Source organism: Anser anser (genome assembly GCF_964211835.1).
Source record: "Anser anser genome assembly, chromosome: 1".
In the NCBI taxonomy this organism is placed as follows: Eukaryota; Metazoa; Chordata; class Aves; order Anseriformes; family Anatidae; genus Anser; species Anser anser.
Window position 1 is genome coordinate 213,216,119 of NC_139720.1, and position 243,793 is coordinate 213,459,911.

At 46.6% G+C, this 243,793-nt stretch overlaps 4 protein-coding genes and 1 long non-coding RNA gene across 5 annotated transcripts; 1 reads left to right on the plus strand and 4 right to left on the minus strand.

Moving 5' to 3' along the window:
• Positions 1–14,739: 14,739 nt before the first annotated feature.
• On the minus strand, positions 14,740–108,639 carry UVRAG (UV radiation resistance associated). The gene is made up of 15 exons (XM_083821700.1): positions 108,386–108,639; positions 92,255–92,372; positions 90,879–90,913; positions 88,489–88,650; positions 86,800–86,874; positions 81,338–81,423; positions 68,083–68,188; positions 65,957–66,083; positions 63,904–63,988; positions 63,382–63,469; positions 62,752–62,812; positions 60,564–60,729; positions 44,042–44,120; positions 28,362–28,453; positions 14,740–16,714 (listed from the first exon to the last, which is right to left on the minus strand). Exons 1-15 carry the CDS (start codon positions 108,464–108,466, stop codon positions 16,012–16,014), a joined length of 2,064 nt encoding a protein of 687 aa, XP_083677826.1. The 5' UTR covers positions 108,467–108,639; the 3' UTR covers positions 14,740–16,011.
• On the minus strand, positions 30,028–34,376 carry LOC310893129. The gene is made up of 2 exons (XR_014578723.1): positions 34,249–34,376; positions 30,028–33,240 (listed from the first exon to the last, which is right to left on the minus strand). It is a non-coding gene; the product is annotated as an uncharacterized lncRNA (long non-coding RNA).
• A 12,772-nt stretch (positions 108,640–121,411) lies between the features above and the next one.
• DGAT2 (diacylglycerol O-acyltransferase 2) lies at positions 121,412–142,411 on the minus strand. Its single transcript, XM_083834181.1, has 8 exons — positions 142,256–142,411; positions 135,925–136,044; positions 135,080–135,187; positions 134,164–134,234; positions 128,046–128,250; positions 124,137–124,311; positions 123,607–123,809; positions 121,412–122,836 (listed from the first exon to the last, which is right to left on the minus strand). Exons 1-8 carry the CDS (start codon positions 142,293–142,295, stop codon positions 122,682–122,684), a joined length of 1,077 nt encoding a protein of 358 aa, XP_083690307.1. The 5' UTR covers positions 142,296–142,411; the 3' UTR covers positions 121,412–122,681.
• A 16,707-nt stretch (positions 142,412–159,118) lies between these two features.
• Positions 159,119–178,512, minus strand: MOGAT2 (monoacylglycerol O-acyltransferase 2; the record flags this gene model as incomplete). Its single annotated transcript, XM_083834193.1, has 6 exons — positions 178,037–178,512; positions 171,182–171,360; positions 162,122–162,326; positions 161,108–161,282; positions 160,750–160,949; positions 159,119–159,273 (listed from the first exon to the last, which is right to left on the minus strand). Exons 1-6 carry the CDS (start codon positions 178,128–178,130, stop codon positions 159,119–159,121), a joined length of 1,008 nt encoding a protein of 335 aa, XP_083690319.1. The 5' UTR covers positions 178,131–178,512.
• Positions 178,513–189,257: 10,745 nt separating this feature from the next.
• Positions 189,258–226,235, plus strand: MAP6 (microtubule associated protein 6). The gene is made up of 4 exons (XM_083834238.1): positions 189,258–190,152; positions 211,867–212,080; positions 213,074–213,270; positions 226,079–226,235. Exons 1-4 carry the CDS (start codon positions 189,389–189,391, stop codon positions 226,146–226,148), a joined length of 1,245 nt encoding a protein of 414 aa, XP_083690364.1. The 5' UTR covers positions 189,258–189,388; the 3' UTR covers positions 226,149–226,235.
• Positions 226,236–243,793: the final 17,558 nt, after the last annotated feature.

Genomic DNA, 243,793 nt, shown 5'->3' on the forward strand with positions numbered 1-243,793 from the left:
ACAAGTACAGGAAAGAGCCTGTGAGTATTTAGATATTTATATCTGGCAAGTGAAGTTAAAAAATACTCGTATAGATGCATGGCTGTATCTACTCCGTCTCTGCTCCCCCTTTAGGTGTCCATCACAAACACTGCATAAACAAATTGAAGCTGGTTGTCCCACCTATTGAATCATCTGTGCTAGGGTGAAGTGAATAGCAGTGTCTGTTGGTCTCCGGTGGTGATAAAGGGAGCCTCAAGCAATTCGTTCAGGTGTAAAAACCTCTCCTCTGCCTGGACAAACCCATCTTTCTGTCTTGTTTTCCCCATCTCTAAAGCAGAGATAACAAACCTTGGTCTCAGCAGCACTTGGAGATCCAGAGGGAAAAGTTGTTCACGATGTAGGGATGTTATCTGAGAAATAGCACCAGCATCAGCAACGAGGTTAGTAATGAGAGGCTGATTTGTGGGCAACAGTCTTCTGTAAACATTTGTGGGCAATATTTTCCGTAAAAGCATTATTTTCCTATCAGAAGTCAGTAATTTCCTAGTGAAACATTATTAAAGAAAAAAGGTGGTTATTCCTAAAAGCCACTCTTTAGATTCTGAAAAAAAACACTTGTGTGGCTACAGTCAATGCATATTTAACAGCATTTTGGAGAGCTGAATGCAACAAATACCCAAAACAACATGCAAAATAAACCTCTTTTTTCCCATTCTGCTTTTTTTTTTTTTCACTTCTCCCTTTTCTCTTGCCTTTCTGCTCAGGTTACCCAGCAGCAAGGAGCAAAACAAGGACTCAAGAGCCACCCCTAGCATGGGTCTTTCTCCGATGGCGCTTGCACAGAGGATGCTGTGTCCAGCCCATGGGAAGAAGCTGGTCTCTCAAGGCCAAGGCAAGCCTAGACTTACTGTTTCTGGGTCTGGAGAACAGGGACAGGGCTCTGGAATTGGGACTAGGGTTGGAAAAAACAGGTCCTGATGCCTCCTACTGCTGGAGGAAGACTCAGCCCATGGCTATGGCACACCCTTTCTAGCACAGGGGCAGGGAACACCAATTTCCAGGTGCTCCAGTCCACCTACTTCATGTCTATGCTTTGTCTGTCCATGCTCCTGCACATTTTTAGCATCGTTGTGTCTTTGTGAGGGGCTCAGCAAACATGTAGTGCTGGGTTTGGTGAGGTTTTGCTGCCTCGTTGGGTCTTCAGGGGGGGTTTCTAACGTTTCCATGAGGACTCAACAACATTAATTTCCTTTCAATCAATTTTTCCCTCTCTGCTGATCAGCCTTTTCTGCCTTTCATACTTTTCCAAGACCCGCAGCCTCATAAAACTTCATGGGAGAACGTTTCTGCCTGGTTGGCGCGGGCAGGAAATTGCTGTCGTTTTTCACTTCTTCGGCCTGAGGAGGTGTTCTCCAGCCCTGTCACCGTGGGCAGTGTGTACTGGCACCAGCACCATCCCCAGAGGGGTCTCAGAGCCGACAGCCGACGCAGAGAAGTGGCCAAGCTCTTTATTTGGGCTGGCACTGGAAAAGCAACCTGGGTGCTTCAGCAACACGACCGCTTCAGCCGACCCCTCCGCAGCACCTTGGCAGGGTGGAGGAAGCTGGAAACCCCCCACAGCCTGCTAAAAATTTTAGCAGTGACCCTGTTACTTGTGCTCGTCCTGGTTTGGGGCATAACACACACCGCCTTGCTGCTGTTGATTGATTGTGAGCATCCACGCCCGTGGAAAACTTCCCTGCTTGGACATCTCTGTTGGATTTTGACCACAAGGCCCCCGAGATGGCTTCTTAGGGACATGGTTTAGTGGGTGACATTGGTGGAAGGGTGATGGTTGGACCAGATGATCTTGGAGGCCTTTTCCAACCTTAATGATTCTGTGATTCTATGACTCCCCCAGACACTGCTGTATGGGCAGAGTTAATAGAGAGGAGCTTTGTGGCAGAACACAAACATGAACATGGGACTTGCAAGTTTTGTCTTTTCCCTTCATAATTTAAGAGGAATAATCCCAGGCTCAGATAATCACGTTGGCTGGAGAGCCTCATCTCCTCGCTAAGTGCGTTATTCTGTCGGTTTTGAAGGAGGAGAGGCAGGAGGTGGAATATGCAGGATCCTGCCAGCCCATTTCTCCAGGACCCCCTGAGTCTCACCCATGCCCTCCAGCACATCAATGACCCCCTGCCTAAGTCTGGTGACATTTACAAATGTAGATGCACCCCAAAGCAGAAGATCAACCCCTACCCCCTAGCCTTGAGCTATGGAGGCAGAAAAAGGTCCACCTCTCTGCCACATGCTTTGTCTCCAGATCCACTGTTCAACCCCATTGTGCAGTAACGTTATCCTCTTTAACCCCTAAATTCTTTCCACTTGCACACCTATAATAATAACAGGCCAAGGCTGGAGGTGCACCACGCATGATTTTAATGTACCCATAACCCCTGCAGCCTTTGGCAAGGATAAGCCCAACTTACAAGTGTTGGGGACTCGCAAGAGACGGCAAACACCTCTCTGACTTCACCCAAGCAAACAACAGGAGAGGATGGTTATTTTGAAAATTACATAAAATGTAGGAACCGGGGATATTTCATCTCATTGTCACAAGGTGGATTGAAAATTACAACATAAAGCAATCCCTGGAGAAAGAAGCTTCCTTCAGGGAAGGAAAACTTTTAAAACAGAAATAAGCAGAACAGCTCCAGGCCTATTTTAGTGCCTGAGCTCAAGGGTGAGCCCCAACAGCAGAGTCAGGGCTGCAACCTCTGCTTCAGGATCCCCAGCTCAACACAGCTGGGATTTGATGGGCTGGAGGGAGTTTTGGTAGAGCACCGATGCTATGACTGCCTTTGCAACGTCCTTGAAGATGGGACTGTGTATAAATATCTACTGTGAGAAAAGGACTGAATCTCGCTGTCCCACCATCCAGAGACCCTTGTTTGGCTCAACGAGCCACACGGATTGTAGAGACGGATGGGATTAGCAAGCACAAAACACTGAATCGTGCAACCCTGTGCTCAGCAGAGATGCTCACGCTCTGCCTCTGCATGGTACAATGAACAACAACAAGCCTGGAACAAGCCAACAGCCTAAATCTGTCAGCCTTGGACCTACCCAGGCTAACTGAGCCGGGGATGAACTGCAACATGAAGGCTGTGTCCATTCCCAGCTCCAGACAGGGCAGGAGGATGGCCTCACCAACAGGAGCCTCCCTTGTCCTCTTAGCCCAACTTCTTCCCACAGCACCAGTGCTCTGATGTGCTGCCCAGCGAGGGACAGCCTTGCCCTGCCCACACAATGTCTCAGCAGGCTTTGGGAAGCACCCTGTCAGGCCACTCTTTCTCCTACCGTGTCTGAAATTCAATACACCAAGCGAAAAGCAAAGGAACCAGAGGACAGCAACTCCCAAGAGAGCTGAATGACTGTGGATCAGCTGAGACCTCTCTGAGCTGCTTGGGCTTCAGACATCTGATGGACCCAAGTGCCAGAAGATGCTGCTTCTATTAAGTTCTGGAGGTTCAAAGCAAATCTTTGCAGATCCCCCATGCTTCATCATTGATACCCATGCTGTAGATTGCAGACCCCTGACCTAAACTCTCCAGATTTGCTAGGCTTGAAAAAAAAACTGAGGCTGGTCCTGGTGTATCAGCTGGTTTGAGGAAAGTCAAGTGGTTTCTCTCCTTCCCCAAAAACCCTGAATAAATTTGAGGAATACTTGGTTGACAGTAAGAAATCACACCCAGCCATCATGCAATTAGCACAGAAGAATAAGAATCACCAAATCAACACAATTATAACATCTACTGTGATTTGTGGAGAGGATACTCAAGCCTTTGGACTTCCAGAAATGTTTCAGCTTGTGCTCTCGCTTGGAGTTCAGCACTTACAGAAAAGCTGACTCCACACACAAGTGAGTGGTGTGAACCTCCCCAGAATTATGAAGTTTTTCCAAGTGCTTCTAGCTCTCATGCCATTTGGATAGAGAAATGAGAAGCATCGTTGCTTTAGGTCAACGTATGCATTATCAAGCCCTGTCTGGTTCTGCCTGTCCATTGCCTGCATCAGGATTTGGAGGCTGGTATGGAGAAGCCATCTGAGTTGTGGGGTCACAGCGTAGTTCTGGAGGAAGAGGGAAAAGAAATCCTTCTAGGTCTGGCTAGGTACACAGCTCTGGAGGAATGGCTCTGTGTGCTGCTCCTCCCAAAATCCTGTAAGGAGAAATAAAGCTTTCAGAGCAAGATTTACCTCTTCTAGGCTTTCTCCTCCTCCTCATCTCTAACTGGAGCCCAGAAGGACCAGTTAAACCCTAGTGACCTGCAGTGAAAATATCCCCACAAGCGAGCACAACCTCCACCTTTAACGTCCTCACCCATCCTCAGGAGATGGCTGCTGAGATGTGTGTTTCACCCGGATGATGGCACAAAGTCCATTGGCTGCTCTACACCCCAAACACCCTAAAAGAAGGCTCTTGGAGCTCTTCATCCCCTCCAGCCCAGCTTCTGTCAGCTGGGTGCTGCAGTGCCCATCAGCTCAGCAGAGAAATGCACGAGGATGGCAGGCAAAAATCCTTTTTTTTTTTCAGCAGAGGAAGATGGCTCTGCATGCTTTGGTGACTCTGCAGCTAATCTTTGACATATATTTAAGGATTTTTGCAATGCATCACATCGTGGTTCCCCATTGCTGAGGGTGGACAGGCAGGGGATGAGCCCTGCTCCCATCTTCTCCCTCGTTTGAGGACCAGCCCTCACCCAGGACCCTCGTAGCTTTGCTGGCTCCTTGGTGCTGGTGGCAGCTCCTGGTTAATCCAGACAGGCACCTTCTTGACTCTGGTGCTGGACTTTCCTGGCAAGCAAGGAGCCGGGGGCAGCCAGGAAAGGAAACTTTCTAAGTATAAAACCCACCGCGCCTTCAGCCTTGCAAAAGCGTCAGAGCACGAGGCACACGGTTGACCCAAACTATTTATAAACCGAGACCCCATGGAAACACGATGGAGCCGAACCAAATTGCTCTTTCCATCCCGTCCCTCTCCCCACAGCCCGTCACCCCAGCGCTGTGGCACCTGCCAGCAGCCTTGGCTCCGTTTTCGCCCATTCAAAATAGAGCTGAGTGCTCAAACTGCACCTCCCAGGAGACAAGGAGGTCCTCGAGGTGTGTGGGTGGTGGTCCTCAGAAAGGTGAAGATGTTTGTGCATGGTGCCTACAAGGAGGACACGTGGTGGGGAATAGCTCTACCCTGCACAGGGCTCCGAGGCACGCTATGGGGTGGATGCTTACCCTTGGTTTTCCACCCCTATGGCCACCAACAACCAGTAAGACCAACAACAACCAGTAAGACCAACATGTTGGTCATGTTGGATGGAGGCTCCAGCTCCCCAGGACCGAGTCACCAAAGACAGAGCAGACTGGGGAGCTCCAAGCCTCCAGCTTGGGCAGGTCTCTGTTCCCTCCATGGCATTTCTAAAGAGCACGCTTTGCGGGACTCTCTACCCACGGACCCATCTCCTGCTCCCCAGGTTCTGTGGGCAAGGAACTTTTCAAGTCCGGTGCTTGATGGTTCTCTTTGTAGAGCTCACAGCTGATCCTCCCCAGAAGGTCCCGTGCTTTGTCAGGAAATTCACCGTGTTTGTTCTCGGGCCGTTGTGCTGCTCTTGCAAGTGATAATCCTGCTTTTAGCACGCTCTTCTCACAGGAGCCACATAGGATGCTACACTTCCAGTGACTAGCAAATTAATTGGGTTTAAGATGTGTAAAACTTAAAAACCACCAGGGGAGGAAAGAATAGCAACCTTTTTCCTTTTTTCTAAGCTTTTTTATAGAATTCTCGGGGAATTATGGATACGTGCGATTTGGAGGAACAAAAACATCCAACGAGCTGGAAAGGAGTTTGGGAGCCTGTGAAGACCACCCTAGGTTGCTGAGGCAGGAACATGGGCCCAGGTTGTGACATCTCGAGCCCTGAAGATCTTCAAAACCCTCCTGACAAAGCCCTGAGCAACCTCAGGTCAAATTGCAAATGGTTTTTTGGATGATGGCTAGCACCATCCAAAAAATTTGGATGATGCTACCTCTTCTCAGACCCTCCAGGAGCAGGGATTATGGTCTCCATAGATAACCTCCTCTGATATTTTCTACTTCAAAAGTTCTGTGGTTTTTTTTTTTTTTTTTTTCTAAAATATACAAGGTGGAAATTTGCTGTGTGCACGCATTTCTTACATCCTCACTGCCACATCTCTTCTCTCAGCTAAGAGAGCTCTCATCAGGGCTCACTGTTTCCAAACCTCATTTTTCCTCATCTCCTCCCGGGATGCTCCTGTACACCTTTTTGCTGCATGGTACATGAAACCAGGCATTACTGACTGCTAACACCTTCCCAAGGAAGGTAGGAATTATTTCTCATCCTTGTGCATCCTGCCCTGCTCACGCTTTGCAGCAGATGCATCTCTGTTTTGCAACAGCCTCGCCTCTGCCTCACGATCCAGCTGCGATGGGGAAGCTCCCCGCTCATCTCCTGCCACTCAGATCCCAAGAGGAGCCACTTCATGCTTCCCTTCGGGACTCTGCAAAGTTTTCCACTCATCTTATGGGGAAAAAAACAGCCTCAAATTCCTCCGGTCGTTTGAAAACCCCAGCTGAGATCAATCGGGGGTAGAGCTCAGTATCTTTGCAGGGCATCAGTTTCATCACGGGGAGGAGGTGGAGGCGGAGGAGGTGCTGTCCGTGTGCCAGATGGGCACGGATAAAACCCAGGCCAAGCTCTCACCTCATCATAACAGCTTATTAACCAGCAGGTCAAGGGCCTGGGCAGCAACCCTGCTGTGTTTCAACCCTCATATGGATGGGAAAATGTGGGGGATGCATCCCACTGATGGTGGTAACAGGGGCATCTCAAGTCTTATAATTCTTATAAGTCATATATATCTTATATATCTCGATAAGTGAGCTTATTGAGGCTGTTTTCCTAGCACACAGTGTGGATTTTTCCCTTGCTCCTTAGAAAATGGGCTGAGAGGCAACAGTTTAGGCTCCAGAAACACACTCAGACACGTGCTTGGCCATAGGATCGTGGATTCCTCCTCTGTTTTTTAATAGGATCGTGGATGTTTTTTAATGAGCTTCTCTCGGGAGCAGCACTGAGACCCCATCTGGGAGCTGTGCAGGGCAGGGGCCTCCACCTCCAGGCCCAAGCAAGGAGGAATGGGAAAGCATCGCCGCGCCGGGCAGAAAACACAGCTCCGCTTCGGCTCCCAAAACATTTTGGCATAACTCGCTAACTTGAATTTTATCTGCAAGTGTTTTCAGCCCGATACCACTGGGAATCCTGATTTTCCGAGACTTACCAACAGGAAATCCCTGAGCCGGAGGGTTTAGCTGTAATGAACTTATTGTATATTCAAGCACCGAATGTCAATTTGGATTACGATGTCAAAAATAAGCACTGAGAGCATGCAACCGTACCCTGGGGTCACCTGTCAGGAACTCCAGGCTGAAATTGGCCAGATATAGACCAGCACGACCTTGATTTATTTTTTTTCCCTGTGCAAATACAACAGCCAGGACTGAACAAACTTACTGCATCCTGGAGATGAGCCACCTCCTCCTCTCCCCAGCGCTTTCTCCCACTTCACCTGCGGCTTCCTTGGCCGGGGACGCTTCATTAGAGGCTGTCCTAAGAGGCCAGGACCAGTCAGATATGCGTGGGGAGGCCAAATCCCTCTATTAGAGCACGTCTAAATTACCATCACTTGTGTCATTTCAGGATCCCACAGCCCCAGACAGAAATCAGGAGACCCATCCAAGACAGCCCTTGCTCCCTGGCCCTGGGCTCAAGACGCACGGGAATTTATTTGGGGCAGGGGGTGCAAGAGGAGAGGTGCATGGATAAATTACATGCAGGGAGGCAGCACGGGCTTCTGCTGCAGGAGGGGTGGTAGTGCCATGGGGGTGAGCAAAGGGACCCCACCAGGGGATGCTCGGGGGATGGCAGATCATAAAATTCATGTCCTGGTTGCACACCACGGTCTGGATTTTCAAGTTATTCCCGAAATCAAGTCATTCCTCAGATGCTGATGTATGATTTCTCCAAAAACAAATGTTTCGCTAAAGTTCCCATGTAAGCTCCTTCTTTGGTGTTCTCCCCATTAACTGTGCTGCCCATTATGTTCTCTCTCATTAATTGCACCACTTTCCTTGAGATTTCCTCCTAAATCCTTCCCGTGGAGGCTGCACAGCCAGTTACAGTTAGCTGGAGGGAGGAGCAACCTGGCGACAAGAAGCTCAGGTTTGGTTTCTCCAACCAAAGGACGTGGGATTGGAGCCTCCAACCCAAATTTCCTTCACCTTTCCTCTCTCTCCCATAACCCCCAGCCTCGTTGGGAGGCTGGCGGTGGGATCAGCCTTTTATTAGCTTGAAGGAAGCAGGGAACGTTGGGTTTGCCCATGCACTCAGCTGGGAGGCTGCAGCATGTTCATCGAGGTGAGGGATGGGATTTGCAGCCTCTTCTCTTCCCTGCAAATGTTTGGGACCATAAGGAGCCACGAAAGCTGGAGATATTGGCTCAGACAAGAGCCACTGACCTGTTTACTCTGGTTTTCTTGGGAGGAAGGCGGATGAAAAGCCTTGGGTTGTCTTTGCTTTGGCAGGAAGGGAGAGCTTGCTGGTGTCTGTTGTACTCGTCCACCTTTTGCTGAAAATCACAGCAGAGGCTGAGGCTGCTGCCTGCGGAGATGCTCGGCCAAAAAGCACAAAAAATGCTGCTCTGCTCTGCTGGCCCTCACCCTGACAAAGCCCAGCATGAGGCAGCAGCACTTCTCGCTGCTGCTGGAGGCTCATGCTGCATGCAGCAAGCCCAGCGTGATGGGCCCACGTCCTCCAGCACCTGATATCTGGTGAACATCAGGGCAAGGAGGATTAGAGCTTCCCCCTCAGGCCATTTGAAGTTCCCAACCAAGCTGACAGCATCTTGGACTTCTCACCCAGGACAAATCCAACCCCAAATTAGCAAACCTCCTCCACGGGCGAAGGGGTAGACAAAGAACGGCTTCGTGTCGTCACACCGTGCACTGCTGACAAAATTAGCGCTTTCAAAACACCCCAGAGCCAAGCCAACCTGCCTGCATTTCCTGCGAGCCCAGGGCAAAGGTTTCTGAAGACGCACATGGAGGAGAAGGTTGCTGCTGAGGGTTTGGAGCCGCACTTGCTGCAGTTCAGCATCCAGGGTTTGGTGAAGGAATCTGCAAAAGGAGGTCTCCTTCTGGTAGGTGAAGGGCATGAAACCCAAAGGTTGGATGTTACAATCAGGAAAAAGGTGAAGCAGGAATAAGGCTGAATGCTCTCAAGCTCAACCGGGAGTTAAACAATGAGCTGCTGTGGCTGCAGAGAAGTTTTTAGCTGCCTGAGTTAATGCTCTGAGCGGTTCTTGTCTGCTCCTTGCAACCTGTTGTGCTATAAAGGCCTTCCACACCTCTCTTAGAATCACAGAATCATTAGGGTTGGAAAAGCCCTCCAAGACCATCTGGTCCAACCAGCCCCCTACCACCAGTGTCACCCACCAAACCATGTCCCCAAGCACCACGTCCAACATTTCCTTGAACACCCCCAGGGACGGGGACCCCACCACCTCCCTGGGCAACCCATCCCAACGCCTGACCACTCTTGCTGAGAAGAAATGTCTCCTCATTTCCAGCCCAAACCTCCCCTGGCACAACTTGAGGCCGTTCCCTCTGGTCCTGTCACTGGTTACCTGTGAGCAGAGGCCGACCCCCAGCTCCCCACCCCTTCCTTTCAGGCAGTTGCAGAGAGCAATAAGGCCTGCCCTGAGCCTCCTCTTCTCCAGCCCAAACCCCCCCAGGTCCCTCAGCCGCTCCTCACAGGACTTGTGTCCCAGGCCCTTCCCCAGCTTCGGAGCCCTTCTCTGGACACGCTCCAGGGCCTCGATGTCCTTCTGGTAGCGAGGGGCCCAAAGCTGAACCCAGCACTCGAGGTGCGGCCTCACCAGAGCAGAGCCCAGGGGGACGATCACCTCCCTGGCCCTGCTGGCTGCACTACTCCTGACACAGGCCAGGATGCCATCAGCCTGTTGACTAAACTGACAAATCTAGCTAAAATTCACGGCCCACACAGCATAACAGGATGGATAAGACCAGCCTAAAGACTCAGCCCAGCCCTGGACCCACCCTGTTGTGGTAAATGTGGATGGGAAGTGGAATCAGGAGGCGTTGCAAGGACCTTCCGTACCCCTCGAACAGAAGGCCCATGGAGCAGAGCGACTCAGGGCCTCTGGCCCTCTCCCCACACGTGGGGATCTCCCAGTCTTAGAGATGCCCAGCTGCCCTTCATCCTAACATTTCCCTTTTAAACAGGGGGTCCCAGACCACAGGATGCTTTTGTCCTCCTCCCGCAGAAGAACTGAAGGTTTCCTGCCCAAAGGCACAACACAACACGGGGCAGGCGAGGACCAGCTACCACCACCCAGGAGCCACACTCCTGCCTTTCAGGCCAAATATTTTGGGGCCAGAAGCACGTCACAGCCCTGCATTTCTGCAGCTGTAGCTGCCAAAACGACTTTTAAAACCGGGTGAATTTGAGTTCTGCTGGGGGATAGGTATCGAGGTGTGCTCAGGTGGGCCATCAGTGGAAGGGAATCCTCGTGTCTTTCAGACCAGGCACCATTCCCAAGTGAATGCTGCAAGGACCAAGTCAGACAGAGGCCAACTTGGGTCCTTGCTCCTGCTTCTGGGGCTTAAACCACTGGGAAAGAAAGGAGGAACTCAGTGAGATGTTATCAGAACATCTGTGCCCCCCTGTTCGCCCCATTTCCCTTTGAGGGTTTCCCTCCCTGTTCTGCATAGGGCACACACGACCGAGACCAGAGGACAACTACGCACAAGGAGCTTCTGTCCTCCTGCCTCCAGGCACAGCACCGAGGATGTGTCGGGTTGCAATGAAATTTCACCACTGGTGCAAATTTGCAGGGAAAAGAAGATGGATGGGAGAAAATGATTTCTGAACCCACTGGCCGTGTTCTGAGCCAGGTCAGGCAATAACCCAAAAGACATCCCTAAACTCCACCAAGGCTTTTTGTGGTCCCAGATCAGAAGGCAGCCTCCTGAAAGCAAGACCAGAGGAGCAAACACTGGCCTGCAGACACTTTTTATAAATAGAGACACCAAAAAATGCACAGTATCACAGAGCTGACGAGGCCGACTCCAGCACCGTCACCTAACGGTGTGAGCTGCCCTCGGTGGTGCTCCTTGGCGAGCATTACCCCTGGCACAAAAGGGGGATGAAGGCCGTGCTGGCACCCAAATTAACGGCACAAACCCTTCTGACAGGTGTCCTGCGGGTGCCAAGGGCTGCTTGCTGCAGTCCCACGCCACCCCTCGGACACACGCTGCGTACCACTGCTGGCAGGTGGAGAGCCAGGGCACTGCTGCTAAAAGGGCCCAAACTCAATAATTAGGGCACGTGTTAGATTTATTCCTCCTCTCACCTCTCCCCAGCCAAGCAAACTACGCTCGGTTTTACCTAAAGAAACAGCCTGAGCTGGTCTCGGGCACCGAGGGTAATCAAGGGGGGGTGCACAGCACCAAGCCGGGGGCTGCTGCGCTGCAGCTGGGTGACAAAACGTCCTCGCTGTCCCCACGAGAGCCACCAGGCTGTCCACGAGGAAGAGAAAACCCAGGCTACGTCCTCCTCTGCTACGAGTCCTGGGAGAGCATCGTCCCGTGCAGGAGCAGAAGGCATCTGCTGGCTGAAGGGGGAAAGCAGCGCCCATCCACGTGGGTTTCTCAAGCAGTTCTCGCCTTAACAGACCTGCATCAATGAATCCTCTGTAATCCCCCAGAAAGCAATTTTTGTGATTATTTATTTTTATTTTATGGTGGGTAGTGGTTTAGGTTTATTTATCAGAGCCAGCGTGACCCAGAAATGGGCTTTTCCCTGCCAAAACAAAGGCCATCCAGGCTGGCACAGATGCTGCTGTCATGCGAGCAAGTCAAGGAAAGGCACCTGGTTCGGGAATTCAAATGTGGTTTTATCAGGACAACTTCTAAAAAGTAACCTAATTGTTAGATTGAATAGGGCCCAGCAGATTAAAAGCCAGGTTAGTCAATGCAACATGCACAGGACAGATCTCATCTGCACCAAAGCTGACATCAGACAAATAATTACTTTGTAGAAAAAAGCTTTCCAATTTTTTACTTCTTAATTTTTTAAGTTGGAAAATGTAAAACAAAACGTAAAACAAAATGTAAAACGGTGTTTCTTTCTACTGTACACAAAATAAGCTGATATCAAACGAACCAGCAATGGAATCTTGCAGGAGTTGACTTTCTTGTTGGCATGTTACAGCCTTTCTGCACACAGGCTAAGACACAAGCGAAGAAGAAAAATCTTCCTTGGCCGCTTTGGAGGTGACAAACCAAGGTACAGAAAGAGCCCAAGGCTTGCCTAGAACTCCTCCAGCACCCTTCCAGTGCAGCCCCTTTTACAGTTGGAGCTTATTATTCACTCGAAGGCAACTGCCTTTCAGTAACGCTGCTCAAGGTTGCAAAACAGCTCTAAGAAAAATTCCTCTCCTCAATCTTCCCCCAAAAATAGAGGGAAGGGAAGGGAAGGGAAGGGAAGGGAAGGGAAGGGAAGGGAAGGGAAGGGAAGGGAAGGGAAGGGAAGGGAAGGGAAGGGAAGGGAAGGGAAGGCCCCCAGCAGCCCCGTGGCGTGGGCAGTCTCCTCACGAGGCTTATGAGGAGCCCCCTGTTCAGTGGGACACCAACTTTTTAGGCAGAGGGATGCTGCTGATACAGAAGGTGCTGGCTGAGCAGCAACGCCTCCCCGAGGAGGGAACGCAGCTGGAGGGACCCAGCTGCCTCCCAGCCCCACCGCCAGCCGTGGCTGTTTTTCCAGCTGCGTGCCATCTTTCTGGATGATGGAGACAAACAACCGCCGCACCTTCTCGTGTGAAACGGAGCCAGCGAGGCAGTCGGGTCTTCCAGCAAGGCTTCTTGCCCAAATATTCACGTTGGGATCAATAGGGGCTTGGTAAACGACAAGCCAAAGGGTTTGGGGGGCCGGGGAGGACAGAGAGGTTGAAATCAGGCTCGTAGAGAAAACAAACACCGAGGAGCCACCAACAGAAGAGGCACAACTTCTGAGAGATACTAATCAGTTTTATTTTATAAATACAGATGAGCTTTCCCGCAATTACCAACATAGTTGTAATGTGTCATTTACTATGGGATATTTTGTTTTTGCTTGTTTTAAATACCTGGCCAAGCAAGGATAAGCCAACGCTGTTGTGCTTGCTATAAAAATAGAGTGGGATATGATCTTCCAAAACTAATATTCTCAAAAATCTCAGGAATTCCTAGTGAGGGGAAAAGATTGCAATGAAATGTTTGCTCCATTTGCAGACATTTAACAGTGTCACAGCTGTGCAGGAACTGAAAGGCTCTTGACAGTTTAAAGCACGCTGTGATAAATCATCTCACCTTCAGTCGCGCTCGTTGTTTCCCTCCCACCATGCTATTTTCAAATAATTTACAGGGGGGAAAGGAAAAAAATCACAGAAGAAAAGCCATGAAGTGGCTGCCGTCTGTACAATCGCCCGTCCGTCACAGCAAAGATGCTCGACAATGCTTGAACTAGCCTGGCCACGCTGTTCCCCTTCGCACCTTCTGTGTAGGAAGTGACAAAAACGGCAAAAAATTTGGGGACAACTTAAGGCCTACTGAAGATGCATCCATGGAAAGCTCTTAATGAAGCTTGGTGATACGGGTACAGAAGTCAACTGTTGTGTTTGACACATTAAGAGTTACAGGGCTCACACAGGAACGGCAACGCAAGGAAACTAAACTTCATTTGGTTGGGTGCCACCTGAGAAAACGTGCAGCTAGTGACAAAAAGCCCAAGTCTCACTGATGCTCTACGAGCCTAATTACGCAGGTCGCTTAATTGCACCGAGACATTCCGTGCCTGCCTAGGAGGCATCGCGACTTCGCCGCTACTCTTTGGGTTGCTTTGGAAAGTCACCACTGCACACAGCTAGAGGAAAATTAGCATGCCCCAAGCCCGTCCTGTGCTGTTTCGTGTGCCAGATTTTACCCCTCAGTGTGCACGACTGACTCAACAGTGCTGAATTTTGCCTAAAGTTATTCTGCTCTCAGAAGACATCCAGTTACAGGACAGAGTATCTTCTGCCCACCTCAACAAAACATGCTGTGCTTGGTTCAGGTGTTTATTTCTGGCTCTCGATACGCCAAAGCACGGGGAAAGCTCCCTACCTAGCTCTTCACAAAGACAATGGCATGCTCTACGCTGCTGCAACGCTTCCTCTAGGGACTTTTCAAGAGGTTGGAACAGAAAAGTCTCCTCTCACGAGACGATACTCACAAATGTGCCCAAATTCATGCCCAAACTGGAATGGTGTTCAATCAGGAATCAACCATAGAAAGGCTCAATCCAATAAAAGGCTCAATCCAATAACTCAACTGCAGACACGACCGTTAAAAGCTAACAGAAGAAATGTGAATATAGCTTTAATACAATCATTAAGGTGTTACCTGGAGAATGCATATTCTAGAACAGTGCTATTATGGATACTGGTTCTCACATACACATCTTGTTTCGACAACAGATAGTTGAGATTATACACAGCCACATTTTGAGAAGTTAATTTCGGCTAGCCTTAGGGTGCAGTTAGGAAAAAGACTAGGTCACTGGTTCAAAAAGAAAGCAGAGACCAGGGAGGAAAAAAAAGCCAGGCGTGATGAAGTGTTTTTTATTCTGCTATATATTTGTTTTTTTTTTTTATATTTCTGAGCTCACAACCGAGCCCAAATTCTTGGGTATACAATATAGAAAGCAAGAGCAATGAAATCCAAACTCAAACAAATACCAGGAATCACAAAGCAGGCTGCAAATTGCTTTCCCATGAGTGCAGCTGAACACACGTGCCAGGGGGAACCGAGCTAACACCAACCCGCACCTCCAGCAGGAAGTTTCCTCCTTGAAAGCACAGATGGTAGAGTTAAGAGGATATTAATTTAGAGGAATAATGGTAAGCGCCTCCCTTTCTGCAGAGGGTGGAGCGACTCCACAAGTTCACCTAATTCCCAAGTGCTGACTGCGTTTTCAGTCTGGGTTTTTGGTTTTTATTTTATTATTTTTTTTATGGAGATGTTTGCACAGTACCTGGCAGCCCATGGTGGGCGCCGAGGATCACGGCACACCAACCCCACTCACACGGTGCCTTCGTTAGGCCTCCACTGATTAGCTTGGCCAGGCTGCCCCTAAGCAAAACAGGGAACTGCTGAGGCTCTTGGAAGAAACCTTAAGGTGATTTAGTCCTCAAGGGCTCTGCTGGCAGGAGCAGTGAGCGTGGAAGAAAGGAGGAAAAGAATGAAGGTGATCCTTGCACAAGGAAGCGCAGGGATCCCCCAGGTGCTCAGCTCTTGGGCAAGGTTTTACCACCACCAGCTGAAGACCCATCGGTGCAAACCAGAACTCGTGTGACTACGCAGCATGGCCAAGAGAAAGCTGTCCCCTGACAGCTAAGTCTTGGTGTTTCTGTAACACTGACCCCGTTGCTCAAGAAAACACAGGAGTACATGGGAAAACATAAAGAGGTCCTACCATAACTGTAATTTAAAATTTTTTCCTTCTGAAAAGACTAAAATAAATTTAGCTCTACATAATAATCAATGAAACATATTCATAGGAGGGCCTGATCAGCACTTGAAGTTTTTTTTTCCAGGAAAGCATTTAGAAATGGACTCCATTGCCTTAAAAAAAAAAGATTATAAATATCAGACATAAAAGGACTGGAAGCAGAATCAAAATTTACCTGGGCTGTGAATATACCATGAACCTGTGTTATCGTGCTCAGTAACAAGTCATTTTTTCTAACACCATAGGAATAGCTTTAAGGTTTTTCTTTTTTAATATATATAATTAATATAAAGAATAAGTGCAATTTTATCTCTATTCCAGATCACTGATTTCACCCCAACGTCTGCTCTCAACCCCCCTGTCCAAGCTCACTTGTCCGAACTTTTACGCGGTCTGCGGAAGCTGGACATGTTTTCGTTCAGTGCATAGATCCTTCGAGAGAACTCCTCAAACTCCCCTAGGACTTGTTCGTCACACTCCACCGCCACTGCGTGCTCCACCGGGATGGAGTTAAAGTCTTCGAGCTGATCTCCCGAGCTGAACCCCGTCGCTTCCATCCCCATTATCTCCTCTGCTTGCTCCACGGTGCAGCAAAGGACGGGGCCGAGCGGGGGCCGAAACTCACAAGGCTGCTCGGTGCTGGCGGTGCCAGCGCACTCACCGGGCAGCAACGCCCCGTTTATTGCACTAGTATGTCCTACGAAAGATTCCTGCCGGTCTTGGCTACTGTTTAGGCTCCCGTTTTCTCCGTTCAAACCGCCGCACGAGTCCTCTCCTTTCTTGGTGATCCCTTTCGAGGAGTCCGCAGAGGTATCGAAGGAGGAAGGTATCGAGGCAGGTTTTTTATCCAACTCTCCCACGTGGGCTGCGATGGCTACAGGCTGCGTTAAAGCAGAGTTGTAACTAGGAGGAGGAGTCTTGTGCTGCAGTCTCTCGTTTCCCGTGCTGGCTCGTTTTCGGAGTCCTTTATCCAGAGAAGGAAGCCCACTGGAAAAGCCGACGTCCAATCTGCCGAAGCTGGAGCTCTGTCTCTTTGGAACTGGAATTGCACTGGATGTATGGTGTCGATCACTATAAAAGAAGGAAAGGATAAATCAGAGCTGTCAGGCGTGCTCGCGAGCAGTACAGATGTTTCACCAAAGGCTGAAGCAATTATTTTATCGCAACTCCGAGCTCCGTTTGGCCAAACCACTTGTATCCTAAAGTGCTAAAACCCCAAACGTGTTTAATGCCATATGAACTGCAGAAGACACCCCAGAGGACAGCTTTACTGAAAGCCGGCAAGATTGTGCAGGGAACATTTACGAAACTCCATGGTTGAAGAGTCAATCACCCAAGAAACCACCACATTATGCTAATTCGTACTGTTAACACCATTTTATAGGACCAAGCTGCACTTTATGAATTATTACTGTTGACCGTATATTTATGTATTTATGGCCTGTGCTGGGCCATCACAAACTCCTCAAAAGTGAGTAATAATGGTTGAATCCTCTACGAACTTCTTCCAACACTGGACTTTCCTGACAGCTGCACAAAGGAGAAAAGCGACGCTAACTTTGCTATTTGCAGGGGATGATTTTTGCCAGATCTTTTGCTTTTCTGTGCCAACTGTTCCAAAGCTTTTTTGGACAACTGTCAACCTCAGCTTCTTGAGGAACACGAAGTAATCAAGCTTAATTTACAAGTTCAGTTTTACTATTTCATACCGTTCCCCAGACCGCTTACACTATCTCAGGGTCTGTAATTTGGAACATCCGCTTCACATCATCTGGGGCGCGTTATGTGAGTTTTCTTTCATAGGTTTAATCCTTATCCAAATATAATCACCAACCTGTATGCAAATAGTTGTACATTAAGCGCCCAGTTCATTTTCCTTCCTTTTTTTTTTTTAATACAGCTATTACTAACCTTCAGAACATACAACTACAATTCAACTGCTGTCAATGTAAATCTCCTTCATCAGCTTCATTTCAAAGAACTCTTCTTCTACTCAACGCCTGATACATTTTGGGATTTGTCTTGCAGGGAAAAATCCTGTAACGGCGGTTATGAATAGCCCCTAGTGTGGATCCTTTTCCATCCCATTCTTTTTCCTCCACTTGTAAATAGGATAAGCTAGATTGCAAAAGGTCCCTCTGTGAAAAATAAGTGTCCCCACGGGAGGGCTGCTTGCGGTACTGCTGCTCTTTAATTTCCTTTCCCATCTTACTTCCTCCCAGGCTGCCCTTTAAAACACGTGTCGGGCTCGCTCCTCTCCTCTAACAACCCCAATTACCTCCAGGAAAGGCTGCTCGTCAGAATTTACAGTTGCAGACAGTGTAGGAGAGAGATAAGCGCCCCACATGCAGCCAGCAGCAAACCCAACAGCCTTCTTCTTAGATTGCAACTGCAGTTTGACCTTTAAAATGCAAACTAACAACATTCACAGTTCTGTCTGCAAAGGTTCAGAGCATGGAGATGCTAAGACACAAAGCAGCAAGTGCCACAGATGCTCATAAGTGGTCTCAGAGATTAGCCCTCAGTCCCCTTCTGACCACAGACTTTCATACGTGGCTTTTAAATACTTTATCCAACCCCTGTGCAATCAACCATTACGTCATTTTACAAATAAATATGACAAACAAAAATCTGAGGCAGGGCACCTGCACGCTCTGCTTAGGCAATGTGCACTGCAGATGTATAGCAGGGATGGTCTGCTTTCTCCTCCCTTCCTCCAGCTTAGTCCTTTCAACCTTGGCTCAGAAAATAAATGAGCACTCAGTATTACAAATTTGATCGGATTCTGTTTATCTCAAGTCTTAGCTTTGTCCACATTTCCTCCAGGCTTGCTGAATCTTCCTTAAGAAAGAGCACATGGAAGGAAAGAGAAGTACATTTCCAGTTTTAATAGCAAAATGCAGTAAAACAAATTCTTTTGCTCTGTATCAAGTGATTAGAATCTTTACTATCAAATGGTAACTTTTAGGAATTTACTCCCAAATTCCATGATTCACAAATTCCAAGATTCATAAAGCCAGATCATATTCAAGACACATCTTTGGGTTAAAGGGTACATCATCCTTCGTTTACGTGAATGATTTCCTCAAGGACCAGTGGTATCTGATTACTACAGGCCACTGTTCATTACGTTTTTCACTACAAGATAACTAAGGCTCTCCTGATTCCAGAATTCACTCCAGATACAGAAAATGTGAAGCTGAATTACCTCCCTCCTACCCGCAATGCTGTGATGTCTTACTACAGAGATGTGACGAGATGCACCTCACACTTTGAGGAGTAGAAACAAGGCTGCACCTTGCAGAACTGGGCAGGAAAGGCTTCCCTCTTCTGCTCTCCCTACAAAACCGAGCCCAAAGCACAGCCTGGGATCACGCTGGCTGCTAAGAGGGGCCTAAACCTGCCACCAGGCTCGAGAGGCAGAAAGCAGGAGAGCTGTGAGCTTTGTGCTCCAAGGGGTTGGATACGTGCACTGCGGTGCCCCAGCGCCTTGCGGCTCTAAGTGCAGGGGACTTGAAGGAGACAGGCAAAGAGGAGAGGTGGGCTACGTGCTCAGTCGAGCGTTTTAGGTTTGGAAAAAAAAGCAGTGCTGAAGTTCACGTTCAATATTTTTTGTATTGTATTGTCAATTCCTGATGGCACGCCTTCCCGAGACTGCAGCTACTTGACAGAGCTGTTGTCTTTATTCCTAGCACTGTTTAAAATGCTGAGCGGGAATGCATTTCAAAAAAAGGAGGTGGGGAAATTAAGGGGAAGCCTTTCTCATACAAGCTTGCTCTTCAAACTTACAGGACATTTATTGCTAACCTCTTCCAAGAGGAATGGGCTGTTCTCAAATCTGATTCCAGTACAACACCCCCTGCAACAACAATACTAACACCATCGTCCTTGGTTTCTGTCAAGATGTCAGGGATGAGTCAATCAGGACTTTGTTCCTGTTCAACTGGAACCCCAGAGGGCTGCGTATCCCAAGGGAACAACCCACACATTTGAAATAAAAAGACTAGGAACAGACAGAATAATTCATGCTGTACAAACAAAATGGGCTAACTTTTTTCATGCAGAACAGGTGGCAGACGCATAGATGCATCTTGTTAATTTTTCTGTTGACATTTTGGGTCCAGATTCACCAAGGGACTTCAGCAGTGATAGCAGAAACAGTCTATAAGATAGGTGCAGAAGTTACAAGATCCTCTATCCTTTGCACAGTGCAGAAAGATTTTGATGCCAAAGTATCAGAACTGCAACAGCGACAGCTTCCTATGTTCTGATTTAGGCACAACGATGAGAAAGGCTTACGGGAAAGTCTGCCATTTTTCTGAATTTTATTCAACCATCCACAGCCCTGGGACAGGCGTTTAAGAGATCAAAACCTAATCCTGGAAGAATTTCAACTGTACGCTGTGAATTTAAGTACAGATGAATGTTTCTCATAATAGTCACAAGGATATCGACTCTTTGCATGGTATTTTAGTGATAAAAGCTCTTGCCTGAGATGTAAGCAGGCAGAAAAGGGTCCAGACAAGTCTCATGACAACCACAGTGATCTGACCAGCAGCCTACAGACATGTTTGAGTGGGTCCTCGTACTGAATATATCACCCTGCAGCACAAAATCCAAGACCTAAAAAGCCTAAGAGCCATCTCAGATGAGGAGGTCATGTAGGGAGAGAAGAGCAGAAGGCAATCCTAAATTTAATCCTAGCTCCTGAAGTTGCAGAGTGAAACTGTCACACAAAATATAAGTAATTCTTGGAAACATCGAAACCAAAGCAAAGCTTTCACTATATGAATGAATAATACCTGCCACTGCTCTGTTTGTTGCACTGAACTGTACTTTAAACTTGCTCAAAGGCATTTCTCTTACAGTAGACTCTTTAAAGGTCAAAAATGACTCTTTAAAGGTCAAAAATACTCGTGTCAAAAAGTATGGCATGGGACTGCCTACTTGGCAAACCCCAAATTACCTTCAGCAAGTGCTGATCAGTCCAGCTTAGGCACAACAGGAACTCTTCTATGAAGGTGCAGTAGCAGCAGAAATTTAAGCGTCTGTGTAGACCAGCATGAAAACCTGTGGTGTCTAATTAGCTTGAGAGAAGCAGCTTTATAAAGTGTTCCGGTGGGCATGTAAATTTAAGTTCCTCCAAAAAAGAAACATGCCTAAATTCCTTTGTAAATCTAGGCCTTGCGGGTAAAAGAGTGAGACATTAATTAGCGTGTGGGACCAGGAGAGGTTTTAAAGAACTTGTTATGACAAGGCTATTCAAGCTAACACGTTATGTTTATCTGAACAATACCTCTTTAGTCCCACAGCCAAAAAAATCTTCCCTTCCTTCGTAAGTTGAACTGGCAGAATGATCTACACTAAGTGATCCAACAGACTAAATGTAGCAGCAATGCAGAGCTAATCTCCCTCGTTTACAAAATAACTTCCCAGTTCTTTAATAGAGTACAGAAGGGCTGCCCCGTAGGGCAGTGCAGCAGGAATCATCTTCATTTATCATGCAAGCGTTCAAACTAATGAATTAAAACAAAGAGCACTTGCAGCCAGGCTCCTTAAACTACGCATGATTAAAAGGACCTTACTTCAGCCTGCAAGATCAGGTTTTAAGCTGCTGGAGACATACGCAGGCAGATTTCTGAAACCATTCATTGCTGCCAATATGACTGGGATGGGCTTGGCTTCAGTCAGGAATAAATATGGGGATAATAGCCCAAAGCTGGGAGAGTGGGAATGAAGTCAGCAATGGCTTAACTGCTTATCAAATACTAGCTGCAGCATGTAGATAAAAATAAATGTGCATGGAGGACTTTGGAGACCAGCCACCTAAGAGTTCATTGCCTAGACTTCTTCCACAGTCACTGGATAGAAAAAATAAAAGTGCAAGCACTGGAGAGAAGGGTGGGCAACACCATCCTGCGAGCTGTTTATGGCACTGTCACCCTCTCGAGGTGCCTCTTCTTGTCCACGGAGCAACCAGCTTGGGCTGAGTGATGAACATCTAGCAAGCAAGCCTGGTAAGATGCACAGCCTTCTGTATGCTTTAAAATAGAACAATGATCATATTTGCAGGCAAATAAAATAAAAACTAAACAGTTTTTAGCTAGAGTGGATTAAGTATTTAAGTCAAGGGATCTTAACCTGCTCCCTCGCCTTCCGCCAGGTGAGAATGAGAAGTCAAACTGAGCTTTTGGATCAGAAGAAATGTTCGCAGAGAAGCACAGAGCTCAGAAATACTAGGTTGCTATTAAATTTTACAAAAACGAGCAGCTGATGGAGGGTCTCTAGCCTGCTTGCATTTTCCCTGAGGAAAAGGCTGTACCGTTACCAGAACTCACAGCACTGCATCAAGGCAAAGCCCAGAGAAAGAGATTCTTTATCAGCTTCACGGCTTACAGAACGAATAAGGAAAAGCACGTCATGCTAAAAAACTAACATCCAATTGCCCAGAAACTTTAGAGACTATAAGGTATCCCCACTAGTGAAAAAAGTTTGGCATGCAGGAGCGCAGGCCTTTACTCCAAGGAACTACCTTGACCTGAATTACCTGGGGTGAGCTGGTTCAGCTTCCAGCCACAATTACTTGGTTGAACTTCTGAGACGGCAAACAGATGTGGACACCTGTCCAAAAGGAACAGCCTGTGACTAGTGGAGTATAAAAACCTGGTTTGATGAACTGTCATCAGGCCTTAATGGCTTTAAGTCATCAAGTTGGATCAGACTAGAGTGAGTTACGTACACGAGTATGTTGAATTGCTCTTAGGACGCAGGATTGCTAAATTAAAAACAAAAAGGGAAGGAAAACTCAGATTTATTGGACATTACAGATAAGAGAATTACATCATCACCAGTCTCAGTGTTTCAACTGAATCCAAATCTAGAACATCAATTCATACATAGTCTAACTTCAGCTGCAAGGCAGCATAACTACAAAGTAGCTGCCTTCTCCCCAAAATATTCATTTTTTACTTACAATACTTAGTCCATTCGGGGAGACTTGCAGACCTGAAGTGCAAGACACAAATCCCATGCTGTAAGCATGTAAGTTAAAATGACTGAAAGAGGACACAAACCTTCCTAAAGCTGTTTTTCCTAGAGAACAGATTCCCGTTGTAATCTGCTCCCAGTTTTGATAATAAGTTCCTTCGGTCAGATTCACTTGCGATTATTTAATCTGTCTGCAACGGGCACGGAGAAACTGTAAAGCACTCTGAGAGACAGAACACAATTCACAGGCTCAAATATGTATCTTTTCCTCCCCACAAAATGTTTCCTCGGAGGAACATTACTGGATCACAGCTGGTCAAAATACTAAATCTTGATTGTCTGGCCAAGAGCCAAAATCCACAGCTACAGCTCTTTGGTATGAGAATACTTTCAAAAAAATAACTTAAACACCATTTGATCTTTTTTGTTGCAAACTATGACCTCATGGCAGTAAGAACACTAAATGAAGGTGTTTAAGTTGGTTTATAGCCATCTGAAATGTTTGAAGCTCCAAGCGCAGCTCCGAGCCAATATCATGTCAACTGTGCTAAAAAGCAATAATAGTTTCTCACCTTCTCAGAGATTACTGCTTAAATAATGCACGATAGTGACAGGGCTGCAAGGGGAGGCTGCCAATACAAAGTTAAGGTGAAACTGCGTCTTTTGGCAGCTGAGAAATTCTGACACACGCTTTTTTTCTATGAAAAAAATCATCATAAATTAAGCTACCAGAGTTTTCTTAACTTGAACATTAAGTTTTAGCCTCCTCTTGAATCTAGCAGTATATGAATCAAGAGATACCTTCAAAACTTAATGATTATGCCTTGGCATAACAACTATTTTGGGGTAAAGCTTTTTGATGAGGGCTCCAAAGGACATCTCCTGACTACAGACGTGAATTTCTAAAGGAATACATGTAATTGCCTCCATTAGATAAGCTTATTAATTTATTCACTAGGAAAATATCTGCTCACTGGACAGCTGAAATTTGCAGCCTGCTCTGTACTTGCTACTAATAACCACAAATACTAACCCTCAAAGCTAGAGTAAATTGAATTAAACTGAAGGACAGAAAAAGCGGAAAGTCTCTTGATTTAATGCAAGCATGGTCCAAAGAGTTGTGAAAGATAAATCTGAACATGCAGAAAGGAATAAAACGATGTTCGAGTTCAAAACGTGCAGTCTAAGCAAAGATTTAGGCTCTCAATAGCTGGAATACGCTCGAGACAGGTTTTCAGAGACAGACTGCACAGAGCCTTTTGCATTAGCAAAAGCTGGTCTTAAAAAATGAGCTGCTTTTCTGGAAGCTGGTGAGACCCCATGACTAAGAAACTGGAAGCTGGGAGAATTATTCCCCAAAAGAAAAAGATTCTGGGAACCACAACTGGGATAGACTAAACAACTCTGGTTCGTTATCTTTCACCTTCAGAAAGTGAGTCCTGAGTCAATAGCCAGACCTGATACCTGAAAAATGAGTTTTTGCACTTCTGTAGCCTCCATAACAGCATGTGTGGGAACCAACACGCTTGATTTTCTTCTTGATTTCATCTACATACAATACAAATAATATTTTACAGTAGGGGTAAAGGGAAAGAAAAGTAAACACGGCAGAATATAGGTGCCAGGAGAGACATGAAGAGAGAAGCAGAGCTTGTAGACCTGCAAGCTTGATGCAATAAATCATGCAAGTTGGGATGTGAAAACATGTATTAATCATTTCACTGTCGTGCCTGAGAAACCAAAACAACACAAATCTCACCAGGCAGAGGGATCCAGCAGCAACACAATTAAACCTTGATAAAAGGCTCCAGGCTCCCCGGATCTGCAACGGGGCCAAGGGCTGCCCCAGGGCTCCAGGCAGAACAACGGAGTTCACGAAAGCCTGGGGCAGAGACTGTAAAAGACAACTGCCAAATTTGCTCTGATAGAAGTGGGAAATAGTTGGCTCATCCACTAAAGTTGTGGGGATTTTTGTTTGTCTTTATTTTATGGTCTGGAGGAGTAAAGAAACTCTTTTGTACTCAGATCTAAACTGATACTTATCAGAGAAGGAGGTTAAGCCTGAAATAACTAAGGATTTAGGTTACCCCGATTATCTAGGGGATTCCATTCCACTCCAGGCTGCAAAGAAACACAGATGTTTCTAGAGAAAAGCAAAAATGATGAGTATGTCCTGCTGAAAGAGAAACTAAGCACAACGTGAGTGTTGGTGTTTACCAGTTTTTGATTTGACAGCAGTTCAGCAAAAACCCTCTACAGCGATAACACAGGAAAGTGAAGATGAAGACCTACAGCTGAGCAACAGAAAACAAAGCAGTCTGTGCAAACTAATCTGTAAATAAGAGAAACTCATCACTACCTCACGTGCTCCTGCTCTCCCTCCTGCAAATGAAGGATAACCTGGAAATACTTTGCTGACTACGGTCTGTGGCAGAGGGTATTGGATTACTCACCTACTGTATCCTGCAAACGAAAAATCCCTTCCAATCTTCATTTTAACAGCTGGTGGCTTTTATGCTTGCTTAAATATATGTAAGCAGATATTATTCACGAGACAGTGGGCATCTGTACTCCGCTACGTATGGGGCTCAACTGCAATGCCCGATTATGAAAGCCTGGCCAGTTTTCCCCCTGAGCTAGACTCCCTGTAAAGGCTCATTTCCATTTATATTATTAGGAAGCACTAAGAAGCCTTGTTTAGAATCATTAGCCTTAAAAAAAAAAAGTTACAAATGAACAACTGTGCATGCAAGGCTTGGAGGTGAGAAGGAAATGAGGCATAGACATTCATATGGGGGCAAGGAGGGAACGCGATATTCCCAGAGAACGATGCTTAATATTCCTGCATGTTTTGAAATATTGTCCCGCCAAAAATGTGTTTTGTCTTCCTAATGACTGCGTCTCACCTAACAGGGAGAAAAAAACAACGCTGCTTGTATGAAGGCAAAAGCCCTAATGCCTAACTAAAGCTTCCGTTAACAGTTTTCCAGGCTAGGGTACACGAGGAGGGAAGAACAGGTACCTACACTTTGAACGTTTTTCCCATATAACATGTCCCAGAGTCATCACAGCTCTGCTTATTCAGGACTGAAGGAGACATTTACCACCTGTACGCCTCCCACCCCACAGACGAGTACACACGTGTGCCAGAAGTCATGGGTTAGGTGTTCTAGCCCTTCCTTTTCAGATTTGCTTAGGGGGCCACACAGCATCTTAGGACATCTAGATCACAGGGATGTACATCGCCCACAAACTCGTTTTCCTGATGAAGAAAGCTTTTCTTTACACACCTTGCAAGGGGATAAGAAAAGCAGGGAGAATCTTTTCAGCTGTAGTTAACATTACTGACAGTATTAAACCGTACAAGGGACTGAGGTTCCTTTTCTCAGGGCCTGCTTACTTCCACTGTCTCGCTGGCTGAGCTGAATTTCCATTAGGCAACACTTCTCACAGTACTAGTCAAAGAGGATACTTTTTCTCCTCCTTTACTTGTTTTTCTTTGCCAAAACTATCCTCCCAGTCAAAGGAAATGATTCGGAAACCAGAGTAGCTCCCATTGATCAGAATTCCTATACAAGGGATAAAGAATAACAAAGTTGAAGAGCAACTCAGAAATAAGGGCTGGAAAGTGCTGTGGCACAATGACATCCCATAGGATTTTAGTTGCTGTTACTCACTGCAGTAGATATTTTGTCCCAGGGTCTGATATTGAGCAGCATTTCGCTAAGGCACTAACCCTGTTTGAAGCCTGCTCCTGTAACTTTCAGCTGGAGCAGCAAATTTTTTTCCTCCTTTTTTGTATTGAAGTGCATGCATGTGATCAGAATCTGCCTTTAGGAGTGAAGTGCTGTCCTTCCCCCATTCTGTATATTGCAGGAAAAAAATACTTTTAGAGCCTGGCAACGTTTTAGGAGCCTACTAGAAATCAGAAATAAGAATCTTTTCGAAAAGCAAAATCCTTTAAAGTTGCAGGATTGGGAACATAATTGAGAAAGCTGTGTATCAGCAGGGTTTGCACCCTGATTTCAGTGAAGGATTATTTACCACAACACTTTTTCTGCCTCAATTCAAGTGTTTCTATCACCAGAAAAACCCACCTTATACTGTGCTGCCCCTATTCTTGTCATGCAGAGAGTGACCAGAGAGTAGTCTGCATCACATTGCTAATAGAGACCTCGCTACTTCTGTTGGTTTAACACGCAAAGAATTCAGATACCATCTAAACAGCATTAGAAAGTTATATCCATTACTATATACATTAGAAAGCATCGACTGTTAAAGTTTTGTGACTACCACTGTCACAATATTTACTGTCATTTCACATCAGATTTTAAAATTTGTTCAAACTTGGTTTTCTGAGTCTCCTAGAAGCCGTACACAAGCCCCAAAATATTCAGGTTTGCCTATTAGTGTTTAGGACTTCATTATCCCATTAGAAACAACTAGTTTCCTTTAGGAAGGCTGGCAGCAGCCTTCCAACCTAATTGAGCATTATCTGTGCCAAAAAAAAAGTTATTTCTCAGGTGAACTGAAGCAGTGATGGAGTCCATGTCTATCACCAGGGCATCATCAAGTGATCTGGCACCAAAGAAACCAAACAGGAGTGGTTACCTCACACTGGACGGTATTTTCAACACCTTGGAGCATCTAAAGCATCTGCACAAGGCCAGGTAACGACACAGGGACCATACATGACCTCTACATCCTTGGGGCTGGGGTGAATAATTAACCTAGGACTCCTAAAACTGCACAGTGCTATGTTTGGGTGGGATTCAGGCACCCAAAGAATGAAGATAGGAATGCAGGACAAATTGTTTAAGGAAGACAGTGTACAAGCAGTCATAATTCAAAGACCATAGATAAAAAATAAGAATATGAAGCATCTACTACCTGCAGAAGTACACTCAGTAGTAAATAGCCTTTGACATTTGCTGAAGTTTATGATCTCTGTGGTTTTAAGGAGAATTTCTCAAATCTCATGCTCAAACAGCTTCTGCAAGGTAACCCTACGCTAGCTTGGTCTTGTAGCATAGAAACCAGTTTGCGTCGACTTTCTGCAAAGACAGTGGAGAAGATTTTGGATCCTCCACAGCAAATCAGAGCAGAAACAATTAAGAGTTCCCTGGAAGGCTTCAATAACGTTCAGTTCCTGGTTAACGTAGCTTCCCATTTAGCAGCAACACTCAACACGCAATAACTATTTTCCTTACCAGCGAGTATGCTCAGATGGTGTTGACTGTATTCGGATTTCCATGCAGCTCACCTGGATTAAACTTTAAAACAAATGGGAGGGCAGACACCGACCAGGCTGTAAGACCTGATCTACTTAGCACCTTTCTGCCCTCCCATCCATCTGGACTATTACGATACACAAGGTGCATCTACTACCAGCCCTTAGATGTAGTCTTAACAGAATACTTCCCTGCCTTTTGGTAAAAACATTGCATTTTACACAGTCTTTTCCCTTCCATAATCCCCCCACAAGTGTCGTGGGCCCATCACATGAAAGACGTTACAAAAGCAGAAGTTAAAAGCCAAAAAGATTCTACTATTTGTGCAGCCTGTAGTTTGAGAAATTAATTACCTTCACTGAGCACTCTTCACTTGTCAAGAGGAGCTGCTTGTTTGTGAAAAATCTTTACCGTGATATTTCCTGTAGCATCCACCTCCTTTAAATTACAAGGTTAAATCACAAGGAAAAAGAAAGATACAATCATAGAAAAATACGTACCATCTAACCATTAGCCCAAGCTCCATGAAATTCTTCAGGTTAGGAAGAGTTTGCCTTAGATCTGGAGTACTCAGCCCGTGTTGATATCTAAGCTACAAAAACAGGAAAAAGTAGAATTAGGAAGGCTTTCCAAACCCCAGATTCCAATGGATATAGTAATATGCTCAGTTAATTTGTCAGGTTTTCAAATAAAACGTAGGATAAATCAAGCAGTTCCATGAGATCTATTACCCTTAAGGAAATATTCCATTTAATACTCATAACCTCAGATTAGCAAAACCCACCCAAGAACAGGGACAAAATGATCAGTCAATACGACTGTTAAACCTCATTACACTTTTTCCGTTTCCTATCTGTAACGGGAGAGTGGCCTCACAGCTTAATAAAAGTACAGTTATTAAGGGAGCAGACTGACTTTCAACACAATGTCCTGCATTCACCGATTCGAAAAATTTATTTCCGTGCAAGTGTCGTCTGTCATCCTGAGTGTATCAGTGTTAGCTGGAATCAGTAGAGGAATTATTACAGCAACATCAACTAGTAAAAATACAGACTGTCACAGGGCTGAAACTAAATCTGGGTTCTTTTAACGGTTTATATCAACATTTATACTATTTTCGTAATTAAACCCAATGCCACGTGGCTCAGAGAGCAGGTTCTAACATCGACCTGCTTCAGCCCAAGTATGAATTCCTACCTGGAATTAAGGAGATGCAACCAGAAATTAAAAGCTTCAATACGCTGACTCCATGCAACCTGCAATTTGTTTTTACCCTCTGGTTATCAAAACGAAGTACATACGGTTTAATTCACTGCTGATCATTATAAACTACTCACTTAAGAAGTCCCCAGCTAAAAATGCCTTTGAAGAAAATGGCACATGGAAGGAAGGGAAAGTCTTCAGGTTTGAATCCCAAAACTTCAGGGAAGATCTGCAGGGCGATTTATCCCTCGTGTGGTTCAAATATGGAAAATATCCCTAAATTCCAGTGTCTTTATAAAGAATATTGGAATGAAGCAGTATCAAATTGATAGGCAGTTGTCAACAGATATTAAAACCCTCTAGAAGTTGCACCTTGCCTCAGACCCGCACAAATTCGGTACTGATGAAGCTAGCTGCTAAAACATTGAATAATACCACTTAAGTATTATATTTCTTTGAGCTACACACCTGTTTCCGTAATTCATGAAATCAAGGTGTAGGCAAGCATCCTCTGAGTTAGAAAGGTTTCTGACCTGAACCAGGAGCCCATGCGACTTCCCAAAGACCTAAACAAAGACCTAAACAGTTTCTCCGTAGAAAAAGGCTCTTGAAATTGGGAATGATTTCTATGCTTGTCTGAGTTTTAGAAAGAAAAATTGCTTTGGAAGAAAATCATCCTCGGCACTGCATTGTACAACAGGAGGCCATTTATTACATAGTTTATTATTTCCATATGGACACAGCCAAGTCATATGGTGGGCTTGGGTTCATATTTTCTGCTACAGTGACAGAACCTGGATTAAGACAAGCATACAATATAAATTACTAAATGATCACCACATTCTCCTGATGGGATTACAGTGGATTTGGTTAACCAAAGAACTAGCCTGGGGCAAAAGAAATGAAAAAAAGCAAAAAAAAATAAAATTAAAACCATTACATTTGTTCCTCCTACTACAATCATTTTCTTTTTTTTTTTTTTTATAGAATACCGATTTTTACAGTCATCCTTAAATTCTAAGGTTTCATAGCGTGAAAAGAATTGGATTAAAGGACCTCTATTTCCAACAGCCAAGATCAGAAGAACGCACGTGAGACACACTTGTATCAAAAGACACGTACAAAAACATTGCTTCTGCTAAAAAAATATAGTATAAATAGTATGTAAAGTTAGGATGCAAGTTTTGTGAAACCTCTAGAAAAAAATGATGGGTTTAACTTTATAAATTACATTCTACCCCATCTTTGTAATTGCCTCAAGAAAAGGGATATTGCCTTAGGTGGCTTTATCGATACAAGCTGATGATGATATATTTACAAAGTGAACCTAAAAATCTCTCTCCTGGAGAACCCACCACATGCACAGCCCACAGCAAAAACAAATGTAGAAGGAGAAACCCTGAGATTTCTCTTTTATTTGAGAAAAGAGAACTTCTCTTCCTTGTGCTCACCAGCAGAAGATGCAGAGAGAAAGGCAGCAAGAAGAAGAGCAGTGAAACAGAGTCTGGGTAGGAAGAGGAGCAGCAGGAGGTGCCTGCATGCTGTCCTGATTCTCCTAAGAAACAGAGTTCGATTTTCAATTGCTGCTGTTAAACAGCACCATTTCCACCCGCCCCACGCTAAGTTTCCAAAGGAACCAAGTATCACTCACAAGAGCAGCGTTTTATTTAAAGATTAGATTGTTCCTCCAGGATATTACAGACCAGCCATCCAAAGAAAACGTGCCTGTTTTAATTTGAATGAACAAGCGCCCAAGATTTGTGCTCCCATTTACGACTGTATACACCACGGGACCGTAAGTAAATCATTAACGATGCTCAGGCAATAAAATATTAATTGCCATTTCCTTACTAATATTTAGCTCCTCTACGCAGCTTCATTTTCCCAAGTGCTGTGTGAAATGCTGTGTGACTGAGCAAAACCACGGAGTAAACGCACCGGGAAACAAACAAGCTGAAGACATCAGGCACTTCAGAGACCTTCCTAATTCTGCTCTCAAACCAGTCACCAGCAATTCTTACCCCACAGAACCAAGAGGCAGCAAACAGGATGCAGCACGCTTTATGAAGAGTTCGAGACAGAAGAGCTTAAGGGTATTGATATTTAAGAAAATAACTCACCTTCTAATTTCCTTCAATCACAGATAGATTCCTTTTACTCGTCTCAAAATGAGAAAGTTTCAACATTTCACTGAGCTTTGTTACTTTGGCTTCTGTGGTAACTGAGAGCTTCCCAAGTTAGCTAACTTGAGATGTAAATAAAGAGGGTAGTAAAACGTAATGGTGAAAAGAGTACGGTTCTTTAAGATCTTTAAAAACAAACCTGAATTCATCTAATGTGATCCTTTTTTCAGAAAACTTGCATCTGTAACCTCTGACATTAGAAATCCTGTATGGTAAACTTAATTTCAGTGTTATGAGTAGTCTTGGAAGAGAAGACAGTATTTGTAACTACTAGTAGGTAGCTGCCTTGAGCCTGCTTCTGTAAAGTCTCTGAGTTTTGATTTGTCCTAAGACAGTTTCAGGAAGCGCCTGTACAGAAAAATCTAAAGAAATAAGATATTAAATTTATGTTAAGGACAAGTCTACCTTTATGAAAGACCTGCCTATCACACTAGTGGGTATTTTATATCATGCTCTGCTATTTCTTCCAGCATCGCAGAGATCCATAAACGCAGAAACAAGCTGCATTTAAAACAACAGTTCCCAGAGTGAAAGCTTTTTTCTTAAAGCACACATCAACTTCCTACTAAAAGGTTTCTACTCTTAAATTCCATCAAAAGGCAAAGAAAATTGTTCCAGCTAACAAAACACCACAGCATTAGCTGAAGGTGAGGCTCGACAAACAAGTTCACTTGAACTTGCAGCAAGCAGGGCACAACTGGTTTAAACTCTTTGCTTTGCGTAGAAGAAATGTGTTGCATTGCTCCAGCTTCCACCTGAAGTTCCTTCTGTGCAGTGCCTGGATCAAAGCTCCCTGTGCCTCGGCAGGGATCAGCTCCACCCTGAGCATCTCCACAATCCACTGCTGCTACCCAAGCATCTTCCAGGTCATTTATCTTGTCAATCAGACAGCTATACTTAATTAAAATCATGTAAGATGACATAAGAGGTTACCCCCCTTCTAAAGATAACAGCTCAAAGATAAGTATTCATTCACCAGATCCTGACAAGCGTAGCCACACCATTTGCTAATAAAACTAAAATACAAACCTGCATGGGTTCAGCCACTCTCTTACAAACTCCACAAGGTAGGAAATACTAGAGCTATTAAACTTTTTCACTTAAACTGGCTTAAAAAGAAAGCACTTAGCTATCTTCCTATTTCTGCGTAATATCGGGTTGCACCAAAGATTGAAATTAGGGCTTTTGCCTCTTAAGAAAAATAACGATATCCTGCATTTAGGTGCAAAGAGCAGGCCATTTCCTATCCTAATGCCCGTAAGAGCATTTAATGACTAGTGGTACAAGAGCACATGCATATACTTCCAAAGAGAAACCACAGAGTATCTGGTCTGGAATACCTTTTTTTTTTTTTTTTTAGGAGCTCCCAACGACTCCAATCCCGAACTCATCTGTTCATCATTTCCCACACTGCTTCCCCAGCCATATTCATCTTGTTCTAAGACACGTGGGAGCAGTCTCGTAGCTCAGACTGTGTTCATAAAGTTCAAGATACCGGCCACTTCGGTGCTTGTTGTGCATAATACTCGAGTCTGCACCGAAACCTGCAGCATCTTTGTACTTCTTTGGTCTCAGACAAAGGTACTTCAGACAGCAGGTCATAAAAACTATCTTTATCTACGCAACAGGGGTACCCAAGCCACTATTACACTATCCACGTTCATGTATTCTTATGGCAGTTGAGCAGTTTTGGAATTATTTTCAGTTAAACGAGGCTTTTTTTTTTTAATAGCTTCAAGAACTTAAAAGGACATCTGCTCCACAAATGCGAACACACACAAACAAAAATAGAAGCAAAAATGTTCTTTCAATCAAGTTCACAGCACTGGTTAGAAGCCAAGCATTTACATAAGGTTTTCAGAGGATGTCAAACGCTGGGACACAAATATAAAAAGCAAGTTTTAATAAAATGACATAGTTAATTGTTTTACAAGATCCTGGATGACTTTTCGGAGTACGAAGGAGCACTGGCTGGGATTCAGATGACTAAGCACTGCAATAATGAAAACAGAAAGTGTTGTTATAATGCCTGTTGCTATATAAACAACCTTGGGGGATCAGTGAAATAATGCCTGCTGCTATATAAACAGTTGTGTGTGTTTATACCTTTGGGGGGAAATTATAAAATTTGAGATTATTTGCACTCTTAACGTGTTGCTCTCCTTTGTTTCATTAAGTCTAGCTGGTTGTTACCCCCTCTGGAGGTTTACTGCAGAACCCCGAAGCTGCAACATTAGTGAAACACATCATGGTATCAATTAGCTCCTTAGACAGCCTATCTCAAAATTAAAAATTTAAAATTCATTTTGACTTTTCATATTTAAAAGACTGGCAGCGTATTAATATCTATCAAGATTGGAAGTAAATCTAACGATTTACTCCCCCAAGCTTCTTAGGAAGTAGGAGAGGAAAGAAAGCAATACAGCAAGTACCGAGATTACAACAAATCTTTAAGTTCTTGTCAACCTCACTTTTGGAAGGAACAGAGACTGCCATAGAAGTGACAGTCCTCATCCAAAACGAGAAGTGCTCAGATACAGAGCTGTTTTTACGGTAATGCTGACTCGTACATTGATATGCCAACACCTGCCTTCCTCTCCCAAGTGGATTTCAATGCTGTTCAGAGGTCCACCTCGAAAAGCAGATGTTAATTTTGCAATTCTTCTAAGAGTACTAAACTAATGGAAGCAATAAGTGACATCAGCCACTTTGAAAATCCATGTACCTCCATTAATCCACTGAGCACACAAAATTGCTCAGGCTGACCCAGCATGCATAAGAAAAGCCTTCAGGAAAACTGCCTTCAAGGACTCCCATCACATTTAGCAACAACAAATAAAGCACACAAACAGGAATCAAAAGCAGCAATGCGATAACAACTGTTTTATGCTGTCCCTTCAAAGGCTGCTTACGATCACACATTTTTATAACATGTTCGGTCTAAAACAGGCTGATCCCATCCCATTGATAAGGGAGAGGCTTCTAGGAAGAAGATATTCACCTCTTCTTTTGCTTCGGTCTGTAGCAGTGACATCTGAGAGTCAAGATGCTGCAAGGTCACTGCTCCAAGAGGGTGAATGCTACATTTGGGAAACGATGTTATGGCTAAGCGTCTGCGCACGTTGGGTTAGCATGGAGCTCTAATTCATTCAGTTCTCACAAACTACATCGAGTTCATACGGTAACTTTTTCCTCACCACTGGTTCTTGCTATCCCATAAACAATCTTCCTCCCTTCTCGCCCCAGAGGATTTTAATCCACGTCCATCTGAAAGGCAGTGGAAATTCAGCCATGAAATGCAAGTACAGAAGTGATTCAACAGTGACAAGGGAAATATTCTCTACTGATAACAGATCTACTTCCCTTCTACCTTCTGATTTACCTTAGAATTGCATTAAGTTGCTTCTTCATTTCACATCCACAAAAACACAAAGCCTAACCATTATCTGCAAGCAGCAGCAGCCTGAATGTTAGTGCTCAGCAAGCTGTAAAATCCCACCAGAAATTTATAAGTTTTCTTCAAATTTTTAAAACCGAAGTCTGATAATAGGCGATATTTAACACTGGATTCTGGTTTCACAGCAAGAGTGTTTATTGGAGATAGACCACAAGAAAACAAGGAAATCGGAGTACGTGTTTGAGTACATGCACAACACACTGCAGAACTAAACATCTCGATGAGCCAAAAGCTGCGTTTCCTCCAGGACTCTTGCTCATATTAGTGAAGCCCTTCCTGACAGTAAACACAATACCTCTCCAGAGAGGTCTCAAACGTTAGCCTTCGTGGTTCCAGTCCGGTGTCCCAGTAAGGATATTGGAAACCACTGTCAGAGACAGACTGAGGGAAACAGCCTCTTACATCAGTAAACTATTCCTGTAAAATTTGGTGGTTAGGGGCTTGTTATAGAAATAACATAGGTGGGCCCCCTTGCCCATAAAGGTGCCTCTCATATACCAGGACCATTTTACAGAAAGGACATTAAAAAAAAGCAATTTAGAAGATAGAGCAGTTACTGGCCTCAGAAAAGCTTCCCCCTTTCCCCAGTGAAGCACTCAAATAACTAAAACCACGTTTACTGTTCGGCTGTAGACTTGCTGTGCTGTAGCTCGATGAGATGAAACTATGCAGCATAACCTTTCCAGGTTCAGGTCAGAACTTAAAACACCTCGGCATCACAGCGATGTTTATTGGATTATGAGACGGGCACACTTACTTCCTATGACTTCATTCAGCCTAAATATTTGTATTTAAAAAAAATCATTGCAACAGGCACAGAACAAAAGGTTAGATGTACAAAAGCCACGAGAAAGACAAGTAACGCTCTGTACCTCTGTCTTACACGTACCATTTGCTTTATACCTTTAGCTCCCCGACTGCACGAGAACATTTTAAGTTTGCTTTTTACCTACAGACACGAAAAGTGTAGTAGTTTTGTGAGTGCATAGGTAAGTACAGTGAACTGACCCACCTCATCAGGCTGGAAATCAGAGCGACTGTCACAGAAGCCGAGAGGCTGCGTGGCCTCACCAGGGCTACTCCAGAAGCCAGGGGGTGGCCGAGCATCTGCACATGCCTGTGAACGCCTCTGCCACCAACCAGGTTTCCTCACTTGATGAGGGTTCAGAGCCATGCAACAGTTTCCAAGCACGTTTTTGGGAAATCTGCATGTGGTCCTACTCACTCCTTCAACATAAAACAGGTGAAACTGAGTTTCTTGGCAGTTTTTCTACAGCACTGATCCAGATTTGTTCCTTCTGAAACCTGTTGCTTCAAAGCAAAAACACTCTTGCTTCTAGAAAGCATTATTTAAAGAGCAAGTGATTAAAGCCCGTACCAGAGACCAAGCAGAGAATTTGGGGATTCTCAGCTCCCTGCCCCATGTTTCATCACCTCAGCTTAGTGTCTTCCCAGGCATCCATTACTCTACTTTTAGCAGGCAAAAGAGACTGACTTCTGACAAAATAGAAGATTTGGAATAAAGTGGAAAGACTTCTCATTCATGGAGTATAACACCAATAGCTTAACCTGGGTAAGACTGTTTTCCTTTCAGCACAATGCCATCCTTCAGCAAACACCAAGAAATGCTAAGCCACACCAATACTGGAAATAATTTCATATATGATAGAGAATATTTGAACTTAAAAGCTAAAGCCAGGGTCACTAAATCAAAATCTATTAAGCAACAACCTTCTCAAGAACAACTAACAGCTTATATTTAGCAAACTGAAACAGCTTTTATTATTACTATTTACACAATATTGAGAAATGTTTATGTGAATTAGGCACCAGGCCAAAGAAAGGTGCTTATGTTCCCTTTAGTAAGTCAAGTCCCTTGAAAAATAAATACTTTCAAGCTCTGTATTTCTAAGCGTTCTGGACTGATCAAAAACTCAACGAGCCAATACATATCAGACACTTTTATTCCTTTTGTCAGAAAATGACTTGCTCAAAGTTTCAACCACGGTACATAACAAGCCTGAAAGGCATTTATGGGTGATTAAGCAGCTGTCATAGCCGCAGCTTTCAAAACAGGATTTGTGCCCTGATGTGCCAAATCCTATCCAGAAGTATGAGGCAGACCCTGCCCCACGGGGCACAGAACAACAGAAGAACAAAGGACGTGGGTGGATGGAGAAATGAAAACAACAACAGAAGCTCAGCGAAAAAGAAGTCACAACTTGTCACTTGCTTGCTTGTGACAGGTGAAAGTAATTCTTACTCATTAAGCAAGCTGGGTTTCAGGAAAGGACAAGCCAGTGGCTGTATGTGTCCTAGCACGTTTTCCTTCCACGGAGAGATGGCAGCACAGCAGAAAGTGAGAAGGCTCCCGAAGGAAGGGACAGGAGCACAAACGAGGTCTGAATTCCACAGGTGCTAATGCTTTATATCTGAAAGTCAAGCTCTGTCTCCAGAGCACGCACCCTACTCGTTAGGAAATATTATATACCACATCTTTCTCCTACACTAATACGTTGTGCCATGGCTTGATAACAGACTTCCCGCTCTCCTATCTCTTTCAATTTCAAAAAGCAATGCTTACATGAACTACAAAGCAGTTTAAGTTGGCAATCGTATGTGTGCATGTCAGCTTAACTCTATCAGGAGCCCATTTGCCTTTTGATTACTGAATCTTGGTTCTATTTTAATCACTTATTTTTTTGATCCTTACTTAGCAGGCCAAAGAGCTAACGTGCAGAGACGACGACAGCTACGCAGAACACGAGTGATCTAACACCCAGAGCGTGCCTGCCGGCATGCGGCCCCAAAATTATTTTGGAGAAGTGGCTCCAGGCACAGCAGGTGGTGCCAGCAATATCCTCCTACCCAACCACGTTGCCCAGGCTCCTGCTGCAGGTGCTGCGGTCAGTACAAGCTGGGAGCCAAGGTCCGCTCCTCGGCGAGCCTTCGCTGATCACCGCAGATTGCCTCCGGGCAAGGATAGGCAGGCTTTCATCTGAATGAAAGGGTGACTGCTGTTACAGCTAATCCAGCCTCATTTCAACCTATTTTATCTTGGCATGGGAGATAGGAAAGGAAAAAAAGGAAGCCTTCCAACAAGCTTGCAAAAAAAACCATATGTAAATTCCCCAATTCTAAATGATCTGGCTAGGTATCAGCCCGCTGCTGCCCTCAGAGACTTTCAGGAATGAAACCTCTCCTAAAAGCTTTTGGCTCTGTGCAGCTGGAGAAGGTACTTTGTGGTTTTTCAGGTGCAGTCCCTTCCTCTTAACATTAAAATGAATGCTTGGCACTTCACGAGATGAGGACTCGGCTCTGGCTTCAACCTGTGCTCTTTCAACAACACTTTTCCCTGTGCAGTTAAATTGGCCACAAATTCAGACAGTGCATTCTTTCTGAACTGTACGTTTTATGATCCTAGTTTAGGGGCCTCATAAAAGATGTAGTGTGCAAGTCACAGTATCCTACGCTCTAAGGGTCATAACCACTGCATCTACACCGATACCCACAGAACTCTTTAAGACACTTCTGCTCGGTAGTGTTTATTGCCAAAACAAATTTCTACTCCTAACATTTCTGCCGTTCAACTTCCCATGGAAAAGTTTAATAGGTTCTATTATAAAGTTGATTTTCTCACATGGTAGATAGCCTAACAGAGCCAGGAGCTGGACATCTTGCCTCATTTCATGTTTAAGAGCTCATTTTCAGAGCAGTTTCTTACATATTGCCCTAGCACATAAGTATTCGACTTTTATTTCATGCAGCTAATAGAAAGATACCAGTTTTACCACAAACATTAAGAAGAATTTTGCTTTTCTTCCATGCTTCTGGGAAGGTTACTTACCTCGTGCATTAGACAAGCTACAGGAACAACAAGCAGCATTCCCAGGAGAGCAACAATAGCTGAGCAACATCTCTATAAAGCATGTAAATGTTGCCTGCCACCATGTGGACGCAGCGACTCTGGACACGCGAAAGGAGGGCTAGACAAAGATCCTTGCATGGATCTCTAGTGCAGCGATGTGAAAATAAACAAGCTTCCTTGGGAGAACTGACAGAAGATTGTTCGAGTGATTTTTTCCTGTCAAATAGCAAAGTTCATCTGTTGCTAATGACTGTCAGATGAAAGCAGAACTATTTGCTGGCCAGGGTTGAACAAACCATGCCAATGTGGATAGGAATATCAGACTAACATCACTCAACCCTTGTCAGACAAAACAAATCAAGGCTGGATCTGAAGAGAAGCCTTGCCTTGTGAGACGATCCTGAACACGTATCCAACATGATCAGAAAAACACTCACGCAGTACAAACCAAGACGACTCCACAAGACCTGGAGGTGATGGCTGGGAAGGTTTGTTCTGACTGCCACCAACTGCAGAGTCTCTCTGACAAACCCCAGTGATGAACCAGGGTAAGGCTAGACACATTCACTCCTCCACTTAGCCCTAGGGAAACAAAGAGTTGTAAAAGAGTCCAAAAACTGTTTGTTTTGTGAGCCTCCTTTCAACAGCCAGTAGCTGATGCAAGGACAGAACACCGTCGTTCCAAGGTCTTGTCCGCTAAAGCCAGATGGGCTGGGGAACCCAGCACGAGAAGGATGTGGGGCTCTTAGAGAGGGTCCAGGGGAGGCCACGAGGTCGATCAGAGGGCTGGAGCTCCTCTGCTATGAAGACAGGCCGAGAGAACTGGGGATGTTCAGCCTGGAGAAGAGAAGACTCCAGGGAGACTTCACTGTAGCTTTTCAATACTCAAAGGGGGCTTATAAAAAGATGGAGAGCAACTTTTTGCTCAGGCAGATAAAGATAGAACAAGGGGGAATGGTCTTAAACTAAAAGAAGGGAGATTTAGGTTAGAGATTAGGAGGAAATTCTTCACTCAAAGGGCAGTGAGGCACTGGCACCAGTTGCCCAGAGAAGCTGTGGATGCCCCATCCCTGGAGGTGTTTAAGGCCAGGCTGGATGTGGCCTTGGCCAACCTGATCTACTGGGTGGCATCCCTGCCTGTGGCAGGGGGTTGGAACTGGATGATCTTTTATGTCCCTTCCAACCCAAACCATTCTGTGATTCTATAGGGAAGTTGGGCTGAGACTCCAAATAAGAAATCTAGCAGATAATCAACTTCTATCCCCTTTAAAGATTCACTGGAATACCAAATCATTTCGTATGCAGAGCTGCAAATGAATTCATTGACCTCTTGACATGAAATAGCTGCAGTAAATCCCCTTCTGGCTGGGACCAGAAGAATCTAGCTCTATAGCTATAAAGTAATTATTTCCTCTCCAAGCAATCTTGCAACTGGATAAGGAATAGCATGACTGGCACATATCATGCAAGAGACAACCTTGTGAATACCCAAAGGAATTGGTAGTTTCATGAACAAGATGGCAGACTCATGCTCTCTTCAATGGCTATATGTTGTATTCGTATGGGTTAGAAATAGCCAAATACAGGAGGAAAGAAGACATGTAACGTCAACTCATATACAACTTAGGGCCATGCTTCCTCCAGCAAGGACATTGTGTGTGCTCATTAAGGACTCACCTCAAGAGGGATGGTCACTGAAGTCATGGTTAGTAAGGTCATCTCTTCATATGCAATGAAGAACCTACATCAAAGGCAGGCCCGAGCTGTTAAGACTCTGGGAATGCAGGAGGGAGACAGCAAAAAAGCCAGCAAGCAGCAGGAAAGCTTCTTTCTTTCTGCAGACACATGATTTGAGATTCAGACGCTGTACTTACACCCCACACTTGAAGGTTATAAAAAAATTTAAGGAGCTGAGAGCAAAAGGCCTGGAGCACCAAGACCTACGCTGCTCAAGGACTTGTGACAGCTCAACTTATCATGGCCACCGTGTCCATGATAAAGATGAGCTGTGAGACACGCACCACGTTTGGAGAGATGAGAACACTGCCCTGGAGATGTTTCCTTACCCATGCTGTGTGCTGTGCTCAGCTTGAGCAGAAATACTCAACTCTTCGGTGACTTCTTGATATTTATCCACTCGAAAGGGAGGTTTTCATGGTGTGAACACCTATGCAAGAGTTCATTCCATTTGCCTGTTAAATTTTCACCTTCCTCTGATACTCCACACACATCCATAACTGAGCAGCTAACGAGTTTGTGGGGCCAGCTACCTGTCAGTATCTCCCAATACCTAACGCTTACAAGAGCCAACCAATTCACTGCCATTTTTTAGCAACCATATTCTGCTTCACCTCTGACAACACCCTGGAATGACAGCGATTTTTTTTTTGTCCATATTATTGCACAAGTCATTAATTTCCCTTTAAAAATATCACGCTTGTATGTTCGTTACAGTCAAAGAGCTGAAAGCGTGACTGGAAATTTATGGTCTTACCTAATATTATCCAACATAACAAGCTACTCTGAACATCATGAGGGCTTCGATATTACGAATAGAAAATATGGGGATTGAAACAATTTGTGCTCACGTACAGATGGAAGTTATTATGAACTCTCGGAATTAACACACATTGTTTTGACTTCGGAATGTAACAGCAAAGCAAGTTTCTCCAAATAACTGCTCTATCGAGCTAGCACCGAGCTGCTTCTAATTCCAGCTGAATTCTCCCGAGTGCAAGATGTGGTTTTCATTGTTATTATCCTGCTGTTTTACAAAACAGTACCACTTTATCTCTAGAAGAGTTTTGATTTCAGTAATTTTAGTTAATATCAACCCAGTCGCACTTCTTCCCCACTCACATTTCTCCTTGCCCCAAGAACTCCAGGTGAAAGAAAAAAAAAAAAACAAGAAAACTTCTGTGAAACTGGGGAAGCTTACGCAAATCCTTTCAAGAAGCTATTTAAGTTGATTCAAATTTTTCTGGGCTTTTTGCTTCTCACCCTCGGTGATCAAGACTTTCATGATGCATTCAAGTAAGGCAATGGAGACCTGAGCTCTTCCCTTAACTCTGCTAGAGCTGGCGGCATTGCTCCCATCTTCCTCCGATCCTCACCCAGCATTCAGATGGAGTCAAGCATCCAATCCAGGCTAAATCACGACAGAGCAACTTTGCTTGCAGGACTGATTCCCTGAAATGAGGCCAACGCTTTGGGGCCTTAAAAGGATTCCCTCACAGGCTGTGATGGTCTAGAGACCAGCTCTCACTGTCCATCCAAACAATCTTTTTACACGTATTCTTTTCACGCTCACTTGAACTAAGCCTATCTGGAAGCTTTTCTCAAAGCAGCCTTAAGATATTCTAAAACTATTACATTCCAGCCTCCAAAGGAACACAAAGGATTCAAACAATCTCAGGTTCCAGATCAAGTCAGCCCCTGAGCACAGAACTTTTGTGATATATTTCCACGGTATCCATCTGCTACGCCGGATTTTTCACGCTGCTTCCACAATGCCCTCTTGGCAGAAGTATAAAAACTGCAATGTTTGACCAAGAATATCAAAGCAAAGGTGACTACAACAATTTATGTGGACTTCAGTAACACTTTCCTGATTAAACAAGTAGTAGAATCCCCCCCCAACAAATTCTGATTTACTTTTATTATGTTTTTATATTCAATGGCATACATTCTCAACCCATAACATGTGAACCACTGGTGTTGTACAAACCACTTCAAATAGTTTGGCCACTATAGCTTGTACCAGCACCAGTGACCCCATGCAAGCTTGGAAAGTTTTAAAATACAAATACGTACTTAAATAAAGTCTTCATTTACTTTTATGAGTTTAAAAACATGCCAATGATTTTGGAAATCAACTGCAAGGACTTGGAAGGCAACAGGAATGAGTGACCATGAGTTCAACAGTTCACAGTCCTTTGGAAATAGGAAAAGGACAAAACCAGAATGACTGACCTCTGTCGGTCAGTGGTAACATCTCTGAGGAGACGAGTCAAAAAGAAAAAAAACAGATGAAGTGACACGGTGACACAGTTCTGTTTTAAAAAAGAGAAGAGAGACTACAGGTACAAGTGCCAACTAACCCAGACTGCAGGAAACAGACTACCAGCTTGGGCTCGATGAATAGTTTGTAATTTTAATTAAGAAATAAATCAGTACTTGCATGATACAACTGAACAGCAAACTCACAGAATCACAAGGGCAAAAGCCAGAAGAGGCTGAAAAGCAAAGCAAGCAGCATCACAACTCGCAAGCGACAGAACGAACTGATGTATTTACACAAGTATAGATTAAGGACAGCACTGATTTGGTACTAATGGAGAAAAGCTATCAAATCGTTTGGAGGAAAGGGAGTATTTAATCCCTTCTTTTGCTCTAGTCTTCCCCCATGAAAGTCAAGTGTGAACAGCTGGCTGCCATTATTAATGCCAGCAACAAAGAGCCACAGTCTAAGTTATATTAACAGCTTGGTTAAGTGAATTTCCAAGATTAGCACGACTTGATTAACTTCAACTTAAGACATTTTAGCCTTTAAGTAATTTCAGAGCCATTGGAGGTTATCTTCCAAAATACACTAAGCACGGGCAAAATACCAGAAGTCTGGAAAATGGTAAATGCAACCCAAGCTTAAAAAACAAACCAAATGATACAGCCCAAAAACATTTCTCTAATTCAGGGGCAGAACAGGAAAGAAGTGATGGAAAGGAGAACCGGGAAGGAAAAAAAAAACAACCAGAAATTAAGTATAAAAAACCGCAATGGATTTTTCACGAATAAAACTGTCAAACCAATCAGAGCAGCTGACCCTGCCCTAGGGTTGGGCAACAGCCTGAACAGCCTCTACAGGTCCCTCTGAGACCAGCTTTTTGGCCATTTTCTGAATTCCATACCAAATGTGTGGGCAGCAGGTATTAGTGCTTCTTGAATAAAAGTCTGTAAACTTGTAAAAGTTAAGAAAAAAAATCTCATTCATTTGCCAAAGCAAAGGATGATTTTTAAAACACATAAGAACGAGGATGATTAGAGGACTTCTAAAAATTTAAGAGTTATACATTGGCAAGACTTTTCTTATCAAATAAGTATAAAGGTAGAAGGGCAGTTAATAATAAAGCAAAATTAAATGACACAGTAATGAGAATGAGATGAATTGAGTGTAATGACAATAACAGAAAATATTCACAATTTTCCAAATAGGGCATGTATGCTCACAGTATTTACTATTTGAAAAGGAAAATTTAATTGTTAGCTGGCAAGCCCTTCTCAAAGCAGCACAGGAGAAGGTCTTAGCACAAAGCAACAAGGCAAGTGAAACTTGTGATTTGGAGAACACCTCCAAATAGTTCACCATTGTTCTCCATGGGAAACAGCATCACCAGACAGCAGATGCACACTCTTGCCACACTGACACTAAGCAGATGGTAGATATTAATAATAAAATCTTAGTGTACCAACCTGTGCTATATTTTTGTTGAGAAGATATACTCCATATTCAAACTGAAGCTTCTCCCCTCCTTTTGGATATAAAGGAAATCTGATGGGGAAAAAAAGCATTAGAGGTGAAGTTATTCAGATGTTTAAATGAACTTGAAAAAGGCACAGACTCCACAACTGGAAAGGTAAAGATTTAAAGTATTTCCCTTGCCCAGGAACCCCCTCCAGAGGAAGTTATCAGGAGCCCTCTACAACTCCAGTCAGCCTTTTAAAAATTGATGTCAAAATTCAGCTAACGAATTGCATTTTCTGAAGTATTTCAGGTTTTTAGAAGATGCTTTATGACCCTGCCAGTGCTGCAACATTTCTCTCACTAAATGAAGCATGTTTTAAGAAGCACACAGCATAATATCAGATTCCACCATACTCCTTTGTATTCAGCCTTTTGCATTTGGTTAGCTTGCTTCCTAATAAAATCCTTTTAAGAAAGGCGTTCTCTTTTGATTAAGTTGTTATTTTGTGATTGAAAGAGTACAAATCTCTTTACAGACCCTTGCAGGCCCATTTACCAACACACCAAAAGAACAATTACATGGTACAAACCATTTTCCATCTTCGTGTGCTCTCCGTCCCACTTAAACCTCACGTAAAACCCTTCAGCTCCCTCGGACATCTGCCCCAGCAACCTTCTTCCCCATCCTGTTGTGGAAACCTTTCCAACAAGCTTCACACATGCAGCTGAGGCTCAATACAATTACAGCCTCATAGCTCACACAACCCATGCAAACAGATTCCTAATGTTTAATTCTGTTCTATTATAATAAACCATGGCTCTTAGTATCTAAGTGTAGCTAACAGTTTATAGGAAGAGCCACAACTTATTCCGGTCTCAACTGCTGCAGGAAACCAGAGACCCACCACTGTAGCCCCTAAAGCATCTTTGACATTCTCTACTGAAACAATTTTATCTGCACGGAATATTTGCTTAAGTGAAGCCGTTCAAACTTTTAATACTTGTAAACTACCTTTCTGAGGACTGTCTTTTGACTCTTCCTTACCACCAGAGGCTCAGGTCAACCGTGGTCAAGCCGGTAACTTCAGTAGGATCTGTAACTTAATGTTTATGGGAGCTACACCATGAAACCAACTTTTGTCTTCCTAAAGAACCCTACGTTCTGCAGCCCCTAATCAAGATGCTGAGGATATTATCTGCACTAAACCCACATTACATCAGAAAGCAAAGTCCCTCTCAAATTTAAGATAACAAACACAGGAGATCGATATCTACTAGAAACAACACACACTCCAGAGGGGTGATTACGCAAAGTGTATTTTAACATCAATCAAATAGAAAATCTTTACTGCAGCCCCACAGTAGAGTACATTTGCAGCATTTAAGGAGAATTATATAGCACCATTAAAGCTAAAGGTTAACAGGTCACGATCGCAGCAGATCAAATATGAAGATGTCAGCTTCAAGTTTTATGCTACTTTCAAACTCACTAGGTCACTTTAAGTTGAGGAATATAAAAATCACCTTGAACAGCATACATCTAGCTCACCTTGCTTAATAGATCTATAAATCCAGCTGGTTCCCCATGCAAGAAAACAAAACCTTTTGAAATGACCACATGCTACAACAATTCCACCGCGCGTTATCCTAAGTGTAAAATACAAATCAAAAGGAATTCGTTTCAGTCTCTACAATTACACTTACCCAAATGGAGGAAGATTTAGATTTAAAGGATACCTTTACAATTAACGGCATAAAACTCACTCAGGCTTGACAATAAAAGCGCCATTAGGAACACAAGCCCTGTTTCGGTATAAGATAGTATTTCATTAAGCCACTAGCAATGGGAACTACGTATTCTATTATTAGACACAGAGCCCTTTGATATATCCAGTAGAGAAAAGAGGATAAAACTCTTTCACGGTGCTCGCTACCATCTCTGACAGCTGAAATGGCGAAGATTGAGCTTTTTGAGCTTTTTTTTGAGCTTTCTGTTTATCAGGTTGGTCTTGGTGTGTTTTTTCTTCTCCTTTTTGTTAATATTCACATTTCTAACTTCCATTAATTAATCTTGAAAGAATCTAAACTACATACATCCTCATGTCAGCTTTTATAACATAGTAAGCTACATGAAAGTCTCGAAAAACGTCAGTGGATGTCTTTGCATATGCACATTTATGACATACAGAAAAATATTACCAACTTTGATGTTCCTTTCTTTGTGTGTTATCTTGCTTGCCCATTAGGGCTGGTCACAAGCAATAAACTTAAGGGAGAGGAACCATGACATTTTACATAGTGCTTCACTGAGCATAATTGAATACAACTTTAACTCTTGGCTCCCTACATGAAATTGTTTTTGCCTGCTTCTTAGAAAAGCATGACTGCAAGCTAAATCTCTTCCTTTGGCATGCTGTGTGAGGTTTTAGTTATGCATGCTCAAAAATTACAGTTGAAACTGACCCTTTTAGTAGCTTTATAATCACAAAACACTCAATAAAATGCAGAATGGCATCTGCCTGCCCGTTCCCCTTCAACATCTACCTTCCTGGGTTCCATTCCTGCTGCTGCGTTTGAGTGGGGTGGGAAGGAAACCATTAAGCTCCTTTAAAACAGAACATACCTAAGATGAGAATAAGTGTGATGTATTTACTGGAAAGAACAAAAACCAAGCCACAAATATCTGTTGTGTAATCACCAGAACAGACTGTCTGTGAGCAGCTACCAAGCAGTTGGGTAAGTTGTCAGTTTAAAGGGGTTTCTGAAGTTGACAGAGATCATCCCCTGGCACAGAAGATGCATTTTTCCTCCTTCTGTCCTAAGGCCCTTCTCAATCATCTTCTGAAAGGTGATGGAAGAGGTTCAGAAGAAAGATGTCACTCCCATCTTCAAGGACAGTCCAGGACGCTCACTCTGAGCCCTGGGAAGGTGATGGAGTCAACTCCCCTAACGCCACTTCCAATCATGCTATGAACAAGAAATCTGGGAGCAGTCACCACAAATTCACAAAGGGTAAATAACCAACCTGACTCAGTGGGTTAGGGGAGAGCAGCGGGTGTTGCTTTTCCTCTATTTCAGTGATGTTTTTGACATGTCCTCATCCCAGGCAAAGCGATAAAGTACAGGCTACATAAGGAAGCAGCGAGACAGACTGACAGCTGGCTCTGCTGCCAGGCTGAAAGGGTTGTGGCCAGCAGCACAGGTCCAGTTGAAGGCCAGTCACCAGACAAGTAAAACGCAGCGGCTGATACAGGGGTCAATCCTGTTAAATACCTTCATTAGTGACCCAGATGATGGGACAAGGAAGCACCCTCAGCACGTCTGCAGCTGATAGAGAATTGGGAAGAGTGACTGACAGATGGAGAAATGGGCAGACGACAATCCCGTGGAGCTCAGGAAGGGGAAATGCCAAGTTCTGCAGAACAAGCCCAGGCACCAGTACAGGCTGGAACTGACCAACTGGAAAGCCTGGTGGACACCCAGTTGAACAGCAGCCAGCAATGGGCCCTTGTGGCAGAGAGATCCACCAGCATCTTGGGCTGCATCAGGAAGAGCATCAGCAGGGAGGTGATCCCTCCCCTCTACTCAGTGCTGGTGAGGCCACGTCTGGAGTGCGGGGTCCAGTCCTGGGCTCCCAACAGCAGACAGACGTGGGCATACTGGAGAGAGTCCAGCAAAGGGGCACAAAGATGACTGTGGTGTCTTCGGCCTTCCTTGAATGCCTCATGCAAGTCTTGATCACTCTTGGTGAGAAACGAAGAGCCCAGAAAAACTTGCGTCAACTCAAATAGCTTCTTGGAAGGATCTGTGTAAGCCTCCCCAGTTGAATCTAAGAGAAAACCTACTGTGAGGATGATGAAACACTGCAAGAGGCTGCCAGGACAGGCTCCATAGTCTCCGTCCTTGGGCTTATTCAAAACTGAATGCACATGGTCCCAAGGAAACTGCTCTGAGCAGAAAGGCTGGGAACAAGATCCCCAGAGGTCCCTTCCTGCTTCAGCTATTCTGTGACCCTCTCATTCTTTCCTGGCAAAGCCACCATGCAAGCACAGGCAGAAGTTATGAACAAAACAGTTTCTGCTCTTCGCAGTTCACTCTTGTGAATTCTTGTAAAAATAGGTTAACATTTATCTCGTGACTACGGAATACTACCTTTCACTAGTGCACAGACTTCATAAAACATAGCCCTGATACAACCTGAGTTTACAGTAAATATTCTGTATCTAAAGAGCACATTACTGCCACATGTCAGCTGAACAGTAACTTTAACAGTAGCTCATAAAGATGATCGTAGTTCAAGAACATTAACTTGATGCAAGAAATAAAAGCACAACATTTAGTAACTTATAACAGGTTAGGCCAATTTGGAGTTGTCTCTGTAGCTGTTTCCACTGCACTCAGGGCTATTCTTGCTCCACTTCAGACACCGGACATGTCAGCAGTAAGACCCTGTGCTGGGGAAAAGCATAAAGTGATAAAAGGAACAAGCTGGCAGGAACGTGGACAGGCAGCTTTGGGACTGAAAATCTTTAGCACAGTTGTCAAATTAAAAAAAAAGAGTCTTACTCTGAATTCAGAAGGTGGAGAACACAAAGTAAGAGTGATCTGAACTGCACACAAGACTGAATTTAGCCAGATGGTCAATACATGCTTTTAAGATCTAAGATAAAACAAAGAGGATTCTCAATCTTAAAAGCTTACATTTATTCTGGAAGTTTCACGTTTTGCTTATTTAATGCTAAAGGAGTGACAAATGTAATGTTTTTATTAATTCCTTTGAGTCGTGTGCTCTGTTTTACAGGACTCACTGGGATACAAGTCAGATGACCAGCGCTACCCAGCTGCACCACGCTGCAGGAACGGAGGCAAATCCATAATAAATTGCAAAACACACATGCATTACATTTTTAGACACATAGCTCACCTCCCCTTTCATGGCACGTTGCTTTGGACAAAAGTTTTATTGTGGTATCACGAGTACAAGAATGACAGAACAGTTTCTTCCACGGTGAACTAGAACGTTATGCTTACAGCCACAAAGCACACTCGAGGCTTATACTAACACTGATGTGTCCAAGACCCAAAGTTTTCCCAGATTCTCAAGAAGAGCTTTTGGTTCTCATTTACCCTGGGAGCCAGCAAAAAAATAAATTCACAGAGGCAGTTACAAGGCATTTTTAGTTCTGACTAATTCGTTTTAGCAGAGCTTGGGACTGAGATGGCAACTGACCTGCTTCCACCTTACCCTCTCCTCCCCCCTTGGGAGATTCCCGAGGATAATTAGGAGCTCGTCTCCACCTGGAATCTTCATGCCAGCAAGTCAGCATCAACTGCTTTACTTCAACCCATCCCCTATAAATTGCTGTCACACTCCCTAAGTAGACCTGAGCAGCTGGATAAAGAACACTTCCACTTAAACCTGGTCCTAGAAAGACGGGCACAGAAGTCAGAAGGGAGCTGGCTACGAACAGCTCTTCAATGAAGAGCTCTCCTTCTCCTCTCCATCAATGGCTCCTAATATTCAAATTGGTTATTATTCTTAGCACTGAAGTCTTCTGTGTAACACTGGATTCTGCTAGCTGTTGAGCAGTTCTAAGGACAAGAATTGACGAGTTTTTGAAGTACAGAGCAAATTAATTTCAGTCTATTTACACATAGAGAGGCTTTGTTGATGGGTAGTGGGTAAGCAAACCCAAAGAAGAGGTCAAGGCTTAGAGTTCTGCTGATCTATGTGACCAAAGACATCTACTTGTAAGAAACTGAAGTGAGACTGACAAATCAAAGCTTGCACTCAAGGATCAGAACAGATTAGAGCAAACCTACAAGGAAGACACTAATTTCCTTGTAAACTGCCCAGGCGAACAGGGCTGGGAAAGGACGAAATCGCAGCTACAAGAGTGGTAAAGCGAAGTGTCAACATTGGTATTATTTTACACTGTAGACTCCACGTGAAAGTTTCTAGAGTACTAAGCCTCATTAAAGCCTCCCAAAAGAGCTGTGAAAAGGAAAAAGTGAGGCCAAGGTTACGTGCTTTGTTCACAGCAACTCTGATGGGGAAAAGTAACCGCAAGGCAGTCTTTTAAATAAAAATGGGCTTAAAGTCTACTCTTTCTCCAAGTCAAAACTACAAAACCAGCACCCCACCAGCACGGACAGACATAATTTTGAATCCTTCAAAGATCCTGCAACACCTCATAAGTTTTAAAAGAACCAGATATTGAATATTTGCATAAAGAAATGCCATTATAAGGGGTATTAAGCTTTTAAGTACCCAACTCCAGCTACACCAATTAACAGGACTCTTCAGAAGCCACTAGTTTGGAGTTGGTCTTCATGCTAACGAGACTTTGTCTACTGTGGTAGTCAAGAAGGGTACATCTTAACAAACATTCAGCTATCCCTCCTAGAAACCGAAGTGAAAAGTACAGCCTCACTACAGTAAATCACATTTTTTTAAGGTTACAGGGAATGTAGACAGGGTTCCACATTGTCACCTCTCATTTAGAAGTCTTCCTATTTAAAAAGGAATTCAATACGTGCATTTCCAGTCAGCGTGGAAAACTAAGGGTGGCAGGTTGCCATCATTTCCACTCCAGCTGAATCATTAAGATGGAAACAGCTAAACAGAAATATCCATGTAAAACCAAGACAGATTTCATTTTTCAGTTCAAATTGTAGTCTTTATGTCTAAAACCAATTGTGTTCTGGTTCAGGATGGGGAGACGGGAGTTTCAATGAACACCTTTGCCAGCCGCACCTGTCCAGGGGCGTGAAGCCACCTCTACACCATCCCTGAAGTAATCCAGTCCAAAAGTTGCAAAATGCCCCACGAGACCACCAGCCTTCACTCCATACTGCTGAAACTACCTGTTCACCACAGAGAAAAGCACATCATTTTTTAACCATAAAGCAGAAAGTACAGAAAAATCCTCACCTAATGTCTCCAAGGTACGTTCAAACCAGCTGAGGCTTCTTTCTAAATAAACTTCATCCCTCCTTGGGGTAGGAAGGTTGTGTAAATACTTTCCAGCATTCAGTTCATCCTTATTTCTATGAATAGAAGTATGATGGGGACAACCAGGATTTTCTGTTGCTAAAAGAAACACTTCTTGCAAGGATCTTCCCTTTTCTATTTATATTTCAAGATGAGATGCCTACCGTTTGGATTTTTTTTTTTTAATTTATTTTTAGAGGTTTTTAGGTGTTTGTTTGTTGTTGTTTTTTTTTTTAACCTCGTGCCATCTCTTACTCACCTTTGGAGGTATGGACTAAAAGCATCGTTTTTGTTGAAACAGCGCGGGCAGGAACTTTGATACTATAGCATCTCCAGCCAACTGCTAATGAACACTGATGTATTTAAAAATAAAAATAACATCTATAGAAAAGGCAAAGATTGCTTATGCCACACATTGATTCTGGAAAAACTAAAGGTTTATTTAAAGCTAAAATTCTGGTTAGCCAAATTTGTTTATTTTAGGCATTAGTGGTTTTTTTTAAAACAACTCATAAGTAAACTGTCCTGGTTATTCTAACCACTAAGAATTGCCTTTTTCAGTTGTTCTCAGACAAATACTTATCAACCATCGAGATCACATTTAATTTTATATCCTCGTATGTGTTACTGAGCTAATCTTTAGCTGTTCTACATCGCAGCCTCAGTTTTCGATGAACTTGCAGTAAATCACCCCAGGACTCTTGCTTCAGTCAGATGTTAACTGTTAGGAAAGCTGAAAGAATCCTTATTCCGTATATTTATTTCAGACCTCAAGTATCTCTTATGAATTCAAGCCCAAATACATTTTCAGTTGTGTTCTGTGATTTATGAACTCCTCTGTACCCCCAAAAAAATCACATATGTACCAATATATTGGTGGCCAATTTTTATTGTCCAGAACCGCCTGTCTTTAATACAAACTATTTTTAAAGTTTAAGAAATTGCTTCATTTTTAACTGCTTTCACCTGCTTCTACTTTGGTAAAACACCATGTGTTTTAGATCTTTTATTCTCTTCTGTTCAGTTATTCTGCCATATCCCAAATTATATTAAAAGTCTCAAAATTTAATCTCTACTTCAGAAAGCTCTTTGGGGAAGAAATCAGTAAAATAAAGATTTTACACATCCCATCTAACTGTTTTCCATAGGCTGAAGCGTGGCACAGTTTATATATCGTAATATATCCCATTTGGCAAATCTAGGTGAAATCTCAAACTAGTCTGGAATTGTGTTAAATAACATTAATTTCAAAATAATGTAAAAATTTGAGGACCAATAATATTTGTAGCTTTGCAATGTGAAGTAATAGCAGCATGTTTTAAGAAACTGAACAAACGCCTTCACAGAAAGCTTACCTCAAAATAAAGACTAAGAAGAGTGTTGTTGGAGACATGACACTTAAAAGCAAAATAAGTAGTCTAAGATAGGAGATGCATTTTAACACCTAAAAAATACTAATTACATTGCATAGGAAACAGGTATTTACCCGTTAGTTAACTGAAGATCAGAAACGTGGTTCAACAACTAGGTGAAGCCAATGTCAGTGTCTTTTCACATCACCGTATTTGCTGCACTTTGACTACATCCTGCCCGAGTGCATCCACTGAATTTGGGACAGAACACAAACCTGAGGTGGCTTCATTCCCTTCACTTCTTATTTTTGAGGACAGTAAGCAGAACGGCTGCAGTGAGATGACTGCAGTAGAGTTGGCAGAACACAGCTAAAACCCAATTATTCACTATTATACAGATAAAGAGCTGATGTAATTTCTGTAACAGTCCCTGGGGTGATAGCAGAGAGTCATCCATCAGATCTAGGGAACAACTGTGCCTCACACACACCACCAAAAAATGGGACAGTTCAGAAAATGATGAATTTCTAGCTTAAGCCCATGGACAGGATACCCTATATGAGGATAGAACTAAATAGCCCAATCCAACTAAGATAATGGCCTGAAAAAGTCACAAGTTCTTGCATGACAGGGTTGAAGTATGAGGCATGTACAAGAACAAGGTATGAGTACTTACTGAAGTTTAAGTTTCAACTTCAGCCTCTTCTGGGGGGCTGTGAGGGGCAGGCAGGGAGGAAGGAGTAGTGTTTTCCCTCCAACCTAACCACATCCTGTTTGCTCACTGTAAAGGAAATGTCCTATCTAGAAGAGAAAGCTTGAGTGGTGTAGAAGTGCTAGGGTCTTTCCCTACGTGAATAAAGCAAACCTTGAGAGCTTTTAAGTGAAGAGGGCAACCATTGTGCAGACATCTCACTTGAAACCTGTATTCACCAAGACATTTCAGATCAAATATTAGGAAAATAGGTTCCTAATGAGCCACAGCCACCAAAATACCCAGCACTTCCAACTCATCATCACTGCAGCAGATGACCACAGCACAAGAAGCGCTGGCTGCACAGCTTCAAAACCTGTTTCCTTTTCAGATAAGCTACGCCAAGGATTTATCAGCTTCAGAGCAGAGGCTGGCACAGGTCTGAAGTAACGTGCCCAAGCAGCTGGTCTTTGTTGGAAGGAACTCAACTAAAAGCCCGTGGTACGAACCTGCCTTCACCACCAGACTCCTCAACCAGAGACGCAGCACAGAGCGCTGTGGATCCCCTTCATATCAAGCTACCAGTCGATGGTAGGGGTCACAAACTCACCTTGGGGTCACTAACAGCCTACAAGGAGCAGCTAACTAGTCTGCCAACAAACAGCAGGACTGGAGAAGTTTTAAATGAAAAAGTAAGATCCCCACCTGGTGAGTAAAACTGAAAGTCAAATGAAATGGCAGTAAAAAAGATTACAAGTGTACACTTTGCTTTGTTGGAGATGAGATTAAGACACAAATATGAATCACAAGTGAATTCAGATTTGATTACTCTATGGTTTTTAGTCTCTACATGAGAGAAAACAAATACTTGTAAAACAAACTTGATGACAAAAATACAGACTGCCAAGGGAAAAAAGCATATCCTCATTCAAACTTTACACAATACAAAGATAATTAGTTTACTGGGAAAGGAAAACATATTGGCAGTTTAACTGTATGAAGCGTATTTTCAAAATGCCTATCTGAATAGCTCAACAATAAGATAATCAAAAGCAGAAGCACTGCCATCTTTCCATTAAGAAGTGTAACTGTCGTGACCTTGCTCTTGGAGAACATACAATAGCTTCAATATGTACAGGCTGTACACAGGAAAAGAAACCAAAGACCCAGATTATGAAAGTCAAGCAGTTGTTGATAAGATAGTCACCGATTTATAAGAATATAAGGGTATCATTCTACTGGTTCAGCAAATAAGACTTTCACACACCTAAAAAGCACAGCCAGCAATCCACGGAACTAGCAATGCTGACGGCTTTTTGTCGATTGTGCATATCCCTGACATATTACAGCTTGAATTCAAGGCTTGCTGCATACTCCGTGATGGATGTCACACCGCGAGGACTATCTGTAAGGACAGAGCAGACAACCCCACTATCAGAACTTTAAATCTCCCTGCCACCGAAGGATCATTTTTAACGAGAGGACACTTCAAACAGGTCAAGTCCCTGCTCCTTGAAAAATGAAGTAATGTTTTGAAAAATAATCTCAGCAGGAGGATAGAGTTCCAATGGGAGTAAACTCAGACTAGTATGCCTTCACAAAAACATTTCTCAGCCGTAGATGTCCGGGGTCAGTGGTCTCATCTACTGCAGTAAACAAACCCTGCTTTCTCAGACTGGCCAGAAGCATGCAAAAGCTGTTGCTCCCAGAGCCAGTGTTAATAATATCTATGTTTACTAAGGAGCACTTGATCTAATTTCTCATCTACTCACCTTAATATGCGCTGACCCAATGAAGGCAAAAAGCATTATTTTGGTGATCAAGAATAAAATAACTCTGCATTCTAGCTAAATATCCCCAAGAATGTGGAACGCAAAAATACAGTTCAAGATAAGTTCATGGCAAAAAGCATTCTTTGAGCAATAGTCGAATGCTTAACACACACTCAATCTACCACAAAGAATCAGCTCTGCTTTGACAGCTATTAGGTTTCTCAACAAACCGTCTCAATCCATCTGATTTAAGTTTGCCAAGATTTCTTCCCAAAGCTGCCATTTTATTATCTCGGCTGAAGCAGCAAAGATGATTAAAGATTTCTCTGTCGAGTTGGAAGATGTCAGCATCAGTGAAAAGTTATTCTTCACTCGCTTGCGGCCTGACTTTTCAGATTGCTGTGTTGCAAATGGCTTATCTGCTACTGGACCCAAAGCAATAATCACCTCCTGACTTTCAGCTTTTACGTTCTTAGAAACAGGAGCGAGACCACAGAAGCGAGGACCATGTTTACACTGAGCTCATTCAACAAGTGGTTTCCAAACACTCGAAAAATTATCCACATGCCTCTCAGCTTTTCTCCTCTAAGCTGCAAATCCAGCTTTTCACACTGAAGCGAAAGGCACCACAGTTCATCAAGATAGGGAATTTGGAAGCAATCTTGTAGCAGAACTGGTTGGGATGTAAGTTTTCCTTTACTCAGGTCCAAGCAGAGCAACTTTCTGCATCAGAACTTGAGCTGGCAATAACTGGGCCTGTTTGACTTAGTTCTGCGTGAACCACACACAGAAAACTGGAAGCTTGCTTCTTTAGTGCAAATGAGTATGCCTTAAACATAACCCCAGCCCACCGAATGAACTGCTTCAACATGTGCAGATTAAAAGCGCGCTTGGCCTGACTACTCCAACTTTTCCACTTCTCTCAAGTTTGGCCTCTTCAACCAATTAAGAGCACCCCAAACTAGGCTAAACCAACCTGCTGGTTTGAATTCAAGGCTCAATCAACAAGCCATGCAAATATGTTAACGTTCACCACACACCGTACGCAGGGCTGCAGTCCCTCGGCCAAGCACTCGCATGTGTCAGCTTTAGCTATAAATAAACTGTCTTAGGAAAAACTCACTCATAACTTTACATCCTTGAGGAGTCCAGAAGCATTCTGAAGATCTGACAAGGTCACCTGCATTTCCTGTCTGCTGCGGTCTTCTGTTGCTACAAGACTGCCTCAGCCTGGTGAAAGATGACCTGGTTTTAATTATTCAGACATTTGCCACTTACCAAACGGGCTACAGCAATGAAATAAAACCAGGCTTTAAGCCTTTGGCAGCCACAGAACTGCAGCAAATTTAAAGTATATGTAATAATAAAAGAGGTTGGATGCATTCAGATGTTGTTTCCAGATCAAGTCAGGTGCCAGCAGTGCTCCATGATCCTGGCTCAGCTACTTCTGCAATACCCACCTAAACATCACAATAAAAAATAACTATTTATAATCTTCTGGCACACTTGAAGTTCACTACAATAATGAAGCTGACCTCCAGAAAAAGAAAAAAAAGACTACTTAGGGGTCATGACCCATCATCACAGAAATATCCAGAAAGTTTCTTCAGGATCATACCTATCACTTTAAGCTGCAAACAGGGTACACAACTTTAATCCTAATTTCTATAAGAACCCAGTAACACAATGATAGACCGATGTTCCCTATGTTTAGTGACAACAGGAAGTGTTCAGGGGACACAAGAATTAGCATAATTTAAAAAAGGTGCAGAACAGACATAATTCCAACTAGGCACATCAGTGGACAACCATGAAACAACCTGCCACTTCTATTATGCCATCCCCACTCCTATGCTACAGTGCTATTTCATCAGAAATGAAAAACGCCGATAATCTACACAGGTTTGCTTCAAAACAATACTTCAATTGCTGCTCAATAATGTTAGGTTATGCAGGAATTAAAGCAGCTATTTTTTTCAGGACAAACAGCTTTAAGCTGTTGTAATGAGCTGGCTAAGCTCATTAGCCAGTCCTTCTGAATCTTGATTTTAGTCACAAGACAGTACTGACCATCAAAGCTGTCTACTTGAGCTTTTTAGTGCCCCCAGGAGCCAAACCCCAGGTAACTGGCAGTATGCTCAACTTCACTCCTCCTTAAGCTGCTTCACGTAACTGCTTGGTTCCTGAGGTAGCCTTCGAATGCAGCATCAGAGCTGTTTGTGCACACACATCTAACAGAGAAGAGTCCTTGAAAATCTTTTTCATTCATACTGAATCTTTGAAATGTAAAAATACAGAAATAATTGCTCTGAAAATGCACTGCACTTGCCCAGACACACACAAGCTAAAAGAAGGGTGTTTGAACTCTGAAGAGCATGGCTTTTCTTTGGTAAGCATACGTACGTCCAAGCTGTCTAATGTGATTTGATGAAATTAGTATTCTATTCTTAAATCTTCAACTGGCAGGTTGTACAAGAGTCATGTGAAATTTCAATTATAAAATAACAAAATCAAGTAGCTTTGAGTCAATGTGGAACCTAAAAATACTCCCGAACAGATGACATAAATGTATGCTTCTGTACTCACTTTACTTCTGTACTCACTTTAAAAGGAACAAGGAGACCGATACTGTCTAAAAAGATTCAGTAGCTCCCAGCTTGCAAAATGCAGACATTTACCTTGTAAGATTTTAGTTCATATCGCTAGAAGAGACCTGAAGGAACACTATCTAAAAACCTTATGACAAAGGCAGCAACACCAACGTAGACAAGTCTTGCTCCAGACATATCAGCCCTTATTTTTTTTTTAATTGGAAACTGTGCTTTATTTAAAAATCTGGAAACAGGCTACCAGAAGCGTTAAATGCAGGGCTTGACAGACTGCATCAGAGCATGTCACAAATAGTTTAATTTCAGCATTCTTACCAGGTTTATGAGAATAAGATGAAGTGCTATGTTCCTATTCTGCAAGAACAGTACCAAGGAATTGAAGTAGGGTATTAAGCATGTTTGTCTCTGGAGGTAGGAACACGCTGCTCTGCTAACTAACTTAGATTTAGGAGTTCCGCATCCATAATTTCCTTTGAAATCTTTCAGAATCCAGAACTTTTGGGAAGGGTACTCGTTCCTCTTAGATATTTGATGTACTCTGAAGGCTTTGAAAGAGACCATTGAAGAAATGCGAGCTGTTTACTGGAAGTTGTACTCTTTCCTTACCTTGGTTCAGAAAGTCGTATTATGGGAGAAAACTTACAGCATTTTAGTAGTATCAAAATAAGTTAATGGAATACAGAGAGAAAAGCTATCAAATAGGTAATAGATACTAATATCTACAAGACCATATATTGTACATCACTGGCATGTATTCCCTGTCTGGTTCCACCATCAGTAATGGGGCCAAATGGAAGAGAAATTTTCACCACAGCCTCCTACTTTTATACATTCTTTAGTACCAACATAACAGTAATGGCAGCACACAAAACTGAAGGCTTCCGCGAGAATCTTGTGACTTAAGTGGCCTGGTTCATTCAGGCAAACAGATCTGAGGTGGATAAAATATTCCCCAAATGTAACTTACACTCTGAAAGCTCTCAAAATGTTTGACCAGCTTATTAGAAGGACTTTAAAAAGCTGTTGCAGAAAGTTGAAAGATGAGTGAAGTAATACACTCATAATGCAGTATAACATTAAAAACAAACACATGTACTTATGAAATTTCTCTTGAATGAAAACATCAGCTATTTCCCCCAGTACCCAATTTTTAAAAGCTCTTAATATGAATTCAGGGCAACCCTGAAGTCCAAAAAAAAAAGTATGAAGCCAAATAAAATGCTTAACCTAGTAAATAATTACGATGCAATGTGTTGTAATAAAGATTGAGTACACAGAAAACCTCACTGTAATTACTCAACAGTTTACATTGGAGTTAGAAAAGCTGTTTAAGGACAGGTTACTGAAGTAAAGAAATTTAATAATGCACATTAATTGCTATGCTCTATTCAGTTAGGAGCACATGAGGAACATGAGCTATTAGTTTAGGAAGAAAACTGCAAGTTCAGACATTTGAGGTTTTCTATAGCAACTCAAGTCCTCTGAGAGCTGGCAGGATTGACTCTCCAATAGCTGGGAAGAGAAGACCTCAAGCAGGAGCTAATCCTGAAAAAATCTTGCAGAACACAGGTAAATGGCCCAATAGGGATTAATATACTTAGCTAAACTTTCTCCTTTTCAGAAACTGTTGTGAAATAAAGTATTAAGTCATGAGGGTTTGGAAGGTTCCAGCCGAAAAGGACTAAACCTTTCACTTTGTCTCAGACAACAGGAAATTGGTTTAATCTTTATACACCCACACACAGGCAGCTCTACTCCTCAGAAATGTGTTTTCCAGATATAAACGTTCTAGCTTGATACCCGTCTGAAAGTGATGAACAGGCAAGAGGACGATCATATGCTTAGAGAAGTAAAGCAGAAGCTAAACACATTAACGTTCTATTAAGTTATTAAAATGGTATCAAAGATTTCTTGGATAACTTACCCCAAAATCCTTTGCAGAACAATTACTATAGTCCGTATTTTATCACGTCAGAACAGTTAAAGCTCAGCAACAGCTTAACTCTCGAGGCAAGTTACCTCAGCTGTCCTGGCAAAGGTCACTGAGCTTCAAAAAGAAATCAGACACTTCCAAGCATCCCAAACCTCCCAGCTATGCACAGTATGAAAAGACCCTTCCATTTCGACCAGGACTTGTAAGAAATGCTGTTAAAAATACTAAAACACTTTGATTGTATGCATCCTAAGAGATCAAGAAACTGAGGCAACAGAGACAGCAATTTTCTACAAGTTAATTTTCCTCCAGCCATTTCTTTTGCTCATTTCTCCAAATCTTGCAAATGAATAACAAAGTTACTGGTGCTGCAAGCCTACTTTGCAACCGCCCGCAAACACACAGAGGATCAGAGTGGAGCAGCTGGTCTCCCGCAGCTGGTCAGCGCTGCATTCCTTTGAGTTCTGTGGTTGCAGGCTACAAAGTGGAGCTTAACCAGTAATTGCCGCTATTTTCATATTTGAGCACACAGGTGGAAAGACAGTGGGAAAACAGGCAAAGCGCCAAAACGCAGGAGGCATTCGGGGAGTGGATTTAAGGACAGCGAGATAGCTTCCTAGCAGCTTAACAATAACAATAACCTAGATCCATGTTGAAAGACAATGATTATAAACCAGATGAAAAACTCTTCATTGAATATTAAGTTGATTTATTAGTAGGTAACAATTCACAAAACTCTTTCCTAACTGTTTAAGAAGTCCTCCGTGCTAAAGACAGCTATTTATTTTGTCGTGTATCAAGCAGTACAGCAGCACCTGCAGCAACTCCCCACTGAAGGCTGCTTCTGGTGCCTGCAGCTTATTCCCATAGCCAATAGAGAAACACAAAATGCAAGTTTTCCAATCAGAAGCCACAACTTACCTACAAGGTCCACTAATTAAGTTTTTCTATGATTATTAGATGCCTAATCAATAGCATTTGACTCTCAGTAGATGTAGAACGACAGAACTGGACTATAATTAGCTCACAGGAACTCAGAAGCTCCTGTCCCACACCTACTGAACGCAGTACCAAATAACTCCATAACCAGTATCCCATCACAGTACCCCAAACTGTTCAAGTTTAGGTGTTTTTTGCTGTTTTGAAGAAAATGCGTAAGTAAATTTATGGCGTACTTACTCTCGCTCTTTCTCTGTCAGTTTGTCATTGATGTTATCTTTGATTGTAGACCTGGAGCCCTTGTGGATTATGGGATACCTGAGTGGCACTTGTAAGAAGTAGGATATCATTGAAACCAAATGAGCGGTGTAGCCCAGGGCAACAGCAATGCTCCCATCATCTTTTGCTGTCAATAATAATAAAAAAATCCATTAAATACATCAGTTGAATCTCAGTGCAGACTCAGCACTTCATGAAGTTGTCAGAAGTTATAACATACAAATAGACACAAATGAAACAAATTTGGACTGCTTTATAATTATTTTCAGTTCACCATTTGCCTCTTATTAAAGGTAACATAAAATGGCTGATGACATATCCTCCTTCCAATTTTACACGTTTGAAGCTTAAAGTTACTCTTCCCAAAGTTTGGTTGGGTCAGGGAGGGTAAATAAGAGATGGAAAAGTGGGAAGAAATCCCAAGACATAATTCAAGACTTAAAACTTTCTGCACTTCTCAATATGCAGGTGACATATCGGGGTCAGAAAAAAGCTGCATTCCTCCATTGCTTTACTCATTAGAGAGATCAGTTGCAGAGAGACTGACCCCAGGTTCTGCACTCTGTTGTCTGGCAGTAAGTCGAAGAAGTTAGATTAACCCATTGTTTTAAAGTGTCATTTTTAATTTGACATTTAAGGTTGCAGCCTTAAAGCTTCACCTGCTGGGAATACACAGGTTTTGAGATTCAAATTACATCCTTTCTAGAATCCAAATACTAGCCACGTAAAGGCTTCTCCTTTCTGATTCAGTTTTTCCTTCCCCTCCTCTTTATAACTGAACATACCAATACAAACACCACAACAGAACCATCCCTACTGAGAAGGGAGTCCCAGGCAATTAACTGAGGGCACTCTAAGAAGGCTTTTAATGATGCTCAACAACATCTGAAATCATGCTGACTTCTAGAACAAGAGATGATATATGGATTCAAATGTTAAATCCTTTTAAAAAAGGATTTTGTTAAACATTCAACCTTTGAAGCAACACTATTTTTGCAAATAAAATCACTGATACTTGAGATGCCTGACTTCTTAAAATATTTTCTAAGAGTCTGAACTAAGATACAGCAAGTCAGACAACTCCGTATTTCACTAATTTTAATGCTGAGTACTTCTCCCCTGTAAAACAGTATTTCCAGAGACTTTGATAGAGAATTAGTCATTCTTTTGTAAGGAGTTAATATCAGTAAACTGAAAACAGGCCAAGAGAGACACACCACTGCCTTCTCAAGAATTACAGAACTGAATTCATTCTCACAAGTGCAACCAGGAAAACAAATTAACGTGTTAAACATTATTCCTCCATTATTCTAGCATTCAATATACCCGCTGTTAGTACAAATTAACTCCTCTCGGATGCCTTTAAAGAGTTAGATAATTGATTGAGGTTTTTGCCCAAGAAACCATACGACTGGCAGAGTGAAAAAGTACTAGGAGCAAGAAATTCCAAAGGGGATTTTTAACAAAGTTCCAATTCACGTCCAACACCTACAGATGAATGCACGCAGTTACCTGTATGACCCTTACACAGGCAGGCATATGGATTTGCTTCTGCAAAAAGATGATGTGCAAAGTTACAGTAGAAGCTGACTTGTAAAATCCTGCCACACCACGGCAGGAATTAGTGTCAGGAAGCTTTAAGTCATATTTATGCAGGATGTTTATTGGGTAAGTTCATCAGCAACCGCAACAAACTAAATGGAGATTTATGCACATCACCTGAGCACTAGTTATAGATTGAAACTAGGAAAAACGCAATTTTTTTCCCCCTAGAATCACTGAGTTCAGAAGGCAGCTCTAGAAATTGCCTATTCCTACCCCTCTGCTCTCAGCAGGATAAGCTACAGCAGATTGCCAAGGACCACAGGCTGGGCTTTGAGCATTTCCAAGAAAGGAGGCTCCACATCCTCTCTGGATAACCTGCTGCAGTGTATCACTAATTATACTTTGAATACAGAAGTACTTTAAGAGTCAATTCCTAGCTAGCATGAAGGAAGTTTCTAAGAATAAGTAATGAGCAAGCTTTCTACCAGTCCAGACCTTTCCAATCAGAAATGTGGATCCTTAGCCATTACTATCAGTTTACTTAATTTTATCATGTTCAGAAGCAGTGTCAACTGTAAGAACCAAATTAAGAATATCCAGCTACCTTGAAAGTCTTCAGAATTAGGAAGCTTGACTCCACAAACAAAGTAATCCTTTTGATCATTCTGCAAGTTTAAAATCAACAATGGAAAGTGAGAATGGGACAACAACAGCCAGAAAATAGAAGCCTGTAAAAAACCCAATGACAACAAAGCATCTCGTAAAGAAAAACTAAATATTCAATGAAACCCAGACAGACTGAGATAATGTTTTAGTAACATTTCAAATAATTCAAAAGTAAATGCAACTTTTTTTTTTTTAAGGAAGAGCTTTACCTTAATTCATTGCAGAAAAAGGTTTAGGAGCTCTATATTTTGACATCTGTTTTTGTGCACTCTAGTAAAGTTCAGCTAGCCTACTGTCAAGGTTACTTTAAATAATTACATACAAAGTGGCAAGTATCCATTAAGTTATAGTTATATACATTCTGCTCTTATAGCTGAGGCTATTTGAATGATGCTGGCATAAGTCCTCTCTGTGTGAGGTTTACAACTTAAGGACCAAATCCAAGAAAAAGTTGTAAAAAGCAATATGAGGGAAAAGTTTGATCCTACAGAAAAGCAAGGTTTGTTCCAGGTGTGAAATGAACTTCCTGTTTACATCAAATACACATTTTAGACCATCTGAAACATACCAGATCAATAGGGTAGATGTAAGACAGCTCCGACAGCAACTGCTTGCATCGAATGGTCTGCTGGGCGTTTGTCTTCAAAAACAGCTCTCTGCAGGGGAAAAGAAACCAAAATCATTAGTTTCTTGGAAAGCTTTAAGTGAAGCTATCAACCCCGATCACCCCCACCCCCTTCAAAAAGGGGATTCTACAAGGATGGCTAAAGAGACAAAGCAACATTTCATTTCCAGTTTTATCTTATAGGCATATTTGGACTACAACAATTAACCATTATAAAGCAGTGCTTTACCAGAACAGACATATGTTCTATCATAGCCTACACGTGCAGGAAAGCCCATTTTCCTTCTCTTCTAGACTTGCTACTGTTAATTATCACTTTAGATAACTACAAACTGTAGCAGAGAGGTCTTAACAGAAGTTTTAGGGCAACAATAAGGAAGAATTTGGTGCAACAGAAGTCCCTTCTCAAACCTGTATGTCTTTCCTGATTGCAGACTAGTGGAAAAAAATCATGGGTCCTTTTACCTCTTAGCAGTGCATTCTTTTCTTAATTCATGCAGAGATTCATTATGCTCTTGAAGCTTCTGGTACTCAGTCTCAAACGCATTTTCTATATGAGGAAACAGTAAAAACATAATTAGCATCAAATATTTTCTTAAATCTGAAGCTGTAAGGGTAGATACTGACACAAGCGTTGGCACTAACCCTCCATTTAGTCTCAGGTGCCCATTTGCTGTGACGTGCTGCCAAGCTGGGGAATGACAGTGCAAGAGGCACACCCGTCTTCGTGCACCATACACCATTCACCAGCCAAGCACAACCTATGAAAGCTCATTCTCCTTTTACACCTGCTCCCTGCACGTCCACAGCAGTAGGGTAACTCCGTTAAGGCAGCTCAAGTACTTGTGCTGGCAGAGTTAAGCAAACAACACGCACTTCATTTTCAGCGCTGACTCTTTATTTTGGACTCTACTGGGAACTAAAAAGTCCTGCAACAAGATCAGCCAGCCATGTAGTTTGGTCGCTGGTGAGCTCCAACCAAGGCAGCCACACAGAGTTTTACCGTAGGACACTTTCAGAGTAAAATAAAATGCCAAGACGACCAAACATTTCACCTTTCACTTATGTAATAAGCCATTAAGATTGATTTTTGTCTTCCAACACGTAAAATGGGATCTTAGTCTAACAGGTACATTAAAATCCTTTGTGACATTAAAATATGGCTGCATGACACTGTTTACTTAATTACAGTGCAACTCTTCTCATTTTCTTCAGAAAATTAATTAAGCACAGTTTTAAGGCTGCTTTAGAGAGGTGTCACGTTAAGAAATTACTTAGAGGCAGAATACAAGCATGTGCTGTCCAGAATTCAGTATAATAGATGGTGTAGAGTTCCTATCTGACTGTAAAATTTATCTAAAGAAAAGTAGAAACACTTAAAACTTGACCAAAAAAAAGAGACAAAACAGCACCTTTACTTTGATCACCATCATCATAATTTAGTGTAGTGGTTTTATGTGGCAAGGTTTTGGTAGTACAGGGCTGCAGGGGCAACCTCTGTGAGCACAGCCCAGCAGCTGCCCCATGTCAGATAAGGGGCAGTTTCAGCTGAATCTGAAGAGACCCATCGCTGGCCAGAGCCAAGCCAGTGAAAGATGTTTGTGCCTCTGTGAGAGCAGATTTAAGAAAAACTGCTGTGCTGCAGCAGCTGGGAGAGTGGGGAGTGAGAAGCAGCCCTGTAGCCACCTAGGTCAGTGCAGGAGGTGCTCCAGGCATGCAGCACAAGTTCCCCTGCGGCCCGTGGAGAGGCCCCTGGTGGAGCAGGCTGTCCCCCTGCAGCCCATGGGTCCCACACGGAGCAGATCTCCACGCTGCAGCCTGTGGAGGAGCCCCCAGTGGAGCAGGTGGATGTGGCCTGGAGGAGGCTGCGGCCCATGGAGAGCCCCCCGCAGAGGCAGGGGGTGTGGGGGGAGCTGCCACCCAGGGGAGACCTGTGCTGGAGCGGTTTGCTCCTGGGGGATGGACCCCGTGGTACGGAGCCGTGTGGGAGCAGTTCTGGAAGAGCTGCTGCCTGTGGGCAGCCCCCGCAGGCTCAGCTCGGGAAGGACGGCATCCCGTGGGGGGGACCCCACGGGGAGCAGGGGCAGAGAGGGACCGAGAAGGAGCGTCGGAGATGAAGGGTCAGGGACTGACCGCAGCCCCCATTGCCCATTCCCCCGAGCCACTCTGGAGGAGGAGGTGGAAGAGGGTGGGTGAGGGGAAGGTATTATTACTTTGCTTTTAGTTTCTCACTGCTCTAGCCTGTTTGTAATAGGTAATACATTATTTTAATCTTCCTACGCTGAGTCTGTTTTGCCCATGACGATAATTGTTAAGTGATCTCCCTGTCCTTATCTCAAACCTCGAGCCCTTTCCATCCTATTTTCTCCCCCTTTCCCTTTGAGGAGGGGGAATGAGGGAGAGATTGTGGTGGAGCTCGGCTGCCCAGCTGGGTAAAACCACCACAGCTAGGCTACTATGCTTCTGATCAGTGGATTATGAACGCCTGCAACAGAAGCAGGAACATTTGTACACTCACCTCGGTCATGCAAAGTGTTCTTTTCCTTATGCAATGAGGCTACTTCGTGACCAAGGGCCTTCCTCTGTCTCTCCAGTTCGTTACGTAGCACCAGGATCTTCAGCTGTAAACATTCACTCTCCTTTTTCTATCAGAAGAAAAACAGAGTCCAGTAAGTAAAAACAGAAAATGTTTTATTCATCTTCAAGTTTTACTTCACATAAGTAGTTCTGTAAAAGAGATGATAGGAAGAAAGGGAGAAGTAGGACAAGACTAGTGTCTGCCAGACTAAGAAGTGAGACAACAGATAACAAGGGACCCTAATCATTTTGCTACTTTGGATGGAGAAAACCTCAGCTTTGGTCTGTTTTGTTCGTCCTACAGGATACATCTCTTCTCCAGTGCTCAGTGATGCAGCCTGGCCCAGGGCTGAAATAAAGAGATGGAGATGCAGCAGGAAATTTCCACAGGATAAGTATGTGGACAGTAACAGCAGAGTGCTAACAGCACAAGAATTCCCTGGCAAAGGGCTTGGTAACAAGAGAGGAGCTGAGCAATGAGGAGCCTGGGCTAAATTGAGATATGGAGCAGGAAAAAGCCTGGAAGTGTCTGAGCTGCGCTATTAAATTCTGTTCCCAGCTTCAGAGAGATGAGAAAAAAGGATCCACATGGGAAGAACACAGAGCAGCGAACAGATTCTGTCATTATGCATAGTTACGTTAGAAGGATCCCTCCTTTAAAAGTTAAGGCTTTTTTTTTCCTGTGTCTTTAAAATAATCATTTTTTTTTCTTTGATGCATTTTCTTCACTAAGAAATTACGCTTCCAAGTACAGAGAAGTAGAATTTTCTTCTATTAAAGGGTGGGTTGGTTTTCTTGTTTGGTTGTTTTTTGGGGGGGATGGGGAGAATATAGTTCTTTTTTAATCTTTTTTTCCCCCACCATTTTCAGTTTGGAATACTTGTTAAGAATAACTGAAGACAGATTCAAATTGGAAAAAGAAAACTTGCATCCCTCCAGTCCAGCCATACCCCTGGACAGAGCTCAAAACATGAAGGGGCAGCCAGACATCGCTGCGAGCGTGGCTTCTGCAAGCAGCACCAGACACTGTCACTTCGTGTAACGCCGCCAGCTTTCACTTCTTCCCAGCAGCTAATGGAGATAATGTTACTTCAACGCTAACTGCATGAGAAAAAGTCAGCTCTTCCTGAACTCTTCCCTCTCCTTCTTATTTGCTTTAGTTACACATGTGCGCCCAGCCTTCTGGTTCAAGGCTCCAGCAGGAAACGTGACTCAGTATTAAGGAATGAAAGTACAGCCCACCCATTTATAAAGAGGGATGGAAGCCCAGGAAGAGTTTTGACTACTAAACAAAGGAGAAGTGGGTAATCACTTCCTTATACCATGTGCCATTTCACTAAGAAGCTGTATCATGCATTATCAGTGCCATTTCTGGTTTTAGTGTTGTTCATGTAGTTTTGCTCCACGTATTTATAAGGGAAAAGCCTTTGTATGGAAGGACAAGGATATCCATAACTGGAAAAAGATGATGAAGATGATTAAAAGCTTTTTTAACAGCCAAGATACCAGCAGAAGGCAAACAAGCTCCAGGTTGGAGTCACTGACAGGAGATGTTATATTGCTCTTAAGGGAGTTGACTTCATCTACAATGCAGCGCTGCAATTAGGGGTTTTCCCCACTCCTCCATTTCATCAAACCCTTAATTTAGTTTGACACATCTTAAACCTACCTGAACACACTATGTTTTTGCATAGGGAGCAGGGTACAACAAGATGCAGATAGTAGATTCATTCCACTTTACATCCACCACAAGAACCCATCAAGATTTATCACTAAAAGTTGGATTTTCCTAACATGACTTACATTTCCTGTGCAGTTTTTATGCTTTTAGAGTATCAAAGCAATTATAATACAGCTAAAGTAGCACAAGCAATCTATAAACCCATCTGAGTAGCTCACACAAACCTGAAATCCGCTACATTACACTTCTCAGTTAAGTTTCCATTTGAAACGCCGGGTTTAAGTAAAGATTTTACATGCACTTTTTTTAAAAAAGCAATTTTATGGTCAGTACATCACGGTGCTTCAACAAGCCCGTAGAACAAGATTTTAAACGATCAAACTTACCAGTTCATTGCTTGTCGATGTACATCTCAGCTTTTCTTCAATCTCCCTTCCTATTTTCTGAACGGTTACCTGAGTCTGTTTAATTGCACACTGGGCTCTGTGAAGCCTGTAAAGAGAAGTCACAGCTGTTACTAAAGGTTTCCCACACGTCCCAGTGTGGAACACACCAGGCACGTCAAAAACAGCCGAGGCAATGGGAATTTGGATTGCCAGGTTCGATTTTGAAATGAATGAAACGTTGAAAGAGGAGCTATAACTTGCACATTTTACAAATAAGTGGTCAAAACAAACCAGCAAGTCACTAAATTCAATCAAGTGACGGATGTCTTTCATTTCTCTAATTCAACAGATAACGCAAAGCAATCATGATAGGGTTCTCATGTAATATTTAAGCTGTAACACAATTCATAGAGAGAAGACATGGGTACACACACGGCAGTTACCGTGAGCATTATTCACATGGGCCAACTTTAAAATCTGAGATAACACAGAGGTACCCAAGTTGAAAGCACGAGGTCCATTTTTCCTATTCACAGCTTTACAATTAATTTCTTCTCCATTTCTAAGACCGTTATTCAGGCAGCCCTGGTGCTGGAATAAGCATTTAACTCCGCTAAGGCCTGGTCCGAACAGCAAAAAAGCAGTCAGAGAATCCCACGGCACAAAGTTAACATTTGGCTGGGCAAACACAGCCAACGGACCAAGCCTGTTCCAATACAAGCTTTAATGACAAGCTTAGCCAAAATTAAACTCTGCCTAATAGGAACACTTAATTTTTACTAAAAGGAAGGCTGCACGTTTTCTGTGAGCCAAGGACCAAGGCGCTGCAGCATATAGAAGAGGCTGCTCAGCTCCTTCCTTGTACATTTTCTAATACCTTCCAGATTTATGAGCAATTGAGGCATTGCTATTTAAAGTTTTTGGCGAGCGGTTTTTAATGGTCTGTATGCAGTCAGGTCGAGATAGCCAGCCTACATGCTTCAAGTGTGAGTAACCCCGAAGTATTGCCCCTCTCATACTGCCTCCCTTCATCACCCTACCTTTAGGCAACAGCAGACATTAGGGATTAGTTTAATCAGCAGGAAGACGTCATCAAAACCAGCTAGCCCAGCAAACCAGTACACAGAGAGGAGATAATACATGGACAACAGGGAACAATTAGTGATATTAAACAAGGTCATTACCAATTCGGACTCTTGCATGTTATGCAAGAATATTCATGGTGAATACATTAAATCCAGAGCTACCTTTAGTTCCTTCACGCCACTGCTTCTCCTAAACACCATGCGCCAAAGTAGATTTTTGTTTCACATTATAATAAAGGGTTGGAAATGAGGAGACATTTCTTCTCAGCAAGGGCCGTCAAGCGTTGGGACGGGTTGCCCAGGGAGGTGGTGGAGTCCCCGTCCCTGGGGGTGTTCAAGGCAAGGCTGGACGTGGTGCCTGGGGACATGGTTTGGTGGGGGACAGTGGTGGTAGGGGGGTGGTTGGAACAAATGGTCTTGAAGGTCTTTTCCAACCCTAATGGTTCTAGGATTCTCAGACTGTTCAGAACACACACACACCTATGGTCTTTTGGGGGGCAGCTGTACCCCGCCTACATCACATACACAGCAGCATGGCTCTACTGGCTGCTACAGGACTGGGGGCTTAAAAAAATTCAATAATAATAAAAATAAAAGACTGCTGAGGCCAACAGCGCTGGGTCACCTAAAGGCTCAGTCCCACATCGTGAATAGAGCCCTGGGACCTTCTGCAGATGCACCCAAAGCATCTTGAGGCTGTTGGCTACACAACATGTGCTTACATGTGTCAAAACCAAGGCTTGCTGCTCATCCCAAACATCACCCAGGGCTCTACACTGCCACGTCACACAGCAGGGCTTAGGTTTCCTACTCCAACAGTTTCCAGACTGCCCTTCTGCGAAGCTCTGGAATGTTTTCTTTCCAGACATTAGGAATTCTTACCTAAAGGTAAGATGTATATGGAAAGAGCAATAACCGAGTGAAACGTACCTTTCCTTTTCCTTCATCCAATTTTACACTGGCAGAGCATTCTCATTAAGTCTGCTAGGCAATCAAGAAAGCACCATGGTAGTCTCAACGTCACACTACTTAGGTAGCAAAATCCCACTGCTGAGAAGCTTTCTGCTCGTTGAAAGAGTATTTATGAAACTAAATAAATTGTTAGAGGGTCACCTTCCATATCACTTTCTTTGATCAATGCTCAGCTAACAACCTACAGTTTTGTAACACCCAAGTACAAGGAACAGATATCTATCTGGGAGGACTCTCACACCAGTGCATACCTTAGGATGCTTCTTTATTTTTTAATAATCCCTATCTAAAAGTATATTCCCAACCTTGAGACTGCTGTACAGATTAATTGAGCAATCAAGCCTGTTTTTAATAAATGTTTCTTTTGTTATTATTAAATGGTTCTCTTTTTAAGCCAAATAACATCCTGACGTTCCTTGCAAGATTAAAAGTGTCCTACAGTTAAACTTGGCTGCCTTGATGCCAAATAGAGCCATTTACACTGAGTCAACCAGTACCAGCAAGTTTTCGTTCCTGCAGCCTCTGTACGCGAACTGCTGTCCCAAGAACTTTAAAATGGTAACAGAAAGGTCACAGCCACATCTGAAGTTCAGCCTTCCAAGATGCAAATTTCAGGGACTCCATGTCACAAAAGCAAGAACAGTCAGAAATCCTCTTTCTCCAGCCAAAAAAAAAAAAAGCAGCCCACATGGAAATCTGCGGTCATCCAACTGCAGGATCACAAGCTAAGCCTGAAGAACATCAACTGGAAAATTTGTCTGTCATCTTCACAGGCACAATAGGCTTTGGAGGAATAAATTATGCCTGCACCAATGAACAGAGATCACCAAGTTCAGGCCATAAATCTGGATTAGAAGCTAGATATAATTAGCAGAGAGAAGTTTCAACACTAATTTTCCGCATATTGTTTCCATTTCTAGCCTGAGCGCACGTCCAAAGCTACGGGCTGAAGTTAGCACAGTCTGTGCCTTGAGTGCAATCCGCCTGGGTTTAGTAATTGACAGCTCCAAGCCAACCGATGGCATAACCTGCGTGCTATCAGCCAAGGCAGGATTCTTCCTACATCGTTTAAGAGGGATTTTTAGTATTATTGTTATTAAAATTAGCACTTACACAGCACTTTAAGAGCTAATTCTGAGCTTCGAGAGGCCACTGCTGGCCCGCTATCAAATTTCCCTCAGTGGTCAGGAAAGCCAAGCCAGTTACAGCAGAAATGCAGGTCTTTTTAAAGAGAGCTTAGCCAACAGTGTCGTCATTCTGCGCCTGCAGGCTGTTCTGGTGTCCCTGCAGCAGCTCACGGCCATGGTCAGCCAGCAGCAGAGTCAGAGGGACATAACAGTGGCAGATTTACTGCTGTAGCTTGGGGCCCCGAAAGCTGCTGCGTAATTGTCCAAGCTCAGGTGAGTCCCACGCTGCTGCCTGGGGAAGCTCTGAAATCAAAGCAAACGTTAAAATTCCTTGCAGGGGGAGGCCACCCTAATCTAGTTTGGCGGTGAAGCTGTCATTCTGCTTCTATTCCCATATCACATCTTTCTGAGATGAGGGAGACTATGATGAAAGCAAAAACGCTCCCTTCCTTTGGGAGTTTAAGAGACGGGGGGATGGATACCAAAACATCAGCCATGTACTGTAATCTAAGACCAGCAAATTCTGCATCCCTAATTGATCTAACAAGAACCTGCAGGCAAAAATTCAACATCTACCCTCATCGCTTCCTAGTTCCCCAGTTGATGAAATATGGGCTAATCAGGGTATTTCTTCAACGCTTTTCAAGTCCAAAAGAAGTGTTTCCTCTTCCCCCCAAAAAGCTACTCTTTACCTTGGCTGTAAGATTTGAAACATTTTTAGCATACAACGCCCTGCCAAGAAAAAGCTGAGTAATTTCATATCTTTGAACATCTTTAGGGTTGGATTTATTGGGCTGGCAGTCGATTCTACTTGGGTACTGACTTGGAAAAAGCAAGTTGCCAAGTTTAGGACTTCTTCACTGTTACATGACTTCTTTGCAATAACACCCTTGTCTTGTTTGCACAATAATGTGGTTTTCCCAGCTTCCCAAGGAAGGGGTCTGACATGATTTTACAGCTCAGGAACATGCTCTAACACCACATTTGCTCTCTTTCAGCTTGCAACAAGCTCGAGGCAATGTTTGAAGCTTCAGCTGAACCGCTTTCCTTTAGGACACTGCTGTATCCTCTTGTAAGCAAGGTATCCCTCTCGGTTGTGAATTGTTCTGCTGATTTACTGCTTTACATAGCAAGTTCTTTCCTGGCTACAATCTTGAAAAAACAAAAGCTGGAGTCCTGTGATAGTTGTGCTTATTAAGCTAACATAAGTTTATATTCACATTAATCAAAAAGTCTCAGCTTTATTAGACATTTGATACGCTGCTTCGTAGTTCTATCATACACTCCAAGTATCTCTTTGCTTCCATCAGACATCTGGGTTTCTCGTGTACAAAACTTTAAGCCATAAATACATCAATTAATTACAGCAGTCACATGCTACGGCTACTTCTCACAAGAAGAAATAAATGCCTGTAGTCCCATTTGCCAGAACAACCTTGGTTCACAATGAGCCTAAATTTAAACTGAGAATTATTACCAGGGATTTCGAAAACGGAGCAGAACACTTCTGGCGATGAGCAAGATGCAGGATCCTGGAAGTACAATACCCAATCCTATCATTAAAAAAAGCCAGGACTTTCCTAATAAATACAAAAAATTGAATGTTAACTTTTTATATCAGTCCAGAAATTATATTATAGGGAATGCCAGCCAGCTATAGCATAGATTTTTTTACATAGCCCCTTAAACCATCATTTGCTACATCTACTTTCCCACAAGAAAAATTTTCCTGATTTATTTCATATACTCCCTTTCCCCACTTCCCTCAGAAACCTACTCCTACAGTTTGTCAAAAGCAGATGGAGGATGAGAGAAGACAGTAGGGAGTAAACAGAGAAAAAAATGCAAGTCTGACTCACTCACTGATGGCATTAAACCTCTACAGCAGTCAGTGCAGGAAGGAACTCACAGAAGACCAAGCTTTTGAAGCAGAGATACTTTCCATCGCCCTTTCAAACAGCTATGAATTGACTTACGTAGGTAGGACAAACTTTCTGAATAATCAAGTTCATATGGACACTATAATAGTGAATGCTTTGAGCTATCTGCAAATGGAGAAGACAACGAAAAAGCTACATCCATCGGACCAGCAGCAGGGGAGGTCCTGACCTTCAGCAGAGGAACATTTGAAGGAGCTGGCTAGCATATAGATCACCCTCAATACATACGGGGCATGAGCAGATAAGGAGAAAGTCTTGAAGCAAAGCATGAACCTCCAGAAATGAAGTCACAAAGCCTGAGATGTCTCCAGTCCTCTTATTCCAATTCACAGGATGGATTTCCAACTTGTTCTTTTTATTCAAAGAACAAATGTAATTGTGACAAATAATGTAGAAAGTTTTTTTTTTTCCTTTATACTCATGCTTATTGGTTTGTGTTTACAGAAACCTCATTGCCAGGGCAACAGACAGGATCACGTTCAAGATGCTGCACATGGCAGAAAGGTAAATCACATGCAAATACAGATTTTCTAAGGGCATAAATATATAAAGATGATTCCTACCAGAAGGACAGTGATGCTGGCAGAATCCTGCTGGCCTTTGCTGACATGTATCTTGCCAACAAATCTTAATATAAGTTTCAACTCTAGCTCCAAGGCAGTAAACAAGCCTAAGACTACAGTTCCCTGCACAAGTGAAAAAGATGCATTAATTTAGGTTTAATAGATTACAGCCTCCACCCAAAAAGGGAAACAGCTGCTATCAAGTTGTGTTCTTCCAGATGCAGTCCACAAGCCTGATAAGGTGTTTGCAACAGCTGAGCACAGGCCTTACCCACTGGAGGGGGAAGGAGAAACCCCAGTCAATATTCAGGTGACTCCTTTCTTCGAGCTGCATATTGCTGTGCTTCTTCTGGAAGCCATCCCCAAACTCTGATAAATCAAAGTTTAATTTCAAGAAGTACGGTACTCTGGGGCTGAAGTAGAAGAGATCTGCCACCAAGAGGCAGAGGGATGGTCCTAACTCTTACAGGAGCAACTGCCACTTCTTCTTCACGAGTGCATTGCTCCTACCCACTGGGTTTTTGGTTATCAAAGTGAGCATTTTTAATCCATTTACTTGCTCTCAAAGTGTAGTAAAGACCTTCCTCGAGGCGGTTATGTATTGAGACACGCATTCATTGCAATTTTTGCCCAGGGTGACAGATAAAGAACTTAGTTTACCATTCTTACAGCCATACTCAGAATAAAGTTGTAACTCAACTAAGGAAGAGTTCCCAGTGCAACTGTTCACAAAATCCTCCTTCTTAGACACTTTCAGAAAGTTACTTAGGTGTGACATGCTCTGTTTTTCAGCAACTCTAGTAAAGCTGTAACAGAGACGAGGACTGGGCTATGACTTCTGATCTAATTGAACTGATTCACTTCACTGATACCATCTTTTACATGCCATCAAAAAAGAAGAAGAAAGCTATTTCATAAATTCTGCATGGCTCTGTGTAATTTCTCTCCAAAACAGTGCTCTCAGACTGAATTTCATCAGAAGCTAGCAACATCCCTAACCCACTCACACTGAAGATCTGCTACTGTAGGGGTGTTTCATTCCGCATGGCGCATTAGGAAAGCTGAAGATAAGACCAACAGCAGAGGAAGGCTACCGAATCTCCATTTATGTTCAAATCTCTTGTGCTTCATGGACTGTTTCAACTTGCTGCGACCCACGCTGTTCTCTCCTACAAATTTTGGCAAAAGTCAGGCTTGTAACTTGGCTCTTCTGATGACTGACTAGCCTCAGTGTCCAGATAGCTTAGCACCACACCAGTAAAATGCCTGGGAACTGATTTCTCTGAAAGTCTGCTTCTACAGATCAAAATCCCCAAGGAGCCTCTCAAAAATTCTGCTCCCTCTTTCCTTCTCCATCACTGCTTCCCAGGAAGACGCCACCCCGCGACTCCAACCCACGTGATTTTTAAGCCAGAAGAGATCACGCTCGTTGCACTGTTCATCCACTTCAGTACTGCTTATTAAAGTACACAGAGGCACTCGAGAGGTCCGATTACAGTTCCTATTTATTTAGGCTGGCCTTAAGCCACCTGGGTTTTCACGTCCAAAGCCAAGGGGATGCCTGCCTGGTCTTGGCTGCCTACACAGTATGGACAGCCAAATCTTCCAGGTGGAGAGCTTTCCCAGTTAGAAACATCAAGTCTGGCCATCGCAGAAAAACCACCGCACTTATCACTAGTAACGGCATGTTTTAGGGGATGAACCTACTGATTTAAGAGCACAAGTCAGGCTAAGAGGAACCCCACAACCCACACCACACTTGGAAGAATATTTCCACATCTGCTGGGAAGGGGTGATGGCAGCAGCAACATGACAGCGTGCAAGCCTGCAGCGTGAGCCAGCAATTTGGTTACTGAGAGACTCCCAGTGTCTTGTTCTAGCTTTTCTGTACAAGCATCAAGCTGCTGACGTGCCGCCCTCCTAGATGTGGCACTGCTCCTACCACATGACACCCAGAAGCGCAACATTTAGAAAGGTTTTAGAAAGGTTTTGGCAAGGGCTCTGACTTGGGATCCTTCTCTAAGACAGAGAAGGAAAAAGCTTGAAACAAGAGACTTAATTCTCAATGCATTCAAAATGCAGAAAATCTTCCTTACCTCTCCTTACTCTGCATCTACCAATATCCTAAGCAAAGAGCTGCTCATTACTTCTGCCCGGGCAGAACGGCAGAGGCTAGAGATGGAAACCTACCTGCTGCACAGCTCCACTGTCAGAGTGGAGTCAGAGAAGCTGGGAGCTGTTTTCTTCCCGTTTTTCTTCATTTTCACCTCACCAGAAGTTCAAAATTGCTGCTTACAGCACCTATACAACTGCAAAGTCTGGTTGAGCAGCTGGCTTGTCAGGACAGGACGCTTCTGCATTGCTCACGACTCGCCTCGTGCATCTCCTTGGCTGGAAAGAAGCCAATGCCCCCGTGACACACCTTAGCACCAAGCACTTCCAGCACAGGAAGGCCTCCCTCACTCCATCATTCCTTCCCCACTCACAGAGCTTATGAAAAACAGCCTCAAGCTTAGCATAGTTTCCAGCTAAAAATAGCTGCCCAAAGTCAATTACCACGTTTAGCATGTGCAATTCCACAGACTCTGTGGTTTCTGAGAAACTCCTCTCAGCTACTAATGAGTTTTTCAACACTGTAACTGTTTACATGGGCTGCGCGCTTCGTCTCTTTACTCCTAGATTCAGGGATTAACTTGCATAAGGCTTCTGTTAGTTAAGGCCACTGCTAAAGGCAGAAGAATCTAAACACCAAGCAGTGTGTTTGTTAAAAAGCTTCTTTCCTAAGCTAGGTAGACCCAAACAAAACCTGATTTTATATGGAGTCCTGATATTTCAGTCTTGATCTCTTAAGGTAGTTGATTTTACAAGCATCCCCAGATTTCAGCCTGCTGACAAACACTGCCTAGCTTCGTGTTCCTCAATTCTCTTCAGCCCTAAGTCATGCATTCTTCTTTAATTTAAGTTACCTTCTTTAAATTAAGTTACATTTCAAACAGCAAATCCTGAAACAAAGCCTGTCACTTCCAGCAAATCCCTGAACTATGACAGATCCTGAGAAGTACAATGAGAATATTTAAGACACTGAGGTGGAAGACAATTCGTAACAACTCCTATTTCTACTTGTCATGTATCAACATGACCGTGCTCAATACTGCATAGCTGTGCATTTGACTCCAAGAAAAATGTGGTTCATGCAGGTTTCTTTGAGCCCCTAACCAGAAAGGTAATAATTAGTTCATAGCTCAGAAGTCAAGCTCTGCCCCTACTCAGGGCAATGTCTTGTCACTGGCCATCTTGGGCCACTTAACGTCAGCAAACCTGGGCCATCAGTGCTGTGACATGAAATACAGGGCAATTGTTCACTAGGTGGTACGTCCTGCTTGGATAAATCCTGTCTGGGACACTGCAACCAGACTTACTCTCTTATCAGCAGAGCTGTGAGAAGCTGTTTTGTTTAATGAAGGCACAACTTACGTGCTCTCTGGAGTTTCTCTTCTTCCTCTAGGTCAAATGCACGTCACAGTAGCAGCAGAAGCCCTTTCACACCCTAGTAGGCTCATTTAAATCAACATCAGCTAGGTTAGATGATATTATTAATGTTCCAGCAGTCGCCCGGAACTGCTGTTTTACACACATCTCCAACGCTGATGTTGTACTAACCTCAGATTTTTCTTTTTATCATTTCTACAACCTTTTTCATTTTATTTTGAGCAAAAAATACAGCTAAAGTGTTTCCAATTTGCTCTAACTAGCTTGCCAAATAGCAAAAACACGCCATCACGTCTGCTGAAGGAATGGTTAAAGCCAGAGACTCACCAAATGGTTTGGATTGGAAGGGATCTTAAAGATCATCTAATTCTAACCCCTTGCCCCCCAGCCCCACCCAGCCCGGCCTTGGGCACTGCCAGGGCTGGGGCACCCCCAGCTCCTCTGGACAGCCTGGGCCAGGGCCTCAGCGCCCTCAGAGAGAAAGAGGTTTTGTCTGGAGAGAAGAATATAGGAAGGAAAACCACGAAGGGACAAGTTTCACTAGTCTTTCCATCACTCTTTGTGTCGTGCTGAACTTGAGAGGATTTCATACACTCACATATTTAAAGGCATAAATACTACCAGAAGCTCAACTGCCTTAAGTGTTACAATACCATGAAAAAACTGATGTAGAAAAAGTCATGTTTTGTATTCTATTTAGGAACTGAAGTAAAATTTTAACATACAAGACTGTCTTTTCTTTAGTGATTTGCCAGCATATCCCATCCTCTCAATACCACTTAATACTGGAAGGTCTATTTTGAAAAATTAAAGGAAAAAAAAGGAGAGAAAACTCAGTGAATACTAAATATAAATCTATTCCCTTTAGTACTGCAAATGTGCCGAGAGCTTGATTATGGAGACATGTCCAGAACATGACCTCAGATGTATTTGGCCCGTCCTGAGTGTTATGTGAAAGGTGAAATGTGTTTCTGTATACCCCTATTACTACCACCTACACAATATTTAGAAAGCCTTTAAGTGACCTCTTTTTTTTAGGAAATAGGACAATATGGCCAAGGGGGGAAAAATATCAAAATTTTAGCTTTCCAGTTGGGGTGGTTAATTTTTGTTCGTTAGCCTTTTTAAAACGAACGACTGGAAGAACATTCGTCATCTCCATATGGCATGAGCAACTTGTTAGCTGCTCTATGGTTGCCTGAGGTTCTTGTCCCTGCCCCAAAACATGAAAGCTCATGAGCTACAGGGGTGCTGAGAACTTCCTCATGTAAATCTGAGCTGTCTGGGTATTTAAACTTTTCCTCTTGCTTAATTAACTTGTAAACCCATATAATTAAGCATCTGAGCACACAGGCACCATTTTAATCTAACACTCAAGTTTTTCTACTGTTCACACTCTGGCATTCCTAATTGATTTTTTTTTTTAATCAACGTAATCAGAGCCAAGCATATGCTTTTCATAAAGGCATGTTCACAGGCTTCCTAAGTTTTAGCTATTCACTTCAACTGAGAACTAAAAAATAATTTCTTCCCCAAAAAGCAGTTTTGACAGCTGATGGAGACAAAGTCCTCATTTTGCAGTCTGTAAGAGGTAAGGGCTGGACTAGAACATGGTCGCAGTCTTCATGTCATACAGCTGAGCACAGTGGCTACCTGGCAGCATGGTTCCTTCAGAATAACTCAGATGTGGATACCACCAGCACCGGGACCTGCTTCCTTCTGTGAGAAGTAAGAAAAGCCAGGACAAGCTGCTCTTCACATTCACAATCTCACAAAAACGTTACGAAACCGCATGTGCAACTTGTGAGTTTTTACTACAAATACACCGTATCACGAGAAAGTCTTGAAAACATGGGATTTATGCGACCAGATGCAAACCTTTACAGTGTAGACACAGCCCTGTTCTCTTTACAGCCAATGGACAGAAGCAGGCAGACAGCAATTCGTTTCCTCCCAAAGTGCACGTCCTGTCCAATGACTCACAACTCAAATTATGCCTGTCCCTCTCTTCTGGTTGTAAGAGGAACATGCTCATAAGAAAACTACCTTTGGAAAGAGTTCACAAGCTAGTTACTCAAGTCTGGACTCCTGGAGGAAGCGACAAACCGGACTGCGTGGTAAGAGAAAAAGCACACCTGACAAGAAGAGACTAGAGATCATTAGAAAGTAGTAAATGCTATCATCAGGCTTCTGAAATAGGTGTCGAGGGTAAGCAAGGGTGGAGAACGTGTACCTGTAAGAAAAAGCTCAGTTAACGTGACAGATGAGAAGGGAATTCAGGACTACATAGAGGGAGGATCTCTCTTCCATTCCCAAAGAACTTTCCCAGCTAGGAAGGAAACAGGCAGAAAAATAGCACCTACGTAAGGCCGTAAGTTAGAAATTTCAACTTTTCCTGGAACTAGACAATGCAGTATATACTCCTTGATAAGACACGTAGAATCCACTGAAATATAAATATCACGCCTGGTGTTGAAGACTGGAAAAAAAGTTCCTTTTAGGACAAGACAAAATAAAGGAGTTCCTCTTAGTTCAGAGGCAGAGCTAAACAGGAGCTACACCCAACAGCACACCTAGAAACTGCAGGAGTGCACCCGGACTCTCACTTCCCCAGGCCTGATCAAAGCACACAGCTCCGGTAATCAGGTTTCAGAACAGCACTGAGGAGCACCCAGCAAGGGAAGCTTTAGCAGAGCTGACATCTTCATGTCCTGTCAGCTTTATGACAAACACTTTCAGAAAAGTTCACATTTGACAGGGCTCCAGTTGGTCAAGTTCATGACCAGCTGGCATAAGAGTGAACGTTTTTTCATCTGTGCTTCACACTACAAAGAAATGTAAAGGAAACAGGGAAAATATTCGTGAACAAAACAATCAGGCTGACCAGCATACATTTTCTTCTTTCCTCTTAACAAAAATGTAACGTTAGGTACTATAAAAGTTCTCTCCCAATGGATTGTGTCTGAGTGTAACCAGAACTTCCTAACATGCCCCCTGGTTGTTTTCCACTAGAAGTAAAGACAAACTAAAGACTGCCTTCTAAATGTCTAAGTGTTTTACAGAATCAAGAAAAAGCACATTTAGATTTTAAGAGAACTTATAAGAGACTGACTTCTGAATAAGCGATCTAGAGTCAACTTTTCCTCCCACTTTCTTCACTATAGAATTAGGGCTACCGCTTCACGCAGACAACAGTGACACCTACTGTTAGCACTACCAAATGACAATTTCTACAACTGATAAAACCAAATACGACTTCTGAAAACGTATTACACATTTGCTTCTAAAAGTTTTCATTTGTAACATAACTACTGTTATTACCTCAGAACTGGAGTTTGCAAACTGTCCTTTAAAATTCCTTTTAAACAACCTACTGCTCAAACCCAACCTACTTACGGTTTTTAAACCCTGTTACACTTCCCCACAGCTAACGTTCTTGAACAGCTATAATTAAAACAGATCTGAAAAAGGATGTTGCGTTTACATTCATACCAACCTTTCATGTTTTTCACCAGAGAGCCAGCTAAGGACAAACAAGAGTGCAGTTACCATACCTGTCCTGTACTATACACCCCAGGATAACTGCTTCCTCACTAAGCAGTTCTGTTCTGGATTACGAGAGATTATGGAAAATGTAAATTCAGTTCAGGGGTTCAACAGAAAAAAATAGTCTTTATTGTATAGCTATCGTATAAACTATAGCGTCATTCAAGCTGCTTTGAACAAGGTGCTTCTTTTCATTATTTTATTTAAATCAGTTTTTGTTTTGTTGAGGAACACAGAGTAAGGGCTTTCCAGAGAGGTTCCCTAACAAAGAAGCTTTCTGATATCAAGATCTGTGAGGCAGTTCCTGGGCCAGCTCTAGGTCAGTGTGCTCAAGTGTCCACTGGCAGTAGCCTATAGGATACCAAGAAACACACATCAAGGCTCATCTTCTCACCACTAGTTGTAAACCCACGCTATCTAAATAGCTCCTTGGCACATTCCAGTCCAGAATTTTATTTAAGTATTTGGAAAGGCTCCTTCCACATACCCAAATAAGTTAAAATGTCATGCAGAATACTCTCAAAAACTCTTACCTAAGCAAAGAGAAGACATCGTAAGAGTTACGAACACAGTTCTGATCCACTTGGAGAAGACTATTCTTCAGGGCACCTGAGTGATCCTTAAGGCAAAGAAAAAAAATAGTCATTTAGAAATCAAAAACGTTTCCATCTGGACCAAAAGCATGCACTTTGATAACAAATGACCTTGCATTTAATGCATTTTAAATCTGTCTTCATACAAGTTTACATACTGTTGGTAGAAGCAATTGAAGAAGGCAACAGCAGCAGCTCAAGTCTGGCCTACAAGAACATTTACCTATAAAATCATAGGTCGGTAGCATATTTGTCTGTGTTCTAGACACAGAACTTTAACTTTGTAATCCATTACTGTATGAAGTCATTTTATATGCAGGATGTGATTTACAGCACTGCCATTCTTCAGAGCTGAAAGCCCATTCCACATTCAGCACCGCGCCAGAGATGCACAAGACCATTAGATAAAGTCCTCTTCTTCACTCATGCTTCCACGTGTTTAAAAGATCAAAGCAATCTGAAGCTTTGAAAGGCGTGAACCGGTTTCTGGAAGTTACAAACACCCTGTGTCATCCCTAGGAGACCAGAGCCTACGTTCTGCACTAGAAGCGTGACACCAATACAGGCCAAGAGCCGTTCTTTACGTCACAAGGGTCCAATATCGTACTTTGCCACGTCAGGCATAGCCACACAAATTCCATGAAATGCCACAAACTCTCAGAACTGGTTCTTCACATGACAAAGTGAATTCTAACTAGGTCAAACGAGCCAGCAGCATTGCCAGAGACTTAACGGATTGCAGAAAGAAGGCATTATTCTAGCATATGAAGCAGCCCCAGGTGGTACACATGATCAGCAAGCATGGTGATACGGATGTGCTCTGATATGACTGCAACAACCCCTACCTACGTGTATTTTACCTGCCTCAACAGGCTGTTTCCATTTCAAGATGTTGAAATGCAGAGTCACATGTCAACATCTACTGACAACCGCATTAGCCACAGGCCACGCAGCTGACATGACTTCCCACCAAAAATAAGGCTCCACTTCAATAAATCAGGAGATCTCAGGAGATCTATACGCTACGTATGAATCATATTGCAATAGAGGCACCGTATCAGCACTGCCTCAGCTCCTCAATCCCATTCCCAAGATGCTGGATTGATCTTAAATGCTGAAATCCATACATATATCCCCTAAAAAATCCCCAAAAGAAAGACACCTTAAACCCTGATTCAGCTAGGATGGTGGAAAACTGAGAACATTTTATATCATGAAGTCTATCTCATTTCATCAAACACTGCCTTCAGAAAGTGAGGCATGACATTTTTTGGAGAAAACATGGAGTGGCCTAGAAGTTGCTGGGAGAAGAAAAGAACTCCAAGCAGCTGCATGTTTTAGCCTCTCCTTCTCCTGCTGTAAGACTGTACTGAAAAATGCCCAATAAAGCAGATACAGAGTGGTCTATACAAACTACTCTACCTTGAGGAAATTCACAGAAGATGCAAAGGCAAGGTTTCAAACTTAGTTATCACAGAGGCTTACCCTTTAGAAGTGGAGTTTGTCTACTTTTCTGCTGCAATATTTATTACAGATACAGGCATGCCTATTTGTAAGCACACATAAAAGCCTTGCTTCTGTAAACTGGCCAGGATCTAGCTGTTAAATATAGCCTGTGCAGCCTCTACCTGTACTGATGTAGGCCACGTGCTGTAGAGACAGATCACGCAGAGAGAGAGATCAGCTTTTCAAAGGTCTTACTGCTTGACTGCTGGAAAATGTAGCTACAGCTCAGTGTCCCTGGACTATAACTTACTGTTCTGTCTGTCCCTGAGCACAGCCAAATGGTTCGAGTTATGGGGAGCTGTACAGACTAGCTCTTGCTTTATTTCTTTAAGGAACCAACAGAAAGTTGGTCAAAGTAAAAGCTTTACCTGCTTCCCTAAATGCACTTTCTGAGACGATATCACCACAGGAGAGAGGGGAAGTCTTATAGGCTAGCAACAGTAAACATAAAATGGTTGAAAATTTTTGAAAGCCAGGAAGACACTGAGGAAAAGAGGAAGAAAAAGCTGGTTCTAGGAAAGCCAGTATAGCACCTAGACCTTACTTTGTTAAAGCTGGCCGAAAACCAGTGCTACACACAAACATTGTCTCAGATAAAACCAGAAGATTCAAAAGAATGCTTAAGGGTCTGGAATACTTTAAATCCAGGCTGACAGCTTCAAAGATCTGAAACTCACAACTATTTCTTATTCAGATGTTGGTCCAGCTCAAGCAAATCCTGACAGTTTCTCTGTATGATTATGAGGGAGAATGATACCAATAATGAACAAGTGTTTTAATGGTCCCTTATCAGAACCAAAGGAAACAGGAAAGCAGGAAAGGAGGACATGGCTGTTGCAAAAGAAACAATCTACTGAAGTCTTCTACCAAAATCACTGCATGTTTTACTATAAAATAATAAAAGAATCTTGAACAAATGCAGAAGTTGGAGGTACAATTAAGTGAGAAGTCAAATGTGATTAAGGTCAAAGCTTATTTGCTCGCAATAGCTGCTCTGACCTTCAGCACACATTCATTTACACAACCTCATTGTAAATGCCAGGAGTTATATGAGCACTGAGAGATACCTACAGGGAAGAAGTAAAACCCTTCAGGGCTCAGAAGGCACACGGAAAGGCTTTTGTAACCTTATTTCCCAACCTTTTTCTCACTGTGGTCCAAGTATCCAACGTTACAAGAAAACAACAGCTTGATTAAGAACATTACCCACGGAAAGTGTTTGTTTTCTCTTTGGGTACCAGGAATAGCTACGTTGCTGCTGGACAGAAGAGATGGGAGAATGGTAAAATTCCAAATCTCTATTACCAAGGATACAGAATTTAAAGGCCTTCTGACATTCAGTGGGGAAAACAAGTAAAGAGTCAGTGATATTATTGTAACAATGAAAATATGGTTCTTTTATCCCGCTAACACAAGAAATGCTACACTAAGTGCCTGGTTTACCTACAATTTCTCTACCAATTCTACTTCGCTCTTTAATAGGACAGGAGCTTCCTACAGGCGAGCATTCTGAGCACACACACACATGTATTTTGGAGGTTACCTTATAAAAAAAAAAAGTGGGCTTGAAGGTTCTAAACCACTAAGGTGCATCACCTAGTGAAGGCGTAACCTTCCTTTTTCACTCCAAAGTTAACAATTTAGCAACTACAGCATTCCTACATGAGCATGCTGCTCTTGCTGTTTGATTACCAGGGATGCATCCATCTGATCAATACATCTCCAGCATTAAAATAGCTGTGACAATGCTTGTTTTCCTGTCCTACTTCAGACTGCTCTGATATTATTTTTTCCAGGCTCCCACCTCTCACTATAAATAAGTGGCTAACACAGCAAATAGGAACTTGTATTTTATGGATCCAGTGGTGCTCAGCAGTACCTCCATAGTGCTTTTTGAAACACTGAGTTCATAAAGTCTACAGAATGTTTCAGTCAGCTTCTAACAATTTCCTTGTTTTGGCCCATAAGTGGTATTAATGAATAAAAAGGACATTTATAACCATAAAAACTTAGTTTCTCTATTAATAAAATGCACTTAATTGTAAGAATCCATAAGTCTAGTTTGGATATTTAAATGGTAGCTCAAAGGATTATTAAATTAATTAGGCTTATTTGGAACAATGTGGGGAAAAAAATAAGCTAAGGGTACAATGCTATAACTTTATTCATAATGAGATGTGTAAGAACAGAGGACACATCCAACACTGACTGAAGCGTCTTTGTGTGCAGGGTTTTCATTAGACTTGCAAAATGGCATTTGTACACATCTATTTTCACAAGGCTTATTATGTGCCAGTGCAAGGAAACCCGAACTGCTATCCCATCTGCCTATTACATCAAGAATTTCAATATGAGGCTTATGTCTTGAACTATTATGAAGACCTAACCCCCCATCAAAAAAAAAAAATCCCAAGAAATCAGATAACACTGACACAGCCAAGCAGAAAAGTTATCACGTGCAGCTTCCACAGTGACAGAGCCACACACCTGAGACAGAAAATCCCTCCATACAGAAGGTTTCAGGTAGTGCTTTATACACAAGTCAGTATACCCACCAAAGTGAGGCTGTATAATATTTGGGATAACCAGCATCAATAATTAGGAAATTATAAAGCAAAAGAGATTAAGACAGAAGTACCCCTTAGGAACACAGAGCTTCTGAAGGTACAGGAAGAGTTAGTTTGTGCCAAGAAGTTTGGCTTGAACTGCAGACAAGTCACTTACATACAGGAGGTACATACTATACCAGAAGATATTTAGGTCGAGGAACTTACTAAAAGCAACCAGAAGCTCGAGAACAGGGTGACAAAATAAGTTACTAGCTCTTGCAGCTAGAATAAATTATAGGGAAGGACAGAAAAAAGAAGAGATGTGTTCTTCATGTGCTAGGACTGTACTTGCAACCTTGCTAAGAGCACATACAAGAACCAAAACGCACCTGGGAGCAAGGTTAAGGATAGCATTACCAACACTGAATACAAACCTGGATTACTAATACTAAAATCATGAAAACCTGGCATTGCATCCTGCTTCAGGAAAACTGAGTTAACAGCACCAGAAAGTAGAGCCCGAACTACATACCAGAGCATTTATATTTGAAGGATAACCTCCAAAATACCAAACACAATTTGGAGGCTTGCATATAGTCAGTTTTGCACAAGCAGCCACCTTGCCACTTGCTGCACTCTCCCCATTTAAGAACGGCTACCTGTGGGGTTGATTACCCCCACGAGACTGGACCTTGCTGGTTCCAGCACACGAAGAAACTGTGTCAAAAATAATTTTCTCTCAAGCCAGACTCCTTACACAACCTACCCATAGGACAGAACTGCCACCTGCAACTTGGGATAAAAAAAGCTGTCAGCTGGACCATTTATATTAGGTAAGTTTAACCTTTTTCATCATCTATGTAGTAATCAGCACTGCTATAAAATAATTTGGCTGCATTCACTAGCTGGACAAACAAATATTACAGTGAAACGGTTGCAACAGGGCAAATAGCTTCAATTTAAGAGCTACAAATTCTGGTTTTAAGATCAATAACCACAACTTAATGTGGTTTTACATTCACCATGAAAATCAGTCTCAATAGCCCACCATTTTCAAGATGTTTTAAGTGTGAATGAAGTGTCTGCCTCAAGCAATGAAGTCTCAAAGCTTATTTGCAGTAATCGGGGTTTCTTTGGACTCAAAATGCTAAGCTCTAAGTCTTCCACGAGCAGCTCCAACTGTCCAGGCAACAGAAGTGAGATAACAGCTCTGTCATGTCAAAAAAACACTCCTCAAAACAAAGCATTTTAATGTTCTGAGAACTCGAGTGTGAAAATTTAAGTTTAGAAGCTGAATTTCAGCTTGTCACCAGCACTAACAAGCCAGAACAAATAAGAGATCCTCACCTTCTGTTCAAATGAAGCTCCATAATAACCATCATTGAGACCAAAAATAATCTCGTTTGGGTTTCTTGCATGTATCTATAAGAGAAGAAAAATCATTTTAAGGTCAGCTTACTATGGCTTTACACTCCAGATGAGCATAAACTGCTCTATTTGACTGATGGTCAAATACATTTTCTCAGCACCTGTAATTCCAGAAGCAGATGAAAAAGAGAAAAGTGAATTTAACCACAGAAAAAGCATTTGCTTTACAGCTTTAGTAACAGTCACTGATTATGTTCGGCCATTCTACCTTGAGATCAGAAACAGTGGCCAGAGCATCTTTCCTGTTGTTGCATTTCAAGCTATCAAAAAAAATAATTAAGAGACCAGCAAATTAATCAAAGAAGCCTCAAGAGTAACTGGCATTTATATGATATTAACCTAAAACAATACTCCGAAATAGGCTGTTGGGGTCATAATAGCTGTAATACTGAACACAAGTTTTGTGTTTAATGTTTTGCTGTTCATGTAAAGAACGTTATTTCAAATAAAAGCATGCACTAGAGAATATTCTTTAGGGAGCCATTTTTCCCCCCTCGAGTAAAAACAAAGGGAATATTAAAAGACACTACACTGAGGGATACAGGGTCTGGCTGGGAGGGAATTTTCTTCTTCACAGTCCATATGGTGCTGTCTTTTAGATCCGTGACTAAAACGGCATTGGTAACAGCAGTATTTCAGCTATTACTGAGCAGTGCTCACGCAGCATCAAGGCCACCTCTGTTTCCCACTCCACCCCTGCAGTTACTCACTGGGGGAGGCAGCAGCAGGTTGGGAGGGCGCAGCTGACCTGAAGTGACCAAAGGGAAGTTGCGTGCCACACAACATCACCCTCCCCCCCGAAATAAAAACTAGGGCTTAGTCTGTCCACAGCAGCTGTTGCTCAAGGACTGGCTGGGCATCAGTCTGTTGGTGGGAGGTGGTGAGTGACTACTTTTGCATCCCTTCTGTGTTGTTTTCCACTCTCCCTCTTCTCTTCTTGCTTCCACTCAAGCTGTCTTCATCTCAACCCACGAGTTTTTCCTCACTCTTGCTCTTCTGCTAGATCTCATCAATTAGTCAGTCCAGAAGTGCCCGTTGGAATTATAACATCCATGATTTAAAAAGGCACCATATTTTTTTGGTTTTATTATTTGTGTGATAGAGGTTTCTTTTAAGCCACTTTTACTGTAAACTTCACAATACAGAAAACGCTGTTCACCTCTTTCTAAAGGCTACTAGTAAGAGACAAACCAAACTTTTTATCAATTCTCTAAATCTTGTAAGGTAAACTCTTCAAAATGAAGGGTTTTGACCATGTCATTCCTATGAGAATGAACTGAAACTGTAAAACACACAAATATTAAGACCTGCGTTCATTTAGCTGTATGTACAATCACACTGCTACTTTCTTGAATCAATTTCTGCATTGCAATTTAAAGCACCAAGTGCTAGCAGTATCATTTGGGAGGCTCAGTCAGCAATGGTTGCAAACTAAATAAACATTCAGCCAGTCAGGATTTAAAGCTCTGAAGTAAACTAACACAAATCTAGACGATAAGACTTTAAAGTTCACCCTTCAAATGTGTACATTTCCTTTCTTAGTATTCTATATTTATCTAGCTGTTTCATTTCATAAGTCAGAAGTAGAGAAGACCTGTTCCACATTACCTGCTGTCCCAAGTACTTTAAGCCATCTAGGTTGACCTTCCATTCGATCAAAAGCTGAAAGTGCTCCTTCTTGCCGCCCCAGATCCTCACAACGAAACACGAGACGGATGTATCAAGACGATCGGGCATTATTCCAAAGTCCAGACTCCTCCACGTTGGATTCTGGAGGTATTCAAAGGGGGATAAGAACAACTTCAGCTGAAAGCAGTCTTAACATCTAGGCACAATATCAGAATGTTGCAAGGCCCATGTCAAACACGGATTTTAAGAAAAAAAGACACCTAAACATCAGCCATTTCAGGGTTTACAAAGTCGAAACCAACAGCTGCTTCCTTATTTTGTTTTCAAGAGACAACTCCTATCTTAAATACTATATGCTGTAAAGTACTGCAGAAACTCCATGAGCTCTGCTGCCTTCTATTACAAGACACTGAAGAATTACTTCATTAATTGAGTATAGCCAAATCAAGAACTTTTAAAGTGGAAGTAACATTATTTTCCACATTATAATTTAGCTTCTGAAAACGAGGGTATAGCTTTCATTGCAAAAGTTGAATTAAAACTCTGATCTATTCTCCCAATAATTAAGTTGGCATAATTTATCTACAGGTTTGTTCCCATTCTCCTCCTCTTTGACTGATGCTGATGGCAATCCCCAAGTGATGCCACAAAGAGCTCCTCTTCATTGTGAGAGATCAAGCTTGCATCTCAGCACAAAGTAGCATATGTTAAGCTGAACGACGAACTTCCTCCTATTCCACTAGAACTCAGATTTGCAAACACGAAGCACTCCAAGAGCTGCCTCACGTCTGATAACATTTAAATAAGGATTTACAGAATCTGTTGTAATTGGCTCAAGCCACAACCAAAACCGAGTCAATCCAACACTGATAGTAGCAAGAGCCAGTTAGTAATTTTTGCACTTCCACAGGCCTTAAACCACAAGGTGTCCAAATACAGAAATAGGAAATATATATATATTTTATATATATATATTTATATATATACATATATATACACACATATACACACACATATCCCTCTCTTGCTTGATTTCCTGGTCTCAAAAATGTCATCTCCTCCAAAACAAAAGCAGGAGCAAAGCTAGCCAGTAAGTTTCACAGAAGGAATAAACTTAAGGAAGCTTCCCTAAGGAAAAGAGATGTTTGGTAGCCACTCAAACAAGAACACCAGGTCGTTAATACCAGGCCCACAGGAGATGTATGGAATTTGCTCAGTGCTCCACCTTTTATATAGATTTTTGTCATCCTGATATGGAATAGGCAGAACTAAAAATCTGAAGGTCTCAAGAAATACAAGCTTGGGCAAGGAGCCTTGCAGATGCAGACAGCTTTTCCTCCATTCAGGAGGCTTTCGAAGCATTTATAGCCCAGTGTGCTATAACGGTGCAGTTCTACCTCGTTGATGCAGACATTAAAAAGACTTAGCAGGTTTTCAAACTGCCTTGCCCAACACTTGCAACATCCTACTCCCACAGAGACCTACCCCTTCTCAGTTGTAGTAAACTGTTCAGTTCTGGTCCTTCCACTGCTCTGAACTGGAGAATTTAGAAACTAAGATGTTTCCATACTCCAGTTTCTTAAAGCTATTAGCTCTGTAGAGAATATACATTTGTTTCTACGTGCAGGTAGATGTTCCTTACTGTTCACCTACATGACAAAAAAGATTTTCAAAGAATCTAGTGGTATATCCCACAGCACTGCCTGACTCTCCCTTTATTTGGGAGGATGTGCCTAGTGTTTCTGCTTCTACACCACGGCTGCTAAACTACACAACACTTCTAATGAATCTGTACACCCAGCAAATGGTATACAATCACCCTTGAATAAGCAAATTGCAGACATTTAAATAAAAGCAGCTGCTTCTGTTGCTAACACCAGAGAGAAGAGGAAGAAAAAAGATGAACTGTAAAAAGACCTTAGGCATGACACATTCAGTTTTCAGACACTGAAAGAATACTTCAGTGAGAGAAACACATTTACTGACACTAGTAAAAATTCAGCTAACGTTACTTTGCTTATTTGGCATTCTCAGCATTTAAAGTGTTGATATATTGTAAAGCTTAACCTCAACATTAATCAGTTTTCACATGAAAACACGCTGCCTTTCGAGTGTTTAGTCCCAAATGCAGAGGTACCAACAGGTCATTGTTCCACAGCTGTATAAAACATGCATTTCTGCTATACAGTCACTCACTCTATTCCTACCCTTGTGAAAAGAACCTGAAAAAGAGGAGGAGAATGTGATGCTCCTAACAGAAACATAGTAAAAATATGCATTTAATGGTTACAGTACTCAGCAGAGAAACCTATACACTGCAGCAAACACAATTTCAAAAAGAGACATTTTCTTATATGAAAGTAACTTACCAGAGAATTCTTGATCACTTCACTCTTATAAAATTCTAAAGAAAAAAAAGTAAAAAATACCCTTAAATTAGTTTAAACACTGATACAAATCTTATTTGAAATTAAAAAAGCTAGAACAAGTAACACCAAAGAGAAATGCCAGTGGATCTAGGCCATCAGTAACATTCATAAGAAAGACTTTTAGTCAAAACCTTATTTGAATTTTAAACTACTCACTGACACTTACTTATTAAAAGTCGTTATTTAAATTTAAAAGTTTCATCTTTATACCCAAGATGATCCTGAGGAATTCCTGTGCCTTTGGTTTCTGGGGGAAAAAAAACAACTGTTCCAGCACTTTACAACATTTGGTTGCCATTTGTGACTAGTTTGTTACGTGACATCTTCCTGGAAGAGTGCAGGAGGGATAAGCTTAATTGCACTCCTTTCCTGAAGAGCAAGGGTGACCTGTTCTGGATGGTTAGAAAGTGAACAGCCAAATCACCTCACAGAGGTACAAAGAACCCTATGTTTAAGTGGAAATAAGCAACTGCTGACACATGGACCTTGGCTCTCCCAGCCAAAAAGAGGTTAAAGTCTTTAGGTGGACAACTACAGGCTGACAACCACACTTCAGATGCAGTAATCAATTACAGGTTTGACCAACCACCACAAGACAGTCCAAGCAGGAGGCTCACACGTTACATATTCTGACAACAGCATCCTCAGAAAAGCAAGGTTCTACTGCTGGAAGTAAAACTTAGAAGCAACAAAAGTCATTTGCAAAGCTCCAAGCATAGATAATATCAAAAAAAAAAGCATAAAAATGTTTTTAATAACATCTCTCCATAACGAAGAGCGATAGGCTGGAACGGAAAGCAAAGCATTAGAGAAAAATGAAATCTAACACTCCGTTATCAAAAGCAGCACAGATGACTGGATGCTTCTTGTCACTGGCTGATAATGCTATTTTCGTAAAACTTCGATAGTAGCAAGTACTGGTGTATGCTCTGTAAAATATCTGGTACCCACAGAGCAGAACGCGCTCTCCCACACAAAGCAACTCTTGCTCCAAAAGCTTTTGCTTTTCTGTGCGCTTGGAAGTTCCTAAGTTCCTTAAACTCCAATTTTTGGCTGGGGGAAAGGAGGGCAACAAAAATAGGTTTATCTAAGAAGCTCTACCAAAGCTGCCATCTGTTTTGCTTCCTTGCCTACCTACCCTGTAAGATTTTATGAGGCTCAGGAAACTAAAGAGCTCTTTTCCACCGTTAGCGTAGATTAAGCAAATAATGGCAGCAGGTTATCAAGGCAAAAAAAAAAAAAAAGAGGACAGAAAATTAGTAGCATAAGAATTCAAATAGTAACTGGCAAAAAAGTTGGCAAGAAGCCTGGTTTACCTTTGTATATCTTGGTGTTATCACACAGGTGAAGAGTGAAGTACGTATCCAGGAGGCGATAACCATTCTTATTGATAATGTTACGCGCTGCAATATTCCTAAGATGACGAAGTCGACGCTGAAAGCGAGAAAAAACATTCTGAGTGTAAGATTATTTATTTTTAAGTATTTTAATGATTTCCAAAGCATTGTCGTCACAAAAACACCAGATGCTCCACTTTTTTTTTTTTGTTTTGGCAAAGAGCTAGTGCGAACATTAAGCATTCAGCAAAGCCATAATAAACTGTCTGGGCAAGCAACAACTATCCCCCATGAGCTCAGATTAAGCAATGCTGATATACAAAACAAGCTATTCTTCGTGTCCTGTACATAACTTTTACACAACACATCCAAATCACCTCAACTAGTAATTACTTCCCATCCATACGTGACACTAGTAGCACTGAACAGCAGCATTATCACCCAGGCGTTCTGCACATTTGAAACACTTTTTAAGTATTTCCAACACAAACTAGCAGATAAAGCCCCAACGTAATCCACCATCAAGTCCAGAGCCACATAAAATTGGCTGAACAAAGCTTCCTGAAGTCACAGCAATCCTGGAAACTGTTACAGCATCCTTAAATAAAAAAAACAAAGCACATCAGAAAGACGTATCCAGAAGTTCAGGGAAAAACCAAGGCACAGTCACACCCGAGATGTCTGTCAGCTTGGAGAAGTGAACCCTTCTCTTGGCTTCAATACAGTATGTCATTTCGAAAATTCTGGTCCACAAGTTCTTGACTTGAATGAACTAAAAACGTCACCAAAATCTTCACTTTTAGTGACCTCATCCAACTCCAATACCACATTAGTTTGCTACAATACCGTATCTTGGGGGGTGGGAACACACATCACATTTCATTCTCTCTTGGTACCAGAACAGCTCTCACAGCTGTGACCAAAATCCTGAGCTTGACAGCACACCGAGCCCTTCACCTTCAAATATAGATCCTTACCAGGTTATCGTTCATTTTAACTACTTAAAACAATTCTGTAGGGTAGTCTAGTATTTCTGAAATCATTGCTTCGCTTTGCTTCTTGTTTCAGCTTTGGAAACCTTTGTTTCAGCTTTGGAAACCTGTGCGTGCATAGCACAGGCCCTCAGCAAGCTGCCACTTTGGCTACATGAAGCTCTCACCAAACCCTTCAGCGTGGTATTACAAAACCCTTCTCCCAAACCACCTCTCAAGCCTACCAATGTCTCTCTCCCCCACCTACCTCGGGGACATGGACAAATGGCTCCCTGTCCTTTTGGGATGGCCACAAACCACCTACAAGCCTCAAACGAGTGGTTTAGTACGTCCTTTTACCACGTGCTTCCTTTCACAGCGTGCTTCTTTCCCCCCAAACCATGTTAATCTGCACGTCTGGACCCACCTTCAGAGAAACCCTCCTGCACCTGCCAAAAGAGGACTTGAAATGCTTGCAAAACCAAGAGACGGCAACTTGTCTGTCCGCAGTTTGTCCTGGGTTTTTAACAAGGGCTGAGAGGCCAGCATCAGGTTTGGAATCACAACGTGACAGCCGAGGGGGCTGTTATCACAGGAAGGAAAACTAACGTAGGAGGACTATTACATCTCTGTTCACATGACAGACCCACAGCCACTGGTGAATAAGCTCCAGCCTCATTTCTGCAAAGTCTATTTACGACTTAGACTGTAAAAACAGGGCCTGAGACAGGATGCCAAGAAACATCACAGCACCACTGCTTCCTAGTATATACATGTAGTATAAAATTTAAAAAATAATAATCCTGCAAGCAGCTTAATTGCAAGACTACACAGTCTTTTGCGTTAGAAACTGGCATCAAGAATGTCAACTGGAAGAATAAGGTTCACTTAAAAATTATATGGACCCTGTACATTATTTCAGCTCTAACCTCAAAGCTGTGCAGTTCTCCTGCCCATTTCATAAGAGCAACTCTGATACCAAAACACCCAAAGAGTGCAACTTTCTCTGGGTCCTTTTAGGATTGCAAGCTCATTGTGTGACTGGTTCAAGCAGTGTGTTACAACGAAGTTACCCTCAAGCGAAGTCAAACGAGTTTCTCCTCCTTTATTATATAGGATGGGGTTTCAAAAAAGCTCTCGAGCGTCATAACCTACGCTTGCGTCTTGAAGACCTCAGCCAAGTTCTTATCTCCGTGCTGTGCGACTCGGTTGCGCCCTTCAAAGTCTGGAACGTATCCTAAAATCTGAAGCCTCACTCCTTCCAAACCAGTTGGGAGAGCATAAATCTGGGGCTGTGAGACCACAAGGGCTCAGGTCTCAACCCAGGGCAGGTAACGAGTGTCTATTTCAACCTCCCACTCGGCCACCGCTCTCCTCCTCCCTTCTGTCCCATCGCTTGCCCATTAGCCTACCTGGCAGGGAACAAGTTTCCAACTGTACGGACAATTTCCCTGTTTATTTTCCTCAGATCATGACGAGAGAGGGACTTGGATCCTGAAAATAGACTTCCCAGCTGCCACTACATCACTGATGCCACATCGGATTATTCAGATTCCCTCAGAGCTCTATGGAGGCAGCACTCGGAGCTAATTAACCTCTCCTGACCGAAGATAATTAGCTTTAGCCAGGAGACCATCAGCTACAGAGGCAAATCCATGAGATGAGTCAAACCGGCGCTAAAACCCTTCACAGCCTTGCAGCTGCCCTGCGACAGTGACCTTTATTTCCGAGGTGTTTTCAAATCTCTGCTAAGTTTTACCTCCCGTGTGTCTCGTTTCATTTTTTGCTTGAGACGTTAGAAGATGCGCAACAAAACCTCGCTGTGCCACAGCTCAGCTATCACTGGCACTGGGCAGCTCACAACTCACCTGCTGCCAGCCCCGGGGCTTGCTCGTGCTGTCCTCTGGGCTCCTACCAGCACTGGTGCACTAAGGGAACGTGAAAGCCACCCACCTCTCCCCTTTGCTGGGTTCCTTTCACCAGAGCAGCTCCTCAATAAGGTTCACGGGGCGGCTACGCCAGCAGCTGCGCTGATGACAGAGGGGACGGGGCAGCAAGGAGCAGCCAAACGCCGACGGGACCGCTTCGACGACACCGCCAGCTTCAGCTACACGTGGGGCTACAGCCTGGTGTTTCACAAACCAAGGAAAAAGCAGTTCACAGCCAGGCACTGTGAAGCGCAGAAGCCAGTTTTTACAGAGAAGTGACGTGTTACACCTCACCCTGAATACAACAGGTGTAAATAATTCCTTTTTTATTGTCAGGTGAAACAGGAAAATGTAGTTGTTTCTCATTAGATATACGTTTTAGCTATTTGTTCTGTTTACAAAAGTACCAAAAAAATCTTGGTCGCAACAAGGGATCGCTTACAGATGAGATGTTCTGCAACCATTCCAGAACAGCCCTTCCAAAAAGCCCAATTTAAAATCAAAACACCAGCACTAAAAATAAATGGATGCTTTGGCAACCTCCCGAGTCACAAAACTTGGAAGAGGCCAGCTGTGCCCACAAGCTGATTGCTCAGGATTTGCTTTCTTAAAATAAGATAAGCAAAATATGCAGATAAGGACAGATAATTCTCGCCACGAGCTCCTCAAACAGTTCACAGTCTATCAGCAACACAGCACCGAAGATCTCAGACACCACGAGAGGCATCTTAATAAGATCTCTTTCTGCAAAAATATTATTTTTCAGCAGAGCCCTGATTTAGCTAAGCTCTGACAGGCAGAAGTGACAGCATTAGAAAGGAAATTTAACTTCTCCAGCAGCTCTGGATTTGGCACGCGCAGCCTCGGTGACGGCGAGTCTGGATCCCTGCTCGGTGCGGTGGTAGAGCAGGTCTAACAGCTGATTTTAGGGTTTGTAACATGCAAGTTATTTTGATTGCCACAGTTGTCCTTGCCATTGAACTTCACAAGAAAGTTAATGAAGCAGTGAAATTGCACGGTAGGCCTTATTATCATTTGATTTAACTGCTAGTCGGAGTTGTAATTGAGCAGTAGCAGCTGCTACGTAGCGTCTCTACATTCACAGAGCCACAGAAAGGTTTGGGGTTGGAAGGGACCCTAAAGCCCACCTAATTCCACCCCCTTACCATGAACAGGGACACGTCCCCCGACCTCAGGCTGTCCCCAGCCCCACCCAGCCTGGCCTTGGGCACCCCCAGCTCCTCTGGGCAGCCTGGGCCAGGGCCTCAGCGCCCTCAGAGGGAAGAATTTCTTCCCAACGCCTCCCTGAAGCCTCCCCCCTGCCAGGCTCCAGCCGGTGCCCCTCGTCCTGTCCCCCCAGCCCTGACAAAGAGTCCCTCCCCAGCTTCCCTGCCCCCCCTGCAGGCCCTGGCCCCTCTCCCCGGGGCCTTCTCTTCCCCAGGCCCACCACCCCCAGCTCTCTCAGCCTGGCCCCACAGCAGAGCTGCTCCAGCCCCTGAGCATCGTGTCATCAGCAAACCTGCTGTGGGTGCACTCGATCCCGCTGTCCATGTCACCACCAAAGATGTTAAACGGCACCGGTCCCAATACCGACCCCCGAGGAGCACCACTCACCACTGGTCTCCAGTTTCTTTAACCTACACAAAAGAAATTAGTTCTTCCTCCTACTTGAAAGTAAGTGAACACAAACCAGTAAGAAACTCATGATCCCTTAGAAAATAAAGGATACAGCCCAGGATCTTTTACATTGTTAGAGGTAAACATAGCTGCATGCTTGTAGCTTGTGATATCCCCAAAGATACATAGAGGGGCTGCTCAGGAAAGCTGTCAAAAAATCCCAAGAGCAGACCTGCCATCAGGTTTCACCTCTCCCCTTCGCTGAGCCACAGATGTGGCTTCCTACAGTTCAAAAGCAGCCTCCAGAGCTGCTACAAAGCGGGACTTTCCATGCACTTTTCCATCCTCTCAAAAGTCAGGGGTCTCTCTTTATTTAAGGAAAGCACTCCGTTTTCATCATTCTGAAGAACTATTATCAGCTGTTTAATGTATCTGCTGTTCCCATTCAGCGACCTTCTGGGAATCCTTCCAGATTTACCGCAGGCCATAAACAAGTCAGGCTGCTACAGAATAAAGCATTTTGACCAACATCCTCGTTAATACTCTGCTTTTTCACCAGATAATCCCACAATTCTTCAGCCTACCAAGTCTTCTGAGCTTTAAAGGCCTGAAAACACCCAGTCCTTTATTGCTTCACTTCCCTCCACACACAGATACCACGATCCTTAAGCACCTAAAAGACCACCCCAAACATCCAGCTGTTTGTCCCCCATCCCTCAGCGTTTTCTTGTGGGTTTGTGCCGTTTCATGGTGAGGGTCAGAGAACACAGCCAAGGTAAAATGAGCAAAAAAAGAGTTAGTTTTAAACCAGAGCAGGTTCCTCCAATTCAGCTCACCACAGATGTAACCACCACAAAAGCGGTGAACAGCGGGCGGGAGGAGAGGAAGGATAACTTTTTTTTTTAAAAAATTCAGCAGCTTCAAGTGATCCAGACACCACGCTCTGCTTCCCTTTGGGCTTGAGGAGCTGAAACAATAAGGCTAATCCAACAAAAAGACAAGCGAATATGTCTAACAATCCAGTACCGTGAACTAAATCCCTGCAGAAATGGGGGGGAAGGCAGCAGAGAAGAGGGACAGAGTCAAGAGACAGAGGGGCTGTGCGCTGCTGTAGCCTGAACTCAGCTGCTCACGGAGCAGTGACTACCTATAACCGCCTCAAGCATTCCTGGCATTTCATAATTATTTGTTCAAGGTCACACAATGGGTAGCAAAAACAGGAACGCAGAGTTCCGACTCCTGTCCTGTCCGCGCCACTTTATTATTCTCTCGCAAGAATCCAGCGACCCCAGAAGAAAACACAACTCTATCCGGGCTGGATGAGAACGCAGTCAGACAGTTTGCTATCTCTGCTGCTGACCTACCACGCCACCAGCCACAAACTGGGAAGCTCAGATGATAAATTTGAGCAACAGCAAAGCCCATTCTTCCTCACACGAAGCCTACTGTTTTTATTAGCACTGGGATGAGCTGCTGGGAAAAGGGGGAGGCTTTGCTGGTCTTTATCCCTCACCTCCCTCCTACTGCCCTCTCTCACATCGACTCTTTCAGCAAACCTGCTCACCAGTTCCTGCCCTTGCAGCAGGTTCCAGTCCTTGCAGCAACAGCTGCAAACTCCTCCAGATGTTAAAGGGATGTCAGCATCCTGCTGCACCCATGCTCCTGAGCAGGATTCACAAGTTGTTGGAACAGTCTGACTGTTAAGGGACCCAGTAAATGTGAACACATCGTCCTGAAGGAAGTTTAATGTTGGCCAGGAAGAATTTTTCCAATCCAGCCATGGGTTTATAAAAGACATCCTCAGGGCCCCTCCATCTTGATGCTATCAAATAATTCCCGGTGACACCCCACATAACCCAATATCACAGGCAAGGCATCGTACAAGCTCAATTTAGCCTCTCTTATTCAAGAAAGAGCCAGTAGATGGGGGAGGACGAGGGGGCACAACCTTGCCTTCCCACACAGTGTAAACACACAGGGGTGAAACGAGTGGGACAAGGCTGGAAACCATCCTGAACAAGCAAAGCCTAAACTTACAGAAATGACTTAAGGAGCACAGCGTTGCCAAAAGCAACTCAGCACTAGGGGTTCTCCCAGCGGCCTGCTTACCTGAAAAGCGATCCATTTTTCTCCAGAAGTTATATTATAAAAGACTTTCAACAGGGGCTACAGCTTCAGCACCAATTCTGCTTATCTAGCCACAAACAGGGTGCCCTACCTGTAAGAATTTTTAACTCAAACACCAAGACGTAGTCTTTGCCTTTAGACACTCTCTCCGGTTTTCAGACTGTTGCCTTTCTTTAAAAGAAATATTCCGTGAATTCTTTCCAGGCCAGGATCAAGCCTGACCTCTGCACAAGCTGCTACACATTCCCGTTTCCCCTGGCTTTCTTAAGAGTTTCCTAGCTCGCATGCTTGATGACCCGCAGTGACTCTGGAAGAATTTAAGCAAAATCCTTCCAGCTATTTTAGCATTAAACCAGGGTGCAAAGATTAGTTCGTAACAGAAATGTCACTGCAGCAAATCTCCTTATTTCAAACTCAACAGAACTGAGCTTTTCAGATCAGCTGTGTGGGTCTGAACACTTGCGTGGCTCTCAGCAGTCATTTTTTTTGTTTCCTTTAAAGCACAAAAGCTTGAGTTATAAAAAGTTTATCAAAACATGAACTGTATTTAGCCAACACGAGCATTATTTGTCATCACAGCACCTTGATATTACAACATTCTGATTCCCCAGATTTTCACCATCTACCTGCTTTCACTTATGTGTACCAGTGTGATACTGAGCAGCAGCCGTGTGACCTGAGTACTCGGCAGACAAATGGCAGACACGAATTCATACAGCATTCAATTTTAGATAAATTTTCAGCCTGCCTTAAATTTTCAGGCCTCCCAGAAGGGCTGGCCTAGCTTGCTGAAGTAGGCAAAGCCTTCAAGAGCAAAGCATTTCAGCTGCATGGCTACTTAAAACCCCTGCTTACGGTACTCGAGGAACAACAAGAAGTTGTCTTCTGATTTGCACACTCGCTGGGAAGATTTGTGGAGTTTCGCAATGAAACATTCACTTTCCACAGTTCATCTTCTGACAGCTCTGAGTCAAGAGAACCAAACACGACTTTGGGTCTATTTCAGAAGCAAAGCAGAAGCGTTTGCTATTCAGTTCTGTAGGCCAAACCATAAGGAATTTGGGGAATTCTATTTTAAATGTCATTCCGGGATGCACTTGGAGGCGACGAGGCCCTCACACAACCATCATAGGTCAGCAAGCCATTTGCTGATCTCCCTGTAATTGCACCCCCTTCGTATCTCAGTCTCCTTGTGACAAACGATGGGATCCAACAGCGGTTTAGTAACTTCTTTGCCCTTTTAAACACTTAATTTCCTTCCGGCAACTGCCTTTTATACCTGTATGAGTAACACCTGAGGCCTGCACCAGTTCAAAGACACTGTAGGACTGTAGCTGCATTTTTCCTGTGAAGATACATTGTGCATACAGACAACTCTTCTCTCACATTCCTCAAGATGTGATGGAAGGAACGAGACGCGCTGGCTCTGTGCAGTGCTATTTACCTAAACTAAATAAGCACAAGACAAGACTACTTTCATCATGGGCTCAACATTTTCACAGCTGTTTAATTGTGGATTCTGGTTTACAGTTCCTTAAATGAAGGTGCTTCCTTTTTTTTTCTTTTTAAACCACTTACAGGCATCTGAAAGACTTTTGAAGGGTCTGAAACCTCTGAAACTCTCATTTGAGCGTGCTGAGACTCACTGGTTTCCACTCACCCACCTCTGCAACAGCTCCTCCTGTCCCTGCGCTGGGAAGCTCAACACGAGCGGTCAGCACATTAAAGATGCTGTCCAAAAGAGTCTTTCCCTGCTGATTCAGGGAGAACACAAAGCAGGAACGATAAGGAAATAAGGCTCTGTATTTGACACGGCATATGTAGACACAGATGGAGAAAAATTGTTCTTGGAAAGCAAAGGAGCCCTTCATGATCTCAGCAAAACATGGCAGTCTGTGGCACAACCTACGCCTCTAATGGCAATTAAAACAGCAACAGCAGTATCAGAAAACAATCAGGGGAGCTAACTGCAGAATGGCTACGTATTACTTTTCAAAGAAACTAAGCCCTCTGGTCCTTTCTCCCCTGCATCCTCTCTCCCAGAGAAGACTACAAAGACCTTTCCTCACTATTTAATGACTTTACCCTGGGGAGCACCTCAGAAACCAAGTTCTACCTCAGAGCGAGGGGGTGAGCAGCCAGCGGCCATGCAGGAGAAAGAAGCTTCCTTTTTGTACACCATTATCTCACGCAGAAAATCCACGTCACTTTCCTAGAGCTCAGAACCAAGGAGACAACCAAGAACAAGACGGAAACGCAGTGCAGGCTCACTGTTCACACTCTTCATGGGTCCTCTGCATCTTCATCCTTCTTCCCACGTCCCAAATCAATCCGTGCTCGTCGCTGCAGAAAGAGCCTCTTATTTAAAAGGTGAGGTAGGGACAGGGACAGAAGGCATGGCTGTTCAGCCTCAGGATACAAACAGGATGGTTAGGTGCGACAAAAAACACACAACTCACTTAAATGTAACGTTAACGGGAAGGATTCGATACCAAAATCCTAAGGCCACGCGGAGGCTTAGGCAAATCAAGCTCCGTCTCTGTATTATTTCAACAGCTGTGTTTGGTTGTGGTCACCACAACAGCAACAGCCCAAGCAAGCTGGCAAACAACCCAACTCCAAAGAGCAAGAACTCCCGGTGTGCAAGAAAACATTGCTCTGAACTGAGGCTGAGAAAATCCTACAGGCACTGACCCCACTGGCCAGACAAAGCCCCTCTTGCTAGGTGCTTATTTAAGGTACAAATAACAAGGGATTACACGCATACAATACTCCCATCTTAAACAAATACCTTTAAGCAGCAGCTAAAAAGACCACTGCTCCTTATTGGAGTTTGCCTAAATAAATATTTACTCCCTCGCAAGAGGAGAGACCAAACCCAGAGCTGCTTCTTTGATGCAAGAAGGGAACCCTACCACGGGGTAGCAGAGAGAAGAGGCACAAGCCTCACCTCTCTCACGATGCTCTGTAATAGTCTGGAGAAATCTCAAGCCTTTAACCTCACCTCGGGCAGCATAGCATTCGCCCACGGGAGCTGGGGGAACGAGCCGGGTATTCCAGAGGAGAACACGACACTCAGAAGGATGACCCAAAAATTACACACAGCCTGATGGAGTCGAGCATCAACAAAACCAAAGCAAAGGCCTGTCTGACCCTAAAGAACCGCCTAATTTCAGGCATGCAACACGTTACACAAGGAACAGCACGTGCTGATTAATAATAACCTGAAGCTTATTAATGTTTATGATCTTAGAGGATGACAAACCGAGGGCAGAGCAGTAAGCCTCTCTTTATAAATATGGAGTGAGTCTTTATCAACTATCAAGACCTTTCCTTCACCCAGTTAAGAATATTTTCTGACAGCCCCCCCCTCCATATCTCCTAAATAAAGCATCAAATCTGATTTACTACAGCTGACAGAGCAGCCTCCTACAGATCATATTTAGAGATCAGTCTACAAAACACACTCGCATTCCTAAGGGGGGGGGGGGGGGGGGGAAGTACATTATACAAAGCAAAAAATCTAACCCCAGATTAACAGGCAGACCTACCCCAGATTAACCACAACTTTAGGGCTACAGTTCCAGTTTCACAGCAGCTACTTCCTCCTGACTGGCATCTGTCTCTGCCAAGTGCTAGACCTTGATGCAGCTGGAGAAAGCAGCGTGTGTGATCACTAGGTCAGCGCTCCCACGTTGGTGTTTTACTGGAGGGTTTCTTCCCTCCCCGCTCCACGTTTGAAGACCACGTGTGTCAGAGAGAAGTGAAAGCAGCATTCAAATGCACCACTTTCCATCTGCCTTTCAGATTTCCCCCAGTACACTTCGTAGGAAAGAGGAAGTCAAATATTTAAGAGTCAGATTTGTTTTCGTATTACTCACTGGAATATGCAACAATAGCTACATAAAGCTGCCTCCAGAAGAGATGCTTTTTGCATACTGTTTTCGCTGCAGAGATGGTACGTGTGCAGCCACAGGCCCAAAGAGCAGGTTTCTTCACTTCTCCCACACACAACGCCTCGCAAACTCAGCTGCCAACACCTTCAATCACCCGTCTATGCCACGGAGCCCACATTATTTATGAGCTGCGTGCATCTTTAAAGAAAGTAATTTGGAAATTTTCAGCTCGTTCTAATTTACCTCATGTTGCTTTACCTCAACTCGCTTTGATCGCTTCAAATATCAAAAGCATGTACGTACCTGAGGTATTTAATTACCCTGGATCGTCGCTTCCGACTGCTAAAAATAAGCTGGGATTTACTATCAAAAGCCAGAAATGCTTTCAGTCGAGACCTACTTGTGTTCCTGGAAAGTTCTTTCCACCTCTTCCTTTACAGTTCACTTTGCTTGTGACTTCCATTCCCTTGTGTCCTGGCTTCACACAGCTCAGTAACACGTTTCTGAGGTATTTACGTCAAGCTCACCCAACTGCTAGAGACTCCAAAAGCTCCAAGACTCCTCGATGTTTAGCATACATTACTTAAATAAATGTAGCTCAACGGGAAGTTTCTTGTACAACTACCCACTTCTTTACAGTAAGAACCACGAAGGAAGAATATAAACCCCAAAAGAACCTTCACAGTCCAAGTTCAATCCCTTTCCATCCCAGGCAAGTTATGGAAGAGAAATCTTACGGTGTGGTTTCACACTCAAAGATTTCTGGGGGACTTCCTTCCTACCACTAGGTATTTGCTACAGAGCCTTGTTTGGCTGACTGAAGTTTTTCGATTCCTCAATCTGGTTTTCATCTTCGGTAGTCAAAGCAAGGGACTTTTCCCTGTCAAGAATGTTTAGGACAGGGATAACCAATTGCTTGAGCAATGCTGGGATAATAGAAAATACAACCCGGCCACACGATGGTTTTACCCAACTACTGGAAATACCCAACGTGCCTTCCGTGAAACTGGCCCACATCTGTCTGACAAGTCCTTATCAGCACTGGGTATAAACAAAGGTGATGCTCTGCGCTTTGCTGGAGCTCAGAGAGCAAGGAAGCCTCACATGGCTCAATGAGGAACCAGTCCAGGTCCCATCTCCACCGTCTGTCCATGCAATGCGAGCTAGGCTGCTCCCAGAGTTAATCTACTGAAGGTACTGAAGCCACCAGAGTTATATTTACCAAGCACTGCTCTTGGACTCTTAAAAAAAACATCAAATTCCAACTGGTTCTTTATGAATCCCAGTCTGAAAGTGAGTGAAGGCTACAGAACGTCCCTGTGAAGTTTCACTAAACGTTTGCTCTGCCTGAACACCTGCTTCTGACCTTTGGGGCTGAAAACTCTTTGCTGCTCCATTGCACAGAAACTTTCATCGCCTGACAGAAGATGGCTACGAGCTAAAAGGCACAGAAGATGCTGGGTCACCCGATTTTGCCCTGACAACGTTCATGGCTATGTGAAGTGACACAGCTCACCTCTTCCCTTCTTACCACCGTGTCCACATTCACTGCAGCACTTTCAGCTCCCCCAAACCCACCCTCCTGTGCAACACATCCAAAGCATTTGAGTCACTCACCTCTGAAACCCACCTAGGACGTGGGCACAACAGGGCACACTGAAACACAGTTTTCCAGCACTAAGCTGGAATTAAAAACTCTGTCAGAAGAAAATTAACTCAGAATACAGCTCCTAGTGCATCCCTTAGTATCTACAACAGCTGGCTTTTTTTCCCTGTCCATTACCCAGAGAGCAGAACTCTTTTCTGCAAGAAGTTATCAATAATAGGGGTCCAAGAGCTGAACAACTCGCTGGGAAAGAAGCAGATCTCGCTACTAGAGATGGAAGCGCTACTTGGTCCCATTACAGGCACAAAATGCCTTATGTACAGTCTAAGCATCACATGTCATTTTCTCCAATAATTTGGAAGTAATTCACAGATGATTTCCAGAAGAAAGCCTCTTAAGGCTGCTCAGTCAGACCTGGGAACTTCACGACAGGAGCAGCCCAAACTTTTTACCTCGTAGCTGGCTGATAGTCAAGCAGCTGATGAGCTTTTTCTTTTTTTTTCCCCCCTGCGGCTGGTGCAGAGTGAAACTGCTCGGGGATGAGCTGTGAAGCATCACTTCAGAAGTGACGTTTCATCCCAGGCAGAGAGGCAGTAAGCTGCTGCACGTCTGACTTGGCGCTCACCTGTTACCCTGAAATCCACACTGGCTTTTGTTTGCCTCCCCCCATCGTAATTCACCTTGTTCACAATAAAGTAGCGAAGCTGGAATCAACAGCAAAAGTTTATCGGTTTCAGCATGAAGGAGAAATTTAAGTGCTGGAAGCACTGGTGCTGAAGTCCACGCAGACCGCTCTAGCAAGCTCCTGCCGCTAGGCAGCCACACACGGTATCTGTTTTGGTCAGCAATTAACACAGTAACATCCAAGGGATCATTTGACTGCAGCGTGACCAGCCGCTCTACGATAAAGACTGCATTTTTTGTCCAAGTTCTTGCACCTAGATTGTAAGTCCGAAAGGTCTGAGTCCCCCCCATTCCTTTGAACTGCTTATAAAGACAGGACTGAAAAGTTTCTTCTAAGCTTTTACAAACACGTAAGAAGTTATCACGACGCTCCTGGCTTTCTTGCATCAAGCAGCCGGGAAGAGATAATGCTAAAGAATTCCTGCTTTCAAGTGCAGTTGTTTCAAGACTCTTTTTCAGTTGCTAGACTTGCTCTTCCAGGAGGAGAAGAAAAAAGGACATCGTGGAACAATTAAGGACACAAATTGGAATTATGCTTAACCAGATGCATTTCTTTACAGCTCCACCACCTATTTCTCCCATTTAAAAGGTAGAAAAAAAGCAAAATGCACTCTTAAGCCAGGTCATCCTGCCTCTGATCAACGTGAATTTCACAGGTAGTATTAAATCTAAACTGAAATCACACCCTCGGTCATTAAAAGCACTCACCTCAAGTTCACAAGTTTGAGAATTTACTCTTTAGAGAGATTTATAACCATGACCTCGACCACCTCACATTCATCCCTATACTCCAAAAATGCAGCACCAGGTGTTCTGCAGAAAGCTGCCTACTGAAACAAATCGCTGGGTCACGTTCCGTGCTAGCAGGTAGCAAACATTACCTTGCGTTACACAGCACCCGCTCGGATCAGACACATTTTTTACATTATTCAGGTGGAGCACTAAACTGCAGTGACTTTTCCACTCGATTTCTCGTTTCTGCAGTAAAACACCCGCAGGGAGACAGCCCCTTGAAGGTATTTTGCAGTTCAGTAAGAGACTTCTAAGCTCAGGTAACAAATCATCCTCTTTCGCTGTATTATCTGCGTATGAGATGGCAGCTTCAGAGCTTCTCGATTCGATGGCAAGCACTGGCACAAAATACAGACACACAGGCAGAGCACACAGCAAAACAACACTTCAGACTGTTGCAGGCTTCTGCTTGCTACAATTAACATCTCTGCAGCATCTCCACGAGCATCCTACAGAACTCAAACTAAATATTTACTTGACTGGAACAGCCTCTAATTGATGATTCAGTTTCTGTTCCTACAAACTCCTACAAAAGTTTCTACTCCCAGAGGAGGAAAAAAAAAAAAAATAAAAGGATTGTTTTGGTCTCACTTTCACAAATGAATTCCAGTGACTAATACTAAGGCTTCTCCCTGCAGCGTTCACTCGGTTCTTGCACAAGCCTGGGAAAGAATAAAACCAGAAATTTAGCAGGCAGAAGGCAGTACTTGATCCCCTGAACGACGCTCAGCACCCTGTAAAGTTCATCCAAAAGAGAGCTTGTGTTTATCTTCGTTAACACGGAACAGGCCCGCGTTTTAGAGTAAGCAGTTGCTCTCAAATCAGGGTCAGTACTCGCGCTGCTCCTGCGGCCGAGAGCCATCTCCATCCTTCCTCTGCCCCTGAGTGAAGGCCTGGTAAATCGGTCTCACCCCAGAAGCGGTTACGGCCTCATTTCCAGCCGCCATCTATCGATTTTTTTCCTCTAGCAATGCTTCGTTTTCACACCTGGAAGCACCCAGCTGAAGCAGCTCAGACCACGCGCCGCCAACGGCGCAGGGGCAGCGAACCAAAACTTCCAGGGCGCGCTTCCCTAGCACAGAATTTCTGAAGAAAAGCAAAGGCATGCTAAGTCACTATCCCCCACACACACACTCCAGCACCGCTGTCGAAGCTGACTGGAACCAAAAGGCACAGCACGGAGGACGGGAAAGGGCACAGGCCGATACAGATTGCTAAACCCTCGAGCAGAGCCTAGGCTACCTCACTTAACCTCGCCTCCTAACGCTGTCCGAAATTAAAGCGCTCGGCTCAGTGGGACGGCTGCCCAGGAAACCCAAAGCCGAGGATCAGCAAACAGGAAAAACAGAGTTAGGCAAAGGAAGGATGTGCTGGGGAGGGGACTTCTCACTCCTCTCCAGAATATGTCCCGCAGTCAGCCCTCCCACCCCTCCCTTCACCTCGAGGCACCCCAGGGACCTAAGGGAGAATCCCATTTTCACCTCAAGGGATCCCCACACCCCAGAGACCCCTCTTTACCTCAAGGGACCCCCACACCTAATGGGGACCCCTTTTACCTCAAGGGACCTCCACGTCCCAAGACGCCCCCACAACTCAGGGGAACCCCCTTCACCCCGAGACACCTCCACACCCCAGGGAGCCCCCCTTTAACTCAAGAAACCCCCACACCTTAGGGGAGCCCCTCTTCACCTCAGGGAACCCCCCCTTCACCTCAAGAGACCCCCACATCCCAGGAGAACCCCCCCTTCACCTCAGAGCTCCCCCATGCCCCATGGAGCCCCCTCTTCACCTAAACACACCCCCAAATCCCAGGGAACCCCCCATTTCACCTCAAAACACCCCACACCTCAGGAGAGCCCCCCTTTCACCTCAGGAGAACCCCCCTCCTTCACCTCAGGGCTCCCTCACATGCCATGGAGCCCTGCCTTCACCTCAAGAGACCCCCCCAAACCCCAGGGACCCCCCCCTTTTCACCTCAAGTCACCCCCGTAACCCATGGAGCTCCCTCTTCACCTCAACACACCCCCAAATCACAGGGACTTCCCTGTTTTCACCTCAGAGCACCCCACACCTCAGGAGAGCCCCCCTTTCACCTCAGGGAGCCCCCCAAATCCCAGGGACCCCCCTATTTCACCTCAAAACACCCTCACACCTCAGGGGAGCCCCATTTTCATCTCAGGGAACCCCCCTTTCACCTCAGGGGAGCCCCCAAACCCCAGGGACTCCCCCCTTTCACCTCAACACACCCCCAAACCCCAGGAACCCCCCCCCATTTCACCTCAGAACACCCCACACCTCAGAAGAGCCCCCCCTTCACCTCTGGAAACCCCCCTCTCACCTCAGGGGAGCCCCCAAACCCCAGGGACTCCCCCCTTTCACCTCAGGGAGCCCCACTTTCACCTCAGAGCACCCCCCCTTCACCTCAGAGCACCCCCACCCCTCACGGATCCCCCCCCTTCGCGCCTCCCCCCGGCCCGTCCCGGCCGTACCTGCTGCGAGGGCAGCTCCACATGCAAGGCCCGGCTGGCGGAGCCCGGGGGCAGGGCGGCGGGGCCGGCGGCCGAGCTCATCCTGGGTGCGGCGGGGCAGCGGCCGGCCGCCGGCTGCGCATGGACCCGGCGGGCCGCCCCCGAGCCGCCCCCCCCCGCGCCGCCGCCGGGCACTAAGGGGTTAATGGCGGCGGCGGCACCGACCCGCGCCGCTCGCTACGGAGCCATATTACCGCAGTGCCGGGGGGCGGGGCGAGGGGCGGGGCTTCTCGAGCCGCGCGCCCGCTCATTGGTCGGCGCTTCACGGAGGCGGGAGGACGGGCGGGTTGTTGAGGTGCTATAGGTTGAGGGCTGTGTCAATCTGCTCCGCGCTCCGGCCGCCTCTGTCAAACCGTTGGAAAAGGGAGCCCGGAGCTGATTGGCGAGCTGGCTTCCGGAAGGCGGGACGACGCCGGCAGGAGCGGCTGGGGATTGGAGGAGCCGTGGTTTTGATTGACGCCGCTCGGCCCTCCGCGTCACGTGGTGGTGGGGAGCTGTTTATATCACGTGGGGGGACGAAAATATTTTGCTCGGGGGGCGGGGGCGGGAAGGGAGGGGGGAGACGTCGCCATGGCAACGGGGAGAGGCCTGGGCCTGCTGGGGGGGGCCGGGCCCGGCGTCCCCACAGGGCGGGTGCTGAGTCCCAAAGGGCACGGTCCCTTGGCTCCACCAGTAATCCGCCTCATATCCCACCACTTCACCCAGTATCCCAGCAAAATGCCCCGTATCCCACCAGCCTGCCCCATGTACGCACCAACCATGTCATGCCAACGTGCCCCACATGATGCTAGCCCACCCCAAGCTGTCCCACAACATGCCATCCCACCCCACATCGTATCTACCTGCCCTTCATCTCGCCAGCCTCCCCCACATCGTCCTGCCCAGCCCAACAGCTGGCTGATCCACCCCACGGGATGCCAACACGCCGCACGTCATTTCCAGTGCTCACACCAGTCTGCCCTACATGCACACCAGCCCACCCCATGTTGTGCCAATCTGTCCCATATGACACCAACATACCCCACATGTACTCTGACCATCACAGCAAGATGCACCACAACACGCCAAGCTGCCCTACATCACACTAACCGACCCAACAGTTGGCCAACCCACACTAATCAACCCAACTGTTGGCCAACCCACCCCACATCATGCCAGCTCACCCCATAACATGCCACCCCACCCCACATCACATCAACCCACCCCACACCATGCCAAACCACCCCACATCACATCAACCCATCCCACACCATGCCAAACCACCCCACATCACATTGACCCAACCCACAACACACCAACCCACCCCACATTGACCCACCCCACCTCACACCAACCCACCCCACATCAGGTCAACGTTGACACCAACACACGAAAGCCTGACACAGCCCTCTCCACGCTGCCCATCTCCATCCCATCCCACTTGGGCAACCTCCATCCCTGACAGGACGACCATCCCCACCACCCCCATACCACGTCCACATACCATGCAGCACTGGGAGCGCCAGTCCTGTCCCCGCGTCCCACTGGGGCCACTGGTCCCCACAGCGCCCTGCAGAGCTGGGAACGCCTTCCCAGCGTAGGCAGCCGCGCTGGAAATGCTCGTCCCCATCGCTGCAGGGACGGGACCCCGGGCTGGCTGCAGCAAACCAGCCGTCACCGCAGCACTCCACCAGGAACGCCTGTCCTGCCGCCCCAGCAGCAGCACTGGAAATGCCTGTTCCCACCAGGCTGGGAGGCTCTGGAAGGGCTGAGCACAGCGTGCAGCGCTGGAAACTCCTGTCCTCTCCTCCACGCGGCCCCGTGCGGCCTCCAGCCACGGTTCTTGGTGCGGACGTCCTCACCAGGAAGACCTCCGGTGGAAGGCCACCACGTCTTCATGCACCTCCACCGTTCGTGGTCGTGCAATATTCATGCCGTGTTGATGTAGTTGTACCAATATTGTCTTTAGCATGCATTTCAGTCTTGGATAGTTTGTGGAGAACATATTAAAAATAATTTTAAAAAGGAAAAATAGAGTGGAAAGTCAAGTTTTCTGAAGCTGGATGGCCGTCCTTGCAGAAGTCATGCTCTTTCATCCTCCACCCTCCTTTCCCCAAAATACTTCTTAGGAGTGAAAAATAAAGCTGACAGACTGTCCCTTGATTAGTGTGGGTGGTTTCACCACACAGTGACATGTGAGTGGGGACTTTTTTCAAAACTTTAACTGAATCGGGTGATTCTGTGTGGGGGTGCCCAATAAATTTGATACCTTGAGCTTAAGTTTCAGACACTGTGAGCGTGGAGTTGTGTTTGAATTCTGGGTGCTGCCATCTCTGATTAGAAGAATTATTTCCAAACAGTGCTGTATTTTTGGAAAATCTTCTGGGAACTGGTGAAATTTCTTTTTTTTCCTTCTTGTGAAAAAAAATAACTTGCTGTTTCAGTATGTGGTATAGTAAAGTGCATTACTTTCAAGCGTTCTGACTCCTAAGCCATGTTCTCAAGCTGGAGGTTTAAACATTGTAATTTTGGACCTGTTGTATCAGTTTTATTCACCTCCTGGTTTCTGGTTCATTACAATGTGCGTGCTCCTTGCATTTGAACTCTATCTTCATGCTGGAATATTGAAACTTGCTTTCTAGAATGAAATCTCGTTTGGTTTTGTTTTGTTTTTCAGTCTTTATTCCAGAAGTGTGAAAAACATTTGGAACAACAAAATTTTCCGTAAAATCCAGAGACTTAGTAATGCTTTATGACTTAGAAATTCTTTAGATATGCTTCCTCCAGCAAAACTAACCCAGCTCAGAATTATGTGTAATATCAGAGAAGATCGGAGTTGTAGGAATAGAGCTATTTCTGAGATAAAACACTAAAATGGTTTATGGAAACAGCATGAACATGCCACTTCTTGTTTGCCAAAAACATCAGAGGATTTTAAAAAAACAGTGAATCCTGAGATGATGGGTGTCATAAGCTGGAGTTATTCAGGGTTTAGTTAATACAGACGCGAACAATTGGACTCGCAGCAGAAATTCAATGCCTCGCTGCACAAACCCAACCGCTGTGACACTCCTGCAGGTTACAGAGAAACACTAAACAATGAAACACCACCACTGCAAAAAAAAAAAAAAATTAATAGTGTGGTAGGATATAAGCAACTTCAAGTGCTTTCTGTCCTCAGTAAACTAATACACTGTGACCAATTTATGCTGATTTCATGAATTCAAAGTCCATGCTACACTACAGTAGGCATTACCTGCAGAAAGACTCCCATGCTGTGGAGCAATAGCAGGGCTTTCCTATTTTTATTCAGTTCAATGAATTTCTCATTGAAAATTCTCTGAATTCTCTTCCTTTGAAATACAGATTTTGTTTAGCAAAGTAACATGACTTACTTCAACATAGCAACTCTCATGACCTGTATATGAAGATTGCATTTAATTTGCTGCTTAACATACACTGAGAGCTCTAACCCTTAATTCAGGTACTAAAGAGCAAAATTTCCCCCAGAGGAAAATTCAGACATAAGCCTAAGTCAGCAAAGCCCATGTTAATTTATTAATCATTTCATAGCAGTGGAACTGATCTAACTCAAAAAAAAAAAATACGCTTCCTGCAGATTTCCAGCTCATGCTAGTTGAGATTTTGGCCTCATATTGCAAATCTCACACTTTCTATTCATTTATTTGTTATTATTATCCTGTCCTATTGTGACAAGGACCTGTTCACAAGGACATTACAAAAAAGGTATTTATACACGATACCATACCCACAGCAGTACTGAGGTCTTTTTAGGGAATACCAGGGCTAAGGTTTTCATTTTACATTTGATTTCCATCAGCTTTGACAGGTTAAGTCCAGCCCTTGCCTAGTTCACATCACCATTCAACATGATAAAGAACCTAATCTAGAAATCCGGAGACACTTAATAACCTGGATAAGATCTGAGTGCAAACAAAATAATCATCCCTTTTGGGCTTAAAATAATTGGTTTGCTAATTAATAAGGCTTGGCGGATTATTTTAACCAGAGTATTTGCAAGCTGCACCTGGGGAGGGCCGTGGCTTCTTTTATCCTTGGTGCATCAGCAGTCCCACAGGAGCGGTCACGTTGGAAGAGTCCTGCAAATCTCAGCTGCACACCCGGCGTTACGTAGGACCCTGTGTAATTTAGTGCCGCCCTAGGAACTTGTCATTTGAATTTCTAACCACATTAAAAGGCCAGTGTTATCTGTCCGCATAGTTTGGAAGATGACAGCACCACCTTTATTACGTCCCAGTGGATGTTCTTGGGTCTGTTTAGCATAACAGATTAAATTCCTGCAGCTGCAGCAAAATGCATTGCTGCATGCAGCAGCCTGCCTCCATTACCTGCCCAGCTGCTGCTTTGTTGAATTGAATCCAGCAAGCTCACAGGGAAAGAAGGAGTTTTCAGAAATATCACCTCATTTCTTGGAAAACAGTGTAAATGCTAACTTACACACGTGGTCTTCACACGTGGTCTGAACTTACACCAGCAGCCACTCACTTTGACCTTCGGAAAGTTAGAAATGGTTTCCTCTGAGCGTTTGTTTGGAAAGCAAGGCCAGAAAACACCTTAAATTATTATTAAGAGAATTTTAAGATGTGTTCTTAACAAGATAGGGTAAACTGTCGTGCAGAATAAAGTGAATTTTTAAAAATCTCTGTGGAAAGCTAGATGAAACGCCACTCAGGAATATGTAAGTGTTGCCAGAAGTGCTGTTTGAAACTTTTTGTGTTGTATCTCAACACACTCCTGCGTCAGTACTGCTCTTGCTTAGTGGCACTCAATTTGAGACACAAGGGATGGTGTCCTTTCAAATGAAACATGGTGGAATGGGTCTGACTGCAGGTCAATTCTATTCAATAGATTATTTTATTTTATTTTATTTTATTTTATTTTATTTCATTTCATTTCATTTCATTTCATTTTTTGCAAGTTTTGACATGCCAGAACCATTGGGAATGCAAGCAATGGCCTTGTGGCTAATTCCTATCCTTGCCTTAGATCGGCTCAAATATGCATTTTTATACTGCTACAGGGTATTAGATCATTGCAAAACCACTCAAGTGAGCAAGCATACTTCACTGACAGGTGAAAGGATTCCAAGTGCAGAACTAAACACTTAACTTTTTCAAGGTATTTAAAGAAGTGGGAAAAGCTTGAGCTTTGCCACTGAATGCCTGTTAAATAATGTAACTTATAGCCACAGCTGTGGGGGTTAAAAGAGTTTGTCCAGCTCTGCATATGAAGACATCAAGCTTGAGCAACAGGGACTAACATAAGAGGCTGTGTTTGTGGGTGCTAAACCCTGGACCTGTTATGTACAGAGTGTTTTTGAGTCTGTGTTTTTAACAGAAGGTGGATACGCTTGCATTGTCCCCAGAGATTATCTTAAACTGCTGTAGGACGTTTGCAGCTACCTAATAAAGACGTTTATTTTTGAATAAATAGCAACATATATCTGTGATCATCAGCTGAAGGGCTGTCAGGCTATGTGCTAGCTCTGGTCTAACATGGAAACGTTCAGAAAAATGCTGAAAATATGCAAAGGTGTGTGCTCGAGTTAAACCACATTAAATCCCAAGGAGAGTTTACTAATTTGCAAGGAAATTGCCATTCATTTACACTTCACAATCGCTGTCAGCTGCACAAATGGTTTTGTTAATTGATTTCATTAACTTGCCATAAGTTTCCTGAGTGTCCCAATACAGATAAACCCCACATCCGATAGAGTTCGTTGTATCTTTGACACGCAATCCAGCTATTCTGGTCACATTACGTGCACAAAGTCCCCTTTCAATAAAAGAAATCTTTAAGTCAGCTCACAACTGATAGACAATTTCCATGGAGGGCATGGAAGGGAATTCCTGGTGCTTTGGTGTGTAGAATATCTACATTATTTTCCATTATTTTCCATTATTTTCATGGAGAAACTTCCTGCTCAGACTCAGAGCAAACTGATGTTTAAATGATAGTCTCATGAGGGAGACCAGCAGCAGCATCCCAAAACAAGGGGATCCCTGTGTCAACCCTTACAAACTGCCCTTGTTCCCATGTGGACAAGGTTGTACAAGAAGAATTGTTTTGTAAATGCTGTAGGCAGTGAGTGTCTCTTTGCTATGGGCAAAAGCTTTTGGTACCTGGGTTCTTCCCCCATCTCCACAGCACAATTACTAAATAGAGAGTAACAGCCAGTGAAACAAAACTCATTTCTGGAAAAACATGCAATGCTTTCAACCATACTGCTTTAAAACCATGCGTGTATTATTTCCTTGAAGCCTTCAATACAGTAAAGCATTGTGGTTTGGGGGAAAGGATGTTGTTTGTCCTGCTGGTTTTTCTGGGTAGCTGGAGAAATGTGTTCACAGACTGAAGCCACCCAACCAAGATAGGCTGATCTCAAACCTACCAAAGTCAACAGATCAAAATTGAACATCTTTGGTGCTTTTTTGATCAGGCGAGGTGACAAAACTCCACACCTCATCAAGTCCTGCTGGCTTGGGATGAGGTTTACCAGGTGGCTAAGACATGATGAGGATGGTGGGATCCAGTTCAATGGTGGATGCTGCAACAGTACCAGCCCCTGCATCAGCCCTGACACAATCTCATCCTCTGGGTTACAGTATAACCTCTGTATGTGAGCCTGATTTTTTATTTTGGAGAAGATATTTCAACCCATTTACTCCAGCCAGAGCGTTGCCGGTTAGTTTGGAAGTTGTTTGAGTTGGCTGGCTGAAAAAAATCCAAACAAAAGCTTATTGTCTAACAGAGCTGGAGGGGGGTGAAGTGGCAGGGGGTTGTAAAAACTCCCTTCAGAAGGATGTTATTGCTTCACCACTGTTGCCGTAAAGAAAAGCTCTTGACAGGAAAAGTTTAACGAGTTCAATAAATGTTCAAAGAACCTCGCAAAACCTTCTCAGTTTGGAAGCAGCGAGAGCCAGCTCTTGATAATACGTTGCGTTTTTGGGGTGGCAAACGGGAATTGCTGACACGTGAAGCCATGCTGTGATCTTAGCAGGTTTCACAGGCAAGGCAGAATTGGGCCAAGACGGCTTGGGTTGTTTGAAAAAGGCCTCCTGGAAATGGCACTTGGGATTAAAGCTGTGAGCCTGCGGTGTGCTTACTCAGGGACACGTCTGCATTAAATTCACACGAGTTTTTGGCTTTGCAGGACCTGCGTATGAGGTTAGGGTGAAGGACGGCTTGCATCCTGCTCGATCAGGGCTTGGCAAGGTGGTGTGTTGCCCTCTGAATGCTGTTGCAGCATAGCTGGGAAAACATGGTGCTGTTTTGGCTCAAATATAAAACCAAAACTCCAGACAAAGCCCTTCGATGTGCTCCAGAATAGAAGATGCTGGATGAATCTTCATGATTACTGAATAAGCTTGGTAAGTTAACAGAGACTGCTGAACAAGTTTATTGCACCCTACAGAAAATGAATGTGTCATGGACTAAAAGGCAGAACAGGAAACAAAAAATAAGGGAGAGAATTAATCAGCTTGGGATAAGGAATACTACTTTCCAGTATTTTTCCCTCAGGGTTTTCAGTTGGCTATACGAGAAGGCTATATCTGTATTCATTAAATTGTATGCTTTGGGACCACACCAGACAGAGGAATTACAGGTCTTACCTTATATATACTATGGTGTTGATCCTTCTGGGGGCAGTCCTAGGGCTGTGCAGGTAAAAGCAGGACACCTCTGCAACTCCCCAGCCTAACAAACGTGCTCTGTCTGCTGATGGTATCGCTAACATGTCACATCTCCTGTGTGGGATTTAACTGGTAGGAGATGGAAAAGAAGCTGGAAGCACTGCTACAGGGTCATACATTGAGCTGAAGTGTTAGCCCCAATAGCTTAAGTGCACGACGACACAAAAACTCAAATGTTATTTTCCCTTGGGATAATTATTCTTTAATAGAAAGTTTCAGTGGATCTAGAAGACGAGCCATTGCTCTGGAGAAGGAACTGATAACAGGCAGCTTCTTTGCTCTGTAAGCAAATCCACAACCTTGGACTTTGCTAATTCCAGAGAGATTAAAGAGAAGTTAAATCAGTTGGAGCTTTCTGCTTGTTTGCAGAACGCTGTGTCCGCACAGTGACACCCACACCGAAGCAGCTGCGTGACCATTTTGCACATGGGCTCCGTCACCCCCAGCCACCCCAAAGCGGTTGCTCCTGGATCCCTCACTGGGGAATACATTAAAAGCCCATGCGAACCAAGCAGAAGGGTTTTTTTCTGATTTCAGTGAGCCTTACATCAAGGCCAGAAGATGGCAACTCACCGCTGAAGAAGCACCGGGCCTCCAAGTCACTGCAACGACTGTCATCCAAGCAAGAGGCAAAAAAACTAAGCTTCTGCTCAGGCATGGTCATGAAATATCCCCTGCCACATGGACAGGAGTCTCCGAAATAAATTTATCTTCTGCTTGATTTCAAGTCCCTTCCCTTTACTGTGTTTCCATCTTGCAGAGGTGCTGTTCTGACTCCCTGACTTCACCTGATGTGTAAGGGTGTTTCCTACCCCCTAAGTGGTTGCATTTCACCAATGAGCAAAGCAAATCCTTGTGTGGAATATTCATAGAGCTCTTTCAAGCCTTTTGAGTTGAAAGCCTCTGCAGGACGATCCATTAATGAATATGAAAGAAAAAAAAAATCGATGCAGGCGTTGGCTGGGAGCCCTCTTGCTGCAAAGCATCCCCAAGGCAGCATTTGTACTGAAATCTTTCTTGATCTTTGACTCGCCAGGTATCATTTCTAGGTCAGAACATTTTGACTGACTCTTTACTGATGAAACCCATACACCCATTTAGCACAATTTACTTCCAGTTTGTTGGAAGGCACATCCAGGCCCTCTGACATGACGAGGAGGGAGAACAGACGGATGTTGTGGCTCTGATACCTGTTCTGATAAGGACTCCAAACCCTCCTGTTATTTCATCGAACAAGACGTGTCTCAAGACACTCAGCAGCCCAGCCACTTGGTCAGGGGTAAACCTGTGGCCAGGATGGAGGCTGAGGGTTTGGTGTGCTCTGTCAGCATTATGGGCCCGAGGCGGAAGAGCTCGTTTGACAGTAGAGAAAACAGGCAACAGCTCTTGGTGTCTACAGAAATTCTGGTCAGAGAACTTAATGTCTGGAGAACTGAGCTAGTTTTGCCCAAACTCATGCTCTCAGGGCAGGGAGAATAGAAATAAACGTGACTCCAGTTCTTTCTGATGCCTGACTGGGAGAACTATGACTTTTTATTAAGGAACCTACAACAAGAATGCTTTGGGGATAGCACACAAATGAAATCATAGAATAATGGAATGGTTTGGGTTGGAAGGGGTCCTAAAGCCCACCTAATTCCACCCCCTGCCATGGTCAGGGCCCCCAGCCCCCAGCCCAGGCTGCCCCCAGCCCCACCCAGCCTGGCCTTGGGCACTGCCAGGGCTGGGGCACCCCCAGCTCCTCTGGGCAGCCTGGGCCAGGGCCTCAGCGCCCTCAGAGGGAAGAATTTCTTCCTAACGCCTCCCCTGAGCCTCCCCCCTGCCAGGCTCCAGCCGGTGCCCCTCGTCCTGTCCCCCCAGCCCTGACAAAGAGTCCCTCCCCGGCTTTCCTGCCCCCCCTTACTGATCTCCACCTGGTCATGGAGCCGTTGACCACAGCTCTCTGAGTGCGACCACCCAGCCAATTCCTTACCTACCGAGAGGCCCATCTGTCAAATCCACACCTCTCCAGATATGAGATCTTGGCACAGAGGCTAATAATTAGTTGGGTCAAACAAGACGGGAGGGCCAGGCTGCACTGTATCCTGGTTCAAGGCACAGCAGAAGTCATGGAGCAAAGCCAGGAAAAACTCCCTATGTCTCATCAGCCAGCATGAGTGGATCAGACCTAGGAAAAAAAAAAAGAGGATCAGTCAATGATCAGGCCATGCACAGAGCTCAGATCCCCACCAGGCTTCTTTTAAAGCCTTTTACAGCCTGTTAAAACATCCTCATCCCTATGCTCCCAAGGCAGAAGGAGAAAAGAAAACCACAAAGCAGAGCAATCTCTGCATCGGCCTATTCGTTTCTTGCCCTTCCAGCTGCAAAAGGTGGTCTCATGAACCCCTGGCAGAAATTTGCCCATTTTCATCATACCAGGATTCTTCCTGAAAGGGAAAAACCTCATTTAACTGAGCTGTTGCCAACTAGCACCATTTTCCCGAGGATCATTTTACTGCGTGAAGCTCAGAAGGATTCGCGCTGTGGAGGTTCATTTGTTATTCCGTGTGGCGCTGCTGCTTGGGCTAAACTGACAAAATATTTATCCAGACGGTAATGCATCCATTCCCGCTCTGTGCCTCCGCCTAGTACAAAGCCATTCCAGGCTGGCTTCGTGGTTTCTCGGCGTTACTACCTGGCATTTCCCCAAAATGCTTTTTTCTTATCGTGGAGTTACTGACAGGCACCTCTGGAGGGCAGCATGTCCTCTCTTTTTTTTTTCTTTTTTTTTTTTTTTTATTTTTCCCACCCCTTTCCTCAGTCCCTGCTCTGTTTCCAGACCTAATAAAAAAGATCCTTAAACCCAAACGGCCGTGCCCTGCAAATGACACTTTTGTTTATCCTGCCCGAGTTAATGAGAGTCTCAAACCAAGTTGTGACATCCCACCATTTTTCCTGCTGACATGCTAACGCCATAAAAAAATATCACTTCCCTGCTTTGCAGCTGGGGAAAAAAACAGCTGAATAATCCTATGTAACGTGCTCAGGATCCCCTATGGCTGGTGGTTGAGGCAGGAATCATTGCGGGTGGCCTGCATCCTATTCCCATGCTTTTTTCCGTATAATTAGCCACCTAGCCTTTTTCTCCAGCTCTGTTTGCTGGAGGGAGGGCTCTGATTTGAGGCAAAGGACATAAGCTACTTAAGAGCACAAGGAAGAAGAGGTGGCAGTGAAAATCCCCCTTCTTTGAGCCGGTAAGGAGGCACAAACAGGGACAAAAACAGATTGAAAGGCCCCCAGCTGCTTTCCTTCCCCTTTGAACAGGCAAATTTGTGAGCCCAGCCCCAGGCAGAAGGGAAGAGCATCCTTGGGAAGGGGTGAAGAAAGAGGCAGAAAGACTGAAGCCAGAAAGCCCTGAGGGAGGGGACGGGGGCAGCAGGACTCTTGCAGGGAGGTCTAAAAGCACCAGAGAAGTGCAAATGCACTTTAACACCAAGCTAAACAACAGCAGAGGAAAGGAAGTTGCTTAGCTAAAGGCAAGACAGGTCCGCCAGAAAGCAAAGATGCCCATTTCTCAAAAAAAAAAAAGGAAAGAAAGAAAGAAAAAGAAAAAAGAAAAAAGGAAAAAGGAAAAAGAAAAAAGAAAAAGAAAGGAAAAAGGTAAAAGGAAAAGAAAAAGAAGTACTAAGAACAACTTTATGTGATCTAGCAGAAGCAGAATCCCACCCCTTGTTACGGCCAACAGAAGGTGCCTGGACAAGAAGGCAATAAGAGCACAGTGCTCCTGACACCATCTCCATCCTTCCAGCAACCCGGGGCATGCCACCATTGAGTCAGAGGTGGCAACTTTAATTTCTGTTAATGCTTAGATTATTTTACATTTTCATCTCTCTTGTCCTGGTGCTGTGTACACCCAAGGCACCCCCTCCCCAAGAAGTGCCCATGTTGTGTTGGCTAGGGAGGAAGCAGGAGATATAGGTGCCTGTATAGGTGCCTATAGTCTTTTCCTAAATCAGTTAAAATCCCTAAAAACACCACAGGCCAGGTGAATTTTAGATAAGGCTCTTATCCACTGGAGAAGGGAAAACTGACTGCAGAAAAAAACAACAGCTCAGAGGGCGTCATTTGTTCACAAGATCAGCTCAGAACAGTGCTTGAAACATGAGCCCAGCACGGACCTTGGGCACAAGATGAGATCAAAGGAAAGAATCCTCCTACAAACGGGTGGCAAGCAGCTAGAAAATAACATTCAGGAGCAGTTTCACGTTAGACCTTAATTTATAGGACTTGGTGTCCCCTTCAAGCACAGCCAGTTTTGGGCAGAGCTGGCCCCGTCTTGTAGAAGGGACAATTACAGGAGATTCGTTAGCACAGCCCTGCGCAGGAGTGGGTCCTTGTTTGGAGCAGCTCCCTCCCTCCTCTGCTTTAGAGAATTTGCAAGCAGCAGCTGTGCTTTGATATAAAACTTGATAACCGAGCACGCAGCTTTGAGAAAGCTCCGAGAGAGACGTCCTCCCCCAGGTCACGCAGAGGGCTCGCAGCAGAGCATCCCAGGGCTCTGCTCCCAGTTTCATGGCTCTCCTCCCTGCGCCGTTCCAGCCAAGTCACAGCAACCCAGCGTTAGTATCTGCTAGCAGAAACCAGGACCAGATTTACTAGGAAGCAGCCAGGTTTATCTTCTAGACCGGGAGGCTTTCAAAGCCTATGGCCAAGCCTGAAAAAAGGCAAAAAAAATAATTTTTTCACTGTGAAAAGCAGCAGTGTCACCATAGCGAGTTTAAGCCTGTGCAAATAACAGGCTCACAGACCACCCCCCCGAGTCCGACAGACAACAGGTTAAGCCCTCACTTGTTACTAAAAGAGCCCACATGAACTTTCCAGCAATGCGTGCTATTTCTGGAGTGTTTGCACCTCCCGTGGAGGGAGGCTGGGGGCTCAGACAGGAGCTGGGAGGATGCAATCCTGCTCTTCCTTCGCTAGGCAGCAGCAATAAAGTCCCTTGCTGGAAGGAGCAATAGGGCATGAATTTTATCTGCTCAGCAAACAAGGTCCAGAGGTGGAAGTAGTCAACTGTAGCTCCTTACACACCCACACCCCTTAAACCACAAAGATTTTCTTAATCTCATGAGTATATCATGTGGGAATCATGCAGGTAAGCACGGGTCTCCTTTTGAACAGACCAACCCCTTTTCTCCCCATGAAAGCCCAGGCACAGCTGCAATTACACAAATAATTGGTGTAACACGAACCCAGCCACATACCACAACACGGAAGAGACCAAAGCAGCCCGCTGTTTTTGCTCAAGTTTTATTTCTAGAAATTTGTACAAAAATCGGTACTCTGTAATACAACGGTCTATCAAATATGACAGATGGACGTTTGTCGTCAGAGGCAAGATTCCAGGAATGTGAAGTACCGTCCTCTTGCATGGAAGAAAGGCACATTTTAGAGCTCAAAATACACTCACCGAACGTTTGCAAAGGCAGGTCAGACATGCAAGTAGTGCAATGTTTCAGGTTTACACAAACACGCTGTACTCTGAAGAAATCTCACTACAAGCACTGTTAGCAGCCACGTAAACATTTTATAAACACTTTAAAAAGTCGCTCACCAGATCCTATGCGTGAGAAGGCTACTCCTTTACATTCACTGGACAGAATATTTAAAAGCCATCTTTGGGCAGAAGTTACTCCTAAGCTTTCCCCAAATGATTTTTCTGGGATCCAAAACACGAACAGTCCCGCTGCATTTACCCCTACTGGCTTACCCTAAGGGTCTGCAACACTGGGGCCACACCATTGCACCGTCCCACTGCTCCTAGAACTTGTCCTCGGAGCTTCGTGGCTATGAAGGAGTCCTGTCTTTCCTGCTACGTACCACTGTGCAAGTAGCACCTGGGACAGACCTGCTTCTAAAGTGACTTTCCAGACACGAGAAGTGAAGTTACAGCCACCAAAGTATCCGGTACGCTGTATGGATCGAGGTCCTCTAGACTCACACATCCTTTGGTTCCCCGCACCGCGCAGGGTAGGTGCCCTGCCTGGGTTTTGGCAGCCTGCTGGTGCTTTCAGAAGGGGCTTTTCCGAAGCAGAGAAGCCCTTGTGCTAGGTAAAGCATGTCTCAGCATGGCTCTTGTGCAACGCGCCTGTAATACTGCTCTCCTGGTCAAATCAGCCTGCTACTTTCTGGTTGAGAACCAGCTGGATGCTGCCCTCCCAAAATAGCTTGCGCAGTAGATGTAGGAATGCTTCTAATCCACCACTGGCAATCCAACAGCATTATAGAGCAGATAACAAAGGCAATCATTTCCCCCATCCAAATCCTCACAGCAATGGGGAGTTGTGCTCTTTTGGACAGAAAGATGTTTGTAATGGGATTTATCTTAAGTAAATACTTTTTTTTTTAATAATTATTTTTACAAGTGGTCTAGCAATACTTTAAACACTTTCTTTAAGAAGACACATACACCCACACATGCTTTCAAATGCATGATGACAGTTTGGACTCCTGGAGAAGATGGGCTGAATCCGAGAGAAGGAGGTGCTGCTGCTGAGCCAGTCCCTTCAGTTGACTTCCAAGACGTCAGTCTCTGGCAGACCAAATTTGCTCTTATACTTGTCAAAGAGTTTGATCAGGGAGTCCACGTACATGCTGTGGTAGAAGTCCACTTCCTTCTGGGATGGATTATCAATTTTGGGGATGGTGATGGGCTCGCCAACTGATAAAAAAGGAAAAAACCCACAGGTTAGGTTTAATGCTCCTGTATGCCCTGGAGATCTGTCCTCTAGGGCTATAGATGCATTAGCTCAGCACATCCACCCTGGCATAGCACAGCTTGCCATCGTGGTAGATGTTTGCCTCCCCAATTTTGCTAGGCTCTGAAGCAAAACCATCCCACCACTAGGATCTAATTTCAAGTTTTCCATTTTAGCTACACAAAGAGCAGCAGGGCTTGTGTGCAAAATGGTGGGGAATTCCCACTTGCTGCCTGCAGCCTAGTGATAAATCCCCCCACAATTAACAGGAACCGAGGCTAAAAGCTGCGGTTCTCATACTTCCCCTATACACAATAGCAAAGAAACGCTTATTTCCCTAAGAGCCTTGTTCCTTTGGAATAGAAGACTCAAGAGGCACACGTTAGGGTTGGCATTAAGGCTCAGCTATCAGACAGCACCACGTTGCCAGTAGTAGGGCAAGCCGCTTCTGATTTTGGCTGTCCAAGAGCAGAGAAGGTAGCAGAGACACCATTTTGCCCAAAATGAGCTCACTGGCTCAACTGGCTGGCAGAGTATGATGGGAGTCTTGCAGCCTCTGGAAGCTGTTGTGGCTCATTCTCAACTTGAGCTGGGAGGTTTCATAAAGAAGGGAAAACGGAGTTTTATAAATGGAGTTTTGCAACACCCCAAGACCAAGCTAGAGTGGGGATATGGCACAGATTCAAGTATGCTGCTACCTAGGGAGGCACACATGTTCACCCCAAAACCTTACCGACAGTGGTGATGGGCTTGGAGTATGGTAACAAGCCCCACGTGTTGGAGGAGAAGAGGCCACGGCCATGAAAGATGCACGGAGCAAAGCCAATGTGCTTCTGAAACTTCTTCTGAACCCATCTTCCCCAGGAACCCTCCTCGAAGATCACTTGCTTGTACACTTCGTTCTCTCCGAAGGAGTAGACAGGAACCAGGTCCGCACTAGAAGGATGGAGAGGTGTTAGAACCCCCGTGCCCCTGGGCTGCGGTCAGTATTGCAGCACCACACGTTGCCGTGCACTCTTTAAGGCTGCACACTCACAGATTTTATTGGCCAGAGCTTTATTTGCAGCACAAAACACAGACATGGCAAGTCTGCTAGACTTGGCAGAAGATGGGACAGGTTCATGTGTTTGAGGCTTTGGGCACGGAGCTGTGCAACACAGCAAGACTGCAGAAAGTATCCATCCAAGACATCATTTCCCTTAGGGGATGAGACCACTTTTTGTATGCTAACAGTACTGCTCGAACGTCAAGGTTGCCTCTTACCCGTGCCGTAGAGCCAGTTTCACAAATCCTTTCCGGTTTTTCAGCGTCACGGAGTTCTTCCCCGGGGTGCAGTTCAGGGACTCCGCCGCTCCCCCCACCACAATGATGATGGCGTTGCCGCTGCCGTTCTTGGATAAGATGTAGTCTATGCTGTCGCGGTTCACAGGACATATACCTGCAGAGCAGGGGGAGATATAAGAACCAGCTGCAAGATCAGGAACGGCCTGGATGATCCTGAAGACACCAGCTACCCTTGCAATCAAGGTATGAACTTTCTGCTTCTGGTTGAGTTGCCAAATTTCCCTGTGGTCATGGAAAAGGGCTGGGTATATTATCAGGCAGCCTGTTCCTTGACTACACAAGCATTTAATAGGACTGGACAGCGCTAGACTTGGTCATAGACAAACTCCACCACCACCAGCTCTCAAAAAATTGCCTTTAAATGCAAGATTTCAGCAAGGATTTCCTTCTGTGCTTAGCGATACACAAGACAGTTGTTTAAGTCCTCCTCCCTCCATGCAAACTGGAGCTGGTTTATCCTTAGGGTGGAGGCAAAGCAGCTGTGTGATTTTGATGGATACAAGTCTGAATCTGACCAGTTTCTCAGCAAAACCAAATAGTAGAATAAGTCAGCCTGTGAGGATGCTTTAGTGATACAAAAAAAAACAAAGAGACATCTAGCATGGATTAATTTGAAAAATAATTCAAACTTCCAAAATAACATCTCAAGCCCTTGCACGGGAAGGGCAAGGTGCTCAGGTAAGTCCATATTCTGGGATGAGTGCCTGGGAAGGTCCTTTCCTCGATTGTGTGCTGGCAGGGACAGGGCTGTACTACCACCCACAGCACCTCAGGGCAGGGAGTGCTCTGCAAAGCTGAAGCACCAGGCCTCACTCCAGCGATCCCGTTCAGCCAGATGAAAAAGGGACCCTTTGATTTCTACTCTATTGCTCTGAAAATATTAAGAAGTGCGATCTTCTACCCCTGTTTTACCCTACAGTTACTGTCTGAGCTTGCTCATGCCTCACATTTTTGGCTAGCATAAGCCAAGGAAAAACGAGATGCCATCATTTACATTCCCATCCACACAACTTGTCCGAGCTGCGCCGAGTACTTAAGGTCATTGCACCACGAAGGGCAGTAGTACATGCTATTTAATTTTAGAAGCTGATTCTGCACATCTCATGGTAGTCACTTGAACCAAGAACTGAAGTGATGAATGGGTCCCCTGGAATTACCCAGGGCAGGCCTGCAAGCCTTTGTGTGTATCTTTAAACACTGGACACCAAGGTCACCACCTCACCCCAGCTCCAGGCCACAGGGGAGCAGACCTTTCTCCAGATGGCTGGATTTGAAGATGGAAAAACCCATCCAACTTCATTCAGCACAGCTACAGCTGTCCCTGACCATGTTTCTCTGAAAGACTCAGCTGTGCTGGCCGCCCAGTAGGATGTGCTGTGTTCAGTTTTGGGGCCCTCGCTACCAGAAGGACATCGAGGCCCTGGAGCGTGTCCAGAGAAGGGCTCCGAAGCTGGGGAAGGGCCTGGGACACAAGTCCTGTGAGGAGCGGCTGAGGGACCTGGGGGGGTTTGGGCTGGAGAAGAGGAGGCTCAGGGCAGACCTTATTGCTCTCTGCAACTGCCTGAAAGGAAGGGGTGGGGAGCTGGGGGTCGGCCTCTGCTCACAGGTAACCAGTGGTAGGACCAGAGGGAATGGCCTCAAGTTGTGCCAGGGGAGGTTCAGGTTGGAAATAAGGAGACATTTCTTCTCAGCAAGAGCGGTCAGGCATTGGGACGGGTTGCCCAGGGAGGTGGTAGAGTCACCATCCCTAGGGGTTGTTCAAGGCAAGGTTGGACGTAGTGCTTAGGGACATGATTTGGTGGGTGACATTGGTGGCAGGGGGGTGGTTGGACCAGACGATCTTGGAGGGCTTTTCCAACCTTAATGACTCTGTGAGAGCCTTGGTACTTCTGCCCTGCCCACCAAGGCTCACTGACGACATGGCCCTGGCTATCAGCAGCACCGATTTATGTTCAGCCCCCTCACACTTGTCAGCAGGAGATTACTACTGCTCACAGCACTGAGCATGGAAATCCTTCCTCCAGGAAATGCGATGAGACATGCAGACAAGTGGCGAGTGCAGACTTGTGCTCTTTAGCACATTTATACAGTATATAGGATTTTCTGGCCATCTCCTTGTGCCTCAGAGGAGGCTTGCTGTAGCTTTAATCTCCACTGTAACACTATAATATGCAACAGTGGTTGCAAAATGGCTAAGGTTGTGTATTGGTACAGTAATATTTGCCAGGATTTCACTCAAAGTGGTTTGTCCACAAAACAAAGGATTCAGAGAACTATCAGTACTTTGCAAGCAACAATTTCCAAGCCTTTGCAATGACACCCTCAAGACTCAGTATAGGAAGAGTAAAGACAAATAATGGCTTTCAGAAAGATAATTTTGTCCAAGAGATCACACCTACAGTCTTCCTTAAATCCAGTAAGTACAAAGGGAGCAGGATTTCCCGCTGATTTAACTGTACTGGCTTGGCTACCCCAGAAAAGAAACCCTTTCTGCTCTAGGATGTGGCTCTGGATGGGCACAAGACTTCTTCTACCAGTCACCTTGTGCAGATTGAAAGGGTCTTTTTTAAGCAGAATGGCTGATGCTGCATGGATGAATGAAGCTTACAGCCGTGCAATAGTCTGGAAAGCAGATCCCAGCTTCTCATGCACTGCTGTCCTGCAGAACTCCCAAAATATTTCCATCTAATGCAGGCAGACAGCAACCAGCTTGCTTCAGATGCTGCCTTTTCTGAGCAGGGGCATGCACCTTTTGTACACCACGTCTAAGTAGTCTTCCTCTCCCTCACTTAATTAAGGCAGTAATCTAGAAACCGTCAAACCTAGACAAGCCAAATGCTGCTGCTTCCTCACTTTTCCCAGCCACGAGTTAAGATCCAGCCAGAAGGCTGATACCTGTTTTTAAGTACATTTATTGATGGTAAATGGTATTGATTATATATTGATTGCTCCAGGAGCAGCAAAAAGGTTACTTCATTGCTCATGTCACGGTCTTTCAAATCTTACTTCCTCATCTCTTCCTAACTCTTGAGCACCCTTGCTCCAAAAGGGAAGTTCAGGCCACACAAGAGCTGTTTCTGGAGGTTATCAGCGCTGCTTCCTCTGCCCAGTCATAACCTATGAATGCTCCATCATTAAAATAGTGGAGTCCATTAAAAAAAATAGCAAAACAAAACCCAACAACACCTAAAAATGTCACTCAGCAGTTTATATCACTGCTTATTCTCCGTGGCCCATCTACAGGAATATTCCCAGGAAAAGGGCTTTTCTGAGCACCCAAATTCTGTAATTCTGGCAGGCATCTAAAACCAATTGGTTGAAGAGGGCATCTACCACCACCATGAAGCTTGGCTGCATGCCACCTCGTGCCATGAGACCCAGGAGCTCATGTTTCAAAGACTAGGGAATTCTTGATATTTTCACACAACGCAACTTCATCTACCAATACCTCCTACCACCAACTAGGATGACTTGTTTTACATAGTTGTGGCTGTGAAAGATGTAGACAATTACCGGATATCTTTAGTACGCCCTTGGACCAGAATATCTTTGAACTAAGGTTGAATGCAGAGAAGCAGCAGCCCTTGCAGCCTGAGCATTTATTCACAGCTTCCGTCTGACATCTATGGAGGTGATGTTTGTGTGATGCTATCAGGGAGAAGGGGTTGCACAGGTTTCTCCCACATTTTTTCACTTGAATCATAGAATGCTTTTGATTAAAGATCATCTAGCTCCAACCCCCTGCAATGGGCAGCGTCACCTCCACTAGATCTGCGTGAAAGAGGGACAAAGGCATGGTTTGGAGAAGGAAAGAGCTCCTACACTCACCTCCAGACATTAAGTAGTCCCTCAAAATGGGCATCCTGAAGTTCCCAGCCAGGGTAGCAAGGTACGGTCGGATCCCGGGGAATTTCTGGCTGACGCCCGTGGCCTCTGTGCTGAAGTTGCAGAAGGCACCCAAGCCCATGATGCCATGTGGATGGTACCCAAAAATGTAATTCCTGGTGGTCAGCAGATTGTGGGTTTTAACCAGCTAGGAAAGAAACGGAGTGAGCTCACATGAAGGCAGATGTAATGTAATAATAAAAAAAGGAAAATAATTGAAAAAATAGATAAATCAAGAAGTCCCCAGTACAAGTCCATCACTTTTGTCCCCCTTCCCACCGAGAACAGCCCAAGGGCTGAGGATATCAGCTCTCCTGGATTTCAGTGGCTGCATTAAGGGCTGCAGGTTAGACTTTGGCTCCTAGGACTGAGCAAGCAGAACAAACAGACTGATCTTAGTCACTAAGAGGACAGGCAGCCAAGCAGGAACAAAGGCTGGTTGCAGTAGACTGTGCCCTTTGTTTCTGCACTCTTCCCAAAGGTATTCTTGTAAGCCTCTTGTCCAAGCCAACCCAGTTCTTCATGGTCCTGTTAGCCATGGCTACGACTCCTTCCAAACCCCGTCTCGGCACGTTAGTGGCTCACACCCCAGTGAGAAGGGAAAAAAATAATTAGTGTCCCATAACACGAGCAAGTTTGCTTAATATCTGAAAAGAGACCTAACCGCTTAACATGCCTTCTGGCCACCCTCCAAGATGGAAAAAGGCATGGAGGGGAGGCTTACCATTGGGAACTGTTTTCCTTTCAAGAGATTTCACACTGATCTACACGCCAAAAGAGCCAACAAGACACCTCAAGCCATCCACAGCAGCACTCAGGTTTCTGCAGGATGCGCTCCAGTGGCATTGACCATGCTATTTGGTGTTGTGCAATGTTCCTAACCTAATATTCCCTTCTGTTTTCACACCATGGACACGCTGAAATTTCCTTAACCATGCACAGCACAACCCATGCCTTGTTTCCATTAGGGCCAGAGAATTTCCCTCCCCCTATAAGTAACAGGGTCCCATGCATCAGAGCATCTTTCCCTGGCTGTATGCAAGCAGGGCAAGTGAGCAAATTAAAGGACTGCTCCATCACTCTGTACCCTAAAGCCCAGAGAAAAACCAGATGCTAGCCTTGTTTCCTCTGCTAATACAGGAGTAGGGATTTTAAATCAAAATTACTTGTTTTTCCAGTTGCAATAACAACATTTTTTGCTGGCTGCTGCACCCCAGCAGCTCTCAGACCGGGGCAGCACGTACAAGCCCCGGCTGCCCTTCAGCACGACGCTCTGACCATCTCTGCAGCCCCTGATTGTACATGCAAAGGTCACGCTTTGTGTCAGCCCCTGTAGGAAAAAACCTGGTGTGATGCTGCGGAAAGCCGCGCGTTACGTACCCCGCCGCCGTGGCCAAGAAGTGCTTTGGCAGCAGCAGCACGCGAGCCGGTTTTGTTGAATCATGCTACGAGGAGCTGAAGCCCAGTTGCGACATGCTGAGTGAGTGCCCAGAAATGCCATTCCCTCCTCCTCTCCCCACGCTCCTGCTGCTCTCTGCAGCATTTGCAGGGTTTAAGACAGCAGCTGCAGCGGGCTAGCCAAGCTGGGTGTCCGACCCCTGCACACTTTCCTCTTGATTTGGGGTCACGTGGGGCTCTGGGAAGTGTCTGCAGATATTTGGGGTTGCAGCAGCTCCGTAGAGCCTCATGGCTTATGTCACACCTTTAACCCTCTCCCTTTTTGCTTAATTAGGAGAGGACTTTGCTTTTCATCCCCAGGGTGCGAGGACTGTCCCTCTGCTTTGACCACCTTGGACAAATTGGGCTCCAAGACCACAGACTGAAAACATCTCTCCCTGGAAGAGTGGTGGGAAAGGAAGCGATGGCACGACAAGTAACCCCTCCATCCGTCACGTCTTGCTCAGCTGTAGGAGAGACCCAACACCTCATCCTCCCTCTGCACCGAGTATCGCTGCTCTCAGAGGAAGGTGCCTGGAGCAGAGGGGCTGTCCTTGTCCCTCCGGAGCAGGAGGCACACCACGCGTGCTGTCCTGCTGCTGCCAGCCCCTCGGCCATGTGCAAGGACACCCGGCTCCCACGTGGAGCTCCTTCCTTGCATGAGCCCGGCCAGACCAGTCAGTCAGTCTGTCTGTCTGCCTGCCAACATCTCCCGTTACAGAGGCGTAGAGTTGTGCTTCTCTTGGCAAGGATACGCTTGGTGCTCGGCAGCACGCTGCCTGCACATTGCTTGGTGCGAGCAATGCCGTGCCTGATTTTTCCCGCAGAGGTGGGAGCCTTTTCAGAAAGGTTCTCACTCTCCGAAGGCCCTTCCCGAGGCTCCCAGCAGGGATTTACAGGCTCAAAGTCGTTCTGCCTTTCACATTGATGCTTTTCCCCAGCAGCTTGTCCCAGACACTTGCCGCTGCCCTGCTTGGGATGCCCCATGAGAGATGGGCCAGCAGAAGGTGAACACGTTTCATGGCTGATCTATATAATGGAGAACATCCTCCTCCTGCTAATTCAAGCCAGGACAGCCCCACACCACAGGCACCAGCCACTTTTGCCCGTGCAACACCTGCAAGTGTTGCTTAGAGCTGCTGTTGCATAAACTCAGCCCAGGGCTGAGCTGCCAGCAAAGGCAGAGCCTTGATGGCTCCCTAAACTTGGTTTAGAAACAGGAATGTAAGGGCTATAAGCACTTATTCCTGGCCTTGAGCACAAGCGAATCTTTCCTTAGGAGGCTGATCGCTTCCCACTGCACCAACACACCCAGCCTGAGACTGAGCACACCGCGGTGGGAGCAAAGGTCCATCCACCTGCTCGACCATTAGCACAGGCAAATTTCTTCAAACAGATCTAAGCCTGCCTGCAGGAGCCATAAAGCCGTGTAATCGGGGTAAACAAACCAAGCAGAGTTAAATATTTGAGTGCCAAACGGACCCGAAGAACAGCACTGCCGGTTATATCTGCAGGAACAGGAGTAAATAATGCATGCAAGCGTGGAGGAAGGGGGCTGCAGAGATGGAGCCAGCAAAGAGCAGAATGAACGAGTTGTTTAGGTGAGTGCTCACATCCAGCCACAGCAGCCACTGAAGCATGCAAAAAGCAGGAATTTACAGCTCCTCCTTCAGGATCCGCAACTAAACTTGCAAAACGATGGAAGGACTGCAGCTAGCTGCATCCCACCCAGCTGCGTGGTGGAAGAAGCTGCTCTCTCCTTCCCAGCAATGCAAACCAGCACCTGGAGACCCCTCCAGGCTCTGGGTATCACCGACGTACTACAACCCCCACGGGAAGCAAAACCTCCAGCTGAGCAGGAGATGGAGAAGGTCTCGCCACACGCATCTGGCGAACACTCAATGCCTGACATCACCAAGAGCCAAAGGTCTGCCGTCATCGCTATCTGAAGTGTTATTTGCCCTGGAGATAAACAGCAGCAGCTCCTACACGCACAGGGGAGGGCTCCTTTTTGCCTAAACAAGACCTTTGGGTGGTGGAAGATGCTAGGGAAGCTGCTGAGACCTCGCCTGCCTCTGCAGGGTCGAGTCAGGCGCAGCACCATGCCCACGTCTGCAAGAGCTCGGGTCCCACCTGGCCGTTCAGCAGCAGGATTTAGCTCCCTGGCAGCTTCCTCAGCTACTTTGTGCGCTGCTTAGCGCTTAAAGCGCTATCTGCAAGGCCAGCCACTAAGCAGCAGACGAACTTAAGCTCCCGGTGCCCTAAAATAGCTCATCACCGCCGGAGCAGCCGCACGAAGCCCCAGCGAGCGTGGACGAGCTCCTGCAAACTCAGGCTGGTTCCCAGATCCACTTGGTATTACGAAACACGACCTGGGTACCTCCGGGTACGATAGCCCTGGTGTTTCAGGAGGCAGATGCTGCTCAGTGAAGTGTAAAACCGAGCCAAGTCATCCTAAACAACCACACCAGAGCAGAGCCTGCTTCTCCCGCAGCTACTCCCGTAAAGCAAGCCCGCGGAGGGCTGCAGCAGGTCTAGCCCCAAGTTACGACACACAGCTTTGTCAGGTGGATGCCAGTTACATTTCAGCCCGGCCAGATCCTGCCTGGTCCTCCAGCTTGAGCTCACAAGCAGCTTGGCATGAGGAAACCTCAGCTCCCAGACCTGCAGCCTCCGAGGACAGCAGACTTTTGGCCTCCACACCCACATTTTTGGTGCTGCAGAAATGGGAGGTGGCTCTAATGATTTGGGAAATGATCTACGAAGCTACTTCCTATTTGTTTTTTGGACTATGGGTTAAATCTGCAGGCGGTACCTGCGCACAGCTCTGCATGCAGAGGTTGCAAAAGGCAAGCTGGACATTACGAGAGCTGCTGGCAAAATTGTTTGAGGCACTGGTGTGACTTGCCCCCGTGGTGTTCAGTGCACGTGTGGCAGTGCAGACCTCAGCAAGCCAGCCCAAGGGAGGAACCAAGCCCTGCTGAGCCCTTACAGGCAGCTGAGGATCCAGCCAAGGTGAATTTTGCAGCCAGAAGAAGATTCAAACAATTTGTCTCTACACCAATCTCCCACTTAATGAAGACAGATAAATAGTTTATCCAAGGAATTCCCAGGCCTTCCACAAGCCCAAACAGAAGCTGCCATCCCACCTGTTCTGCCCTTCAGCTCCCGTTTACCATTTGGCTCTGCAAACCTTGCACAACTCCACCCCTTTAGCAACAAGGGAATTACAGCCAGAAGGGGACCTTGCAAATGCGCGAACTAGCAAGGATTTACCTAAAACTGCAAAGAAATTCAGTTTATCTACCTAAAACTGCAGAGTTCACATACCTGAGCAGCCCAGTGTTTGCTAAGCTTTTAATACCCACGGTGGGGCTGAGCCACAGGGCTGGATGATGGGTGCCATGCGAAGGGACGGTCACACAATGGGACCAGCCACCAGCGGTGGCCCCCTTGGCTCAAAGTCTCCAGGCGAAACTTGCCTGCTTTGGTTTTCTGCAATATCAAGGCTTGTGGCAAGCCCTCAAAGTCTCATCTCCCACACCACAGCCTGCTCTGCTCCCCTTTAGCTATGGAGCCGACCTGGCAGCCTGTGCGGCTGCAATATTTTCCACGTACACCTAAACCTCCCAGAATTACCCATTAAGAGCAGCAAGAGCGTGGCAAAAGGCTCGTTGGCTGGCAGCACAGTCATGCCCCTGGGAGTTCAAGTGACTTGGGAAGAAGGAATCCAGGCTGTGCTGCTTTGGCTTCCTGCAGGAATTGGATTCTCCAACGCAATGGACTCCCTTGGAGCAGGGTGGCTCGTTAAATAGCCTCCCTTTTAGGTGCCTCCCTTTTGCTCGGCCTGATCAAACGCTTGCCAACAGCCTTATATAATAGTCCTTCCACCTGTGTGTCCTTCCAAAGGAGCATCAAGTTCCCCCCTTGCTGAATTTGCCCTCTGGTTCCTTCCAACTCCTTTGGTGAATTCGACAGCCCCCAGAGCAGGCTGGCAGCCCCATCCTGGCTGCAGGATGGCTGAACTACCAGGGAAAGTACGAGCACAAACCAGGGACTTGGAGATATCCCCACCACTGGACCCCAACACCCCAAACCAGAGAGTTTAGAACTAATTTCACTGATTGCTATGAAATAAGGCTTTTGGTGCATGGGCTTCCCGGTTATTCTTACCCACCGCCCTGCTGTCCTATGGGAATAACTGGTAAACAGACCAGAGCTGAGCTAGGTTTACAAGTAGAGACCAGAGCAAGTGCTAGGCACAAAGCAGGATTGCTGCAGCATGAAAAAAAAAAAAAGCTAGAGGTAGCAGTAAGGTTCCTTTTTCTTAAGTCAGATTGCCTCAAGAAGTCTGGCAATAAAATCGTCAGAAGCAGCATCTTCTGCAAATCATGATCCTACCATCATGACCAATGTATTCCAGATTTTTATTATTATTATTTATTTATTTTTACAATCACAGCTGCTCCAAGCAGTGCTATGGCAATGCTACATAAGCCATGTCCTGCTTACAGTTCAGTGTCATGGATAGAAATAGCGAGTGACCAAAGTCATCTTCACAGAGATTGTTAAAACTGAGTCTAAACCAGAAAATCTCATTGCACAGAGACAAGCTGGTGCTTACCCTTATTGGAAAATAATCCCTGAAGTACCTCCATATAGCCCAGTTTCTCACCCATTGGGATCTTCTTCCACCTGGAGAAAAAATAAAAAAACACTTTTAAAGCCATTTCCACCTGGGTACCCACCAAGAAACCTAGAGGGCTCCAGGCAGGTCGCTGCCTCCCTGGGGAAATCAACAGCTTCTTTCCTCTAAGGGAGTGTGACACCTACACCGTTCACTAAAATCCGGTGAAACCAGCAGTGCTGAGGACTTTAAGGTACTTCAACAAGCTGAGCAAGGCCTGATGACAAATTTGGGGTGGGTCAGACTTGGTATTCTGCCGTAGTTGGGTGTCGGACAACTCAAGGTAGAAACAGCTCGAGGTTAACCTCAGATTTCCCCTTTGGGGAAGGAAGGCTGAAACGCTGGAAGATTTCAGTAGTCTTTAGCACAAATCTCCATTGCTTAAATGTGGCCGTGAAAGGAATCACCAAAGCTCCCTGCCATTGCTGCAGTGGGTCTCGGAGCTGGTTTCTGCAGGCTTTTAGGAAACAGAAATAAAACTTTCCCATTTATTCACAGCAACACAGCCTCTGCAGGGGGGCCGTATCTTAATGGCCGTGCCACTACCTGCACCTTGCAAGAGCTGGAGAGGGCAGCAAGATCTTTCATTTCGGTACAGATCTTCCTGATAGTGAGAACCTAAGCCTCAAACCCATCGCAGCGACGGGCTGTGAGCACCGTCTTGCACGAGCAGCAGTGCCTACGAAGCCTGCAGTCGCTGCTCCTGCCGAGGGCTGACGTTTGTACGCTTCACTGAGTAAAGCTCCCAGCGGGTGATGCCGAGGAGGGAAGTCACCCATTACGAGGAAGCGCCGCTTTGTCCAAACAGGGAGACAAGGACACAGGTATCGGGGATCGATTCTGTCTTATTTACCTTTCTTTGGCGTGTTCCAGTCAAACACCAGCCAGGCTAAATATAGAGCAGCGATCGCCCAGCAATCTGTGCACAGTATGTACATGAGGATTAAAGTGCAAGCAATACCTGGACAGGGCAAAGAAAGAAGAAAACCAAGTGGTGTCAGGTTCTGGGCTGCAGAGGGCATTTACCCTTGCACTGAGAGCCTCTTGCCTTTTGACCCTTCTGTAATGAAGTCTTAGTCTCAACCTGATGTCATTAATCCTCAATCAAATCAGATTTAGCTAAAAAAAATCACGATCTGGGACTGAGAGAGCTTCCTCCAAGGCTACCTGCTTTGAAGAATGTGCACAAACACCCAATTTTTGGTGTCTGCAAGTGTTTCTTTTCTCATATATCCAGCTGCTTTACCAGGCAAGAGTAAAAACTCCACCAGCACCAAGATTTCTTCATGGCCATACACCACAGGAGTTTCTTCCTCACCTACACGAACCTGCTGGTCGTTACACCAGCTCTACACCAACCATCCCACCAGGTTGCCAGAGATCCCACCCACAAATATTGGGCTTTTATCACAAATTATCGGGAAAGGAACGGCAAGACTTGCTTGACTGACTGCAGTCAGCTCATTTCTGCACTTGAATTCAGTCTTGCTTGTATGGTAGGCATCAAGGACATCCACGGCTTCTGTGATTTTTCCAGAGCCAGGCAAATTCATCCTTGCCAAAATATCACCCCGAGTGTGCTCTGCGATAGCCATGTGCCCCAGAAACTGTAACATAACTTTCAGTGGCTGAGGAAAGTCAACATTTTCTGCATTAAAAGCCAAAAGGTTTTGCTTCAGGCCACACAGTGCTACTCACCCATGATAAGGAACGTGAGGACCCATTGCAGCACGGAGATGATCTGCAGTTGTTTCTCTACTTTGGATTTGGATAGCCAGAATAAATCCTGCAGAGCAGAAAGAATGCTTGACCCTGTACCTAGAGAAAGCATAAAAGTCAAGTTACATTTGTGTACCAAGCACAGGCACTGCTTTTACAGGTGAGTAAAGATTGCAATGTTATACTCTCAAATCAGACTTTTAAAATCAGTATCTGTGCAGTTTGCTTTTGGAGCAAGGCTTCTCAGGGGCTGACATTTCCCAGGGAGTTTAAGCACCTTGGAAGTGCTGCCATCTGCAAACATGCAGCTGTTTTGGGGATGTTGGCAGGGATTTAATGGGTAACGTCAGTTCCCAGCTGAGCAAGCCTCCAGCTCACCTGGCCATGAAAGCTCAGAGGGCGCTAACACGTCACAGCACACACCCCTGCTGCAAACTGCCAGCTCCTGGCAGCGGTGTTTGGTAACAGGGAAAACCATGAGAGTTTTTATCCTAAAATAAAGCTCTGACATCCCAAATCACAGGCAAGCGCACGCAGGCTGTGGTCTGAGCTATTCCTCATCAGGCACGTGCCCAAGGCAAGCTCTGCTCTCCAGCCTCCTGAAGCCCAAGACCTCAGGGATCCACAGCTCCAAGGGCAAGGCAAACTACCAGCATATTTCTGAACCAGTACAGGGGGAAGGAGGATTGAAAGCCACTTTTCAGAGTTTTCAACCGCTCAAGTGGGGAGAAGCCTAGTCAAAAACTGAACTGAAAGACCTGGTTTCTGTCTGAGGAACCTCTCACTGCAGGGTTTGCAGACAACCTCCAGGAAGAAGCACCTGCAAGTGGGTTTTCCTTCACTTCTTTTCATTACTGTGTTTTACGAGCACCCTAATTACAGGCTAAAATGCAAATCCAGCTGCTGGCCTATGAGCAAGTTGGGAGGCGTGTTTACATATTTCCCTTTCTTCCCTGTTATTAGAAGGGCTGCAGTGCTGCTAAGCAGCTATTACGTTAAATGCATTCAATTCTTGCTCTTGCTGCCGCCGCTGCTGGTGGTGGGGACCACAGCAAGTGCTCATGCAGTAAGAATCTGGCTGAGAAGAGCCTCTAGAGCTTTGGTAGCTTCTACAAAGAAAGCTTCACTAATGCATGCTTTAACTATGCAAAACACCTCTACCACCTTTGCTAACTCTTGCTGGTAGTGTAGGCAGCAGGATTAAGGCACCGTGGCTGCACCTGCAGATCTCCTGCCCCAGGCTTGCAGCTCCTTTTGCTGCTCCTCTTCAGTGCTTCTCAGCCTGCACATGGTCCTGAGGACTGAGAGCTGCCTTCCCGAGTATTTCTGCTACTAAAGGACACCAACAGGGAGCTGCAGCCTAAATTCAGTGCCAGCTCACTCCTGCCTAGGTGATATTTAATCTGGATTTCCACCTGAACTCAGTATCAAACAAGCTGCATCTCTGCAGTTATACATTCCTATTGCGCAGCTGGCAAGAAAGCTTTTTTCTTTTTTCCTAGCAATAACTAAACCCATTTCCCAGGTGAGGTTAAGCATGCTGTCACCAGTACCTTTCTCTTCACAGTGGAGAGTTTCCCAGCTAGAAGGAAACGCAATGAGGTCTGGCCAGTCTGTTTCCAGGAGCAAAGCTTTTAGGGATACGGCCAGTGACACCACTACATCCTCAAAATAAGCCCAAAGTCTTAGAGCTGGTTTGTGACCCATAACAAAAGCCCAGCTCCATGTAATTGATCCTTCCAGCACCTGCAGCTACAGTACTGAAACATCTTTGGACTAAGGAACCCAACACTCCAGCCCTGGATCGCCTAAATCCCCTTCCCCTGGAGAAAACAACTGTTTAACCCTCCAAATGAATGCGGACTGCAGCGTTTTCTAGATGCTTAACAAATTGTAGGCATCACTAGCCCCACAAATAGACCAGACTGGGTAGCAGAAGTCAATCTCTCGTCTAATTTCTCAAACCACATCAAGCATTCAGCTCCTGCAGAGGGAAGGCAGAGGTTCAACAGCTCTGAGCAGGCTGCTGAGCACCTGCCTTGGACAAGTGGTGCCCTGGGGCAGCTATTTGCTGAAAGCAAAAACATCCTCAGCAGCAGTCAAGCTTCCCAACGCCAGAAGATCCAGTAGATACCACGGGCATCCACGTTACATTAACACTAAATTCCTGGTTAAGGATAAGGAGGCTTCACACGTGGGGTTTGCAGCCCCCAGCTTCTTTCTGCCAGCCTCAGCAGCCAGCAGGCGTGCTGGAGAAGATGCTCCAGACCTGGCATGGAGCAAAACAGCTTTGACGAGTTAGAGACGTGGCTTTGGGACTAAACTCAGGGGCAAAATCCCACACTGGTACCTGGGTGCAGCTCTTGAAGGAAACCCCTTCCTTCCCAGGAAGGCTGACACCCAGCACTGTTCACAAATCAAAAACCCAAAGGGTAAACAAGCAAAGGAGATGCAATTTCCCTAATCATCAGGGGGCTCATTAGCTTCATAACCAAGTTTAATAAGGCCTATTAGACATACCCGTGATGAACCTTGAGGCAGAAGGACAGCACACCCCCCAGCCTTTGGCATCCATCCGCATCAGTCCTTTCCCCAGGGAAGATGTTTAATCCTGGGGCAACGCAGCCCCCCCATCTTCCTCTGCTGCCAGCCCCAGGACCTTTTCCAGCTGTCCTGATGGATGGTTGCCCATTCCAGAACAGGACAGCCTGCTGTTTGGGCTCACACCCCTGGCAACCCGTTCCTACGCAGCAGAGATCCCAACGCCACCATCCCTGGCCTCGGGGGTGATGCTGAGCTCCCTTGGTGGCAGCTCGGGAGGATGCTACGTGGCGAGATGGCCAAAAAAAAAGTGACTTCTCCGGAGGAGACCTCGCTGCTGCTGAGTGGCAGCAGCCTTCCAAAGAAGCTCAGGGCTGTTAGATAGCCATCTCCCAGCTGGTGATGGGCTGAGTGTGTTTATTTTATTCCAGAAGCGCTCAGGAGATGCTACCAAGGGGCTCATGGAGACAGTGAAGGGTTTGGCTGAGGAGGAGGGACACACCAGCAGCAAGGACCCAGCCAGGGACAGCATCTGGAGTGCTTCCACCACAGCTAATTGCAGATCAAGCGCTGCCATTTATCCAGGCACCGAGGCAGACCCAAAGGCTCCAGGAGAGGAAATAAACACAGCTCGACACGTGGGCACCAGAAAACCCAGCCCACGGCACTCGGGCAGCAGGCTGGGTTAGACGAGAGGAAGCAGAAGCGTTACAGATACAGCCTGGCTTTTAACAAGCTCTCGGGGTATTTTTTAACCACGACGTTTACAAGACCACGAGCACGTTAACTCTCAGCCAGGAGTTACGCTGCATCACCCGGCTTGTTTGGATGAAAACCGTGGCTGAACATAAGGTGCAAGTGGACTTTTGGAGCTACAACCTCAGCAACGAAGCTGACAAAACTAAGCTAAACAAACCAACACTAGGACACTTGAGAGGAGCCAGCCTCCCGTCCAAGAGCAGAAGCCTGCACGGCAGGCTGCCACATCGAATGTGATGTCTGTAAAAACCCCTCGAGCAACAGAAGGTGCTCCAGGGCTGGGCTGACTCAGCTGCAGGACACAAGATCTTTGCTCTTCCAGCCTTGTTGGTTCCCCATCTACCACCACAAACCTTTGCTATGGAAAGCCGGCGTGGGGTGCAGTTATCCTGTCCTGTACGCAGCTGCACGGCACTTATATGTGCACCTAAATAATCCTGTATTAGCTGCAGTAAATGTCTCCGGAGGTCAGCGACAGAGCTAGCGGGGACGTGTGACAGCACCGTTTATGTCAGCCCCACCAGAAGGGAGCTGGGATCCTGCAGGGGGAATAAAATAGTTTGCTGTGACACTTATCCAGCAGTGAATCCGTATCTTCTGGTGGCCCTGAGCTTGGCTTTGGGTCCGAGCAGTCACAGCTGGGGGTGAAGGGAGGAAACCAGGAGAGGAGACCCAGAGCAGGCAGGAGTTTGAGGTGGGGGTTAATCCAGCAGGGCTTGTCCAGGACAGAGGAAGGGAACATGCTACTACATCGTATCGGTGTGCCCAGGAAGGAAAGGAGGTGACATAAGATAAGGACAGACGCTTAAGGACAACCTCGAGTGCTCTGACCACGCTAGCATCCCTCCTGAGAGCCAGCACCTCCTCGCTGCCCTGCCAGAGAAGTAGGGCAGCGCCTCGGCAGCCTCTGCCCGAAGTGGGTCAGGGCAAGAGAAGGCGACAGCCCCCTCCTACCCAGCCCGAGGGTCTCAAAAGTGCCATCAACCCCCAGGCACTGGTCCAAGGACCTTGCTATCCCCAACACGGGGCTGGTGCCTGAGAGAGGTCCCCTGCAGGGATGGATGGACAGGCAGATGCCAGCACCCAGCTTTTTTTGTTTGTTTTTTTGTTTTTTTTTAAAGGAATGGTCACGAATGGTCACACTTTGCCAATCCATTAGGGTAGGGACAGATTGGTGATGATGCCCGGTGCTTGGGCATTGGGACAAAGCCAGATGCCGGAGAGCAGAGGGCAGCGTGGCTCGCTCCGGCTCATACCACAGAGGCCAGCAGGCCTTTGCACAGGCAGCAGACTTGGGAAGGACGGCCAAGGAGGTGGCGAGAAGCCTGACAGGCTTCTTCTAACTCCTGGAGGTGGTGGAAGAGGTAAAAACCCATGACCGAGCAGCGCCAGAGGTCCTGTGCACAAACCACGGCACTGCACTGCCTCTGCCCGTCTGAGAGCTGCAGGATCCCACAGCACACACAGAAACAAGGAAAGAAGCACAAATATCACTGCCAGACCCCCACGAGGCACCTCGAAGGAACTGACCCGAGGAGAGCTAAGGCAGCTTTCCACCACTAAGCGGGATTAGCTAGAGATGAGGCCAATCGCTGTCCCTAAACCACGCTCCGTTTTGCATTATGCACGTGTCCCAGATCCATCCTTAACACATAACGGGGCGGCCGCTGAGGGCTCGGGTCAGCCCTACATATTTTATAGGTCTCCTGAATGATTTATCCTCTGCGCTTGGCGTGCAGTTAGGTCTCAGTTTAACTGTTGGCTTGCTGTTAATTTGGGCGACCTTCCTCATCCTGCTCCTTGCACAAACAAGCTAAGTTGCTTTAGGGACCAGAGGTGGGTACGGGAAAGGCACTCAGATCTTTTCCCAATCAGTTCATGGCTGATCCTACAGTCAGGCCTGACGGCACCCCCAACATCTCGGGGTGCCATGTTTTTGGCATAGCTCCGCACCCACATGCGGGGCTGGGCACCTACATGCAGGGCTGGGCAGGACACGGGGCAAAAACAAGAGCAGAGGGCTTAATTCCCCAAGGTTCAGTTCCTCCCAGCCCCTGCGAAGGATTTTTGCTCAACCAACAAGCCTCGCGCAGGTCTCTGCAGCCCAGGAGGAACTACCGGTTTGCTCTTGCAGCCTTTTGCAGCACAGGGGTTGCTCGGTGAGCTTCCGCAAAAACCCTCCTGCAAAAAAAAACCTGGCTGCTTGCAAGCCCTGGTGCTCCTCCAGAAGATCAGAGGAGAGCTACGAGACCTTGACGAGCAAACCCTAAAGACTGTCGAGTTTCCTCCTGCAAAACCTCTGGGCCGCCCCATACTTTCCTCTGCAGCCTGCAACAGGAAGCGTTGGGTGTCTGCAGGGTATCGCCGCCGCCACCCAGCTCGCTTCGCTCGCCGAGGAAGTCACCGAGGGTGCAAAAGCAAAAAAAAATTAAAAAAAATCCCTCTCTGCTGCGCTTTGTAACCCAAACCCTCGCTTCCCCACGGAGCGTTGAACCCCTCGTTGCAAAACACTAAGAAATAGCGACTTTTTTTTTTAATTATTATTGTTATTATTTTGATTTAAACCTGTTGATGTGAGCGCCAGCGTTACAAAACCGGGCTGAATTCATTGCTGCACACTCCGCTCTGCCGGCAGCGCTGATAAAGGCACACTTCCCTTCCCACCACCACCAGCAGAAAAAAAAAAAAGGAAAATAAAAGAGGAAAGGCCTGTTTTGAAGCAAGTACCACATGTTTGCAGGGTGCAGCCTCCCTTAGATAAAGCAGCCCCGGTTTTCGCAGCAGTTTCAGGAAAGCAGCCCGGCTTCCTAAGGTCCCTTAAAAGCAAAACTGCGGGGGAGCTGCCGCAGGGAGCCCCCCCCCAGGCATTGCACAGCGCTTTTTCCCGTCCCCCTTCTTAAAAAAAGCAACCCTGGAGGCAGGCAGAAGACGGACGGGGTCCCTAAAATCATCGCCGAGCCCCGCAACATCCCCTCGGCCCCGACCCCCTTTTCGCCCCCCCCCCGGGTACCTCGCAGCACCCCCGAGTAGGCGGCGATGATGGTCTTCATCGCGGAGCCGGGCTCAGGTGCTGGCCGAGCCCATGGGATGGAGGCAGAGGGGGCTAGAGGGGATTTTTTGGGGAGCCCGGTGCCGCCGGGGCGTGGGGAAGGCGCCGGGAGCGCATCCCTATATAGCCCCGACAGGAGGAGGAGGAGGAGGAAGAAGGCGGGGAGGGGCGGAGCAGCCCTGGCACCGCTGGGCTATGGGGGGGGAGCACCCTGACCCCAAGGTTTTTCCCCTCTCTGCTTCTTTCTCCCAGCCACCAACCCCATATCGGGGGGGGTAATCCCCCAAGACCCTCGTTAGCGGGGTGCACGTCGGGGTTTCGGGGTCCGTTTCTTGCTCCCGTGCTCTCCCCGCCCTGCTCTGTGCTGATTTTAGGGTCCCCAGCGGGGTTGGGGAGATCTGGGTTCCTGGAAGGATCACGAAATTAAGAGAGAATCCTAGAAATGTGCTTATCGGCAGCCCTCTGGGTTTCGTTAGTCGGGTGACAGCCTGCAGGTATGCCCAAGCCACCCCGAAAACCTCATTTTGTTCTCCTAATGGGGAATTTTAAGGATCTACTGCTGAGTTATGCATCCATAGCCATCCAGGTGTTATTTAGGAGTTAAGGTACTAACTTAACTCATCTGCTGAGCAATTTCTCTGTATTTTTACAGATGGGGCCAGGTCAGTCTGTCCCAAATCCCACAAAATAAAACCAGATTCCCTATAATGGGGTCATGTCTGGCCCTGTTGTTAAAGGTTTTTTTTTCTACACTTCTGGAACAGGCTTATGCCCTTCCTCAACCCCATTTCATCTTTTGTAATGTGGAGGAAATAAAACCAACCTGCGTCTGAGAAGCGCTTTGAGATACTGCAAGGAAAACCCCATTGAAAGCAATGAGCATTTGTGGGCTCCCTATACATGGCAGACAGATAGCAACGATCACCTAAACACCCCCAAAAATGCTTCAACTTTTGCCTGCCTTTGTCGGGTTTGTGCCCTGCTGAGGCAGCACTTTGACCGGTGGCTCCTGGTGTTGCTGCTGCAAAACTGCCACTTTTTGGCCCGAGGAGACAAGTCCACCAAGTGTTTCGTAAAAATTCACATTTCCAGCCAACTCTCAGCTGTGGAAAGCTTAAATTGCAGATTCAGAGGTGAAAATTTTTTTGTTTGTTTGTTTGCTTTTCCCAATCGCCTCTTTTGGAGTTGAGCTGGCCCGGGACTTGTTTGCTCCCCATTTGGCGAAGGAACGTCTTCCAGGGGTTGTAATGGCCTGTCGAAATCGGTACAAAAATGGAAAATTACGAGAGCCTGTCTGTAGAAAGGGTCTTGCCCAAGAGCTCTTGGATAAGAGTTCCAAAGGGGAGCCCGGAATAGAAAGAAATCACTGACAAAAATACTGCTGAGTGAAAGGGGAATGATCTCCTGCACATCTCCGTTGGCTTAGGGTTACCCACAAGCAAAGAAAAGACCGTGGGAGCTTTTCTTACCATAACCAGGATAAAATCCTGCAAAAAATCACATTGCCAAGTGGTGACAGCATGAGCCAAGTGGATAGGTAGGTGTTAGTTTGCTGTTAGTGGGCTGAGACCTTCGGAGAGTTAAGGGTTGTCCATCGCCCTTCTCTTGTTGGATATCCACCTTGTTGTACAATTTGGGGGCAAATTTTCCAACTCTTGATCATTTCCTTGCTCCGTACGCCAGAGTAGGGTCCCAACCTGGGAGAAAATCTCACAAATACATGGGAGTTAAACTCATATATATTAATAAAAATAAAAAAATTAATAAAAACCTCATTGTTTAATGGAGCAGAGGGTCATGCAGGAGCACCAAGGCTACCATCAGGCTGAGCAGCAGCTCGGACGCGTGACTTGGAGGCACAAATGATGACACTATATTTCTTGGGAAGAAGGAAAGATCAATCCTGGACCCATGGAGGCACGGCCGAGCCCCAGGACAGCGGCTGCCTTCACGCGACCGGGCAGGGAACTGGCGGCCACCCAGACCCCGTCCCTCTCCTTTCACCAGCGCTCCCCTCGTGACATTTTTTCCTCTCCTGTCCAGCTCAGGGAAAATCAGAAACCGGCCCCGAATGACAGATTAGAGACACCCTGGCTCTGTTCCCCACGCAGATACTGTTTCCCACCAGGAAGACGCACACCACGGTGCTCTTTCCGAAGATGTTTTTGCAAGTGCCCGCGGTTTGTTTTGCTCGGTGCTTACATTCTTCTCTCAGCGCAGCAGGCATACGACCCTGTATATTATTAACCCGCATGTGTGCAGAGATTATTCCCAAACAATAACATCCTTTCAAATACCCTGCTATTACTTCACCTGCGCCTGAAAAACATGGGCTGTGCACCAAGTAACACGGGCTGGAGGCAGCCTTCCAGCTCCGGGCACCCAAAACAATTCACTAAAGTTTTAGGCTCCTTTATTTTATTTTATTTATTTATTTATTTATTTTTACTGGGTTTTAGCAGCAGCTGAACCTGGCAGCAAAGCAGCAACACACCCTCATGCAGTCACATTTTTTTAATGCAATTTTCCTTAGGGCGATGCCCATTAAAGCTTTTGAGAATGCTACATATATTTTTTTTCTTTTCTCTTATTTCTTCCATTCGGGGATTTGGGAATCATAGGTAGGTTGTGGGATGGGACTGCGGGACTTAGAGCCAGCAGCTGGCAAACAATACAGATGCCTTGTTCCTACAGGATTATTTGGCAGCAGAAACTGCCCTATTTTTAAGGCCTGGCAGGGATCAGAGTTCAGTCCTCATCCACGGGCCAGGTGTTTGGGTGGATGCATGACGCTGCCTGTGTTTGGCATGTGCTCAAGCTGAGCTTATCTATCTCTGTAATTCTTCTTCCCTGGCTTGAAAACTCAGAGACATTTCCCTGCCTGTGGTCAACCCTCTGGTTATGGGTTTTTAAGCCTTCTGTTCCCAGCCAGTGTTATTTTGAGTAGATTTTCATTTCCAGAGCAGACATAAGCTTCAGACACGGAGGGTTTGGGCCCTTGATCTGCCTCCATCTCCCCCTAAAAAACACCTAAAAAGGGTCTTTCCCCCCCGTGTCCTCCTCCTGAGACCAGCCTATTTCTTCTGATGCCCGCAGCAGGAGAATTTGGGTTGGAAATAAGGATCCCCCCAAGCTCTCATAGCAGAGAGAAAGGAACACCCTATGGGAAGGGAAAGCCTTGTGTTGAGCAGGACTCGTCAGGCACACACCGTGGCCAAGCCATGTCCCACCAAGGAGCTCCCTCTGGACCTTCAGGTCACTGCTACCCTCATCCTGCATCTTCCCCTGAGCCATACTTATCCCCTTGCCCAGAGGGAGGGAAGTGTCACCGTGAGGGATGTAAGCAACAAACTAGGTGATAAGAGCTGGGGTTTCATGAGGAGTTTGAACCTGAGTCGCCAGGCCATGAGATTTACTTTGACGACTCGCCAAGCTTTCAAAACAGCAAGGAGACCCTTTCCAAGTCCTGCCAGGGTTATTTTTCCACCTGCCACGCTCATGCCTTGGGCCGAGCCTACTCTGTGCAGCAGGATGATCCCTCCAAAGCCCTGTGTCCCCTTCCCTTGCCAGTAGATGTAGGCATCAGAGCCCAGGAACTTCTCACCTGAGCCTGAAATTTAACCTGAGCCCCAAGGTGGGAGGGTTCCTCTTTGCCTTCATCCTTCTTCATCCTTCTCCTGCCTCAATGGCAACAGTTGGCGGTCCAGGGAGTACTTATGGAAGTGTGGGGTTGGCTCAGACATCACCCAAACGATGGGCATGAGCTTGGAGCCATGGGAGACACCCAGGTTGTGGAGATTTGTGTCCCCACATCCCTACATGTTACCTCCAGAGCTCCAGATAAATCCCAAAGCTGTGTAAGACCCAGGCATGGAGATGTAAACCGAGATACAATCTGGCTGGGGAACTGGAGAAGCACTGGGGATTCGTGTGGCTGTAGGAACTTCCTGCCTCACGTCCTTCACCCCTTTCCTTAGTCTCGAATTCATCAGCTTCAAAGCTCGCCTTGGTCCCTCCAGCTTCCTGGCCCTGACCTCTGGTGTGATCCTGTAGATCCTCTTTGTTAGGGTGTGTTGGGGATCATTTTATCACCCTGGGAGCACAGCAGTGCCCATGTTAGCTATTCTGAGTTGGCTGGTATAGTTTTAGCAGCCTGGACTGCTCCTTCCCAACCCCAGAGAAACCTTTTCCCCTCAGGCAGAAGCCAGCCACAGTTCAGCCACGCAGAGCAGGTGGCAACCGGGGCATTTCAGAGCTCTCCTGGCCCGTCCCTCCCTGCACACCGATGACCCCGGATCACACACTTCTCAACGGGGCACAACAGGACAGAAACATCCAGACACTCCGGCCAAGGCCATCTGCATGCTCCAGCGATCCCAGCCTGTATTTTGCCAGGGTCTGGCATTGCACTGGTTGACCTTTGGAGCGGAATCCACCCAAGTGGCCAAAAAGGTGTCTGAGCCCCCACCCCGAGGCTTGATTTTCTCCTGGAGTTGTGCTTTCCACCCTGCCCCCAGCCCTCCTTGTAGCACCCCGCTGGTATCTCGCAGGTATTTATCAGCTTTGTCCTTTGGGGAATTTGCTTAGGAACGGGATGTTTGCTCGGTGGTGCTGCAGAGCCTCTTCTCTGGAGTGATTTCTGTGCCTCAGGCATGCAACAACACATCTCTGGGATGTTTCCATCCGGCCACCCCTAGGCAGAGACAAAGAACAAGCACTGGCAAAGCTTGCATCCATCCACACCGTGCTGAAAAGCCAGCGGGATTGTAGGGCAGCCCTTCGGGGCAGAGAAGGGAAGGGTAAGATCTCGGGGCATCCCAAGCGTGCCCACCTGGAGGACACTCGCTCGGATGGCTGAGCACCTTGCAGGGGCAGCGACACCCACCCTGCAGCCCCACATCCCACAGGAATACGGCCACAGCCACTATTTCTGGTGCTGGGAGGACAAAGAGCACGTCCTGCGCAACCCTTGGGTTAATGGCATAACCCGAGCACAAAGCGGGATCAGCTCTTTTCGGAGCACTGGCTTCTTTTTTTTTTTGTTCACAAAGTTAAAAGTTACTTAATGTTATGGGGGTTTGGAAACGCAGCCATTGCTTCTGCTTTGAAGCTGCACGTACACCTCTTTTTTCACAAGCAGAAGCAAAGTTCAGGCCTAAGCTGCAAGAGATACTTCACAGCGAGCTTTCTGCTGGAGGGCATTAAAAAAAAAATCACAGAAAACATATAAAAATAATAATAAAAAAATAGCCGCACCCTCACTTATCCCCCCGAGACAGATAGGAAGATTTATGCAAGTGGCTGAGCAAAGCCAGATTTTGGCTGTTGGCAGCAAGTCAGGGTAGAGCTGCCTAGCTACAGTCTAAAATTAGAGCACCTAAAAATTAACTGTAAGGCTAAAGAACTTTGGTCCCCGTGCTGAACGAGTGCTGGAGGGTTAGTAATAGACAGTCAACCAGCTCTGCTTCTAGTGCAGCTGGAAGGTTTTTTCCAGACAAGTCTTGGCTCAAAAAAATAGGTGGTTTTAGTGTTTTTTCTCAGTTATGCTTGTTTATTTCATTGAGAAGTGTGTGAGGGAAGAAGGCATGGCATGGTTAAATATTTGGGGGAAAAAGATAGAGTTTCCCAGACTTGGCCAGCTCCGTGTTCTCTTAGGAAGCATGGTGCTGGACTCTTTATTTCTCAAAAAAAAAGAGCATTTTCAGCTCTTCCCAGTGATGAAGGCTGCATTTTCCTACAGGCTTTGCTGTGAACTCCTCGCACCTTTGTGTTTGGAACCAGACTGCCTCCAACCATTACTCCTGTACAGGATCTGTCAATCCCAAGACAATGAGGAAAAATGGATGAAAGAAAAAAAATGAGAAATCAAACATACAATACAGCCTGAATTTGTGAGGATGGAGCCAAGAGTTGTCCCATAAGATTTGCCTGCTTCTTTCCATCCTTAAAGCACCTTGCCAGCAGTAGCAAGCCTTCCCGAGCCATTTGGGGAGCATCATCCATGTGCTCCATGCACAGAGAAAACCTGGGGGGATTTCCCCCTTTGCCCCAGGCTTGGGGTTGTCTTCTTGGAGGCTGTCCCTTCCCTTGGCTGGAGATGTGCTGGTGCTTCTTAGAAATTGGGAGGATGCTCCTGGTCTTTCTATGATGTAAAAAGTGCTTCTCAGGATCGTGGGCAGAGAGATGTCAGTTTGGAGGCAGCATTTGTGATCTGTGCTACGTCTGGCTGCAACTTCTGTTATCAGTTTCAAGGCAGGATTGGACTTCTTGTGGGTCTTTTTCCCCCAAAAAAGGAGTGGTGCTTGGTTGAAAATGCCTCCCTCTGATGAAGGAAGAAGGATATTGAAATAGAAATCCATCTCCTTCCCTTGGGAAGTCCACTGAGCCGCACTAAAACCCTCCCGGTGGCACTCTGCAAGTTGTATGGCCGAAGGGGTTTGGGAACATTCCCCTGCCTTTTGGTTGCTTCTGCCGATCTGAGCGATAACCTGAGCCTTCCCACAGTGCTAGAACAGCTTGCAGGTTATGTGCTATAAAAATCACATAATTTCTGCAGTGTTTTTTACCGTGCTGCACTTCCAGGACTCCTCGTGGAGTTCTCATGGACCCCAATGGACTCGAGGACTGACTCACTCACTACTCTCACCAGAGGAGCCTCAGGCCCCCATGGTGTTAAATGTAGGGGATGTATCACAGCCAAATGTAGAACAAGTCAGAATTAACACAGTCTGCAGGGAAAAGGTACCAGCCTGCTTTCACAACCCCGCGGGTCCCAGCGGGGTCGCTCCGCGGATGCACGTGGGCAGCAGGCAGACTCAGTCCCACAACCCCTTAGCACTCGGGGGTGATAAATTCCCACGGACTGCTTCTGGAAACGAGCCCCGTGCACCCCAGGGTTGCACGATCAGGCCAGGAAAGTCAGCGAAGGGTGGTAATCCCTGGGCTGAAAACTGGTATCTGCAAGCTGAAGGGCTAGACGTGACCTGCACACCCTCACGTTTCTCCCTGCAGCCTCTAAATGTTTTTTCTTCTCATCCCATGATACTGGGACATTCAAAGCACTTCTGTTAGTAAAATATAATAGAGAATTGAAATTGGAAGGGATCTCCATAAACCACTGAGTCTAGCTGTTAGACTACCTTGGGGCTGACCCAAGCATGGGGCTAAATAAAGATATATGGGGAGAAGGAGAAAGAAGAATATCAGCCTAGATAGAAGCCAAGCAAATTGAAAATACTGATTATTTTAAAGCAAGCAAGCAGAATTGCTAAATTCTTATTTAAAAAAAAAAAGAAATGAAGAGTTGATGTCTGGGTTTAACCAGTATTTACACAGATAAAGCAAGAGCCCTCTATATGTTAGCAGTGTGGCTCAGTGCTCCCTGTAGCATCACCTCCTCTTTTGGTGGCCGTCTCTGGCAGCCTGTATGTCCCCTTTTGTTCCTTTTTAACCTGCCAGGCCAGCTGGCACCAGCTCCCCTGTAAAAAACACTTGCAACCCTGTTGTATCAGAGCTGGGATGTCCACATCCTCTGGCCAAAGACCGAGACGGGAGGGATTTCACGTCGCGCTCGGAGCATCTGTGCAGCGCAGAGGTCGGTGCTGCCCTGGCACACGACACAGATGATGCCAGGACATGCTGTTGGTTCTCCCTTGCCAAAGGTGAGTCAGAAAATGCTCTCCATCATGATAACCCAGAAAGGACACCTTCTGCAGCCTGATCCAGGGCTTTCCACTGCTTTCCACTGGCTCCTGGCACACTGCTCAGCCAGTATCCAGCCAGAGGATGAACCACTTGGGCCAGTTCCCATTCTACTGGCATTCCCAAGCCTTTCCGGAAGGTCTTCGGAGACTAAAACACATTATGAGCTTAAATACAGGGGCAACAGAGTGAAAGGTGAAAGCCTGTGAGATATGGAAGATCAGGAAACCCACAGGTTTCCTAGACACCTTCTTTCCCCTTTGCTCTGCTGTGGGCATTTCAAATTTTTCCTACTTGTCTTCCATTGCTCAATATTGGGGTAGGATCTCAGGCTACCAATTTGAGGTCAAGTATATAAAAAGAGGCTGATTGCTCTTGTACAGATGACTAGAAACTGAGAATTTAATCTCATACAGTTCTACTGGGATGGCACTTACAGCACCCTCATCCCATGGGATTGTTCTGTTGCTATTTGATTTCTGCTGCTCTCAGGGAGGGGATTAAGCTACTTTTCATGAAACCTACAAAAGCACGGATATTTCTTTGATCACATATTCCTGCACAGGCCAAGCAGCCAAATGGTGATGGGATCAGGAAGGAGCTGGTATGTGTGCCTGGGTGCTTCTGAAGATGCTGGAGCTAAACACAAGCTTGGTCAGCCTGATGGTCCTTCAACATGTCATGTCTCCACGTATCACCAACTCTGGGTGCCTCTGGAACACTGCTGTAATCCTCTCCCAGCACGGAAAAAGCAGCACAGGGGATTTAGGGTGTTGCATTTAGGAATCCCAGTGTATTTATAATCAACAAGATTTTCTTGTTCTGTTTGAATCTGCATGCGATGGGGCTCCCCAGCTTTTGGTGACAGTGTGCTCTGGAAAAAGAAAAGAAAAAAAAAAAAAAAAAGGAAAACAAAGCAAAACTTCTTTAGACTTGTCCCAGAACTGCCCAAAGATTTCCATGGATGCTCTCCATTTCCTGAGCTCTAAGAAATGTGTCCCTTATCACCTTCTCTTCTCTGCTCACAACTTCGCAGTCTGCTGCTGCCCTCCCACCCATCATCTCTTTCCCAGGTTGAGGACTTCTTCTGTGTTCTCCCCTCCTGGAGGAGGTTTGTACATCTGATTTTCTTTCTGTCCTCCTCAGATAAGAACTGCACGCTTTGTTTGAATGTTAACTCAAACATCGTGAGTTTATTCAGTGGTACACAGAGGTTTTCTTTTTCATTCTTTATTCCTTTCCTGATAGTTCATAGAACCTTATTTGCTTTTTTTTATTTATTGCATTTTTTATTTTTATTTTTTTAAACTCTAATGCTAAGCATTTTCAGAGAAGTACCCACAAGGATTTCAAGATCTCTTTCTCATATTGTGAAACAAACTAAAGTCCAGGTGTGTGGATTTGTCTAACTTGTTAATAATATCAGCTGTAAAGATGAAAGGTTTGGAAAAAAAAAAAATAAGATGTTCTAAGGAAACTGGGTAGAAACTTACATGGGATTTACTGTCCTATGGGTCCCTAAAACAGACCCAAACCAGACGGAAAGAGCTGGAGGAATGGAGCCAGCAGGAAGTCCTCAAAGCCAGCTGCCTTCACCTCCCACACTGAGAGCCTCAATCCATAAATAATCTGTAAATCCTCGCTGAAAGCTTTGTTTTTGTAAGATTTTTTGCTCTTATCACCACAGTTTCTTATGCACTAAGCAGAGCAAAGCAGCAAAACCCAGTGATGGGCAGAAACATTGGACATTGGTGTCAGTAAGAAGGAAGAGGTGTTGATCACTTCCTAGCAGGTCATGCTAAAGCTGTGACTGTGGACCTGAAGAAATGATTATCTTCTAGGTAACTGTTTTCTATTATTACTTCTCTCCTTAATCGACACTTACCCAAACTATACCATATTAATTTGTTCAGCTGGATGCAGAAAAGCACCCATAATCGTCTCTACTAATACTAGTGCGCCTGTGTACCTACACGTATGTGCAGGTGTGTCTGTGTTTTGGTTATCATCTCAGCTTCTGAAGCTGGAGAGCACGAGGTTAACGGGGCTGCCATGAATCTGAAGGTGTTTCCAATAAAAAAGAGCTGCTGGGAGTTGGCCTCTGGTAGGAACATGCCCAACTTTTCACTTACACCCCAAAGCTGTTGGTCTGCTCGTTGGCATTCCCAAAAGACTGGTCTATTTCCTTCCAAGACATCTCCCATGTGGCCTGGATCTCACTGGAAAGAGCAAAAACCATAAATTAACTTCCATCCTGGATGCTTTGGGGTGACTGAGACTCTCATTTAATCAATAATATATCATGTGCAGTTCCTCTGTTTTTTAGCAGGACATTCTCTGTGCTTGGAGGGTTTGTGGTGCGATGGCCAATTGTCCCAAGGCCAATGCCAGGAGCATCCCGTGGATTTGTCAGTAGATGAGGGCAATGAGCAACCCAAACTTTCCAGGCTGCCGTGCTTTCATGGAAGAGGCTCGTTGTGCTCCAGAGAGGTGATTTCTTGATGTCTTGGGGCTGGATGATCATTCATCCCCATGGCTGGAGCCCTGTAGCTAAGACCAGAAGCAGGACTCAAGCTGAGGCTGGAAATGGGAACACGAACCAGGAGCAAACCAACATCAGTGACAAAAGGAAGCAGAAAAAAGAGCCAGGAAGTGGCTTCAAGCCCTGAAGGACCATCACAGAGGACATCAGACACACCGTGCTGCCCACCAGGCTGGGGTGAAGCACCCTAGGGATGCCCTGCCTAACCATGGGCATGTCCTCAGGGGGGTCAAATGCGGCTTGACCAGAACAGCCGTCCCCACGTGAGGAGCAAGGATGTCCTCTGGGGACACCGCTGTTCCCATGGGAGAAGGGAATTTGCTGAGACTGCTCCAGCCAGCTTTACACCTGGGGACGCGCCTTTTTTATAGGACTTACATAAACACCTCGAGGATACTTTGCTCCATAGGATTATTTGGTAAGCAAACATCTCTCTGCACAGAACGAGTAAACAAAACCCAGTTTCAAGATACTGCCTGGATCTCTTTCCCATCTTTAACCCCAGTTTGTGACCTGTAGAGCCACAGAATTTTTCTGAATGACTTAACAAGACCCCAGTCTCTTGCTGGTTTCACATAAAAAAATAACCTGGGTTTGTTCTGGGTTTGTACAGAGACCCCTTCTTGCTGATATGGTGGTGATGCAGATTGCCTTCTTCAAACCTAAAGGCAAATGCAGGTGCTGGGTTGGCTCCTCTGATTCAGTCAGCTGCTGTTATCATTAGGGGTTACTCATTGCTTCTCATCAATAGACAAATCCATGGGATGTTCCTGGCATTGCCACGGGTGATTAATAACTGTGATGAGCTGGTGGTCCCAGCGTGGCTGGTGCTGGGACACATCATCATTTGCTTGCATGCTTAGAAGAGAAAACATCTCTGTTTTTCCTTGCCTTGCCTTGTCTCGCCTTGCCTTCCCTTCCCTTCCCTTGAAGGGGGAAGGATCCAGAGCCCCAGGGGACTTCAGAAATGTTTATTCCACCCCTCTGGTTTATTTTTTATTTTATTTTTTGTTTGCAGTTTAGTGACCCCTGAGTCTTTCACATCCTTTGGCACTGAAGGGAGCCAAGCTGCCTGGCCAGGATGAGACCATAAAACACCATTCGGGCCTGGGGTGTCTCCTACAGGGTCATCATAGGTTGGGAAACGTTTCAAAGGATGCATTTGGCAGCTAAAGTGGGCTAGGCATCTGCCCCCAATCCTAGGGGCTTAGCCATAAGGAGGGCAGTGCTGTGGTTAAGACCCCGGGACACAGGATGGGGTATTCAGGTCTCGGCTTTGCCGCAGACTTCCCATGACCTACAGGGGGTCAGTTGGGTGGAAATGCCAGGGATTTGGGCCACTGGGGCCTGCTTATCGCTCTCTGGCCCTGGGATGCTCCTGGGCTCATCTTCATAGCAGCCTGGCTCCGAAGGAGGGGTTCCAGGATCTCCCCCCTGCAGGGATTAGGGCTCCTATTTACATGTAAAGTGCTCGGCTGTTCCTGGAAGCAAGGAGCTCGGTGGGATTTGGAGGTAATGTCACGGGCCCGATAGAAAATAACGGCATGGAAAAAGCCTTAACCCAGCTCATTATTTCATCTCAGGGACACGGAGTGACTCGAGAGCACGTGCTGACCCCAGGGGAAGATTTGGGGTTGCTGACGAGTAAAATGAGGGGCTCGGTGTCACCAGGAGATCCCGCTTAAAGGATCTCCGTTCCAGAAGGCAGAGGCTAAGCGCTTTGTAAACATTTCTGAGAATCCCGACCTCACGGTGTCTCCTCCGTGGAAGGATCCTAAAGCTGTGTTTACGTGCTCTTGGCAGAGCTCAAAGTACTCCGTGATGTGGAGGTGAATTCCTCCGGCACCCACATGCACCCTTGGCCATGAACCGTTTGTTTGCCATAAGCAGCCACGCTCTGTTCTCGCAAATACCTCGACGGTGGTGAAGATAAAAGCACTGCTTGCTTGCATGTGTTCCTCTTGAACTGTAGGTGATCAAAACAGACCAGTAACCCAGAACACTCTGTTCCCCCCAAATCAGGCATGATTTTTTTCTGTGCATGAATTTTTTTCTGTGCATGATTTTGTTTCTGTGCACGCATTTATTTTTCTGTACGTGCATTTGCTCCTGTGCATGATTTTGTTTCTGTGCATGCATTTTGCTTCTGTGCATGCATTTGCCTCCGTGCATGATCTTTTTTCTGTGCATGCATTTGTTTCTGTGCGTGCATTTATTTCTGCACATGCATTATTTTCTGCTCATGCACAGTTTTCAGATGCATTTTCTGCAGCCATTTCATAAATCCAAGTGATTTTAAATAATTTCCACGGTGCTTTCCCTATGTAACCTGAGCTCACACAGAACTTGAGCTGCTCATCAAAAATACTTTCGGGCTGCTTTTTGTCAGCTGTACCAGCCTCACCCAGGCTAACAAACCACGAATCCAATTAGCTCAAAGGCATTACTTCGTGCCCCACACCCAAAGTGCTGGCCAGTGACAACATGCTTTTACAGACTTTTCCCCTGCTGGCAAACACACGCTTCTTTTCGAAGGTCTCGTGCTGCCTGAAGCACGTGAGACCCCCCCGTGCCCCAGAGATGTGGTGGTTTAGCAGGTTGCTAGCACAGAATTAGGTGGCTTAGTGCCTCCGAGCCATTCCGTGCCAGCTGGGGATGGGACGTGGGCAGCAGTAGGCACGGACTTGAAAAATGAATCAGATGTATGCACTCTTTGTCCACGCAGCACGTTGGTCACTGCAGGTTATTTCTGTGCTCGTGATTTTTTATAACATGACCAGGGTGGTCTGCCAAAGTCCTGTACCAAAAGGCTGGGTCAAGAGGTGGGCTCAGGTGATGGGAGATGCAGAAAAGCAGCTCCCTGGGTTCAAATCAGACAGAACTAACAAATTGGGGGAAAAAATAAAAATAAAAAGGTCAAAGTGTCCAAAATCCTTGGGGAGATCTGCATTTCTGGTTGGTTATTTTTGAAATGCTTTAATTGATTTTGAAAGCAAACTGATGGGTTTCAAATGCTTTTGCAATTTGATTTCTCATCTTGAAAAGGCGAAGGCTAAGCAGTGGGAGGGAAGGATGTTTAACATACCACATTCGGGGACTTTATTGAATTAAAAGCAGGAAATCCTTCAGCAAGCAGAAAACCAAAAGTTGTTCTCGTTTGCTGCAACACCAGGCAACCTTTTAACCCAGCTCCCAGGGCAGCAGAGCAGTTTGCGGGTCAAGCAGAAGAGCTGCAGAAGGGCAAAGCGTGTTTTGCTTGGCTTTCCTCCTCTTGGGGAATTAGCCCGTATTTTGTATTCGTCGGTTGTCAGAGGTTTTCTTCTGAGCCTCATGATCTGAACCCGCTAAGTAAGGCAAAGCCAGATTAGAGCCTCTGGGAACCGAAATCCTGGAGAGATGATAAGGGAATTGGGTGGAGGAAGAGACAGGCAGGTGAGGAATATCTGATAGGTACAATCCTATTTTTTAGCTTATTTTACAATTTAGAATTTCTGTTGAGTCCCCAAAAGCTGAAATTTGTTAGTCCAACCTTGTCCATTCTGCAAGAGGGGCGCTGAATTTATCATTTCTCTTTGGGCTCATGTCTCAGGCCAAAACCAACAGCAGGAATAGCACATGGAAATGCTGGAAGGAAACATGCTGCATGGTTTTAGCTTTAAATAATTCTTATTTTGGAGTGAGAGCTTGGATAATCAGTGGCTTTTGCCTCAAACTGAGCTGCAGAGACCCAATCCAAACACAGAAACAACCTGGGAGGGGTCTGGCAGACCCGGACCCTTCCCTTTCCTTGATGTTTGTCTTCTCTTGGGTTGCATCGGAGGGGTTTTAACCCTCCAGACAGCTCTGTGCGATGCCAAAAAGGCACAAAATCTTCTTGTCTTACGGCGTTTCACTCACAGGCAGCTCTGGTCCCTCGAGAAGATGAGAGTTCGCATTGCTCTGAGCCCCCCCTGGAGCAGCAAGCACGCCTATGAATTATTATTCCTAATGTTATATTTAACACAAGCCCAGGCATTGACCTCTTCTGGGTTATATAGGTCCCTGAGGAATCAAGGACACGTTCCAGCTTGTGAGATAAAACTGACCTCAGACGAAGCCAACTATATATATAGCCAATGCCCTTCTCTCACCCCTCTCCTCCAGCACCGTGGTCCTCTCCGTGGGGTCTCGCATGTCCCCAGCTGCCCCGCCAGCCTGCAGACAGCTCCCGTGTCCTGCTGCCCGTTCCTCCCTGGGATTTTTTTCCTGATCACTTGTTTTCTGTCTTTTCTATCTCCGAGGATGGCATCCCAGGCCTGGACCATCTCAGGCCAGGACCATCCCAGGCCAGGACCACCCCACGTAGGTGCCTCTCCAGCATCACCACGTTGGCTCCACAAAGGGAAGCCCAAGATCTCCACCGGGGAACACATCCTTTTTGTCACTTCCCCATCAGGCTGGGACAGGGTCATGTCACTCCTGCAGATCTGATCCTTCATATCTGTACCAATGCCTTGTCCAGGGACTGGACCTCACGTCCTGCTTTCTCTCCCATCTCTCCATCTCCTCAATGCCACCACATCCAACCCAAATCCTTTCCCCCAGGTACAGGTGATTTCCACCCCATAGCAGCACCTCACTTCTTTTCCCATCGCATCGAGGTCTCAGCTCCTTGTCCTCACTCCTGGGGAGCTCTCACGTCCCCACACACCCCACAGTGTCCTCGGGGACATCCCCATCGCTCCCCTCCAACAGTATTGCTGGGATCTGCTGGGATCCTGGCATGACCAGGAACAGGGAAGACAGAGGAAAGGACAGGAAAAAAAACAGCTGGAGTTAGCATAAAGCTTGGGTGGTGATGATTAGTAAAAGAAAAGGGTGGGAGAGAATCACTTCTCTTTCCCTGGTGCATAAATCTTCCTCCTGCTTCGGCACCTCTGCCCTTCATTAAGGGCAAAAAAATAAGTCTTTTAATAGCAAACAAGCAAGAAATCATAGCAGGTGACCTGCTTTATTTGACAGGATTATAATGGGATTAAAGGAGTGGTTTGAGATGTCAACAAGGACTCCATCCAATTTTTCCCTGTTACTGCTTGTTTTCCGGGAATAGGACGGATTTGCAGCCAGACATTCAGACAAAGAATCCTGTGGAGTGACTTTATCAGTGCTGAGCTGGGAGGAAAGGGAAAATAACCCCCCCCCCCCCCCAAGAGATATGGCCCTTACACATAATAACATCACCAGTTTAGGGGCGTCTTTTCCTTGCTAAGTGCAATTCTTGCAGCTGCAATACCCAAAGCCCTGGGTGCTATGAAGTGCATGTGCTCTGCAGGAAGCTCCTCATGGATGGGGAGGAGAGAGGGAGAGGAGGGGAGAGGAGGAAGAAGGTGTTGGTGTAAGGTATAGGGCGATGTAAAGCTGATTTGAGCAGATGGCTTCCTGCCACCTCAAACTTCCACGCTGCAAAATCCCATTAGGTGCGGAGTTTAAGGAAGTTCTGGATATCAAGAAGCAGTGGCTATTTAAAGCCTTGATCACCTGCCAAACGGGGCTTTATGAGCCGTGTTTCCTGTCCCAAATCACTTCTCCCATCTCCTGGCTGTGCTCTCTCCGTAGGAAATGGCCTGGTTTGTGCCATGACGTGCTCGGTGATGGGACGACATGCTCCCATGGTGTCCGAGGCATTCCTATAACGAGGTATCTGGGATTAAATTAATTACATTATAGCATGATTCCTGGAGCCAGGACCGAGAACTGCAAGCAGGGCAAACCCCCTGGAAGAGATTTGCCCTTTATAAAGGTTTTATTTCTTTCGTGCCATAGGGGACGGCCTCATTTTGCTGCAGAGGGTGCCCAGCACCATGCTGGGAGCGTGAGCTTTCGGTGAACTGTAGTGCAGGAGGGGACTAAAGAGCCCAGAGCAGCTGGACACAAGAGCACCAGGCAGAGAGCGATCATTTGTTGGTCAAAACAAACAATATTAAATAAAAAACACATAACCTAAGCAGAAATTACAGCTCATCTTCCCATTTTTGCAGCCTCTCCCTGAGCAAGGCATTCAGAGAGAGATTCCCACCTGTTATTTGAAGCAATGCCCCAAATTTTTCTCTGAAGTCAGAAAATTGAAAAAAAAAAAAAAGTTTTATTTTCTAGTAAAGGTCTTTATATCCTTTTAAATATCTTTGAGGAATCGACTTTTTCCAGCACGACGTTTTTCTCAGCTAGGCTGTGAAAATGAAACTTGAACAAAATGCAAAGGAAACAATAATTCATCTCTGCCTAGAAATATCTTCAAAAACTGGCCTGCAAGCCAGGCTGGAAGTGTGACTTTTCTGCTGGGGGGTTCCAGTGGTGCTGGTTTCAAGAGTGCTGGTTCAATAGTGATGGGATCTTGTTTTCTTGTTATCTTCTATGTGTCCTCCAGGGAGAAGAAATGAAAACTCTGCTTCTGACCCCACACAAATGCTGGGAAAACCAAGTCCTTCTCCCCATGCTGTATGGCCCACGTGTTACCTGTGACTAAAGGGAGGATGTGAAGTAGTCCCAGAGACGGGGGAAAACTTGGAGCCTGGTCTCCACGACTCCACCTTCGGTGAGGAGCTCTATATAAATTCAAGGTGACTGTCTTCTGGGATGTTATATTTAGCTTTATGCTCCTCAAAGAGCTTGCACAGCTCTTCCAGGTATTTCTGATGGACTCGATCAACTTCTTCCTCAGAGGGCTTGTGCTTCTTCTGCACTGGGATCGGTTTCCCAACTGGAAAGGGAGCACAAAGATTCGGTCAGGTCCCTGTGGGTGCTTTGCATGCCTTAGCCCAAGCTGGGTTCCACCTTTCCAAGGACGCAGTGGGCAGATCGATAAGACCAGTTGTGTCTCCTCTGGGAGACAGCACAGCCAAGGGGGTGGGGAGACGGAGGTTCAGCTCCTGGCTCTCCTGGGTCACATCTCTCCTTACCTCAGTTTCCCCATCTGCAAAGTCGGTGGATACTCTCTGTAAAGCTCTTTGGAGTGAACAGTGTTGCATCCCTATACATCCCCTACAGCTATTCCTGATGTCTCAAATACTTTTTTTTTTTTTTTCCAGAGCAAAACTAAATAATTTGATTGCCAGCACTGGAAGAAACCCATATCTCCCACAGCCACCAGCAGCAGGGGATAGGGAAGGCCCTGAGCTACCTCTCTTGCTCTGTGCTCTTACCCTAATTGTGTTTGCCAAGCGGCAGAGGGCTCCATCATCGGGTAACAATGCTCCTCATCAGTCTAATGAAGATCCTTTGTGATACTGCTGTAAAACCATTGAGACAATCCAACCCGGTTGTAAAACAATTAGAAGTAATTGCTGGCTGTCAAACCTGATCAGTGGGGTGAGCTCTGACCTCTCCAAACAGCCGCTGTAATTAGGCTGATTCGCAGACCATCAGCAGTGCTGAGGATCCAAGCATAGAGTTGTGGAAACCGGCTGGAATTTCATCAAAACCAACAATTTTCTTGAGGTTTGGTATGGTCTCTGGTCAAACCAGCCCTGCGTGTTCATGGGGTTTGTTGCTGGGGGTAGGTTGGGATTTGTGGCTGCACCTGCACTCGGTGCTGAGCAAACCTGCAAACCACGTCGGTGTTGTCCTACTTGTGCTTGTGGAATTGGCTTGGAGGAAGTCCTACCCAACTCTACCACGGGGGTTCGTACCCAGAAGGTGTGCTGGGCCTGGGGTTGGCAAAATATTTGCTCTGACACTTTCTCGGTGCAGTTCAGATGGGCTGGGTTGTGCAGTAAGACCAAGCCTGGGTCCCAGAGCAGTGTATGCACGGACCCATGTATTATTCCTCCTCTGTGCTATCTCATTTGCTCTGAAGATGCTCCAACACCACTGAACTCGTCACATCATGAAGAAGTTCCAACACCACATTCAGCTGAACTCATCACATCACAGCCTCCAGAGCTGCCCTCAGGCTCAGGTGCTCTTCCCCAGTTACATTTTTAAGATTTTCTTTGTATCTTTTGCTGGGGAATTTTGCTGTCTTAGGGAAACCTTGTCCCAGAACCAGGAGCTTTTTATAAAAAGCTATGTCTAGGGTGGAAAGCCAAGATGGGTGAGCAGTTGGAGATGCTCCATTGCCAACAGATTGCTAGCCCACGGCATCTTGTGCTCTCTGGCATGGTGCCCCAGCTCAACAGGGTGTTGATAGATCCCTGATCCCCCCCTTTGGCCAACCTCGTGCTGGGGAGGGACTTACCCACGGTGCAGATGGGCCGGCGGTAGGGGACCAGCCCGAAGCTGTACTGGAAGATGCCTCTTGCATGGAAGAGGGGAAGGGAGATGCCCATGACCTGCTGGAGCCGGTGCTGGATTCGCCGCAGCCAGGAGCCCTTGGGGTTGCTCACTTGGTCGAAGAGGTCGTTCTCCCCGAATGAAAAGGCAGGGACCAGCGGGGTGCTGTGGGGAGACAAACCCAAAATGTGGCCATGAAGATTAACAAAACCCATCCCCAAAACCCTTCACCACCCGCCCAACTCACCAGGAACATCCCAGTGACTGCCCACAGCCCAGAGCATCCCTCCCCAAGCTCCCCCTGACCCCATCCTTCTCATCACCCGTGCTCGATGGCCACGCGGACAAATCCCTTCCTATTTTTCAGCAGCAAGGTGCAGGATCCCGGCCGGGCATCCAGAGCCTCCTGCGCCCCGCCGACAATGATGGTCAGCAGGTTCCCTCCGCCTGGCCTCTGCAGCACGTGGGATGCGCTCTCCTTATCAGAGGACACAAGGCCTGGGAGGCAGAAAGGATGAAAAAATTAACAACCTGGCTAACTGTGGTTTCCTCCCATTTTTCCCCATTATCCAGCTCCAGAGAGGTGCTCAGTATTTATTTGCACAGTTTTCCTACGCTCCGGTAAATCTCAGCCCAACTCCCCAGAACGGCGCTGGATTCATGCATGGCTCTGCCCCGTGAATATGTGATTATTCCTTTGCTGTCTGGCCTACAAGTGAGGAACAGGGGAAAAAAAAATAGGAAAAAAGTAAACTGAAAACTAGCTGCAGGGAAAATCTGTTTCGGCTTGTTGTCAGATTAAACCATGTCCCACCCTGAATCCTTCCAGAGTCAGTGAAATGTTGGCTTTAGGTAAAACACACAGGAATTCCAGTGCCTGTTGCTATTTTAAAGTGACATTTGGTGCAGAGTTTGGCCCCCTGATGTTATTTGCTTACAAAAATTAGAAAACTCTAATTCAGAAAGAACAAAACCATGTTGTTTTGGTTAAACAGAAAACATTGTTTAAAAATGTTAAAAAAATCAATAAACGAATAAAATAAAACGGATGTTAAAAAAGACAATAAATTTTAATTTCTTCTTCATTTCTTCCTCTCCTGCTCCGTGGTTCTGCAACACAGCTATTAACTATTAATTAATAGCTATTAACTTGCTATTTAACTTTAGAGAGATTTTGTGTGCCGCCTCCAGCACCCACGTCCATGGGTGGGATCAGGTTGGCCATAAATGGAGACAAATTCTTCCCTTGATCATCTCAAGCCTCCCTGGTGCTTTCGCCCTTCACTCCCCAAAAAATCACCCGATTCACCCACTCATCCCACTGCCCTCCTGCTTACCTCCACCCATCAGGTAGTCCCTGAAGAAGGGGACACGAAACCACAAGGAGAGCATCATCAGGTGCGGGGTGATGCCCGGGAAGACCGTGGAAAACCCCGAGGCCTCTGTGCAGAAATTGAGAAAGGCTCCCACGGCCAGCACCCCATGGGGGTGAAATCCCATCAGGTAGTTCTGCCTGGGGTCCAGCTCCGCCGTCTTCACCAGCTGGGCACAGGGATGGGCCATGGGTTAGTGCCGTCACCTTGGGGATGGAGCATTGGCTATGGAGAGCAGGCAGCGGGGCTCTCGGGGGGGCCCTGGCACCCACCGTGCCTTCTGCTGGGAAAGGTCAACTGAAAAACTCCATTATTTTTTTTCCTGCGATGTATTTCGTTGCCTGTTTTCGTATTTCCCCCCACCTCGTGGCCCAAAATGATTTTTCCAGTGGCACAGTTCTTTAATCATAGACTATTGACTGGGCTTGGAAGGGGCCTTCAATGATCACCTCGCCCAACTTGATGATCTACACTTCCCACTAGATCTGGTTGCCCAAAGCCCGTGTTGCTTTCATCTGGCCTCGATGATGGTGGGAACCTCTTTTCTTTAAAACCTCCTCCTGACCATTTTCCAATAAGGGAAAAAAATGTAGAAAGTGTGATGGGGGTGATTATTTCCCCCTACGACCACCACCCCGTGACCAGAACCACCCCAGTAACGATCTTCCCATCCTGAAACATGTCAAGTGATCAGAGGGTGCTTTTGTACATCGTGGGGAGAGACCGCCAGCTCTCACGGAGCTAACAGGGAACAAAATGAGGGATTTATTACCATATGGGAACACCTGCAAGAACCCAGCCTCTTGTGCCTGTGTTAGTAACCCAAAGGAATCGATCTATGGGTCCATCAAAAAGCGACGGATGCCCACGGTTGCTGCAGTTTTTCCAGGAATGGGAAATGCCCGTGCTCGGGCTCCAGGGAAGGGCTGATTGCAGGTGCTGTGCAGCACAGGGTTGGCCCCTGGGGGCTGGCTGAGCGGCAATCCAAAATACTCGGCCACTTGAAAGTGTTTTTGGAAACCGGGAAGGAGAATGGGTGGCACAGCTGGAGAGAGGGTGATTAAACAGAGACGAGGGACAAGCAGGGTTTGGACTCGCTGGGACCCGCCTGGAGGGGAAGGACTGGTGTGACACCCCTCCTGCTGGTGCTGTGGGTGCTGAGGCTGCCCCTTTTGCAGAGCCATCAGGAACATCCAGACAGCCCCAAGCACTCAGGCGCAACCAGAAACAAACCTCGGTGTGCTTCACCCCGCCAACCCTTCGAGTGCCCCGCTCCCATCCGCGGGCAGGTTGCAGCTAATGGTGCGTGAGCTTTCGTGGCAGAGCGTGGGTGAGGGTCACGAGGGTCTGTTTTTAACCTTTTCACATCACGGCCAATTTCCCACCTGTCCTAGAGCACTGTTGACTGTCTGCCTGTGCCTGCTCCTAATGAGGGGAGCGAGCAAACAACGGTGCCTGGGTGCGGAGGTGGGCAGAGGGGGGCTGCGGTGCTGAGCCCCCGCCACGATGCACTCGTTTTTTGAGTGATTTCAGCTCGCTTCAGTGCTTCCTGCACTCATCGTTGGCCTCCTGCCTTTCATCCCCGTGTGATTTAGAAGCAGGGAAAGAGGAATGGAGAGGAGAGGAGAGGAGAGGAGAGGAGAGGAGAGGAGAGGAGAGGAGAGGAGAGGAGAGGAGAGGAGAGGAGAGGAGAGGAGAGGAGAGGAGAGGAGAGGAGAGGAGAGGAGAGGAGAGGAGAGGAGAGGAGAGGAGAGGAGAGGAGAGGAGAGGAGAGGAGAGGAGAGGAGAGGAGAGGAGAGGAGAGGAGAGGAGAGGAGAGGAGAGGAGAGGAGAGGAGAGGAGAGGAGAGGAGAGGAGAGGAGAGGAGAGAGGGAGGCTATGTCCTGGGACTGCAGCCATACTCCAATTTATGGGGGTGACAGCACTGTAGCTTTTAAAACCATTTTTCAAACCAGCAGCCAGTGAGGCTTACAGGAGGAATTGCTTTTGCTACATGTAACCAAGCAGTTCCTTCCCAGCTCTATTTCTGGGTGCTCATATTTCCTCTTGATGCTTTCCATTGCGATCACCCTGTGATGTATTTTATCTGTGGCAGTGCATACCTATTTTCAGCTGCCAGATTTTTCATCTTTCTCTGCATTACCATATCATTTATTTTATTTTATTTTTCATTATTTTAACTTTTTAAGGTATTTATGGCCACAAACAAAGCTAAAAGCAACCCCAGCTGTTTTAATGATGCTCCTGGATAGCACGTCTGCTTCTGATACGTGAATCTTTGCATCCCTAGTGGCCTCAATGCCAGTAAATCTGTATCCCCACCAACCATAGCTTTGGGCCATTAGAACCACCCATGTGTTATGGGGCTTGAACCTAATCCACGTATCCAGCTCCCTGCTCTAAGCCGCAGGCAATAGGAGGGTAGGAGCCTGGTTGCTCAAGGGTTGATGGATCCAGTCGATATTTCTGCAGCAGCACTGCCCACGCCTGAGTGGCTTTGCTGAATTAATTGCCTCTTCCAGCTTTGTAAACCCGAGGGGAGAGAAGGTTCCTTTTCTTTGTCACAGCGTCTGCTCCTGGTTTGGGCCAGAGCTTACTGAGAAACCAAGGAGCTTGAACAAGGTCAGAAAGGAAACCTGTCGCAGAGAAGAGACCTGGGCAATGTCCCTTAAGCCATAGGTCAGTCCCCTGAATGCTAAACCACCCTTCTGGAAACTCTTTAACACAGTAACTCAATCCTCCCACTTGGTTTTTCCCTCTGTTTGTTCACTCCTTCCCCTCCTCCTGCCAGAGGTCACGCACAACAGGCTGCTCCCTCTCCTCCAGCAAAGTTAATACCTGACACCACACGGCCCACATTTTGTCTGTTCTGGCCCCAAAATGCTTAACTGGGCTGCCTGGGGGCTGTGGGGCTGGGGTTGAGGTGCAGAGGGGCGGCACTCTCCTCCTCCTCCTCCTGGCTCCTGTCACTTCTGCACCCGCCGGATGGCGCCTGCTGCCCCGGGCTTTCTGGGTGAGTTGAGCCTTTAATCATTGCCAAAGGACTCGAGGGTGCAGCCAAGCCGGTCTGTGTGCAAACATCTAAGGGAGACGAGATCTTGGCCCGGAGTTTTCTTAGTAGGGCGAGACCAGTTTCTGATCCCAGTGGTGTCTGATGGGTGCCAAGCTAACGCGTATGACCCGTGGCCTGAAGGCAAAGAGCTGCCGTTGGCTTTTAGTGGTGGGCTTGGGAGGTTTGGATGCAGGGCAGAAAGCCTTCTGGATCCCAGATCTGCGGTTATCTTGGCCCTCCCAACTCAAACTTTAATTTGAATTTGAAGGATGGGGTCTACTTTAGCCTTCCTCATGGATAAACGCTTTGATAGCTGCAATTGTTCATTGCTCCCAGTGAATTCTTGGTAGCAGACCCTCCCCTTACTCTCTCTACACAAATGCGGGTCCAAGACGTCAGCAAAACCCTGCCCCAGATCCCCCAGCTCCTGCAGAGGAGTGCTGAGATCTGCCCCACGTGCCATCCTCAGCCACGTTAGGGGACTGCACGCGCAGAACTTCAGCTCTGATAAGAGACCACGTAGCGGTGAGGATCTCAGGCATACTTAATTTTAAACTGGATTAGTTAAACCGCATTAACATCCCTTGTAGATGCTCTTAGCTGGAATTAAAATGGCCTTCATTTGGTATTTGGTTTGGATTTTTAATTCATTTTGGAGGGGAATTAAGCTAATTGGAATTAGGGCTTCTGAGTGACTGTATCAGCACAGGAGTTCAGCGCTGGTCTGACGAGGATGCTTTAATTTACCCCTCGAGATGTGGCTGAGGGTTTTTGGGTGTCACCTGTGGCCTGGACTGTTTTGCTCCAAATGCAGAAAAGCAGGAAGCTGGTGTGAAAATATAACCCTCCCTGAGCCCAGAGGTTTACACCAGCGTGTCCTGGGGACAGAGCAATTTCCAGCCCCAAAGCCAGCCTTGTCTGTAGGGTTGGAGGGAGCCAGAAGCGGTTAAGTGGGAAATTAGAAGGAGCCAGGCTGCGATGAGCATGGGTGCTTGCAGACATTGCAGAGTTGCTATTGTATTTCTATCACCCCCTGACCCCAAACTCCACTTTCAATGGTGTTATATCCATTAATCAATCTGCTCTTGAGCAGGGTAAACTTCTGTTCAATTTTACCCTAAGCAAATCCTCAGGTCCCTTGTTGTCCACCAAGCACCTCCAAAGAGCATCTCCCACAGGAGGAGGCATGCAGCCAGTGTCTCTGCAGGATGAAACCACCGGAGGAACAAAGAAGGAGGAATTACACCAAGAAGAGAGGTGGGCAGGTCACCCAGGGGTGGTAGAGCAAAGAAAGGGTGAATGAGTACTGCCAGCAGCTCCCTGGGCAAATGGGGTTCGGGTCCTGGCGATGGAGGGGGTCTGAGAGGGATAACTGGAGAAAAAGGTGGCTCTGGGCGCTGGGGTTTTCTCCAGGAGCTGCAATACCAGAGACACTTGAGGGCAGAGAGGAGAGCGCCAAGTCATGGGACGGAGAAGCTCCTCAGCAAAGGGGAGAGAGGTGGCTCAGGGTCACTTGGCTGTGCGCTGTGTTTGCCTTCTTCTCTCCTCTATCCAACAGAAGGAAGCCAAATGAATAGCCACGAGTACTAAAAATCAGAAATAATATTTAACGTCACGGGCCACGACGCAAGATCCCCAGTTACACATAGTACCGTGCTCCCAGGAAAAGAAAGAGAACGTTCCTGGCAAGCCCTGGTTCATGGGGGCTTGGACCTCTCCCACCCTGCAACGCCTCCTACGTACCCAGAACCGCAACGCACCCCAATAACCCCAGTCACGGTTTATGCAATTGTGAGAATGAAATGAGCTAAGGGATGGAACCATCCCAAAGCAGAGCTCCTAGGGGGCTGCAAAGTCTCCAGTGATGCGTTTTATTTCCGCAAACAACAAGAAAAAGAAAGCCAACGAGTGGCCAAGCACAACGGCAGAAGTTGAGGCTCTGCCAGATGCTGTGGATAACCAGGTCCAGCTGGCACTTAGACTGACCACAGTCGGTCAGAAATCTCCTCTGGCTCCCCACGAGGGGAAAACAGTGCTGTGAAGTCCACAGGGACCTTCTCCACACAGCAGGAACCTCTCAGGTTGCCCCAAATAAAGCTGCTAAGATGGAGCCTGCCAGGGTTGCTGTAGATGATGACAGCACACGAAGACGAGATTTGTCCCTCTAAGTCCTCCCCTTCTGCACATCCCTGGTGTTTCTCAGAGGAGGTTACCAAAGAGCTTACTTATTCTGGCTGGAGGGGTTGGGGCTGGGGAGAAGAAACAGTGAAGATGTGTGATTTCTTGGCCATACGATGAAGGAATTTGTTCTTACTTCAGCACTGGGTGTATTCTTCATGATAAAGAGGCCACAATGGCAACAGATGCTCCTGGTGGAGAAGGATATGTGCGAATGGAGATAAGGGTTTGGGCAGAGACCTGGCAGTGGCAGACACATTACTGACTGCTGATTGAACACAGCACAGGTAGGGTCATCCACGGTATCCAAAATCTTTCTGGAGGCACCATCAACCCCCAGCAGGCATCACCGGATACCTGCTCAACCACACACTGCCTGGAGAGATTCATTTTGGGATATTTTCCCCACTTCTAAGACCCAGCTGAGCTCAACATGTATTGCAGGCATATCATGTGGTTGTGTGAAAAAAAAAAAAAAAAAAAAAAAAAAAAAGACTAGAACCGGGTTGGAATATTGGAATACAGGGGGATGAAGCAGAAATAACCTCTGGAAAAGGTCTTGGGCACCCCCCTGGATTCTCCATGCTTTTTTTTTTTTTTCCTCACCTGCCTGTTAAAATCACCCAGACTCATTCGGGTCCTGTCTGACCCTACAATTGCCAATCCCCTAACTAAGATAGGCTGAGCTCCAAGGAGCAAAACCGAGCAGCAAAGTGTTTTTTCTGCACAGCTAGGATCAGCAGAGGGTGCTCCTCGCCCGCGCTCGCAGCCTGCACGCTCCTGCGTGGCAGATGCTTGCTGCAACAAAGTGCGAATTCACTCTGCCTTAATCCCCAGAAAACAGATGCTCATCCCAACCTCTCTTCGCTTCCGGAGCCGTAAACATGCCCCGAGATCCTGTAAAAACAGGGTTTAAATCCCCTTCTTGACATACCAGAGGGCAGAGCGGCACAGGCAGCTCTTGCTGCCTCCCCACCTCCAAACCCTGACATTTGACCACGCTGTTTGCAGCAGGGATCCGGGAGGATTAGGAGCCACGTTTAATCTTCCCAGAATACCTAATCCTCCGGGGCTGAACGAACTCAATCTACGCACAAACACAGCCCACGGTGCTGGGTGCCCACCCCATCCAGGCCCCCCAAATCCCGTTCCCAATTTATCCCCATTCTTGATGGTTTTTCTTTGGCAGGGGGGAGAGTATGGGTGGGTGTGCTCAGACCGAGCTCAGCTCCTTGTGAGAGCAGCATATGGGATGGAAAAGCAAGGTTTCTTTACAGTGCTTAATTTCCACGCTGCTAGGAGCAAATCACCTCATGCTCAGAGGTATGAAATGAAATGTCTTGCCACACAAGGAAAAAAGCACATTTGGGGTTTTCAGGTGGGTAAAAAAAGATAGGAGGTGGGGTGTGAAACAAGGCAAGTTTCCCACCGTGTTTTTTTGGACCCCCTCTGACTTCTCCTATACCCACAAGGACAAAGGTTCCTCCAACCGTCCCTGGGGGTGTTCAAGGAAAGGTTGGACGTGGTGCTTAGGGACATGGTTTGGTGGGTGACATTGGTGGTAGGGGGACGGTTGGACCAGATGATCTTGGAGGACTTTTCCAACCCTAATGATTCTGTGATTCTATGAAACCCTGCCTGTCTGCACCCCAGGACCAGCGAGCTGCAGCCAAAACCAGTAGCCATGCTCCCTCTGCTGGTCTTTCCTCCTGGCAGTGCCACCCAGGGAGGGAAGGACAGACGGACAGCCCAGGGTGATGCTCAGTAGAGGCTGTACACGGCCAGAAGAGGTGTCTCTGGGTTCAGGTGGCAGCGATGTGTTAGCAGAGAGGTTGGTCTGACACTGCTCAAACTGAGGCTTATGGCCAGAAACAGATGGCAGAATATATATTGCACATAGCCACATGGATATCTCTCAGCAATTCTAACCTTGAAATAATTACTTGGGAACCCATTTGGTGTTTCCTATTAAATGCTGCAATGCACTACCTGTCCCTTATGATAAAACCCACCAGGAACTCTCCTGGTGTGGGTTCCCATTCCTCCCCAGGAGACTCTGATCTACTTTTTGGGGGGCTTGCCTTGCAGCTCAGCCAGAAATACTTAAATCACTGCAAAAGCTCCTGATAAGAGCCCTGGACAAGGGCCTGGAGAAGTCTTGCTAGCATTTGCCAGCTTCCAGTACAAAATTAAATCATCTCCAACAGTGGGGAGAGAGGGTGATGGTCCAGTTAAACCCAGCACATCTATTTCTACCAGTTTAACCCTGATCTGGTGAGAGGCGATCCCAGTTTGCACACTACCACTAACTGGACACGGTCACAGCCAGCACTGCCTTTTGCTTCTTCACCTTCACCACCCTAAGAGGCATATCAGGATGGGATGAAAATTAAGATGAGGGGAGCGGAATAAAGGAGAAATCAAAAAGCTCTGATTTTCCTGGTGCAACATTTGATTTTGGAGTATTCTGGAGGTGGTTTCTCCAGAACCGAGTGGTGTTTCCACTCTGATGACAAGGAGCAATGTTTTCTGGGACACACCGTCTGTGCAACAGGGTTGTGGTGTGGCAAAGCCGACATTTTACCTGCAGCACTGGGCTCAGTATCGTACTGAGTTGTGGCTTGCAAAATGGGGTTATACGACATCAGAAGTTACACTTTAGGCACCATTATTTTGGGGGCAGATGTGCCCAAGTGAGCTGTTATAATACAAATTTGCATTGCATCTATTCAGAAATGGTAAGAGAGATCCAGACAGACCCCATCTATTCTTTTTTGTTGTTGTTGTTGTTCAGCTCTGATTTCTGCCCTAAATTAATCTCCTTGCTTTCAGGGCTTGCTTTATCATGTGTCTTTCAAGAAAGGGCAGTAGCAGCAGCAATCCAGTCCAAGCATTTTAGAGGATATGCACTAAAAGTTGCCTTCCAGAGAAGGATTCCCTGTGCAGCAAGTCACAAGTTGCAAGGGAAATGTGGGCATTGGACAATGCTGACTTTGACACTCAACTGCAATGTTTCCTTAAAGGAACCATCTTGTAAATTCCCAGAGTGAAGCGCAGCTTGATCTACCCTAAAAACTCTCTCTATTGCATGACCCATGGATGCTGCTGTTGCTTTGCTCAGATATGCACAGACCTGTGACGGCTCTGAGGCAGGACTTCATCGTGGTTAACGCATTCAAGTCATGCCGAGGGGAAACTAAATAAAGACTGAGGGCAAAAGCCTGTCACGTGCACTAAGGTAGGTCAGGAAATGTCATGAAAGCCCCTCTCAGGGGAATGGCATCTCTGTGACATGGCCCAGGACACCTCTGCTTTGCCCATCCAGCCTCTTCTCCAGTGGAGAAGGCTGACCTTGCAGGGAGATGCAACCTCTTAGGCTTTGATCAAAAGCCTAAGAAAAAAAAAATCCAAAACTTTTTGACCAAAGCTTTTTGGTCGAAATTTATCTTTGCATCCACTGGGTAAATGCTGGGCAGCCAAAAGTGCAGGTGAATTGCAATATATCATGGGAAATGGGCCAGGGGAGATGTCCCTATCAGCTGGAATGCAGCAAGGTTAAATGGGTGCGTAAAAGACAGGTGATTAAAGGATGTCATCGGGATGATATTGGGTCATGCAGTCATTCGGAGAGCTGGGAGGACAAGTTTTGCCTCCTGCCTTCATCACTGACCTCCTCCCTGTGCCACAGGGGATACCCCCCAGACCCACCTCCAAGCACAAAGGATGTCCTGAGGCTGGCCCTTAGAGGTTGGTCCCCCAAATCCCTAAAAGCCAAAGGGCTTGGCGGCGCTTACCGTGACGGGGAAGTAGTCCCTCATGTATCTCCAGACGACGCTGTTCCGTAAGAGCTGGATCCGTCTCCCTCCTCTGCTGGGTGCGTCCCTGTCCGTGAGCCACCACGCGGCATAGAGGGCACTGAGCAGCCAAAACCTCGTGAACAAGAGGCCGATGAAGAGAGCTATGCAGCACTGTGCTGGGAGGAAAGAGAGAAAAGCAGCGGTGAGTCGGGGGGCTGAGTTAGGTGGGAATGGTTAGAATTGGTTTTCCTGAAGGGACTTGGTCTGTTTGGCCCATGCATGAAGCCCAAGCTTGAGCTGGGCTCAGTGCTGGATTATTTTATCAGTGTAAGGCACCTTTGATGCAAGGAGGTGGCTTTTTTCCTATCTGCCCCAGGAATTGCAGAGCAGCTTAACCCCAGTCCTTGCAGAGCCATCTATTTCTCCAAATTTCTCCATCTATTTCCCCCTCTTCCCTCCAGACTGACGGACCTCTGTCTGCAGAAGGTCTTGTAGATCCCATCTCCATTCCTTTGCTCCAACCTCTGCCTTATTAACGCCCATGTTTTACCCCAATGCTCCTGTTAACACCCCTGGATGGCACCTGGCATTTTGCTATGGCAGCAAACCAGGGCACTATGTCCTGTCTGCACAGCCCCGACCACTTTGTCCTGAGCCATGGTTTTCTCATTTTGAATTACTGTCCACGATTATTTTATTTTTATCTTCCCATGCGTAAGAGTTTACATTTTATTGATTTTTTTTCTTATTGATTCTGGACATTTTCCTCCACTTCTTGGGTTCACTTTAAGCCCTAATCTTGGCCTGCAGAGGATTTTCAGTCCTTTCAGCTTGGTGTCATCACAGATTCTATAAGCATGCTCTACTTCATTCCCCAAGTCATTAATGACTTGGGACTTTCCCAAGTCATTAAAGACCTTCCTGAGTTGCTTCCAGTCAGTGCTCAGCGTTGTCCTCTACCTCCTGCCTCCCTCTCGCCCTGCGTTTTGGCAGGGGAACGAGAGAAGAAAGGTCTGTTTGCCAACAAGCATCGCTTGGCATATCAAATACCACCCGAGCCCAGCACTGTGTGTCTGCGCAGAAACTGGGAAGCACTGGTGGCCACCGGGTAAAGCAGATACCCTACAAAGTGCCTGGGAAATAGCAGAGCTGTGTCCTCTCCATCAGCCCCCCGTGGAAGCCTTGGTGGCCCTGTTCTTTAGGGTGCTGTCGGGGAAGGGAAAGACTGAGCTAAAAACCACATTCGCCTTCCCCAGCTCATAGGTTACACCATGGGTGGTGGCTTCTGTGGTTTTTTCTACCAGAGAAGAGGTATATGATGCTATATATTGAGTCCTCCTTTTAATTCCTGATTGCTTTTACTATAAAGGGACCAAGGGATGAGCCTTGATGCAGTTTTCTCTCTCAAAAAAAATGTGTTTTTCTATGATGCTGTCCCTGATGCCTGACCTCTTTCAGGTTTTGGGAGCATTTCACGTGTTCTCATCGGAAGAGAATATCTTGATAAGGATAAGTAGATTTGGTCTGCAGTCTATTTTTGTCGTAAGTCACCCTGATCCTGGAGCTTTGTGTGTTCAAACAAATAAACGCCACTTTTTTAAAGTGCTGGCATGATGGCACTGATAATTCCTACCAGGAAAAAAAATATATATATATATTAAAAAAAAAAAAAAAAGGAATAATCTAACAGGATCCTAAACCTTCTTAAAGCTGAATTGGGATTTTATTGTCCTCATGCAGACAGAAGCACTGCGGGGAGCAGTGTTTGAATGGGAAGGAAAGGCAGGCACCTGGGTGCAGAGCATGGGGAAGCACTGCAGAGCTCTGCACAGTTCCTCAAAGCTCCAGGTCGGGACAAACTGCTGCTACTGGTGCCACTCCTCTGAAATGCCCCAGCCACAATCTTTATAACTCTCAAGGAAAACAGCATCCAACATGAAAGGAAGCTCCAAGGTCCAGACGATACACAAGTGTTGCTCGGGGAGGTTGCAGGTTGTACTGCACCTACCAGCCAGGTCATCACGTCTGCTGCAAAGCTGTGCAATGCCTGATCCTCCTTTTATCACGCCGTGCAAAGCTCAAGGTATGCCCTGCAAGGTGGAGGAGTGGCTCCCGTCCAGATCCATGCACTTATCATCCAAGTTGGGCTCTATCTTGCAATATACAGTAATTTGTTTCTCCCTCAATTCATTTGTGATGCAATGTTTTTTGGCAGGGCGGAATTTGCACGCGGTGACCTTCACTCAATATTAAGTGCTTGTAAAATCTGATGGCGTTTTGCTTGCTGCAAGAGAAGCACCCATTCCTGTGCCAGCACGGCCCTGACTTGCTAACAGACACCCGTGTGTCCTGTCCTCAAACTCTTCAACACAAGCAGAGCATTCCCGATCCACAAGGCACTGAAAAATAACATCCCACAGGAGAAAGGGCCAAATCCTGTGACTATTTAAGTAAAGGGCTAGAGGGAAGGATCGTGCTGCAGGACCGAGATTTATGTATGTTCCTGCAGACCCCCAGACTTTCCTGAATCAAGGAAGATGAGGAAAGCCAAGGGTTCCTTGCCTGCCCTTCCCTCGACCAGCAACCACTTCAGAGCTGCGCAGATGACAGCCGTATTTTCCTTGGCATCTGCTTTCCTACAAACAACTGTCATTTTCTGGGCTCCCTGCCAGGCGTACACTTTAAAGGATGTAACGAACATGGCATTAGGCCCTTGGCCAGGGAACCTCAGCAGATATCTCCCTTCTGGGGCCAAACTGCAGCCGACGTACAACCCGCTGTGCCCACGCAGCAGTCCAAAAAGGGCTGTCAGGTCTTAGAAAAGCTTCTGGAAGCGATGGCAGCCTGCATCGTGATGGGGATGGGGAGAAACCTGCAAGTCCTCAGTTCATTTGAAACCAGTCTTTGGGCCCCATCGGGTGCTAGGGCTCTGAAGAGCCAAGGACCCAGCAAGGATGGGGACTGCAGGTGCCTCAGGCACACACGTGGCAGTGGGATGTGGTTATAACATTGCCTTTACATTATTTTTTTAAGGGAAAGGGAGGGGAATATTGTTTCCAGTATTCGGCCATAGCATCCCTACAATACCCACCTCTCTGCCCCATAGACCCCGTGTTTCCCAGCCCCAAGCTCCCATCTTTCAGGCCACGTTGGCACAACCAGGAGGAATGAGCAGGTCTGGGGGTGTGGGGCCAGGTAAGCGATGCTGGATCAGACAGACCTGATCCTCGTCTCCTCCTTCTGCAGGTCTGGACTTTTCATGGGAAGCCTGCCACGCACAGCAAACTGTGCTAAAAAAGAGTGTTCTGTGCAAATATTGCCCCGTGGAGACCCAGACCTGGCAGGGTATGGAAATGGCTTATGTCTTTATGAGACCTTTTGAGGCAGGTATCGTCACGGGTCTGAGGGCACCGTGTCCTTGCAATCACATCAGTTTGGTTATCTGGAAACAGCCAGATAATCCCAGGCTGGGCTGAGACTCTCTGCAGCCCTACCTGCACTACCGTGGAGAGCGAGGAGACACCCCTTCAACCTAAAACCAAAGGGCCCTTGGCAAGGACAGCTCCATGCAGACCCTAAACCTCACATTTTCTGTTCAGGCCAGGTGTCAGGAGGTTTCTCTGCCCTTGTCCATGGTGAGGTGTGTGGACACTTTGTTGTCCAGGACCTGGCACCTTACACCTCCATGGCCAGAGGGGAGCCAGCAAAGAGAAGGCACATCCACGTGGACGTGATGGCCTTCTTGGCTCCCCTCACAGGCTGGGCACTTTTCTGGGAAGGTTTTCCTCAAAGAAAGGGACCTCCTGAAGGAAAAAATGAAGTGTTTGGTGGTGGGCATCCTGGGGTAAGTAGCTTTAATGTGAGCTGCAAGTCCCTCTCTGGAGGGAAACGGGAACCAGACGAGGATGCTCTGCAGGGTTTATCTGCTGAGCAGATGGGTACAGAGGTTTCAGGATGCATCTCCAAAGGGAGATGAGGTGCTACAGGGGTGGAAGAGAACACCTGTCTGGGCAAACACTGCTGCTGGCTTGGCAGAGGGGTGAACCCTGCTGCACCAAAACCATGGGCATACCACATACAACACACATACGTGCCATGGGCTCCATGTGAGCCCTGAGCTATAAGCACACAAAAGAATTTTTTGGCCAAGTCAACACAGGGACCACGTCCTATCAAAGAGCTGCTGGGCCCAGCATTGCTGCTCACCCAGAATTTGCTCATTCAGCCTCAAATAAGGGGAACAGCAGCCTTCAGAAAGAGATTTTGGGCATTGCAGCAGCCCTAGAGCAGGTCAGACTCATGCTGCAGTTACCAGGAGTATTTTCAAGATGCACGTTGTGGTCCTCAGTGCCAGACCAGAGCTCTCAGCACAGACGAGCCGAGGCTGTGGGCTACTCTCAGCCACCAAGGGGCTGACTCACGCTGGCACTGCACGCCCTTTGAGCCAGCCTCGCAGACTGGAAGGGTTCAAGGGCTGGGTGTGCTGGCTCCGGAAAGACAGCGGGCACAGGACTCCTGCCCCTGCCAGGGGCTGGTTAGCGTGGCCTCGGCCACGAGTTCTTCCATGCAGTGTGTCTGGAAAGGTGCCCGTGCCCAAGCATGAGAGAGGCTGGGGGAAGTGTTGGAGCACATTGATGATTTCAGTGCCCTGCAGAAGCTTAGCCCCATCACCTTAGGAGGTGGCGCTGGTCTGTGCTGGGAGGGGAAAGCAGGGAAGGCAACGGGGTCCCTACCCCACACCCTACACCCATCCTTGCACCATGAAATCCCCTTCCAGCAACCATCAGCATCCAAATTAAGCACAGTAGAGGAGGAACGAGCCCCTTGTGGGGATGAATTTGCACAGCCATGGCAACAGCAGCCCGCGGTGGTGCAGCTGAAGGGCGATCTCCAGCCAAAGGGCTGCAGAAATGTCTGGCAGCAGGCGGCTGTGTGTTTTTGAGAGCCCTTTTCTGGCAGCAGGAGGAAGCATGGCGCTACCTCAGCAAGAGAGGAGCAGCTGGTGGTCCTGCGTTGCTCGAGGAGGGGCTGGTCTCTGTGCCTGGGGGTTAAAAGACCTCCAAGACCATCTGGTCCAACCGTTCCCCTACCACCACTGTCATCCACTAAACCATGTCCCTAAGCACCACATCTTCACCTGGAGCAAGCCGCGTTTCCCTGCAGGAGGCAGAGCCCATGTTTTGAGCAGCTCCACATTACCCTCTGACCACAGAGGGTTTCTCCTTTCTGCCCATCTTCTGGCTTTCAGCTGGCTCCAGCAGTCATCTCCATCACTGAAAAGTCAAGTTCCAGCCTGCTCCTGGTACCGAGGAGGGGCAAACCTAACAAGCAAGTTGTTTTGCTGGAAAATAACCATTAATACTCCTTAAGCCCTGGCTGCATCCATGCTGGAACACAGGGACATGTTTCTACATCCCTTAACATCACGGCCACATCTCCACTACCTCCCATCCCTGCCAGGCACCATGGAAGGAAACCTGGGGACAGGGGCAGGGAGAGAGCCAGAGTGCACCCCAAAATGTCCCCGGTCTGGTTGGTCAGGTCCGGGGCTTCATGTTCTTTTCCAGATCTCTCCCAACATCCACATCTCCTCCTGCAAGGCCGTCTCCAGTGTAGAATCTGGCAAAGTTCCACTCAGTAGGGGTCAAGCCTGTGCCACGAGGCAGGCAAGCAGCCACACCATCTGGACCAGTATGGCCCAGTGCTCCAGTCCACCAGACACTGGTGCAGAGGTAGCCATTCAGCCCCAGGTCTGTAGAAGAGTTTCAATGGAGCCATCTTAGAAACTTAATGAGGCTCTAAAGCATAACCTGTGCTGTCTTCATTTCGGAGATGCTTGCATGCCAGTACAATTATAAACCCAAAGTTCTGCTGCCGCTGTGTGTTGGGAGTGCCCAACAACTGTCCTGCTGTGATAAAGCAGAGGGCTTTACATAGACTCCGTCCGACATTATGAAGCCAACTGGCATGACGATGACAAACTCTGGGAAGCCATCTCATAGCCTGGCTCCTGATCACCCTGGATGGTTTTCACCCTCTGATTATCTGGCTTTGTCTCTCCCGTCTTCTCATTTCCTTAGGCACATGGTTTAGTGGGTAATATTGGTGGTAGGGGGACGGTTGGACAAGAAGGTCTTAGAGGTCTTTTCCAACCTTACTGATTCTGTGATTGCTTGGTCCATCCTATCCATAACTTCACATCTCTCATTTCCAACAGCAACTGATGCTCTCCACACAGCAGTGAGTTTGTCAGGGGCCCAGGTTGCTGCTGTGTTTCCTCTCCAACCTGCCTGGGTTTTCCCCAAAAACTGCCCTTTTGGGGTGGGCAGCAGGGTCTGTACAAAGAGGGGTTTCAGTTCCCAGGCTTGCAAAGCAGAGTCCCCATGTTCTTCCCATTGCACCACCCCACAGGCAGAGGAATGTCATTTCTCATGACTAATGTCATTTCTCATGACTAATGCTGAGCGGGGCAGCACCTTAGACCAGGAAAACATTAAACCCAAGGAGCAGGAGAAGCTGAAACCCCCACAAGGATGCATGAGACCTGAAGATATGCCCAAGCACAGACATGCAGCCTGGGGCCACCGTGCTGTGATCGGTGGTGGGAAGAGACAAAAACGAGGAGGAGAAAGGAGATGCTTTGGTAAGACGGAGCCACCCATGCTGCAAGACAGAGGCGCATGTGTGCAGCCTCTGCTGCTAGCCACTTGTCCTAACATGGCTTGCAAATCACTCAGGCTCCCTAAATGCCCCTCTAAAGCCCCTCTCCTTCAATCCCAGACCTTCAGTCTTCTTGGGTTGGGGAAAAAGCTGCTCTGGTTTCTCGGAGAGGGAAAAGGAGCTGCCTCTTACCTAGACCCAGGAAGCTGAAGACCCACTGGACCACCGACGCGGTCTGAAGCCTTCTCTGCAAAGGCAGAGAGAGCGGAGCAAACTTGATCTTCATCTTGGCTCTGCGTGTGCGCCTCGGAAGGAGAAGGAAGCTCGGCAAGTGGCGAATGCAAAGTGCAAAGTCGCCCGTCAATATTTACCCAGCCTTACAGTATAGGGGGTTGTGCAATGTGCAGTGGCACGGGGAGGAGAGGGACAGTGCTGGGAGGTGTCACCGGCTTTGTGCCAATGTGAAAGTCACCACGTGGTTAGACGGTGAGGGTTTCAAGCTTTCCCCACCCAAATCTAGGAGTTAAACTCCCGTCAGGACAGAATTCTGCCTTCATGTGCCTGTCACCTTCAAATTTCACAATATTTAGGTGCTTCCAGAGAACACTGGGCACTTGTGCATGTGAGCCAGGCATGACCACACGTGCTTTATTGCCCCCTCGCCTACAAGACCCCCGTGCATGGCAGGTGGGGACAAGAAGAAGGGCCAAGAAAGGGCAGGGCACTTGTGTTTGCTGATGATATGAAGCTGAAGGGACCACGTGCAAGTCTCCTCCAGCACTACAGCTTTGGAAAAGGAAAATCCAACCACCCTTCTTGCTGAAGCAACTGCAGGAGAGAGCAGGAGAGAGATGTAAGGAAGGAGACTGTGGGAGCAGTGTTGGCTGAGGTGGGAGGAAAAAGGCTTTTCTGAGGACTTTATGATTCAAAATATGTAATGTGTAGATAAAGCTCAAGGCTGTGCCTGCTGGGCGTGCAAAGGGCTGGGTGGGTTTCTGTGTGAGCCATGGAGGTGTGCAAACAGTGCATGGGTGTTTCACTGGGGCGCACAAACAGGCTCACACCTCTGCCAGAGGATGGATGGAGGGATGGAGGGAGGGATGGATGGAGGCGTGGGTGGATGGATGGAGTGGTGGGTGGGATGATAATGGGGTGGGTGGATGAATGAGTGGGGGAATAGGGGTGTGGAAGTGTGGATGGATGGGTGTTTGGGTGGATGGATGAGGCAGACAAGTGTCCACATGCATCCTTGCATATCCTTACATGGATGAATGAGAAAGGAAACGCAGCCTCGTTTTTGCATTTCTGCCTCTAAGCAGGTGCACGGGCTGCACCTTTGACACGACACGTGCATCAAATTCCACCCTGCAATTTTCTGCGTGGACAATTTTCAGAAATTTGGGGAAAAAAAGAGTCCTTGCAGAACTCACAAGCCGCACAGGTAAACAAAGAAACCATCTCATGGGAGGCCCAAGAAAACCAAGGGTCTTGTTGTAACCAGGATACAGAGTAATACAGCTAACAGACTGAATTAAACAATAAGCTGATCTGCTACGAAAGCACCGGCGCACATACAAAGGCGTTGCCTGCTTGTCTAAGGGGCATTTCAAATCCCCAAGCTCACCGTGCCCAAGAATTACAGAACAAAAGTAAAAACAACCCTTGGCAAAAGTAAATCAGAGGTGCTAGCTGAAAAGTAATCCTCCCCTTTGTCAGGCCCTAGGAACATGCCAAGCTATAAGGAATTTACAGCTTTTAGACTCCGTTTTCTGTAGTCAATACAAACCACACAGCTCTGGTGAAACCCCAAGGGCTCTTTTCCTAAAGACACCGGTTGCTTTCATTGAGATAAAACTGGCTCAGGTGCCATTTGCATCCCTCCCCTTCACCATCCTTTGTCTCCAGGCCTTGTCTGCTTTGGAAAGCAAAGGAGGCTTTTAACCCGTTTGGCTCTGTTGCTTGGAGACGGGATGTTTCCTGGTGAGAAACCACCAGCGATTCCCAAAACGCCCTGCAGAGAGCTGCAGGTGCAGGGCTTCTGGTCCTCCTGCACTGTGCATGCCCCATTGTGGCTGGGGAGGCTCTTGGGGAACCAACGAGGGGACAGTCCTCGCAGTCCTGCTAGTGGGAAGGGTCCCACCTGAGCCCCGAAGGACACCCAAACAGCTAGGAAGTTTTCTGTTCCCAGATGTTTCGGGCCAAACCCCAAAGCAGACGTGCCCCTGTTTCCCTAAGCAGCTCTTTGCTTTTGGCTTATTATTACAAGAAAAAAAGCATGTTTCAGATTTACTGATGTACAAGCCGGCTCCTTGGAAAAGCTGACCAAAGAGTGAAGCGAGGCTCAGCTGGGTAATAAATATTTATGTCCTGCTCTGCCTCGGGCATGCCATTTGCTTTTTGTATCTCTGTTTCCTTAAATCAGGAGAGAAAAATACTTATAAAGGCCTTTGAAATCTTCGGCTTAAATTAGAAAGGACTCGGAGATTCCCAGACTGCCAGGAGGAGGCAAGAGAGATGCAGATCTTTGCTGTGAGTAGGTAAAATAGAGGAGAAAAGAATTTGTATGGTGAGCAGAAAGGTGACAAATATTTCCATGAAGGCTGTGTCTAGAGGCCTATGAAACCCAACAAGCCTCCAAGCAGGGACCGTGGTTTCTGGAAGAGTTTTTAGTGGTGCTGTTGAAGGCTGTCCCTGAACCATGAGACCCCCAAGACCACTTCCAACCAGCCCCACTCCTTGGCCCCACCATCCCAGTGCTGGGATATTGAAGTCTAAGCCCAGGATTCCCACAGGATTGCAGCAGGCCAGGCATTCACGGGCATTCAGCTCGCTTCTTTCAGCTGTCTAGCTCTGAAGGAGGCAAATTCCTCCCTGCAGGCACTGGTCTCATGCTAGGGAAGACTTCAGCCCGGAGCTGTTGAGGAGCAGGAACTTGAAGGGGCTATTTTGGCCCATGTTAGCACCCCAGGCTACATCCAGGCCTATGAAGGGGCTATTTTGGCTCACATTATCACCCCAGGCAACATCCAGCCCTGTGAAAACGCTATTTTGGCACACTTTAGCACCCCAGGCAACATCCAGGCCTATGAAGGGCTTATTTTCACCCACATTAGCACCTCAGGCTATATCCAGGCCTATGAAGGGCCTATTTTGGCCCATTGTGGCACCTCAGGCTACACCCAGGCATATAAAGGGCCTATTTTGGCTCACATAAGCACCTCAGGCTACATCCAGGCCTAAGTCATTCCTCTCTCTGCAGGGAGGCACCTCCAAAGATCTCGTCCTGCTCTTTACCAGTCCCCTTGTCCCACTCTGCCCCTCTCCTCTTGCTCTCCCTTCCTGTTTCTGTCTTATTTCTGTCAGGACAACGGAAGAGGGGGGTGACAGCTGAAAAAGGTACTCCCATCAGCTCTGCACTGCTTTATAGAGAGGTCCTGGTCCCATCATGGTCCCCCCCATCCTGACTAAAGGTCTTGCTGCTACCGGAGCCCCCTTCACAACTCTTAATAGCCATGGGATCATCTTTGAGGGGAAAAAAAATAGCAACATCAACAACAAAGAAGACTTTGTGATGGAGCTGGGCTGGTGTGAAACCCCTCAGGTCAGAATTGCAAGAAGGATTTTAGCTTTCGAGTGGCTTCATGCAGCTCTGGGCCAGGGATGCAGAGGCAAAAAGTCAAGGTGCTAGGGCTGGGGGGGATCACCTTGCAGTGTTCTTCTTGTAGGAAGGAGCCATGCTTAATACAGAGCATGTATTAAGAGCAACCTTACCTCAGGTCTGCCCCTGCAGTGCCACAGTCCTCTTGTCCCTGCTCAGTGGGAAGTGACGATAGGGGATGAGAAGGGTAATCTTTTATTTGGCAATGAGAAGATGTAGATTTACTCCCAGGGTTTCCATGTAACTTCCAGCAACTTTCCCTTTCTAGACTTGGGTGATGATTTGAAATTCAAGAGCAATGATAACGATGGGAAAATTTCACTGGCCCTCAGATGAATCTCCCCACGGCAGGATGTGCCTACCAAAAGGCCCACACTGTTCCTCCTGCTACTTCATGCTTCTCTGCTTGCTTTTACATCTTCTTTCTTCTCTCTTTACTGGCTTGGGTTTTAGTTGTGGAAGAGATGAAGCAGGAGCTCTCCTTAGGAGCATCAGAGGGAGATCATCACTGAGTGGGGACTGCAGGCAGAGCACCCCCCTCCAGTACCACCCACAACTAATCCCTACAAGTCCCATGGTAGCACCTCCTGGGGAATTTTGCTGCTGTTTAATTTACACTTATTCGCAGCCCTAGGGCTTTTAAACCTCAATTTTCTCAGTTTTTGTAAGTTTCTCAGCACTTCTCTTTATTTCCTGACATACCCAGGCACTTGCACTCATGTGCTCTATGATATATTTTCAGCCACATTCTCCTTGGCCTTTTCCTGCTCAGGTATTTATAGTTATTTATCCGATCTCCTGTGGCTTACGTTTCATCTGAGAACATAAATTCCTTTAATCCCTCAATAGGTCGTCCTCTGTAATCCCTTTATCAGCGGCCCTTGCGATTCAGTTGATCAATGTCCATCTCTGAGTACGAGAAGGAACCCGTAAAGCCCTGAGTCACCGCGCTGCGGGCTTTGCAAGTCACCGAGCTTTGCAAATCAGCACGGCAGGGTGTCCCCACCAGCCTGCATGGCCAGAAGAGAGCAGGTTCGACGTGGAAACCTGGCCACGCTCCAGGATCAGGGCTGAGGAGGACCTGCACGGTGCAAGGAGCAGGGCAGTGACATGTATTGCATGCAGGGGAGGCCAGGAGGCTCTACTGCTGTCCTGCTTTACTCTGCTAATAGGAGCTGGATAAAACCCCTGTTTGAGCCTCTTATTGAAACTCCACCACATGTAGGCCCCTCTGTCACACAGCACCCATGGAAGAGCTAGAAGCTCTCTCCAAATCACTTTCCTTCTCTTCTAGCCATAGACAACACTCTTTTTCTTCTCCGAAGAACCTCAGTCATCTATACGGGCTCCTAGGTCTCCCCACCAGCCTTATTTCCCCTCCAGTGGGAGGCCCAGATATCAGGAGGAAGCTGAGGACAACCTTTTAGCAACTCTCCAGTGGTTCCTCTGAGTCCCATCCCTTCTTGGCCCATCACTCCACCAGCAGTAAATGCATCTCCTCTGCAAGGTCCTCCTTGCTGTGGAGCCCCTCACTCCCCAAGCTCGTGCGACACCATTGCGTTGAGTTTGTTCTTTGTCCATCCCCAGCTCTGGGTGGGACAGAAGCCCACTTCTCCCTGCTGCTATTTATTTAATGCAGATCCTTTCAATAAACAGTCTTTCTGACATTACACCCTCATCTACCTGTTGCAAAATCTCCATAAAAATTTATTCTGAGATCTGGCTGGGTCAAATTCTTCCCTCTGTGTGCGGAATTATTCTCTTTATGCAGCTCTCTGATATGGATTTCCTTCAGCTGCCATCCCATTCAGCCTTGAAGCACCATCCCAACATATAGGAATCATAAACAAAGTCGACAAGGAGAACAAGAACACCCCAGGCAGATCCTCATTCACAGCAGTTGTGTGTGATTAGAAAATGATTTAAGACGTGAGATGCCAGCAAAAGTCCTCTGTAAGTGGCCACCTGCTGTGCTGTCATATTCCCTTGTCCCTGGTGGCACTTGCTGGGGACAGGAGCAATTCAGAAGTGTCACTGCTGCAGAGACAGAGCCTGCAAAGCTGCGTGGGTGCCCGGGACAATCGTGCTGTGGCAGGGACATGGAGGCAGCAGAGCCATTGGGCACAAATAGAGGTAAAAAGAGCTTTCTGCACCTCACCAGGGTAGTGTGGAGCTGAATGCTTTTCTCCAGGGGGGGTCCAGGTGTGATCCAGGTCTAACCTTGGAGCTGGGGTCTCACCAGCTTCAGCCAGCAAAGCTGAGGTCCGTGGTTCCCTCTATAAGGGCAGAGAAAGACTCCTAAGGGAGTCTTTCTACAACCCCAACTTTTTTAGTTGTTGTTGTTGGTGGTTTTGTTTTGTTTTGATTTTTTTTTTCCATTTTCACTTCATGACACCTCTTATTGGAGATCTCCCACGAGCAATGGGCTGAGCTGCCATTTCCCTCCTCCGATGCTGGCAGGGAGGTTGGTGATCCCCAGGTGCCTCCCTATGAGATGGCCACTGCTGCTTTTTCCTTTTATTTTTTTTTCCAAATAAAACCATCTTCCCCTCCTATAAGGTCTTGCACTGAGCTTTGCTGCACTGCTCCTACAATGCCATATCATTACTTCTTGGAATTATTGGGGGGTATGTGTATGCATGGGGAGGAAACGTGCACAGACAGCATGTGATAAGACGTCAGCCGCTGATCTGAGACAAAAAGCCGAGCCCTCTTCACCACTGGTTCCAGCAGGGAAAAATGGAAATCTGGGCGAGCCTTCACAGTGGCAGCAGAAGCAGCTTCAGACCTGCCCCAGGCTGGACACCAGTAGCTGGAATTCAGCTGAAAGTCATCCTGGCTTCATCTGAGGGTGCCAGGAGAGGATTCACCAGGTCCCCCAGTAATCAGCTCCCAAACCATGTCCATCAGCATTGTACGGGGGCATCTGGAGCTGTTCCTTGCCTCTGCACCAAGGGAAGCCGGCATAGACAGGACCCAGGACCACTGCCTGAAGGCAACACTGATTTTGGGTGCTGCAAAATTTGGGGCTTTCTCCATTTTGCACCCCTCCATGGTACCCTTAGTGTCATGCACACTTTGTTACAGCCCGATGCAGAGCGATGGCCGTGCCCTTGGCCATCCCCAACCCTACATCCCACCACGCAGCAGCACATTTGGCTGTGGCTGTTTCCCAGAAGAGGCTGGGGACGGGGAAAGCTGTCCCTGCTCTCTGCCGCGGTGGCTGTAATTTAAACGTGGAGGCATTTTTATTTATTTGACTCCCATGCTCTCTGAGAGAGGTTTGTAGCCAGCAACTCAATCGGGCTGATTAGAGCTAATGGATTTTACTTGACGTAAGCGATTAAATTATTTCCATGGCTGATTCCTGAAAGTGAATGAGCAGCTATGCTTCAGGATTTATATATAACTGTATAGTTCACTTCAGGAGACACCAAGCATTTTTTTTTTCGTTCTGCAGCTCCTTGCTTCATGCAGGTCTGCCTGGTATCTGCAGAGCCTCCTGACGCTGCAAAACCTCCCAGAGCAGCTCTGCCCATGTCTCAGCTTACGAAAAAAAAGGAGATGGGTGGTGCATGACTGAGCATTTTCGTATGAGACGAGCCCAGAAAGAGGTTCAGAATCACCCCAGTCGCTGCGCACATGGAAATCCCCAGGTCCCAAAGGGATGCGAGGCGCTGTGCAGAACCCCAGTGAGCAGGCGTGCTGGATGCAGGGCTGGGAACGCTGCAGCTGCAAAATGGGAGCTGCCGCAGTGGGTTCGTATGGGCTTGCAGCCACCAGAGACACACTAATGCATCACCTTGGGCACGGAGCTGCTGCCACATTGGTGCAACTCCTCGAGCTGAGCCAGGCTGGGTTTGGTGCTGCAAATACACATATAGACTTGCCTGAAGGCAGACACTGCCCCCGGAGCTGGCAGGGTAAGAGACTGGGGTGGGAACAGGTCTTGAAAGTATTTCTTCCTGCTCCATGTTACACTAAAGGCCATTAACTACGCCGATAACCCTTAGTGCAACAAACCCGACAGCAGCGTGGATGGAGTTCAGGATGCTTTCTGCAGAGCGTATTCGCTGCGGGTATCAGATCTCAGACCAAGATACATTTTGCACCCTAATAAATCACCACGGCAGGCTTCAGGTAAATGGATTTACAGAGAGCATTTAAAAATAAGCACATCTTTGAGGTTCAGCAGCCGACAGGCTCGATCCCTTTGCAATCTTGCAGACCTTGGGTGGGTTTTCCCATTGTAGGGCGATGCTTTTCCACTTTGCCTTGCTGCTGGTCCAATCTATTTCTTTAAAACTACAGTGCATCGGCTGCAAAAGCCTTTTGGTATCATCCTGTGCAGAAAGCAGTAGGTTAAAAAAAAAAAAAAAAAAAAGCAAGACTTGGGCCAGGCAGTCCGATGCCAGCAGTTTTGGGACAACTCTCCCATCACTTGCTGCATGGCCTGGATGAGCCGATGGCTTCATCCTGTGCAGAAGGAAAATGCAGCGTGGGGAGAGCTGAATGCAAAGTTGTCATTGCCCCCTCCTGGGTTTGCCTTTATCGTAGTGGGTTTAAGAGGAAGAATTGGCCTACACTGTGATTAGCACTTCTGTTGTGGGTACAAAGGAGCACATACCACACTTATTATAAATGCAATACATGGGGCGTTAAAAAAAAAATGCGATTCCCACCTGAACGCTGAAGAGCTGCCTAAATCTTTAACGATGATCACCTCTTCTAATTGCACCGGTTGCAAAAACAAGGACGATATAACCCTGGTGGCTAAAGCAATGCTTGTGTATAGACACCTCCATCTGCAAATAATAATGCATTTTTTTTTTAAGGGCAGCCCTTCCACTCAGCCAATCCTAACAGTGAGGGCTCCGATGCCATCTGTAGAACAGGTTATCTCTATTTAACTACAGGCAAGAATGAAATTAAGCAAATCAAAGCAAAGATGGGAAAAAAATAATAATAAAAACAAACCCTCAGGGCCTGAATCAGTAAGGGTTTGCAAAATGTTGAAGTAAAGAAACAATCCCAGCACGAGTAATCCTGCCTCTCGCTGCACTCTCAGCAGCTGCAGGCGCTGTCTGGTGGGGATCAGCTTTCTGACTGCAATGCCCTATTCGGATTCAAGGGTCTCAGAGGGGTACGGGGTGGGATTTGGGGTTTTGAGTCCACGCCGGGAGTGAGCGTTAGGAGGAGCCATTGGTGGGACTTGCAGCAAACATGGGTTTGGAGGGGGTGTTTTGCTTCAGTTTTGTATCTGCAACACTGCAGTGAAATGTGGAAAAATAATCAGGTGAAATAAAATAAATATGTGTGTGCATGCATGTGTCTGTGCATGCATGTGCGTGTCTGCATGCATGTGCATGTGTGTGTGTGTGCAGTTTTATCCATAAAAAACTGACAGGCAGGGGAAATCGGTCCGTTGCAGCCTGGCAATGCAGCTTGTTAAAGATCTGTGCGCTTGCGTGCATCTGTGTGCACTTATTTGCACGCACGTCTGCATGTGTGTCGTTGAGCACACGTGTATGTGCACATCTATGTGTGTGCAAGTACTTCCATGTATGTTTGTGTATTTACGTAGGCATGAATGTGCATGCAAGGCATGTGCGCATGCCTGCACACATATGTGCATACAAGCATCTGTGCGTGTGTGCGTGTCCATCTATATGCAAGTACATTTGTGCAGGTGTCCATATGTGAACATATATGTGTGTCTGCCTGAGTCCAAATCTGTGTGCATGTGTGCGCATGGATGTATATGTGCATGCACATGTATGTCTCTGTATGAAAGTCTATGTTGCACACGTGTGTATCTGTGCTGGTGTGCATGTGAATACATGTGGATGTCTGTGCATGTGTCCCTTTTTTCATGTGTGTGTGTGTGTGCGCACCTGTGCCTGCATATGTGTGTATATTATTATGCATGTGCATAGGTGTGTATGCATGTATACGCGTGCATGTAAACGTGTGCATGCATATGTACGTGTGTACAAGTGCGTGCCCACATGTGTGCACATGTGGGGGGTGTGTGCCTGACTGTGCATGTCAGCGCATATGTGTGATTGTATGTGTGCAAATGTGTTCATGTATGTGTGCTTGTGCATGTGGGTGCATGTATGTGATTGTGCACGTGTGAATGAATGTCTTGAATGTGTGTGTGCGTATGTGTACACATGTATCCAAATAAAAGTGTGCATGCATATGTGTATGTAGGTGTGTGTGATTTTGTTCACATTTGTACTAGTGTATTTGCACAAGTGTTCATGCATGTGGTTGATCTGTGTGCATTTGCACATGCAAGTGTGTGTGCATGTGTATGTTTCCATATGCAAGTTCGTGTGCATGTGTGTGCACAAATGTGTATGCATGTGTGTGCAGACATGGGTGCTGCTGTATGTGTATATAGACAGACGTGCAGGTGTGTGTGCATGCATATATGTGTGCATATATTTGTAAACATGTATGTGCATGTACACATGCATCTCTGTACATGTGTGTGCTTGCACATGTGCACGTGTGTGCATATGCATTCATTTGCATCCATCTTGCATGTGCATGTCTGCATCTCTGTCTGAGTGTATATGCATGGTTTTGCATGTGCATGTGTGTGCAAATATGAGTGTGCATGTGCATGAATACAAGAGAGTGCAAGTGCGTGCATGTATGTTTGTTCAATAAGTCTGTGTGTGTAGATGTCTTCCACAAGTGTATGTCTTCCAGGTATGTGTGCAAGTGTGCGTGCCTGCATGTGTGCAGGTGTGTGCATGCATATAGGTATGCATGCACGTGCACATATGGTTGTGCAAATGTGCATACAAGTGTAAGATGCATATGTGTGCACATTGCATTTGCATTTTTGTGTGTGCACATGTATGTGCATGTACATGTGTGAGTGTATGCAAATGTGCATGTGCACATATGTGAATGCAGGTCTGTCTGGTCACATGGGTCTTGTTCACGTGTGACTGTTGCCTATATGTGTGCATGCATGTGCACAGGAATGAGTACTCACATGTATGTGCACATGCACATAGCCATGTGCAGGTATCTGTGCATGTGTGAGTGTGCGTACGTGTGTAGGGATATGTGTGCATGCATGTTTGTGTCCTTGTGTGTGTGTGTGTTCGTGTGTGTACATGTATGTGAAAGTGTATGTGTGTGCGTACATGTGCGCATGTATTCATGTGTGCGCAGATCTGTGCATGTGTAAGTGAACGCGTGCATGTATGTTATGTGTGCACGTGTGTGTGTGTACACATGTTTGTGTGTGAATGTGTATGCATGTGTCCATGTGTGTTAATGCATATGCACGTGTTCACATGTGTGCACATGTGTTTGTGTGTGCACGTGTGTTCATGTGTGTGAATGTGTTGCGTGTCTTGCATGTGTGTTCTTATGTGTGCGTGTGCATGTTTGTTTATGTGTGCATTTGTTTGTGCATGTGTTGCGTGTGTTGCACGTGTGTTCATGCGTGTGCACGTGCGTTCATACGTGCACACGCGTGTTCCCCTGCACGCACACACGCATTTACACGCACACGCACTGCGCATCTCCCTGCACACCCTTACACCCCTCTCCCCCCACGCACTCCTTTTCTCCCCCCCACCTTGCACACCCGGCCGTGCACGCGCCCCCTCCAGGTGCACGCGTGCAGGTACACCCCTCCCCCTCCCTAAAACCCCTCCCCCTCCCCAAACAGACCCCTCCCCCTCCCTCCCTCCCTCCCCCCTTCCCCCCCCCCCCTCCCCGCGGGCGGGGCGCGTTGCGCTGCGCTGCGCTGCGCGGTGCCTGCGCTGCGCCTCCCCGGGCGCGTCCCCTTTCCTCGTCCCCCCTTCCTCGTCCCCTCTCCCTGTCCCTTCTCCCGGTCCCCTCCCGTGGCCACCATGGCGTGGCCCTGCATCACCCGCGCCTGCTGCATCGCCCGCTTCTGGAACCAGCTGGACAAGGCGGACATCGCCGTGCCCTTGGTCTTCACCAAATACTCGGAGGCCACCGAGCAGCAGCAGCATCCTCAGCACCCCCAGCACCCCCTGCAGCAGCAGCAGCAGCCCCAGCCCGTGGTCCCCGCTCCCCCCCAGCGCCCCTCGGTCCCCATCGCCACCCAGCCCGGTGCCGATGCTGCTGCTGCTGCTGCGGGAGGAGGAGGAGGTGGGGAAGCGGCTCCCGGCTCGGCACGGCCCGGCCCGGCCCCGCACGCTTCTCCCCCCGCCGATTCGGTGATGCGGCACGACTACAAACCCTGGAAGGTGCAGCGGCCGGAGCCCAGCTGCAAGCCCAAGAGCGAGTACCAGCCTTCGGATGCGCCCTTCGAGAAGGAGACGCAGTACCAGAAGGATTTCCGCGCCTGGCCCATCCCCAAAAGGGGGGATCACCCTTGGATCCCGAAAGCGGGACCCTCGCCGGTCCTCGGTCCGGAGCGAGCATCCCCGGAGAAGCCGGCTCAGGAGAAGAGGAGGAAGAAGGAGGAAGACACCGAGGCCGAGGAAGAGCATCCCAAAGCCGGGGCCGGGAGGGAGAAGGGCCGGCAGAAGGGCGAGGAGCCCGGGGGGCAGCAGGCGGAGGCGGGCAGGGGCAGGGCGGCTGCCGATGCCCTCAACAGGCAGATCAAGGAGGAGGTGGTGGCGGCGGGGGTCAGCTCGTCCTACAGGTGAGAACCCCCGGGGCCACCCCTGCCCACCCGGCGGGACGGGGGAATGAGGCTACGAAGCTTTGTGGGGCCGTCTCTTTGGGGTGCCGATGGGGTACGGGTGGGTGCTGTGCAGGGGGGGAAATGTGGGGGTTCACAGCTCCGGGTGGGGCTGCAGCCCCAAATTACCCACCCCGAAATTCCTAGTTCCCGAAATTCCCACTCCTGAAATTCCCACCCCGAATTTCCCACCCCGAATTTCCCACCCCAAAATTCCCACCCACAAAATTCCCACCCCCCCAAACTCGCCCCCTGCCACCAGCTTGTCTAGCATGGGGAGCTTTGGACCGTTTCACCCCCAACACCCGGATCTCCTGTGGTCCTTCCCCAGAGCATCCCTACGTGCCCAGAAACCCGCTGCGACCCCATCGGCACCGATCCCACTCGCGACGGGGCCGTTCGGCATCCCCGAGACAAAGCATCCCGGGGACGCGGCGGGATGCGGGTGACGCGCGTCCTTGGGTGGGGCAGCCTTCGGATGCTGCCATGTTTAACGCGCCGTGGGGTGGCATATCCCCATATCCCCCCCCCCCCTTAATCCCCTCCCCGGGTCCGGGTGCCCCGATTTCACCCGAGGAAGGGACCCCCTTTTGGGATCCGTGGCGCTGAACTCCTCGCCGCTGGCGTTTCTGGATGCAAAACAAAAAGTGGCGGGGCGGCTGCTGCCCTGCTGCGTACGTTTGCAACGGGGATTTGCTGCGATCGTGTTTTCCAGAGCTTTCTTTTGGCAGAGCCCGCCGCCGCCGAGAGTGGGGTGGCGGTGGCAGAGAGCGGGGCTGGTGGGGCTGGCTGGGAGCAAAGCCTCACCGCGGTCCCGTCGCTTCTCCCCGCGCCTACGTGCGTGCCACGGTGGTGATGGTGTTAGGAGAGAGCCCGCTTTTCTTCCCCGGGGAGGGGTTAGGGAGCAGGCTGTGCATCAAACAGGTAATAAATCCATGCGGATTTCAAACACCCTGGCAAGGAAATGGCTCAAACAGTGAGATTTGGATTATTTTGGGGGTTGTAGTTTGGGGCCAGGCCTGGCTCTCCCCTGGGATGCCAGGGATGCTGTGGGCGCTGTGCATCCAGCTGCTGGCAGTCTGCTGAGATGCCAGGGATTTTGGGGTTCTCTGTTTTTTCTAAGGATAAACCCTTTTGTAGGGAAAAGGGTTTTCCAAGTGCAACACACCGTCCTTTAACCCGCTTTGTGCCTCTGTGATGTTCGACTTGGGGCGTTTTTTTCTGCTCGTCTTACAGGGTGTAGGTTTTTTGGTGCTGGAAGCTGTCCAGGAGCTGGAGAGCTGCTGTGCTGCTCTCTTCCACTGGTGCAAAGGGTAATTAGGCTTATTTCCCCTAAATCTTTGGATGCTCAGCATCCCGCCCCTCCGTGCAGCCACCGTTGCAGCAGGGCTGTGCATCCCCCCTTACAAAAAGGTCTTGGGGCAGAAGGCTTCAGCCTTCCCCGTGTTGCTCCTCAGCTTTTAGGACACCCCCAGGGCTTCTCCTTCCCCCCAGCTTCCATGATTTTGTTCCTTGCAGCTCATTGCAGGAGGAGCTGTTTGCTCTGCCACTCAGCCCTGCGCCGTAAGCGCCTCTTCATCAATGCATTAGCGATGTTGTGGCTAATTGTTCTCGTTTTCTGCTCAATTTAGGCATCTTTTAAGTGTCGCTTATTGTCTGGGTTCTCTTTTAAAGCCAAATTCCCCAAATCCGTGTTACTATTGAGAACCTTGCTGCTCCCAGGAGCCCCTACGGGGTGAGCCTTGGACATCTCCAAGGATGGAGACTCCAAAACCTATTTGGGCAACCTTTTGGGCCACGCAGGAGCCAAAACCGTCCCCTAATGACTGGGGAGCAGCAAGGATGGCTAACACGGGGCTTGTCCTCTGCGCCCTTTGCCATGCTCATGCGTGGGTGAAGCCTCCCTGCAATCACCAGCACAGGGAGAAGGGGGAGATTTCCTTACAGCCCTTTGCCACTGCTGCAGATCAGCGTAATGGGATGCTGGGAAGCAGCTCAGGGGTGAAGCCAAGGAACATTTTTTTGATGGTTTTAAAACTTGCTGCATTGCTGTGTTTTTTAGCGGCTAGGGAACATCGAGCGACCAGCCCCAGGCCGTGAAAAAGGGAGGAATTCCCCCTTTTAACCTCTTTATACCGAGTGAATAGTGCACTGGGACCTCCACCACAGAGCAGAGGGTGCCTGGTGGTGATGGGCACGGGGGACGGAGGCTGCTCCCAGCCCTGGTGATGGATGCCAAGGATGTGCCCCGTGTTTGTTAATGTTTGAGCCCAGAAGATTTCAGCAAGGCTGGAGCAGCAATGGCAGGACTGCATGCATCTGCAGGAGCCTCTGCGTGCCCCAGGGATCCTACAGAACAGCAAGGGAAACGCTGGGAGGATGGGCTCAGTCCTAAAGGTTTCCATGTGTGAAGTGACTCCTGGGGCAACGTATGGGCTGGAGCCCTTGGGATCAAGGAGGTTTGGAGGTGGTTGAGTTGTGCACGATGGCATCTGCTGGCCAGGTGGTGCCAGAGGTGGTTCCTCTTCTGCAGTGGGGAAACTGAGGCAGAGACCTACCTGAACTCACACCATGCTGTAGGGCTGGGGACAGAGTGCAGCCTCGGGACATCATGCCCCTGTTTGGTGTCCTGTTTTGTTCCTGAGGTGCTGGAAGCCACCGCTGTGGCCAGGTGTGCTTTGGTGTGATGCAGGTTCCAGCACCGAGGTGCTTCTTGCCTCAGTTTCCCTCCCAAAAACGTGGGCTGCCCAAGCAATGCTATGGGAGCAGTTTGCATCTCCCTTCGCCACTCTCTTCTCTGCTCCTTGTGGTGGTCTGTGGACCGTGAGGGACCAATGTAAGGACCAGGGCATCCTTCAGCAGCTGGGACAACTAGGGTTAGGTGGCTGATAGGACTTTTAGGTGGACAAATGGGAGCCAGGACCTGGCCTGGGGAAACTCATGGAAAGGGCCCCATCTTTGCTGCTGCATAGAGCCCTTTCTTGTTCAGCTGTCTGGTGTCCTGAAAGGGGACCTGGTGGCATCATCATGGGGTTTCATCTGCATTGGGCTCAAAGGTGGCCCTGGTGACTCCAGTGCTTGAAAGCTTGGGAGTGGGCTTTGTCCCCTGAACTCTTCTGGGTGGAGCAAAGCAGGGATGGAGGTGATGGGGATGGAGATGATGGGGATGGAGGTGATGGGGATGGAGAGGATGGAGATGGAGGTGATGGGGATGGAGGTGATGGGGATGGAGGTGATGGGGATGGAGGTGATGGGGATGGAAATGATGGGGATGGAGAACAATGGGGATGGAGACAATGGGGGTGGAGGTGATGGGGATGGAGACGATGGAGATGGAGGTGATGGGGATGGAGACGATGGAGATGGAGGTGATGGGGATGGAGGTGATGGGGATGGAAATGATGGGGATGGAGAACAATGGGGATGGAGACAATGGGGATGGAGGTGATGGGGATGGAGACGATGGAGATGGAGGTGATGGGGATGGAGTTGATGGGGATGGAGATTATGGGGATGGAGAGGATGGGGATGGAGAGGATGGGGTTGGAGAGGATGAGGATGGAGACCATGGCCATGGCGACGGAGCTGATGGGGATGGAGATGATGGGAATGGAGGTGATTGGGATGGAGACAGTGGGGATGAACGGACTCCTAGGCTGGAGCTGTCCCTGGGGGTCTGGGAGCAGGGACAGAAGGTGACCAGGTGTGCAGGCAGTGGGGTTTGCTGGGGGCAGTGGAACAATTTGAGGTGTGTTTGGCAAAAATACACAAAGGAATGAAGGTTTCCCATTTTTGTTTGGAAAATGATGGCAAAATGTTAAAGTTAGATGTATTCTGTTTTGTTTTGTTTTCCTCCATCTTGCTTTCTTCTCTTAACTTTTTATTTCCATGAAAAAAAAAAAAAAAGATGTAACAGGTAAAGGGGAAATGTCGCCCCGTTTTGCAGAAATGAGAAATATTGCTCCCTTTGTGTTGAAATGAGTAAAAAGGCAATGAATTTTCCCCAGAGAAGTGATATTGAGAAACCTAGTTCTCAAGTTCTTCACCAGAAAGATATCCTTTTTGACCAAAGCAATTATTTTTTTTTCTCCAATTTCTTTTCCTATCAGAGGAAATAAAACAAGAGAGGCTTCAACGGACAAATTGGAACTGCCTCTGGTATTAATTAATTGCCTGTTGCTAATGTGCTGTCATTCATCTCAAGCCCGGAGGTACTAAGGATGTGGAGCAAAGGGGAGACCGTAGAAGCTGTAGAGATGAATGACTCAGTGCTGGGCACCTGCTGGGTCTTCTTCTGAGAAAGGGGAGCTAATTTGGGGAGGGATGTCCACACGGGAGGGCTGGCGCAGGCTGTGTGGGGATGGGGAATCCATGCTGCATCGTTACGGTAGTGGAAATGTGGGGCTGAAGGACCTCCCAAGACGATCTGGTCCAAATTCCAGTCCTGAGGAAGGAGATGATATTTCTAGACCATGCCAGGCTGATTTTTATCCCATCTTTTCTTGAAAATCTCCATTGGAGGACATGGCCCACCTTGGTGAGATGCTCAGCAATGCTGCTCACACAGGTTTGGTTGGAAATTCTCCTTGGTCTTCCCAGATTTCTGATCAGATCATAGGCTATGTCTACATTAATAAATTAAACAGTGCCAAGACATGTTCCTGGACACAGGGACGTGATCACCTGCACCTTTCTGTTGTTGCAGTGGTCCCATGCATATTTCCCAGGCTGGGTGTGGGACAGGGTACGAGCCAAAAACTGATACCAACACACAGCTTGGGTGCAACCACCTTGTTTTGGGGGTTAAAAAGTTTAATCATTTAAGTGAGGACTGTCACAGTTTTTCCCGTTTTTTTTTTTTTGAGCAGTTTTCCCCCTGTTTCTGCTCTGCTACATCACCTCAGCAGGGACCTTTAGTCACGTAGGACTGGATGGGATGCTCTGGACCAGTAAATCAAATCGTAGGCACCCCGTTGTTCAGCCTTTTTCAGTAACGTGTGGTACCACTCTCAGAAATTAGGGATTTTTACTTGCATGACTCCAACTTGAACAGTGTGCCAAGACCCCAGCCTGGTGGTTCGGAGGCATCATCTCATTTCCAGCCTGAGGATGGCGATGGCCAGGTTATGGTTTGTTTTTGTGTTAGCACTGGGTTATTTAGTGCTTTTCTTCTCTCTGGGGGTCCCTGCCCTGTGTCCCTTAGTCCATCAGATTGCTTGGCTCTGCAGCTAGCAAGCCAAAGCTTTTTAGTTTCTGTTGTATTCCCTGAATCAACCCTTCCCCTCAAAATCTTCCTGAATTAAATCAGCATTTTCAGGTGCAGACGCAGAGTGTTGTTCCTGGGTTTGGAGAGGAGATTCCCCGTCTCCATGTCACGTTTGTGCTATCAGACACCACAAGAGGAGCACCACGGATAACCAGGACCTCACATCGTTCTCTTAGGCAGCCCCAGCCACGGAGCTGCCATCCCATAGCAAGAAATCCTGGTGTTTAGTACTATTACTACCTTTTCATCCCGTTTTGAATAAGGCAGTCAAGGTCAATCCCTTTCTTCCTCTGTGATATCCCCATCCTCCTCCATGCTGGTGCTGCCTACAGCGTTGTGTCATTAGGAGGTCTCATCACTATTGCCCTACTTTTTTTTTTTTTTTGTGCCAAAGTCAACCTTAAAAATGTTAATCACTGCTAACCTCCTTCCAGGCTGCAGCTCAGCCTTCCGATGCCTCGCATTTCCCTTTCCCATTTTCCCATTCTGCTGATGTTCACGTTCACGGGCTTAATTAATAATTTCCCACGTGGCCCAGGATCGAAGCCTTTCGATAGATTTTCACATTTCCTTTGTCTGCCAGGTTGGTTCTCGTAGCAGAGGATGTGTCAGACATCCCTGCTGCCCTCCCAGGCGCTGCTGTGTCTGTTCAGACCACCAGCCTCTCTTGCACACGGGAGCAGATGCTGTGGAGCAGACCCCAATTTCACTTGGCAGCCTCAAGCTGATGCTGTGAAAGTAAACAATAAATAAAGATAAGAGGAGAGGGATCATCTAATTCAGACAGCAGGACTATTCCCGTCCTTCCTTTGCCAGATAAATCACAACGAGCTGTTGTAAATTTGTCTTCTCTCACATTTAGAGCATGACCTCTGCTTTTCCTGTCTCCTAAAACCTTCGCTTTCTAAGTACTCCTGCACTCCATCCTACATCAATCTTGCTTTTCTTTGCCCTTAGCTGAATGCATTCGTGGCTCTCCCTGGTGCTGATAGCTCCAGATGAGCCTTGTGCTGTGCAGGGCTGAGCACAGCGCCGGTCGGATGGGGAAGGACGGGTTCAGGAAACCTGGAAGCTGGATTTCTGTTGATTTATAACTCAGCATCCTGAATATCCTTCAGATGTCCTCTCTCTCTGGATGTATTTATATACACACATGTGTATAGGAGTGTTCAGGAAGTTGCTGCTTTAGCCTCTACCTGCTCTCCCCTCCCTGTGTCCAGCACTGCAGGTGTTTGGGAGCAAACACGTTTTGCTTTTTATTAATAGCTCCTTTTGCTTAAAAGCCCTCCAGGACCAGCCCCGTGGATGCAGCCCGCCTCCTGCACAGCACCATCCCTCCCCATGTATTTCAGCACTGCACGTTTTTCCCCCCCAGCCCCACCAGATGACATTTGGGGAGCAGACGGAGATTTCAGGCTGAGATGTTCCCCAAGGTCACTGGCGCCACGCTGATGTTGGGCTGCTGCTTTTCTTTTCTGGCTCTTTAATAGGGCTGTGCAGGTGCTTTGCTGCTTATCTTGCTCAAAAAGGGGGGAAAAAAAGAAGGTGTTTAAGGAAGACAGTGGCTTTTTGGAGAAGAGCTATATATTAATTGCAAACAGCAGGGCTCCTGCTCCTAGAAATCAATAGGGCTCTTCCCTAGAGCACCAGGGTTGGTGCTGGGTCTTAGCTCAGCCCAAAGCCTGGATCAGGCCCCCTTGCTCTCCCCAGGGCCCTGCAGGACCAGTGTGTCCTCTTGCAGATCCCTGCTGCCTGCAGGTTTGGCAGGGAATTAAATCCTCATGCCCTTGCGCTGATGGCTGGGATTTCCTTTTCCCCACTCATCCCCACCCTGCTGCCTTTATACATGATATTCTTCTTGTGGGGGTGCTTTGTGCAAGGGCTAGCTGTCGATTAAATGATGTTCATATGCAATTAGTGATTAGATTGGCTTTTTCTTCCTCTTTGTCCTTTTTCTCCTAATTCCTTCTCATTAATCCAGCTAGAGGGGTACTCTGGCTGCACAGGCAGAGAGATCATTTCCCAAATAAAGGGATCCAACGTATTTCTCCTAAAACAAAGATGAGCAGACACCTTAAGAAACATGCATTTATGGGGGAGAGAACAGTTTGGGTTTAGGCAGAAATCCAGTTACACCATCTAAAAAAATTGGCCTTGAGAAGGTTGGAGCTGGCCAGACCAGGATGTTGCAGTGAAGAAAACTCAAATTTAGGGTTATTCCGACGTGGGGTGAGGAAGTCCTTCAGGACCAGCCCTGATGGCTGAGCCTCAGGCTTTTCTTTTGCCTTTTATCATGAAGGTGGCCACGTTTCTGCTCTGGGACAAGCAGCTGTGCCTAAAAGAAATCCATGCATCTTGCTCTGGTGGGCTGGAAACACAGGAAGGGCCCCAAATCCCGACTTGTCCCATTCCCTGATTTGGGAAGCAGTGGGACCCAGGGCTGGTTCTTTGCAGAGGCGTTGAAGGAAAGCTGCAGGTGCCACTTCCCAGCAAAGTGGGAGTCCGTTTCCCAGCCCACATCCCCTGATGGGCTGTGGAGCTCCAGCAACCCAGAGCCTTGGGCGGGAGGTTGCAAAGATGCTCGGTGCCTTGCAGGCTTTTTTGCAGCTCGAGCCACACTTTGCTGCCAGTGCAACAGAGCAAGCTCTGCATTGGTGGAGTTATTTCATCTAAGGGGGGAATTAGATGCAAAAGTCTGATTTTTTTTTTCCCATTTCTTTGCTGGGTTTGTGGATTTTTGAGCTCCTCTCCAGACCTGTTTGCCACAATTCCCCTTCATGTTTGTCCTGGGTTTGCTAAGTAACCTGCTGACCCCTGCCCATGGAGGAAAAAGAGATTTCTCTTCTCTGGCCAGCTGTGATTTTCCTCCCCCTGACCGCTGCAAGGGCTGGAAACCTACAGAAACCACGGGCACCTCTGGTCTTCCAGTGTCTCTTCAGACACACCTAGCAGCCTTTCAGGGGTGACATACACATGGCCATTTTGTTCACAGCCTGCTGGGGATGTTGCTCCCTTGCAGGGTCTGGAAACCAGGCTTTTGGCCATGTCATACTGATGTTTGAAGGCTGGGAAGTAAAACGGGATAATCTGTGAAGCCATAAGGGAGTGAGGACGCGGTGCTTCTGCACAGCGCTTTTGGCATGTTGCAAAATAGGAGAAAAGAGCTGGTTTATATTGCTTTTATGCCATGGAAAGGGCTAGCATGTCTACAAGTGGTCTGCTTCTGCACAGGCTGCTTTCATAACCTCTTTGCTCCAGCATTTAGGCACTGAAATACAGAGAGGACGCATTTTATTTTAAGCTCTCAACTTGCAGGCAAACAGTTCTGGTTGTTTTAACCTGGTCCCAGATTTGGATTCCAGCATGCACCATGCAGAAGGTGAAACGAGGGGAATCACTCTGGTCTGGGTTGTTATGTTCTCCCTCCCTGTGCTGCGTTTGGAGACGTGGAGACATCCCTCGGGAGGGTGGAGAGGTGCTGCAGGTGTGCTCAGAGCTCGTGCAGGAACAAATGAGCACCCCACGAAGCAAAAGCAGGGCGGTTGTGCTGCGGCTGCATGGCTTGAAACGTGCCTGGGTGACTGCATGCTCAGAAAATGTGAAAGAATAGGAAAATAGTGTATAATTCTCAGTGTAAGACCATATGGAAAGAAAATATATTTATTTACATCACTGATGTGCAGCACATAGGATAAGGGACACCAGCCGCTGAGTCCTTATTTCACCTCTTGTTTTCCCCTGGCTGGCAACAGCAAACTCATTTTTGGACGGATCTTTGATATTGTTTAGATGATGACAGTTGCTGTGTGTGGGCCTCTGCTATAGCCTGTCGTTCCCAGTGGGCTAACAGAAAAAAGGCTGGCATATGTAATGTGCGGCAACCCTGATGCTCTCCTCCTGCTGTGGGAGCACAGACCTTCTGGGTCGGCTCACGGCACGGTGGAGAGAAGGGTCTGCTTCATCCCTTCTGTACAGGGTGCAACCAGCCTTAAATAGCCCCCAGGCAGCTCAAATTTGTAGTACTGCCTCCCTCCTGCCTTTGCAACTGATTCCTTCTTGCAGTCAGGAGATTCATCCAAGTGCTCTCGTGCTGAGGCCATCGCTTGTGTTTGGTGAAATCACTTTGCGTGCTGGAGTTGGAGTTCAAAGAGGTCTTGGTGTATTGGCGAAGGAGCCTGAAATCGATAGGAAGCAGTTCAGGAGGGAAGAGGGCATGACATAGGTAGAAACCACCAGTAGTACTGGTACAGGTGGGAGGAGCTGGTGCAGGAGCAATCCTGCAGGGAATCAATCACAAATCAGATGTCAGTAATGTTATCACATTGAAAAATAGCACACCCAGAAAATAGTAGTATTAATAAAAAAGACTCTTCTTGCAAATAATGTGCTGGGATGTGGGTAGAGAAAAGTGATGTATAAGATGTAACATATCTCCACATGAGTAAAGTCAAGTCTTACTCAGGTTTTGGCTCTCTGTTTTGGCAGAGTCCTGAGGATGTCCGTCAGAGAGGTCAGGAGGGTGGAAAGCATGGTGACTGCAGAAAGCAGGAAAGTCCTGAATTATTTTGGGTAGAAACACCAGAAGAGTGGGTCACTGCCTTCGAAAATACAAGATACAGCCATCTGTTGGGGTGCATGGACCCATTCTAATCACCAGAGGAGCAGGGCTTGGATGCTGAATGCTAAAAACGTACTAAGAGTTTTGCTGGAGCAAGCCCAAAGTCTGAGGGGTGTTGCACATCTCTGGAGAAGCCAGCAGGACATCTCCACAGTCCACCTCTTTGACTCTAGAAAAAAAAAAAAAAAAGTCATTACCATTCATTCCCTGCATTGATTTTCTGTCTGCAGTGACCTTGGTGCTGCTTGCTTTTTTTTTTTATGCTCCCCAGGGCATGGGTTGGATCGAGCAATTATAGTTTTAATAAAAGGTGCCTGGGTGTACACAGGATGATATTTGATTCATATCATCTTGAGGGCTTTTGCTGCTCCTCCACCACTTCCCCACTACCCTCTGTCCTCCCTGCCATGCTCCTGCTCCTTTACTCCATGCTGGGGTACAGCTGTTGGAGTCTTGTCCCATGTTGGACCTTGGTTTTCAAAACCAAATAGCCAATAACCCATTAGTGGGCTTGAATCCTGCTAGGATACGTAGCTGGGGAGTTGAAGTGAAAACCATTATTGCTCAATGGCAGGGGTTAATATGGGACCACTGCCTCTGGCTGAAAACCATTGCATGGAGAAGGCTTGCATGGAAAACCACACGATTTCTGCATGTGAGAGCATGTCCGTGCTAAGCTCCTGGAAATCAATGGAAAAACCCTGTCATAAGGGGCAGGATCAGGGTTTGGTCCAACAGAGCAGAAGGAGCATCAAGTGTAGGCAGGAATTGCCCTTTTTAACCTGATGTGACAGCTTTAGGGCAGTCATTTTTCCCCACCCTCCTTCGGGCTGATTTTTCTCCTGGCTGGAATGTAGGTTATATGCAATATTTAATTATTAGTTAATATAAACATTTTATGAACTGTTACAAATGGTGAATTATTTATGGGAGGGGAAGGAATGCTTTTCCTGAGCCTTTCTGCTCTGTCGGATGCAATAAATATCAATCTAGGAGTGTGTTTAAAACATGCATGCCCTGCCTGCGAGACAAGAGCAGTGCCTTTGTCTCATCTCTCAATTAAGTACCTGCTTAATACGCTTGTCCCTAGCATGTTTTATTTCTCGATTAAGCTTGGAACATCTCCAAAAGAAGAAGTATTTGCAGATCATCTCGTTTCCAAACGGGTGTTATTTACCCAATGGATACAAATGGCTCCGAGAGGCTGTAAACATTTGATGCGCACACCAAAGTGCTTAGTAATAACCAGCCCCCTTTCCAGTTCTTTGCAGATGAGCTATAAAACTTGGGCTTTTAATTTATTTTATTCCCCAAATTTACTGCCTGGGAGGGTTTTATTTTTGTATTTGCTCTAGGAGGCAAGTTGCAGTGCCCACATCCGTGTGCTAGCAGCCAGGTGTGTTGTGGCAGGTAGGGCTGGGATTGCAGAGAGCGTGTCATGGGCACACATTTTTATTCAGTTCCATATTTACAACATCCTTTTTGACAAGCAGATTTCCAGAGGTATTTTTAAGGCTCTTCTAGTGGAGCAGGCAAGAGCCTGAGCTGCTCTGGGAGCCCCGGACACACGAGCATCAGCCCAGCACGGTGTCAAAGCCCCATTTGCAACCTCCACCAAATGCTCCAGGGAGGTACCAAAAGACCCCAAGACATCAGCCCCTTGGGTGATAACATCCCATGGTCTTCCAAAACCACATCAATAAAAAATGCTCCCAAAACTGAGAACAGTATCCAAGTCTTCCAGGCTTTTAGGGTGTATCTCCCCAGCCCGTGCATCTCGTGGGGCTTTGTTTTCAACGCACAGCGATCCTAAATCCCCTCCTCTGGCACACACAGCCGTGTCACATTTCATGATGGAGATGCACATGCCCTGGGATTTTCTTTCATCTCTTCTTGGTTTTAGCTCCCTGGTGCATGTTGCATCGGGAGATTAAAATTCACATTTGTGCTTGGCTTTCTCCTCCACAGGGAGTAAATCCCACACCTTGCCTGCTGCTCCTTGCTGCTTGCTGTGCCTCCAGCATGCAGACGCTCTGATTTTGTGGGTCTGTGATGGCAGCAGTGCATTTCCACCAGTGTTTTGGCATTTACAGCCCCGGGGGCAGTGCTGGCAGTGATGCTTTTCATCAGTCACTGCATGTGAGTGACTTCGAAGGGAAGACACGACCCATTTTGCCTACATTTTGCCTTCACAGCTTTCCACTCCTTGTGATGCAAGCACTGGAGAAAGCTTTGAAAGCAAACAATTAATTATAAAATAACCTTTTTCCAGAGCCTGCTTCCTCATATGAAGCTTTCCCAGTCCTCCTTACACTCCTTTATTTCATGACAGCTTTCGTGCGGACAGCGCGGTACCAGCAGTGACCAGTAATTGCTTCGTGCACTTACATACATCGGTCCATGTTTTAGTTAATTAGGAGGAGATTTTGCAAGGCAGCCATCTGCTCCACTGCCCTGCGCTGTCTCTTTCCCAGACTCCCCAGAGATGGCTCTGACGGTCCTAGCACTTATGGGTTTGGTGCCATGGGACTCATGCAGTTGTTTGGGTGCTCGAGCCGTCCCCGCTCCATCGTTAGTGACGCCCAAGTGATGCTGATGGCTTCCCAGGCTTGAAGAGGGGTGGTGGGGAAGCAGAGAGCATTTTCTATGCTCATTTTCTACAATTCATCTACTTTTGTGCCTCCTGCAAGCAGGGTTAGCTTCTAAGGAAAGATGGGTTGACTTTAAGCAGCGTGGACTGAGTGTTACAAAGTTAAATGCGATGTGCTTTAATGGTATGATATCTTCAGAAATAAGCACCTAATTCTGGTCTCCGTTACACCTGTGCAGCCCCAGGGACTTGTGACGCTGGGTTTTGTCGCTTCCTGAGGAGCTGCATGGGCAAATTGAGCCTTGTCCTCTTCTCCCCTTTCCAAAAAACCCACAGCATCCTCCTCGAGTGTCAGCCTGTCTGCTCAGCCCCTGCTCAGTCTTTCCATGGTGCTTTTAAAGTCTCTCTGTTAATTCTCTCATGTACACTCTGGAGTGGGAGCTCTGTACCTTACCATCCAGAGCATGAAGCACATATACATCAACATTTTGCAGCCCCTGAAGTGAGACTGTATTAAGGGTCAAGATGGGGGGAAATCTGACTCAGCCTTTAACTGCTTTTTTTTTTTTTTCTAACAGCTTAATAATGTTAAAGTCAAGATCCTCTATCAGGACTCAGCTCTCTTCTTTCATCTGTGCCCTTCGCCCTCATCTCTATTATACTTCTTCCAAAATAATAGTTTTAATTTTAACTAAAGAAGCACTCAATGGGTGCATTGCACGGGAAGGCATAGAATAGAAAGCAGAATTCAGAAACTCTGTCAAAGCCAGCAACTCTCTGGTCACTATACATGCCAAAAAAATTTTGGTAAAGAAATATCACAAACCCAAATACATGAATGAAAATTTTCACAGCAAAAACGAGTGATCGGACCAAATGTAGGTTAATCTTGCATTCGTATACTTGGTGTGTTGCATTAGTGGTAGCTGTGTAGTTGTCACCCAGCACATGTCATATACAACGTGCTCCCCATGCCTGGCTTTGCTTGCTGGCGGTGTGTGCTTGGGACACGGTCGAAATGCAGCTTATTGAGCTGACACACGTATCATACTGTACCTCTTCAGGTACAAACATGCCTGCTGGACGGATGAGGTATGGTGTGTCATGAGTTTGAATTCCCTTTCCTGTTCTGAGAATATGGTATTATGCATCAAAGCCTATATACATATTTGGTTTATTTATTATTTCTTGTATTTTACTTTGTAGACTAAAATAGGATAAGATCAGTCTATTTTGGAGCCTAAGCATGCATGTGTGCTTTGCTCTCGCAGGTGATATTTTAGCTTGGAGGATCTGAGCTGTGGAAGTAGATCGCTTAGGAGGCACCTGGCTGTTCCTGCACCCAGATTTCAGTGGTCTAACAGAAAATAAGAGGCCGTTCAGATTTCAGCTTGGCCTCTAAGCTGGGCTGCAGGCTCCTCTGTCCATTAGGCATCAAGGAGACAGACCCATCGGTATGAGTGGCAATTTGGGCTCTGACCTTCCATCGGGATCTCCATCTGCCCTGCAGGAGCATCACAGGTAGAGGGGATGCTGCCAGGAGATGCTGGGGTTAGGCTGTGCCCTTAGCTGCCCTGGGCAGTAAGGAAGAAAAGCATAATATTCAAGATTTTCTTTGCCTTGGACTTTTGGCAACATGTTAAAGCTCTAGCCCAATGTAAGGAAAAACTTGAATACTGCTTATTCTTGAAACACTATTTGCCATGGAGCTCGGTTCATGGCTCTTCTGCTTCTCAAAGAATGTTCAAGGGGACCCCGACCTGAGCCCCCTCTTTTCCTCGCATGGCCACCCCACAGTTGATTTTGCCCTGTTGCCTCTTAAACATTTTGAAACCAGATGACTATGTCTTATATGAAAGCCTACACCAGCACTTTAAATAACTGCAGCTCAGACTAACTAGATCCGCAATTTTTCATGTTTTTTCATTAAGTCCTAGAGCACCTGGTGCCCAAACGGCATGTGAAGGGTGTGCAGATGCAGTCGTGCAGTGGCTGCTGCAGCGAGGAGCGCAGAGCAATGCCCCAGCTCAGCACTGCCGTGGCAAAACAATAGCTGCTATTAAAGCTTCCCCCTGTTCCTCCTTTACCCCCTTCACCGCTGGATTTATTTCTGCTCCCATGTCAGGATGAGCAATTACCCTGTCATGCAGGCTAGAAACGAAATCAAAAAGCAACGCTAATTTTGAGCTGCATTAGAAACGCAGAAAGAAGGGAAGTAATGATTCCCTGAAGGGAGGAGAAACACAGCCAGATGAATAACGTCGCCGCAGCAGAAAGCCAGTGCTTCTATTTCATGTCAAACAGCCATTTCCTGACCTTCCTTTGGAGAAACCCATCCTTCCGCATCCGTGGTTCGGATGATAATTTGAAGAAATTCAGACAAAACCTTACCTGTCATCCCCGGCACCACCTGTCTCCATCTTTTGCCTCAAGGGCAAGCCCTGCAGTTCCAATGCAGCTGAACTGCAGCATCACTAACGCAACCCCAGGCTGGAGAAGGGCCAGGATCTCAGGAACGGGAGCTGGCAAGGAGCTCAAGTGGCTTCACACCAGAGCTTCCAGGAAAGTCAGGACAAGGTGTGTGTGTGTGGGGGGGGGTTCCCCATCATTTGGGGGACCACAAGTGGAAAAGGTCTTTGTGAAAACTCCCTCGGAGAACGGGGCTGCTACAGCAGCATGTGTGGAGCACTTGGGACCAGAGCTGGTGTCAGCAATGCTGGTGGGTGATCTCCCCTTTGCCTTGTTCCTATAAATCCCTGGCCCCTCAGTAATGCCTTTGGATTCCTGCTGCTGGGGCAGGCTGGTTGTGCTACGAGTCTGTGAAATACAATTGCTTCATTTGACCTAAAAAGCTTGATTTTCCTCATCCTTAGCATGCCTTGCCACGCCAGATTCCCCTCTTTAAAAATTTCATCATTGATTCATGTATAGCTTTTGCAATGTGGTCTGCCAGGCTCTGATTCAGGAAATCATTTATGCCCATATTTACATGTGAGGAGCAGCTAAGAGCCATTGTGCATACGCTGGAGCATTTTGCTGAACTAAACCAACATATTTTTAATTCATCCAATTTGTCTTCAGACACTTGAAGCAAGGTGCTGAAAACGTCTCTGCACAAGCAGCCTCACTGATCCATGTGTCCGTGCCTTGGTGGTAGCTGGGACCTTGTGCACGTTGTCTTGTAAGGGAGGCACTGCTCCGGTTTCTGCAGCCACGTCTCCCCATGGCAGCACTTTCCCCAAACCCCATCTTGCTACAGTCTTGTGTCAAAGCATCCCTGCCACGAGCCGGTTGGTTTGTTTAACCTTGTGGCAAATCGGACAGTCAGCTGCCCATGTGGAGGGCAGGTGGGATAAGACACTGCATGAACGAAGACAGCACAGCCGTATTTTAGACCCTTGGCAAAGTCACTTGTAGCAAAGTGAATGTTGGAGTTGTGCTGAGTTTGGTTACAAACCAGCTTATTAGAAACTCAGTATCATTTTCATATTTTCCTCCCTTTTTTCCATCCTCTGCAGGACGCATGAGCTCATGTAACATCAAGAGAAATTTAGAGAGGCACAAACTGGCAAATCCCCCTAGGGATGTGATTCACACCAGGAGGGTTCAGGTCTCACTGCTGCTGGGCTTAGCCTCTCTCCAGACCTCTAGGTGGACCTTTCCCTGTTTTTTAGCATTTCAGCAGTGGGATGGCCCATTGTTACCTACCCCGGAGTCCCCACTCTTCATCTAGGTGAGCATTTACCCACCAGGAGGTAGAGTAGATGCTGATGGATGTCCTCTAGCTGGCTTGGACTCTGCATTCTCCATGGCTGCCTTACAACAGGGATTTGGGGGATTGCTGCATGCCTACAACTGGAGTGCAAGTGGGGGCTCATCCATTTTTAGCATACCCAGACCTCTCCACACTGCTCCATGTCCCAGGTGCTGACTGTTCCTCTGGTATCTCTCTGTCCCTAGGCACGAGCAGCGTCTGGGCTGCTAGCATTGGGGCTGGTCTTCAAAAGATGTGTTGTTCTCTGAGCTCCTTGGCCCTTTTCAACATTTGCTGTCGCCTTCAGCTGTATATCTGTGAGGTTTTGAACATGATCAATAATCCTGCATCCTTGGAAGGCCGAGCTGCGTGGCCTTTGGGCAATGCAATACCCATGATTTGTAGGCTGCTGATTCAAGCAGCTTTCATAAATGGATTGCAGCGTGCTTCTGTTCTGCCAAAAGACTTGACTTCATCCCTTTTGGTACATTAATCATATCTTGCTTGTAGCCTGCTTTAGTCCGTGCTGAATTTGCCCTGTTGAAGGCTCAGCACTTTCCTCACCAGGTCTAAACAGGGATGTCCACAGACACTGGTCCCTCCCCAGCCTGCTCACACTCGCTCCATTGTGCATTGTCAAAGCTTCAAATTCATATGTTAATATATTGCATTGTTTTAGTCTTTGTGCACAGCTCATTAGATACTGGTTTGTCCAGACTGGTTTGCTCTGTGTGCATATATATGCATGTGCCTGCATGCATGCATTAATGGTTGATTATTATTGTTTAAGAAAAAATAATCTTGGGCACCAGGAGTTTCATTACACCATTCACAGTCTCAGCTGAGCCTTACAGTAAATTATTGTGTACAAAATAATAGCATGGGCATTAGAGGATAAAGCTGTCTTTAAGCATCCACGGAAGAGCTGGAGACAGGGCGCTTGATGCAGCAGGCAAGGAGCGGGTGATTCTTGCACTTGCAGTGGCAAATTTTGTACATTGGCAAGAGCATTGCAATAGGAGTTGGCTGGAATTGGCCTCATCACCAGAGGTGGGTGGGATGGGAGGTAGGGTGAAATGGATGAAGTCAGTGTCTTGGGGTGCAGGGGACACGCTGTGTCAAAAAATCAGGAGCAGCAAGAAGTCATCCACATCCAGGACTTCGGACTTATTTCTCTAGGAGGCATGAACACGTTGTGCTGTTTGGTATTGCACACAGGACCTCAGCATGGGGAGTGGTCCTTTATTCCTGAAAATGTCTTAGGAGTCATGTTTTGGCTCTTGCAAGACACTAAACACTGAACAGGCTTATCAGTAAAGTTAACTGTGTTTGTAGGAAGATATATATAGGAGGTTATATTGAGTCCGAATGGAACTTTTCGGTTCACGTTAAAAAAGTGAACAGCTTTAGGATCAAAACATGCATGTACTCTTCATACGAGCAATTCTTTGTGAGCAGAGTAGGGAGGCTGCACCAAAATTTGCTCGCAGCCCAACTAGCCCAATATCTTCTGGTTAATCATGGCCAGGACCAAATAAATGGAGGGAGATGGGAGATTCCTTCAGTGTGGCCATGGGTTGTAGAGAACAACTAACTGCTGAAGAATGGTGTTAGCTATTATCTCAAAGATGTGTTGCTGAAATTTCCTTTGATAAGACTAAATATTCTCATTGTCCATCTAAACAGACACAACTTAAATAAATCTCATTATATGCTGCACTTCAGTGGCTGGCAGTGAGTTGCAGAGTCTGACCAGGCATTCCCATTGCTTTTAGGTTTCCCATCCTCTCATTCCACTTAACATCTCTTTTCCTATGTTAGGAGAAAGAAAGGAGCTGGAAAATATTTGGGAGAGAATAATACATTTTCAAAAACTACAGTTCCAGAAAGGCAAAATTATTTGAAAATCCCAGACAAATTCATTACTTAGTTCGGCCAAAATGCACATATATATTTCCATTTAGTGGAATATTAAGGAGGAATGTGATTTTCTGAAATATTCCTTCTGAAGCAGTTTGCCATTTTGCTTCATAATGGTAGTCAGAGTCATTTCATGTTGTCCTGGGCAGAATAAGCAAAAATGGGAAAGAAAAAAGTTACAGAAATTGATGAAGAAAGTTAACTTTTGATTTTAGAATGAATGAAACATTTGAGGCCAACCATGCTGTAAAGGACTTTTTTTTTTTTAAGTGAAAAATCTGTGTTTTTTTTTTTTTTTGGGGGGGGTGGGCATTAAGCCACAGTTTTCCAGATGAAGCTACAAACGTCCCCTCTGCACAGGACTCCACCGTGAAGTTCCCAGCCTCCCTTTTCTGTGCCCTTCAGTATTTCACACTTGCACATCAGGATGAGGGAATAAGGCTGGGTTTGGTGCCGGTAAAACTGCTCTCACCAGAACCCATTTAACATCCCGTGCTGATTCTGAACAAACATGGCCTCCCCTTGAAGTCCTTTAAAAGCTTTGATGTGGTTAAACCTGGTCCTGTCTCCCTGTCCATCCTCCCTTTGGCTCTGCTCTGGCTGCAGGAGATGCAGGCAATGAGTGCCTACGTGGCTGTTGGTGAGCATCTCCAGAGGGTTGCATGCCATAGCTTGGAGCTCACACCAACCCCATGGTTTGCTGCCTATTATTTTGCAAGACGTCTTCTCATCCCATGCAGTGCTATGTTCTGGTCACGTCTTGTGGGGTTAAACTCCCATTATCTTCCATGGGAGTTTTTCCTGCTGAGCTGGGCTTGGAAAGGTCATCTAATGTCTCACAAAGTCTTTTTTTTTGTTGTTGAGTTTCATTTCGATTTCCATTTGAGGTCAACACTGAGTTCCCAATTGATTCCAATTATACTTTTTAAGGCTGGGATCAGAGCTGTGCAGAAAATCAGGGGACTTGCAGTCTCCATTTCAGCTCAGCCCCTCCATGTCATGCCCAGAGAGCAAGTCTTAAAATCTTCCTGAGTGAAATGGAGAGCCCTGAAAATCTTTAGTGTGGTCACAGCTGGTCCAGGATGGCTCTGGTGGGACTCCACAGGGACATGGCCCAAGCCCTGGCTTGTGTTCCATCACTAAGGTCCAGCCCCTACATGCCTCCATCCTTTGTCCCTATTTCTTTGCTGCCATAAATGACAGCTTGTGCTTAGCTTTGCTGGTGGGCTGTTGGTATGTGGGGGCTGGCCGGCCACCTGGCTGTGGCCTTAGAAAGAAGAAAATTAATTTTACCTGGCATTCCCTCAGCTGAAAACACCATTCAGATGTTCCTTCTGTGCCCACTCGCTGATTTTGAGGAAATATGTTGTAATTTTCATCTCTGAGACTTATACGTCTGCCACAAATGTGACTGAAAATAGCAAATGGGTTCAGAAGTTGCTAGGAAGGGATCAGAGGGACAGATAGACGTGGACAGAGAGAATTATTTTACGGTGTTGAAGCCTTTAAAAAGCAGTTGAAAACTTACTTGTGGGACAACAGTGGATCCTAGGAAGAAGCTTCCTATCTTCGGAGGAGCATGGGATGGAAATTATCAGTGAGGTTTTCACATCTTTAATCCAGTTCTGTAAAGATGTTTCCTATTCCTTTTCTCAAGACTTCCTATGGGAAAGGTATTCTAACAGTGGGCTGCAGAGGACCTTCTGTGGAGGAATGGGTGACATGGTGAACAGCAGCCAAGGGAATATTTACATATTTCCTTCAGTGCACCGCAATTTCATGTAGAACAGCATCCTGCAAACAGGCAGAATGGGTGCGCCTTGGGCAGTGCTATCCAAGCCCCAGAAGGGCTTAATGATATAAGAGGGGGAAGGACATGAAGAAATAGGGGGAAAGAAAATTGGGTGTAGCTGGAGTCGATATTAAGAGAGGATGGAGAGTTGGAGGTGGGATTTGGCTCACAAAATACATCCCTACATTTATGTGAGTGTCTTCATGCATGCTGGATGTCTGTGTTCCCAACAGTCAACAGCCCCAAGAGCCATTCAGGACACCCTGGGCAGGAACCAACCTTTGGGACAGGGAAGGGCTCTGCAGGCTCCGCAGACTGTGTTGCATTGAGTACAAGGACATGGTCACCCTGTAGCTGCCGTGAGACCTCAACGTAGGCATCTTAAAAGGAGGAGCGTGTGTGTGTGAAAGCTTGCTTGAGCTTCTGGCCTCAGTCCAACTGCCTATTTTCATAAAAGTAGAAGCTGAGTATCTTCAGGACCATTTGTCAGATTTGGTTGAAGCTGATTGAGACGCTCGGAGCTGTTACGGGAAGGGACTGAGTGGCAGAGATGTGGTACCCTCACATGGGGCTCAGTGACATAGCCCGTGGGTGGGTAAGTGGGCCAGGGCAGGAGAGACAGGGTCTGCAACCTCCCCTTGCTTCAGAGGTCACAACATAAAGAGAAGAGCTTTATTCCCCAAGGAAAAATCACCCCTTTGCAGAGGGCTCCTGTCACCTTTCTTAGGATACCTCCTGGAGCTTGTCTTGGAGTCTTTAGGATCTGAACACACTGCTTGGGACAACGTCTGAGCACATCCTAAGTTAGCAACACACAGGGGTTTCTCCGTCTCCATTCTCAGATGAAAGGCAGTTTTTAGAAAGAAAATGAAATGAGTTGCTTCAAAACCAGAAACATGTTGGTGCTATGTTGGGACAACTAAAAAATACAAGAGAAGGATGGGAACCAGAATGTGTCCACAGATGCTAAAAATCTTTGCAACATATTGTTGTTTTCTCAAAAAGTTGCAGCTCTGTCTAAAAGAAATGAAGGACTTGTTTTTTTCAGGAACTCTGAAATTCATCTTCATCTAATACAGAAGAGACCATAGCTCACAATACCTGATAAACAGTGCATTTCCTCATCTGCTTGGGTTTACACCTGAGACAGCTTTATTCTTTATTGCTCTTTTATAGAATTAACAAAACTGTTGAGCATAATTTGGTGAAATGTAGATGAAATGGTGTAGATGTGATGCAATTCAGTACTCACACGCATGAGGGTTGGCTGTAGAAAGTTTTGTTTCCCTACACTTGTACCTTGCCTAAAGGGAAGCTTGGTGAGAAGTGTGTGTCCAGGGTTGAGTTACCAACATGCAGGAGAACATGAATTTCGAGGTTGTTTTCTCAATATTTATTTCCACTCTAACCATGAGAATTGGGAACTGCTTGCAGATAGCTTCAGGGCAGAGGTGACGCCAGAAAAGCCTCGATGGTTTCACCCACAGAAGTAGCTACGGGTTGTCCAGTGCCTAAGACTGGCTAGCTTTAACAGATCAAATTTAATTTGAAGTTTTCCTAATGTATCGATGCGTATAAGATGGGGTTGAAAATGAGCTGTGAGATCCTTTTTTTTTTTGGTAAACCTGACTGAAGGCAGAAGCCCTCCCAGTTAGAGCGGTGGGCAGGTTGTTCCTACATCACAGCTATTTTCCTTGTTTTAATTCCTGAACCCTTTTCTTTTTTTCATCTTCAGAAATGAGTTCAGACCATGGATAGACGTCAAGCCTGTGAAAGCTATAAAAGCCAAGGCCCAGTACAAGCCACCGGAGGAGAAAATGACCCATGAAACCAGTTACAGCGCTCAGTTCAAGGGGGAAACCAGTAAGCCTGCTCCAGCCGATAACAAATTCCTGGAGCGCAGAAGGATACGCACTCTCTACAGTGAACCTTACAAAGAACCTCCAAAGGTGAGAAACACAGCGGAAGGGTCCCAGGACCATCACTGCTCCTGGTGGGACATGGCCAATGCAGTAAGGCTGGGCTGAACCTGTCTGTGCTCATTTCCCTGGTGTGGCATCTTCATTTCAGACCAGTGGGTGCATCAAGGGTTCCACCTCGCAGTTGGGGTCTAGTGGAAGTTGATGCACTTTGGAGTCAGAACTTCCTTGTGTCAAACTATAAAGAAGTGAGAATAGGGCCCAAATGAAGTGGTTTTGCTTTGTCATTTCCCAGGTCATTAATCTGGATGGCTTTCTCTTTTTCCCTCTAAAGATATAGGCACACCACACTACACTTTACCCCAGGAACAACCTGGTAAGATCCAGATCTAGATCTGCAATTAATTCAGAGAGCTCCTCAGGTTTTGACAGTAAGCATGGTTGGCTTTGATTAGATGGTAGAAGCAGGTGGATGCAAGACACTGGTGTAGAGTTTACTCAGGTACCACTCAGTGCCCCGCACACCAGCAACCTCCAAGTAATTTTCCTCCGCTGTAGCCATTTATTAGGGAAAAGCAGATGGAGGAATCATGCCCTGCAAGAAAGGTGGGGATTTGTACCTGCCTCTTTGTTCTGAACATCTTTTCTTGCCTTTGACTCCACAGAGACAATCCCTCCTAGGCTTGCAAAGCCCCTCCTGAAGTCAGAGGCAGATAGAAAAATTGATAAAATGTCTGGTAATATTCACCCCGCTCTTTGCTTTACTGTGCCCCGATTTGGATGCAATGGGCACTGCTCTGCTGGCTTCATGGACACTGTGACTTGGGGGCACCAACACCACGAAAGGAGCTGGCCATTTGCAACTCAGCATGCACCCAGCTCCTTCGTGGCAGGGCATAGCTGAGTAGATAAGTGATGTTCGTGATGTTTCTCATCTAAATTTTGTTTTCCACCTGTCCTTGTGTCTCTCTCTCCCTCTCTTTCTACGTCTCTGTGTTGTTTTGCATGTCACCCTCCATGCAGGTGGAAAAGCCTAGCGTAAAGCCTTCCAAACCAAAAAAGACCACAACAAGCCATAAACCCCTGAAAAAGGCCAAAGACAAGCAGATTGCATCGGGCCGGGCTGCCAAGAAAAAGAGCGCCGAGACCTCCAACACAGCAAAACCAGAGGACAAGGAGAAAAGTAAAGAGATGAACAATAAACTGGCTGAGGCGAAAGAGTAAATGTCACTGCACTTTCCTTTCTTTCTCTTTTTTCTTTTCCTTCTTTCTTTCCTTTTTTTTTTTTCTTTCCTTTGATTAAATAAAGGCCACAAAATTAATTAGAGGCTTCTAATCTGCTTTTTGTTCTGATTGTATTAGAAGCTTTTCTGTTTTATTTCCGAGGAGGATTAGTGAATCCTTGTTTCTGAGGTCAGGTTGTTCTGCTTTGCCTGCACAACACGGCTCTGCACAGAGTGAGGGCAAGCACAGGAGGGATGCGGGAATGCACAAGCGGGGTCGTAGGAGATGAAGGTTATGGATCAACTGTGAGTACATCCAGCAGCCTGTCCCTTTCCTTTGGCTTGGTCCTTCAGTGCTTTGACAGCGTGGAAGTGCCCGTCGAGGGGCTGTGCTCTCATCCCTCGGGGCCCTTTTTGGGGTAGGTTGTTGTTCAGTCATCTCCCACTGGTGTCAGCAGGCAAAAGCCCTTGGAGAGGATCAGAGGTTCATTTGTGGTGCCATGGATTTGCCATAAATCTGCTAGAATTGGTGGTGTGGCTGAGAGCCATTTCTTCTGGTGAAACCGGTGGGAATTTTGCTCCAGAAAGCAACGGGGAAGGAGATCCCATTGTAAATAAAGGGCCAAATCTTCCCCCAGGGTAGCTGGGGGGTAGCTGTGGTTGCACCTGGGCAGCTTCACCCCTCAAGACCACTAGAGGGCCTTGATTCAAATTAAGAGGGAGGGAAGGTGGAGAGAGCAGCAAAGACTTCCCAAGAGCATGGCAGGCCAGTATAGGTTATCAGCAGGTTGTTCTTCCCCATTGTTTCACCTAGGATATGCATCTTTTTAATTGTTCCTGGTTTGTTTTGAATCTTGGTCTGTTTTCTTCACTTCTGGGGTGCCAGTAGACAGCGCTAGATTCCAGAAAAAAAGGTTTAGTTTGCAGGTGTGGCCTTCCAAGGAATAGAAAGAAATGAGTCACCAAGGTTGGCTAGAGCTGTTGGCCTCCGTTGTTTTGACTCTACTAGTTGTTGGAGCCCGCGTTGGTTTGTAAGTATCCTAATAGGACCATAAACCAGTTGCTGGGATCCCCAGACTCCCTTCAAGCAAGATCTCAGGTTTTCAATCTTACCGTGCCCAACAAGACCCATTTGGAAGCTGCAAGCAGAGGGGGACCATTTGTGAGCAAGTATGGACTAGCCCAGCACCTTCAAATTGATTGGACTGGGTGGATTTCCACAAGCTGGAGGGCCAGACTGGCACTAAATACCACAAAATTTGGGTCATTGAGTCAGTGGGAGCTGGGTCTACGGTCCCAACCCAAATTTACGTACCTAACTCCTGTCTTGGGTCCTACATACATCAGGATTAACCCTGATCTGACCAAACGGAGCTGTTAAAGTCTGCTGTCACAGTTGTGCAGAATAGGTGCAAGTGAAGGTGCAGGGTCCTTCTTTGTTTTTGCAGCTCCATATTTCTATCCTAACACGCAGTCCAGCTTGAAACTTCGAGAGAGTAGACAATTGGGAAGAACGAAGCGAGAGATGGGAAGTAGGGCAGGGAGGCGGTGTAAGAGAAGAGCTTCAGAACTGTGTTGCTGTAAAGATGTTTGAGTGAGGAAAGTCTTGCTGCTGGGACATCTGAGAGAAGTGAAACTACCTAATAGGAAAAGGGATGGGCCGGGAGGGTGAAGAGTCCCATTTTGGAACCTCACCCCGTTAGGATGGGATCTCTTGGAAACAGGCATGAGTGATGGGCTATAAGGCTGAGAGACAGTTTCCAAAGAGGAGGGAAGCTCTGTGGTATAAGGATAGTGACATTTGCTGGCCTTAGTGATGAATAAATGCCAAGTTCAGTGTATTGTGTGATGTGTCCTGTTTGCCTTGCGCTAACAGCCTAAAGCTTTGAGTATAAGTAAGTGTAGTGTTCTGAATTCAGTGGTGTATTTCCAAGCTTAGCTGTGTTAGAACTGTGTGCTATGAGCTAGTCAGGTTGTGTATGTGGAAAATATATATTCATATATAGAAATATATATATTTAAACCTCCGATGTTTAGGAGGAAACCAGGGAAATCCTCCAGGAAGTAAAACTGTGGAAATCTTTGCAAATGTAATGCATTTTCGATGTGCATGCTCCATGGAGACGCTGACCTGTCCATAGTGACCATTGCTTTTTCTGAGTGCTCAGAAGCCCCTGCAGCACTGCTCGAGTGCAAAGCTCAGCTCTGTCTCCAGAGCAGCTCGGTGAAAGGCTTGCGCTGAATTCGCGGAGGGGAACGCAGCTCCCAGCTCTTCCCACCCCATTGCACAAGGGGCAGCTGGCCAGAGGAGCCACAGCTTCCGAGATTCTGTGTGGTTTCTTGGCATTTAGGTGCTTCATCCATCTTCACACTCTTCAATAACGTCCCTTCTTATCTCAGGATATAGCAACAGCCGTGAAGATGACGTGTGGCAGCAGGCAGAAAATGTCAGGAAGGCACGTAGACAGTTACCAACAGCCCAGCACGCTGAGCTCACTGCACACATAGAAAGACCACACAATGCCACGCTCCTGGTTATTTTTTTGCCCTAAATTTCACATTCCAAGTGACAGCGCAGTTGCCACCATCTAGCCTTGAATTCAGTGGTAATTTAGCCCTTGAATTCAATGGGAACCAAATTTTGCCCAAGGGATGTCAGTAAGAGCCATGCTCCGACCACCTAACCCGAGCGTATCCACAGCCTGGATCAGTTACTCAACATCCTGGTCCTCAAGGTTGCTTCTTCTCCATGAAGAGCATCCATCATGGTGTTTGAATTAAATATGAACAGTGAGTGGTCAGAATGTGGCCTTATATTTCCTTAATACACAAAGGTTTTGGAGGTTTCTGACTGCAAAGCTAGACGTGAAGGGCTTGCCAGTGGTCAAAGCGCCTTCTTTAGTGGAGTCACCTTCCAAGGGCCATTTATCTGCCTCGTTTGGACACCTCTCTTTGGGTGGGATGAATGAGCCTTGGAAGGTTTCAATTTTTGCAGAAAGAGCCTGGGAAACCATCAGGGCCTCCATCTTAGAGGGCCACCGAGTAGGGATGTGAATCCTTCCTTTGCTCCATTGCACCAGGTCCTCAGCATACATCTGAGCACATGGTTTAGCATCGCATTTAGTGCCGGGAACAGCAGTAGAGTCAGGCCTCAGGGTGAAATCCTGCATTGCTCAACCTCCCACAGACTTTCTGCCCGTCCGGCCCACTCAGGTTTATCAGAAAGGAGACAAAAACTCTGCCGTTTCAAGTTCACTTTGGACTCTGAGCTTGTCGATCCCACTGGGAAAGAGTGCTCTGCTGTTCTGTTTCCAGCTACCACAATGCTGACTGTTTCACCGCTAACTTGTAATATATTTTTGCTTTCCTTGTAAAAAGAAAAAAAAAAAACAATGTTTTGCTTTCTGCCCTGTGAAAGTTCCTATGCTGTCAGTTGCTTGCTTTCTCATTTTCACTGTATTGTACTGTTTCTCCTTTCTGCAAAATGGTGCTAACTGCTTACCAAGCTCCTGTTTTCTGACTGCTTTGCACACCGATCACCTGCTTCTTCATTTGCAACGCGTCTGGTGTAAAAACACGGCTCCCATGAATTCCACAAACTCTTGCCTCTTGGAGGCAGATAGGAAGTGTCTAATTAATATTTTGTGGCCTGGGTTTGGTTGCATATCACAAATTGTCTCTTGTAATGTGTTAAGCACACCTCCTCGTGGTGCTTTTTCATTCTTGCTGTTCGTATGAGAATGACACAGACACACACACACACACAGACACACACACACAAATTAATGTATAGCCAATTGATTGTGACGTGCTTGTGATCTTTGCTTGCTCAAAGGGTTTTTTCTTTTTTTTTTTTTTCCAATGATAAATAAATGCTAAAGACGAATACCACCTCCTTGATCTTGTTTTCTCGATAAGAAGCACAGCTAAGTGAAATACCCTCCCAACTGTAATCAGGTTTGGATGCCCGCCCTCCATGCCTGCCGTAGGGATACAACTGAGCTGTTGCAGTCTGACTCCCTTTAGGTGCCTGCTGCCCTCAGACTAGCCTGACGCGAAAGCTAAGCGTTTGCAAAGGTGAAGATGGACAGTGAAGTCATGTGGACGGAGCAGGTAGTTGGCTTTTATTTTATATACGCATACCGTGTGTTGAGCAGAGCGTCCGTGCGGTGAGTGTCTGGCACGCCGGCTGCTGCTGCACCTCGCTCGTGTGCACGCTGCACCGGAGCAGAGAGCAGACACCGGGCTCCTCCGGGAGCTGGAGGGAGGGGAGATGCTGTGGCCCCAAGTGATTTATTTACACGCCCTTTCCCAACTGCCTACAGCTTTCGCTTGTGCCCCGAACCTCCTGAAGGACCCACGAGGGGTCCAAGGGCTATAAATCCATGCTGAAAGGAGGTGGCAGATGCTTGGGATGAGCACTTTCAATGCACAGCAAGCCTGGCCAGCTTTGAACAGGCACTTGGCACTGTGGAAGTGCAAAGCACTGACTTGTGCATTGGTGGGAGTGCTGGCTCTCTGGGAAAATAGTGGTTCAGAACAAAGCAGGGCTGAGGACACAGCTTGGTTTCAAAACGGTGAACCCTACTCTTAGTTTCATCTCTTTTTTTCTTTTACCTAGCCTGTAACCTCCTACCTGCAGTTTTTATTTTTGACCATGTTTTCTCTTTTAATGGATATTCCAATAACATCCCCACCTACCTGGGAAAAATTGCCTGCTTTGGGGCTGTATGCTGAAATCTCTCCTCCAGCATTGTGATGCTGCCTTCCATGGAGCACTGACCTTTTTCTGCATTGCCATTGCTGGGTGCTATTTTTCATCACTGCCTCGTTTACAGCTCACTTTCTGAATTTATTCCATCTGTGACTACATGCTAACAACAATGCTGCTTTCTGATGTCCTGCCATATCACTGCCTTCCCTCTCCCTTCTCCACCAGCCTCATCCATTCATCCATCATGCATAACTACATGAGTTCTGAAGTGTTTCGGCTGGGCTGTAGGTCCTGGGATTTATCATTTCACCCCTCCACAGTTCATACTGGAGAAAATGTTCACTCTTAAGAGACTGGTCATTGATGGGGCTTATCTGCGACAGTACATGTTGGCCTGCAAAATGTTTCCACCAAGACACAAAGGCAGAGTGTCCTTCCCCTGCCGCAGCATGGATATGCGGTCTGGTCCCACCCAGGCACCCACACTCAGTGCTGGAGAACATCCCCTTGCTGCCCTATTGCTCTCTGAAGTTGCTCCACATTGCAAAGCCTGCACACTTGGAGGGGATTTGATGGTTTTCTAGGAGAAAGTACCTCCTAGATGCTTTTCTAGCAGACAGCAGGACCAATTGGGCTGAGACCAAGCATTTGGGACCTGGGCTCCCTGTTCATCAGCCATCACTGTCTGAATCCACTGCTACTGACTAACTCATTAATCTTCACCAGGTCATTAGCGACAGGCACTGCCCACCCATTCCCAAGGGCTGTTGTGAGAGTGATGTCTCTACAAAGCGCTGGAACTGAGTTACTAAAAATTAAATGCTTTGTCTTAGAAGGAAATTTGGTGTGGAGGCGCTGGCTGGGTGTAATCCGGTGCTTTCAGATGCATCGTGTGCTCACACACCTGGGAGACTTGTGCAGGGGAGGATGAAGAGGTTGGGGATGAAGAAATTGGTGCCTGATGCTCTCCATCCCTCCCTTTGTGGGATGTTGCCATTCCTGGCATCAGATGGGAGCTGGAGCTTGTGTGGCTTGGGCACAGGACTGAGGTTTACTTCTTGCTGTTACCAAATCTCTGAGCTTCCTCTGAAAACCTCACTGACCATTACCTGACGTCCCTGGCTGGTAAACAGGGGCAGGAGCAGGGGTATTTCATCAGCTGACATGTCAGCCCTTGTACAAATGCAGCCTCTTGCTTCTCAGGATCCTTTGGACTTGGGGTTTGTTTAGAGGTGTGCCAGCGCAGGAGAGAAAGGGACTCTTTAGGAAGATGTCTCTGCCATAGCTGGCACCTCCTGGCATCCAGGGAATAACCACCCTCCCCAACAGCAACGCCAACATGAGCTGAAGAAGAGGAGCTGTGCAGGAAGAAGTGTGAAGACATGACCATGCTCAGCACCACGAACAGAATCTTGCACATTGCTGCAAAATATCGTGATGTGCAGACACCGACTTCAGCTCTCCCCATTTCGAGCAGTGTCTTGGTAAGTTTGATCCAGTTGGGGATTTCACAGCCTGCCTCAATTTGCCCTTATCCCCACGAGGTTTTTGGGCTGGGAGTGATTCCAGTAATGCAGCTGAGCCTATTCACAACTCAGATGTCTGCAGGGAGGGGTGGCACAGCTCTGAGTACTTCAGGACTGGCTGTTTATCGTGAACTGTGGAGATTGCTTGTAACCAGACTTATTTTCTGTTTCAGGGCGCCTTGGAAACAGCTGCCTGATGAGGACTGTCATGCGGAGGAGATGTGAGCCCAAGGATGAAAGAAAGGCCTGCTAAGGGATGCAAGGCACCTTTGTGCTGTCTAAAACGCCAGCTTTCCCTGCAGGGAGCCTAATCCACGGAAAACAACTGCCAGAAAATGATGGATGAGGAGTAGTGACAGATCCTGGGGATGTGTGAGGGCACTGGGGCATCGTAACCATAACCCCTCCTTCACTGTCAGCAGTTTGCTGGTGCGAGAGATGGAAAGGGGGAACACTTCTGAACCCCCCCTTGTTGTCATCTCTCCACCTCCCACCCCACCCTAGCCAGAGCCACGCTGCAGCCCTCAGCCCCCAAGAAAAGCTGATTCTTCCCATATATCTGTGAGGAGCATCCTGGCCTGTGTCAGGAGTAGTGCAGCCAGCGGGGCCAGGGAGGTGATCGTCCCCCCGTGCTCTGCTGTGGTGAGGCCGCACCTCGAGTGCTGGGTTCAGCTTTGGGCCCCTCGCTACCAGAAGGACATCGAGGCCCTGGAGCGTGTCCAGAGAAGGGCTCCGAAGCTGGGGAAGGGCCTGGGACACAAGTCCTGTGAGGAGAGGCTGAGGGACCTGGGGGGGTTTGGGCTGGAGAAGAGGAGGCTCAGGGCAGACCTTATTGCTCTCTGCAACTGCCTGAAAGGAAGGGGTGGGGAGCTGGGGGTCGGCCTCTGCTCACAGGTAACCAGGGATAGGACCAGAGGGAACGGCCTCAAGTTGTGCCAGGGGAGGTTCGGGTTGGAAATGAGGAGACATTTCTTCTCAGCAAGAGCGGTCAGGCATTGGGACGGGTTGCCCAGGGAGGTGGTGGAGTCCCCGTCCCTGGGGGTGTTCAAGGCAAGGTTGGACATAGCGCTTAGGAACATGGTTTGGTGGGTGACAGTGGTGGTAGGGGGATGGTTGGACCAGATGATCTTGGAGGGCTTTTCCAACCATAATGATTCTAGGATTCTACCCTGCCTGGCTCTGGGAGGGGTCTGGGTCCAACCACGGGTGAGGAGCACACTTGCAGGGCTCCCCTGGTGAATTGGTGCTTTGGAACCACAAGGCAGTGGACATCCTTGCTCCTGCTCCGTCCCCTCTCCCCAAGTCCTTCTCCAGCTCCTTCCCATGCATTTTCAATGCCCTCACCACCCCACCATACCCTGTCCACCCTCCACAACGTCTTCCTTCTTACCTTCAAACTCATTTTCCCACCATCCTCCCTGCAAGCCTCTGCCCCACAGCTACTTCCCCAAGCCTTCCCTTTCTCCCACTTTCAGCACCTCCAGGGCATCCCAAATACCCACCTCTACCAGGGATCTTCTCCTTCCCCTCCCTGAGTTACTGTCTGGTGTCTGGTCTCGTCTCTCTTGGACTGTAAGCCTTTTTTCTTTGCCTGTACTGTGTGGTAGCATTCGCTGCTTGGAATAAACAATACCTCACCCTCCGACGGCCCTTTTCTTTCTCTCATTTCTTGGTGTGGCTTCAGTGGCTGTGTCTGCAAGTGCCCGGTGTGTTTGTCCTCATGACCAGTCCTCAGTTGGTCCTGCTACCACGGCTCTGTCTGTAGTCTTTTGGGATGGCTCTGCTTGTGTTTCTGTTCCTTGGTGCCTTTCTTTCTTTTTTACAGCCACAGGGACAAGCTTTGTTGTCTAAGTGGGAGCCTGGCATATTCAGAGCTGCGTGACTGTCTGTCCTTTGCAATTTTGATGCATCTGATAAGAGCTTGGCCTTTCTCCAGCATTGTGTAGAGATGTCCTGGGCTGGCAGGTGGCTCAACAAATGCAGCAACTGAGGAGAACAAAGGAGAAGTCTTGTAGCCCAGGGCAGAAGAAGCTGATGTTAAAAGAAATGTATTTCCTATATGTCAGAAGAAACCAACGTGGAAGAAATTGTGTTTCTCGACACAATAGAGAAAGCAGTGGGCAGAAGTGCATCGCTGGAAAACCAAGCAGATGCACCTCTCAGGGGAAGAAGCAGAAGCTGGCTTAGCAGCAGGGCATGTTTCAGAGATAGATGCACAGGAGGCTTCTGGAGGTTCAGAAGATGCCCTGAACATCTGCTTCTTCCATCCCGGGCTTGGACTAAACCTGCCCATGGTCCCTTCACCCTGTGAGAACAGCAGGGACCCAACTGTGACGAAGTCTCAGGGGGCCCCCTGCTCTCTCCTAGCTCACTGTCAGCCTTCCTTTTCCTAATTTATTGCCTGACAGTGCTATTTGGTCCATGCTGGCTGGAGGTCTCAGTACACACCACTCTGCCAGAAAGCAAAGGAGACTCTTTCCAAGCTGAGCGAACAGCCAGGCTCACAGTGTGGCCATCTGTCTTGGTTTCATGGGCCATTTGCAGATGTTAGGTCAGAAGACCTAACTCAAGGCCAAAGTGAAGCTTGTTGGGCATGGATCAAGCAGTGCTTGGTCCCCCAGGCTTCCTTCTCTGATGTTCTGCCTGACTTTGGCAGTGCAAGAGCACACAGAAGAGAGGAAATGTATGGGGAGGGTCAGTCCTCCCTATGAGAATCCTGGAGATACACTCAAGGACAAGTGAGACCTGCAGCTGGGTTGTGCTGACTTCTCCAGGCTGTAGGAATTTTGGTGTAGATACTGGAGTGATGCAGTGGGAAAAGAGGATCACTTGGTGTGGGCAATAGCTCCCATACCTACTCCCTCCTGCTGTGCTTTCACTGTGCCTTCTCTTCCTCCAAACTCATACTCTAGGCTCCAAAAGTGAAGAAGCTCTAGAGCAGTGTAAAATAACAGCCAAAAATCTCAGCTGCTCAGCGTTAAGGAGTGAATGTATTTAGGACAAGATGCCTGCATGACACTGGGGTGTCTAGATTAGATCCAGACCCAGGCTGAAGCAGTTCGTTTGCCTGCTGTAACTTGCAGGTATAGCTCCCACTGCTTGGTGCTGCTGCTTTTTCCAAGGGATGTGACGGAGACCAGATGCTGAGTACAGCACTAAGGCTGTTTCCCAGGACAAAGAAGACTTGTGTTTCTGTCACTGCTCTACTGAAAGCAAACTTGGTGTGCAAAGTACAATAAAGCATTCAGAAGAAGTGACTGACCATGTTTTCTAACCTCATTGTTAAAGTGTGTGCCCAGGAATAGATGAGCATATGTCTTCCAAGAAACATGAACCTGTCACTGCTATCCTGGGCAAGCGCCCCAACCAAGAGGTCAGTTCTTCCCCAGAGGACAGCCGTCTCCTCACCTGAGTTATCTGGGAAAGAAGAGACAGATTTCTCATGCTTCTTTGCAAAAAAATATCCCTTTGATATCAGACTTCACAGATATGTGTGCCTAGAGCTGTGTTGCTGTTCCTGAGCCACCACGAGAGGATTCCTTCTACTTCTAGTTGCTCTTGAAAGCATTGTCTAATTTTCCGTGTGCCTGGAGTTGACTCTGCTTTATGACTTCCGAATAGTTAAACTGCTTTGAATGAAGATAATTTTGCAGAGGAGGATAAACATCACCAGCTCTGTTTTGATGTGAGGCCACCAAAACCTTTGGAGAAACAGGGGAGGGGTGAGCCATGGGCAGGTCCCCCACATCTGTGAACAACGGGATAACTCCGCCAGGACCCACCATCGTTGGAAGCAAGTTTGGACTCCAAGGCACAAGAGCACAGTCCTTGCAAGGGATGTTGCCCATCAGAAGTGTCTGGAGGTCCTGGTGTGCTCCCTGCTTTTACACCAGGACCAGCAAAGAAAAGACCATGCCAAGTGTGTTCGTGGTGGTCATCTGGCTTTTTCCAGACACCAGGTGCTGCCTCTGGGAAATGAACCCCTGCTGAATTTTCTACGTTTCTGTCTCTTGGCTGTAACCTGAGTAATGATCTGTCACCTCCAATCCACCCGTTCTCCATTTCTCACCTTGTCACATCACGTAATTAACCTCTCCTTCACAAATGGGTTTCACCAGGCAAAGGTTGGCCGCCGGCAGCCCTCATGCATGCAAAGATCTCCAGCCTGTTTCCTTGCTTGGCTGAGACAAAGACTATTTCTAAATGTTGCTGCTTTTGTGTTAGGACTTGTTACGGTTCAGGATCTGTCTTTCTTTCCAACCCTCTGATTTTCACCCTCCCAGCACACTCTTCCCAAGGCCGGTACCCAGGGCTGGACCTCGTTGTGCAGCCCCACAGAGAGCAGCTGGGGCTTGTGAGAGGCTGTGCAATGCTGCATTGTCCCTGGGCACCAACACCTGGGGAAAATAATGTAATTACCTCCCCCTCTATACTCCTCCCTGCTTAAAACAGGTTCTGAATGAGATTTACTGGGAAGGACAATCACGCGATTCTATGTATTCGATGCAAACAAAGAGGATGGGGATGGGGATGGGACACAGCCTCTTTCTCCTGCAGGAGGCTGGCTCCTAGCCAGTCTGTGCTACAGAATCACAGAGTCACATCTACATGGCTGTACGACGCACACACTCACGAGGAAAGGGCCAAGGGATTAAAACGGAGCAGTAGCCACCCTGCAGACACGCACTCTACATGCCAGCCTTCATGGCTGCCTCAGCAGAGGCACCATAGTGAGGTTGCTGGAAAGGGTGAGTTCCCCTGAAAACTCCAGCAGGGTTGGACACCAAACCCAAGGAAGAGCTGGGATTAGCCTGGCATTGCCCTGCTACAACCTGGAGCATCACACAACACAGACGACCTGAGCTTGGGCCCCATAGGTGCTGCATCACCCCATAGTAGACCAGGTGCAGACACCTGGCTGCTTCCTTGGCACCTGGAGTAGCTGCGGGCAGCTTTCCACCTTCCCAGTGGTGTGCAGGTGCCCTCAGATGTGCTGCCCACTGGCAAGGACATGCCGACCTCTACAGCCTTCTCCAGAGTCCAGAAAAACAGGTCCTGTCCCAGCAAATGTCTGCGCATCGGCAGCACAGGGCTGGTCGGACCTGACACGGACAGCTTCCCAAAGAGCTGCCCTGAATTATCCCTCATCCTTTTATTTAGGGTGCTGGGCTCACCCCATTCCCAGTTAGGCAGCCAGTAAGCTGGCAGGACTCCTGCACAAGCTGTCCCCAAACAGTGACACTGGGGACACTGGGGAAAGACCTTGCCAGCCTCTGCCAACCACTTCTGGCAATAAATGGCTCTTCCCTGTAAGCACGAAGGGCAGGACGAGGGCGAGTATTTGAGCAAGAGCTGTCCTCCCGTGGCTCAAACATGGTGTTGCCCCATGAACCTCTTGTACAGGGCAGGTTTGTCTCAAGTGTCCCGTTTTTTTCTGGTGTCATCGGCCAAGGAGATGGTTATAGCATCTCTTCTCCTGGCCCCAGTGCCAGCCTCGCCTTCCCCTCATGAAGATCCAGGCTGGGGTTTTTCCCTACACAAAGCCAAGGGCAGGCTTGGGAGGACACAGGGGGGGTCTCCTTAATTCAACCACCACACAAAGATCCATTTTAAAGCTGAACAGGTTTCTCCTGCTTCTCCATTTGCTTTCTGCAGCCTCACAGATCCCTCCCCATCCATCACACGTCTTGCCTCAGCCCTGGAGATCTTCCTTCTCCTTCTCCTTCCTCATGAAGATGAATTCCCCTGTTTCCTACACTTTCCTTCCCTCTGCACCCCCTCCACTCTCTTCCTCCAACAAACCCTATCCTTCCCTCCAACATCCATCCAGAGACTGTCCCCACAGCATCTACCCTACCTCCAGAGCCTTGTTCCCTCTTGCTCCATCCAAGGCCACCCCAAACCTACCCTACAGGAGCTGTAGTTTCCCCACAACATGTGTTGCATAATGCAAACTTGGTGCTCACGTTGATGCTTCTCTGCTGTTTTACCCCAAAGACAGAGCTGGCCCCAGAGATCCTACAACACAGATCCTACACCTCAGTGTCACCAGCACCTCCTGGTGTCACCAGGGGTCACGGAGGTGCTCTTGGATGGGGTTTAGCACATGTTAGATGGGCTTTCTTTCCTTTTTTTTTTTTTTTTTTTTTAATGGGCACTGGGCACTTCCTGAGCAGCTCAAGAGCTCCCCTGCGCTATAGGGCTTTCCCCGCCTGCCTTGAGGGAAACAAACTGCTTCTTTGTGAGACAATTTTACAGCGAGGTGCTCTTTCGTTGCAGGTTATAATCAATTGGCAAGCATTTTTCATAGCTGACCCATGGTCCTCATCCCAGCTAAGTCAAGAGCTCCAGCCCTCCCGATTTTATGGACATCCATGGGTTTTGGAGCAGCTCCTTGCAGGGACGAGGACCAGGCTCACCAACCGTCCTGAGAACATACCAAACACGTGCGGGCTGCATGGGAGTGCTCTGCAGAGCCAATTCTAGCTCGGGGAGGACATTTTGTTTTGGTGCACCAGCCAGTTGCTCTGCCAGCTTTGCAATGATGCTCTTTCTCTGCTTGCAGGACCCCTGAAAAAAACCCTGGTGCTACAGACCAAGAACCAAGTACCTTAGTGCAGGACCAATGCACATGAAGCTGAGCACTTTCTTCTGAGCAACGGTTGGAGCAAACGTATAGTCTGCATGAAATGTGTATCGTCTGGCTGGCATATAATAAAGCTGATGATCAGAGTTGAATGATAATTTCTCTTGTCTCCCAAGTACTGAGAAGTTACCAGGATCTGTATAATGCAGTTAGCATGACTGTGCCTTGATTTATTTTCAGTAAAGTCAGAAAAAGAAAATGGGTCCAGTTCTCCCTTTATTCAGTGCTGTGAAATGGCACTGTTTTCATTGCTCTCTCTTATTTACACAGGCAACAGGGAATTCAGATTCATAGACGGAAGCATCATACTGGGTTTCAGAGGTTATCCAGGAAGCCTAGCTGACACTCTCAGCAGGTCTTTTCAAAATCCTTGTAAGCTTTATAATGCACTATAAATTCTCAGCCACTGTCAGGAACCCACATTCAGATGTTACCAGGTTAAAAATGTCTTGTGCAGCATCTGGAAGAGCAGCTGATCTCCCTGCTATTGCATTGTAGCCAAAAACATCTCAGGTCTTTTTCTGAGGCTTTTAACACCCAATTTGTTCAATTTGCCATTTATGGTAGATCCTGGACAAGACACCTTGATGGCAAATTGGAATTAGAGATCAGAGTTTTTGCTGAAAAATTGTAAAGTACAAACTAGAAATGTAGGAGAAATGCTTCTGGTTCATGGGATTAGTAGGCGTGTTGTGCTATATCTCCATCTTCTTTTTTGGGTGAGGCTGCCTATGTCCATATGATGTATGCAGCACTTAATGAGAGATGTACTCCAGCCTAACAGCCCTGCAGATGGCCAAGAGCACGAAGCATCCAGACTTTAATAAATACCTCTAGGTTTAGCCTGAGGATTGTGGCACTTGGAGCAGGATTTTTTTCACCTTGCACAAGCACTAACCTTAAGCAGAAGGCTGTTTTTCCCCCCGGAATTGATTACTCAAGGCAGCAGAGGTAGGGAGAGCTGGGCAGCTTCCATGGAGCACAGCAGCTCCAAAACCAGAGTCCAGTTCAGAAGGAAACTGCATTGGGCTCGGAGAAGTTGTCTAAGTATTTCAAAGTGTATATGCAAGCCCCTGGCCCTGATACACCTCCTCCTCCTATAGACGTGCTCCTCATATACAGACTCCTGTGTTGGAAATCAAGAGTATTTCCAACCTTGGCTGGGCCAGCTGTAGAAGGAGGTCTGACTTGTAAATTCAATCTCCTCCTGCAGCGCCCCTTGGTTCCTACTGCTATTCCTTATTCATATTGTGCCACTGCTCAGGCACCCCGTGATGGCCAAAATCCCAAGGGTGCCAAAAGCTGCACAGACACGGGACAAAAACACTGGGACCCGCCCAAAGGACCTTGAAAAGTAGTAATAACAATGCCTTGAGATCCTGATGGTTGTGTCGTGAGTTCTCTTTGGCAACAGGAGGTTGGAAAGATTCCCCTCTTCTTGCTAAAGGGATAAAATACAGAGGAGTATATGTAGTGACATGGTTTGTACAAGCCAAGAAGAAACTAGAGTAAATCCAATCACTGAACCATTGCAAAGCACCTCCGAGAAGATGTGAATAGCAACTAATGAAATATTCAGCACAAAGGGAAGTAGATTACATGCCTGTGAATAATTGCGCTGAGCGTGTGCCTCGCTTACTAGCTGAAGGGGCCTTGTAACACATGATTAAGTAATTAACTTTTTTTTGTGTATAATTACCATGATTGCACAATTATTAGAGAGGAGCCTGGTCCAAAGCTCCAGCGCCAGATGTCGTTGGCCTGCAGGAAGTTTTGTTCCAGATTCCTGGAGCTGCTGGTGTCCCGGGGCAGAGGGACCTCGTGGGCATCTGGCTGCTGCTCTCTGATGTCCAATCACTTATCTCTGATTCAGATTCTGAGAAAAAATTGTCAGCCAAGGATCTTATCTATATGCCATCATTTGTAGTAATCCAGATATCCATGGCGGAAATCAGAATAAGCTTTTTCCCCTGAAGGTATCTGATCATCAGGAAACAGATTTACAGGGGCAGAAAACCCAAACCCAACATTCAACAAAATACCGACTGTTTTTCTGCCTCTTCAGCTCCCTGGAGTGGTTCTGCACATGGTGAGGGCAGGAACAAGCAGCCACTGAATTTCATTTCACCAGTGAAAGCTGTGAGGAAATGTTTCTGAAGTAGGAAGGTGAGATTTCATGGACGTAGGCTTTGAAATGGCAGTGTTGATTTAAACACTGACCCAAATCAAGGCAGAAGATGTCCACTTTAAAAACATTTATGTAACTCATAAATAAACTTGTTTGTATGTGTGTGTGTTTTTCCCAACAAAACTAGGCACAATATTTCAGACCAACCAAATAAAAGGATTTAGGTTTCATTTCATATACAAATGCAATGCACTGATTTAACTTGAGTGCTCCCCCTTCTCATCCCAAATTTTTCATTTTGCCACAAGCTGGAATATTAAGAAACGGTAACAATTTCTGTATCCTGACAGATTCTGTTTTCCATCACTAATATTTCCCTCCTCTTCCTCCAGGTGACAACTGCTGCCCCCAGAACTCTCAAAAATAATCAAGTTACTGACCATCATATATCCCACTTGGTTTATTGTACACCATTTCTTACCGTGTTCCTCTTTATAGATTGCAAAGTGTTCAGTGCTGGGAGTTTTCCTCATTTTGGGCTATTCACTACTCTACTCATCTTTCACTTATCCTGAGGTGTTACTGTAATAGATGTGATTAATAGGAATTATCCTCCCACCAGCAAGACTAATTTTGCATGACTGGTTTCATCGCTGGCATGCTTGGTACATCCATACAGCCTTGGCTGTGCTTTGTATCAGCAGTGGTACAGATGTGTAAGGCTGGTGGAGGGGAGGGTATTCTCCAGGCAAGCAAAGCCAAGGCTAACATAAGAATAATGCAGGAGACCAGAAATGAGAGCAAGGAAAGGAAGAGAATATTTCCAGATCAGAAATGAAATGCAGTGGAGGGAGATAGAGGAAGGAGGCAAAGCTTTTTGACCCCCAGGAGGTGGGTAATAAAACCGAGCCATAAAGGACATGCCCCCAAGGGAGAAAAAGAAGAGAAAGGTGCTCACAAGTGTGCTCCAAACTTGATTTCACCCTTTGCAGGTCTCAGGATGCACGGCTTGGAGGACTTGCACTACATTTCAGAGAAAAGCACGCCCAGGGCTGAGGAGATGTACAGAGTTCACAGGAGGCACTGAGGGCATTAACGTGGATTAATGATGCAGAACTCCTAATCTGAAGGGTTATTTCCATGTAATGAAGCAGCGGCTGAAGGAGCTCGGAGGCTGGGGGGAGCTGTCAGGCAGATCCATCAAGTACCAGCGCAGAAACAAGCGGGGATTCAATTGGGATTTGGGGCCAAGAGCATCTGTGATGCAGAGGCCAAAACTATTGAAGCTGCACCTCTTGGATTTGCCCTTCTGATTTATCAGCCAATTCCTCAAGAGGGTGTGAATATCCCCAAACTGGCTAACTCTTTGCTGATTTACACCAGTCAGGGTCTTGCTAAACGGCTAAGTCCAACAGCTCTTTCTAATGCTGCAAATAGCATATTTTACTATAATATTTTGCAGTGATTCATAGGTGACACACTTCCTTGTTTCTTCAAGGCTCTTAAAAATCCTGACCTGAATTATTTAACCTCCATTCACTCTCCCTTTCCTCCATTGTGTTCTCTCTTTTGTTTCCTTTGCCTTGATGTGTTTATCTCCCACTCTGTCATTCCACTCACTTCGTTTCTTCTCCCACCCTCATACATCTTTCATAATTTCCCCCTTTTTGCTCCAGCAAGGGGCAGGTTTTCCTATGCGGTGGCAATCAGCTTTTGTGACATATCTAGGTTACTGTCAGGACTCCTTCTCTGTGTAAAATGCCTTTCATTTTTTATGAATCTGCTTTAATAATTTATCCCCTATCAATGATGTATAATGAAATCACCATCCTGAAATGGCTTTTCTGTGTTGGGGTAATGGAACAGGGAGGGGCTGGAAGGTACAATCCCCGGATGGTATTTTGGTGAAAGATAAGCCACAAGTTTCAGGGGAAGGAGAAAGATGAATTAGCTGAGAAGACCCAATAGTTTGGGGTCTTATCGCCCTCACCACAGCATGAATTGATGTTGTAGTCCTGGTGGGCTACGGATAACTGTGAAGCAAGGCTGGCAGGAGACATGTTATTTTTGTTAAAAGAAGGAAATGGATTTCACGTTGAATGTCAAGGCCGGTAGCTCCTTCAAACCAAATAATACTGTGGTGTCAGACAAAACTGGAGATGTCTGAATCCAGATAAGTGAACCTATGTCCTTTAAAAAGAACAAGGACATGTGCCTGTGATCACAACATGGATTATCACAGGAGGTGTGTATGAGTTGGAATTGTCTTTTTTGGGCCAAAGTCTTATGAACAAAGCTAAAATTTCTGTTGGTCTTCAAAGTACAGATCCCACTACTTTTGGAGGAGTGTAACTTTAAAGTAAGTTTTAAAATGGTCTGTATTGAGTGCTTAAATGGTGTTTTCCCATGCACAAGGTTTAACTACCTTCCCAAGCTGCCCAGTACAACAATAACGTGTGCAAAGCTCGGCCCAGTATTAGTCATGAGATATCCCAAGAAATGCCTTTGTTAAGTGCTACCTGCAGAAATGCACAGTTGTCCTCCCTCCTGAAAGCAGCCCAGCAGTTCAGAAAGGGGTGACTAATGGATTTGCTGCTTCTGTTTAGGTACACACATATTATTCATAATTACCTCAGTGACATCTTCATTCGTATTAATTTGCATGGCATAATGGAAATGATGTGCTGGATTTCCTGGTGAAAAGTGTGAGGAAAAGGTTAAACTGAAGCTGTGCTTCAAAGCGTCACTACGAGATTTGGGAAAACCTTGGTGCTCCTTATGCAGCCGCACTGTCCATGGTGTCCATCACTTTTCCCAAACAGGGTTTGGGTTCAAAGCATTGGAAGGCTTCACAAATGTATAGATACGAAAATATATGCTCTAACTTTAATTAGGATAGACTTTTGGTTTTGAAGATTGGGTTCAAAGGTTTTGGGATGGAAGACGGAAAGCCACTTCCTCTCATGATAGGATATTTTTGATATGTTTCTTCTAAACTGCTTTCACACAATTTTCTCTGAAATGGCAGACATCTATTACTAAGGGAGCTATAATGGATAAGAAGGGCAATGCATCTCTTCCAACCTAAATAATCCAGTTGTTCGATGCTGGATTTCTAGCTGCCTGAAATATATCATACCCTTTACTGAAAAAACAGTATATATGTATCTATTTAAAAAAAAAGGAGAAAAAAAAAAAAAAAGAAAAAGAAAAATATAATGGTAGCTTTCCAGTGCGGGGAGGAAAAAAAATCCACCTCCTGTTTACATACATATGAATTCCCTTATATTCAGTGCATCTAGCTGAATTTTTGATTGAAAGGGTGAGTGATGACGATCCTCATCCACTCTCCCCTGAGTGCAGAGCATTTCTCATCTACAACATCTGAGCATCCCACCTTGCGTGCTTCAGATGTTGAAGTCTCTTCACATTATACATGGTAGAAGGAGTGTCCCCAGCCTTCTCCCGCAGCAAGATAGTTTCAGATATACATGTGAAGCAAGCAACATTGTTGGAGAAAAATCTGTTTCCAAACTTGCCACATTGGGAAAATTTGCCACAAAGTACCTTGTGATACATTAAGCTGAAAAATTAGGTTTATTATAGCCTGTCTCCAGCTGGACCCACGGCTCTGTAACTGTCTGATCAGATTCCTGCTGCGGGACATGCTGGCTGGAAGAGCAGGGAAGTGCCAGTTTATTATGGACGTACACCCTATCTTAAGGACAGACTGAGCCTGGCCTTAGGAGGACACAAAATGAAGCAAGGTTCGATATATTTATCCTCTGAAAGAGACTCCAGACCTCTCACTAGTCCATATTGTTCTGGTTATTCCATTGTCCCGGTTATTTTTCAAGTGTTTTTGCTACCTCTCCTCTGATCCAGCTAGAGCTGGCCCTAATAACTCCAATACACTGGAGAGATGACCAGTTGAATCCAATAGAGAAACTCCACGACTGCCACTGTCCCTAATGGGACATCGAGGCGGTGTTGCTCCATACTCAAGCTGGTAGCCTAGTTTAATTCAAGAGCAATGGTCACAACATCAAAGCTGTGCTATAGTTTGCCTCCATGAGGGGATTTCCTCTCCAAACAACCTTGGAGCATTTTTTGTCAGTCTGGTCACCCAGAAGACTCCAGTCCTGCAGGTCCTGATGCCTAGCTGGGATCTGCATGGCCCATATGTCTATGTAAATGAATCACAGAATCATTAAGGCTGGAAAAGCCCTCTAGGATCACCTGATCCAACCACCCCCCCTACCACCACTGTCCCCCACCAAACCATGTCCCCAAGCACCACGTCCAACCTGTCCTTGAACACCCCCAGGGACGGGGACTCCACCACCTCCCTGGGCAACCCGTCCCAACGCCTGACCACTCTTTCTGAGAAGAAATGTCTCCTCATTTCCCACCTGACCCTCCCCTGGCACAATTTGAGGCCATTCCCTCTGGTCCTATCACTAGCTGGGTGCCACCACCCAGCTTGTGTGTGATGGTTGTGTCCCAGGCCAACCATTAAACTCAGAGTTAAAAAAAAAAAAAAAAAAAAAAAAGATATTTGTTTCTTTGAGTTGAATTAACACCATTGTAATTCTCCAGCTCACCTATTTGGGCTAGCAGCAGTAAAGCTTCTCCATGCCACCTGTTCTGTAGTACGAGGCCCATCTGGCAGAAGACGAGGCTGCTTTTACTTTGTGCAACCAGGCTCAGATTTCGGAACAGTTGCATAAGAAGGAAAAGCGACGTGTGGGTGAGAGCATTTATGGTCTGGCTTTCCAGTCATGCGCAAGTAAAAATAGGTTAGTGGGTCTGCAGGAGCAGGAAGCTTGGCCACACTTGTCCCAGTGGTCCCTTTCTGGGTAGGCTCAGTGTCAAAAGCATTTCAACCCTTCCCAGTTATCCCCTGAAGATTGCTCAACGTTAATTAATCTGTCTCATCCTGGAGGGCGTCTCATCTTCATCTGATGCACCAGGAGTTGGACAAGTTACCATATACCTCACAGGGCTCTTCTCCATGATGTTTAAAAATGCATTGCTTTATATGTCTGCTAATAAATAGCCCCAATGAATATCTAGGTGCTCCTCTTGATGGCAATGCTGTCCCCTTTCAAAGGATAGCACCAGCCCTTTTTCCCCAGAAGATCACAAAGCTTGACTGCCCCTGGTGACCCCAAAACCTATTCAGATCCCCTCTTTCCAAGGAATCATCTCCGGATCTCAGGCCACGACGTCCTGCACTTTCCCAGCTTCTGACAAAGCTTCTGGCTTTATTAACACATTTTGGCTGCACGGCCCCAGGCGAGCCAGACTGCTCTGTGTGACTCATCATACTTTTTGCAGGCTGTCCTTGTGTTGTCTGGGAGTGATTTGATATTTATTTGTAGATCATGGAGGAAAATGTTGAACAGTGTTAAGCCTTGTCGGAAGCGCTGTGGGTCTCTGTAGCCATCCAATTTCCAGCCAGGCAGGTCACCCAGTTGGTACCTCCTGGTTGAACTGTTGCTGCTCAAATTATTGACTATTAATTAATCTCCTTTTGCTGTTGATTACCCAGAGCTATTTGGTCATTGTCACGTGGGGGAAATACAGCATCCAACATGTATTCTAAGAGTTTTGATATCTTTATTCAGTCATGGCTCTAACCCATTAATAGCATTGCTTCATTCCCATTGCAGCACCTCTTTGCTATCCCTTCCAGTCATTACTTATTTTTCCATGAAGCCTTCAGCTTCTCTTTTTCATTTTCTGTCCTTCTTTGCCATAGTGGAAGGTACCCACCATCCTTTTTGGCATTTTTTTTTTTTTATATTTCTAATTGGGAACACCGAATAGAGAAGGTTTTGACTCTGGGCATTTCTCTTCTGTGTTACAAATCAAAACATTTTAAACTTCTTATTAGCTCTGGATGAAAAGGTCCTAAATATCAGCCATGTTTCCTCAGGCAGAATTTTTCCTCTCTGTTCCTCTCATTTACCCTATTTCTCTGTGCAGAGGAAGGCAACATTTCAAACAATTAATTGCTAAGCCAAGACAAATTATTCGAAATCAGCAGGATAAATGCGGTGTACCTAATGTGCTTAAAAATATGAGCCACAATCTATAACTCTATAATCTACAGGATCACCCAACAGGGTGTGGTTTGGATTTTGTTTAGCATTGATGTGAAACAAGCAAAGGGGGCATTTGCACAAACAAGACTTTATTTTCGGAGGAGTTGATGGCCTCCTGAGATGTTTTCAGTCGACAGCTCTGAGGACCTCATGGGGACAGTGGGCACTCCTGAAACATCAGGCAGTTGAATGGAGGCTGAACGCTTCGGAAAAAATCATCCTGCCACATTTAATCATGAAAAACAAACACAGGACCGGGGGGTACCAGCTGGTGCCGTCTCCAGTGCTTTCAAGGAGCTCTGTAAAAAGTGCTCTTGGAAATGCACCTTTGCCTTGGGCAGTATTTTAAATAGGCACCAGACCCACTTATGCACAGATGATGCTTTCATTTGGAAATGTGGGACCTAATAATGATGTAAACCAAAAGAAATGGTGCGTGGTCTCCCTGCCTCTTCCTTCTCTGTGGTTTAGATTATGAACAGAGATCGTGGCAAAGCTGGTGAAGGAATAAAGTGAAAAGAGGCTTTTTCCGATGGTCACAGTTTTGGAGGAGGGAAAGGAATGTGGTGACAACAAAACTGATGCCAAGGAGTGGCACTGACCATGACCCCAAGGGGCCCTCGCCAGGACCAGGTGAGGTGTCCCCATGTTGGAGCAGGTCTTCATCCCATCCTTCACCCCACACTGCCCTCCTCCCCAGCACCTCCTCAACAGTTTCTCAGAAACTAAGACTTCACACCCTTGTCCCCTCCGACTCAGGAAACTCAGGCATTTAAAGAAATACCTTGTGTGACAAGGAATGCCAGTAAAGTCTTTCTCCCTCTGTTCACCACCTCGTTATAGATCAGGCACTCTGTTTTTTCCTTTCTAAAATTGTCTCAATTAAGGAACAGGAAATGTGGCTTTGACATTTTTTCTTAAAATGTCAGCTGTCTCTTTTGATAATTATTTGGCTTCTTTTCCAATATCTTCTCTGATCTCAGTCTCTGAGGGTGGCAGCTGATTTCTGGAAGTGCTGGCACAGGCTGAGCCCACCTGGGATGTTTTCAACACTCCCAGCCTTGAGTCAAGCCAGAAATGCAGAAAATGGTCCCTTCCTCTGGTTTCTCTGCATTTGCCACTTCCTTTACAGCACAGTATTTATTCTTGCAGTTCTATTCTTCCCATTTTATTTATTTATTTTTTAAACTCTGAAGAAACACCAATGTCATAAATGTGATGCAAAGTATGACCTGGAAGCCAAAAACATCATAACTCTGTTCCTCAATCTGCCATTCATTTCATACCTGGTCTCAGCCATATTATTTGATGTTTTTGTTTGCTTCAGTAGTGACATGAGTAATGATAAATACACAGCAGACATAATTCCTTTTTTTTTTCTCTCTTTATTGTGTGATGTTGTTATGAGGATTTGTCAATGTTTAAGACTGATAATTATTCTGAGTTATTCATGAGAAAACCACAGCATCAGGCTGCCTGAAATCTGTGACAAGATTTCATTTAAAATTACAAAAATCGACAACAAAAAAATGGATGCAGCTGCAGCAATTAGCAAGTAGCATCAGCTCCCATCAGACTGCTGACAAACAGCCCTGTTCCCTGAGCTTTACCCTCCACGGCTGAATCCTACACCCTCTCCCAAAATATATGGGTTACCACAGGAGAGACCAAGCTGGAATTTATTTTTAAGACTTGGTCCTACAACACAAAGTTCTTGGTGGCAATACCGTCCCTGTCCCTTGACTCCTCTGGTTCACAGTCCAACCTGGGTCAGCTTTAACAAAGGGGTGGCCCTCTGAGTTAAGAGGGGAAGGAAGCCCTCAAGTCAGTATTGCTGCCAAAACCTGGGTCATATAAATGCACGGCCCTGGGAGATTCAAATTGACCCTTGGAACAGCCCATATTTCTCCACAGAGCCTACAAAGCGTGGGCTGCTGCATGCATCAGCCTAAGATACCTGAAGGCAGGAGGACCGTTCCCTATTCAGCATACAAGGCCAAGATTTTTGGCACCAGCCTGTAGACAGGTTGGTTTTCACAGAATCATTGAATCACTGAGGAAGGCAGGGATCTCTGGAGATCTAGTCCAAGCCCTCTGCTCCAAGCAGAGCCACCTGAGCTCCTCAGATGAGAGATTTCCCAGTCCCTGGGTCATCTTCGTGGCCCTTAGCTGATTCAGTCCAGTATCTCCACATCCTATTGTGTCTCTGGTGCCCAAGACCGGACCCAGCACTCCACAGGTGCCCCACAAGTGACAAGCAGAGGGGAAGGATCCTCTCCCTCAGCCCGCTGGCAGAGCTCTGCCTGATGTCCATGAGGTTCCTCTGCCCACCTCTCCAGCTTGGCCAGACCCCCATGGATAGCAGCACGTCCGTCAGCTATATCACCCACTCCTCCCAGGTTTGCACCACCTGCAGACTTGCTCTACCCACCACCCGGGTAATTAGGGCAGAAATTAGGCAGCACTGGTCCCAGTACCAACCCCCAGGGTTAGCTCTAGTGACCAGTTTGGGGCTGGGCACTTTGTTGCTGATACAACCCTTTTTCTCCTTAGCGGTCTGCACTTCATCAATTTGCCTATAATATTGGAGATTATGGGAGACAACATCAAAAGCCTTGCTGAAGTTGAAATTACCAACATCCACTGCCCTCTGCTCATTCAAGCCAGTCATCTCATTAAAGAAGGCTATCAGTTGGTTAAGCAAGGCTTCCCCTTTGTAATTCCATGCTAATTACACCCCATCACCTTCTTGTCCTTCATAAACTTTGGAAAGGTTTAGGATTATTTAATCCACCAAGGTGTGCTCCAAAAAGACCAGCCAGCCTGTACTGTAGTTCCTCATTCCTGCCCTTCCTGAAGATAGGAGTGATGTTTTCTTTATTCAGGAACTTTCCACAGTCACCGTGACCTTTCAAAGACAGTCAAGAGTAGACTTGCAATGATATCAGCCACGCATCATTTCTTTAGATAACCCTTTGCAAATGAAGCTGCTTGCATCTGCTCCTCTCTGCTCCTTTTCCTCTGCTGGGATCTCCCCCTGTGCTCTCACACTGCTCAGCAGGACAGAAAAATGCTTTGCAGCAGGAGAAGTAGGTGAGTTCTTGTTATTGATACTTCAGATGCTTGGTCAGGCCAAAATAAGGAAAAATGCTGTTATTTCTTTAATATGCTTGGGCTGATCCCAAGCCACATTACTCATTCTAAATATCATAGCAACTTTTCCTGCATACTTTATTGTGTTCTGACCAAGGTGTGTGCACATAGATGCGAAGAAGGCAGAAGTAATTTTAATTTTTGGAAATTAAGCTTTACAAAATGTGATCAGGAGATGGCATATTGAATTATTATTTTTTTCTATGCAGTTAGAGTGTTTCACTTTGAAAACATCAAAACAACATCTTTTTCCCCTTCTAAAAACCCAGCAAACAAAAGGACACACCTTTTGCTTGGCAAAATGGTGAAAAGTCTCCTTTTTGAAAAAGTCTCCTGCAGTTTTTAATCTGGCTCTGAATAATTCTGAAAATTGTTGTTTTATAAGTAAACTCTCTGGCTGAAAAATATATCACTCAGTGCTCCGTGTGATTCATATAGATTAACATCAGGGGGAAATGTTTCTTTTACTGCTAGTATCGACAAAAAAACACAGCAGATATTCAGTCACACATAAGCAGCATGGTGATAAGCTAAACCAGCCCTTCCTCAGACCTTGTCCACCATCAAAAAAGGTGTTAGGAAGGTGTCCAATAGGGCCTAGTTAGTAGTTACTTGGGACGATGGAGTCGAACCTTTTTTAGCACAGGTCAAAGGGGCTACAAGCAGAAATGTCAATTTTGGAGACTGATGTGGGACATTTGTAATCGATTTACACCAAGGAGTTGGTGCAGCTCTGTAAAAGGTCATAAAGGAAGGAGATGTCCATCCAGCAGTGCCTGGGTCTTGGCTAGACAGAGACACGTCCACCGTGGCCCAGCGCTGGGCCTGATCCTGCTCCAGGCAGGTGCTGGGCTGGAGTTGGCCAGAGGTCCCTTGGCCCAACACCTCCATGAGCCCTTCATGGGGCTTGACCCTGCTTTAGGAAACATGGTCTCTATATGTCACCTCCGTAAAAGATGAGACAGAGATGGCCTGTGCAATTATTGATCAAAATTAAAGCATAGCAAGAACACGAGAGACAGTAAGGTCATCCGTGGAGCTTAACGGGCTGCTCAGCCTTCATCTGTGGCAGATGAGAGCTTTTCTGGCTGCCAGGAGCGAGAGGCAGGATCTGCTGATGCACAGCAGGCAGCTGATTTACTGCAGAAAGCGCCTGGCCCTTAACTCTTCCCTGCCCTCCATGTCCCGTCTTCGGAGCATGGGGCAGCCCAGGGCGCTTGACACAAGGGGCTGTAGGGCTGGACCATGGCTGGTTGACCTGGGCAGGATGGGCAGGGGCCAGCGGGATGAGGTACAACATGGCCAAGTGCCAGGGCCTACTCTGCTGATTGATGCCCTCTTGAACATGAGCCGGCAGCGTGCCCAGGTGGCCAAGAAGGCCAACGGCATCCTGACCTGTGTCAGGAGCAGTGCAGCCAGCAAGGCCAGGGAGGTGATCGTCCCCCTGGGCTCTGCTCTGGTGAGGCCGCACCTCGAGTGCTGGGTTCAGCTTTGGGCCCCTCACTACCAGAAGGACATCGAGGCCCTGGAGCGTGTCCAGAGAAGGGCTCCGAAGCTGGGGAAGGGCCTGGGACACAAGTCCTGTGAGGAGAGGCTGAGGGACCTGGGGGGGTTTGGGCTGGAGAAGAGGAGGCTCAGGGCAGACCTTATTGCTCTCTGCAACTGCCTGAGAGGAAGGGGTGGGGAGCTGGGGGTCGGCCTCTGCTCACAGGTAACCAGTGATAAGACCAGAGGGAACTAAGGACTAGGTAGGTGGAGAATAGCACCACCACAGCTCCTCTGGCTTTGGGGTCACACAGACTTCTACCATTCAGGAGCAGGATCTACCCCAGCATCTAATTTCTCAACTTTTCTACCCAAAACAGGCTCCAGAGGAAGGCCCCCACCCCTAAATCCAAAGCACTTTTACAGAGCCCAGCAGTGTGTGCCCAGGGCCACCACACAGTCTTGCAGCCTCAGACCTGTGCTGATGGGTGGGATCAGTACCCGGGGCGTGGTGCTGAGTCCAGCAGAAAGCTGAACCAAGCATTTTGGGTATGTTCCCTGTCTAGGCAAAATACAGGATGAGCTGACCTTCTCTTTCTCCTCTTTTTCTCCTCAATGAAAAATTTTAGTGGATTTCATTTCTATTTTGCATAAGAATTTTCTTTCCATTTGGAGAGCTAGTGTTTATTATTCAAAGCCATTAAACAGCCTCTAAAATCACAGCACTCACAAAATGAAAAAGGAGCTATGAGATCATTTGGTCTATTCATTTATGAGATTTATTAACCTCTGGTAGAGACATCTATCACTCATCCCTTTAGGACAAATCTTGAGTTTGTCTTCCCAAATGGATGCATTCATTTCTCTGGCCTTAATTTGCATCAGCCTTTGGTGCTGACACATTTGCAAACCTACTACGTGCTCCAGACATGGATGTTTGCACAGAGGGCTGCTCACGCTTTGCTGTTCGTGGTTACTGCTGAAAGCTGGGAGCTGCTGAGGGGCTGGAATAGACACGTCCATGCAATACCTGAGAGATGTCTACATCTGAAAAGCCCCCCTACCCCCTCATCCCTCCCAGCCACTCAGGGGACGCTAAACTCCCTAAATGAGACCTTCATGTGCACAGCCCCATGCTTTCCTCCTTCCAGGTCACTGCACAATGCTGGTTTAATTGCAGCTGAGCTGCTCTTGTCTTTCTGAGCTCAGTGCAATAACTGCGGGCACTTTGGACGAGGGAGAGATGAGAGAGAAGCCTGCTAGCAGATACCTTAGCGCAGCTCCTCTAGGGCAGAGCGTGCGTGCTTTCATCCACACCATGGGCATCAGGATGGGTGGGAAGCACCCAAAGCTCCCAGCCATGGGGCCACCTCTTCAGGAGGGGCGAGCACAGAGTTACTATTGCACCTGCAGTAGGCACCCTGGCTGCAAAATAACGAGGCAGATCCTCAGGACAACACACTTACCCTTGCTCCATTGGATAATATATTAGACCAACATCTCCCCGTTGTGGCTGGATGCCATTGAGAGTATTTCTACAGCATTTATGTGCTGACACAGGAGGCTGACATAATGAAAACAAAAAAAAAAAGGGGAAATAAATAAATAAAGGATGGCATTCTTCTCAACCTTTCTGGAGCAAGAGATGTCCTGGGTGTCCCAGTAACCCAAGCATCAAGCCCGCATCTTCCTTTGGTTCTGTGGACATCTCTCACCTGTGACACTTTGAGATGGTGTTAGAGCATCTTGTGCTTTCTGGCTTTTGGAGGACAATCTTTGGATGCCTTCTAAGATGGGATGCCCACCAGCATGCACTCAGCTGTATGCTCTTGCTGCACAGTTTGCCCTGTATTTCCACAGCAGTGAAGACTTTGAGTTAAATTCAATCCCAAGGAAGGCACAGGTACAATGAGCAACAAACGAATTAATTCAGATTTCTTTTGAAATTTGAATTTCAAATGTTCATGAGATTTCTTTTGCAGACTGGTGGCAGAAAGTTGATCTTGCAGCTGGAGTGAAGAGTGGAGCTTTACTGGGGGCTTTGAAGAGTTTTTTTTATGGCCACGAGAAGGTCACTTAACTTTTCTATGTCTTGGCTTGCCCATTTAAGCAGGGCTTGCCTCAGGCTGTTCCTGTATCTAAAAATGCAGGAGGACTCATTAATCCTATGTCAAGTTCCTAAAAAACACCTTACAAGATTGTGAAAGGATCTGTAGCTGTTAAATTTGGACCAACACGTGGCTCCAGTGACCGCTTTCAGCAATGAGTTCTCTGATGGATTATATCTTCCTTAAAATGCTTCTCTTTTCTGTGTTTAGTGCAGATATCCTAACCCTTCTGTGAAGAGAGGTGGAAGCCACCTTGTCAGGAGCTCAGGTTCCCATTTCTGGTTATTCATTTTCCCTATTGGATTCTACAGGGCAAAACCAGCCACCCTCGTCTGACCACCTCTGATTCCAGCATCCAGCCTCTGGAAATTTATTTCTCCATTCTTTCTCCTGAAAAGCTGATTTCTGCACCCAGAAATTCCAGCCGATGCCTTTAGCCTGGTCCCTTCCAGAAAATCTCCCAAACCTGCTGCTTCTCTGCTCAGCCAGCCAGCCTGGAGGTTCACTGCGCATGCTGGCTAATTATTTCCCTTCCTGGCTCCCGCGATTGTTTTTCCACGCTAATTAGCCTTCATAAAAGCCATTTCCAGAGCAGTGCATGAAGGCAGTCAGGGAGACCACATTTGCGGAGTGCAGTTTCCATGGTACCGGCTTGGGGCTGCAGCAGAGGGACTGGACTGGGGTATTTATAATCCCAGCAGTAAACTTTCCCCTACACCCTGGGGAATGTGACAGGCATCCCATTCTCTGTCTCCATCACCACAATGTATCACCCAGCATGAGCTGAGGCTCAGAAAAAGTCATCCTTAACCTTACTGGGGCAAGCAGCCTGTGCCTCTCAAAGTGATGCACCTTCCCCCTGGATGTTAATGGGGTGGGGAGGGGAGATTTTAAGCCAAGTCCAGCTCTTGGGGCATCACAGCTCTGTGGAGATGCCCAGAATAGCCTTTATTTACGATTTTGCTGCAGGAGAGAGGAGAAGCGGTGCAGGAGGAGCTATCCTGAAGGGCACACCATGGTCAGCAAGTGAGTGGGATGGATGGCTTCATCCAAAATTCCCTCATCCTCTCGGGAGGTGACGGAGGAAGAAAAGACAGGGAAACCCCACTGTGCACTGCAGACCTACAGCCCCCACCTTTGGGCACAGCATCAGCTTGATGTTAAATAGGGATGCTGAAAAATGGGGGGTCTTGATTAGGAACCAGAAAGGAAGTAGGGGTGCAAGGACACTTGGCCAGCTGAGCAGGGACTGCAGGAGTCCCAAGCCAAAATCTCCTCCAGCAGCCCACAGAACCTATGTTTAAAGTCTAAGAAATTGCTTAGAGGCTAAGAAATTGCTTAAACACCAAGCAATCAATGAGACCTCCTTTCTTTACAATTGCACTAAGGAGGGAAGGGGCATTTGTAGGGTCTGGGTTTATCTCACAGCCTTGTGAGGTTGCAGCCTGCTGCAGCTGGATCAGAAGAATCATAGCAAGGGTCTGCTCTTAGGACAGGACCCCACATGTGCCTAGAGCAGTCTAGGAAGGTCCTTATGTCCAGGAAATGTCTTTGTATTCATGGCAAGTGCTCGGGGTGAAGGGTCTGAGGTCATCCCAGAGACCCTCCGTATCTTGCGTGTTTCCAGAGCCTCTGTAAACCAACGGCAAGGAAAACATCTGGAACTGTTAGGGGAAAACCTTTCCCAGGGCACTCAAGGGGTGCTTAGGGCCAGCCCTAAGGGAAGGAATGGAACAACACGTGTTGTATGGCCATGAGCTGACTCCTGTGCATTTCTGAAACCCTTCACAACAACAAGCTCAGTTAGCCATATTTGTCCCATTGATTAAAATAGACACTTTGGTGGAAAAAAAAAAAAAAGAAAGAAAAAGAAAAGGACAAAATTCATAAGCCCAGGATCTGGTCCTTGAGGATTCTGATTAAAATATGTTCCGGATAGACTGCTTCTTAGGGCATTAGGGTTGTGACTCATTTCCTTGTTATTGCTCTGATTCAATAATGAATATTCGTGTTCTAATATCTGCCCGGGTTTGTGCTCAGGTTTTCTCTTTGTTTCTCTACGTTGCTGTTTTCAGTCTGACTTCAGCTCAGCAGAAAAATCAAATCTGAAATGCTGGCAAACGTCTTCAACACAATTAAAACTTTGATTTATACGGTGCTTCTGCTTCTTCAAGAAAGGCCATATATTTTCCTGATATTAGGGGGAAATTACTTTGAGCCTATGAGAAAGCCAAGTTGAAGTTATGGTTATTGCATATTTCCATTAGCGAGGCTCTCTGCTGCCATGAGATTTTTATTCTCCTGTTTCGCTTGAAGAAAAGATTGAATGAAAACACCGGGATATTTCGCCACCAAGACGTGCAAAGTTTGGTCCTGCCTGACCCCACCATGCTTCCATGCTTTGGCGCAGCAAGAAACATCTGTTGCTCCCCTTCAAGGACTTTGTTTATTGCATTTAAATCCTTAGCTGAGGTTTTGGGCCTTCAGTCGTCTTTATTTTTGCTGCGAGAGTTTCAGCTTAAGTGGTTCACCCATTTCTGTGGACGGGGGCAAGGAGAAGGATGCTGACTTACAACGCCAACCTCCCTCTCCTTTCCTCCCTCACCAAGCTTTGAAGGTGCAGTTAAAATCTCGGTGCCCTTCTCTGCTC

Bases quoted from the DNA above. Each gene is read 5' to 3' on its own strand.
- UVRAG (XM_083821700.1), bottom strand. From the start codon at position 108,466: ATGAGCTCGGCCGCCGGCCCCGCCGCCCTGCCCCCGGGCTCCGCCAGC. The intron at 63,989-65,956 runs GTGAGTGTACAA...TTCCTCATATAG, and splicing joins GAACACTTTGCATGACCGAG to AAAATGCGTTTGAGACTGAG. The intron at 16,715-28,361 runs GTACGTATTTTT...CTTCTTTTATAG, and splicing joins CTTGGGCTAATGGTTAGATG to TGATCGACACCATACATCCA.
- DGAT2 (XM_083834181.1), bottom strand. From the start codon at position 142,295: ATGAAGACCATCATCGCCGCCTACTCGGGGGTGCTGCGAG. The intron at 136,045-142,255 runs GTACCCGGGGGG...TGCTTTCTCTAG, and splicing joins CTACTCGGGGGTGCTGCGAG to GTACAGGGTCAAGCATTCTT. The intron at 128,251-134,163 runs GTAAGCACCAGC...TTTCTTTCCTAG, and splicing joins GGGATTATTTTCCAATAAGG to CTGGTTAAAACCCACAATCT.
- MAP6 (XM_083834238.1), top strand. From the start codon at position 189,389: ATGGCGTGGCCCTGCATCACCCGCGCCTGCTGCATCGCCCGCTTCTGG. The intron at 190,153-211,866 runs GTGAGAACCCCC...TTTCATCTTCAG, and splicing joins GGGGTCAGCTCGTCCTACAG to AAATGAGTTCAGACCATGGA. The intron at 213,271-226,078 runs GTAAATGTCACT...CTCTGCTTGCAG, and splicing joins AAACTGGCTGAGGCGAAAGA to GACCCCTGAAAAAAACCCTG.